Consider the following 288,358-nt stretch of genomic DNA (forward strand, 5'->3'; position numbering starts at 1 on the left):
ACAAAAGAACAAGATAAAACCTCAGAAAAAATACCTTAATGAAACAGAGATAAGTAATTTACCTAATAAAGTGTTTGAGGAAATGGTCATAAAGATGCTCGCTGAACTCAGGAGAAAAATGGATGAGCACAGTGAGAACTTCAACAAAAAGGTATAAAATGTAAGCAAATACCAAACAGAGGTTATATAGCTGAAGAATACAATAAATTGAACTGAAAAATACACTAGAAGGGTTCAACAGCAGACTAGATGAAGCAGAAAAAAAGGATCAGTGGTCTAGAACTCAGAGCAGTGGAACTCACCCAGAGAAATAATTTAAAAAAAAGAGAATTTTTAAAAAGTGAAGATAACTTAAGACACCTATAGAATAATATCAAGTGGAATAGCATTCACATTACAGCTATCCAAGGACGAATAGAGAGAGAAAGGGGGCAGAAAACTTATTTGAAGAAATAATGACTGAAAACTTTCCTAACCTGAAGAAAGAAACAGACGTTCAGATCAGGAAGCTCAGAGAGTTTCAATTAAGATGAGCCCTAAGAAATATGCATGAAAACACATTACAGTTAAAATGTCAAAAGTTAAAGAGGGAGTCTTAAAAGAAGCAAAAGAAAAACAAGTTGTTACATACAGAGAAACTCCCTTTAAACAGAAATTAACAGATATTTCAGCAGAAACTTTGCCGGTCTGAAAGTAGTGGAATGGTATGTTCAATGTTCTAAAAGGAGAAAAAGAAAACAAATCCAACCAAGAATACCTGGCAAGGTTATCATTTAGAATTAAGAAGAGATAACAAGTTATTCAGAAAACAAAAGCTAATGGATTTATCGCCATTAAACCATTTTACAGAAAATGTTAAATATTACTCCATGTTCATGGGTTAAATGAATTAATATTGTTAAAATGTCCATACTATTGAAAACAGTCTTCAAAATCAATGCAATCCCTATCAAAATTCAAAGGGCATTTTTTTTTATATATGAAATTTATTGTCAAATTGGTTTCCATACAACACCCAGTGCTCATCCCAAAAGGTGCCCTCCTCAATACCCATCACCCACCCTCTCCTCCCTCCCACCCCCCATCAACCCTTAGTTTGTTCTCAGTTCTCAACAGTCTCTTATGCTTTGGCTCTCTCCCACTCTAACCTCTTTTTTTTTTTTTTTTTCCTTCCCCTCCCCCATGGGTTCCTGTTAAGTTTCTCAGGATCCACATAAGAGGGAAACCATATGGTATCTGTCTTTCTCTGTATGGCTTATTTCACTTAGCATCACACTCTCCAGTTCCATCCACGTTGCTACAAAAGGCCATATTTCATTTTTTCTCATTGCCACGAAGTATTCCATTGTGTATATAAACCACAATTTCTTTATCCATTCATCAGTTGATGGACATTTAGGCTCTTTCCATAATTTGGCTATTGTTGAGAGTGCTGCTATGAACATTGGGGTACAAGTGCCCCTATGTATCAGTACTCCTGTGTCCCTTGGATAAATTCCTAGCAGTGCTATTGCTGGGTCATAAGGTAGGTCTATTTTTAATTTTCTGAGGAACCTCCACACTGCTTTCCAGAGCGGCTGCACCAATTTGCATTCCCACCAACAGTGCAAGAGGGTTCCCGTTTCTCCACATCCTCTCCAGCATCTATAGTCTCCTGATTTGTTCATTTTGGCCACTCTGACTGGCGTGAGGCGATACCTGAGTGTGGTTTTGATTTGTATTTCCCTGATAAGGAGTGACGCTGAACATCTTTTCATGTGCCTGTTGGCCATCCGGATGTCTTCTTTAGAGAAGTGTCTTTTCATGTTTTCTGCCCATTTCTTCACTGGGTTATTTGCTTTTCAGGTGTGGAAAAGCAAATAACTAGCCCTTTGTCCGATATGTCATTTGCAAATATCTTTTCCCATTCCGTTGGTTGCCTTTTAGTTTTGTTGGTTGTTTCCTTTGCTGTGCAGAAGCGTTTTATCTTCATAAGGTCCCAGTAATTCACTTTTGCTTTAATTCCCTTGCCTTTGGGGATGTGTCGAGTAAGAGATTGCTACGGCTGAGGTCAGAGAGGTCTTTTCCTGCTTTCTCCTCTAAGGTTTTGATGGTTTCCTGTCTCACATTCAGGTCCTTTATCCATTTGAGTTTATTTTTGTGAATGGTGTGAGAAAGTGGTCTGGTTTCAGCCTTCTGCATGCTGCTGTCCAGTTCTCCCAGCACCATTTGTTAAAGAGACTGTCTTTTTTCCATTGGATGTTCTTTCCTGCTTTGTCAAAGATGAGTTGGCCATACATTTGTAGGTCTAGTTCTGGGGTTTCTATTCTATTCCATTGGTCTATGTGTCTGTTTTTGTGCCAATACCATGCTGTCTTGATGATGACAGCTTTGTAGTAGAGGCTAAAGTCTGGGATTGTGATGCCTCCTGCTTTGGTCTTCTTCTTCAAAATTACTTTGGCTATTCGGGGCCTTTTGTGGTTCCATATGAATTTTAGGATTGCTTGTTCTAGTTTCGAGAAGAATGCTGGTGCAATTTTGATTGGGATCGCATTGAATGTGTAGATAGCTTTGGGTAGTATTGACATTTTGACAATATTTATTCTTCCAATCCATGAGCAGGGAATGTCTTTCCATTTTTTTAAATCTTCTTCAATTACCTTCATAAGCTTTCTATAGTTTTCAGCATACAGCTCCTTTACATCTTTGGTTAGATTTATTCCTAGGTATTTTATGCTTCTTGGTGCAATTGTGAATGGGATCAGTTTCTTTATTTGTCTTTCTGTTGCTTCATTGTTAGTGTATAAGAATGCAACTGATTTCTGTACATTGATTTTGTATCCTGCCACTTTGCTGAATTCATGTATCAGTTCTAGCAGACTTTTGGTGGAGTCTATCGGATTTTCCATGTATAATATCAAGTCATCTGCAAAAAGCGAAAGCTTGACTTCATCTTTGCCAATTTTGATGCCTTTGATTTCCTTTTGTTATCTGATTGCTGATGCTAGAACTTCCAGCACTATGTTAAACAACAGCGGTGAGAGTGGGCATCCCTGTCGTGTTCCTGATCTCAGGGAAAAAGCTCTCAGTTTTTCCCCGTTGAGGATGATGTTAGCTGTGGGCTTTTCATAAATGGCTTTTATGATCTTTAAGTATGTTCCTTCTATCCCGACTTTCTCAAGGGTTTTTATTAAGAAAGGGTGCTGGATTTTGTCAAAGGCCTTTTCTGCATCGATTGACAGGATTATATGGTTCTTCTCTTTTTTTTTGTTAATGTGATGTATCACGTTGATTGATTTGCGAATGTTGAACCAGCCCTGCATCCCAGGAATGAATCCCACTTGATCATGGTGAATAATTCTTTTTATATGCCGTTGAATTCGATTTGCTAGTATCTTATTGAGAATTTTTGCATCCATATTCATCAGGGATATTGGCCTGTAGTTCTCTTTTTTTACTGGGTCTCTGTCTGGTTTAGGAATCAAAGTAATACTGGCTTCCTAGAATGAGTCTGGAAGTTTTCCTTCCCTTTCTATTTCTTGGAATAGCTTGAGAAGGATAGGTATTATCTCTGCTTTAAACGTCTGGTAGAACTCCCCTGGGAAGCCATCTGGTCCTGGACTCTTATTTGTTGGGAGATTTTTTATAACCGATTCAATTTCTTCGCTGGTTATGGGTCTGTTCAAGCTTTCTATTTCCTCCTGATTGAGTTTTGGAAGAGTGTGGGTGTTCAGGAATTTGTCCATTTCTTCCAGGTTGTCCAATTTGTTGCATTATAATTTTTTTTATAGTATTCCCTGATAATTGTTTCTATCTCTGAGGGATTGGTTGTAATAATTCCATTTTCATTCATGATTTTATCTATTTGGGTCATCTCTCTTTTCTTTTTGAGAAGCCTGGCTAGAGGTTTGTCAATTTTGTTTATTTTTTCAAAAAACCTACTCTTGGTTTCGTTGATCTGCTCTACAGTTTTTTTAGATTCTATATTGTTTATTTCTGCTCTGATCTTCTTTATTATTTCTCTTCTTCTGCTGGGTTTAGGCTGCCTTTGCTGTTCTGCTTCTATTTCCTTTAGGTGTGCTGTTAGATTTTGTATTTGGGATTTTTCTTGTTTCTTGAGATAGGCCTGGATTGCATTGTATTTTCCTCTCAGGACTGCCTTCGCTGCGTCCCAAAGCGTTTGGATTGTTGTATTTTCATTTTCGTTTGTTTCCATATATTTTTTAATTTCTTCTCTAATTGCCTGGTTGACCCACTCATTCGTTAGTAGGGTGTTTTAACCTCCATGCTTTTGGAGGTTTTCCAGACTTTTTTCTGTGGTTGATTTCAAGCTTCATAGCATTGTGGTCTGAAAGTATGCATGGTATGATTTCAATTCTTGTAAACTTATGAAGGGCTGTTTTGTGACCCAGTATATGATCTATCTTGGAGAATGTTCCATGTGCACTCGAGAAGAAAGTATATTCTGTTGCTTTGGGATGCAGAGTTCTAAATATATCTGTCAAGTCCATCTGATCCAATGTCTCATTCAGGGCCCTTGTTTCTTTATTGACCGTGTGTCTAGATGATCTATCCATTTCTGTAAGTGGGGTGTTAAAGTCCCCTGCAATTACCACATTCTTATCAATAAGGTTGCTTATGTTTATGAGTAACTGTTTTATATATTTGGGCGCTCCAGTATTCGGCGTATAGACATTTATAATTGTTAGCTCTTCCTGATGGATAGACCCTGTCACTATTATATCATGTCCTTCTTCATCTCTTGTTACAGCCTTTAATTTAAAGTCTAGTTTGTCTGATATAAGTATGGCTACTCCAGCTTTCTTTTGGCTTCCAGTAGCATGATAAATAGTTCTCCATCCCCTCACTCTCAATCTAAAGGTGTCCTCAGGTCTAAAATGAGTCTCTTGTAGACAGCAAATAGATGGGTCTTGTTTTTTTATCCATTCTGATACCCTATGTCTTTTGGTTGGCGCATTTAATCCATTTACATTCAGTGTTATTATAGAAAGATATGGGTTTAGAGTCATTGTGATGTCTGTATGTTTTATGCTTGTAGTGATGTCTCTGGTACTTTGTCTCACAGGGTCCCCCTTAGGATCTCTTGTAGGGCTGGTTTAGTGGTGACAAATTCCTTCAGTTTTTGTTTGTTTGGGAAGACCTTTATCTCTCCTTCTATTCTAAGTGACAGACTTGCTGGATAAAGGATTCTCGGCTGCATATTTTTTCTGTCTAGCACACTGAACATCTCGTGCCAATTCTTTCTGGCCTGCCAAGTTTCAAAAGAGAGATCAGTCACGAGTCTTATAGGTCTCCCTTTATATGTGAGGGCACGTTTATCCCTTGCTGCTTTCAGAATTTTCTCTTTATCCTTGTATTTTGCCAGTTTCACTATGATATGTCGTGCAGAAGATCGATTCAAGTTACGTCTGAAGGGAGTTCTCTGTGCCTCTTGGATTTCAATGCCTTTTTCCTTCCCCACTTCAGGGAAGTTCTCAGCTATTATTTCTTCAAGTATCCCTTCAGCACCTTTCCCTCTCTCTTCCTCCTCTGGGATACCAATTATGCGTATATTATTTCTTTTTAGTGTATCACTTAGTTGTCTAATTTCCCCCTCATACTCCTGGATTTTTTTATCTCTCTTTTTCTCAGCTTCCTCTTTTTCCATAACTTTATCTTCTAGTTCACCTATTCTCTCCTTTGCCTCTTCAATCCGAGCCGTGGTGGTTTCCATTTTGTTATGCATTTCGTTTAAAGCGTTTTTCAGCTCCTCGTGACCGTTCCTTAGTCCCTTGATCTCTGTAGCAAGAGGTTCTCTGCTGTCAGCTATACTGTTTTCAAGCCCAGCGATTAATTTTATGACTATTATTCTAAATTCACTTTCTGTTATATTATTTAAATCCTTTTTGATCAGCTCATTAGCTGTTGTTATTTCCTGGAGATTCTTCTGAGGGGAATTCTTCCGCTTGGTCATTTTGGATAGTCCCTGGCGTGGTGAGGACCTGCAGGGCACTTCCCCTGTGCTGTGGTGTATAACTGGAGTTGGTGGGCGGAGCCGCAGTCAGACCTGATGTCTGCCCCCAGCCCACCGCTGGGGCCACAGTCAGACTGGTGTGTGCCTTCTCTTCCCCTCTCCTAGGGGCGGGATTCACTGTGGGGTGGGGTGGCCTGTCTGGGCTACTTGCACACTGCCAGGCTTGTGATGCTGGGGATCTGGCGTCTTAGCTGGGGTGGGTAGGCAAGGTGCACAGGGGCAGGAGGGGCAGGCTTAGCTTGCTTCTCCTTAGGTGATCCACTTCAGGAGGGGCCCTGTGGCAGCAGGAGTGAGTCAGATCCGCTGCCGGAGGTTTGGCTCCACAGAAGCGCAGAGTTGGGTGTTTGTGCGGAGCGAGCAAGTTCCCTGGCAGGAACTGGTTCTCTTTGGGATTTTGGCTGGGGGATGGGCGGGGGAGATGGCGCTGGCGAGCGCCTTTGTTCCCCACCAAACTGAGCTCTGTCGTCGGGGGGCTCAGCAGCTCTCCTTCCCTTTGTCCTCCAGTCTTCCCGCTTTCTGAGCAGAGCTGTTAACTTATGACCTCCCAGACGCTAAGTCGCGCTTGCTGTCGGAACACAGTCCGTCAGGCCCCTCCGCTTTTTGCAAGCCAGACTCGGGGGCTCTGCTTGGCCGGCGAGCCGCCCCTCTGCCCAGGCGCCCTCCCGTCAGTCCGTGGAGCGCGCACCGCCTCGTCGCCCTTCCTACCCTCTTCCGTGGGCCTCTCGTCTGCGCTTGGCTCCGGCGACTCCGTTCTGCTAATCCTCTGCGGTTTTCTGGGTTATTTAGGCAGGTGTAGCTGGAATCTAAGTGATCAGCAGGACGCGCGGTGAGCCCAGTGTCCTCCTACGCCGCCATCTTCCCTCTCCTCCCAAAGGGCATTTTTCACAGAATGAGAACAAACAATTCTAAAATTTGTAAGGAACCTCAAAAGACCCCAAGTGGCAGCCGAAGCTATCTTGAGAAAGAACAAAGCTGGAGGCATCACAATTCCTGATTTCAAACGATGTTACGAAACTGGAATACTCAAAACACTATGGTATTTGGCATAAAAACAGACACACAAATTAATGTAACATAATAAAGATCCCAGAAATAAACCTATATATATATATATATATATCGCCAATTAATTTATGACAAAGGAGCCAAAAGTACACTGTGGGGAAAAGGACACTATTTCAATAAATGATGTTGGGAAAACTGGACAGCTACATGCAAGAAAGTGAAACTAGAATACTATCTTATACCATCCACAAACATTAACTCAAAATGGATTAAAGACTCTAAAGGATTAAAGACTGAAACCATAAAACTTCTAGAAGAAAACATAGGCAGTAATCTTGACATTGGTCTTGGTGATGATTTTTTGGATCTGATTCCAAAAGCAAAGGTAACAAAAGCAAAAATCAAGAAGTGAGACTACATCAAACTAAAAAGCTTCTGCAGAACAAAAGAAACCATCAACAAAATGAAAAAGCAGTCTACTAAATGGGAAAAAGTATTTGCAAATCATATATCTGATATGGGGTTAATATCCAAAATATATAAAGAATTTACATAAATCAATAACAAAATACAAACAATCTGATCACACTCTGTAATTTTAGTTGGGAGTAATGAATGAGTATAGAAAAGTAAGAGATTGTGTTAGCTTCCTACCTAAGGTTGCCATGACGAAGCACCACATATTAGATGGCTAAAAAACAGAAATTTTTTGTTCCTACATTTCTGGAGGCTAAAAGTCCAAAATCAAGGTGTTGGCAGTCCTGGTTCCTTCTGAGAACTATGCTGTCATACCTTTCAGGAGAAAGGCTACCTTCTGGTAGCCTTGGGTATTCCCTGGTTTATAGATGATATTCTTGTACTTTTACATCATCTTTCTTGTATGACTATCTGTTTTCTTCACATGGCATTGTTTTTATGAGGACACCAGTGATACAATCTAGGGGTCTACTCTACTATAATATAGTCTCATCTTAAATATTTCTGCCATACTTCCAAGGTACTTGTGGTTAGAACATCAACATATAAATTCAACCCATACAATTCAATCCATAACACAATCTGTATGATTTCATTTCAGGTGATACTCTGTAATTAAATGTTACAATTAATAAAACTGATATTTTCATCCTTATTTATCCTCTTTGACTATTTCACAATTATATCACAACTTGTAAAGGTAAAGGGGAAGTGATCAGTATCCACAACACCAACCACAGATAACTAAGTTCATGAAGATCTGAAGACCTGTAATTGTTCATGTCCCACAAGCATTACTATGTCCTTGATATATCTGATATTTCAAACATTGTATATAATTGCTAGTTTCAATGCATCAGATGTGGCTGTTAGAAAAAGGGTACTTATAAAATTGGTAATGAGCTCCATTTTCAAATAGATGTTCAGTTTATTCAAATGCATTTCTTCAGTAAGCATTCTTATTTTTCCCAGTGGGAGGAATCTGTCTCTCAGCAGTTTCTTTGTGTTCAGTGAAGATGCCTTCCAAATGCCAGAATTATGTCTGATTTATTCTCTGTGCAGTAAAAATTTTACCTTTTCAATGACAAATTCTTTGGCCACCACTTTCCAATTGTTTTGAAAATTTATTACTTCTCTTTATTGTGTACTGACTAGCCTAGTGCCATTCCTACTAAAATGAGAAATAAAAGATGCTTCTTATTGTATATTTGGGTAGCACATTGTTAAGTATCAGATTTGAAGTGTGACGATGATTTGAAATAGCAATATTTTAACATGGAAACATTTGTCTTCAACTTATTTCCTTTTAACAAAAATATATCTTTAAATGTATTTTCAATGTTTATTACAATTTTCATATTGTCTTAAATTATTTGCTAACTTAACAAGTTGTCTTATAATAATACATTCATGATACAGTGTTTCCTTCATTCTAAGATGTGTATTTTTAGGATTTTTAAGTTTCAACTATTCGAATGTGCCTTATAATTGATACAGAATTATAATAGGAGACTTTATTTTCTTTCTTTCTCCTTGCTTTCATAACTGATGATGTTATTAAATCAATCCCATATCACATGGACAACAATTTGGTTGAATCAGGTGTTATAAAACCATTCTTATGTTCCTTGCTTATAAGTGATGAATTTATCCATTCAATTAATATTTTAACACTTCAAAATTATCTATGTATGGTAATCATATGTTCTGTTTTGCTCAGAATTCCCGAATTTTATGTCTATTTTCCTATCATAATCATTAATAGTACATAATTTCATTCCCAAATGTATCACAGTTTGGATGAGAAGTTATATGTTTACCTGACACATAACTGAGAGTAATCTATAGCTTTTATTCAATATTATCTTTGTCAGGTTATATCATAAACTTATACTTTGACTGGGTCACTTTCAGTTTTTAGAAGATGATAAATGTGTTTCTCTAATACATAAGTTCCCATTGTTTATACAACATAGAATGAATTAGAAAATCATTACTTCTGTCAGAGAATCTTAAGTTTGTCACCAAGAACACTGGTACTTAAAATATAATTCTGAAAAGGACATTTTAGAATATAGTCCTCTGTTAAAAAATCTGTGACAAATTGATCATTTTGAGAAGGTACACTAAGCCATAACTATGTCAGAGTAATTTATTTGGCTATATTTCCAAATCTAGAGAATGATTTACCAAAGAAAGTGTCTAATAAATCTCTTTTTTCTAAATTCATGTGATCTAAAACAATAAACCTGTAAATGCGAATTCAAAAAAAAAAAAAAACAGAAAAAATGTCACTTGTCTAGTTTTTCTTAAGGAAGAAATACAATTATATTAAATAGATAAATTATTGTATAGGCAAAATTTTTTATGAGGTTAAAAAAGCATGTCAGAGTCTCCTTGGAGACAGCAGCAAGTAGAGAGGACTGGAAGAATAATATTAATCAACATATTCATTTCAGGACTCAAAAACTGATCAAGACATGTCACTGTAGGGAAGGAAAAAATAATTTTCCTTTTACTCTTCTAAGTTCCTGACTAAGACCACTCTGTATTACAATACAGATTATAGGAGAAAAATAAACAGAGGTTTAATAACATGTATACTTCCTGTATACACAGGAGATGCCCAGGAAAGCTGAGTAACTCTTCAAGTCCCCACCATACAGACCATCTCTGGCTAAAGGCAAAAGAAAGATGTTGGGGATAGGGAGGCCACTTATGGGAAACTATGGGAAAAGCACAGAAAATAAGATTATAGTTATGCAGATTTAAGGGGGTGCCTTCTCCATTCCTAAGAGCTTCTAAAGATTTAATTATCTTCCTTATCTTGGTACAGAAAGGGAGACACCTTCACAAATGGAGAGTCTCCTTTTAAATACAAATATCCCTTGCAAAAGAGTAACTTCTACTAACTTTTCAGAGCTTCTCCTGTGTCTCCTGTTTCTTAAATATTACCAGCTCAATGGGAACCTGGGTGGCTCAGTCAGTTAAGCGTCCAACTCTTGATTTTGGCTCAGGTCATGATCTCCTGTTTCATGTGATGGAGCCCTGTGTCGGGCTCTGTACTGAGAGTGTGGAGCCTGCTTGGTATTCTCTTTTTACCTCTCTCTCTCTGTCCCTCCCTCCACCCAAAATAAATAAATAAATAAACATTAAAAAAAGAACCAGCTCAAGATAATCCTCATGCCAAAGAGGCATAGGTTGGAGTGGTAAATTGACCTTCCCCTACCTGGAAGCTTGTTTGCAACAGCACCTAGGACCTTAGTGACAAATGGTGACAAGTGGATTTTCTAGGAATATGGGGAGTAAAACATGCAAAAGAGGAGAACACAATTGCTTAATCTCTCTGAGAGGTAGCAAAGAAGAATCCATTCTGAGTTTTAGGCAGCCCAAACTCATGTGACTCATCCCAGGACATCATTGAAGAAAGAAGAGGAATGTACAGGACAACAGTAACAGGTGTTTCTCAAATATCCTAGGAAGAATCCTCCATGTATCCTGACAAATAGGACTTTAAAATGAAAAGAAAAAAAGTACTTACTTACTGAAAACAAACTCACTCTCCTACTGATCTGTAATCACAAGAAAAACTCAGTTCAGATTTGGTTGTAAATGCAACAATCCTTAGAGCAAATGACTTTCTCCCAATTGTAAGGCATTGCAGACAGGACAGTTAGGGCTTGTGGAAAAGCATAGTTGTTCTGTGCATCTTAGCAGAGGAAGCAAAGTTATATACCTATATTGGAGCACATTCTGTCATCAGCAGAAGATGTGTTGACAGCAATAAAATGTCAGTGATAACCAAGGAGCAGATGTTAGGACCCACTGTGAACAGAAATTAGCCGGAGAACTAGAGTGTCACGAACCAAGGAGGTGGGGACTTGGGATTAGATTCCAAATAGTATTGCAATACTATTCATATAGTTGACCAGGTTCCATGTTGCCAAACTATACAGTTGTCTGGGGACCATAAATTATATATATAATTTCAAAATTCTAAAACGTACTCTAATTTCAAAGTCTTAATGCCTACTAATTTAACTACAGTAAGATTGAAACATAGCTACATCAGGGAATTCATTATCATTTTAATTTAACCTACATAAAAAATGTTTTAAGTCCAATTTTTCTTAATAAATTCTCTTATTGTTAACAATTCACCCTCGTTAAAAAGAAATAACAGGTCCAAAGTGTAGTCACTTATGTTAAGGGCCACCAAGACTTAATACACAACCTAACTGCAGTTTCAGCTGTCTCAGGAGTGGAATTTTAAACCAATTAGTCTCAAATTTGTGATTGGCACTTGTGAGGTAATGTACATGATAAGACCTCTGCCCTTCCCTCTAAGGGTAGGTGACCTTTCTTTTCTTTAGCTAATAACTTTCTTGACCCACTCTGTTTCTGTTTTTAAAAGCCTTTCAGGGTATCCTTCTATTGTAAGAAGGGATGTGGCCCAATTCATAGCGACTGATGCCAATCAGATCTTCACATTTACTAGGCTGAATTTTTGCTCTTTAACACCTTTTGATGACAGTAGAACAATTTTAATTTTCTTTAATTTTTAATTGTATCTGATACACCTAGTTTATCTTATTTATTGATTTTTATTTGAATTTTCCAAACTCCAAACTGCTAAATTGGGATCCTCAGATTTTTTTTTTAGTGAGTAATATTAATATATTATACACCACCATCTGTCTCTTAATTTTTTTGCAGTTTTTATTTGACTAGATAGTGCTGATCATAGTTTTAATCATTAGTAAACTTTTATAAAATTTTGGGTGATACAGTAAGAAAATTTGTGGAATAGCTTGTCAACCATATGCCTGATTTAATTAATAATATGTATTACTTAGCAAAATACCAAACCATATACCTATTATTAGACGTTAATTAAACTTTGAAGTTCTAGTTTAGCAATTCAGCAAACTGGGTTTATAGAAAAGTTTATCTATGAAAGGAAACAGAATTTACCATCTCAAAATATGTCTCTTGGGCATGTGGATTACCTTAGGTTGCTCACTTAAGAAACAGCAGACATAGGGAAAGCTCTGAAAACTGTACATAAGCTACCCTTTTGTCAGTGACATTTACATTTATAAGGGAAATGTCCATTTGTAAAGGTGTCTCCCTCTCTGTATTAGGAAGATAATCTATAGAAACTCTCATCAAAGGAAAAGGCAATAACTTAAATCTTAATAACAGCCATATCTGTTTACTTTGCTCTTTCTGATAGCTTCTCATAGCTGGGTTTCCCCACCCCACACCAATCCCATTCCCTTTCTCCCCAAACCTCTTTTGCCTTTAGCTGGAGATGGTATTTAAGTTGATGGCTTGGGCCATTTTGAAGATTAACTCAATTTTTTTCTGGGTATGTCTCAAGTACATAGGAGGTAACCTGTTATTAAATTTCTGTTTGTTTTTCTTTTATTAATGGTCTTTTATTGTAGGGGTAGGTCTCAGCCAAGAACCCAGAAGGTAAAGGGAAAATTATTTTCCTTCCTCACATGTACATAAAGTGGTTGATTTATTATTAGAGGTATCTGTATGCCTAATGAAAACCCTGTGAACAACTGGAGTTAAATATGATAGAACCAAATGGTTTAAGGAGCAATATGATGAGTGTCCTAGAAGTAATATACTTTCCTAAATCAGTGTAATATTTACTGCTGTCTTTTCACTGCCACAGTTTCAGGCCATATACTTTTAAACTATATTCAGGTTTAGTCAGATGCCTAACTCTAAGATTAGGCTCTCCTTCCTTCACCTCTTTTCTTAACATATATCTAACTATAAAGTTAGATGAAGGCATTTGAAAAGTAATACTGCTCAGAGTCCGTTTACTTCCAGCATCATGTTTGTTACTGTGTCCAGGAAAGTTGAATTGATGTTAAAAATATTTTATTTATTTACTTACCCTGGTGGCCTGGTGATATTTAGGGTATAGTATTTGAATTGATTGGAAACCATATGCAACTACTATTTAATTTGAATAACAAAGATGTGCTCTTTATTTCTGGTGATTGTCCCTCACCACCAAGAAACATCACTTTAAATGTCTGCTAAATGTTCAGTACAATGGTTTTGGGATTGATAAGAAACTAACCATCAATCAATTAGGGCAATGATTGATTTCTCATCAACCAATACTTTCAATTTGCTCATCCATATGTGTGTGATAAAGTACAAGAGAAATCAGGTAAAAAGTAGATGAGTCTCCGTAAAAAGAGAAAATAGCTAGGCCTCCAGTGTCCTGTGAGTCTTTAGCAGATGAGAATCCCTCTGGAAACTTCCCCTAGCCTTTACCTCCCCCAACTCCCAAGTATACAATCCCAACTCACAATCCCAGAGCAGCTCTTCTGCCCACAGGTCCTGTCTGTATTTAATAAAATCACCTTTGCACCAGAGGAAAAAAGAGAGAGAGAGAGAGAGAGAGAGAGAGAGAGAGAGAGAGAGAGAGAGAACAATTAAAAAATGCTTATGAAAACACACAATCTGAAAATACTGATATCATTGCTGAGAATTTTACATGTAACAGAAAGTATTATTGTATATTTTTAAGCACTTCCTTAATTGATTCTTTTGCCTATCTTCTGTCTTTCTACATCTCTGATTTTTTTCCATCCAATTTATAATTCAGCATATGGTTTAGTATTTCTATACTTTTAATAGATATTCTTGGGGTGATTTCATTTAATCTTTATGACCATGGGTCAATAAGTATTTTTTACTCTTGCTTTTCTTTATTTTAACATTTCTTAAGAAATAACTCATAGTCATTGTTTCCATTTCTTCCCAGTAAAATTAACTGTTTGGTTTCTGGGGTTCATGTCACTGAAATCTTTCTTTAAATATCATCAATTTCTTCTTTAATTCCAAAACCTAATTGTTTTTCTTTAGCCCTCAGCTTCCTTGATTTCTTGTAGACTTTGAATGTGTTAAAAATTACCTTTTTTTCCTTAAATATTTTCCCAACTTTTCCTTCATCTTACACCTGGCTGTTTCCTTTCTTCTTCTTCTTCTTCTTTTTTTTTTTTTTTTAATGTATGATAGTTACATTTTTTTCTTTTGTTACCAAATGTAGCCATTGTCCTAGTTTTTCTTCCATTACCTTCCTTTAAAGACAAAAGTCACAATAGGTACTCTCAAAGTTTTAGTTATGATCACTATGTAAAGATAGTTTCTCTGAACTTGAGATTCACTCTTGCTGATAACTGTTTCTGTTCTTTGTTTCTTTCTTAGTCACTAAGCCTTTTAACAGGCGTTGGCTCTGTCCTCCTCTCTCCAATTAATCATTGGCTTTTCTCTTTCTCTCTGCTTTCAGTACTTTCTTCTCCTACTGACATTTCCTAATTGGTGGCCTTGTGTTAGCTGCTCTATTCCTCAATTTTTCACAGTGTTACTCTATACTTCAATTCTATATTCCTTTTTGCACAGTGAAGTTAAATGATTTTTCCAGACCACCTAAGAATAGTGAGATTATATAATACTAGAGATCCAAAACACATTAAAGCAAATATTGGCCAATCCCTTTACTGTTTGATGAGGAAATAAAGACAGCATTTAATAACTGTATAATATAATTACACATTAGTGGCTTAGCCAGAGTTAGGAACAGAATACAATCATTTCAGGCTAGTATCTTTCCACTCCTACAAACTGGAAAATATATTTTTCTGAAACAGATGAAAAATTCTAAATCCAGCGTTATATACCTAAACTATCCAATAGGTTGACCAGTAGCTACATTTGGCTCGTGTGCATGTGAAAGGTGTGTGTCTGAATTGAAATGTCTTAAGATCGTACCCTATTCCTAATAATACAAACAAAAGAAAGCAAACTGTCTCTCAGAGTGTAAAGGCATTGATTACCCATTTAAATAATAATATGTGAATAATAATATATAGGGTCAAATAAAATATTTTTCACCTACTTCTTTTTACTTTTTATGTTTGCTTGTTTGTGATTTATTTATTTAGGGAAAGAAAGAAAAAGAGAGGGAAAGAGAGAGAGCACTAGAGCAAAGTAGGGCAGAGAGGTGGAGAGAAAGAATCCCAAGCAGGCCCATGTTCAGTGGGGAGCCTGCCATGAGGCTTGATCTCACTACCATGAGATCATGACCTGAGCTGAAATCAAAAGTCAGATGCTTAACTGATTTAGCCACCCAGATATCCAATTTTACTTTTTTAAATAATTTAAAATTTTATATTTGGCTTCAATTTTGAAGTTTGTAGTATAATTCTATAGAGTAGTGTTTTTCTAGAAACTCCACAAATTAATACTTTATATACCTCAAGACTTCACACAAAAAGTTTCCACACCAAGCAAATCAGCCTGGCTCAACTCTTCAACATGTAGTTCATATTATTGTTATGTATGCTCCTCTTTCCTGTCATCTGCAACATCCCCTCGGATACACCTTTCTCCTGTCCCTGTATGTATGTATTTATTCCTTCAATGTGAATTCATTGTTTTTTCCCTTCAAGAAGTAAAACCCATTTCTCTGTTCTCTTGACTTAGAACTTTGACTGACCAATAAAATTCAGAGGAAGCAAAGTTGTAGGAACACTAAGCCTCGGTCCTTAGAAGTCTTACAAATTCTATTTTCACTTTCTTAGAATGCTGCCCTGAAGACTAGTTGTGAAGATTCCTGGTCCAGTATACTAGAGGATGGGAAACTGAGTGGAGCAGAGACAAATCAGCCCAGATAAATTTCCCTATATGAACCATCTGACAGCAAGCCTTAAGCATCAGACAGGAGACTGGGGACATTTTGGACAACTCAACTGCAGTCCAGCCAAATGACTCTAGGTAGTATCAGAAGAACAATCTAGCTGAACTCAACCTAAATTGATAACTCACTGAATCAAGAACCATTTGAAGATTCTTTCTTTTTAGCCTGGGCTGTTTTGTTGTTCATAATTGTTAACTGATACCACTTCATTCCTCTTAATACACCAAACATGGCACTCCAATTAAAGCTACTTGAACTGATAAACTTCATGCAGAGTTTTCTAATTACCATAGACCTCTGACTGCATTTCTTTAAATGGATTGATAATAATTTTTGAATATGTAGTTTTTTCCTATAATTTTAGAATTATTTCATAAATGTAATCCATATCTTCATAACTATGGAGTTTAGCTCTTTCCTGACAGAGAATGTGAGACTGGTAACATCGTGCTAGAATTCAGTTATGGCAGACACTGTAGCTACTGCCATTTGTCAATATCACTATACTTCAAGTGTTTTAACTCTCAAAACTCTATGTCATAAAAACAATTATTATACTTCTGAGGAACTGAGACAGAGAGAAGTTCATTAGTTGTAGAAGGTCACATAGTGCAGTCAATAGGTCCAAGGTCTGAGAATAGCCCAAGTAACAGATTCTGAAACTCTTGCTTTTAACCACTTCAGGCTAATGCCCTCTTGTAAAACTACTGCATAGCACAGATCTTACCTAAGGGAAACAATGTATTCTAAAGGACATAGTTTACATTGTCTGGATTCCTAACCACATTTTTGCAGTCTTCCCCCTTCCCTTTGCTATTTTCCTCTGTCATCTCTTTGCATAGTGGGAATTAGCAAGGCTCAGATCTAAGCTCCCAGATTTCCTCAATCAATATTAGATTTCTAGGGGAACTCACACCTATAGTCTTAATTACTACGGATGTCAGTATTTCCCAAATTTATATCTCCTAATTAAGCTTCTTTAAGTTCCATCATCTTGCCAACTAAATCAATCATAAATACATGTGCTTCTGTCAATTTTCATTATACCATTCAAATAAAAGTGATTTTACCCTGGGCTTGACTGCCCTGTTCATTGCAACACTATTAATTTATAATCCATATGTAACAAGATACATCCTTTAAAAATACTGACCTAATCATGACATCATAACACCTGCTGAAATCCTTGTAAATATTTAATACATAGACTGCATAAACTATGTGTGTATTTCTGCTACTGTGTATTTCTTCAACTTCAACATTTCCATTTCACCCATGCTTTTTCCTTGCTTTTCATCCACACTGGACTTTTATTTCCTCAAATAAGTCCCTCACCATTTGGGTGACTTTGGGCATACTCCTGCTTTTGCATGACAGAAATTACCAAAAAGTAAATAAATAACAATAGGCTAAAATAAAAGTGTAACTAAGTTTTATCTATTTCCTGTAATTCCAGGTGCAAAGGGAATGAGGAAAGTAGCTGAAAAGGGATTAGAATTAGAGCAATGGACTTTTTGTCCCTGGCAGAAGTAAATGCTTATTGTTGCATCTGTTATTAATGTGCACTCCAAAACACAATGGCCCTCCCAAGGAACTCCGACAGTTGAGAGAAGACTAGAATAAGATATATGGTTCCCCATCCTCTGACCTGATATCCCTTAGCTATATAGAAATGAAACACAGAATAAAGACCATCAGCCCATAATCTTCAAACTGATATTTTGAAGTAATTGTACAAATAACAACTTGTTTTTATGGTAGTAAAAACAAGAGAAATGATACACTAAAGATATATTTGGGAAGAAAAAATTGAATTAAATGAAAAACATATAAAAACTCTCTGCCTAAAAAAAAAAAAAAAAAAAAAAAAAAAAAAAACAGAAAAAGTAGCAACCACACTGAAATAGTGCAAAATATTAAGAAGTAAGAGGTAATGGGACGCCTGGGTGGCTCAGTTGGTTGAGCGTCCAACTTCGGTTCAGGTCATGAACTCACGGTCTGTGAGTTCAAGCCCCATGTTGGGCTCTGTGCTGACAACTCAGAGCCTGGATCCTGCTTCAGATTCTGTGTCTCCCTCTGTCTCTGACCCTCCTCCGTTCATGCTCTGTCTCTCTCTGCCTCAAAAATAAATAAACATTAAATTTTTTTTTTAAAAAGTAAGAGGTATCATAAACTCTACAAGAGACAGATGACCACATATTTTATGGAGAGAAACACATAATTTAACAGTAAATATTTATACTCTCTTAATAACAATGAAGGTTAAAAAACTAACAAGTATAAGATTGTTCAAGGGCTGTGAAATGTGACATAGAAGAGAAAGATCCACTTTGAGGAACAAACTGAAGCAAAACTATTATAGAACTTAGAAAAAAGAAAGCCGGGAAGAATAGAAGCGAACCTAATAATGAATCAAGACATGAAGAAAAGTTTTGAAATAAACATGTAGACTAGCGAGAGGAAAATCATGTAGATGAGAAGAATTAAAGCACAGTGGGGAATGGTCACAACAAAGGCAATGTCACAGTGACCCATGTAACTCAAGTAAGGAAGAAAAAGATAGATGATCAGCTGATAGAATCAGAACCAAAATAGAGAACAGATGTTTACCTTTCTTTTTTTTTTTATTTATATGGGATAATGAGAGAAAGAAATTTCTCAAAAGAAAATAAAAGTTTTAGGAAAAAACTGCACAGAAAATCAGCAATATGAAGATATATTTGGGCAAAGTTACAAAGCTTTAAAATGTTAAGATAAAATAAAAGCTATCAGGGCAAGAAAAAACAGTGACATGGATAATCAAACTGATTGACCTCAGACTTCTCCACAATTACATTTAAAACTAGGAAATAGTGAAGCCGTGTGTACACACACACACACACACACACACACACACACATATATATATATATATATATATATATATATATATATATTTAGAGGAGTAAAAGGAATACCCCAAAAATTAATATTTATCCAACTTGTAATTCATAGAAACATATTCTAATGCATTTAGGGTCTCAGATAATACAGGTAGTGCTCATAAGGATTTTTTGGAAGTAGTAAAGATCTTAATAAAGACATAGAACATGCACTGTTGGTTTTATACATAACATAATGGATGTTTTAGGATTTCAAGAGATGGGGTTTCTGTTTGTAGTGTTTTAAACAGACTACTTGCCTCCACTTCAGGGAAATGCTAAACAATGTTTAGATGTCACCAGCACTGCTTTTAGTCCTCCACCCCAGGAGAGATTTCTGAGCATTCATGGCAACCATGGATGAGCTAACTCTAATAAATGGGTGGACAAAGAAGGATTTATCTACATTTCGTGGACAAGCTCTCAAGGTAAAGCTGGGAACTTGTTTCAAATTGGGTAAGTATTTTAATTCATTCTTATCATAATTCTTGAGACAGAAATGGCAGGCCCCAGGCATCACATACTTCCATTAACATTTGGAATAGATTTATTAGTGACATCTTATCCCAACCTGCCTATCTCATTTGCAAGATTAAGAGGAACACCCTACTCTTACTATCCTACTACCACTACACACACACACACATACACAAAAATTTTGCACCAGAATTTTGACAATATTATTATTCCTTCCCTTTTCACACAATTATTTGTATATTTTACTTAATATGTATAATTTCTTAATCCTATATTTTCCTCAAGGGCAAGAAATTAAAAATCATTATTTGAATGGCAAGTTATAAGAGATAGATTCCCATGGCCTCAGAGTGAAATTTGCCCAACTATCTCCAGTAACACTCACAAATTTGAAACTAGACATTTTTTCTGAGCTCCATTCACAAATATCAAACTACCTACTCAAAATCTTCACCTACATATCACAAAGATACCTCAAATTAAACTAGAGTTATTACCTTCTCCTAAATCGTCCCCGTGTCCGTTGTTCATTTTAAATAAGTAGCACTATCATTTACACGGTTGCTCAAGCTTGAAACTTGTGAGTCATCCATGATTTCTTCTACTCTATGAGCCCCAAATCTCACCAGTCTGCCTACTACAGTCCATCTTTATTGCCACAACCATGGTCCAGGTCACCATCCTATTCAATTTATTGGTAATCTTCTAACATCCATTTGATATCAACATCCCTCCTCCTTCAATCCAGTCTCTACAATGTAAAAGAGTAAACTTAAAAAAAAAACTATATGAGAACAAACTGAGGGTTAATGGAGGGTGGGAGGGAGGGGAGGGTGGGTGATGGGTATTGAGGAGGGCACCTTTTGGGATGAGCACTGGGTGTTGTATGGAAAACAATTTGACAATAAACTTCATATATTGAAAAAAATATATATGATAATGGAATTTCTTTACCAAAAACTAAGCAGTGGCTTCCCATTGTCCCCAGAATAAAAGACAACCTGTTTTAGATAGTGGAAGACACTGCCTTCACAGGCAGTCCAGCTACTATCACAGAAACACTGTTTCTGCATTCTCTGTCAATGCCGTCTTCATTCCAATGCTGGGATTTTACAGTCCTTTACATGTTCACTATTCCAGTTTTGCATCTTAGCCAAAGCTATTGTCTATTCAAAATGCTGTTTTATTCTACATCTATTCCATTCATTTTTTGTCTCAGCTCAAACATTTTTCTCTGAGAAGCCTTCACAAATTATATGGGTAGGTATACTTGTTATGAGTTCTCTTGTACTTGAAGCTATTTGACAACCTTTTGAATACTTGATAATATTTTCAAATAACATAAACTAAAAAATGTTTAATCTTTACCATAGTACCTAACCTATAGCAGCATTTTTCTTTTTTTTTAATAATGACTGAATTCTTACCTCTAGCATATTAATGGAAACTGATATTTCTGTGATCAGTATTGAATTTGATTGAGAACACTTCAAGTATTCTGAAACGTTGTACCTGATCATTATATAAAGAATTGTGTAATCTCTTAATTTCTAAGTCAAGACTTTACAGATATGTTGGTCTCATAATGTTGTTTACACAATTCATATAATACTAAATTCACATAATATTAAATACTTTGATTATTGTGCAAGTCGTTGGCAGGTCAAACTATGTTCTGTTATTAAATTTTTAAAACAACAGCAATTATTTGTATTTTGCTAATGTTTACAATAGATAATCTTAAAAGACAGAAATGTGCAAAGGGGGAGATAAGACCTACATATGTCTTCTCAGAGAGACCCACTATTAACATTTTGCTTTACACACCAGCCACAGATTTCATTTGTGAATGTGAGTGTATGTTTGTGTATTCATATTATACCCTTGAGTGGAGGTGATATTTCATAACCTTTTAAAAATTGTGGTTGTACTTAATTACTCATTACAATGTAAATATTTTCATGTTGTGATTCTGTCCTACATAGCTGTTCTCTGGAACAGTAATTGTTTATCTCTGTCAGCCTTCTCTCCCATCTATGTATGTGCCACCACACCCCATGGAAGACTCAGTAGATGTGGACATGAGTCCTCTGAAGCCCCAGAGCTATCTTTTTGGTTGTGAACTAAAAGCTGACAAAGATTATCACTTTACAGTGGATAATGAAGGAAGTGAGCACCAATCATCTTTAAGAACGGTCAGTTTGGGGCTGGTGCAAAGGATGGATTATACATTGTTGAAGCAGAGATAAAGAATCATGAAGGCAGTCCAATTAAAGTCACTTTGAAAATATCTGTACAGCCAATAGTTTCCCTTGGGGGCTGTGAAATAATACCACCTGTGGTCTTATGGTTGAAATGTGGTTCAGGGCCCATGCATATTTGTGGACAGCACTTAGTAGCTATGGAGGAAGACACAGAGTCAGAAGATGACTAGGAAGAGAATGTGAAACTCCATAGTATAGCTGGAAAGTCTTCTGTCCCAGGAAGTGGTAGCAAATTTCCATAGAATAAAAGTAAAACTTGCTGCTGATGAAAATGATATGAAGATGATGACAATAATGATGAATTTGACAATGACGAAGCTGAAGAAAAGCCTCCAGTAAAGAAATCTACATGAGATTCCACTCAAAATCTATATGGCTATTCTAGCCAAAAAATGCACAAAATCAAACCAGAATGGAAAAGACTCAAAATCATCAAGACCAAGATCAAAAGGTCAAGAATTCTTCAAAAACCAGGAAAAGACTACCAAAACACTGACAGGATCTAGTTTCATAGAAGACATTAAAGCAAAAGTGCTAGCAAGTATAGAAAAAGGTGGTTTTCTTCCCAAAGTGGAAGCCAAGTTCATCAATTCTGTGAGTAATTGCTTCTGGATGACTGACCAAGAGGCTATTCAAGATCTCTGGAAGTGGAAGAAGTCTTTTTAAGAAAATAGTTTAAAATGGTTTAAACAGTTCGTTAAAGTTTCTGTCTTGTTGCCTTTCTGTAACAGTTGATATGCAGAGTGAGAACTTTCCCTACTATGTCTGATAAATGTTGTCCAGGTTCCATTGCCAAGAATGTGTTGTCCGAAATGCCTACTTAGTTTTTAAAGATGGAGCTCCTCCGCCCTTTTCTTGGTTTTAAGTATGTATGGAATGTTATGATAGAACAGAGCAGTAGTGGTAGTCAGACAGATGGAATGGTGGGGAGACAAAAATATACAGTGAAATTACGTCAGTAAAAAAAAAAAAAGGCAATGTAAACATTTTCTCCATGTGATTTAGTAGTCTCTTATAAAATATAGATATGGCTGCATGGTGTGTTATATGGATAAATTATATTAAATCATTCTGCTATCACTGGATATTTAGCTTATTTATAATTTTTCCACTATTACAAAGATAATCAATATGTGACTGACCATATTTGTATATAAATCTTCTACATCTCTGATTCTGTCCTTAGGATAAAATCCTAAGAATTGAATATATGGATCAAAGAGCATAGTTTTATTTCTAAGGCAGTAATTGATTTATAAATGGACTAAATTTCATCTCAATAATTTCAAAGTAATTTTATATAAAGTTCAAGTATATGAAAAGAATTATAAACATAAAGCAATCAAATTCTTGACAAAATTAATGTTGGTATTCTTATGATTCAGGAAAAAATCTTTTTTTAATAATTTTTAATAATTTTTAATAATTACCATATTATTTTAGAGATAAAATTTTGTTTATAATTTTAATATCTCAAGTGAAAGAGACATAGCCCTTGTGAGTAGATCTGCAATAACACACAAAGATGTGGCATTTAATTTTTTTCTCTATAAAACATTTGTGATTATCACTATTGTCTACAACTTATATTTACAATATGACACATGATAGCAATGCTTCAGTGAGTTTTGAAATGTTTCCTATATTGCACCAATGATCTAGAGTCTACATTTAATAGGAATCTTTTCTAAATAGGTCTGAATAAAGCATGCAAATGCATGAGTGTTCAAAGGAAGCAAAATGATCTCTCTTCCAATTCTTGAAATATATTTGTGGGTTTTTGCTCTAGCAACTGCAAAGTCAGGCATCTGTTACTGTTTGGTGTGGTGTTGAATTTCATGGTTTGTTAATTTTGCAGTTATGTCTACAAAGCTAATAAAGGGAGAATGGGTAAGTCTTTTATACTGCAAAATTTTGACTATCCCCTGGGTAATTTTTCTTCATGAAATTCATTTCATATTTCTCTTTTAAGTGAATGAGATAAGTTTGTTGCTTTTTTAAGTTATCAAAAACTATTATGGGTTACTCAAACTTTAGACCTGTTAAAAATAATAAAACTATGGCTGCACACCATTAATTCTCCAATATTGGTTACAGAGATTCTTTTACTATATAGATGGTAGGATAATATAAAATTTTATATAAAACATATCTCTATACTTCCGCAGTCCATGTGGATACTGTCATAACACCCTTTCTATTATTTTCAAAATAGATAGCATAATGTCGATCCTTGGGTAAAAATAAATTCACTTAATGCTATAAACATTTCAATAAACAATTAATAGACACTAAATGAGCATTTGCTAGTGCCAGGCAGAGGCCCAGCAGTTCCAGGGACTGAGACCCAAAGGTAAAGATCTCTGTGTTTAAAAACTGTGGGTCTAATAAAAGGACCTATATATATATTCGAAAGTCCAATGAGCACGTAAAGATAATTTTATATAGGTATATAGAGGTGTGGGGAAACAGTCAAAACCTAACAATGTACCTGAAGTAGTCTTACATTAGTCTAATAAAGTCTAAAATTAGATCTTGAATTGGAGCTCCATCAGGAAAAGCAGAAAGTATTACTTCTATTTCAAGTATATGTTGCATACAGAAGATTAGAAACTTAACTCACCCATTATATGGGTTGGACGGAGTATAGATCAAGGAAGCCAGAAGCTATCATTAAAGGACTCCCCTGCAGTGACAAATCAGGTGGTTTCACAAGAGGTCTTCCACAGCAGCTGTTTTAAGTATCAAGAATCTACCGGGAGCTCCCCCCCATTACACAGGAACCAATGATTCTGAAGGAGACCCTGGTAGCCCCAGAAGCTACAATATCTAAGCAAATGCTTCACAGGGGCCTGCTGCGAGTTGCTTTGAACATGCCCTAGACCCACAGCTGCATCTAAAGAACACTGGTCTCTCCTTTTCTTCCACCTTACAAATATCCTAATAGTGGCTCATTAGCAGACTCTATCCAGGTATCATACCAAAAGGTGTTTAGGGAATTGTAGTTCCTGAAAGCAGATGGTGTTGATACTAAGTTGATAACTGAAATCCACACAGATAATCAACGTGTTTGGATTTGGTATTTGTTAGGATCATATTTTCAATAACATGGCTTTCATTACATTTTCTTAGCCAAGCAATATGAACAATGTAGTATCTTAATAAATGTAAGTTAAATTAATTCCAATGATAGATTTAAGATGAAGCAATAGAGACTATAACTTTAATATATTCAAGGAGACCCAAATAAATTAAACAAAGGTAATTAATTTTGTTATTAATAATTTTATTTGCTCTAAACAACAAAAAAAATTTTGTCATCTTCACAAAGTCACTGGGATATGTATGTATAAGTGAGTTTTCTTACAAATATATTTTGGATATATCCCTTTGTCTTCATTTCCACTGTCCCAGTACAGACTGCAATTGCTTGTTGTATAGAATACTGAAATTAGCCACCTATCTGGTCTTCTTGCAATTATTTCTTCCTATCACACCCTTACAAATCTGATGGTGTCATATCCAAACATTCCAACTACACTGTTAGGGAGATACACATTTTATTAGGAAAGTTCAGTTCAGCAATTATCGTAAACTTTCCTCTGACATTGTTTTTGGTTATTTGTTTTTAAATGTTTATTTATTTTTGAGAGACAAAGAGACAGAGCATGAGCAGGGGAGGGGCAGAGATAGAGGGAGACACAGAATTCGAAGCAAGCTCCAGGTTCTGAGCTGTCAGCACAGAGCCCCACGCAGGACTTGAACTCATTGTAAGATCATGACCTGAGCCGAAGTTAGATGTTTAACCAACTGAGCCACCCAGGCACCCAAGACATTGTTTTGTAATTTGCAGTGTTACCTAATGTCTCTGAACTTCTGAATCTATTTCTAAAATAAAGTTACTGCCTCAAAGGGTAGTAGTAAAGATAAAGTGAGATAAGCACTAATTCGCTGCCTGATGTATTTGTTTAATAACTGTTCTTTTTTAAAAAATTGCTTTTGTGTGTTAAAGTATCTGTTTACATAATTGAATGGTGCATACCATAGACTAAAATAACAATATGAAATATTGGTTTTTTTCCATTATAATTTTGAAAATTTGTATACATTGAGGTATAATTGACATACAATAAACTGTACATATGCCCCAAGAGACCATTACCAATATCAAAATACCCAACATTTATATCTTCCCCCAAAGATGCAATCTTTCCTATCTCCCAATTATATGACAAGGATTGATTTGTTTTCTGGCACTATAGATTAGTTTGCAATTTCTAGAATTTTATGTAAATAGAATCAGCACCACTTGTTAAACATGCTATACCTTCTCCATTGCTATGCCTTTGCACTTTTGCCAAAAACCAAATGATCACATTTGTGTGGATTAATTTCTTCTTTTGTTTAATAAATTTTATTTATTTATTTATTTATTTATTTATTTATTTATTTATTTATAGAAAGCAAGCAGGGGAGGGACAGAGAGAGAGGGGGAGAGAGAGTCCCAAGCAGGCTCTGCACTGTCAGCACAGGGCCCAATGCGCAGCCTGAATTTGTGAACTGTGAGATCTTGACCTGAGCCAAAACCCAGATTGAGCCACCCAAAAAGCCCCTGTGTGGATTAATTTCTGGACCCTATTATCCCATCAATCTTTTTGATTATACTTTTGTCACTACCACCTTTTATTGATTACAGCATCTAGCACTATAGGTTGTTTGATATTGGTTAGTGTGAATCATTCAGCTATATTTTTCGTTTTCAAGATTGTTTTAGTAGCTTTAGTTCATATGGGTCCTATTTAAATTTTGACATTAGTTTGCGAATACTTAAAAAAAAATTCTGAGGTGATTTTTATTGTGATTCCACTGAATTCATAGATCAATTTGGGGACATTTGCTATGTTGAGTCTTCCAAATGAAGTACATAGTATATTGCTCTATTTATTTGGGTCTTTGATTCCTTATTTTTGGTCTACAGTTCCTGCACATATTTTGTAAGATTTGTAACTCAGCATTTCAATGTTTTTACCTGTTATAAATAATATCTTTTTAAATTGTGGTTTCTACATTGTCAATGCTAGAATATAGAAATAAGATTTTAAAATATGTTTTTAAATTGTATTTTATGACCTTCCTAAACTCATTTATTAATTTTGAGAACTTTGTAGAATATTTGGATTTTCTAGATTGCTAATCTTATTATCTATAAATAGGGACAATTTTATTTCTTCTTTTCCAATTTTCTTACATTTATTTTTCTTGTCTTAGGGTACTGCTAAAACTTTCAATACAATACAATGTTAAATAAAAGTGATGAGAATGAATATTTGTGCTTTGTTCCTGATCTTAGAGGTAAAACATTCAATCTTTTATCATACAGTGCGATGTTGACTGTGAGTATTTCTTAGACACCCTTTATCAGGACAAAAATATTTTCTTCTATTCCAAGTTTGCTGAGAATTTTTAACATGAATATATGTTGAATGATGCCAATTTTTTTCTAGACCAAATGATATGATTATAATTATATGGATTTTTGAAAAGTCTTAGAACACATTGATTAACTTTTAAATAAGCTTTTAATTTTAGAATAGTTTGATATTTACAGAAACACTATGAAGATAATACAGAGTTTCTTAGTGCCCACACTGTTTTCCTTTATTAACATCTTACATTGGTTCGCTAAATGTGCTACATTTCATGAATCAACATTAATAAATTATTATTTAAGAAAGCCCATCTTTTACAAATTTCCTTAACTTTTATCTAATGTCCTTTTTTCTGTTACAGAATCTTATCTCAATATTACACTCAGTGACCATATCTCCTTATGCTTCATTTGGCTATGACTTTTTGTTGTTCTTGAAGAGTTGACAGTGTTGAAGAGTACTGATCAGATGTTTCCCAGAATGTGCTTCAAACTGGTATTTGTCTTATGGTTCTTCATAATTAAATGGAAGGAACCAAAAGACTAAGTTCTAGTCTCATCATTCCTATCAGGATACATGCTATCATGACTTTTCAGGTTGAAATAGTTTTGTAAGCTTTCTTCATTGTAAAATTATTCTGTCCCTCACCCTTTTCCATACTGTTGTCTTTGGAGGGAAGTTATTATCCACAATCCATACTTATAGGATGAGAAGTTACATTACAGCTGCTTGAGCAAAGAATATTTACATAAATTATTTGGAATTTTTCTGCACAAAAGATTCCCAGGCTTTGACCTTTATTTATTTAATCATTATATACCAATATAAATACGATGTTCATTTTATAGTAATGTCTAATGCAATGTAGTATAATACAATACCATATTATTGATCTTCTTGCTCAAATTATTCCAAATCTGGTCACTGGTACCTCTTTCACTTGGCCCCTGTATCCTTTTTGCACAACCTGGTCATTATGTTTTATTTTATTTTGTTTTGCCTTTGTGAGGGATGGGAGTACTTTTTTATTTTCTGGATTATGCAAGATACTCCAAACTCATCTTGTTTATTCCATATCAAAGCCCTAGATAAAAGCCATTTATTCTAAAAGCTTTGGATCATTTTATTGAAGACTGATTTTCTAATTTCAATTTTTGAATGTTGCACAAAACTTGCATTTCTTTTTTGAGTCCTTCTTAAATATGAGGTTTTATTATATATTGCTAGATTTGATGGACTACTTTTCTTCTTGATAATTGTTGATCTGTAATTGTGATGAATATGAGTCTATGGTTTTATTTTCTTTTTTTTTTTTTTTAATTTTTTTTTCCAACGTTTATTTATTTTTGGGACAGAGAGAGACAGAGCATGAACGGGGGAGGGGCAGAGAGAGAGGGAGACACAGAATCGGAAACAGGCTCCAGGCTCTGAGCCATCAGCCCAGAGCCCGACGCGGGGCTCGAACTCACGGACCGCGAGATCGTGACCTGGCTGAAGTCGGCCGCTTAACCGACTGCGCCACCCAGGCGCCCCGTATGGTTTTATTTTCTTATGCTTTCTTTATCTGAATCTGGTATCAGGACAAGACTAGTTTCACAAAATGAGTTAAGAAGTATTCCCATCTTTGTATTTTCTGGTGAATCTTGTATAAAACAGGTGTTATATTTACATTTAAGTGCTTTGTGGAATTCACCAGTGAAAAATCTGGAGCTAGAATTTTTTGGAGGGAAAGGATTTTTACATATATATAGACACATATATATACATATATACATATATATAGACATATATATAGACATATATATAGACACATAATATATATGGTGTCTTTCAAGAAAGGATTTTAATACATATATATTTTATATATATACATATATATACACACATATATATACATATATACATATATATAGACACACACATATATATATAGACCCATAATATATATGGTGTCTTTCAAGAAATTTGCTTATTTCACCTAAGATTGAATTTATGGGCATATAATTCCCTAATTACCCTTTTAATGTCTAAGGATTCAGGAGTGATGGCTACTTTTCCATTCCTAATATTGGTAATTTGTGTCTTTTTTTCTTATTTAAACTGGTTAGAGGTTCACCAACAAATCCACTAATTCTTTAAAAGAATGAGCATATTATCTCTCATTTCTTCCTTCTATACCTCTCAAGGACAAATATAGAAAAATCCTAAACAGAAATCACATTTGCTGAAATCCAGTACCAATTATTACATGCCCTTTTTGTTTGTTTGTTTGTTTGTTTGTTTTAATGTTAAATTATCCACAAATTTTAAGAATAAATTGCATTGGTCATGTTGAATTATCTTATTTTACATGTCAATTTTTTTTCACAAATAATACTTTATTTTTTATTATTATTTTTTTTAATATATGAAATTTATTGTCAAATTGGTTTCCATACAACCCCCAGTGCTCATCCCAAAAGATGCCCTCCTCAATACCCATAACCCACCCTCTCCTCCCTCCCACCCCCCATCAACCCTCAGTTTGTTCTCAGTTTTTAACGGTCTCTTATGCTTTGGATCTCTCCCACTCTAACCTCTTTTTTTTTTTTTTCTTCCCCTCCCCCATGGGTTTCTGTTAAGTTTCTCAGGATCCACATAAGAGTGAAACCATATGGTATCTGTCTTTCTCTGTATGGCTTATTTCACTTAGCATCACACTCTCCAGTTCCATCCACGTTGCTACAAAAGGCCATATTTCATTTTTTCTCATTGCCACGAAGTATTCCATTGTGTATATAAACCACAATTTCTTTATCCATTCATCAGTTGATGGACATTTAGGCTCTTTCCATAATTTGGCTATTGTTGAGAGTGCTGCTATGAACATTGGGGTACAAGTGCCCCTATGTATCAGTACTCCTGTATCCCTTGGATAAATTCCTAGCAGTGCTATTGCTGGGTCATAGGGTAGGTCTATTTTTAATTTTCTGAGGAACCTCCACACTGCTTTCCAGAGCGGCTGCACCAATTTGCATTCCCACCAACAGTGCAAGAGGGTTCCCGTTTCTCCACATCCTCTCCAGCATCTATAGTCTCCTGATTTGTTCATTTTGGCCACTCTGACTGGCGTGAGGTGATACCTGAGTGTGGTTTTGATTTGTATTTCCCTGATAAGGAGCGACGCTGAACATCTTTTCATGTGCCTGTTGGCCATCCGGATGTCTTCTTTAGAGAAGTGTCTATTCATGTTTTCTGCCCATTTCTTCACTGGGTTATTTGCTTTTCGGGTGTGGAGTTTGGTGAACTCTTTATAGATTTTGAATACTAGCCCTTTGTCCGATATGTCAGTTGCAAATATCTTTTCCCATTCCGTTGGTTGCCTTTTAGTTTTGTTGGTTGTTTCCTTTGCTGTGCAGAAGCGTTTTATCTTCATAAGGTCCCAGTAATTCACTTTTGCTTTTAATTCCCTTGCCTTTGGGGATGTGTCGAGTAAGAGATTGCTACGGCTGAGGTCAGAAAGGTCTTTTCCTGCTTTCTCCTCTAAGGTTTTGATGGTTTCCTGTCTCACATTCAGGTCCTTTATCCATTTGAGTTTATTTTTGTGAATGGTGTGAGAAAGTGGTCTAGTTTCAGCCTTCTGCATGCTGCTGTCCAGTTCTCCCAGCACCATTTGTTAAAGAGACTGTCTTTTTTCCATTGGATGTTCTTTCCTGCTTTGTCAAAGATGAGTTGGCCATACATTTGTAGGTCTAGTTCTGGGGTTTCTCTTCTATTCCATTGGTCTATGTGTCTGTTTTTGTGCCAATACCATGCTGTCTTGATGATGACAGCTTTGCAGTAGAGGCTAAAGTCTGGGATTGTGATGCCTCCTGCTTTGGTCTTCTTCTTCAAAATTACTTTGGCTATTCGGGGCCTTTTGTGGTTCCATAGGAATTTTAGGATTGCTTGTTCTAGTTTCGAGAAGAATGCTGGTGCAATTTTGATTGGGATTGCATTGAATGTGTAGATAGCTTTGGGTAGTATTGACATTTTGACAATATTTATTCTTCCAATCCATGAGCAGGGAATGTCTTTCCATTTCTTTAAATCTTCTTCAATTACCTTCATAAGCTTTCTATAGTTTTCAGCATACAGATCCTTTACATCTTTGGTTAGATTTATTCCTAGGTATTTTATGCTTCTTGGTGCAATTGTGAATGGGATCAGTTTCTTTATTTGTCTTTCTGTTGCTTCATTGTTAGTGTATAAGAATGCAACTGATTTCTGTACATTGATTTTGTATCCTGCAACTTTGCTGAATTCCTGTATCAGTTCTAGCAGACTTTTGGTAGAGTCTATCAGATTTTCCATGTATAATATCATGTCATCTGCAAAAAGCGAAAGCTTGACTTCATCTTTGCCAATTTTGATGCCTTTGATTTCCTTTTGTTGTCTGATTGCTGATGCTAGAACTTCCAGCACTATGTTAAACAACAGCGGTGAGAGTGGGCATCCCTGTTGTGTTCCTGATCTCAGGGAAAAAGCTCTCAGTTTTTCCCCGTTGAGGATGATGTTAGCTGTGGGCTTTTCATAAATGGCTTTTATGATCTTTAAGTATGTTCCTTCTATCCCGACTTTCTCGAGGGTTTTATTAAGAAAGGGTGCTGGATTTTGTCAAAGGCCTTTTCTGCATCGATTGACAGGATCATATGGTTCTTCTCTTTTTTTTTTGTTAATGTGATGTATCACGTTGATTGATTTGCGAATGTTGAACCAGCCCTGCATCCCAGGAATGAATCCCACTTGGTCATGGTGAATAATTCTTTTTACATGCTGTTGAATTCGATTTGCTAGTATCTTATTGAGGATTTTTGCATCCATATTCATCAGGGATATTGGCCTGTAGTTCTCTTTTTTTACTGGGTCTCTGTCTGGTTTAGGAATCAAAGTAATACTGGCTTCCTAGAATGAGTCTGGAAGTTTTCCTTCCCTTTCTATTTCTTGGACTAGCTTGAGAAGGATAGGTATTATCTCTGCTTTAAACATCTGGTAGAACTCCCTTGGGAAGCCATCTGCTCCTGGACTCTTATTTGTTGGGAGATTTTTTATAACCGATTCAATTTCTTCGCTGGTGATGGGTCTGTTCAAGCTTTCTATTTCCTCCTGATTGAGTTTTGGAAGAGTGTGGGTGTTTAGGAATTTGTCCATTTCTTCCAGGTTGTCCAATTTGTTGGCATATAATTTTTCATAGTATTCCCTGATAATTGTTTGTATCTCTGAGGGATTGGTTGTAATAATTCCATTTTCATTCATGATTTTATCTATTTGGGTCATCTCCCTTTTCTTTTTGAGAAGCCTGGCTAGAGGTTTGTCAATTTTGTTTATTTTTTCAAAAAACCTACTCTTGGTTTCGTTGATCTGCTCTACAGTTTTTTTAGATTCTATATTGTTCATTTCTGCTCTGATCTTTATTATTTCTCTTCTTCTACTGGGTTTAGGCTGCCTTTGCTGTTCTGCTTCTATTTCCTTTAGGTGTGCTGTTAGATTTTGTATTTGGGATTTTTCTTGTTTCTTGAGATAGGCCTGGATTGCAATGTATTTTCCTCTCAGGACTGCCTTCGCTGCGTCCCAAAGCGTTTGGATTGTTGTATTTTCATTTTCGTTGGTTTCCATATATTTTTTAATTTCTTCTCTAATTGCCTGGTTGACCCACTCATTCGTTATTAGCGTGTTCTTTAACCTCCATGCTTTTGGAGGTTTTCCAGACTTTTTCCTGTGGTTGATTTCAAGCTTCATAGCATTGTGGTCAGAAAGTATGCATGGTATAATTTCTATTCTTGTAAACTTATGAAGGGTTGTTTTGTGACCCAGTATATGATCTATCTTGGAAAATGTTCCATGTGCACTCGAGAAGAAAGTATATTCTGTTGCTTTGGGATGCAGAGTTCTAAATAGATCTGTCAAGTCCATCTGATCCAATGTCTCATTCAGGGCCCTTGTTTCTTTATTGACCGTGTGTCTAGATGATCTATCCATTTCTGTAAGTGGGGTGTTAAACTCCCCTGCAATTACCACATTCTTATCAATAAGGTTGCTTATGTTTATGAGTAATTGTTTTATATATTTGGGGGCTCATGTATTCGGCGCATAGACATTTATAATTGTTAGCTCTTCCTGATGGGCACACCCTGTAATTATTATATAATGCCCTTCTTCATCTCTTGTTACAGCCTTTAATTTAAAGTCTAGTTTGTCTGATATAAGTATGGCTGCTCCAGCTTTCTTTTGGCTTCCAGTAGCATGATAAATAGTTCTCCATCCCCTCACTCTCAATCTAAAGGTGTCCTCAGGTCTAAAATGAGTCTCTTGTAGACAGCAAATAGATGGGTCTTGTTTTTTCATCCATTCTGATACCCTATGTCTTTTGGTTGGCGCATTTAATCCATTTACATTCAGTGTTATTATAGAAAGATACGGGTTTATAGTCATTGTGATGTCTTTATGTTTTATGCTTGTAGTGATGTCACAAATAATACTTTATATATAATTTTATTCATTTAGGATTTTTCTGTCTTGGCCTATAAGATAAACAGATCTTTAATTTTTCGTATGATGGATTTTTCAGATTTTGATTTCAAAGTATGTTGATACATGAAATAGCTGGAAAGTGTTACCTCAATATTCTGAGGAGTACCTAAAACCTGGGGAGGTTTTAGCGAATATTTGTAGTACTTTCTTAAATGTTTAGAATAATTTAGTGTGTATCCATACTTCTATCAGAAAAACTAGATTTTAAACCAAAGACTGTTACAACAGATGAAGGAGGGCACTATATCATAATAAAGCGTTTTATCCAAAATAGTAGGGGGCTTTAACACCCTACTTACAACAATGGACAGATCATCTAAGCAGAAAATCAAGAATGAAATGATGGCTTTGAATTATACACTGGATCAGATGGGCTTAACAGATATATTCAGAACATTTCCTCTTAAAGTAGTACGTCCTAAAGAACACACATTTTTTTTTGAGGTACATATTCCCCAGAGTAGATCACATACTAGGTCACAAATCAGGTCTCAACAAGTACAAAAAGACTGAGATCATACCATGCATATTTTCAGACTACAGTGCTATGAAATTTGAAGTCAACCACACACACACACAAAAAGGTAAGCCCCCAAATACATCAAGGTTAAAGACATCCCACTAAAGAATGAATGGGTTAACCAGGAAATTAAAGCATAAATTAAAAAATACATGGAAGCAAATAAAAATGAAAACATGGCAGTCCCAAACTTTAGGTTGCAGCGAAAGCTGTCATAAGAGGGAAGTATAAAGCAATACAGAATAACCCAAGTAGCAAGAAAAATCTCAAGTACACAACCTAACCTTACACCTAAAGGAGAAAAGGAACAGAAAATAAAGCCTAAAACCAGCAGAAGAAGGGAAATGATAAAGATTATAAAAGAAATGAATGATATAAAAACAAACAAAAATCCCAGGAGAACAGATTAGTGAAACTAGGAGCTAGTTCTTTTTTTTTTTAATGTTTATTTATTTATTTTGAGAGAGAGCACATGCATGCAAGCAAGCAGGGGAGGGGTGCAGACAGAGAGAGAGACAGAAAGAGAGACAGAGAAGGAGAGAGAGAGAATCCCAAGCAGAATCCATGTTGTCAGTGCAGAGCTAGACATGGGGCTTGATCTCATGAACTCTGAGATCATGACCTGAGCCGAAATCAAGAGTGAGATGCTTAACAGACTGAGCCACCCCAGGCTCCCCGGGGAACTGCTTTTCTGAAAGAATTAATAACATTGATAAACCTGTACCCAGACTTATCAAAAAGAAAAGACAAAGGACCCAAATAAACAAAATCTCAACTGAGAGGAGAGATCACAACCAGTCCCACAGAAATACAAAAAATTATGAGAATATTATAAAAAATTATATGCCAACAAGTTGGGCAATCCGGAAGAAATGGATAAATTCTTAGAAAAGTGTAACCTGCCAAAATTGGCACAGGAAGAAATAGAACATTTGAACAGACCCATAACCAGCAAAGAAATTGAATCAGTAATCAAAAATCTCTCAAGAAAGAAAAATCCAGGGCCAGGTGGATTCCCAGGGGAATTCTACCAGACATTTATTTATTTTTTTAAAACTATTTGTATTTCTTTTTAACGTTTATTTATTTTCGAGACAGAGAGAGACAGAGCATGAACAGGGGGAGGTCCAGAGAGAGAGGGAGACACAGAATATGAAGCAGGCTCCAGGCTCTGAGCTGTCAGCACAGAGCCTGATGTGGGGCTCGAACTCACAGAGTGCGGGATCATGACCTGAGCTGAAGTCAGACGCTTAAGTGACTGAGCCACCCAGGCACCCCTCTACCAAACATTTAAAGAAGAGTTTATACCTATTCTTTTCAAACTGCTCTAAAAAATAGAAACGGAAAGAAAATTTCCAAACTCCTTCTATGAGGCCAGCATTACCTTGAGTACCAAACCAGACAAAAACCACACTAAAAAGGAGAATTATAGGATAATTCTGATAAATATGGATGCAAAGATTCTCAGCAAGATACTAGCAAATCAAATCCAACAGTATATTAAAAGAATTATTCACCGTGATCAAGTGGGATTTATTCCTGGCAGCAAGGATGGTTCGATATTCACAAATCAATCAACCTGACACACCACATTAATAAAAGAAAGGATAAGTACCATCTGATATTCTCAATAGATGCAGAAAAAGCATTTGACAAAGTACAACACCCATTCTTGATAAAAACCCTCAACAAAGTAGAGATAGAAGAAACATACCTCAAATCATAAAGTCCACGTATGAAAGACACACAGGTGATATCATCCTCAATGGGGAAGAACTGAGAGCTTTTTCTCTATGGTCAGGAGCAAGACAGGGATGTCCACTCTCACCATTGTTATTTAACATAGTACAGGAAGTCCTAGCGTCAGCTATCAGACAACACAAAGAAATAAAAGGCATCCAAAATGGCAAAGAAGTCAAACTTTCACTATTTGTAGATGACATGATGCTCTATGTAGACACTCAAAATAGTCCCTCCAAAGTTTGATAGAACTGATACATCAATTCAGTAAAGTTGTGGGATATAGAATTATCATGCATAATCTTGCACTTCTAAACACCAATAATGAAGTAGCAGAAAGAGAAATCAAGGAGTCTACCCCATTTACAACTGCACCGAAAATCATAAGATAGCTAGGAAATAAACCTAATCAAAGGCGGGGGGGGGAGGGGGGGTAAAAGACCTGTACTCTGAAGCTAACTAACTAACTAACCAACTAACTAACTATAGAACACTTATGAAAGAAATTAAAGATGACAAAAAGAAATGGAAAAACATTCTATGCTGATGGATTGGAAGAACAAATATTATTAAAATGTTGATACTACCCAAAGCAATATACACATTTAATACAATCCCTTTAAAAGCACCACCAGCATTTTTCATAGAACTAGAACAAACAATCCTAAAATTTGTATGGAACCACAAAATACCTCAAATAATCAAAGCAATCTTGAAAAAGAAAGCAAAGCTGAAGGCATAACAATTCTGGACTTCAAGCTAAATTACAAAGCTGTAATCATCAAGACAGTATGGTCTTAGTATAAAAGCAGACACATAGATCAATGGAAAAGAATACAAAACCCAGAAATGAACCCACAACTCTATGGTCAACTAAACTTCGACAAAGAGGAAAGAATATCCAATGGGACAAAAGTCTTTCAACAAATGATGTTGGGAAAACTGGACAGGAACAGGTAGATGAATGAAACTGGACCATTTTTTACATCATACACAAAAATAAATTCAAAATTGATTAAAGACCTAAATGTAAGACAAGAAACCATCAATCCTAAAGAAGAACACAGGCAGCAATTTCTTTTACCTTAGTCATAGCAATGTCTCACTAGACATGTCTCTGGAGGCAAGGGAAATAAAAACAAAAATGAACTATTGGGACTTCAAGATAAAAAGCTTCTGCATAGCAAAGTAATCAATCAACAAAACTAAAGGGGAGCTTATAGAATGAGAGAAGATATTCGCAAATGAGATATCTTATAGTTAGTACCAAAATCTGTAAAGAATTTATCAAACTCAACATGTAATAAACAAATAATCCAGTTAGGAAATGGGCAGAAGACATGAATTGACATTTTTCAAAAGAAGACATCAAGATGGCTAACAGACACATGGAAAGATGTTAAACATCATTCATAATTAGGGAAATATAAATGAAAACCACAATGAGATATCACCTCACATCTGTCTGTCAGAATGGCTAAAATTAACACCAGAAACAACAGTTATTGGTGAAGGTGCAGAGAAAGGGGTACCTTCTTATTCTGTTGGAAGGGGTAACTTCTTAGTCTGAAAAACAGTATGGAGTTTCCTCAAATAGTTAAAAATAGAACCACCCTCCGGTCAAGCAATGACACTACTATTTACCCAAAGGATACAAAGATACTGATCCAAAGGGGCATTTGCTCTCCAGTGTTTATAGCAGCATTATCAACAATAGCCAAATTATGGAAAGAGCCCAAATGTCCGTTGACTGCTGAATGGATAAAAAAGATGTGGTATATATAAATGGATAAAGAAGATGTGGTGTGTGTGTGTGTGTGTGTGTGTGTGTGTGTGTGTGTGTGTGTGTAATGGAATATTGCTCAGATATAAAAATAATGATATCTTGCTATTTGCAATGATGTGAATGGAGCTAGAGTGTATATATAAGTGAAATAAGTCTGTTGAAGAAAGACAAACACCATATAATTTCACTCATATATGGAATTAAGAAACAAAACAGGTGGACATACAAGAAGGAAGGAAAAAAAAGAGATGAAGGCAAACCATAAGAGACTATTAACTATAGAAAACAAAGTGAGGATTGCTGGAGGGAAATTGGCTGGGGGATGGGCTAAATGGGCAAGGGGTATTAAGGAGGGCACTTATAATGAGCACTGGGTGTTATATGTAAGAATGAATCCCTAAATTCTACTCCTGAAACCAATATTACACTATATGTTAACTAACCTTAACTAAAATAAAAACTTGAAAATAGATAATTTCATCAGGGATTTTATGTTAAAAATTTAATAATGTGTTCAATTACCTTGACAGATAGTAGAATATGTAGATTTTCAATTTTCTTTCTGTCAGTTTTGGAACATTATAGTTTGGAGAAACTTTCCATTTTAACGTCATTGACAAATGTGTTGCCAAAATCAAGTTCGTAATATTAACTTTTTAATGTCTATAGATTGTGTGGTGACTGTCTTTTATATTCTTGATTATAAAAATTGTTTTATTATTGCTTTCATTCTAGAGTAATATATTTAGGCAATTTTATTAATCTTTTTAAGGAAGTAACTATTTGATTTTATGTATAGAAATATTTTTGTTTCACTGATTCTGTTTATATTTTATATTTCCCTTATACTAACCATTATATTTTATTTATTATATTTCTTCCTATAGTGTTTTATTTTCAACCAAAATCACAGATCTAGCCTCTTTTTATTTTTACTTACACACACACACACACACACACACACATATATATATATATACACATATGTGTGTGTGTGTGTGTGTGTGTATAAGTATACATGCATATATATATATGGCTGTACTTTTAACTAATAAACAGGATATAAAAAGACTCAGAGAGGTGGTAACTTTGCTACAAGCAAACATTTCTACTAGTAATTAAATAAACTGATAATATGTTCAAATTCATTAAAATCAAACACAATTGGAGAGGAGGCATTGCTATTTATTAAAAACAAAGGAGGATAAAGTTATCACATTTCTTGAAAAGACTTGTCTCTATTTTCCTTTATGATTTTATATTGTCTTTATTTTTCAAGATTAATAATGCTTGACCTCCATGTTATGGACTCAGAGAATATGTTTAAGAAACTATATGGTAAATTTTATCATTTTAAGAAGCTCATATGTCTAAAGCATTCCACTGTACTATGATATATTAAAACTCTCTGGTGATATATAAAAAGAATTATGCCATCTGTGATTTAAGTTTTCTCTATACTAATGCTAAAATCTAAAAGTAGTAACCTTTTAGACTTTTTTTAAAAGATAAGCTCCAGATGTTGCAGTAGGTTATGACCATCAGCGATTTGAAATTTTCACTATAATTAACACCTGTGATTCTTCTCTCTTGATGTACTTTATATACTCCAGAACACTCCCACAGGAAGCATCACTGATGGTCACTAGATTGATTTACAGAGGACAAAAGTACAATGAGCAGAGGAGGAAATAATACTTGTAAGAAAACAGTGACTATAAAAAAGGCACATGAAAAAACAATGTTGAGAAAAATATTTCTGTGAACAAACTTTAGATACAGAATTACGAAGAATGTATCTTTACAATAACAGTGTTTTAAATTCTAGATTGTCAACATGAATATCCTTCCAATATTCCATTATATTTTATGAGTTTCCCAGTCCACTTTATTTGTGCATTCTCATTCTACTAACTTTTAGTAATTGGTAGGAAGGATGTCAGACTTAGGGGTGCCTGGGTGGCTCAGTAGGTTAAGTGTCTGACTCTTGGTTTTCTGCTCAGGTCATATCTCATGCTTTGTGGTTTCAAACCTCCAATCAGGCTCTGTGCTGACAGTGAGGAGCGTGCTTGGGATTCTCTCTCTCCCTCTCTCTCTACTCCTCTCTTGCTCACACTGTCTCTGTCTCTCTCAAAATAAACAAATAACTAAAAAAATTTTAAAAAGAAGGAATGCCAGCCTTAGAGAAAAATTTTTGCTGAGCGAATATTCATTCATATATAGTCTATTTACATAGGCTCTGAGAATCAATATTTTTACTACAGCTTTATGCTATTTTAATAATTTTCTTACTAATTAGATTTATCTCATTAATAATTCCAAAAATGGTACCTATGGATCACAGTATGATATACCTATAGCCCCTTCTCCTTCCCAATTTTACATTTTGTGCACTTTACCTGTCAGGACAGTAGTGATATCTATTCTTTCATCAGAAAAAGTGTGTGTTGGGGAGGGATGTGTGTATGCATATACAACATGTATAAAGATTTATGTACTTAATTCTCATTAATGCCTACTTCTCCAGTGGGTGTCCTCTTCAAGTTGGACTCCTATTCTTTATATTCAACACACTTCAAACATACTTTTGTTTTCTGACATGACAAAATTGTGAGATTCATGTTGCTTTTCTGTCCTTGTTTGTGGTGTTATGCCAATATTTCACCAAAGCTCAGATTTCTATCAGGATATAAAAGTGAGTTGGTCAGAGTCTGGATGCTGCGCATATATTGATAAAATAACTAGAGGAATTTCCAGCAACTGTTTCATTGTGTCACTGATGGAGTGGTCTCACAAAGTCTTAGTCATTAGATCATGTTGATGGTCTCAATTGACTTTAATGTCTACACACACACACACACACACACACACACACACACACTATAAAATTTGGTATTTTGCATTACATACTATTGTAAAAATGTAATTAAGTTACAACATAAAGGACTCAAACTACTTGATTTAGAGATATATTACAAAGCTTATATAATCAAGACAGTCTGGTATTGGCAAAAGAGTAGACACATATATCAACGGATGAGAGTAAGGAATCCAAAAGTAGACCTCTGCACACAATTGATTTTATACACTGTGCCAAAGTTATTAAATGAAGAAAAGGCAATCTCAACAAATGGAAATGGGACTGGAACAATTGGGCATCAATATACAGAAAAATATCTTAACTAAAATTTAACTCAAAATGAAAAATAGATATGAATCTAAAACATAAAGCTGTAATAATCCTAAAGGAAAACATACACAAATGTTTTTTAGTTAGGAAGTAACAACTATGGTTATCTTTTTAAAATTTTTTTAACATTTATTTATTTTTGAGAGACGGAGAGAGATAGAGCATGAGCAGGGGAGGGGCAGAGAGAGAGGGAAACACAGAACCTGAAGCATGCTCCAGGCTCCAAGCTATCAGCACAGAGCCTGATGTGGGGCTCGAACTCACAAACCGCAAGATCATTACCTGAGCCGAAGTCAGATGCTTAAGTGACTGAGCCGCCCAGGGGCCCCACAACTATGGTTATCTTAACTGATTCATAAACAATCTTGAAAATAGAAAACTTTATTTTTACCCTGATAAAAGATGTCTATAAACCCCCCAGAGCAGAGTACTTAATAATAAAACATTGAAAGTATTACCATTATGGTCAAGAATAAACAAGTGTTCCAACTATTATCATTTCTATTCAGCTTTGTACTGGTTAGGGAGCTATAAAGAATATATAAAAATTAGGAATATTAGCAATGTGGATAAAAAAGTAATGCTGGGGAGTTCCCTATTAGTCCCAAACAATTCTACAGAACAGCAATGCGGTATAGAATCAGTCGTTATTCATGATTGAGTGAGACAAAAAAGTAATCACTCTGTAGTAATGTTTACGAAGATGAAATCAGAGGACTAGCTCTATCATATATATTGATACATTAGAAATGTATAGTATAAAAAAAGAAATGCCATTTATAATACAAAGAGAACAATTAAATAAAATATCAAGCCCAGAAGAAAATCACTTACATATGGACACGTGTTACATGACAGATGGAGTGGCAGATCAATCAGGAAACATGAACTTTCAAATAAGTGATGGAACAATGGCTACCCATGTGGAAAAATAAAATATACAGCCCTACCTCTCATCATTCAAAATAAATACATTCCATAAATAACATGACTATTAAAAAATAAAAGCTTAGAACACAGGACAATATATTGGTGCGTGAAATAATTTTTTTTTATATAAAATCCAAAAGTGTAAACAATAGGGGCACTTGGGTGGCTCAGTCAGTTAAGCATCCAACTCTTGGTTTCGGCTCAGGTCATGATCTTGTGGTTTGTGAGTTTGAGCCTCATGTTGGGCTCCGCACTGACAGTGTGGATCTTGCTTAGGATTATCCGTCTCCCTCTCTCTCTGCCCCTCCCCTGCTCTCTCTCTAACTCTTTCTCTCTCAAAATAAATAGACATTTTAAAAAAGTGTAAGCAATAATAGAAAGTACTAATGATTTTGACAATATTAATTATGAAATTCTGTTCATCAAAATACAAGTTGAAACAGTAAAAAAATTTTGTGATACAAATTACCAAAAAATGATGAATGTCTGTAGTCTACGGAAATATGAAAGACATGAGTCAAGAAAGTTATGATGTAATAGAAAGTGAACCAATGAAACACACAGACTTTTTAAAAAAGATAAGCAAACTACCAATAAGTATTTGAGAAGGGAAATTCAAAATGAAGTCACAATATAACAAAATTTTACAAGCAAGTGACAGGCAAAAGCCAGATAATTCTAATGATGATAAGAATGATCACAAGTGCTCTCTTGCCCTGCTGGCCTAAGTGTAAATTGGTATATTCATTTTACAAAATAATTAGTCATTCCCTAGTATAGTTAAATATTTGCATTCCCTAAAAGCTGTAATGACACATGGACATAAGAAGAAATGTACAAAAGGATTTATATCACCATGGTGTCAAATGGCAAAAACTGGAAATGATAAACACCAATAATAGGCTGGAAGAATAACTTGGAGTATCTATAGGAGAGAGTAGTCTACAGTAGTAAAAATAAATGTAGACTACTACAGTAGTCTACAGTAGTCAAAATAAATGTAAGTCAAAAATATGTGAATTAGATTTCATTTATATGAACTTCAGAAAGAGATAAAATAAACAATATACTTGGGGGAAAATACATACAATGATGATAAATGCTATAAAGGAAAGCAGGGGAATAATTCATAGAAAATTCAAGATAGTCATTATTTGAGGGAGGAAAAAGGCTATTATGATGGGGAGGAGGCCTCAGGGTCTTCTGAGGTATGGTAAATTCTTGTTCATAGGCCTGAGTATAAGCAGTAAGAGTCCAAGATATTATTATTCCTTAAATTGCACAAAGTTTTTATATTTATTGTGTGTACGCTATGTTTTATTTCAGATTCTCAAGAGAGTATTAAGCAAAATACTGGTAGACGCAGAGATCTGGAACTAATTTTATATATTTGGTATAAATATCTTGGGCATAGGTTATGAGAAACTACATTTTGGAGATTGCTTCTTGGAGCTAGGGTAGTTATTAAAATAACTATGTAATATGACAAATCTTTCAATTATGCAGTTTTAGGACAACCAGATATTGACATGAATGTTACATTATAAGTCAGTGACATAAAAATCACTAATTTCTTGCCAGAATTTGCTGGAAAAATCAGCAGAAAGAATAGAAAAGCTGAAGAAAGACATGTTTTTAGGGGAAGCTTAAAGACTCTAATAAAAGATGATTTGACAGATTATGGCAAATATGATAAAATATGTAGGAGGCTTTGAAAACATCATGTAATATTGCATCATCTCTCCATACTTTTTTCTTATTGCTCACATTCCTTTCTTATTGCTCACATTCCTTATTGCTCATATTCCTTTCCTTTCAATTGGGCCAAATATTAGCATGATAAATTCGTAATCTTTTTTCCTAGTAATTTAATGAGGAGACTTGGACCCTGCTATCAAGGGATTAAATATTTGTAAACTGAATTACTGTCAATCATTGTAAGATACTATTAACAATTCTTGGTTTTCATTGAAAGACACTATGTGTGATAGAATATGTTTGATTATGTGATAATTCATAATATTCATTTTATATTTATACATTATTATTCTCAGACATTTATAATATATACCTAAAATGTTTTACATAGACAGAGAAAGTTTGTCATATTTGTTTTCACAAGGTCTCCAAAATTTTTACATGCTATAATGTAGCATTCTTTAGTAATAGTAGTGTCACCCTGAGATAAAACAATATATTTACTTACACAACATTACCCCCCCCACACACACACACACATATGGGAAGCTTGGGAGGCTTAGTGAAGCATCAGACTCTTGATTTTGGCTCAGGTCATGATTCCAGGGTCATAGGATCAAGCCCCACATTGGGCTCCATGCTGAGTGGGGAGCCTGCATAAAATTTTCTCTTTCTCAAAAGGAACGCTTTTGCACTGCTGGTGGGAATGCAAACTGATGCAGCCACTCTGGAAAATAGTATGGAGGTTCCTAAAAAAAATTAAAAATAAAACTCTGCTCTATGATCCAGCAATTGCCCTACTGGGTATTTATCCAAAGGATACAGGAATGTTGATTTGAAGGGGCACATGCATCCTAATGTTTATAGCACCACTACCGACAGTAGCCAAAGTATGGAAAGAGCCCCAATGTCCATATGTCCATTGACTGATGAATGGATAAAGAAGTGGTATATATATATATATATATATATATATATATATATATATATATATGGTATATACATATATACGTATATGGTGGTATACATATATACATATATGGGGTATACATATATACATATATGTATATGTATATGTGTGTATATGTGTATATACATATACACATAAACACACAATGGAATATTACTCAGTGATCAAAAAGAATGAAATCTTGCCATTTGCAACAACATGGATGGAACTAGAGTGTATTTTGCTAAGGAAAATAAGTCAGTCAGAAAAAAGACAAATATCATATGATTTCACTCATATGTGGAATTTAAGAAACAGAACAGATGAACATAAGGGAAGGGAAGCAACAATAAGATAAAAACAGAGAGGGAGACAAACCAAAAGAGACTCTTAAATACAAAGAACAAACTGAGGGTTACTAGTGGGGTCTTGGGTCAGGGGATGGGCTAAATGGACAATGGGCTTTAAAGAGGGTACTTTGGGATGAGCACTGGGTGTTATATGTAAGTGATGAATCACTAAAATTGTACTTCTGAAATCATTATTATGCTATATGTTAACTAACTTGGATTTCAAGTCAAATAAAATTAATTCATTAATTAAAAAAATTCTCTCCCTCCTCTCTCAGTTTCTCTCTCTCCACTCACACACTTTCTCTCTCTTTCAAAAAGAAGACTCCCCACATACAGACACAAACACAAGTCTATTTACCAAATGTAAAATTATGTAATTGAGATATTCAGGTAAAGAAATTCCAGAGGTTAAAAAATAATAATTTTCTTGGTTAAGAATGTGTTGCATTATTTTCACCTTTTATATTTAACTTAAAAATAAAATTACTCATTGAGGTTATTATTTTTAAATAAGGGAGGAAGTTGTTTAGTCTCCTACCCTTTACTACTTGAGCTGCTATGCAAGATTCTAAAGAGATATAAAATATTTACCTAACTACTAAGAGATAGCAGTTAGATGGCAGATAGAATGTGTTTAACATTTCCTGCTCGTTATCTGTGGTTGATTTCCCACTCTGCAGATCAATGAATTCTGCTTTTAAAATGAAAAAAAAAATCCTCACAGGCAAATTATTCTTGAAACACAAAACCAACCATAATAATGATAATACTTATAATAGCAGCAGCAACAAATCAGCTCAAAAATAAAAAACAAGTATGTGTGAAATGCAAAAAGAAATTACCACCAAAGGGAAAAATTATGATAGAATGAGAAAATAAATTAGTGATTAAGCATATTTAATTGATAAGAAAATTTTGGTATAATTAAAGTCCATTTTTACTCCAGTTAAATTAATCCTCTTATTATAATCATATTAGTGTGTATGAAGTTTTACTGAACAAGTCATAGCCCCATCTTATCCCAGAGAGGAAAGTGAGAAATTGTAAATGCACACAAACAGCTGAGAAGAACTTGCAGAAGATTCTGAGCAGGAAACCCATGAGCCAAACACATGCACAATTCATGGATTCATGGAGAGAAAACATAATTTTAACAATGATATTTTTCTTTTTCCAGTTAAGCAGTGTTCATCATTCATTTGTAGGTAACTTCCTTAAATTAACACTTATATTTTTAAATTTGCCATCTCTGAATACTGGATTTTGTGAACAAATTTAGATTTTTTTCAAAGTTAGGGTTTATCTAAGAGAAACATATTTTGCCTTTAAGGCAAAAAAAAAAAATTAAATTCACAGTCTTAAGCAGATTCTTTCAGAATCAAGGAAAATATATTTCTGGCGACTAGTCCAAGTACCACATGAGAGCATTTTTTAAAATACTCCTCTGTGTTCTTCTCTTTGTCAGTTAACTACATCAAAAAGGTCAGTGAAACATTCCCTTCTCTAATACACTTTCCACATTTTGCCCTTGATCTTTTGATCCAAGATTGGCAGATGTGAGACCCTGAGGCAAAGTCATTGACTTGGAGAATCCAACAGAGCTTAAGACTCGTATATTTTATTTTTGGAATGTTAAACTTCCCAACTGGGGCATTTGGTTTGGTGACTGACCTGTGACACAGAGTTCACCCTGGCATAACAGGAGGGGGATTTTCTCCTCAATATCCACCAGGGAATCCCAATTCTTCCTCTATCTTGTCCTCTTTCCTGGTTTGCTTTCTTTGCTTACTCTCAGCACTGGTTACCTTCCATAGCCCCTTTCTAGCAGTCATTAGTACCATCTTTTTTTTTTTCCCAGTGTCTTGGACAGCATCTATCTGTTATAGTATTTTCCTAGTTCATTTTCAGTAATAATTTCTCACATAGCTGTGATTGGGTCTCAATGGGATGTCTGGCCCCACGCCAGGAAGAGTATGTTCTTTGCCTAAATAGAGTAAACCCTTGGTTTGCTGGTATAATTCATTCAGGAAACATGCTTGTAATCCAAAGCTTTTGTACATCAAAATGAATTCAAGAACCATTGGCTTAGTTGTGATCATGTGTTGCTAGGCATCACGTCCTACTCGTAATGCAAGACATCACTTGTTTACCAAGTTAAAATGTATTAGAAATATTTTTTCATTCTTGCAGAACACTCACAGAACAAGTTACTTACAATCCAAAGTTTTACTGTATACACAAACTAGTTACCCTTTCAGAAAACTCCCACACAACTTCATTCCCAGTCTCCCTAATTGCCTATTACATATTTTTTTTCAGTGGAGGAAGTAAATTCTTTATTTTTTCTAACCCTCTCCTGTTTATATTGTTTAGTGTCTTCTTGTCTTTCCCAGTATATTTTAATTCTTCAAATAAACAGGCCACAAACAAGGCTAATCCTCTTAAAACCCTAAGGTCACTAACCTTTGTTCTCTGGGTCCCAATTTCCTGACAGTTCCTCTTGGAAAAATTTCTGTCAGTCATGGCTAGGATTTCTTCTCAGTTATTCCTGACAAAGTATTAAATACAGAATGCATTTTCAAAAAATTCCAATATGTACTAATGATTTGCTTCAGGAATAATACTATCTGAAGTGATAAAGATAGTTGCTCACAGCTCCAGAAAAAAACAAAGAAAAAGTATAGCATATGCTTTTCAAGGTTCAAGAGTTTCTCTCATGTCCCTACTCAAACAAAACATTAGAGGCTTTTAAGAACATTCCTGGGTTAATTTCAGCAAGTGCCAACTACACACCATTCCTGCCCAGTGCAGCCAGTCATGGCAACATAAGCTTGGATCACAGCATGCACCTCTGAAGATCAGGCTAAGAAGACTGAGAAATTTCAAATATTGCCAAGTTTCAAACTTTCTTTATTTCAACCTATGTTTGGCCAACTCACTCCAAAGCTTAAAGGACTTTAAGATTCTGTAGCTACCAAATATCAAATTCAGAAAGTCTTACTTAAATACACTTCTTGAATTCTACCTACATGACAGAGACCATCCCATGTAGGACATAACCCATCAGGGAGCTTAGCCAAAGTACTGAAAACTTGCTCTAAGAGCCATATTCCATTTCATTGCCTGTTCTTTCACTATGATGGGTGTCTAAATGACTATCACAAACCCATATCCCTGCTTGCAGTATTTTATTATTGGAGGACAATGGCAAGACTTGGGACAGTGACAGGACTGGCTGAGGTTTAGACCATGATGCAATTATGAAAAGTTAAGAGCTGTCTGCTTGGCCAGATTTTTCAAGCCTTGTGTAAAATGTTTTCAAACAATTATGAATAATTGTTAAAATTTGAACATGTTCAGTTTCAGATGGGTAATGTTGGCATAGCAACTTTATGATTCATGCTTATGTTATTGTTTTGTTTTACCCCAAGCCAGAGATGATCCTTGCTTATTGCTTCTTAGACATTTATATAGAAAATATTTATTGAGCTCATTCTAAGTGTAAGGCACCATAGGTGACATTAATTTGCACTAGATGTGGACTCCTTATACAAGAAGCATGCAGTCTAAGAAAGATCAGATTGGCATATTCTTATAATAGAAGGTAAAATAATAAAGAGTTGCAAGCATAGTACTGTGGATTTCAAGTCAGAAAACAATTCCTTCTAGTGTCACTAATAATAAAATCTCACTTCTTAGTTTTCTTGAAAGAAATCACTAATCTGTCCATAAGCTGTCTAAATTACAATACTCAGTATAATTTTGCGATTCAGAATTTCAAAAAAATTTTAGCAATTTTAATATAAATGGTATCAATTTCATATGAATTTTATCTTGACTATTTCTCCTGTCCTTTAAAATAATGACATCCATGGAGGTGCCTGGGTGGCTCAGTTGGTTAAGTATTCAACTTTAGCTCAGGTCATGATCTCATGGTTGTGAGTTAAAGCACTGCATCAGGGTCTGAGCTAATAGCCTGGAGCTTGCTTCAGATTCTGTGTCTCCCTTTTTCTCTGCCTTTCCCTGCTCATACTATGTCTCTCTCTCTCTCTAAAATAAATAAATATTACAAAAATTAAAAAAAAAAGTAATGACATCCGACTATTTCTAAATAAGAATGTACGAACCGAGCAACCTTAAGAGTTCATTATAAGAATGTATTTGTTTATGTGTATCTAGTATAGTTTTGTTCATTGCATTTGTTTGTCTATCTGTTTCTTTTTTGAGGAGAGTGTAAGAGAATCAATATAGTCCACTGGCAAAAATGTGAAACTGAATATAACAAAGGCAAAGATTAAAAAAAAAAAAGATACTGCCATCATTGCATGATATGTAAGTTAAACATCTCCCTAGAATTTATCTCAAGTTTTTCTCCTTTTAAAAACTTCAAAAAATCTTTGTATGTTTCTTAAAAATCATTGTTCCCTTTGCAGCTACTAAATGAGATGGCTGCAGACAGGTGCTATTATCCTTACTGTAGGAAACACAGTGTGGAATATTATCCTAAACTCCTTTTCCCTACTGGGTGAAAAATTACTCAGATAACGTGCATCTGTATACAGCATTTTTATCTTTTATCTAGAGTTCATAATGCTCCTTTACCTAGGTGAGGAAGGGGACAAATGCCAACCAAACATATATGAGTTTCAAAAAAGCTATCACACTTGTACTTCATAAAGAAAATCTAGACAATCGTCAAGGTCAAAGAAATGAATGCACTGAGAGAAATTTCTCCATGGCAGGAGATAATTTCTAGGCATGGCATGCTAAGGCTGTAGAAAAGAAATGATGGCTGGAAAGCATATAGATATTGTCCTTGGTGTCAAAGATATCCTCAGGCCTTTAAAGCATTAATAAAAAAGATGAGCCCAAGATCAAATCATGTGTACAAATACTTCCGTTGTCTAAGAGAACCCAAGTCAGCAGTTCAATAAGATAAAGGAGATTTGCTTGGTCAAAGAAAATAGAGAGTAATCAAAGTTGGTAAGATTAATTAAAAACATGTTCATGGTTAGCCCATAGATATTAGCAGTAAAGCCAGCAAATGTTTTTTAGAAATCGTTTAGAAACAAAAACTGCAGGTGTCTAATGTGCCTACTTTACTATAGTACAAGAGGGTGGATGGGAAGCTGATATAGAAAAAGTAGGATATAAAAAATGAAATTTATAATATATATATGGTAACAAGGATGAGACACCCCTGTCTCAAGGGATTAATCTGAGATTCAAACTTGTAGACAAAACAAGGAGTATATTTGACCCAATTTTCAAAATTGGATGTTTTTGATCTGCAGGGTTTTAGCCAGGCTATTAGCCTCCTGCAGTGAACTAGCCAGAGACCATGGAACTTAGAGAAGTTAAAAGCCTTTAATGATTCATGGCACTGAATTGCAGACACTAAGAGGTAGTACTGAACTAAAAATTTATGCTGAAAGCTCAACCCCAGTTAGGTGGCACAGTAGCAAGTTACACACATTAAAAATATCCTTCCACATGGCTAAGTAATTTTCATCAATAAAGGTCTTCTAAACCAAACACTTGGAGAGGGGGGTGATTTTCCTTTTGAGAGATAAACAAAATATGCATTGTTAGGAGACACAGGTCCCTAACCTAAGAGTTGATAGTACTCTAAGCAAAATTACTAACATATCTAAAATAGAGTGTCCATCAGAAGCAATGCTGGGACAGAAGATAAGGGAGGGTTAGAAAAGAAAAAAAAAAAAAAGATTAAATAAACAAGTAAATAATGAAAAAAAAGGTCATGCTCCTTCAAGCCCTTACTAGGGTAGAAGGTACTCTAAATTTGAGGCCCTTTAAGCAGCACTATATCCTCTCTAGGATCTGCAAATATAATACACTTTGTTTTCTTGTGCCTCTTCTGGGTCCCCTTTTGTGGCTGCACCTGCCTGACCATCACTTAAAAGAACACAGGAAACTATTCTTTTGCCTCCAAGTTCACTGAGAAATCTTCTGATTAGAACTAGATTTCCTTTGTAAATATGCCCAAAGGAGAAAATAAATAAATTGGTAACATGGCTATCCAGTCCACTCGATTATCATGTTTAACTATATAAAATTCACAGTCATTATTAAATTTTTATGAGTCTCTTCAAGTTTTGTTAATTTAGATGATCTTTTAATAATCTCTTCCCATAATGATAGTAGAAATCCTGAGATTACAGAGGTGATGCCCAGCTCCTGGACTCTAATAACACAATTCAGCACGCAAGTAACGTCACTGGGTTGAGCTAGACCAGTGGGCAGCCAGTTTCCTGGAGGCAATGCTCTCTTGTCTTAGTTAGACATCATCTTCAAATAAAACTATAATTCTAAAACTCAGCATAACAAAATTTGACTAGGCAAAATGTCATGCAATAAGCTTTTGTAAAAATACCTAAATCCAAGAAGGAAAATTTGAGCACTAAAGATCCTAGAAATTCACAGAAAGAATGAATTAGTCATGGAACTGTAGTCAAGAGCTCAACTTAGCTAGTCTACATTTGTCTAATTTTATTGGTCATTCTCTTTTTCTAAATTTCCAGTATGTGTTAAATTGACACTAATAGAATTATTTAATTGCCACTTATGGAATTATTTTAAATGATGTTTGGAGAAAAATAATACAAATATTTATTTTAAAAAATAATATTAACAACCTTAAAGTATAAGCTGTATGTATAAATATGCTAGAAAAAGTCTACAAAAGGTGTGAAGAAGGAAGAACCAGAAGCCTCTTAAGAACTCCTTGAATGACTATAGGAAACATTTAAGCTCTCTGAGATTTACTAATATACCTATGAAATAACATGCTACCTTAATTTCTTAAAAGTGCTGGATTAAATGGTCCTGTAAATTCCTTTCTAACCTCATGATGAGACTTTATAGAAGTATAGTGGAAATCCAAGTTGATAGCTGGGAAGGTTTAGGACAATAAAACATTTCCCACATATATCAAGCTATCCCAAAGCAATGATTTAATAAAAATGTGTTTGGTTCCAAATTGTCTAATTGACTTAGTTTTCTATTTTAACCTATATTGGGTAAACCTAGTCAAATTGCAAAGCCCTTAAATCCTTCTACCCTCAGAAAAAAATATGATTATTTTGGAAGAATATAGTCACATTTAGAGACATTATCACTTTCAAATATTAATCCACCCACATTTTGGAAACATTTTTGTTAATATTGTCATTAAGCACAAGAAATATGTAAACCTGAGATTTCTTCACAAGAATAATAATAAGTACAAAACCAAAAAAGGGAAAATAAAAATGAGGTAAATGAAAGTTGGCCAAGCACTGAATCAAGGTACATCATAGTTAAAAGGGGAAGTTAATGCCACAAACTACTACTAATAATTATTAATAATGATGATGATGATGATGTAATAAATACAATAAATTAAAATACATACAATTAGATTGATAACAGTCAAAGTTTTTAGAGTTTGGAGTAATAACAAGGAATAAAATTACACTGGAAGGGAAAATATGAAAGAAACAGGTAGTAAAGAATAAGTAAATAATTAAGAGTATAATAGATCAGTAGCTAGAATATGCACAGTATCCAAGGACTAAAACAGAAAACTGACTTGTAACTGAGACAAGGTGTTTGAGAAGAAGTTAAGTAAGAAATCAGCTGACCTTGGTAGTTTGTGTTTCATCTAAGAGAAGGTGCCTTTAATACCCTTTGTAATTCTAAGGACCCTGAAGATATAGAGTTTGGCCTCAATTTCATTTAACTGGTATCTGGACAGACACAAACACAGGTGTAAATATGAGGTGTGAAGTATCTTTAATTTTCACATATACTTGAAAAAAGTATTTAAAATTTATATAAGCTTAAAATGGTAGATGCTTTCTAATATTTTTTAATATACACATACTTGGTGTGGATCATTATTTCAATATTTAAGGATGGAAATCTATCCCATAATATTTAAACCTGGTTGTCATTCAGATCATCTGGCATGCATGTCCTTAGGCCCATCTGTTAGGTTGTCATGGTGCCATGCTGAGGAAGTGGCAAGCTAGTTTCAAGTACACATAAATGCCAACCAAAGATTAATTTAGCAGGAGAGCTTGTTGAGTGCAAAAAGTGACATCTCCTATAAGAGGAAACTCTTGACTAGCAGTGCCAAATTGGGGCCTTGTGCATGTGAGTGCATCTGCTGCCACTTGCAGGCCTAATGCCATAATAGAGAATGATTTTCACTGTGAAAGCAACTTTGGAAAAAATAGAAGCATAGGTAATTGTATTGTTTATGAAAGATAGACCTAACTGTTGCACAGCTAATCAAGGTGCTGTGATGGACACTTCTGAAAAGCTGATAAAATAAATGAATTTATAATATTTCCTTACAGTTTAAGACATCTGATCGAGAATTTAAAGGCACTGGGGTGCTTGGATGGCTTAGTTGGTTAAGCATCTGACTTTTATTTTGCCCAGCCCCACATCAAGTTCTATACTATGTTTATACTATACTATGGCTATACTATGACAGTACGGAGCCCACTTGAGATTCTCTCTCTCTTCTCTCTGCCCCTCCCCTTCTTTCTGTCTCCTCAAAATAAATAAACATTAAAAAAAGAATAATTTAAAGGCACTATTAGAAAAAATTTACATAGAAAGGCATAGTTATGAATGCTATGTTAGAATTAGAAAAATGAGTAATATATGAGAGAAGGATAAAACAAGCAGTATAACTTAGCACATGGCCATGTGTGAAATTTGTGTGATTTAGAAACTGATACAAATCATTTAAGATTCAAAGTGAGTGAAGAAAAAGGGTTAGTTGGAAAATTATACCCAAGAAATATATAAATGCAGTAGATGTCTATTTTATTTTGTAAAATGCAAAAATAGCAAAGTATTTAGAATGAAATTAAGTTAACAGAATAAATATTCAGAATGTCATAGACTTTATGAATATGGCAAAGTTCAGAAAAGTGTCTTCGATTCACTGATGACAATTTATTGACAGATTCCTTTAGAAATGTTTAATGAATACCTAGAATGTGTAAAATTCAGTGACTGAGTTACCTTAATGGCTGACCTAAAGTATATTTAAGTTAAAAGATTTCTCTTTACTTCTAGATGGCAAGTGTCCATAAGCTTAGACTTTTGTAAATGCATTAAGATAAGCACCTATTGTTAAATGGCAAAATAAGTCATAACCAAATGGAAAATAGTTAACTTTTTTCTTCCTTTTGTTTCTATAAACTGATGCTTTAGAGATTTGCATTTTACATTATTATTCTCTTAAAATTACCTTAACTGTGACCTTGAATTGAATTCTCAAAATAGATAACTAGAGAGATCTATTGGTTCCATATCATCATACTGCTATATTAACAAACATGTAACATGTGACAACTTTCCAGATAAGAGCATGCATTCTAACCCTGGCATCAAATTCTCAAAACTGCTTTTCTTTTTCTCAAGAAAAGTGATCTTCAGGAAATATGATATGCCATAGAAATTGAGGCTACATTGCATAAAAACATGGGCTACTTTAATTATTTTGAGAAAAAAACCAAGAACTCTGATTCCAAACTTTCTAAAGTCATAAGCAACTTAATACTTATTTAACACTGGAAAGCTTCACCTCATCTCTGTGAAGTTAAGAATCATATTTCTTTGTATGATGTCTTTAAAGGTATTTGGGGACAGGGGCGCCTGGGTGGCTCAGTTGGTAAGCATCGGACTTCAGCTGGGGTCATGATCTCACAGTTCATGAGATCCAGCCCCCTGTCGGGCTCTGTGCTAAGAGCTCAGAGCATGGAGCCTGCTTCAGATTCTGGGTCTCCCTCTCTCTGCCCCTCCCCCACTCACACTTTGTGTCTCTCTCACAAATAAACAAACATTAAAAAAAATTTTAAGGTATTTGAGGGCAGAATTACTTCCTTTAGTAACATGGAAATTCTCCCCCATACTTGTTGATTAAAATGAACGTGTTTCTCTGAAATCAAGGCAACTCTACATAATGGACCAATTTGAAATCATTCTTATCCTGATCTCAGGAGAATTTTTTCTACTTCTTAAAAACCTCATGTTGGATTCAAATGGTTTATTTTCTAATTTTGATTCTTAAATCTGTTCATTTTATTACATTGAAAAAATAAATGAATCTTTCCATTTCTAGCAATATTAAATACCAAGTACCTAAAACCTTAGATTGCAAGTAACTTTGTTCTGTGAGTGTTCTGCAAGACTACAAAATGTGTCTAATAAATTTTAACTTCACAAATGAGTGATGTCATGCAATATAAATAGTATGTGATGACAAATGTCACATGTTCACAACTGAGCCAATGGGGTTCTTCTCTCTCTCTCTCTCTCTCTCTCTCTCTCTCTCTCACTGTGGCATTGTGGGTGACCATCTCCATCTCAGATGTTCATTCTTAGGCCATCGTGTTTCTCAGATATCAGTGACTTTTCAGAATGTTGGAAGGTACCCTCAACTGGCACTAGTGTATTTTTGTCACTTCAAAGCACCTATGGACAGTCCTTTGCTTTCCCACACAAGAGTAAGCTTAGGAATGCTTTGCTTCTTTCTCGATCAGGCTGTCTGCAGATATAGACCCTCTCCTCTTCTGCCTTATTACCAGTTACATTAGTACAGTATATGACAAGAGTTTATTAATACTGTACTGTAGTCAACACCAATGAGAGTGTATAAAATGGCCCCTATGCAGAAAAAGATTTCTTTGAGCCAATAAATAGTGATTCCATTAGTGATAGTGAAAGTCATTCTACACAATAACCCTCCTCTGTATTGTCTCCCTCACACCAGCCATGAAGGTTTTCAAAGGTAAGTGCAGGTTAATTTGTTTATTTTTCTTTGTATTTTGTATTTTCTTTATAATTTTGTATTCTATTACAGTATTGTAATCATTTTTATATGAATATTTTTGGGTTATGGAACAAATAGTCTGAGTTTCCATTATTTCTTAGGGGGAAATTCATTTTAATATACAGGTGCTTTGGATTACAAGCATGTTTCTAGAACAAATTATGCTTGCAAACCAAGGTTTTACTGTATTCCAAAATATCAAAGATTAAGTATTTTAAATAAGATAGATTATGCATCTTTCAGAGCTAAACCATGATGTAATTATATTATTTTCCCCCAATATATACATATGAAGAAACTGAGAACCTTGGAAGTTTTATAGTTTGTTCAGGGTCTTATAGCTGATAATGGAAGAGATAGAATTCAAACCTAAGCAATCTGGATCCATACTATTCAGCTAAATTAAATCTTAAATTATGTGCTGAAAAACCTCTCCAAATACATTGGATGAAGTACGGGAATCATGATTTTTGAATATATTACTGTGTTGGAAAGAATGCGTAAGGAAATCAGAGCCCCAAAGCCGCACTAAACCAGAAACATAGGGAAAGGAACTTGCAAAGATTCTGGTAGTTGTCCTGGGGGCAACTTCTGGTGACCATCCTAGACCATTGTTTTCACTGGGAGCAGAAGACAAAGCCTAGGGCCAAAACAAAGGCTGAACTTTATTCTAAGGTTACCAAATCATAATTCACCTTGGTGTGTAAATCCACCACCACCAACACACACACACACACACACACACACACACACACATCGCTACTTTGCAGAGAGAAATACCTGTCTCACACTGGGATCTAGGTAAAGATGAAAAATAAGTCTCTCTTTACAATTTCTAAGAAAAAGCCTACTCTTTCAAGGATTTCAGACCAGAAAATATAATACCTTATGGTTCTAATATAAATAACTGATGATTAATAAGTTGGTAATAGATTTTTAGTTCCCTTCTAGTAACTGGCAGAAGCAAAACCACATCCTCTCTGAAGTATTATAGCTTCTAAGTGGGGCTCAAAAAACACGCAATGCTAAAACTGCAAGTAATGTGAGTTCATGATAAAATATGAATCTCATGAGAAAACAAGCCACTATTTACAGTTGAAAAAAAATAATGACTCTATAATTATACTTGCCAAGACTCTAGTCACTAGCATTATCAGCTACAGAATATTAAATATATGTTATACATCACAACATTATTAAGCACCAGGATACTATGAAAATGAATTAAGGAGATACAAATGCAGTTAATTTTATGCATATCATGTTAAAATATGATAAATATTATAGCTTAAATAAGCACCATAAGACATACATTAGAAATATCAGGTAAGAGAATTAGTGGACCAAAAGATAAATGTTAACAAAGTACAGATAATTCAGTATAGCGAGGAAAAAAGAGGAAATATATGTGAGAAGTTAAGGGATATAGAGGAGAGAATGAAATGGTCTAACACATACCTAAGTACATTTTCATAAGGGGATAATAAAGAAAAGAAGAGAAGCAACAATTGAGATTATGATGAATGTGAATATTTTGGAAATTCTCAGGTTCAGAAATGTCAGTGAATACCCAGAAGCAGTAATTTAAGAAATCCACATTTAGATATATATGAAAACATCAAATTCCAAAAACAAGACAGAAAAAGAACAAAAAAAATTGATTTCTCAGAGAAAAATAGAGTTCTTAAAGATAATAGACTTCTTAAAGATAAGTTATAATCACATTGATATTTAAGTTCTCATTATCAATATGGAAGCTGGAGGAAAGTAAAAATATATTCAAGTACTGAGAAAAAAGAAACACCAACCTAGAATTTCATATTTTGAAAAAATGTCTTTTTAAGAATGGAAGCAAAATAGACATTGCCAGATAAATAAAATCAAGTAAGTTTCTACCAACAGACCTTTATATATATTTATAAACAAACAAATCAAAAGAGTCTACCCTAAGAAGGAAACTGATGTCATAAGATGATATAAGATGCAATATATGTTTTTCCAATGGTCTTTAATGTCTCACTACATTTAAAAGAAAAAGAAAAATTATTTGTAAACAATTGGCAAACTGGACTCTGGAAACTATTTTATCAATCTTTGCATTTTATTTTATATAATCAATCAATAATATGCAAGGATACCTGATTCTGAAAATGGAAGGCTAGATAATCTTGCAGCCAACCCTTTAAGCAATAGAGTAGGCAGTTAGCCAGATATGAGTAGGAGATAGGACTTTCTGACTTGAAAAAAACAGAAACTGCCAACCACCTCCTAAACATGAACAGCCAGGGAAAATGCCAGGGAACATTCATGTGCTCTTCCTTATAACTGCTGCCCTAAAGTAACCTATAGCTTCACACTGATATGGTGGTTTTGACCCTTGTTGTGAAGGATGGCTACCATAACAGTTCAGACAAGGACCATATAGGGCCAAAACTCCCTCTCCTCACCAGTAGGAAGAGTCCTTTAGATGATTGGAGGCAACCTCAGTCAGAGACTGCCCTAACTTTAACTCATAACCCATGCAAGTATTCAAAACAAGACAACCCTGACCCTCACAGAGTTGTCACCTCTGGGCCTGCCAGCTCTCCCACCTTGAGAAGGCACTTTCACATTGGCCACTATTAAACGTTTGCTTGCTTAAGAGGTTTGCTCTGAATTCTTTCTTGGTGGAACTCAAGAACCCAGGCTGGGGAAAAGGACCTGCCACTAGCATAAAGACAAATGGAAAATATAAGAATTAAAAAAGAAATGTATGAAGGTATTAGATATCTAAGAGGTAGAAGAATTACAGAACCAAGAGCCAAGAGAAGATGAGAGTTAAGTTGGCTAACGTGGGCTATTTTTCCTCTAGAGCTATTTTTAAGTCTGGGTGAAGTAAAGAATCCAAATCACACTCTTAACAGCATTTCAATGATAGATAGGCAAACACTGGAGCTTGAGGTCTTTTGAGATTAGGAGGTACACCCACAAAGCCTGTTTTTGAGTTGGAATCCCTTAAGGGGAAACATGCTGGGACTGAGAGTGAACAGAATCCCTAGCTTCCCTTGAGGCTTGCTGGATGCAAGTAGCAACCTCTGAAGGGAGAGATAATATAATTCTAGGCCTCTAATTATATTTACAGTTTTTCATAAGCCATATCCAAGACACAGTAAAATTAAAAGGCACAAAAGGTGGAAAGAACATATAAATGAAACAAAGGAAAATTAAGGACAATAGAAAGAAAACTAAGAGATTCCAGGTGATGGGATTATCAGATGCTATAGACTTTAAAGTGTTCTTCTTACTTAAGGAGGGCACTTGTTCTGATGAGCACTGGGTGTTGTATGTAAGTGATGAATCACTGAATTCTACTCCTGAAATCAATATTGCACTGTATGTGAACTAACGAGAATTTAAATAAAATTTTAAAGAAATATTCTTCTTACCTAGGTTACTTACCTAGATAATATTTTTAAATGTTCTCAACTTCATGGATATCCTACTTCTACCTAAATTATTCCTTAACATGTTAAACCGTGTACTGCAATACTAGTGTGAACTGAAAGCATGGATTATACAGGTCCTTGGTCCCTTATTTAAAAACTTTGGGGCATGCTGTGTTTTACTATTCAGAATATTTCAGAGTTGAAGAAAGATAATAGAGTATAGATTATGTAACACTGCCGGGGGCAGTTCTCTATAAGCAAACACTTTAATATTTCTGCAACAAACTGATGAATATTCACAGTTGATGAGATTTTCAAAATGCTACAATATTCTAAGTCAGTGTAAGTCATATTTTACCACCAAATAAATGTACTTCACACCTTTGGAACAAAACTTCTAGTTTGCAGACCACTATGAAAAGAACGAAGCAACTGGAAAAAGTTCTGTTTTGTGAATTTCTTTGTTCTTAAAATGTATACTCTAAGAGAAAAAAACAAACTTAATTACATATATGTTTATAAGTTCATAAATATTACAATTTTGAATTACAAAGTCCTTTGCACAATTTAAAATTTTATGTTATATATATATATATACATATATATATACATATATATATACATATACATATATATTTAAAAAATTAAAGTTAAAAAGCTCAAATCCAATTCTGGTTTTAGGCCATAACAGTTTTACAACCTTAAGGAACATTTGGGATTCACTGTAAACATGTGGAGTTAGAGTAAGGAATTTATATTTGCATTATTTATATTTATATTTATATTTATATTATCCTACAGAGATAATGCTGAGTATTTATTTTGAATGCTGGAATATAACCTTAGGATATTACAATAGCATTTCAGCATGGAAACTTGATTTGCAAAATCTTTTTTGACTGGGGATTATAACAAAATGCATTTTATTGTTTTGTTGACAAGTGCATACATCCCAGTATATTTTATTTTGCTATTCGACATGAAGCATCAATGGAATATGTGTGTAGGCTTTGTTTCATTTATCCCCTTAATGAAATCTGTCTCTTTTAATTTACATTTTTAATATATTGAACAAATTTCAAGTTTCTTGTATAAAACTTTCTTAGATATGAAGATTTTCCTTTCCCATTGAATGATTCTTGCATGAAGAATCTGTAATGTGCTCACAAGAAAAACAAACAACATCAAAGAATCAAACACTTAGACCATAACTCTCTACTAATAAATGCTTTTCTTTGGACTCTTATTATCCTTTTACATTATTTGTAATAAAACAAAGTGTTTCCCCTGAGATATAATTTCTAATGGTACATAGTATTAAAGACTTTGGAAAAGGGGTGAAACCTTGTTGGATGACAAAGACGTTTTATCAGGGCCTTGAAGTAGGGCTGAAATAAGACAGGATCACATGGCCATAAAGAGAGCTTCTTAACAACTTTGACAAACTGTGAGGGAGATATGCTAGATACGATTTTTTTTTTTTTTGTCTACATATTTAGCAACGACAAATGTTGGTGATAAAGTGATTTTCCCGATACTGCAAGGCATTTCAAAGTGTCAGAACCAAGACTAAACCCAAGCCTTCTTACTCCACATTCTCTATTTTTAGCCAGACTGCCAGAAAATTAACTTTGGACAGGACTTTTCTTATAATAATATGACTCCTTCTAAAAAGGTGCTGGACAATTGTATAATGCAATGAAGATTTACCTGTTGCTTTTAAGTTTGAATATGTATAATTAATTGTTTGGTGTGAAGTAGAAGACTGAACCACCTGAGCACATATGACTGTTAGAAAACAGAGCTGTTCCGTGTTAATATCAATAATAATAAAGGAAGTGTTGATATTTCAGTTTTAGGTGCTGATATTTCAGTTATATTGATTATTGCCACTGCTAGGACCCATTGCTAAAAATACTGCTGATCCCCTGACCAGAGGATTAAACATTACAAAGTGTAAGCTGATATAATCACAATTTTAATACTTATGCCTGGGGGTACCTAGGTGGCTCAGTCCATTGAATATCCAACTCTTGATTTCGGCTCAGGTCATGATCCCAGGGTTGTGGGATTGAGCCCCATGTTGAGCTCCACACTGGGTGTGGAGCTTGCTTAAGATTCTCTCTCTCTTTCTGCCCCTCTCCTGCTCTTGTGCTCTCTGTCTCTAAAATAAAAAATAACAAAAAATAAAAAAAATAAAAAAAATAAAAAAACTTACCCTGTTGGCCAGTGGAGCCATTTCAAACTGGTTCTCTGACCTTCTGACTTGCCCTTATTATTTTATTTAGCAGCTACTTAGTTTCTGAAATAGAAAGATGTTGCTGATTTATAAAATGTTTTCTAATGTCCCAGCTCTGGAGTCATCCAAATCTTTAATGAGTCAGATTCCTTATTCTAGAGAATACTATAAACCATAATGCTCATGCTAGAGTACTCATTGCTACTTCTATACCATTGCTTCTAGATCTTCTCAGCAGACAGAGTAATTCAGGAATATATGTATATCATGTCAACTGTTTATCTAATTCTAATCTTTCTCTCTCTCTTTCTCTCTCTCTCTCTATATATACACACACATATATATGGTATATAGTATATGTTTACATATGTATATATTTACATATTTACTTATAAGTTATCAAAATATTTAACTATCCACATTTAAAGCCATGAATTCACAAAATTCCAATTCAACATCCAGAGTTTATTCTAATGTTTCTTGTGTTATTTGTAGCTCCTGTCCCCAACAATGAGAAACTTGCATCTCATTTTCTTCTATGTACTTACTCATTTGCTCAAATTTATAATATAAAAAGGTTTCAAGATTGCTAACTCATACCACAGAGAATACCAAACTAAATAACTGGAGAGCAATATTTATTTACAATTATTTTGCATTTCAGTATTTGTTTATTACTTAGTACTTACTTATATATTGTGAATTACACTTTATTTATTATTAGGTATTTATATGCATTATGTATAATGTGCAAAACTTAAGTGTGCTATTAGGTGAAATTTAGAATATTCATTTGCCAGTGTAATCAATGCCCTTAGTAAGATTTAGAGCATTTATAAAATCACAGAAAGTTCCCTTGTGTCTTTCCCTGTCAACCCATGCTTTTGCTTATTCTTAAGAAGTATACAATATGGAATCTTCTGGTTTCTTTCATTCATCCTAATGTCTTTAATTTTTACCTGTTTGTGGAGCATATCAAGAATTTATGTCTTTTTATTGAAGGAAAACAGTCCATTGTCTGAATAGACTAGACATTTTTTATTTCTTCTTGTGTTGCAAAATGTGATACTTATTGGGATAAACTATGCTCAAAAAACGTGTGTTGAGGGGCACCTGGGTGGCTCAGTCAGTTAAGCGTCTGACTTCAGCTTAGGTTACGATCTCACGGTGCGTGAGTTCGAACCCCGCGTCGGGCTCTGGGCTGATGGCTCACAGCCTGGAGCCTCCTTCCGATTCTGTGTCTCCCTCTCTCTCTGTCCCTCCTCCGTTCATGCTCTGTCTCTCTCTGTCTCAAAAATAAATAAACGTTTAAAAAAATTAAAAAAAACGTATCTTGAGATCAGTACATTTTACTTTTAAGTAAGCTCCAAATAAACCCTTTGAATGAACACAGCTAAGTTGTGTATAGGTTCTCTTAGGATAATAGTAATATGTAAAAATTCTGAAAGTAATAGATTATTTGATCCATGAAGCATATAAGCTCCTCCACTTAATACTGTATTCTATAGTGTTATGTTTCATTCACAATGTGACTTAGGATCAAGAGTTTCTCTACTTAAATAGATAAGAAAATTAATTTATGTAAATCTTAAAATGTATCATATTTTTATTCTGTTGAGAGAAATTTACTGGAATTAAAGCTCAAAACAGGTGAACTATCACATGATTGAAATAGTTTTCTGCTAATCAGGTTATCATTGGCTCACTCAGAACCTCTCATTTTCAAAGTGCCTGTATACTTATATAAAGGCACCTGAGGGATCTCAGGTCATGATTATTTTAGGAGAGTTTTATAAGAATGAATTTAAAAAGCATGTGTACTCTTATTTGCTTTCTATTTTAACTCATTTGCTTATCAATTCTCTGCATATTGCTTGACACATTTTGATGCAATGTGCAAGAGTGGTGGATTGTGCTCCCATGTCTTTAAAGTCAATTTAAATCCTTTTACAGGGATTAGGTTATTATCTTTGCTGAATTATTTCTGCTAAAATCATTCTTTCAGGTTGCCAGATAGAACTTTTTCTACTTGTATCTTTTTTAAGGCAAAAATATCACCACCAACTTGTATTTACTCTTTCTATTATATGCTTACTTATGTTTTCTTTTTTAACTCTTCCTATAAAAGACAGTAAACTCAAATGAGCTGTGTCCATTTAAGTACTAGAAGGTCCATTCTCTATCAAAGCCCTGTGATTTTATGTTTCACTTCTGCCTTCTCTTTAAATAGTCTACATGATTTTGAATTATAACCTTATTAATTATGGTTATAATTAACTATATTATCATCCATTTATCTAAACTCTTAAGAGTATTTGGCAGCTATAGAGATTATTTTCTAAATTTTTTTTCTAAATTCTAAATTTTTTTCTAAATTTTCTAAATTATTTTTCTAAATTTTAATTTAGAAATTTAAAATTTAACGGCTGCTTGTGATAGATTGGCTTCAAACTCCAATCCCCCACATTTCCATTAATCAAACCCTTTGTAATGTGATTTTGCAGTTCCTCACATCAAGAGATCAAGTCTACTCTTAGAATCTGGGTTGGGCTTATAACTTGCTTTTACCAAAAGAATGTGGCAGACACAATAGTGTTCCCATTCACAGCCTAAATCTAAAGAGGTCTTATAAACTTCTAAAAAAGTTATGGAGCACCTGGGTGGCTCAGTTGGTTAAGCTTCTAACTTTGGTTCAGGTCATGATCTTGCAGTTCATGAGTTCAAGCCCTGTGTCTCAGAGCCTGGAGCTGCGTGGATTCTGTGTCTCCCTCTCTCTCTGCTCCACCCTTGCTTGCACTCTGTCTCTCTCTCTCTCTCAAAGATAAATAGATTTTTTTTTTGTAAATCTTCTGGATAATAAGAGATATATTGCCAAATTACTCAAATCTCCCAATTAGGAGACATATATACAAGGTCATCATAAACCATCTGTCCCCCAAGCCAACTGATAAGTTAGCAGTTGACATATGAGTAACCCTGGCCAAAATCAACTGAAAATGGCCCACATCCTCAAAACTTCCCAGATAAGTTGTAGCTTCATGAACATTAATAATGCTTATTCTTTTAAGCCACAGAGTTTGGGGTGATAGGTTATGGCGGGGTAGCTAGCTAACCAATACACTGGTTCTTCCTAAAAACATGCTTTTAAAAATGTTGTTAATGTAAATATTTGAAAGCTGATGGGTAATGTATGAAAATAAAATGTAATTCCATATATAGAAAATTTAACAAATAAAACACTTTCAATAAATTAATATATTTCATCATATTTTAAAGAATAATGATACTGCAAGGACTTTAGTATCCTTTACATTCAAGGATCAGATAATATATATCTACCATGGCACTATTAAATTTTATGGAGACATTGACTCTATTAAAGTGTAGGACAAGTGTATGTTGATAGTTGGGGGTCCTTCCTGGATTAGTTACTTGCAGTCATAAACTGTGATTTTATAATAATTAATATCAATGTTTTCTGGAATAAATGAGATACTTAGTTTTGAGCATTGTAAAGTGTACTAACTATGCCCTTTGATTGACACTTCTGTATTTTTACTCTAACCCACATAATCTTCTCCATTAATTGTCTCCTGTGGTGTTACAGTCACAATAAAGGTGTATAACTCTGATAAACTTTTTATTTAAAAAGGAAGTCATTTACGTTAAGAGAAGAAAATGAAATTGAGACCTAAAATTGGAGACTGGGAGATTGTGTTACAATCATAACCTCTGAGAGCAATGCTCAAGGATAATTTTCGAATGCATTGGTTTTACTGTAATTTTTTTTTCTTAGTTGACAGTTTCTTTTAGAAAAAAGTTAGATTTCTCTGGAAGCATATCCAGACTCCTTTTACTCAAATGATTGTTCCATGATTAGCAAAATTGTGCTAAATAATTAGTGTGAATTACCTTTCTGGGGGTTTTATAACAATGTATATTATTGTATCATAAAGATAACAGTTTGTTCAACTATATGTAATATACTTTCTTATATTAAATACAAACGAATAGGTAATACATCTATTCAAAGAAACTGAGTTCACCCTATTTACAGATTTTTACTGAATTTGTGCAAATGAAGTTATGATGAGTTGAAAATATCTTAAAGGTCAGAAAGTAGAGAGTGAAATAGAAATTATGTAAATATGCACAATATATTTACCTTAATACAATGGAATGAGAACACCAAAGTTATGTGGTGAGTTGAACTAATCCATTAAAATATTTAAAAATGAATCATGTGTATTTGATTCCAAGAGAATTTAGTATATAACAATCATTTGCATGTTTGATTAAAAAAGATTCAGGTGAGCCATGACATGGTTTTATCTATCTTTATGATTGTTTTATCAGAGCGATATATACATAATACACTCCTATCAAATAACTGTGTGAAGCTTTCCGTCTTTTGTTTTTCCTTTTTCTTTTCTTTTTCTTTTTCTCTCCCTCCCTCTCTCTTTTTATCTCTTCCTCCCTCTCTTCTTCCATCCTTTCATATGGGTAAAATACTAAAATGTTCTATTACTATTTAGAGTTCACTTAAGAATGCTGCTTATCTTGGCTGAATTCACTTTCATGCAGCATTTGTGATACGACTCACCACTGACAGTGCTACTAAGTACCTGAAGCAATGACAATAAAACATACTTAACAAACATACTTAACAATGACAATAATTAGATACTTAATTATTCAAACTCCACAGAACCACTGAAATTTAAATAATCTAGGAATTAAAGGTGGCATAATTAAATATATATGTATTCCCTAAGTGGAAGCGAAAAAGAATGTTTAATTATTTCTTCATGTTAATAATTTCACAGGTGTTTTGCTATAAAAAAAATCTCCAACTGTTCATTGGAGTAAATGTTAAATCTCTGAAGAGTATTTTGATGGTTTCTCCTTCTACCTTTCTCTTTCATTGCCTCTTTCTTTTCACTCTATATTCTTATATGGAAATATTGAAAATTTCTAAGGTGGCTAACATTTGTATTGGAATAGATAGTAATTGTAAATCAATATTACAAAAGCAATTACATGCTTCTTTATTAATTACTACAATTATTTATGCTTTACACTTTTGGGTCCAGAATAATCTGGTCACTTTTGAGAACAAAATTTGACTAGTATCAATGAGTTTTAATTGAAAGACTGATCATTAAATATCAGAAAAGAATAGTAATGAATTGATGATGATGGCCAACAGAGAAAAAATTAATTACATGTTACAACTGACTGTAAAAGAAGTGTTTAAAAAGGCTTTCAATGACTTCATCAAGAGCTTTTCTTTGTGAGGTGAGAGAAAATTTGGGGAGATATAGTGCAGTTCTTTTTTTTTTTTAATTTTTTAAATGTTTACTTTTTTTTTTGAGAGAGAGAGAGAGAGACAGAGCACGAGCAAGGCAGAGGCAGGAAAGAGGGAGACACAAAATCGGAAGCAGGCTCCAGGCTCCGAGCTGTCAGCACAGAGCCCGACACGGGGCTCGAACCCACGAACCATGAGATCATGACCTGACCTGAAGTCGGACGCTCAACCGAGTGAGCCACTGAGGCGCCCCTAGTGCAGTTCTTAAACTATCTATTGGGGAAAATCTGTGTTTATTCTTTGATTGAAATCCATTGAAGATGGATACTTTTATAAACTGCAGTTAGATGAATTTTTAGAAAAGTGTAATAAAATTCCTATTTATGTTAATTTAATGCTATGCAGTTGAATTGCTCATTTCAATTTAATTCTTTGTTTTTTACTGACAAGTAACAAGAAGCCCATGGACTGTCATCATTTGTTGTACGTATCTGTTTTTGTTTGTATATTGTCCCTTCTTCTTTTTATGATATCCAAAGTACTCCAGTTACTTAGGATATTGACTCTCTCCCAACTTGCACTACTCTTATCTCAATCTAGGGAGGAGTATCTGAATCAAATTGACCAATCCAAATACCCAAATCCTTTACAAAATGACTCGTCCAAGGTAACGCCATCTGAGTCTAGTGGGAAAAATGATATCATTCTTAAAGAGGTTTATGGATGTTGAGAGAGAGAGAGATGATATATATTTTCTCTGAAATCTTGGGTATTAATGGATTGTGTATGTTTGGGTTTTCCAGGGCCATCACTGCCATCAATACACCTTCCGTATGACTTGATAGTCATTGAAGTGGTAGACGCCTAGAGGGTGGAGAAATAAACTATGGATAAGTTCTAGTATTAGTCTGGATATGGTAACTTTTGTAAAATCAATCTTTAAATTTCAGTAGTTTTACAAAATAGATATTTGTTATTTGTTATTTGAGTCTCAGTGCAATGTAGTTTGGAGACTCTCCACCACACAGTCATTTAGTGATCTGGACTCCTTTCTTCATATCATTGTGCCACTTATAGAACCTCTTCCACCTTTGTATTTAGCTTGCAGATTGTGAGAAAGTATGGAGAAGAACACTGGAGCCTCATTTGAGTCCCAGAAACGTCATATATCACTTCTGCCTGAATTTAACTGGTCAGAACTCAATCACATGGCACCTGCTAATTACAAAGAAGAGTTAAAAATGATGTCTACCTGTGTGGTTAGGAGGAAATGGAAATATGATTTCTGATCACTGAGGTTCTGCCTCAGTGCCTAAGAAGTATACAAATGAACAGCAAGCAACATTTAAATGCAAGTGAAAAAAACCAGATATTGAGATATCCATATAGTATGAAAATAAAAAGAATATATACTTTATAATCTACTCCTGAGATTCATGGTCTGCAAAAAAGCAATTTACTCTTCCTTGATTAAACAACCATGAAAACCGTGTCCTCAGAATGGAGACAATTTTCAGTTAAGTTGTGGTAAAGTGAAGCCTTCAACAAAATGACTGAGGATCCCAGTTATTGGTTTATAAAATAATTGGGGGTTGACCTAGCATAGTAGACAGGGATGGATGAGTCAGCAAGGGAAGGTTGGGTTCTTAGAAAAGTGGTAAAAAATATGGTGATGAATACCTGAGGGGATATATACCCAGGTGGCTTCTGTCTTGTGTATTGACCGTAGATAACAGAGAGATGAAGATGGTACACTTAGCTTAATGACATGAAATATCCGAATTGTTGAGTGAAAAAACAAATGATAAAATATTACATGATGGTTAAGTGATGTCTTCTAAGGTTATGTAGATACTTAGGTAATCAATAAGTGAGAGAAAACACACTTTCATGACTGTATCAAAAGCATTAATTTCTTTTTTTTTCTAGAAATTTTATTTTATTTTGTTTAAATTTTTTTCAATATATGAAATTTATTGTCAAATTGGTTTCCATACAACACCCAGTGCTCATCCCAAAAGGTGCCCTCCTCAATACCCATCACCCACCCTCCCCTCCCTCCCACCCCCCATCAACCCTCAGTTTGTTCTCAGTTTTTAACAGTCTCTTAAAAAGCATTAATTTCAAGAGCACCTGGCTGGCTCAGTAGGTAGAGCATGCAGCTCTTGATCTTGGGGTCATGAGTTCGAGCCCCACATTGGGTGTAGAGGCTGCTTAAATAAACTTAAAAAAACATTAATTTCAAAAGTGATATCTATGTATGTATATATAGATATACACATATCTATATCTATCTGTATATAGATATATAAACATACACACACACATGTATATATAATAAATGAAAGTTTATCAAGGATAAAATTAAGCCAGATACATGAAGTAATAGCAAAACATATTTGAATGACACAAGCTAGAATATATCATGTGCAACTGTGCAAAGAATTAACGGAGTAAGTGAATGAAAGCAGAGAGTGATAGTATCAGTAAGAAGAGAACTTAGCAAAAGTTTAACAGATAAAGTGCACACTCCTCCAGATGGGTGTAAGTGGCAGCACCAGGCTTTGAAATTGAAAAGACTGAGAGAGTAATCCCCTCCCTTCAAATTCTGCTGAGTTCTGTTAAGTGTCCACTTAAATAGACCTTCAACATTTGTGTGCAGGTGTTTAGACTGTGTAAGACAGAAAAAGAGTTAAAGAAAGCCATTGGGAAAAAAATACGCCAGGGAACAAGGTGAAAACACTGCTGGGGATCTGTGTCAGTTCTCCTCAAATTGCCAGGCTAGAGGACATACTTAGAAAGCTTTGATTTCACAAAAGTTGAATGATTAAATATATTCATTTGATTGAATTTTTGTGCTAAAGAGACAGGGCTGCAGACGTTTAGTCTCGGAGAAGTGAAAGTGAGGAATAAATTGTACACAAGTCATTGGACTAGTCCTTGGCAAAACTGGCATGTGTACGTGGTCTCTTCTGTGTTGAAATATTTTGGTCTAAAAAAATCACTAAATCTTGTATCTCCCCACATCTCCAAATTTCCAGCTACCCACTGACAACTCCCTTCCTTATGCAACCTAGATTTGATGTTCCCATCCTGACCAAGGTCAGTCAATTAGTTTCACTTCCTTTTCATTATAAAAATGTCTGGGAGAACACTGAACTGGGATTAATTTATCGATCCTATACGATGGTTGCTGGGAGCTGATGGGGGAAAATATTACAAGTTTTCAAACCAGTGCAAAGAAAATACATTCTCCTCTAACTAAAACTAGGCTTCAAATCTTTGTGGAAGTTTCACTTTATATCTTTGGGCAATTATTTCTCATATGTTGTAAATTGATTTGTTCACACCTTCTATACTCAAACATCCCACATCTGCGTACACTTGGGAAATTTGCCTCTTGTTAAAAGCTAAACTCTCCATTGCTGCTTAACCCTTTCTTACCTTTCTAGATTCTTACTCTACAGCTATCAGCTCGCTCGCCCATTTCTTCAAATACTTTCTCTACTGATTTCTTCTCATTTGAAATGCTCAAGTGTCTCCTACCATAGTAAAAACCACATCTTACCTGAAATATTTCTTCTTGGTTTCCTGAACTGGGATTGTCTACCAAGTTTCTAGCTACTCATATACAGTTTTTAGATAATCTCTAAGTTCCTAAATGCATGTTTGTAAAGTGGATGTACCAGAATTGCCTAATTTTAGTATAAGGAAATACAGATTCTGAGGCCCCACATCATATTTACTGTGTCCGGAGGTATAGGGATTTGTTCATTAAAACTTCTCAGGGTTCTGCTGTACTGCCAGGCTTATGACCACTGTTAAAAGGCTTTTCCGCCTTTGCTTATCTCTTGTATGTTGGTATTCTTCAGGATTCTGTCCTGAGCCCCCAGTTTAATTTTCTCTATGGACCATTTCACACATTTCTATGCCATCAATTATGATTCAAAGGTGAAATCCCACTTTTCTATAATTACAGCCAGGTTACATCAATTATTTCTTTTGTGACTTTGAGCATGTCTCTAATGTGTATGTTCAGTTTCCATTGCTCTAAATAAGAATAATAATAAAAATTGCTATGTAAGACTTTTCAGGAAGAATTATAATCATTGTAAAGCTCTCAGAGTACTCAGCATATAGTAAAAATAGATAGATCATAGAAACATAGATGAACAAGCACTTAGCTGAAGTTAGCCTACACTGCTGACCATGAACACATAAGATGCTTAATGTTTTAAAACATTACATCTTGGAGTAGTTTGCTACACAAAAATAGATAACATACAAAGGTGAATGATTAGTTTGTTTTTTTCTTTTTAACTAATGTGTTATGTGATCAAAAGTTTTGTGATCTTTAACCCACCGAATAACACCATGCTCTTAGAATTGAATGCCCCCTTGGGGCGCCTGGGTGGCGCAGTCAGTTAAGCGTCCGACTTCAGCCAGGTCACGATCTCGCGGTCCGTGAGTTCGAGCCCTGCGTCAGGCTCTGGGCTGATGGCTCAGAGCCTGGAGCCTGTTTCCGATTCTGTGTCTCCCTCTCTCTCTGCCCCTCCCCCGTTCATGCTCTGTCTCTCTCTGTCCCAAAAAAATAAATAAACGTTGAAAAAAAAAATTTAAAAGAATTGAATGCCCACCACCATCTGGAGGTGATATTAACATATGTCACTCTTTTGTTGATAGGTCCAAGATATCAAGCTACTTCTCTAACATATTTTGTTTCTCATATATTCCATCTTTTGCCACCCCCATGTTTTATACACTATCCTTTCTATAATATTTTAATATCTCATATTATTTTCCCATTTAGATCAGCCTTCCATATCCTTTTCTACCTAACTGAATTCTATAGTCCTTTAGGAATCCTGTTCAAAGTTCATCTCCTTTGAGAACACTTTCCTTCAAGGCACAAAAATATTTTTTCTGTGATCTGTTATAACGAGGATAATTGTCAGTTGAATCTACCCTGAGGCTTACTTTTCCAGAATCTTCCAGAAAGTATTTGCCTTAAGAACTCTCTCTGCTGCCTTTGCCCCAGGCTCAGACCATGACCCAACACTTGCAAAACAGCAGAGGAGAGATTTCTGATCACTTCACAAGAGAAAAATAAATCATGTAGCTGGAAAAAAAATTATGACTACTGATTTATTTTGCCCCTAGTAGTTGGTGAGATTCTATAGTTTTAAAATCCTTACAGTAAGTAGAATATAACCCTAGCACCTGTAACTATAGGTAATAGTTGAAATTTACTTCAAAAAAACATTAAAACTCTTAAAATAAGAAAAAGTTACAAAAGTGTTCTGCTTCAAACACACCTAAAAATAAAAAATTTCAGAATCTTATTATTAAGAAAAGAGGCAACATGGATATCTTTAGATTTTTCTAGGGTTAACCTAAAACTACATAAAAGCTAGTCTATTAATATATCAGAAATGGATATTTATCAATGACTGTCTAGTAACATGAAAATTAAAGTTTATTGTATCATTTTGCATGGCTGTATGTTTCAATTGATATTTGGCAGATAATTTTTTTTAAGTTAGACAATTAAGTTATTCATTAACATAGACCCCCCCGGTATAAAGTGAGTTTTAGTGTTTAGACCAGTTTAGCACTTTTGAAGACGGTTTTCTCCTAATAGTGCCACTAAGCAGTATCTCACTTTTCAAAGTGCATACAATTCAAGTAACATAAAAAAGGAAATTTTTCACTTTTTAAAATTGAGTTTTGGGGCGCCTGGGTGGCGCAGTCGGTTAAGCGTCCGACTTCAGCCAGGTCACGATCTCGCGGTCCGTGAGTTCGAGCCCCGCGTCAGGCTCTGGGCTGATGGCTCAGAGCCTGGAGCCTGTTTCCGATTCTGTGTCTCCCTCTCTCTCTGCCCCTCCCCCGTTCATGCTCTGTCTCTCTCTGTCCCAAAAATAAATAAACGTTGAAAAAAATTGAGTTTTTAAATAAAAACAATATTTATTAAGTATAGGCAATATTCAGTGTTATTCTTCTTAACAGTTGAAAGTCTTGTAATATTGTAAATCATAAAATATTGTTAATTTCAGTTGATTCCTGATTTGCTTATGTTGTTTTGGTGATTTTTTTTAATAGATAATTTGAAGTACTTTTTAGGGAAAGAATTAACCATGATCATGTAAAGAAGTAACTCACTAAATGACATAAACCAAACTATTTAATATTGTTTTTAATATTGCCTAGAGTTCAGAATTCTATAAATTATGACCCTTAGAACTAGTACTAATGATACATTTTTTAGCTCTTTCTTGTAAGTTTTACAGAATTACAGGTTGGAATGAGCATTGGATGTGCCATTCATATAAATGTGTCTTGAGCCAAAAGCCCTGGAGACACTGGTTATCTACCTTGCATATATTTTTAATATGGAAAAATCTTTTTTGCAGAGGTTTTAATAACAACTTCCTCTCTTACCATCTTTTCCACTCCTTAACTTCACAGATTTAAAATATTTTCACATCAACTTCTGCTAAGTATTATATAGTTATTTATTTAGATTTCATCTAGGATTTATTTCATTGGTGTTTTATAAATGATTAACTGCTTTATCAAAAATCTCTATGTTCTTTTATATTTTAAGAATCTCATTTCAGGTAAGATCTATGTTCTAAAGTGGACTAAAATAATTTTTTTCTTCTGGATAAAAAGATTTTTTTCTTTAATTTTAACCCTATGTATGTAAGTTTGACAAGCCACTATTGTCTTTGCAATTTCCAGGGTAAAAGCTATAATTTTATACTGCAGGTCACATTGAAGGGGACACCTTGTATATGCATTTGACAATAATAGAATCATATTCCTCAGGAAATTTAATTAACAATTTGGGGTTATAAAGTACTTAATGGCATTTCTCATCAAAATATTTCAAATTGCTTTTTTTAAACATTAACTCATTAATTCTCATAGCACTCATGGGAAGCAATTATGTACTCAAGAATACTTTTTAATTTGAGATCTATTCATGGTCATTTGTAAAACTCCTTTCTTATATCCTAAAATAAATATTTGTGATTATGTGATTACACAATTAATTACTTTAAATCTTCTTATTATTTTTCCTGATATATTCAAGATGCCATGTTAAATGGAAGAAAGGACCTTGGCATAAAAATAAATAAATTGTGGCATTTCGGCTCTCTAGGTTTAGACCTTGTACTGATTCAGTCTCTCCCTAGGTGATATCTTTGTTTTACTGTGCTTTGAAGGAATAGAAAAGATAATGAATTTGGCATTTAGAAAGATGATAAAATGTCTGGGTTCTGGAAGATAACTGGATAGGACTGAAAATGTGTCAATTTCAAAGCCCAAGATGATTTATGTTCAAATACACCTCGTGTATTTCACCAATAGAGATCCTATTAGATTAAAACAGTGAAAAGTAACTATACCATGTGTAACAGTTTGAACATTCATAATGTAATATAAATTATTTTAGTATAATTACTGTATTCAATTTTAAGATAACATGTCCATGGGCTGGGGTAGAATGGGTTAATAAATATTTATTTAATGATTGACTGATATCAGTAATAACTAATTGGTAAGTTCAAGTGAGACACAGACCCATTTTGAAGTGGAGGAGGAGCAGTCTGTTGAGGAGTAAAAGAGTGGAAAAATACAGGGTAGGAGAGGGAAATCAAAAGAACTGAAGGTATCAAAAGTCTTTGCCTCATATCTTCGTAAAGGTTAGCAAGCTATTAAAATCTTGGTAAAGGTTAGCAAGCTATTAAAACCCATGAAATGTAGGGGCGCCTGGGTGGCGCAGTCGGTTAAGCATCCGACTTCAGCCAGGTCATGATCTCGCGGTCCGTGAGTTCGAGCCCCGCGTCAGGCTCTGGGCTGATGGCTCAGAGCCTGGAGCCTGTTTCCGATTCTGTGTTTCCCTTTCTCTCTGCCCCTCCCCCGTTCATGCTTTGTCTCTCTCTGTCCCAAAAATAAATTAAAAAAAAAAGTTGAAAAAAAAAATTTAAAACCCATGAAATGTATAGTCAACTCAAATTAAATTAGTTTAGAATGCTACAAACCTTAAACTTCGATAGTTCTAATAAGTCTATAATCCACACTGCTCACTTGAACACCTTTAGTACTATCTGTAGTTTTCCTGGCCAGTCCTCATTCTTTCCTCTCAGACATGAGGATATAGAGAGGTTAGTAATATAATAGCTAACATTTTAAGTGCCTAATTATTGCAAGGGATTGTGATGAACACTTTGATCCTCCTTGGTAGACAGTGCTATTTTTTCTACCCACTATACACATAAACAAAACAAATCTTAGGTTAAGTAATTTGCTCAAGATCATGTTACCAGAGAGTTCTAGATCCAGGATTTGAACATTTGTCCAATTCTAGATCCTACTTCTTCAGTGATTGTCCAGTTGGGTTCCGTGAATCCAGCAGGAACATCAGTAGACATATCTTTAGGGAATTTGTAAGTTCTTTATGAAGTTTTAAACATTTGTGGGACTTTCACATAATTATAGAAATGATTACGTAAATATTGGATTATCTGGATAATCACTCAAGAAGAGAAAGCTATCTTCCATGTCAGTACGAATTTCCATTTATATTTATAATCCTATTGGTGCCAGGTACTATTTTAACTGTCAGGGACTATAGTTGAAGTAGGAAAATAAAGTGAACTTAGTCCACAAGTGTACATTAAAATGTATGAATCACTGCACTTTGTGTAATAATGAAATTAAAGAACTGTTAATGCAGAATTGAAAATGGTATTATAACATGACAAACTAAGAAGAATATGTTTGCTGCAGTCAATATCATATTCAGTTTGAGAGGTGTAAAACATCATCTGTCACATTATACTAATACTGATAATTTTAATGTGATTGTTTTAATTTATATTGTATATATTATGTTTATATATTTATTATGTATTTGTGTACTATATCTATATACTATATATTACATATAATATATATTATATGTATATACTATATATTATATATATTTATTTCATATTATATATAACACTACTTATGTTAAATTATTGAATAAAAGATGAAAGAAAAGTGGCATTATATCTAATTTTATTTAATATAACAAAATAATCAACAGTGGCTTTTAAAAATATTTTTTCTTAAAAAATTATCCAAACATTACATTATTATTAATTTTTAGAAGCACTCCTACCTGTAAACCACTCCTACTTTAGACACATCCTTCATCCTTCTACTTAGGACTTATTCATATTATTTTTTTGTTCAGGAATAATTTAACTGCAAAGTAATTTATCTAAAATTTAACTCAATAGCTGATGTGAAATGAAAATATACAAATACAGCAAAAAGTTAAGTATCCAATAGGTAATGAAGAGAACAATGACACTGAGTATCTTTTGGTCGACATACTCTTTTAGAATAAGACCTCTGGCAATGGTTTTAAAAAGATGACAGTTTCTGAGTGTGTATGGCTTACTACATTTGTCTTCAGGAAATTCATCTTAACTATAGTTGTTTCCACTGAAAATGTATACATTCAAATAAGTCAGTATAATGTGATGAATAAGCTCTCATAGTTCATATATATGATTCAGACAATGTTTTTGAGAGCATACTCTACAATCATTGTTCTGTATTCACACATGTACCTCTCTTCCTCATGCATTAGCCTATCTTTTCTATCAACATTCTAGTAAAATAGCACTCATTAATATATTCAAAACTTCATCCTTAACATGCTCTTTTCTGTACTTATTGACTTCTCTATTTCAGTGCTTTCGCTTGACCATACCTACTGCCAGTTTCTGTGACACTAAACCCTACATGTATTCTTAAAATGTCTGGTAGAGGGCTATCTATTCTTAGTTATGTTCATGGTGCCATCGTTCTTTACACAGCCCTTGAATATTGATATTTCTCCCAAGATCTTATCGTGCCTCTCTCCATAAATTTACAGTAAACTTCATCTATAATCAGCATTCCAACTACTACCTATATTCTAAAGTTATTGTTCTTGTCCTGTGTGCCTACATTTGAATGCCCAGAGACACTTAACACTCAATAAATACAAAAAGGAATTTTATCTCCTTCTCACAGTGTTTGTTCTACTTTTTGTATTTCTTGTATTATAGGTGGATTGAATCTCATTCATTTATCAACCCACAGTCATGACAAACATCCTAGGTTTCTTATTATCTTCTTACCTACTACTTATTATCTGGTCATTTTATATATTCTATAGATGTAATATCCTTAATATGTCTTAACTATATTTCACTGACTCCATCATATTTCACTATTCCTAATTCTGTCTTTTGTGACTTCTCACCTAGCATCTGTCTGGCATCCCTTTACCTCAATCTCCATGTTCTATAAGAATAAGCTTTATACAATGCAAATAAGACCATGTAACATTGTTGTTAAGGATATTTTAATGCTTTGCTGTATTTTTAGTTTAAAATTAAAATTCCTTAACTTTTTCTAGAATACCTCTCATGGCATAATTCTTACTTACCATTCTAGCCTCAAGTTATACCACTCCAACACCTCCTCTTTGTTCACCTACATAGAATTAGTTATAACTTTATCCAGGACTCATGTTTTTTCCTTAAAAATGGTTTTCCCCCCTTGGAATGCTGTTCTCTCCCTCCATTCCCTGCATACACTTAGGCTACACCCTGCTTGTCACTAAAAATGAAACACAAACAATACCTTCTCTTGGATTTTTTTTCCTTATGCAGTAGAGAATGAAGATGGCTCATACATGTCAATTCCCAATACCTTTCCTTTGTCTTCCTCTGTTATAAAGGATAAAAATCAAAGTGTTAACTAATCAAGCAATGCTGCTGTTAGAATGAGCATGTGGTAATCCTTGACAATGAGCTATTATCAGAAGTCATATAGAGAGGGTTTTTCCTCAGAAATATCAAGATAAAGGTGTGGAAAGTGTTTTCTTTTTTTTGGAACGTGGAAGTACATGATGCCTGGAGCAGCAGCAACAATCAACCTATGACTATAGGCCAGAAGCAAGAAAAAATGGAAAAATACTCACAGGATCTAACATTGTTGAGTTCCAAAATCATTGCCAAAATCACTATTAGTCAACATTTAGTTTAAATCACTGTTTAGTTAAGTTTCTCTTATTTTCAGAGTAATGCATTCCCAATATACCCTTAGGTTTGATGTATTTATCTTACTTCATAAAACACTCTACTCATGCCTCCTGTCACACAGCAGCAAGCCATGGTATAACGTTTTATAGCAATTGATTTACTTGTCTATGTCCTCCACTTGATTTGTTAATGTACAGAACAATGTTTTGCCTCTCAAGTACTTGGTCTTACATATGGAAGATCACAGCTACCCTATAAAAATTTATTAAGAAAAAGAAATAATTATATTAATTAAATATGCAAGTGAGTAAATAACAGTGTTGTATGTCTTCATTGACCAAAGTAATAATTCCTCAGAGAGAATCACAAACTATACAGAGCAACTCTTAATTTTAAATGGACTATGTCTGGCTTTTATTCCTTTAGTGGTGTATCTTCTCCAGAATTAGCTAAACGTACTTAGTGTTCTTTCTGCACAATAAATACCAGGACTCATCTTCATGGATTAGGTAGTACACCTACTAAATGTCCCCAGTAACATTGATAACTACAATACAAAAATTTCCACTATATAGGATATCAGATGCAAGGCAGACAGTACTAATTCTTAATTTGTGGCATGCTATTGTATTAGGTACTCCCTTCACTACCCATATTTTTAGTCCTATTTCTCACCAATAGCTATCCTTTCTGATTTTTTCAATACAGGCTCTTAGATATCTATGTTGAAAAATATGAAACACATATTTTTTACATAAAGTGAACTTTACATACATTGAAAAATAGGTAATCATGTTTTATAAATGCATGTGCTTAAAATTCACACGAAGTTTATAAAACCTGTCCTATGATTATAAATGGCTCTTTTTCTAATTTTTTTCATTGAAAGCTTTTTTCTCTTAGAAACAATTAGAAAATATTTTTGTTGTGTTTATATCAAATGATTTCAATGTATGGTTTCTTTTGTTCAATATTACATTTGGAAATTCTTTCACGTAGTTGCACATATTAATAGTTCATTCTTTTTCATTGCAAATTGTTTTCCATAGTGAGCATTCCAGAAATTTTTATTGACTATTTTTGATAGACATTTTGCTTAATTCCAATTTTAGTTAACACGAATAAGGCTCCTATAAATTTTTTGTGAATATCTCTTGTAGATCGATGAATACATTTCTGTTAAATATATTACAAAGAGTAGAATTGCCGGGTCATAGTTTCTATGTTTAGTTTTCATACAGGTTTCTGACTTTCTAAGCAGTCATGCCAAATGCCAGCAGTAATGAGTGGTCCTAGTTTTCTATATCTCTAGCAAAACATTTTTTTTTGTTTTTGCATGATGGTTATCTGGTATCTTGTTTTGGTTAAAATTTCATTTTCTTAATGGCTAATTATGATCAGCAGCTTATATGATTTTTGGTGTTTTGAATATGTGATTTGTGAAGTCCCTGGTCAAGTAATTTTCCAATTTTTAAATGTTAAATTTTCATTCTTTATTCCACAGCAAAACAAGCTTTTTGAAATTCATATCTAAGCATGTCACTTCTGACATGTTTCCTCATTTATATTAGGATAAAGTCCAAACTTTCAAATGTGGTTTCTTAGGCAACATATAAACTGGCACTTGCTTTACTCTCCAAGTATATCTCTTACTCTGTCCCACTTGTACTTAACCTTACATCATATTGAACTTCCTCCAATTACTGGAATGCTCTGTGAATCACTGAATCCTATATGACACATCTTAATAACTGCTATGTATAAAGAATTGATTGAATTAGACACAAAGTTTATGAACCTACACAAGTTCAGCAACAATCTTTTCTTCCAGAGGCATAGCCCGAGTCTCACCTTGGCTAAGTTACTGCAGCTAGCTGAAGTTTCCCCAGCTAATATGCCCTGCATGACCCACAAATTGTGTGGAGTCAGTTCACTACTGCCAATGAACAAAAAGCATATCACAAGGTGGTATATGGTGGACAGTGCAATAAGTCACTCATATACCCCTCCAAAGACAAGGAACTTATTTCTTTAGTGGCTGGAATTATTGCCTGCTGACAACACAGATAAAGCTTTTCTAGGTGTTGCCCTTAGCAGAAAGACAATGGAGGTTCCTGGGTGAGACAGAGCCCTATCTTGTGCTCTGCCCCCCAACCCCCACCGGGTGTGGAGCCTGCTTAAGATTCTCTCTCTCCCTCTCCCTCTGCCCCTTCCCCACTCATGCTCCCTCTCTCACTCTCAAAATGTGTGTGTGTATACACACACACACACACACATATATATATATATATATATATATATATATATATATATATATACACATATACCTTTAAAAAGAAAGACAATGGCTTCTGTAAGATTGCACATTCAATCTGGATGCAGCCTGACTATAATGACCAGCTAATAGGGGAATAAAAGTCTGGTCTCCTCTCACGGTTTCTGGATGACTAAAGGGCTCTGTATTTGGGCTGAGCCTTTTGTTGTAATTGCATCAATGTTCTGCTTCCAAGGAGCACTACCCACTAAACTTTCTGCATTCAGATTACCATCTCTGAGGGGCACCTGGATGGCTCAGTTGGTTAAGCATCTGACTTGGGCTCAGGTCATGAACTCACAGTTCATGAGTTTGAGCCCCACATCGGCCCCACACTGGTAGTGTGGATCCAGCTTGGGATTCTTATTCTCTCCTCTCTGCCCCTTCCCTGCTCCTGCTTTCTTTCTCTAAATAAATAAATAAATAAATAAATGTGAAAAAAATTTCCATCTCTGAGTCTTACCTATATTCCTGAGCAGTGCCTGGGGGTCAGAATGAGGTGATAGGGAATGTCTGGGAGTTCACTCCCTTTTAGGGTTATAACTTTGAAATGGGAAATTTAGAACAGGAAAGAGCTGAGAAAGTGAAGTGCTCTTCAGTCATCCTTATATCTGTTGCCCCTTGAAATCTGCCTTATCAAACTTGAGGTGAGGAAGAGGCAAACATCTCTTTCCATTGGGAGATGAGAGTACATTCCAAAATATCCAAAAATATCTTCCATGTAAATTTCTCAGCTTCTTTCAACACGAGCCTTTCTAGAGTAGGGTGAACTAATGGCCACAAAATTTACTTTAGGGCATTTCCTTACAGATTCTGCATGAGCAATCTAGATTGATTTGTGGATAAAATTGCGATTGTAACCTCAGCTAACAATGAGGAGAGTCTCACACACAAACACCTTCACACACGCACACAAATAGCTAGGTAGGTAAGTAAATGGATCTCTCCCCGCTCAAGTCCTTAAATATGCTATTATGCTTGTCTCAAAAACTTGCCACATATAATTAGTATTCATTCTCTTCCTTCAAAACTTCCTCAGGGAGGACATTCCTGACCTTACAGAATAGACAATATGCCTCTGTTCTGTGTCTCAGAACACCTTTTCTTTTCTAATATAACACTCATAACAATTTATTGCTGTATCTAGTGCCTAAGGTTTTCTTAGGGGATATGAAGAAGAAAGGAAGTGAAGGAAAGCATAGAAAACACTGTAGCAAGTCTCCAATACATTTAGAACACTACACACATATTCCCAGAAGTATTACTTCTCTGGAGATTTCTTGAAATTGAGGTTTGTTGTATGATTCTTCAGAATTCCAACTGAATTCCTACCAAATCTAGGGGTGTTCATTAGGATGAAAAAAGGAGTTTACAGGATCCTTGGGCTACATTTACTAATTTATTTCATAAATCAGATATAAAGAATCAATTTAGTTGCTTGTTGGTAGTGATTTACATATTAAGAATACATGTGGCTCAGAATATAACACTGTAAAACTGAAACTTTGTCATATATCCAAAGAAAAAGTGATGACCCACTGTGTGAATAATAAAATAATTTTGCTTGACTCTCCATTAATCTTAATATTGGAATTTACTATTTCTCTACTACTTAATGTTTTAAGACAAATGATAAAATAAATTGTAAATATTAAATATGATTCACATTTTTAAGTTACAAACAACATCAACTCTTTAACATACCTGGGTTTTAAATTCTTCAATAATATAAACAGATCCCATGGTTTTAAACAGGACTCATTAATGCTATAACTGGCATAGAGTTTACTAATTTGACTTCTGGAGAGATTAAATTAAAGACAAAACTTTATAGTATAACAAAATAAGCACATACCCTTAAGGACAGTGAACCTGAATACTAATACAGGATTTCTACAGGAATTTTGAAACTCTTAAAAAGAAAGCTAACTTATCTCAATTATTTTTATCTAGAGCACAAAGTGAATCTTCAGCTTGGAATTTATTATTTTTGTGCTAAATACTTTTCGTTCATTAACTTGGATCTTTGTAAATAAATATTTATGGAACTCCAAACATTTGGCATTAAACCAGGCTTTTGAAACATGAAAATGAATAAAATATTTATCTAAATTTCAATGAACTCATGATCTTTGATGGGAAGGTAGAAAGGTAAAGAAAATGAGTCATTATGTGATTTTGATATTTTTATGCATATATATGTATATGTATATATATATGTATATGTATATGTGTGTGTATATATATATATATATATATATATTTGTTTCAAATGTTTATTTAAATTCTAGTAAGTTAGGGGTGCCTGGGTGGCTCAGTCGGTTAAGTGTCCGAATTCAGCTCAGGTCACGATTTCGCGGTTCGTGAGTTCAAGCCCCGAGTCGGGCTCTGGGCTGATGGCTCAGAGCCTGGAGCCTGCTTCCGATTCTGTGTCTCCCTCTCTCTCTGCCCCTCCCCTGTTCATGCTCTGTCTCTCTCTGTCCCAAAAATAAATAAACGTTAAAAAAAATTAAATTATAGTAAGTTAACATATAGCATAATATGAGATACCCAGTGTCCATCACAAGTGCCCCCTTTAATACCCATCACCCATTTAGCCCATCCCCCAACTACCTCCCTTCTAACAGCACTCAATTTGTCCTCTTATACTTAAAAGTTTCTTATGGTATTCCTCCCTTTTTTTTTCCTTCCTCTATGTTCATCTGTTTGTTTCTTAATTCCACGAGTGAAAAATGAGTGAAATCCTATAGTATTTGTCTTTCTCTGACATTTCATTTAGCATAATACGTTCTAGCTCCATTCACATCACTGTAAATAGCAAAACTTCATTCTTTTTGATGGCTGAGTAATATTCCTATGTATATATGTATGTATATATGTGTATATATAATATATATAGTATATATATAAATCAAAGATATATATACATATATGCATATATATATATACACACACACATATATATACACGTATATGTGTGTGTGTGTGTGTGTGTGTGTGTGTGTGTGTGTGTGTTTATACATTCATCAGTCAATGGACATGAAGGCTCTTTCCACAATTTGGCTATTGTTGATAATGCTGCTATAAACATTAGGGAGCATGTGCCCCTTTGAATTAGTATTTTTGTATCCTTTGGGTAAATACCTAGTAGTGCAATTGCTGGTTCATAGGGTAGTTCTATTCTTAACTGTCTGAGGAACATTCACACTGTTTTCCCAAGTGGCTACAACAATTTGCATTCCCTCCAAAAATGTAGGAGGGTTCCCCTTTGTCCACATCCTTGCCAACATCTGTTGTTTACTGTATTGTTAACTGTAGCCATTCTGACAGGTGTGAGGTGGTATCTCACCATAGTTTTGATTTGTATTTCCCTGATGATGAGAGATGTTGAGCATCTCTTCATGTGTGTGTTAGGCATCTGGATGTCTTCTTTTGAAAAATGTCTATTTATGTCTTCTGCTCATTTCTTAACTGGATTATTTGTATTTTGGATTTGAGTTTGATAAGTTATTTTTTTCAGTTTATTTATTTTGAGAGAGAGAGAGAGAGAGAGAGAGAGAGAGAGAGAGAGAGCAGGGGAGGTCAGGGAGAGAGGGAGAGAGGGAATCCAAGTGGACTCCATGCTCTCAGTGGAGAGATGGATGCAAGGCTTGATCCCATGAAACCTGAGATCATGACCAAGCAGAAATCAAGAGTTGGACACTCAACAGACTGAGTCACCCAGGCACCCCAATAATTTCCTTATAGACTTTGGATACTATCCTTTTATCAGATATCACATTTGCAAATATCTTTTCCCATTCTGTAGGTTGCCTTTTAGTTTTATTGATTGTTCCCTTCACTGTGCAGAAGCTTTTTATCTTGATGAAGCTTCAACAGTTCAGTTTTGTTTTTGTTTCCCTTGCCTCTAGTGATGAAATATTCTGAAATGTTCTGCTAAGTCCACTTGTTCCCATTTGTCAAAGACATTATTTCTTTGTTGATTTTCTGCTTAGATGATCTGTTCTTTGCTGTAAGTGGGGTGTTAAAGTCCCTTACTATTATTGTATTGTATCAATGAGTTTATTTATGTTTGTTATTGTTTTTTTTTTTTTTAATTTTTTTTTCAACGTTTATTTATTTTTGGGACAGAGAGAGACAGAGCATGAACGGGGGAGAGGCAGAGAGAGAGGGAGACACAGAATCGGAAACAGGCTCCAGGCTCTGAGCCATCAGCCCAGAGCCTGACGTGGGGCTCGAACTCACTGACCGTGAGATCGTGACCTGGCTGAAGTCGGACGCTTAACCGACTGCGCCACCCAGGCGCCCCTGTTATTGTTTTTTATATTTGGGTTCTTCAAGTTAGGGGCATAAATATTTATAATTGTTACATCTTATTGGATTGACCCCTTTATTATGATATAGTGCCCTTCATCTCTTGTTACAGTCTTTGGTTTAAAATCTAGTTTGTCTGATAGAAGTATGGCTACTCTAGCTTTCTTTTGATGTCCATTAGCATAATATATGGTTCTTCATTCCCTCACTTTTAGTCTGTAGTGTCTTTCAGTCTAAAGTGAGCCTCTTGTAAGCAGCATGAATATATGTTTATTTATGCATTCTGATACCCTTTGTCTTTAGATAGGAACATTTAGTCTATTTACATTCAAAATGATTTTTGATAGATATGAATTTAGTGCCATTGTACTTCTTGTGAAGTCATTGTTTTTGGAGATTTCTTCTGTTCCTTTCCATTATTTGTTGCTTTTGGTCTTACTTTTCCAAAGAGTCCCCTTTAATATTTCTTGTAGGGCTACTTAGTGGTCATGAACACCTTTAGTGTTTATTTGCCTGGGAAACTCTTTATCTCTCCTTCTATTCTAAATGACAGCCTTGCTGAATAACATATTCTTGGCTGCATATTTTTCCCATTCATCACATTGAATGTATCATGGTGCTTCCTTCTGGCCTGCCTAGTTTCTGTAGATAAGTCTGCTGTTAACCTTATTTGTTTTCCCTTATAAGTTAGGGATTTGTTTTCCCTTCTTTTCCATTTTTTCCCTCAGGATTTTTTTCTTATCTCTGTATTTAGCAAATTTTACTATGATATGTCTTGTGTTGCCTGCTTTTGTTGATATTGATGGTAGTTCTTGTGCCTCAAAAACTTGGATGTCTGTTTTCTTCTGAAGTTTAGGGAAGTTATCAGCTATAGTTTGCTCAAATAAATTTTTGCCCATTTTTACCCTTTCCTCTTCTTCTTCTTGGACTCCTGTGATATGAATGTTATTATGCTTTATGGAGTCAATAAGTCCCCTAAGTCTTCATTCATGATCCAATATTTTTCTCTTCCTCCTCTTTACAACTTTGTTATTTTCCACAATTTTATCTTCTAAAATTCCAATTTGTTCTTCTGCTTCTTCCATCCTTGTGGTCATTAAATCCAATTAGATTCATATCTTGATTGTAGCATTTTTTATTTTGATCTGATAATTTTTAGGTCTTTTATTGCTGCAGTAAGGAACTCCCTGATGTCTTGTATACTTTTCTTAAGCCTAGCTAGTATCCATTTATGATTTTTGTTTTAACTTCTGTTTCAGGTATATTACTTATGTCTGTTTCAATTAGGTGCCCAGCAGTGATCTTTTCTTGTTCTTTCTTTTGGAATGAATTCCTCCTTCTTGGCATTTTTTTTCAGTCTCTGTCTTCTCCGTGTTAGGGAGGCCTGTTATATTTCCCGTTCCTGAGACTAATGGATATGTTAAGAAGACATTATACACTGCCCAGGGTCTGGCACTTCAGGAAACGATTCTTGTGTATGCTGTGTGAACTCTGCTGTTGTGCTTGGCTGCTCTTTCCCTCAGGTCAGTTCTCTGCAGTATTTATCCTCGCCTGTAGTGAGGAGTGTTTGGACCATGCTTAGTGTGTGGCAAGTTTTAACTAGGTGTGTTTTGGTCTGCTCATTAAAAGAGGCTAGATCCAGTCTCCACTAGAGCTGAAGCTTTGCAGGACTCTATTGTCAGTAAACTTGGTGCCTGTGGGGAGTTTCTGCTGGTCTTCTGGAGGAAAAGCCTGCTGCTTCTCTGGCTCTCAGACACACTTTCCCTAGTGAAAAAGCACTTGCATAGGGCAGATGGGTGGGCTTGGTGTAAGCAGCTCAAGCTTTCACTGTGGGCACTGTGCTGCTCACTGAAGTCTGCCTATGCTTCCACCATGTGGCATCTTTTCTTTCTGTAGTTGTGCAATGTGTTCTCTCAGTCTTCTGATAGATTTCTTGGGTGTTTAGAATGATTTGTTATTTATTTAGCCAGGCAAGCATTGGGACCCCCACACTCCACCATCTTAACCCCTAAGTGATTTTGATTAAAGAAAGTGTTTTGTCAGTATAGACAGAACTTTATTTAGACTGGGGAGGTGTAAGGAAAAGGCTTCTCAGAGATAGTGGTATCAGTGGAATCTTGAATTATGAGTAGAAATTAGATAGGAAGCCTAGGGGATGAGATGAAAGTCAAGAAGCCTAGCATAGAATATAGTAGTAGAGAGAACATAGCACATTTGGGAGTGATTCAAACTTAAATCCGTGAGGCTGAGAAGTTAGGAAAGATCAAAAGCCTAACAATCCATCTGCCATGCTACAGAATTTGGATCTTTTATTGACACAGGGTGATTCGTAAATGGGTAATACTTCTGAAAATGGTCATAATAAAAGTTACCAGTTTCCCTTAGATTTTATAAGCTATTTGACTACTAAACTGATAAAATAAATGAAACTTCCAGTATGTCTCCTCATTGAGAAAATCTATTTTAAACAACATTGGAATTAACACGCTTACAAATTATGATTTCTATTTGATGTGATTTTAGAAAGTATCCCCTTTATTTTTTAAAATGGATTCCACACAAATATATACAATAATTTTAGATTATTAACTTATGTGGAAATGATGAATGCAAGTAATTTCAAAGTAGTCTAAAATTAGGGTGTTCTCTACATAGATAATTGAATTCTATAATGATCACCATTTCAGGATAAATAATATTTAACTGTCACCAAAATGATGAATCTCCAAAACATAACAGTTCTTATTTAATTTTTATAAAATAATTTTTATAATAAAATTGTTAAATGTGCCTCATGAATGTGTAATTTGCCAATAATTAATACTTTTATTGATATTAAAAATATTAATGGTCTAACTACAGGGTTCGTTTGAGTGGGATATACCTGAAGGTACAAGATAAACAAGAACAATGTATGCATTTAAATCAAGAACAATAATCAGTAATAGTCCTTTAACAATGGTCTGCAGGTAGGTTTTGCTGGTAAAAAGATTCTTGGTTTCTTATGCTCACATTTTATGGACATTTATTTCTAAAAAGTAATAATAAAACGTAAACTGGATGATTCTGGCTATTGCTATAAGAAAAAGTATACGTATTTTCCCTAATTTAGTACATTTTAAACAAAATTATGACCAAGACAATTTTCAAGGGTCACACTTAAAACTGATGTTAACATTCCAAAAGACCACTAGCATGTCTAGCAAATGAATGTGCTTCTTGGATTTGGCTAGTGGTAAGACAGGCACCATAGAGTAGTGGACTACATAGACTTAATGATATCCATTCTCAGTGTCAAAATCAGTGTTAGTCAAGGTTTTTAAGAGAAACTATATATATATATATATATATATATATATGTATATATATATATATATATATATATACACACACACATATAGATGTATATGTGTATGTACATATGTGTTTGTGTGTGTGTATATGTGTGTATTGGATAGATGTATACATACATACAATATATATAAAGAGATTATTATGAGGAATTGGGTCATGTGATTATGGTGTCTATAAGCCAGAGCCCAGGAAAGTTGGTAGTATAATACTAGTACAAGTCCAAAGGCCTGAGAACTCAAGAGAACCTAAGGTACAAATCCAAATTTCAGGGCAGGAGAAGATCCATGGAAAGCTAAATCAGCCATGCAAAGGGATTAAATTCTGCCTTCCTCTGCCTTTTTGTTTCATTCAGGCCCACAACAGATTGGAGGATGCCCACTCACTTTGGAGGGAAGTCTGCCTTACTTTGTCTATCAATTCAAATGCTAATCTCATCTGCAAACATCCTTACAGACATACCCAGAAATAATCTTTAATCAAATACTTGGGCACCTCATGACCCAGTCAAGTTGACACACATATAATTAATAATCACAAACATGAAAGTGATATGTTAAGATCACTTTTGTTTAAAAGATCTTTCATCAGGTAAGAAATTTACAAATATAAGCACAAGTGCACAAAGGATAATTTTGAATTTTTTCACCCTAAATGGTACTCCACCTTCCCAGAAGATATTTCATAGCCTTCCTTTTAACAACATCAAAACAACAAAGAATATTTACTAATTCCTCTGATTATGGGAGTTTGCTTGAAATTACTCCTTCATTGCATGCTCCATGCAACATCACCTTCCATACTGTGGCAATCACTGCTTCTATTCTTATCCCTTCTTCCTTCAACTTACTGCAGGTTTATCCTCCCACTGATTTGGTAAGGAACAATAAATTGCATTGCTTTTTACTCAAATATTACACATTTTCTTTTCTAACAAATTTATGTATTTATGTATTTCTCTGTGTGATGATGCTTATGACACAGTGTGCAAACTGTGTGTGTTAAACTACAAGTTTAACAACCCGTTTTAATCAGTGATCAGGAAACAAAGTTTTAAGTATTGTATGTAATAAATTGCTACATAGGTGCTTTATTGTATTTAATTACATTTTAGGCAATTAGTTAAGGATTTTAGGTTAATGTGGAATTCATAATAAATGTCCCATTTAGAAGAATGGGAAATGGTTTGATAGCTTTTGTGGCATAATTATTGCTTTTCAGTAATGGATTACTGAAATTATGTGGGAGATGCTTCTATAATTATGCCAGGAAGCTTGTTATTTTTATTGACACACTAATAATCTTTTATTACATGTAAGATTTTGAGCAAGAAAACAACATGATCCAATTTTCATTTTGAAAAGACATGTGTCCCTTTGAGACCTTTTAAGAAACCAGATTTTTTACAATATATTTTACAGTGGTAGTGGAACACTATTAGTGCACTTTTAATCGATATTCTATATGTAAAGGATAAAACGGTTCATATTCAAACACTGTAATTCATGGGGCGCCTGGGTGGCGCAGTCGGTTAAGCGTCCGACTTCAGCCAGGTCACGATCTTGCGGTCCGTGAGTTCGAGCCCCGCGTCGGGCTCTGGACTGATGGCTCAGAGCCTGGAGCCTGTTTCCGATTCTGTGTCTCCCTCTCTCTCTGCCCCTCCCCCGTTCATGCTCTGTCTCTCTCTGTCCCAAAAATAAATAAACGTTGAAAAAAAAAACACTGTAATTCAGCAGCAATAATAATATAAATGTTTAAATTTAAAAGTTGATCATGACAAAAATATTTTTGTCACTTACCACTGACCATTGCATTGTCCTTTTTTATTACTGATAATAATTACCCTATAAATTTATTTCAGAAATACAATAGAAAATATCTGTCTTTGAAGTGTCTTGGAATTTTTCATTTACATATTTATTTCTCCTTTCCTTCTGTAACTTGAAAACTAATGCTCTTGCAATATGTAACTCGTAAATTTTGTCAGATATTTGTGTTATATAATGAGACGTCTGAAATGTATTCTCCTCTGTCTTCAAATCATTCTACATGCAATTATCATTTCAATATCTGTTTATCATATATTTGCTTTGTTTTCTAAACCCAAATATATCCATATTGTAAACAAAAGTTTCATACTGAACCTTACTCCAGGTTTTCTATCCCCCAAAAAACTTTCTCTAATGTTGGCTGTACATCAAATATCATTCTCCAATGTTTGGTTTCTATTTACACTTACATTATCATTAATTCATGTATTCTATGCATGTTTATTAATTAATTTTTTTCAAGATTCAAATAGTCTCAGTGTAGGAGAATAATAATCAAATTACTTATTAGCAAAATGGAAGGAATATCTATCTATCTACCTATCATGTATCTGATATATATATATATATATATATATATATATATAGGCATCAAAAACACCTCTAGAGAAAAAAAGCAAAACAATACAAAACAATATAAGACAGAAAGTAAAAAGAAAAAGCCAAACTTGTTCAGGTAGGGTGAGTATGCAGACCCCAGGAAGGATGCCTAAAGAAGAATAGATGACTATTTGGCTAATATGTGGACTTTTGTTTTTCCAAGTCACATATGCAAGATGTTGATAACTGAATTAATGGAACAATAGAGGATACCATTTCAAAGATGCATTATAGGAATGGAAAATGTCTGAGCTCTCTGTAGGAGCAGGATTAGGGAACAGACTGGGTATTATGTTTTGTATATCCTGCTTCATATATCCATGGCACATTTCTTAAAATATCCACTTGGTGGCTATTCTTTGGGCTCTGAATCTTTGCTTCTTTCATTTTTGTTTTGTACTTTTTAGATGTGGGTCAAAGTTCTAAGTCCTGTTTCAAGGGAGTTGCAAAGCAAATACTGCCCCAAGTATCAATTCAAGTTTTTGTTTGTAGTTCTATTGATAGATATGAAATGCCAGAGGAGAGAATATAATAAGTGTTGAGGTATAATGGTGATGTTCACCAAGAGTGGGATGTAAGAAGTGTCCACTGAACATAACGGAAGGGATGTTTGCATTATCAGAAAGTTCTTTTGACCCTTTTGAAAATTTAATTTAAAAATATTATACCTCCTTGGTCTGTTTTACTGTTTTAATGTCTTTTGGTGTGTCATAATTCCAAATGTACATATTGTACAACTATTTTACAGACTGTTTTATTATATTTTAATATGTAGTATATAACATAATGCATTGTATTATATAATATTATATAGATTGTTAAGGATCATCTTCTCATGTGTTTTTTGAAGAAATCTCTAGGAACAGGCATAAGTGTAGGTTCATACAGAGTGGTCTGGGGATTCCCAAAGATTTGACAGTTTTGGAACCTATCTTATGCTAAGACAACCTTAACATTCCCCTCAGATTCACTAAACTTTAGAAAGGTTTTTTCTTAACTATAGTCTCCTAACCTCCTTTAGACTATTTACTTCAGAAAACTCACAGGTGTAAGTTCTTTCTATGCTTCTTCAAGATGTAAATACTCTGCAAGACTTTTTCCAGTTTCATTACTCAGAAATATCTTTCTTCAGGAACTAAGAGCCATGACTTAGAAATGTAATCACCAAGAAAGACAATAATCTTATTTCCCTGTCTCTGTTTGAAAGTTCGAGCCTAACTTCAATAAGCACCAATTAACAAGCTAGATGGCAATTCACATTGTCCAACCTTCCTACGAAGGTCCTCTAGTACTTTGACACTAGCTCATCCCAGTGCTTAAAATCTCTGTCATGGCTTTGAGTTCAATCTCCCTTATTTCCATTAACCTTGCATAAAGCATTCCTTGCCTGTTTAACTTGCCCATTTTTCTTTGGCAATGTTGACTTTTTGAGTTACAAGAGTTATACAAGTTTGGGAACAAACCTGGTTAAGCTACAGTTAAGGAGTTTTGGATACTGGGTGTAGGGGGAGGACTTGTTCTCCCAGTTAAAGACAATTGCCAATAGGTAGATCTTTCTTATTTACATGTTCAGTGAGTATCACTTCTTGAGGATGTTAGCTTTATTAAGGAGTATTGTAACACAAATATATAAGGATTTTCTATTTTCACTGTCACTGCATTTGTTACCTCTGATTGCTCTCAGCCAGATTTTCTTTTTCTCTCTCTCATTGGCTTTTGAATTAAAATATATTTCAAATCTACAACTAATCTGAAATAAAAATCTGCTAATAATATCTCTGTGTATGCCTGAGGTTAATTTACTTAGAGAAAATTGGTGCATATATTTCCACTTCAGATAGAAAAATTACGAAAACGTATATCTCTTCATAAATTCAAAAAATTCATAAATATATATGTTTTAAAGCCATATTTATTAAGGTATAGTTTAAACACAAAAATAACACTTTTTTTAGCTGCAAAGTTCTATAATTCATAACAAATGTACATAGTCACATACCGAACCAGAAAAATCAAGAATTAGAATATTGCCATCATGGGGGAGGGAGCCAAGATGGCGGAACAGCATGGAAGTTTTTTGTGTGTCTCACATCCATGAAATACAGCCAGACCAACACTAAACCATCCTACACACCTAGAAAACTGATTGGAGAATTAACACTACAATCTGCACAACCTGAACCACAGAATTCAGCAGGTACGCAGCAGGAAGCTTCTTTTCCCGTAGAGAGAGGAAGGAGACAGGGGAGGGGGAGAAAACGGGAAAAGCACCCCTCCCCAAAAGCAGCTGGAGAGAAAGTGGAAAATTGGAAACAGCCGCAGGGACTAAACTAAAAAGGGAGAAAGGAGAAAGGAGAGGCTTTAAATTCCATTAAGACAGTAAACAAGAGGAGAGCAAAGGCTGCAACTCCACAGCTCCATACCTGGCAGTGCTCTGGTGGGAAGAGCAAATCCTCAGGAGCACAGTGGGTTTGGGGAGGTTCTCGGGCCACACGGGAAGAAGTTGTTCCACTGCTGGAAGGACATTTGGTAGAGGCTGTGAGACTACCTGGGCCCAGAAGGCCCCAGAGAATGGCCACATTCACTGGTGGTGGAACAGGGTCATTGGGGGTGAGGCCTGGTGCCAGATGTGTGTTGTGATTTTCCATAATCCCTGAGGTGCTGCTGCTACACTGTCTCAAGAACTTTTTTGGGGGGCAGGCTGGCACCTGGCCGCAGTCTCGGGGCACCGTCAGCAGTAGGGTCCAGCAAACGTTCCTGGGTGCAGCTGACATTTGGCCATTGCTTGGTGAGTCCCTCCTGCAGAGGGGTGGAACGGGTCAAAGTTACAGTCCTTCAGAAGTAAGACGCCGGGGAAAACAGCCACATATGAGACAAAAATCAGGGAGAGGTACTGCCTGGGGCTCGGTCACAGACAGTGAAGAAGTGGGGAGTGGACAAAAGCTGAAGGCAGAGGACAGGTGCATGAATGCTGATCAGGGAGAACAGAGTTCCGATATTAGAGACTGGGTAGCTGGGTGGCGCCATTTTCACCGCGCATGCGGTGCATTTTCGCGCATGCACATATGCACCTAGGAGCACCACAACAATCCACCACAGTAGGCTAGCAGCGCCATCTAGTGGAGAATGGAGCTGTTACACTAAGACCCGCCCAACTGGGCCATCCTTGCTCTTCAAGAACACAAGTCTCACCGCCTGCTTACTTTATGGACTATAAAGCACTTCATAGTCTGACTTCTAGGGGAAAAGGAAGTAATTTCAGTTGTATTTCAATCTGTTAGCAGGTCCATCTATTCAATTTTCTGTTTTTCCCCCTGCTTTTTCACTTCTTTTCTTTTTCTTGGATACAATAAAGAAAAAATTCATTTTTACTTTCAATTCTTATAAAAATATTTTTTCCTTAATTTCTTTACTATATTTTTTATTTTGTGTAAACTTTTTTCATAAATTTTTTTTTTTGTAACGTTTATTTATTTTTGGGACAGAGAGAGACAGAGCATGAACGGGGGAGGGGCAGAGAGAGAGAGGGAGACACAGAATCGGAAACAGGCTCCAGGCTCTGAGCCATCAGCCCAGAGCCTGACGCGGGGCTCGAACTCACGGACCGCGAGATTGTGACCTGAGCTGAAGTCGGACACCTAACCGACTGTGCCACCCAGGCGCCCCGTGTAAACTTTTTTCAAATTCTATGTTACTTCTATCATTTTATGTTAGTATACTTCAGTGTATTCACTGTTTCAAAATTTCAAATGATTTCGTTTTTTTCTGTTTCTTTTTTCTCTTTTTCATTTCTTTTCTCTTTCTTGAATACAGAAAGAGAAAAATTCATTTTTATTTTTTATTAAAAATATTTTTATTTAATTTTTCTATATTACTTTGTGTAAATTTTTTCAAATTCTATTTTATTTCCATCATTTGATTGTAGTCCACTTCAGTGTATTCATTTTTTCAAATTCTCAAACAATTTCCTTTTTTCCCCCCTTTTTTATCTAATCTGGCAAACCACTTTCAACGCAGAGACCAAAACACACCTAGGATCTAGCATCATTTATTCAATTGTGTGTGTGTATGTGCTTATAATTTCAGTTTTTTAATTTTATTTTTTTAATTTTAATTTTTCTACATAATTAATCCTTTTCTCCCTTCAAAATTATGAAATGAAGGAATTCACCCCAAAAGAAAAAGCAAGAAGAAATGACATCCAGGGATTTAACCAACACAGACACAAGCAAGATGTCTGAACCAGAATTTAGAATCACGATAATAAGAATACTAGCTGGAGTCAAAAATAGACTAGAATCCATTTATGTGGAGATAAAAGAAGTAAAAATGAGTCAAGATGAAATAAAAAATGCTATAACTGAGCTGCAGTCATGGACAGATGCTGCAGCGGCAAGGATGGATGAGGCAGAACAGAGAAACAACGTTATAGAGGACAAACTTATGGAGAATGATGAAGCAGAAAAAAGGAGGGAGATTAAGGCAAAAGAGCACGATTTAAGAATTAGAGAAATCAGTGACTCATTAAAAAGGAAAAACATCAGATCATAGGGGTCCCAGAAGAGGAAGAGAGAGAAATAGGGGTAGAAGGGTTATGTGAGCAAATCATAGCAGAAAACCTTCCTAACCTGGGGAAAGACACAGACATCAAAATCCAGGAAGCAGAGAGGACCCCCATTAGATTCAACAATAACCAACCATCAACAAGGCATATCATAGTCAAATTCACAAAATACTCAGGCAAGGAGAGAATCATGAAAACAGCAAGGGAAAAAAAGTCCTTCACCTACAAGGGAAGACAAATCAGGTTTGCAGCAGACATATCCACAGAAACTTGGTACCAAGGTCCAGCCCCAGCAGGTCCAGAGGTTCCTGAAGGATGAATGGTGTTGGTGGAAATAACAAATGGACACAGACAACAGCAGTGTGTTAGACTGGCCACTTTACTGTGGCAAACGTGGCATTATATTTGTTAGCAATTTCCTTGTAGCATGTGTCATTTATGTTTCTCGGCATTACCTAATTCTAAAAATGTTCCTTTGTGTAATCACCCATTAAGGAACGATATAGTTATTTTCTTGTAACGTTCGTCCTGCCCTTTTGCTTATTGATTAATTTCTTCATATTATTTTCATTATGTATCTATGTTTGTTTATAAAGCATTTGCTATTTTCATGAAAAGTCATCTATCTCTGAACACATCAAGTGGAACGTTTACAGGGATACGACTTCTTAATTGTTTCTTTGAACCATTTGCAGTACAAGAAACAAAGGTATTCACTTTGGTGTGGGGTGCCGGGAGGGAGACAAGAGGGCCCTGGGAACCCACACTTTATGCGTTCCCAGAGAGACAATGTATACCTAGGAACTAATGAACCATTCTGTACCTTAACCCACCAGGTCCAATAATCACCTGGAATGTCTCCTGGGGCCAAGTGGGCTTAGGGGTTGGAGTAACTTGTATCCATAGATACATTCCTTTGCTGCTGGAGTGGGGCTTTAGAACCCATTTGTCCCCTCCTTGGCTGGGAAATATATGGGGCTATCCTTCCTTTACGTAGAGGAGTCTTTATAGGGGGTGGCAAGGGCTGGATGTAGGGCCGCATAATTTCCCTGTGGAATCTTATTTATTTCCCCAGTGGTTCTTTTCCTGGGGGGCCTGTTGTGGGCAATTCCCCAACCGACAAATCCCCAGGTACTTTCATTGGTAGGGGGGCTGCCCTGACCAATGCTAAGGCCAAATTACATAAAAGCAGGAATACAAGAAGCTTCACTTTCGGTGGGCTGCCATGCAGTCCTGATCCATCCACCGCCGGGCCCTGCCATCAGGCTGGTTGGAAAGCTTGGCTTCTGGCAACTTGGTAGGCTGGAAAGGAGTCGCAGGATATATTCAATGTGCTGAACCAGAAAAATATGCAGCCAAGAATTCTTTATCCAGCAAGTCTGTCATTCAAAATAGGAGAGATAAAAAGTTTCCCAAAGAAAAATTAAAGCAGTCTGTGACCACTAAACCGGCCCTGCAAGAAATTTTAAGGGGGACTATCTGAGAGGAGAAAAGATGAAAATATAAATAAGTAAATACATACATACATACATACATACATACCAAAAGCAACAAAGATTAGAAAGGACCAGAGGACGTCACCAGAATCTCAACTCTACAAACAACATAATGGCAATAAATTCATATCTTTCAGTATTCACTCTAAATGTCAATGGACTCGATGCTTCAATCAAAAGACATAGGGTAACAGAATGGATAAGAAAACAAGATCCATCTATATGCTGTTTATAACAGACCCACTTTAGACCTAAAAACACCTTCAGATTGAAAGTAAGGGGATGGAGAACCATCTATCATACTAATGGTCAACAAAAGAAAGCCAGAGTAGCCATACTTATATCAGACAATCTAGACTTTAAAATAAAGACAGTACCAAGAGATGCAGAAGGGCATTATATCATAATCAAGGGGTCTATCCACCAAGAAGACTTAACAATTATAAACATTTATGTGCCAAATGGAGAAGCACCCAAATATATAAATCAATTAATCACAAATATAAAAAAAGTCATTGATAGTAATACCATAATAGTAGGAGACTTCAACACCCAACTCACAGCAATAGACAGATAATGTGATAAAAATATCAACAAGGAAACAATGGCTTTGAATGACACACTGGACCAGATGGACTTTAATAGATATATTCAGGACATTTCATCCTAAAGCAGCAGAATATACATTCTTCTCCAGTGCACATGGGACGTTCTTCAGAATAGACCACATACTGGGACACAAATCAGCCCTCAGCAAGTACACAGAGATCAAGATCGTACCGTGCATATTTTCAGATCACAGCGCTATGAAACTCAAAATCAACCACAAGAAAAAATTTGGAAAGGTAGCAAATACTTGGAGACTGAAGAACATCCTACTAAAGAATGAATGGGCTAACCAAGAAGTTAAAGAGGAAATTAAACAGTATATGGAAGCCAATGAAAATGACAGCACCACAACCCAAAACCTCTGGGATGCAACAAAGGCAGTCATAAGAGGAAAGTATATAGCAATCCAGGCCTTCCTAAAGAAGGAAGAAAGATCTCACATACACAACCTAACCTTATGCCTTAAGGAGCTGGATAAATAACAGAAAATAAAACCCCAAACCAGCTGAAGACAGGAAATAATAAAGATTAGAGCAGAAATTAATGCTATCGAAACCAAAAAAGGAGTAGAACAGATCAATGAAACCAGAAGCTGTTTCTTTGGAAGAATTAACAAAATTGATGAACCAGTAGCCACTTTGATCAAAAAGAAAAAAAAAAAAGGACCAAATAAATAAAATCAAGAATGGAAGAGGAGAAATCACAACCAACACAACAGAAATAAAAACAATAATAAGAGAATATTATGAGCAATTATATGCCAATAAAATGGGCAATCTGGAAGAAATGGAAAAATTCCTAGAAACATATACACTGCCAAAACTGAAACAGGAAGAAATAGAAAATTTGAACAGACCCATAACCAGTAAGGAAATTGAATTAGTAATCAAAAATCTGCCAAAAAAACAAGAGTCTAGGGACAGATGGCTTTCCAGGGGAATTCTACCAGACATTTAAGGAAGAGTTAACACCTATTCTCTTGAAAGTGTTCCAAAAAATAGAAATGGAAATAAAACTTCCAAACTCTTTCCATGAAGCCAGCATTACCTTGATTCCAAAACCTAACTAGACCCCATTAAAAAGGAGAACTATAGACCAATTTCCCTGATGAACATGGATGCAGAAATCCTCAACAAGATATTAGCCAACTGGATCCAACAATACATTAAAAAAATTATTCACCACAACCAAGTGGGATTTATACCTGAGATGCAGGGCTGGTTCAATATCTGCAAAACAATTAATGTGATTCATCACATCAATAAAAGAAAGGACAAGAACCATATAATCCTCTCAATAGATGCTGAAGAAGAATTTGACAAAATACAGCATCCTTTCTTGATAAAAACCCTGAAGAAAGTAGGGATAGAAGGAGCATACCTTGAGATCATAAAAGTCATATATGAACGACCCAATGCTAATATCATCCTTAATGGGGAAAAACTGAGAGCTTTCCCCCTAAGGTCAGGAGCAAGACAGGGATGTCCACTCTCGCCACTGTTATTAAACATAGTATTGGAAGTCTTATCCTCCGCAACCAGACAACACAAAGAAATAAAAGGCATCCAAATCGGCCAGGAGGAGGTCAAATTTTCACTCTTTGAAATGACATGATACTCTATATGGAAAACCCAAAAGATTCCACCAAAAACTGCTAGAATTGATTCATGAATTCAGCAAAGTCGCAGAATATAAAATCAATGCACAGAAATCGGTTGCATTCCTATCTACTAACAATGAAGCGACAGAGAAATCGTGGAATCCATCCCATTTACAATTGCACCAAAAACTATAAAATATCTAGGAATAAATCTAACCAAAGAGGTGAAAAATCTATACACTGAAAACTATAGAAAGCTTATGAAAGAAATTGAAGAAGACACAGAAAAAAAATGGAAAAAGATTCCATGCTCCTGGATAGGATAAACAAATATTGTTAAAATGTCAATACTACCCAAAGCAATCTATATATTCAATGCAATCCCTATCAAAATAGCACCAGCATTCTTCACAGAGCTACAACAAATAATCCTAAAATTTTTATGGAACCAGAAAAGACCCTGAAAGGCCAAAGCAATCCTGAAAAAGAAAACCAAAGCAGAATGCATCACAGTCCCAGACTTCAAGCTATACTACAAAGCTGTAATCATTAAGACAGTATGGAACTGGCACAGAACAGACACTCAGATCAATGGAACAGAATAGAGAACCCAGAAATGGACCCACAAACATATGGCCAACTAATCTTTGACAAAGAAGGAAAGAATATCCAATGGAATCAAGACAGTCTCTTCAGCAAGTGGTGCTGGAAAAAGTGGACAGCGACATGCAGAAGAATGGACCTGGACCACTTTCTAACCCCATACACAAAATTAAACTCAAAATGGATGAAAGACCTCAACATAAGACAGGAAGCCTCAAAATCCTCAAGGAGAAAGCAGGCAAAATCTCTTTGATCTTGCCCGCAGCAACTTCTTACTCAACACATCTCCAGAGGCAGAGGAAACAAAAGCAAAAATGAACTACTTGGACCTCATCAAAATAAAAAGCTTCTGCACAGTGTAGGAAACAATCAGCAAAACTAAAAGGCAACTGACAGAATGGGAGAAGATATTTGCAAATGACATATCAGATAAAGGGTTAGTATCCAAAATGAATAAAGAACTTATCCAACTCAACACCCAAAACACAAATAATCCAGTAAAGAAATAGGAAAAAGACATGAATAGACACTTCTCCAAAGAAGACATCCAGATGGCCAACTGACACATGAAAAAATGCTCATCATCACTCATCATCAGGGAAATACAAATCAAAGCCACAATGAGATACTACCTTACACGGGTCAGAATGGCTAACATTAACAACTCAGGCAATAACAGATGTTGGCGAGGATGCAGAGAAAGAGGATCTCTTTTGCATTTTTGGTGGGAATGCAAGCTGGTGCAGCCACTCTGGAAAACAGTATGGATGTTCCTCAAAAACTAAAAATAGAACTACCCTATGATCCAGCAATTTTACTATTAGGTATTTATCCAAGGGATACAGGTGTGCAGTTTCAAAGGGACATGTGCACCTCAATGTTTATAGCAGCACTATCAACAATAGCCAAAGTATGAAAAAAGAGGCCAATTGTCCATCGATGGATGAATGGATAAAGAAGATGTGTGTGTGTGTGTATATATATATATATATACACACACACACACACACACACACACACACACTGGAGTATTACTTGGCAGTCAAAAAGAATGAAATCTTGCCACTTGCAACTACATGGATGGAACTGGAAGGTATTATGCTAAGTGAAATTAGAGAAAGAAAAATATCATATGACTTCACTCATATGAGGACTTTAAGAGACAAAACAGATGAACATAAGGGAAGGGAAACAAAAATAATGTAAAAACAGGGAGGGGGACAAAACAGGAGAGACTCGTAAATATGGAGAACAAGCTGAGGTTTACTGGAGGGGTTGTGGGAGGGGGGATGGGCTAAATGGGTAAGTGGCACTAAGGAATCTACTCCTGAAATCATTGTTGCACTATATGGTAACTAATTTGAATGTAAATTTAACAAAAAATTAAAAGAAAAGAAAAAAAGAAAAGAATATTGCCTTCATGGCAAAAACATCCCCTTCTGCCTCTTTATAGTTCATTTGTTTCTCCCACACCAACTTGTGAACTCTACTGATTTGTTTTCTGTCCCTGTAATTTTGCCTTTTTCTAAAATGTCATAAACTTAGAACATATACTATTTACACTTTGCACTTGGCTTTTGAGTCTGATTTGAATTTGATTTATCCATCTTATTGAGTCTGTCAGTAGTTAGTTCTTTTTTTATTGCTGAGTAGCATTCACTTGATGAATATACTATAATTTCTTAACCATTCACCAGTTGATAGCTCTTTGTTTTTTTGTTTTTGTTTTTGTTTTTAGTATTTGGTGATAACAAATAAAGCTATTATAAATATTCACATAGAGGTCTTTGTTGAGCAAATAATAATATAAATAATAATTTTAATTCAATGTACCTTATTTTCTGCTGTTAAAACATATAAACACAAATAAGATTCCAAAATAAAGTTAGTTAATGGTGTTTCAGTCTTACATCTAATGGCTTAATCTTAGATTTCTCATGTTCAAGTTAAACACATTTGGATAGTTCTTTAAATTTTATGAGCTTCAGTCTTCTAAATGTTTTTAAACTAGATTAAAACAAAATATTCCTAAGAGATATTGAGAAAACTAACTGAGATATTTTTTATAAATATGCTTTGTAATCTCTCTTGTTTAGAAAACAGATCTTTTCTGAATGTGGAGTAACTACCATGTCTAAGTTCATAAAATAATCATCTGGAAAGTTAACCCACAAGGATTATCTCAGATTTTAGGCAGATAAACACTTCAACCACTGTGTAGATTAGTGATAGCCCTTAAACATTTTGCCTAGACTCTAAGACTAAACCCAACTACACTGTCACTATAATGTAGGATTTCAATAAAACAACCTCATCCTATGACTAGTATAGTAGGTTAGAAATTATTTTGTTTATTAAATATTAAGCCAGGTTACCATATACTGTAGAAAACAGCTTTTAACATTTTCTAAACTTTAGATTGGAAGTAAGTCTGTGACCTCATCATGTTCAATGTTAGTCATCCACATAACAGATTTTTGGTTGTAAGGTTATTTCAGCTTTGCTGAAATATCCTGCTAAACCAGATGGTAGGAGAAAGGAAATTACCTTCCCAAATAATAATTCTTGGAATATCAATGCAAACTGTCTAGTTAATGACCAGGTATTAAGCCAAACCAGTCAGGCACAAGGTCATTTATATTCTCTCCAGCTCAACTTGTTTTGGTCGACTAGTTTAAACACAATTCTATAAAGCAAAAGTCCTATGAAAGTGAGCAGAAATTAAACTAGTAACTAAAGGGCAATCTGAAAGTATAGCCACTATCCAGATTGAATTTCTTTCCTACAAATTTTCTAAAGATGATAAGATGCTGTTAACATACCAAAAAAGAACAAAGTCTACATGGTTAAAATAATGGATGGAACAGAATTTAATCAACTGCTGCCAAATGGGCTTTTTAAAAATGGCTTTTACTTTGCTCCCAGAAAACTGCAATCCAAATATAGCATTTAGACTCTTTTAATGTTTATTTCTACTGTGATGAAGACTGTGAAAATAGCAGTAAGTGGACATTAAGTGAGAGAAAACTTGGTTTTTGTGAAGCAGTGCCATGGTCTTAATCATACTGGTAGTAGATTCTCAAGAATATACTGAGTATGTGGATCTTTATCTTTTGACCACAGTAAGTCTTATCTGCCAAGTAGTAGTCTTCTGCCAGTAATAACATAGAAAAATCAGTAGACACTAATTGGAATCTAATTTTTAATCTATGAGAAATCTTTTTTGTCAACCAATATGCTTAAATGGAATGTCAATCTTGAGTATTGCAGGAAGCCTACCAATAGATATTTTATCTAACCTTTTTATGTTTCTGGGAGTAGAATATGCATGCAAATTAACTTACTTATTTTAATTCCTACTGGTTTGATAGATTTAATTGATGTGAACAATTTTTTCTTGCTGTGTTATTGATAATTGCCCTTTTATTGCCATCTGGTATCTGCTTTTTTTTTTTTTTTTTTTTTTTTTTAGGCCATTGTGCCTACATAATATAATTAGTTAGCTCTGCTCCAGATTGTTCGTGGGTAACAAAATAGTTTTTCAATAGTAATCCAAAAAAATCTTTTATGTCTTTAGACTACAATGTAGGTTTCAGCAAATATTTGGGATTTTTAGTAAAATTTTAAAAGCTTAGCAATCTATTGGAATAACTTTTGGGGGAGTATGACTAATCTACAAATTTTAGAGGTATAGTTTAATTCATTTATTTGTCATTCAAATTATAAACAGATTACATGTATGTTTATATTGCCTAAGTTGTTGGTTTATTTCTCCTCTACCTTTTAGGACCATTATTTGTAGCTCCCTTTTGCATAATCTGATATAAAAACAATGACTATAACCTTTGAATTTGGATAGATAGATACATAGATACATAGGTAAATAGAGATTATAGATAGATATAGATATAGATATTTATTTATTTGTCATAGAAACAATAAGAATAAAATAATTATTTAAGAAAAGGAAGTACTAGATCTAAACACATAATAATAAAAGAAAAAAGTATTTGGGGAATGATATTACAAATAACAGGATATATCTTCTTTTAATAACAGAATTTTTATAGACTAGAATAACAGAATTGAGACAAGTTAGGCTTTATGTACTTGAGATATTTTGACTACATGAGGTTCTTGTTAAATATGGAAAGGAAGGAACACAATGGGCAGAGCAGACTTAAATGAAAAGAAAGAAGGCAAACATACACACACAAGAAAATACACTTAATTTATAAGGGCTGTAAGGACTAGAGAAAGAATTATACTCTTTAAGGGGATAAAACCATGCAGTAGCAATGTGTAGTATTTGCATGTCACAGACGATTGAGACTTTTTTAAAAGATGTTCTGGTAAATAGTTACCTTAGTAATAGAGATATCTGATGAACTGAAGAATATGACCAGAATTCCAAATGACTATGAGAAATTATGTAGTAGAAAACGACCAAGTTTAATATTACATGCATATGACTGGTGAAGATTTATAATGTTCCTATACTTTTCCTCTAAGACAAAGGAAAAATAAATACTAAAATCAATTTCTACTTATTAAGTTCTCTAGAAATCATTTCAAGCTCACATAAGAACTAAAAAATTGAAAAATATATTATTATATACTTAAAATTTCATTAAGAAATAATTTACTTTTATTTTGATCTAGGAAAAATGAAAATTTTCTTTGCTTGGAAGTAAGCTTCATTTCTTTAACTTTTGTAATTTTAAACTAGTTTCTTTCTTAAAATTTTTAAATTAGAAAGAAATCTAATGGGTGATGGGTATTAGGAGGTCACATGTTACGATGAGCACTGGGTGTTATATGTAAGTGATTAATCACTGAATTTTATTCCTGAAACCAATATTACACTACATGTTAGCAAAATAGAATTTAAATTAGAATTTGAATAGAAAAGAAAAAGAAAAAAAGGTAATAAATCCAGTGTCATTATAAATATAATTTAAGCACTATGTAAACAGTTAAATAACAAAAACAAAAGTGCTCTCTCATTGAATCCCCAGTGTTTACTCCAACACCTTGTGTATAACACTGGCAAAATTTGATGTATAGCTTTCCAAATCTTTTTCAATATATATTGAACATGATGTTTAATACAGATATTTCTGTGTGCGCGAGCGCACACCCACGCGCGCGCACACACACACACACATATACATGCTGCAAAAATACATATTAAATGTTATGTTAAAAGTAATCATTTTTCTGTTCTTGAAATCAAACTCAGAAATAACATCTCTATATAAGCGTATGTATAATATATATATGCTTGGATTAAAGAACACAAATGCATTGAGCATCTATGTACCCAACACCAACTTAAGCAATAGAACATACCAATATTTGCCTGCCTAATCTTATCACTAGAAGAAACCTATCCTATATTTTTAAATTTTTTTGCTTAAAAAATAGTTTAACATACATTTCTTTCAAACATAAATGAAATTGAACCATATGCATTGCTCTATTTATTATTTTTTTCATAATAGTGTATGTAGGTTTTATTCATGCTGATTTAAATAATGTTAATTAACTTTTCACTAGTATTAAATGAGCTGTAAAATTTCTCTTATTCTATGACACAGCACAATTTGGGGGCAACATGTTCTTTTGAAGCAAACATGGCCGATCAATCCTATAAAATTTTCTAAAAATGTAGGACTTTGGCAGAAGTGGGATAGGGGTGTATTTTTTATTACCATTATTTTTATTCGGTATTAGGCAAATTAAATCTTTCATTTCTTCTTTTAATTGCATTTTACATTTTTTCAAGGCATTATTTTACAATTTGTTACACTGGAAATTTAAAGACATGTAACTTCATAGTATTATTATTTAAAAACTCTTGCCCAAAATTATTCTAATATTTCATTTTAATTTGATTTGTACCTTATATTTATATTTTGCTTATTTTAATGGGTCTTAAAATAAGTTCTGCAATAATCAGTGCTTATTATATTGTGCATGTATCACACTATTTGCAAAATTTAACCACAAATCTAAAACTAAATAATAAGGTGTTATTGTATGGCATAAAACTGTATTTTCTGAACAAAAATAGAACTTTAAATATAGGGAAAAGTCAGGAATATGAGTAAATATATCATAATTTTTAATGTGTACTTATTATATTATGCCTGCAGTTTGTACTGAAATCATTCAAATTCTTAATCATAGTATATTAATAGGGACTTAATATTTTTTTAAGTGGGAACATACATAGTTTTCTAACTCCTTATTCTTCTTTTAAATTAAGTCTGATACCCAGTTATTATTCTTTTTTAAAAATTTTTAAAATTTATTTACTTAGAGAGTGAGCATGAGTAGGGGAGGGGCAGAGAGAGAGGCAGAGAAAGAGAGTCTCAAGCAGGATCCACGCTGTCAGTGCAGAGCCTGAAGTGAGGCTGGAACTCACCAACCGTGAGATCAAGATCAGATCAGATACTTAACTGACTAAGCCACCCAGACATCTACCCCAAAGTTATTATTCTTGATTATCTTTTTGTATCTCTTTTTATGGCTCTCCTAAGTCAATTCTGCTGTTTCTTGAATCTCAAGTCTTTTTATTTTTCGGATACTGTTTTTATTGTATGAAAGGATCGGAAGTATTTGTTCATGTAATCCCTTGACCATATAATTGACTGATATTTTGGCTGAGCACTCTTTATTTTGAGTATTATAATCTATGTTTAAATTTGACTCAAGCATTTATCGTAACTGGGATGAAAGGTTTGAAAGTTAAATTAGCATATGTGCTAGAACAGATTGTTGTCAGTTTTAAAATTTTGCATTTAAAACTCTGGAAGGAGTGAGATTTCCAATTACAGAAAGATAGAATAGACATACTTTCCTTATCCTCTCATCATGTGCAAGAAAACCAAGAACAACCAAAAGACCCATATATATATATATATATATATATATATATATATACATACATACATACATATTTTCAAAAATGTAAGGAAAGAGCTGGCTAGGGACATGAGGACCTAAGGAACAGAACAGTGATGAGTCTCCCATGTTTTCTTTTTGCCTCATGTATATAAAACCTGGAGTTGAAGAAGCTGGCAAGCAGGAAACACCAACAGATACAGACAAAAAAAACAAAAAAACAAAAAACCCTAAGACTGTTTCTTTTAGCGAAAGGATCAGTAAAAGAGCAGCCTATCAAAGGTAGAGCAGCTTAGCTGTTGTGCTAGAAAAGGCCAAGTCGATTGCTGGGATTCCATCCCCACTGAGTGGAGAATACTACCAAACTCTTAAAGAGAATCAGCATTTATTCTACACAATCTTCTTGAGAAGAAGAGGGAAAGCTTCCTATTTCATTTAATGAAGCTAGCATTACCCTGACACCAAAACCAAAGACACTACAAACAAACAAACCAACCCTGCAGACCATTATCCTCCATGGATAGAATCACAAAAATTCTTCACAAAATATTAGCAGATAGAATTCAGTAAGGTACAAAAAGTATACACCATGAACAGGTGGGATTTATTCCTGGAATAAATCAATCCATGTAGTAGAATACTAATAAGCTAAAGAAGAAAAATTATATGATCATATCAACCAATAAAGAAAAAAGGTAAGAAAAAATTCAGTATCAATTAATGATTGATACTGATAATGACTGATACTGATAATGATTGATACTGACTGTTTCCTACTTACTGTCAGGTAAATAGGAAGAGAAAGAGACCTTCTAAATTTGATAAACGACCCCCATCATCAACCTATAGCCAACATCTCACTTATTGATGATAGACTGAATGCTTTCTCCCTAAGTTTGGGAACATGAAAAGGATGCTCACTCTCACCCCTCTTACTCAACATATTACTAAAAGTTCCAGCTAGAGCGATAATGCAAAGCAAGGAATATAAGGCATACATATCAGAAATAATAAAAAAAAAAAACATGCTCCTAGTTGTAGAATGACATTATTGTTGGTATGGTAAATTCCAAATTATTACAAAAAAAGAAAAACTGAAATTAATAAGTGAGTTAGGCAAGGTTGTGAAATAAAAATACACATTAAAAAATAAATGATATTTACATATAGTAGGAACAAAAACATAAACACCAAAATTAAAAATATAATATCATTTACAATCTCTCAAAAATTACTTTTTTGCAAATCTAACAAAGCATGTACAGAGCTTTTATGCTAAAAAAATAAAAAATACTGATGATTAGAAGACTTAACAATAACGGAAATTGTTGATCAACATATATTTTGTTTGTTATATGTATTATATAAATACATTCTTACAATAAAGTGAGGGAAAAGGAATATCATTAATAAAATCATAAGGAAGAAAAAGTACATTTATAGTATCACACCATATTTATTGAAAAAATCTGCACATAAGTGGACCTACACAGTTGAAATTCATGTTGTTCAAGGATCAACTGTATTTAGCAGAAGTTATGAAAATAAAATCTTCCTTTTCCATAGTTTATTCAACAATTCAAAGAAAGGGCATTTGGTTTATCTCCAGAATTTTATAATTACAAGCAATGTTGTAATGATAATGTGGTACATAGGCATTTTTATATTGTTGCATATATACCTTCAGGATAAATTCCCAAAAGCAGGATGCCTGAATCAAAAATTAAATACATATTAGTTTTGTTAGATATTCCTAAATTTATTTCCAAAATAGTTACAGCAGTTTGCATGCCTATCAGCAATATAGGAGTCCCTGTTGCCCCAAAACCTCTCAAAATAATATGCTATAAAACATCTTAATTTTTGCCAATCTGTTAAGGAAGATGTGGTGTCTCACTATGTTATACATTTGTATTTTTCTAACTGTCAGTGAGACTGAACATTTTTAATATGTTTAAGGGAGATTTTAATACATATTTGCATAAGTATAAATGAGATTTTTGGTCATTGTCACCATATATGTACATATGTATAGTATATATATATTGCATGCACATGTATGTATCCATGTATACCATATATATTGCATGCATATCCGTATATTTTATATATATAAGTATTTAAATATAAATATTTTCTCCCATATATTTTGTTGTTTATGCACTGCACATTAACTTTTGAGTTGCATATTTTAAAAACCTTTATGTAATTAACTTTATCAACTTTCAATTTTTATCTATTTTATAAAAAAAAAAGTTTAATTGCAGAGGAGGAATAGCATTTGGAGAAGCCCAATTAAAAGATTGGGTAGAGGGGCGCCTGGGTGGCTCAGTAGATTAAGCATCCAACTTCGGCTCAGGTCATGATCTCATGGCCCCTGAGTCCGAGCCCCACTTTGGGCTCTGTGCTGACAGCTCGGAGCCTGGAGCCTGCTTCGGATTCTGTGTCTCCCTCTCTCTCTGACCCTCCCGCATTCATGCTCTGTCTCTCTCTGTCTCAAAAATAAATAAACATTAAAAAAATTAAAAAAACAAAAACTAAAAGATTGGGTAGAGAGCAAAGAAGATTTTCCTACACATAAAAATGTCTGGCACCTGCCACACTTCATAGAATTAGTCTAAAAGTTTTCAATTGAAAGGGCAAAAATATTGATACCTATCTCTTAGGGCAGTGGTATAAATTAAATTAGAATTAAATATGAATTAAATTAGAATATTGAGGCAAATATACTTATATGTAAAGGAATATTATAAGCACTAAATTAGGGTTAGCTGTTTTTATTCATAGTGCTCTCCAATAATTATAGCAGCCAAATGACTCCAAATATGTTTTAACCTTAGTGAAGGTCACTAAACCACACTCAAAAGCAGAACCTTCTAGCCAATGAGGCAAATCCTTTTTACCTAATGTTTATAGAAGAATTTCTATTGCCCCATCATTGAATATGTTTCGGTAATCCAGAATGATAGATACTTAAGGAGACCTTACATTGTGAAAGAAAAAGACCAAAATATAAAAATAGACAAGATGGTCACACAGACCTAAAATAACAACAAGAACAATAACAACAACTAGGACAAAGGGGGAAAAAAACCAAGGGAATATCAGGTATTATATTAGAGTAATACATGTTAATTAAAGATGTATATAGCAAATCTAGAAAACCACAAAAAATTAAAAAAATTAAAGAGTTATATTGCTTGACTCGAAATAGGAGAACTGCAGGGAGAGGGAAGATGGCGGCATAGGAGGATGCTGGGCTCACCGCGCGTCCTGCCGATCACTTAGATTCCACCTACACATGCCTAAATAACCCAGAAAACCGCCAGAGGATTAGCAGAACGGAGTCGCCAGAGCCAAGCGCAGACGAGAGGCCCACGGAAGAGGGTAGGAAGGGCGGCGAGGCTGTGCGAGCTCCACGGACTGGCGGGAGGGAGCCGGGGCGGAGGGGCCACTCGCCAGCCAAGCAGAGCCCTCGAGTCTGGCTGGCAAAAGCGGAGGGGCCTGACAGACTGTGTTCCGACAGCAAGCGCGACTTAGCCTCTGGGAGGTAATAAGTTAACAGCTCTGCTCAGAAAGCGGGAAGGCTGGAGGACAAAGGGAAGGAGAGCTGCTGAGCCCCCTGACGACAGAGCTCAGTTTGGTGGGGAACAAAGGCGCTCGCCAGCGCCATCTCCCCCGCCCATCCCCCAGCCAAAATCCCAAAGAGAACCAGTTCCTGCCAGGGAACTTGCTGGCTCCCAGCAAACACCCAACTCTGCGCTTCTGCGGAGCCAAACCTCCAGCAGCGGATCTGACTCACTCCCACTGCCACAGGGCCCCTCCTGAAGTGGATCACCTAAGGAGAAGCAAGCTAAGCCTGCCCCTCCTGCCCCCGTGCACCTTGCCTACCCACCCCAGCTAAGACGCTAGATCCCCAGCATCACAAGCCTGGCAGTGTGCAAGTAGCCCAGACAAGCCACCCCACCCCAAAGTGAATCCCGCCCCTAGGAGAGGGGAAGAGAAGGCACACACCAGTCTGACTGTGGCCCCAGCGGTGGGCTGGGGGCAGACATCAGGTCTGACTGCGGCTCCGCCTACCAACTCCAGTTATACACCACAGCACAGGGGAAATGCCCTGCAGGTCCTCACCACGCCAGGGACTATCCAAAATGACCAATCGGAAGAATTCCCCTCAGAAGAATCTCCAGGAAATAACAACAGCTAATGAGCTGATCAAAAAGGATTTAAATAATATAACAGAAAGTGAATTTAGAATAATAGTCATAAAATTAATCGCTGGGCTTAAAAACATTATAGCTGACAGCAGAGAATCTCTTGCTACAGAGATCAAAGGACTAACGAACAGTCACGAGGAGCTGAAAAACGCTTTAAACGAAATGCATAACAAAATGGAAACCACCACGGCTCAGACTGAAGAGGCAGAGGAGAGAACAGGTGAACTAGAAGATAAAGTTATGGAAAAAGAGGAAGCTGAGAAAAAGAGAGATAAAAAAATCCAGGAGTATGAGGGGAAAATTAGAGAACTAAGTGATACACTAAAAAGAAATAATATACGCATAATTGGTATCCCAGAGGAGGAAGAGAGAGGGAAAGGTGCTGAAGGGGTACTTGAAGAAATCATAGCTGAGAACTTCCCTGAAGTGGGGAAGGAAAAAGGCATTGAAATCCAAGAGGCACAGAGAACTCCCTTCAGACGTAACTTGAATCGATCTTCTGCACGACATATCATAGTGAAACTGGCAACATACAAGGATAAAGAGAAAATTCTGAAAGCAGCAACGGGTAAACATGCCCTCACATACAAAGGGAGACCTATAAGACTCGTGACTGATCTCTCTTTTGAAACTTGGCAGGCCAGAAAGAATTGGCACGAGATTTTCAGTGTGCTAGACACAAAAAATATGCAGCCGAGAATCCTTTATCCAGCAAGTCTGTCATTTAGAATAGAAGGAGAGATAAAGGTCTTCCCAAACAAACAAAAACTGAAGGAATTTGTCACCACTAAACCAGCCCTACAAGAGATCCTAAGGGGGATCCTGTGAGACAAAGTACCAGAGACGTCACTACAAGCATAAAACATACAGACATCACAATGACTCTAAACCCATATCTTTCTATAATAACACTGAATGTAAATGGATTAAATGCGCCAAACAAAAGACAGAGGGTATCAGAATGGATAAAAAAACAAGACCCATCTATTTGCTGTCTACAAGAGACTCATTTTAGACCTGAGGACACCTTTAGATTGAGAGTGAGGGGATGGAGAACTATTTATCATGCTACTGGAAGCCAAAAGAAAGCTGGAGTAGCCATACTTATATCGGACAAACTAGACTTTAAATTAAAGGCTGTAATAAGAGATGAAGAAGGACATTATATAATCGTGACAGGGTCTATCCATCAGGAAGAGCTAACAATTATAAATGTCTATGCGCCGAATACCGGAGCGCCCAAATATATAAAACAATTACTCACAAACATAAGCAACCTTATTGATAAGAATGTGGTAATTGCAGGGGACTTTAACACCCCACTCACAGAAATGGATAGATCATCTAGACACACGGTCAATAAAGAAACAAGGGCCCTGAATGAGACATTGGATCAGATGGACTTGACAGATCTATTTAGAACTCTGCATCCCAAAGCAACAGAATATACTTTCTTCTCGAGTGCACATGGAACATTCTCCAAGATAGATCATATACTGGGTCACAAAACAGCCCTTCATAAGTTTACAAGCATTGAAATCATACCATGCATACTTTCAGACCACAATGCTATGAAGCTTGAAATCAACCACAGGAAAAAGTCTGGAAAACCTCCAAAAGCATGGAGGTTAAAGAACACCCTACTAACGAATGAGTGGGTCAACCAGGCAATTAGAGAAGAAATTAAAAAATATATGGAAACAAACGAAAAGGAAAATACAACAATCCAAACGCTTTGGGACGCAGCGAAGGCATTTCCTGAGAGGAAAATACATTGCAATCCAGGTCTATCTCAAGAAACAAGAAAAATCCCAAATACAAAATCTAACAGCACACCTAAAGGAAATAGAAGCAGAACAGCAAAGGCAGCCTAAACCCAGCAGAAGAAGAGAAATAATAAAGATCAGAGCAGAAATAAACAATATAGAATCTAAAAAAACTGTAGAGCAGATCAACGAAACCAAGAGTTGGTTTTTTGAAAAAATAAACAAAACTGACAAACCTCTAGCCAGGCTTCTCAAAAAGAAAAGGGAGATGACCCAAATAGATAAAATCATGAATGAAAATGGAATTATTACAACCAATCCCTCAGAGATACAAACAATTATCAGGGAATACTATGAAAAATTATATGCCAACAAATTGGACAACCTGGAAGAAATGGACAAATTCCTGAACACCCACACTCTTCCAAAACTCAATCAGGAGGAAATAGAAAGCTTGAACAGACCCATAACCAGTGAAGAAATTGAATCGGTTATCAAAAATCTCCCAACAAATAAGAGTCCAGGAGCAGATGGCTTCCCAGGGGAGTTCTACCAGACGTTTAAAGCAGAGATAATACCTATCCTTCTCAAGCTATTCCAAGAAATAGAAGGGAAGGAAAACTTCCAGACTCATTCTATGAAGCCAGTATTACTTTGATTCCTAAACCAGACAGAGACCCAGTAAAAAAAGAGAACTACAGGCCAATATCCCTGATGAATATGGATGCAAAAATTCTCAATAAGATACTAGCAAATCGAATTCAACGGCATATAAAAAGAATTATTCACCATGATCAAGTGGGATTCATTCCTGGGATGCAGGGCTGGTTCAACATTCGCAAATCAATCAACGTGATACATCACATTAACAAAAAAAAAGAGAAAATCCATATGATCCTGTCAATCGATGCAGAAAAGGCCTTTGACAAAATCCAGCACCCTTTCTTAATAAAAACCCTTGAGAAAGTCGGGATAGAAGGAACATACATAAAGATCATAAAAGCCATTTATGAAAAGCCCACAGCTAACATCATCCTCAACGGGGAAAAACTGAGAGCTTTTTCCCTGAGATCAGGAACACGACAGGGATGCCCACTCTCAACGCTGTTGTTTAACATAGTGCTGGAAGTTCTAGCATCAGCAATCAGACAACAAAAGGAAATCAAAGGCATCAAAATTGGCAAAGATGAAGTCAAGCTTTCGCTTTTGGCAGATGACATGATATTATACATGGAAAATCCGATAGACTCCACCAAAAGTCTGCTAGAACTGATCCATGAATTCAGCAAAGTTGCAGGATACAAAATCAATGTACAGAAATCAGTTGCATTCTTATACACTAACAATGAAGCAACAGAAAGACAAATAAAGAAACTGATCCCATTCACAATTGCACCAAGAAGCATAAAATACCTAGGAATAAATCTAACCAAAGATGTAAAGGATCTGTATGCTGAAAACTATAGAAAGCTTATGAAGGTAATTGAAGAAGATTTAAAGAAATGGAAAGACATTCCCTGCTCATGGACTGGAAGAATAAATATTGTCAAAATGTCAATACTACCCAAAGCTATCTACACATTCAATGCAATCCCAATCAAAATTGCACCAGCATTCTTCTCGAAACTAGAACAAGCAATCCTAAAATTCCTATGGAACCACAAAAGGCCCCGAATAGGCAAAGTAATTTTGAAGAAGAAGACCAAAGCAGGAGGCATCACAATCCCAGACTTTAGCCTCTACTACAAAGCTGTCATCATCAAGACAGCATGGTATTGGCACAAAAACAGACACATAGACCAATGGAATAGAATAGAAACCCCAGAACTAGACCCACAAACGTATGGCCAACTCATCTTTGACAAAGCAGGAAAGAACATCCAATGGAAAAAAGACAGTCTCTTTAACAAATGGTGCTGGGAGAACTGGACAGCAACATGCAGAAGGTTGAAACTAGACCACTTTCTCACACCATTCACAAAAATAAACTCCAAATGGATAAAGGACCTGAATGTGAGACAGGAAACCATCAAAACCTTAGAGGAGAAAGCAGGAAAAGACCTCTCTGACCTCAGCCGTAGCAATCTCTTACTCAACACATCCCCAAAGGCAAGGGAATTAAAAGCAAAAGTGAATTACTGGGACCTTATGAAGATAAAAAGCTTCTGCACAGCAAAGGAAACAACCAACACAACTAAAAGGCAACCAACGGAATGGGAAAAGATATTTGCAAATGACATATTGGACAAAGGGCTAGTATCCAAAATCTATAAACAGCTCACCAAACTCCACACCCGAAAAGCAAATAACCCAGTGAAGAAATGGGCAGAAAACATGAATAGACACTTCTCTAAAGAAGACATCCGGATGGCCAACAGGCACATGAAAAGATGTTCAGCGTCGCTCCTTATCAGGGAAATACAAATCAAAACCACACTCAGGTATCACCTCACGCCAGTCAGAGTGGCCAAAATGAACAAATCAGGAGACTATAGATGCTGGAGAGGATGTGGAGAAACGGGAACCCTCTTGCACTGTTGGTGGGAATGCAAATTGGTGCAGCCGCTCTGGAAAGCAGTGTGGAGGTTCCTCAGAATAGTAAAAATAGACCTACCCTATGACCCAGCAATAGCACTGCTAGGAATTTATCCAAGGGACACAGGAGTACTGATGCATAGGGGCACTTGTACCCCAATGTTCATAGCAGCACTCTCAACAATAGCCAAATTATGGAAAGAGCCTAAATGTCCATCAACTGATGAATGGATAAAGAAATTGTGGTTTATATACACAATGGAATACTACGTGGCAATGAGAAAAAATGAAATATGGCCTTTTGTAGCAACGTGGATGGAACTGGAGAGTGTGATGCTAAGTGAAATAAGCCATACAGAGAAAGACAGATATCATATGGTTTCACTCTTATGTGGATCCTGAGAAACTTAACAGGAACCCATGGGGAAGGGGAAGGAAAAAAAAAAAAAAAAAAGAGGTTAGAGTGGGAGAGAGCCAAAGCATAAGAGACTGTTGAGAACTGAGAGCAAACTAAGGGTTGATGGGGGGTGGGAGGGAGGAGAGGGTGGGTGATGGGTATTGAGGAGGGCACCTTTTGGGATGAGCACTGGGTGTTGTATGGAAACCAATTTGACAATAAATTTCATATATAAATTAAAAAAAAAACATTAAAAAAATGGAAATTACGGAAAAAAAATAGGAGAACTGCATAATGAAAAATGAGCTGTTAATTAAAAAGGCAATAAATAAGAAAAAATGAACATGAAAATAAAATAAATAGTGCAATTGTAGTCTTAAAACCAAACATATTGTTAATGACATTCAAAGAAAATGTACTAAATACTATAATTATAAAATCAAGGATTTTCAGAAAAGATAGAACCAAACTATTGCCTAAAAGAAACCATTATGAAATACAAATGTACAGAATGATATATTTTTTAAAAGTAAAAAGATGGGAACTAATCTACCATATAGACCTAATCATGAGAAGCTGAATTAATTCTATTAATATGAGATAAGAGCAAGAATAATATCAGAATTAACTCTCAAAAGAAATATTTCAAAATACATCATGTAGAACATGAAAGTTTGGAAAATGGTAAGGCAGATTTCTGTTCCTTTATTATGAGCTTTTGTTAATCTTTGATTCTTTCTGATTATGTATATGTATTACATATGAATAAAAATAAATTTATAAATAAAATGTATTAATAAAAATAAATAAACTAATGCATAGATTAGAGTTTATAAGAAGAGATTTCCAGTGTAAGTGTAATTTTTAGAGATCTCAAGTCAATGCATTCAGGAAATAGTTGAGTTAAACTTAGATTTAGTGATGAGAGAGAATTTTATTTTTGTTTGTATTAGCCTTTGTGTAATATCTATTTTTTTTTTTTTATTTTAGAGAGAAAGAGAATGTGTCAGAGGGGAAGAAGGGCAGAGGGAAAGAGAATCTCAAGCACACTCTACATATAGAGTAGAACCCAATGTGGGGTTCAGTCCCATGACCCTAGGATCATGACCTGAGCTGAAATCAAGAGTCAGACACTCAACTGACTGAGCCACCCAGGGGCTCCAATATTTTTCAAAACATATATATATTGTATTGATAATTAAAAATTGTTAAAATCATTTTCTTTCAGGGGTGCCAGGGTGGCTCATTTGGTTAAGCATTTGATTCTTGATTTTGTCTCAGGTCATGATCTCACAGTTCATGAGATCCAGCCCAGTCAGCCTCTCTGATGACAGCACAGAATCTGTTTGGGATTCTCTCTCTCCCTCTCTCTCTGCCCCTCCCCTCAAAATATATAAATAAACATTAACAAGTCCTATTTTCTTTCAGGTAGAGATAGGATAAAAAAAAAAACTCCTGGAAATTACCCCAAGAGGACTTCAGCAATATCCATCAATTTTTGTAGAGACAGGTAGGTTAATCATACAGTCATGAAAAACTTCCTAGATGTGAGTTTCTATTGTAAATAAAATTCTATGAATTTATAGTTTATTCAAAATATTGCTTAAATTGGTTTGTTTGCAATTGAATTAATAATTTACATACTTTTTTGAAATAGAAATGATCTTTAGACCATGGTCCAGAACTTGGAGAGCATAATGTCTCAATAGCTTTCAATGAAAAATGTTTATTTGATTAGTAAGTGACTGCAAATGTAGCAAGTCAATCATGTTATTATATGCAAAGGTAAATTTTTTATACATCTTCAAATTTTGTCTATTTTATATAATTTATTACAACTATTGAGGAAAGGGAAAATAGATATTACAGGGATATTTCTGGATTTCTTTCTGTTTTTAGATTTATAGGTAAATTGGATAGTTGCAGTCTATTCAATGTGAAAATACATCTGTGGGTCTTCTATTCACCCCTTCTGTCAGTGAGCCTTAGATGAATCAGGTAGAACCCATTTACTTATTCCAGTAACAATTTGGTTAGTAAATACTCAATACTCGGTTGGCTACTATATAGAAAACAAATGAGTCAGTAGTGTCCCAGTAGAAGACTTTAATCAAGTAAACAAATGTGATCATGGGAAATTTCTAGAAAATGTTTCATTATGTCATTGTTAATATATTAAATCAGAGAAATGAAAAAAAGTTGCATGAATCATCTGTTAACTGGCTTTATTTTCATATAAATTATGAGATAAACTATCAAAAATGTGTGATTGTATATTTTCTCCTGGAGAAATCTGGGGATAATTAATTTTAAATCCTCAGAGATATTTTCCAGAATTTTGTTTCAGCTTTGTAGACATTTTTCTTCTAAGTTATAATGTATTCCTTTCCTGTGTTAATGGAAACTGTTAATTTTTCTCATTTTTCTTCTATGAATTTGCGTAATGCCTTAAATATATTTCTTATATTAATTCCCCAAATAGTTGAAGGTCTTTACTGGTTTTATTTTTGTTTTCTGAATATTCTAACCTAAATTTCTGAAATTTTCTCCTTAACCATATTTTCTCCATCCTCTATATTTTTCTTATATGATAAACTTGGAAAACTGATAAATGTTATTTTTTTCTCTCTAAAACCAACCTAAACAATATATGCTTTAATTAAATATAGTAAAACAGTATCTTGTCTTGAACTTGTTTCTATCTTCCACTTGGAAAAAAAAATCCCATCCTTTGGTATTTCACATTACACTAGGGCATAGTCAAAGGACTATAATGAAACCATCACATATGGTGAACAGACTGTAAATGGAACAGGTATCCAATTTCTTCCAACCTATATGAGCTATTATTTAGATTGATCACATTCCCGAGGTTGTTACATATTTAACATCAACATAGAATAAAAATAGAGGATAAGTGTAGTGTTCCTAAGGCCAGGATCCAAAAGATCAGTTCACTTGAAGAGCTGGCACTTGAAGCGTTCATTCCCACATCTGGGTCTTTAACACTGTAATATGTTCAGAGAATTAGTGAAGTTAGCCCTTGCTTTGAACCTGTTATTGTGTTTTTATCATTTAAAGTGCTCCAGAAAAAGAGCACAGCAGTACCCTTGAGAAATAGCTAACATCTTCCACTGCCAAGAAAAAGCAGTGTGGAAGTGTTTGGAATTAAAAGAAAAATCTATAATTATCAAATTGCAAAGGGGAAAAAAATCCCTCTTAAAAACTTAACAGCTTTCCTTTACACTTTGTCCTGGTTTGGAGCCAAATAATTCAAATTGTATTATAGAAAGATTTATCAAAGTAAGCATTCCAATCCATTCTTGCATACATGTTAACAGTAATCATTTGGTTCCAGGTGAGTTCATGGTTTCTTTCTTTAATTGACACAAGAGAAAAATCCATCTAAATATACATGGTGATGGACTTGTGGACTACCAGCCAAGTTAAAAGCCTTTAGGGTTGGCTGAAAAATTCTTGTAAAAAGCCTTGTAGGGGCGCCTGGGTGGCACAGTCGGTTAAGCGTCCGACTTCAGCCAGGTCACGATCTCGCGGTCCGTGAGTTCGAGCCCCGCGTCGGGCTCTGGGCTGATGGCTCGGAGCCTGGAGCCTGTTTCCGATTCTGTGTCTCCCTCTCTCTCTGCCCCTCCCCCGTTCATGCTCTGTCTCTCTCTGTCCCCAAAATAAATAAACGTTGAAAAAAAAATTAAAAAAAAAAAAAGCCTTGTAAACTGATGTCTACTCCTATTCCTTCTTATTTCATACATGAATTCATAATGTTCACAAATTTTCTTTTGTTTTCTTTTCTTCCTTGAAAGTGTGGTACCCAAGTGATAGTCTCCTCAAAATCTGCTCTTAAGCATGGTCAGCAGCTATCCATTCACAGTACTGGGAAGATCTCTCTAGACCCAAAGCAGTAAAATCTCTGTCTTCATCTCTAATAATGATTGATTTTCCCTTAATGAAGCAATGTTATTTAAAGATAAAAAAGTTCTCATTGCGAAAGAATGAAATATGGCCTTTTGTAACAACGTGGATGGAACTGGAGAGTGTTGTGCTAAGTGAAATAAGTCATATAGAGAAAGACAGATACTATATGTGTTCACTCTTATATGGATCCTGAGAAACTTAACAGAAGACCTTGGGGGAGGGGAAGGAAAAGAAAAAGAAGTTAGAGAGGGAGGGAGCCAAACCATAAGAGACTCTTAAAAACTGAGAACAAACTGAGGGTTGATGGGGGGGTGGGGGAGAGGGGAAAGAGGGTGATGGGCATTGAAGAGGGCACCTGCTGGGATGAGCACTGGGTGTTGTATGGAAACGAATTTGACAATAAATTTGATATTAAAAATAAAAAAATATATATAAAAAAGTTAAAAACGAGAAGATATATTTTCTCTCTTTCCTCACTACTCTTATCCTGGTTCATGCCTTTATCATCTTTTTTCCTTTGACCACTGCAGCCAGATTTGTTAAGTGGCCCCAGGTGCTGCATCATATCTGCCTCATCGATTCTTCCTGCCTACATGCTCAACATCTTTCTAAAACAAAAGGTAGTATCTGTTGCTTTTCTATTCAAAAGTTTTCTCATTTTCCAACTGCCTCTAGAGTAAAGCCCAAACTTTTTGATTTAATATGGAAGACCTTTCAATGATTAATTCTCATTCATCTGTTCATATTCATAATACAGTCTTGTTTCAAAATGACATTTATAATATCCACACTCAGAAACTCACTAGTTTCCAGGTCATTCAATCTAAATCACAGTTCTGTCCTCTGGACCAAATTGCTTATTTTGTTGAAATATCTTTTTCCTTTCATTTTGCTTAATTAATTATTGTACATTCTTTCAAATCTATTCATTTAGTAGCTGCTTTGTGAAGCAATGATGCTTTCTGTAGATAACTGGTCTCTTTGTGTACTCACAAGCACACAAAGGTTATTTTTTTTTCTCTGTGAGACTTTCAAGTTCTTAAGAACAAGAACTGTGCCTTATTCTTCTTTGTATATTTAATTATAGTGCTTAATATATAGGCTGTGGTATATGGTAGAGTTTCTTCTCTACCTTCATATTCATATTCATATTCATATTCATATCTCCTACATATTCAGATTGGCCAACCTTAAAGCATTTTGAAACTGTTGATACAGATCTTTTATAATGAGGGACACATGAAACCATTGAAAATCAATGGTAGTAGTATAGGTTTAGAAAGGGGAAGAATGGGAAAAGGTAGCATTTAGGGACACCCTAAATAGCATGTGGGGTTTTTTTTCCTTAGTTGAAAATTTGCTTAAGTATGGTGGCTTTCACAAGAGAATAGTTAATTTCTAGAGAACTATTTTGACAGAGAATGAGGTAAACAAAATGTGAAATCCTTTGTTCTTTAATTTTTTAAGTATTTATTTAGATTTTTAAGGACAGACAGAGAGCAAGACGGGGAAGGGCAGAGAGAGAGGGAGACACAGAGTCCAAAACAGTTTCCAGGCTCTGAGCCACCAGCACAGAACCTGATGTGGGGCTTGAACTCATGGACTGCAAGATCATGACCTGAGCCAAAGTCAGACGTTTAACCCAGATGCCACTGTGTGTGGCATTTTAAACTGAAGAGAATGAGGGATGACTGCGTGGCTCAGTCTGTTAAGCATCTGACTTTGGCTCAGGTTATGATCTCATGGTTCATCGGAAAGCCTGCATCAGGCTCTGTGTTGACAGTTCAGAGCCTGGAACCTGCTTCAGATTCTGTGTTTCCATCTCTCTCTGACCTTCCCCCATTCATACTCTGTCTCTCTCTGTCTCTTAAAAACAATTAAAACATTAAAAAAATTGAACCAAAGAGAATAGGAAAATATTATTTTCCTAAACAGGACTGGGATAAAAATAGAATTGATGTCAAGAAGAATTGATGTCAAACATTGAGAACACAATGTGTGTGTGTGTGTTTGTGTGTGTGTTTGCATCTGTTGGGGTATTTTTGGTGTTAAATAGTGTAAGTGAGAAAATAACACATTAAATAACTAGATGGTTAAGGGAACATTCCCATAAATATTTATCTCATATCTTCCAAGTTAATAATCAAATCATAGTAATTAATAACTGTAATTAAAATGTTATACAAAATTATAACATTTGAGATACTCTCAGAATTAAGAACATAAAGGCCTACCTAATATGTATTGAAATACTTTCGGAGGCTTATATACTTGATTCAGCATTTCTGCTGCTAAGCATTTATTCTGATGGACAATTAAAATTTTCGCAGTTTTATATAGAATAATTTATTTGAATCATTATTTATAAAACAGTTCAGATAGAATATCAAATCTAATAATAGAAGATTGATTAAATAAAATATGTACTATTTAGTACAGTTGGTTATTTGATAGCCAAATATTTTTTAAAATTCATATTCTATAAGAATATTTGATGACATGGAGAATGTATATATTTTTTATCGCTTATAAACTCTAAATCAGAGACTGAGAAAACAGTCAACTAAACACAAGTCTGCCAGCTCAAACATCATAAAATGAGAAAACATATTTTTTATAAATGTTAAGTCAACAAGTTTGGGAAACAGCATAATGTATACCAATTGTCCAGAGAATTGGGAAAATCCTTGAGAGATAGAAAAAAGAGAAAATCTATAAATAAACAAGTGAAGGAAACCACAATGGTTTGGAGGTAGATAAGACTAGTGTTGTGCCAGTGATAGACGCAAAATCAACTCAAGGGTTCAAAACTAAAAAGTGGGAGTAATCTCTTCGGGGAAAAATGTGTATTTTATAGTAGCTTTAGCAGAACAAGTACCATTCCACCTCACACACAGAGAGAATGCCATGTGTAACGAACAATAAACAACAGTTGCTTTTGTTCATAGGTTACAGCACTGAGTAAGGACTCCAGAGATTGAATGTGTCTGAATGTCCATCACTGAGTTACTGACCTCAGGGACTAGAAAGCACCAGGAGAACCTAGCAAAAATTAAGGTAGAAAATCTTTAAATTGCAATAAACCTTTGAACTGGTACTCAATTCATTGATATAAACAAGGATATCTATAAAATTCTGGCAGATATAATAGTGAGACACCACCAAAAAAATGCCCATGGGAAAAAAGCAAAAAACAAATACAATTACAGAGTCATAGAGGTAGAAACGTAGGCAAGATTAAAAACTTAAAAATTACTGTGTTCACTTACTCAGATAATTTTACAATTATGTTGAAATGGCTGTTCCTTGATGCTTCATATTTCATTTTCTTATTTCAAGTGCTTGTGTTATTGATCGAATGTTTGTGTTCCCCCCAAATTAATATTGAAATCCTAATTGACAATGTGATAGCATAAGGAGGTGTGGCCTTTAGGAGGTACTTTGGTCATGAAAGTGTGGCCCTCTCCCCTTCTACCATACATGAAAACACATTGAGAAGATGGCCATCTATGAGCTGGGAAACTGGCTCTTGCCACACACAGAATCTGCTATACCTCTTTTACTTTTATAGATATTCTATTTAATTCTGTGTTCACATTATAAAAAGTTGGTGTGTAAATAATAGAGTAAGTCATGTGTATGTGTTAACTTCTGGTAGAAAGGTAATAATAAAAATAAATCTGTCATTTCAGTGTACATAAAGCTGGATAACTGTAGTTTTTAAAAAATTCTATATCAATTTAATTAAATTCACCCATTAAATGTTGATTAAAGTACAGTCCTTGAGTATCCCTCACTGAAGAGTTGTAATTTTATTGGAAAGAGGAGAAAACTGTAGACAAATATGTAATAGCCATTCATAAGACAGATGTACATTATCTGATGAGTAGATATTAGAGAAAACCGATGTGTTTAGGTTTTTAAATTTTCTCATCAGGGATCTGGGTGGCTCAGTCGGTTAAGCTAATGACTCTAGATTTGGCTCAGGTCATGACATCACAGTTTGTGAGATCGAGCCCTGCATTGGACTTCTTGCTGACAGCACAGAAGCCTCTTGGGATTCTCTCTCTCCCTCTCTCCCTGCTCTTCCCCTTGCTCTCTCTCATACACACACACACACACACACACACACACACACACACACACACACACACTCTCTGTCTCTGTCTCTCTCTCTCTCGCTCTCTATTTCTCCTCTTAAAATAAACTTAAAAAAAATAGAAGTAACCTTTAAAAATTAAAAAAAAAATTCTCATCACGAGGAGAATTCTTTCTTTTTATTGTATCTATATGAGATAATGGATATTAACTAAACGTATTGTGGAAATAATTTCATAGTATACGTAAATCAAACCATCATGCTGTACACCTTAAACTTATATATTGATGTATGTTAGTTATTTTTCAATAAAATTTGGGAAAAAGATTCAAGAGGGCGTTAATAATTTTAATATACAGTATTGTTTTATAATTAACAGTACTGTTATTTATTTCAAAATTTACATAAATGATCTTTACACTGGTTACCCTTTGAAACCTTTCTTCTTTACTCAGGATTTTTGTGATTCTCTGTATTCATGAATAAAAAATGGGCGCATTTATTTCTAATTGTTTTTATTAGTCTTTGTATTATATCATATTTTAAATATCCTTTAATTTTCTTTTCAGTTCTTTTGCTACAGCAAACAACTTTGCAATGGACATTCTTGTTCATGTCTTTTTGCATACATATGAAGCCTCCATGGCAGCCTTTTGATTGATTAACTGATTGATTGTTTTTGTTGTCTTGACACAAACATAAAAAAAGACTTGATATTTATATCATATTTGCAAATGTTTTCAGGAGTTCTTTAAGATTCACATACTCAGAAGTGGGAAATCTGAGCCTTAAGATGCTAGTTACACCCTGCTTGTAATAATCTACACCATATTCCTATATATTCACTGAATATTTTATATTTACCAAACTTTTATATTGTTGGATGTCAAAGAATAAATTATATTTTATTTTTTTCCATCCTGGCTTATTTAGCTAATATTATTTACTTTAGTGGGAGAGGTTATAGTTTTAATGTGGCTAAATGTGCTATTATTATGACATATTTTGTGTTTCTTATAGTTCAAGAAGGCTTCTCCTATTTGAATGTGATGACAAATATATTATCACATTTTACTTGGTATAGTGTACATAGATTTTTGATGACTGTATACTTAGGAGTGACTTACTTGATTATAGATTGTGGTAGATGGTATTTTCAAAACATGACATTGACCAATCCCACTTGAGAATATAGATTCCCTTCCCTTGAGTATGAGTAGACTTTCGAAAGTTTCTCAACAAATAGAATGTCTTAGAAATTCTGCTGTGACTTCTGAGGTTAGATCATAAAAGGCAATATGATATCTACCTAGTTCTTTCTTTTGGAGTATGTGTGTGAGAACTATGAACTGACATGTAAGAATTCTGTTTGCTCTAAATCTCCATGCTAGAGAGATTATAGAGAGAGGCTTAATTAAGATAAAGAGGAATGGGGGTGCCAGGGTGGCTCAGGCGGTCAAGGGTCCGACTTCATCTCAGGTCATGATCTCATGGTTGGTGAGTTCAGGTCCTGCACAGGTCTCTGTGCTGACAGTGTGGAAACGGCTTGGGATTTTCTCTGCTTCTCTCACTGCCCCTCCCTCCTTTCTCTCTATCTCTCTCTCAAAATAAATAAAACTTTATATATATATATATATATATATATATATATATATATATATATATATTCACTTCACTTCTAGTTCCTATTCACTTCACTTTCTAGTTCCTAGCACTTTCAGTCCAGGCACGAAACATGAGTGAAAAAAACCTTGATATTATCCAGACACTATGTCTGCAAAATCTTGCCAAATCACACTTGAATCCAAAAGATAATAAATGAGTATTTTTGTTTTAAGACAGAGTTTGGGGAGACTTACTATGTAGTAATAGGTAACTGATATGCAGAGTGTGTAAAGTCCAACTGTTCTCTAAAAATGCTTATAAATACATATTCTAACCAGAAATGTTAAAAGTTCTGTTTCTCTACATCATCACCAACACTTTTAATCTTCGTGTATGTACCCATGTATAACTGTCAATTTACTTCGGATATCTTTAATCACTATTGAGGCTATGCCTTTCACTGTGTGTGTGGTAGATACTATCACTGACTCTGCATCACTTTGTCTCCATAGATTTCTATTATTGTGCTACATAGTCTATACTTATTAAAATATTTTCTGCATTTTATTTTTTCCATTTAAAAAATTATTTATTTATCTATTTATGTATTTTAATTTGACTATAGGTGACACATAATGTTACATTAGTTTCACAACTGCTCTAGAAGATAATTCTCTATAATAAATATCTTTTTATGTCCATCTCCCTGGTTCTTTCTGTCTCTTCTATTTTTCATATATATATGTGTGTGTGTGTATAGATGTATACATATATAAGATATACGTGATATATATGAGGTGAAATATTTATGACATATATGATATAACTACATATATGAGATGAGAGATATATGAGAGGATATATATATATATATATATGAGAGAGAGAGATGAAAGCCATAATGTGAACTATGAGGTAGGCAGAATAATGGCCCTCCAAAGATCTTTGTCCAAACTCGAACTTTCAAAACTTATGAATATTATGAATATGTCATGTTATATGGAAAAGGAAGGTAGTAGTTATAGAAAAAATCCAGGTTATTAATTAGCTGGCCTTAGGATAAACAAGTTATCCTGAGTTATCTGGTAGGTCCAATGCAATCACAGGGACTTTATAAAACTTTGAGATGTAAGCAAGGCTCAACCGTTCATTGTTGGCTATGAAGATAGAACAGGGCCAGGAGCCAAGAAACGCAAGTAAGTTCTAAAAGCTGAAACACACACTCACACACGCGTGCACACACACACGCGTACACACACACACACACAGACACACACACACACACACACGGATTTTCACCTACAGCCTCCAATAGAGAAGAATCCAAATACCACCTTCATTTTACTCAGGTGGGCCATTTTAAAATTCTGACCTCCAGAACTGAAAGATAATAAATTTGTTTTAAGCCACAAAGTTTGTGGTAAGTTGTTATAGCCGCAATAGGAAATTAATACAAACCATAATTTAAGAGATTATATACTGTCAGGAATGTTTATATGTCTAGATTAAATCTATATCTCTGAATAATTCATTGCATAAATGAACCAAATTATAGAAATTACTCAACTAAAGTTGAGTAATTCACAATATAGATAATGGAACATCTTGGATGCAGTTTCTTTAAGATCAGGAGTAAAAAAGTGCCACATCACTATTGTGCAATGTTTACTAGATCAATCAAGAAAGCATAATCTGAGATGTAAACTCAATTAGATTATTGGGATTACTCCACACTAAATTATTTTTTGAGAAGACAGTTTAAAATGTTATGATTTTAGTCAGTTTTAATATTTAGGCATATTTTATAGATTATGGTTATTTTCAGTATGAGAGTTTCTTAATTTTTTTTAATGTTTATTTATTTTTGAGACAGAGACAGAGAGAGACAGAGAGAGAGACAGAGCATAAGCAGGGGAGGGGCAGAGAGAGAGGGAGACACAGAACCCAAAGCAGACTCCAGGCTCCAAGCTGTCAGCACAGAGCCTGATGTGGGTCTCAAACTCATGAACCATGAGATGAGTGGGTCTCGAACTCATGACCTGAGACGAAGTCGGATGCTCAACCGACTGAGCCACACAGATGCCCCTCAATGTGATGGATTATTAATGGAATTATATTTTAAATAAACTTATGGTTTTTTTAATGTATTTTAAGAGAATCATGTCATGAATGACATGAATTCATTGTCATGAATTATTTTTTTAATTTTTATTTTTATTTGTTATTTTGAGAGAGAGATACACACAGAGTGCAGCAGGGGAGGAACAGAAAGAGAGGGAGACACAGAACACTAAGCAGGCTCCAGGCTCTGAGCTTGTCAGCACAGATGCAGAGCTCAAAATCATGGAATGTGAGATCACGACCAGAACTGAAGTCAGATGTTTAACCAACTGAGCCACCTAGGCACCCTATATCATTAATAATTTTATAAATCAGAAGAGTCTTTTGTTAATCTTTAATTTGTATTTTCTATACATCTGTCTTTATTGGAGTTATTGAATTGTCTTAGTTTTCCATGTGGCAGTGAAACTAATAAAAGTAACCTAATGAATGAGATCGTGCCACTGGAGACAACATAGATGGATCTAAATGGCATTATGCTAAGTCAGACTGAAAAAGAAAATACTATATGATTCTATTCATAAATGGAAACTAAAAAAAAAGAATTAAAGCAGAAAAATAACCTAATAAAATGTGTAATAAAACTATAAGTTTTCAATAATTAATAGTACAAAATTATATGATTTCAATCAGAAAATCAATACTTACAATGGATATTTTTATGTGTTCTTATCAGTAAAAAACTGGAATTCAAGCAAGTAGCTCAGCTAAATTTGCACTGCGGAGAAGAAACACTGATAGGAGAAAGCACCAGTTCCTTTCTTCCACCTAAAACCTTTCCATCAAGGCAGCCTTCTATACTTGGAACACAAAATAAGTGAGTTTCAACATTTCAAGTATCATTTTGCCATTATAACCTTAAGATGTTTTCATTTAACCTATGACTGTACTTATCATGATGACACTTGACTACAACTTTACTTGAGAAATTTATACTTCATATACATTGTCTTATTCCATTAACATCTTGTGTGGAATGGATTGTTTCCAACTAAGAAAATAAAAATTAGAATATAAAATGCTTTTGTATTTAAAGAATTTTCACATTTTATTTTCCACAATCTATTGCTTTTAAATGTTTTCTTTTTATGAATAAGAACGTGAATTGTTTTAATTAAGAAGTGGAGTCTATTTACAGAGCATTACATAATGTTGAGACTTCAAGGTCAACATTCTCAGTACAAGGATGATATAGAAATAAATGTGTTCACATAATAAATATGTACTCCTAACCCAGCCGAGAAATTACCACCTGAATTTTGTGCCGAGTGAGAGAAAAAATAATTGTGCAAGAATTTCATAGTCAGGGGTTGGATCTTGTTCAGGTTTGAGTTCCAAATCCACACTTGTTTGGATCATCCCCAAATTATAAACTAAAGACTGAAAGTAATGCCAGACTGTTAGTGGACCTGGGCAACTGGCAGAAGTAAATACAAATCTTCTCTTGAGGAACCCAAATTTGACATGGTCCTCAAATCTCACAGATGAAGTGCCAAGGAATATGAGTTGAGTCAACTATCAAATTAAAAAAAAAAAAGACAGTACATGGAAGATATAACAAAAAATATATATACATTCAAACTAAGATGTTGAAAAAACATAAAAACTCTAAGAGAGTAAAAGAAATAATAAAATGAATGTCTAATGAAATAGAAAACAAATATAAAATAAAGTTGTTTTAGCAGATTCCTTATAAAGACTAATAAAGTTGATAAAGCTCTGAAAATTTGATTGATTAAAAATAACACAAAGCACAAATAAACAATACTAGAAGTGAGTATGGGAGCAAAACTGAGTTGCTACAAATTCAAATATATGATTAAGAGAATGCTAAAAGAATTTTGTGACCATTCTTTAGCTTATTATGTTATTTTGAAATATAGAAAAGTAGAGCTCTTGAGATGTTGCTTGAAAATAATGTGTTTGTGAAAACAAGAACAAATTCTATTTGAAAAAAATGACATTTTTACATGTAATAAAATTAATGATAGTTAATATAATCTAATCCTTTCCATATTCACATTTATTCTTTTTACTCCAAATTGTTATTTATAATAATCTGTCCTAATATTCAATCCTGACATTGATAGTTTGCCTGACAATTCTATTATTTTTACCTGAACAGTCTATTTTTAAATTTATTTATTTTGAGAGAGAGACATAGAGAGTAGTCTATTTGTTTTTTCATGAAACTTAGTAAAAATTCCCAACTTTCCTGTGATTTTATCTTGTTTCTCTGTCTCATATATTCTTGTTGATTAGAAATTGTATACAAAAGGGGTGCCTGGGTGGCGCAGTCGGTTAAGCGGCCGACCTCGGCTCAGGTCATGATCTCGCGGTCCGTGAGTTCGAGCCCCGCGTCGGGCTCTGTGCTGATGGCTCAGAGCCTGGAGCCTGTTTCAGATTCTGTGTCTCCCTCTCTCTGACCCTCCCCCATTCATGCTCTGTCTCTCTCTGTCTCAAAAATAAATAAACATTAAAAAAAAATTAAAAAAAAAAAAAAAAAGAAATTGTATACAAAGGATTAATTAGATTAAAGATTATTAGTTCAAAACAATTTATGTGGCATGATATAATTCATACTGCATTATATCAGTAGACATATAATATGCCTTCTTATCATTACTAATATTAATATTAACCTTTGGATTAGGGTGACAAAATCCTGATCTCCACTAAAAACATATTATCTTACTGTGACCAAAATGTTATTTCATGGGGGTCATAATTAGGTATAAGAATTTCTATTTCTCTTTTAACTATGAGACTTATGGTATTATTGTCACTTGATAATATTATGGAACAAATATTTCATTAGGTATTGAGAAATGATGTTTTTTTGTATTCTCTAATTTATTTTAACATATATTTTAACCTTATGTTCTTTTCCATAGTAAAAATTTTATTCAAAAACTGGGGTTCTTTATTTTCCCTAATTATTGTTTCTATTTGAAATACAAGATAAATGCTGAATTTTTATTAAATTGTTTTACTTGTAATGATTTCATAATTATGTGTTTTATAGCTGTAGATATCTAATCTCTTACATATCTAAAATGATCTAGAAGCAATGAAGGTAGTTTGGTAAAAAATAAACGTGAAACTACATTGAAATTTATCCATAGAAATTGTGTTTCTACTATTGATGAACAATATTTCCCTGACACTCAAAGTAAGCATTTTTTTCTTGTTTCACAATAATAGATACAAATATGCATTTACATGTGTTTCCCCTTTTTATTTAGAAAGTGTGCATTTTTTATTATGTATATACTATATGTGTGTGTGTGTGTGTGTACACACACACACACACACACACACATATAATACACATATATATTTGTATTGGAATTCTTTAACAGTGCAAAAAAATGCAGCCTACTTTTTAAAATTCTTTTATTTTTTATTTTTTATTTTAGGGAAAAAAGAGAGAGCGTGAGCAAGGGAGAGGGGGAGAGAGAGAGAGAGACAGAATACCAACCAAAGTGGTGCTCAATCCCACAATCCTGGGATAATGACCTAAGCCGAAATCAAGAGTAGGAGGCTCAACCAACGCCCCTTTGTTCAGTATAGAACTCTGTTAGCTGTGCACCACATTTTATTCAACATTTCCTCTTTAGGTGGACATTTGGGTTATTTCAGGCTTTGGTCATTATAAATAATGTCACATCAAACAAATTTGTACATGTCGTATTTTTCTTTTTTTACTGGCTTAAGTGTGTTCTTTTCTAGGATATGTTTTCCTATCTGTGACTTCAGAGGTAAAGTGCAAATTCATGCATCATTTGTTACCATGCTAAACCTCCCTTCTTTGGGATTGTACAATTTTACCTATATCAGTTAGTTTGTTACTTTTTCTTTCTGAGTGATTATATCACATTTTGCTTATCCATCCATTAATTGATGATCATTTTTTTATTTGTTGGTTATTGCAAATAATTCTGCTATGAATATTTAAATGCAAATTTTGTGCAGATATGTTTTTATTTCTCTTGGATACTTTTGAATCGTAGGCATATTTTTAACATTACTTTAAAAATGACAAATGAGGGGCGCCTGGGTGGCGCAGTCGGTTAAGCGTCCGACTTCAGCCAGGTCACGATCTCGCGGTCCGTGAGTTTGAGCCCCGCGTCGGGCTCTGGGCTGATGGCTCAGAGCCTGGAGCCTGTTTCCGATTCTGTGTCTCCCTCTCTCTCTGCCCCTCGCCCGTTCATGCTCTGTCTCTCTCTGTCCCAAAAATAAATAAACGTTGAAAAAAAAATTAAAAAAAAAAATGACAAATGATTTTACTGTCCTACCCACGATATATGAAAATTGAGTTTCTTCACATATTTGATAACACTTGGTCTTTTAAGCTTTTGGGGTATAGCAATTCCAGTTGACTAAAGGCATCTCCTTGTAATCTTGGTGGTTTATCTTCCTAATGACAACTGGTCATAAACTTTACATTTTATTATCCTATTCTATAGTTTGCATAATTTTTAAATCAGATTTTTTGAGGAATTTTTAAAATATATTGATTGCATTTGCTTTCATTAGGTACTATAACAAATATCATAAACTCAGTGGCTTAAAATAGTGTAAATATGTTATATTGCAGTTATAGAGGTCCAAAGTCCTAAAATCAAGATGTTGTCTGTGTTCCGCCTGGAAGATATAGGGAAGTATCTGTTTCGTTGTCTTTTCCAAATTTTAAAGGCAGCTTACAACCCTTGAATTTTGGTTCCTCCTTCCATTTTCAAAGCCAGAAGCTCAGATGTTCAAATCTCTGTTTGTGTTACCTCTGCTTTTCTGTAACATTTCTTCCTTCCCTCCTGAGCTATCTGCCTTCCTCTTACAAGAAACTGTGAATTACACCAGACGCACCCTCATAATTCAGGATGATCTTCCTATCAAAAATTCTAACTTAATCACATTTGCAAAGTATCTTTTGCATTTAAATTTAACTACATTCATTTATTCTGTGTAAGTTTACGTGGAGGTGTTTGTGTGAAATGTTTTATATATGCTTTCAGGTTTTTTTCCCCATTATTAGCATCAGTCTTTTTTTTGTTTTGTTTTGTTTTTTGTTTTTTGCTACAGGTAACAACTGTTTTTCTCAATCTGACACTGAAAATAGCTGATTTTTATTCTATGTGATTTTTTTTTTAATAGACTCCATGCCCAGTGAGGAGCCTGACGCAGGACTTGAAGGAACAAATGACCCTGAGATCAAGATCTGAGCTGAGATTAAGACCTAAACTGAAATCAAGATCACATGCTTAACAAACTGAGCCACTCAGGAGACCCCCCCCCCCACCCCACATGTGATTTATTTTAATGTAGTGGAATTGGCCTTTTACTTTCTTTACAACTTTTAAATTTGAAGCCATAGTTAGACATTTTACAGTTAATTCTTACATACCACTTCACTTTAGATATATATATTTTTAAAGTTTATTTATTTTGTGTGTGTGTGTGTGTGTGAGAGAGAGAGAGAGAGAGACAGAGAGAGAGAGAGAGAGAGAGAGAGAGAAATACCACAATCAGAGAGAGGAGGGGCAGAGAGTGGGGGGGGAGAGAGAGAATCCCAAGCAGGCTTCTCACTGTCAGTGCAGAGCCCATGCGGGGCTCAAACTCACAAACTGTGAGATCATGACCTGAGCCAGCAGGGCAGGGGCAGAGAGAAAGGGAGACACAGAATCTAAAGCAGGCTCCAGGGTCCATACTGTCAGCACAGAGCCAGACCCGAGGCTCAAACTCAACAAACTGAGCTGTGAGATCATGACCTGAGCTGAAGTCGGAGACTAAACTGACTGAGCCACATAGGCACCCCTTTGTTATTGTATTTAAAGTGTGTGGTCAAAATTTTCATCTGCTTCATCAGCAGTTTTCTAGTACATATTCTCCCTCTGCCATATGGATTCAGGTTCTTTGATTCTTCTTTTTTTATTTCTTCTAGAATCTGATGTAGTCTTTATACTTGTGGGAACCACATTTGATATAGCGCATTTCCTGCTTGTTCCATGCCTTACTCTAGTGTGTATTTATTATTCCCACTTTTGCAAAAAAAAAAAAAAAAATAGGTGCAGTGCCTCAGGTTGTGTTTGCCAACTTTGGCAAGTATAATTTATAGCTTTGCTGGCTATTTCCGAACATAAATCAAAATACCTTCTGTCCCTTGATACTTCTCTGTTTCCTCCCAAAGGAACACTGCCCAAAGTGACTTGCACTGCTTTTTTCAGCTATCAACCTATGTCACAGTGTTGGGTTTTAACTATTTCCTTGTTTCACTGAACATGGAGTTGTGTTTCTTGTATCTTCCTGTACCTTCTGGATTTTCATTTAAACATTGTTTCATAATTTTAATTTTATTTATTTATTTATTTATTTATTTATTTATTTATTTTTATTTTTTAAAATTTACATCCAAATTAGTTAGCGTATAGTGCAACAATGATTTCAGGAGTAGATTCCTTAGTGCCCCTTACCCATTTAGCCCATCCCCCTTCCCATAACTCCTCCAGTAACCCCAGTTTGTTCTCCATATTCATGAGTCTCTTCTGTTTTGTCCCCCTCCCTGTTTTTATATTATTTTTGTCTCCCTTCCCTTATGTTCATCTGTTTTGTCTCTTAAAGTCCTCATATGAGTGAAGTCATATGATTTTTGTCTTTCTCTGACTAATTTCACTTAGCATAATACTTCCAGTTCCATCCACATAGTTGCAAATGACAAGATTTCATTCCTTTTGATTGCCGAGTAATACTCCATTGTGTATATATACTACATCTTCTTTATCTATTCATCCATCGATGGATATATTTCATAATTTTTAAATTAAACTACAAACACATAGAAAATAATAATTTTGAAAAGCATTGAGTTTTGATTTGATCAAAATATATGACTATAATTGTTCATTTTGAAGTTACTCTAAAGAATAATGAAATAGAAATTTTAGATTGCGTAAAGGATTTCCTATTACCTTATCAAATGAGTGAAAGAGTGAAAATAGCATTGATACTTTAAAATAAAAATAAAACAAAAGCTATATTGTAGGGCTACTAGTCTTTCCATTTTAGAACACATACACAGAGTCAAGCTAAAATCATTTCCCAGATGGTGTAATATAAGCAAGCGATATTAGTTTGGGATGGCCAGGGGATATGCATATATTAGCATGTGAACACTAGTAAGTTATTGTCCCATTTATATTGTAAAAATATCAACTGTGACTAGACCTAAATCATAAGCAATAGCAAGAAAATGTTGGAAGAAGAAAATCACGTATTGGTTGAAACAACACTCTTTGAGGAATAATCAGGCTTTGGTATAATCGCAAGCAAGAAGAGAGTAAATGTGTTATTCAGATTTAAATGAGATAATGAAAATAAAAAAATGTAATGTTCATCATGCATTAAGATAAGTAACTTTTATTAAAATAATGATGTATATAGCATTATTGTTAACTCTTTCTTTCACACTTTTTTCCCCTCCATTTATGACTATTTCTCACTTAAGGCAGCTTAACAATAAATAACTACAAAAAAGGGAGTTAACTTGAATCTGTTTAACATTTAAAATAGTAAGTCTTTACAGTATTTGGCATTTTAGTTAGTAATACAAACAAATTATTTGTGACATGGTTCTTAATTTATCACAGCACATCAATGTATTTGGATGTTTTGGGAAAATGTATCAGGATCTTTCAAATTCTGGGCATCAGCATATTAATTTTAATAGTTAAGAGTATTATTTATGAGTCCTTTCTGGCCAAATAGTTATCTCCACCAATAGTTATAATGATTATTAGGATGCATACATATTATATTATTGTAAATACTATTAAATATACACATACCATGAATAAATGACAAATATACTATAAGATTTCATTTATTTTCTATTCTATAACTGGTGAAAACCCTAAAGCCATATGACTAAAATAATATTTTCTATTTTGACACAGTCTTTTTATTTCACAAATCTCCCTTGTATATTTTTTGTTCCTATCCCATACCTTGTGACAGAGATCTTATTAATCTAGAAGGAGGGCCCTGGCTGGTCCTAAATTAACACTCCTTATCAACTTGCTAGGATCTATTTGCTTGACTTATCTGCATAAAATGAAGAAATATTCTGGGAAAAAAAGTATATTGTGCATGTTCTGAGAGAGACAAAAAAGAAACAAATATTCAAAGATTATCCTGACATCACAGAGCTATGAGTTGCAAGTTTGACAGAAGAGAAACACATATTTGTGTTAAACACAGGGTGGCCCCAGGGTTCTCAGTACAGAAAGAAAGAAATCATTATTTTTGGTTCTTTAAATCTTTTGTAGGGTGGTCCTGAGAGGTGGCATTCTAGGCAGCATTACTGCTTTAAGAGGAAGTAATGACAGAGTAGCATTGGAAACTTTGTCCAGGATATAGAATAAACGCCCATCAGAAGAAAATTGGCAGGAAAACAGTAGTGGCCACCTGTTTCTGATTTAGCATATAAATACTAATATGAAAGCATTACTACCCACAGACTCATAATGACAGAGGAAATTTGAGTTACGTTATTTTTTAAATTCATTCTCTACTTTCAATAACTCTAAGTTCACATTAAATACCATTTTTACTGCCAATTTTTCATAAACAAGGTTTTTAAGTTTGTTTATTTTCTTCTGTTACATTAATCAAAATATTTACCACTAATTACACATTTGTAGAAAGAACTCTTTCAGTTTGCATGAGGTTACATATGTGCTTTATCACTCCCTGATATATTATAAAACAACAATAACGTGTCCTTTGGTAAAGAAGAGCTAAATATTAACTTCTTCTTTTTCTCTTCCCTGTGTATGCAGAAAGGTGACATCCTAGCTTTCTTTGCTGGATCATCTGTCTCTCTATCTCTATCTCTATCTCTATCTCTATCTCTATCTCTATCTCTATCTCTATCTCTATCTACATCCATACCTATATCTATCTAGCTGGCAACACCATCTAGATATTATATAATTAATTCCATTCAGTATAAGTTTGCAGAAGTGATTTGTATTAATTTCAGCACGGGCCTCTAAGATCATCTGTTAGATTTTGCTTTACCATTCCTATCCATGCAGCTGAAGGAAACAATCCTAGATGTCAGAACTGTAAATTTCTCAAACAGAACTTGGAATAAAAATCCTCAGGGAACACACCAGGCTTAGTTTGTTTGTTTCCTTTTGATGTTATATGAGTGAAAATAAACTTTTATTATGTTATAACACTGATATTTTATGGGTTTTGGTTACATTAGCTAGCATTGTTTCTACTAACTAGTACATGTGCCTTTGTGCATTTTTCACTCTGTCACAATAAAAAGGGTCACATTTTTATTTATATATGAGATTTTTCTTCTGAGGTGGCTGTGTATCTAGAGTGATCAATATGGCAACATTTCTAATTGTAGTAAAGTTTTCATACAGCAAAACATATATTTAATTATATGATTAATTTTGATAGATATCTATACTCATGTAGCCAGTACCCACCCCCCCAACACACACTGATCCATATATAAAACATTTATTCAACCTAAGAAAATATCTTATTCATCCTCCCAATTGATTCCCACCCCCATAGTTTCAATTACCACTACCACCACAGGCAACTTTTCATCTTATTTCTATTACCATAGGTTAGTCTTAACTGTTCTTGAATTACATATAATGAAATCCTACAATCCATATAGGTCTGTATCTGGTTTGATTCAATCAACAAAATACTGTTACATTATATGTTTTTACATGTATTGAGAATCTACTCTGTTTTATTGCTGAACAGTAATCAATTGTGTGAATACACTGCAATTTATTTATACACACACCTGTTTTTGTGTATAGCTTTCTTCCTCACCTTCTAAATATTATGAATAAAGGTATTATAAACATTCATTATAAATTTTTGTGTGCAATTGATTTTTGTAAGAATGAAATTGCTAAAGAACACAGTGGGTAAATGTTTAACTTTATAAAAAAAAAAACTTTCAAAACGTTTTCTATAACTTATTATACCATTTTACACAACCAAGAGCCATGTATGTTATTTCCATTTGGTCAATATCCTTGACAACAATTGATATTATTAGTATTTGTGTCTTTCAAAATTAGTCATTCTAGTTGGTATCTATGGTGATGTGGGTACAATCTGGATTTTCCTAATAACTAATGATGTTTCATGGGTATATTGGCCCTCTGTACATCTTCATTTGTGAAATGACTGGCCATGCCTTTCCTTATTTTAAAAATAGGGTTTTTGTCTGTTTTAAATGTTTATATATTTATTTTTAGAGACAGAGAGAGTACCAAAAGTGGAGGAGCAGAGAGAGAGAGAAGCAATCTCAAGCAGGCTCCTTACTGTCAGTGCAGAGCCCAACATGGGCCTCTATCTCATGAACCATCAGATCATGACCTGAGCTGAGATCAAGAGTTGGACACTCAACTGACTGAGCCACTCCTAAAATAAGTTTAAAGAAGGTTATCTGTATTTTTTAAATTTATTTTGAAATTATTTGTGTATTCTGAATAGAAATCCTTTGTTAGATATATGTTTGGATTAACACTACAATTCGCCTCTCTTTGTTAAGGACTTATTGACATAATTTCTGTGATCTTTGTTGTCAACGTCCTAAGTAATTGTTTCAGCTGTAGAGACTCCTCACAAGATCACGTTCATTTTTGATACAGGCCCCATTCAAAGACTGATCATGTGGGAGTACACAAATAGAAACAACTCTGAAAGTCCAAAACTTCCTATAGAGTCAGCCAATACTGCTGTGTGCCTTAGTCTTTAATTTTAGCTCAACTTCTTACTCTTCACAACCTTGCTTTTTTTCCCCTTTCTTTCCATAGGTATTGATGCCAAAGATGTTATTTGAGTATCCTGTACACTAAACTCTTCCTAGATTCTATTTCTTAAGTATATAAACTTGTGACATGTAGTGCCAAGAATGATCAGAGAAAGAAGGCACATGGATGGGTTATTTGATCTGGATTATCCAACAGCTGGTTGACAATGAGGACTTCATCACTGGATATAGATGAAACATAGATATTCCTTGGCACATGTTCACTGTTGGTGAACTGGAATGATAAACTGGTAAAAAGAATACATTATTAGATGTGATTGTCTGGGCTTTTGAGAAATATGAAAGAAATAGCAACTATGAGGGCAACAGAATGGTTGGATATTGCTGAGCTTGACTGATGCTTTGGAAAGTGATAATGAAAAACTGAGGGTAATTAATTGCTAATTAAATGCTAAGTGTGAAAAGTGGTGACCCTTCTTGGTAGTTTGCAAATAGGCTTGCATCTTTTGCAGCTGAGACATAAATATAATCCATGTTCCTTCATAATCTTCAGAATATCCAAACTTCAAAGAAGTTGAAATATTCCATCAAGGCAGCTCTGCTATGCCAAGTCCAAGGTTCTACCTTGAAAGGAATGAGGTACTAACATATATGGACACAATTTAATGACTCAGAAAACACTGAATTTCCAGGTTATTGTGAATGCTCTTAACATACATAAATGACACACTCTTCCATATTAAGACCTAATACTCACCACTTACTTGGAAACAATACTGAGGTTTTCCCCTTCAAGACATGTGCATGTCTCTCCCCTGCCCCTGAATCTGTCAAAACATAATCTCTGGGTTGTGTTAGGTCTGGTAAGGAAGGAAAGGGGATATGTTTCAAAGAAGTTACAAAACCTAAAGCCAAAAACACATACAAAAGAACTAAAACGGTGTGAGTGCAATTTGATTTTGAGGTTGACTGATGAAGAAAGGTCTTGAACAAAAGATTAGATGAACAAGAGTTTATTGATTTGGGAGTAATTTCTTGGGCCACAGAATTTAACATTACAATAAGGAGCTTTGGATATGGTGTGAACTCATTTCTAGGGTAGCTCCAAGATGCATAAAATAGTGATTGCCATACTATGTGGTGTTGAATTACTGTAGCAGTCAGTGGAAGAAAGAATTAAAAGGCTCAGAGTGGTCATGATAGATTGATAGTCTATGTAAAACTAGGATACACACAAGATTATTTTGTTTCATAAAACTACCACGAATATATAATTTATGAAGGCCATCAGAAATACACTAATGAGAAGGGCACAAAGATTACTAAGAATTTCAGTGGTGCCTCACCTGTATATGTTGTGAGCAAAGGTAGGAGACACCATTGCAAAACTAGGCTCATAGATAACAATAGGTCTAACAGGACACTGAAACCATGAAAGACAGATGGTGACACCTCCTGAATGAATAAATTAAAATATAATTATGATAGTCAATGGCAAGATCAGAGGAGAAGTAGGCAAAGTGTAGGAGGGGTGCTATATATGTAGGGAGGGCCCAGTAATGTTTATTAAAAACTGGCATCCTTATAAGCAAACTAGATATACCCACAAGGAGACTATTTAATTTGTATCATAAAAACAAATCAAGGATGAGGCTCGGTAGTCTGAGAGCAGTGCTCCAATTAAAAAAAAAAAAAAAAACATAATCCTTTGCCCTGTTAAATCTGAGCCAGTTTTAAAATCTGAAAAAAAAAATGATTAAAAATCTTCATCTCCAAGAGGAAAGAGTTTGTAATTCAACAAGTCTAGGTGACAAAGATCACCTAGTCCTTCAAAGGAATCTGTAGTCATATACTTAGATAACAAAACACTGGGGAAAGGGAGTAATCCAACTATTTTAAGGACTTCCGGATAAAGAGTCCATGTTAGCATAGATGCCCGAAACTCAAAGCATCATTATGGTTAATGTCAGAATTAGTTTGGGGGTGGGAGGGGAAAAAAGAGTTCTGGCCAATATCTGGCATCACAGTGTTTCCATTGGCTAGTACCTCAACTGTAAAATTAGAATAAACATATACTTGGTAAGTGGCAAAAACCTCATATTGAGTCCTTGGTTTTTAAAAGGACACATTGCATTTGGATGATTAGCCCATTTTTAAATTAGGTTATTAGCTTTGTTTGCTATTGCATTGTAGATCTTTATATATTTTGGAGATTAACCTCTCATCAAATATATGTTGTGCAAATTTTTCTTTGACTTTTCACTTTATTATTATCTTGATTTTTTTTTGATGTCATGCCACTTTTTAAATGTTTTTAAAAAATATTTATTTATTTTTGAGAGAGAGGGAAACAGAGCTCAAGTAGGGGAGGGGCAAAGAGAGAGGGAGACACAGAATCCAAAGCAGGCTCTAGGCTCTAGCTGTCAGCATAGAGCCTGACAGGTGACTTGAACACAGGAGCTGTGAGATCATGACCTGAGCTGAAATCAGCCACTTACCCAACTGAGCCTCCCAGGCACCCCGATGTAGTACCACTTTTTAACTTGTGTTGCCTATGCTTTTGGTGTTATATCCATGAAATTATTGTCTAAAACAACAGTATGAAATTTTTACCTTATGTGTTATTGTAAAGTTTTACAGTTTCAGGTCTATCCTTAAGTCTTCAATCCACTTTGAGTTATTTTTATATGTGGTGTAAAATAAGGATCCAGTTTCATTCTTTTGCATGATAGTTTTCAAAAGAAGACTTATGAATGACCAACAGGTATATGAGAGATGCTCAAAATCACTAAGAATCAGAGAAATGCAATTTAAAACCACAATGAGTTATAACCACATGCCTATCAAGATTACTACTGTTAACAAAACAAAAGACAACAAATGTTGACCAGGATGCGGAGAGGTTGGAACCTTTCCTCACTGGTAGTAAGAATGCAAAATGATGTAATTGCTATGGAAAAGAGTATGGAGATTCCTCAAAAAATTAAAAATAGAATTACCATATGATTCAGCATCCCACTTCTGGATATTTATCCAAAATAATTGAAATCAGGATCTCAAAAAGATATATTAGCACTCTCATGTTCACTGAAGCAATATCCACAATAGCTAAGATGTAGAAACAATCTAAGTGTCCACTGACAGACAAACGCACACAAAAAAGAGTGGTATATATATGAATACTGTTCAATCTTACAAAAGAAAATCCTGTACTATATGACAACATAGCTGAACCTGAAAGACATTATGCCAAGTAAAATAAATTTTAAAAAGAGAAATACTTCATGATGTCACTTATATGAGGTATTTAAAATAGTCATTCTTGGGGCGCCTGGGTGGCGCAGTCGGTTAAGCGTCCGATTTCAGCCAGGTCACAATCTCGCGGTCCGGGAGTTCGAGCCCCGCGTCAGGCTCTGGGCTGATGGCTCAGAGCCTGGAGCCTGTTTCCGATTCTGTGTCTCCCTCTCTCTCTGCCCCTCCCCCGTTCATGCTTTGTCTCTCTCTGTCCCAAAAAGAAATAAAAACGTTGAAAAAAAATTAAAAAAAATAAAATAAAATAGTCTTTCTTGGGGTTCCTGGGAGGGGCAGTCAGTTAAGCAGCCAAGTCTTGATTTTGGCTCAGTCATGATTTCATGGTTCATGAAATACCTTTCCCCAATGGGGTTCTGCGCTGACAGTGTGAAGCCTGCTTGGGATTCTTTCTCTCCCTCTGCCCCTCCCCGCACCCGTGCATGTTCTCCGCCCCCTCCCCCGCTTTCTCTGTCTCTCAAAATAAATAAAAATTTTTAAAAAATTTTAAAAGTCAATATCATAGAAGTAGAGAATAGAGTGGTCATTGCCAGAAGCTGGAGGGAGGAGGAAATGAGGAGTTACTAAATCATTAGGACAAAAGTTTCATTTGTGCACAATGAACAAGCTCTAGAAACCTGTTGTACATTATACCTGTATTCAACAATGAGTTGTACACTTACAGATTTAAGAGGGTAGATCTCATGTTAAGTGTTCTTACCACAATAACATAAAATTTCTCAAAGAGTCATTATATTTAGTGTTTCCAAGTGAAATTCTATGACATTTATCAAACTTCCATAGCCAAAGAGTAAATAAAACCATATTATATCCCTAAAGTTTGGCCTATTTTAAAGATCTAAGGAATACATGGTGGTGACCACTGTCATGTATCAATTTTATTCACCAGTCTTACCTATGCAAAAACAAACAAAAAAAAAGATTCTGGTGAATGAGAGTGGGTTACACTAAATTTGACCAAAAGTAACCCAGATAGTAGCCACCATGATATCTTTACTTGAGCAAATTAATAAAGCCTCATACATATTGTATTGTACCACTGATTTGAAGAATGGATTTTTTTTTTCTATCACTATCAGGACCAGTACAAATTACATGGAATGGACAATACATATTTGTAGTCTTGTTCTTATGTTTTGTTGACATTTTCACTTTCTTTCATAAATATCTAAAGAGATATGGGTCATCTAGATATTCTAAAGAACATTATCTTGACCCATTACATTGATGATATCATGTTAGTTGGACCAGAGGAAGAAGACAATATTACATTAGGCCTTGGTATGCACATGTGCTCCAGAAGGTGGAACACAAAAATAAAAAGATTCAGGAGCCTGACATTTCTGTAAAATGTTTAGGGTTTGAATGGTTATGGGCATGCCAGGATAAACTTATGAAAGAATAAGAGATGATACTGCATCTTGCACCTGTCACCATTATGGAGGAAATACGGTACCTAGTAGGCCTCTGGATTTTGGAGGTAGCATACCACATATAGGAATATTACTTGATTTAGTTACTGCCTGACACAAAAGCCTGCTTGAATTGTATGGGGCACACAATAGGAAGATGTTCTAGAGAAGGTTGAGGCTTCAGTGTAAGCCTTCAAGTGTAGGTTTGAGTTTTAAGGCAGGACAGATCCTATGGTATCAGATGTATCAATAGTGTGAAAAATTGCCATGTCAAATGAACAGCAAACTTCTAGGGGAATATCATAACCCAGACCTCTAGATTTCCAGAGAAAGACTAAGTATCTAGGGAAGATAATTATACATCTTTTGAAAAACAACCCCTAGCTTTGTTACTCAAGTCTCAGTGAAAATGAGGTGACTGACGATGTGGCCACAATTGCTTATTGTGACCTAACTGTATCAGACTCACCAAGTCATAAAATCAGTCAGGTCTGGTGACAGTCTACTGTAAGTTAGAAATGACAATTATGAAATTTCTTTTTTTTTTTTTTTTTTTTTCAACGTTTATTTATTTTTGGGACAGAGAGAGATGGAGCATGAACGGGGGACGGGCAGAGAGAGAGGGAGACACAGAATCGGAAACAGGCTCCAGGCTCCGAGCCATCAGCCCAGAGCCCGACGCGGGGCTCGAACTCCCGGACCGCGAGATCGTGACCTGGCTGAAGTCGGACGCTCAACCGACTGCGCCACCCAGGCGCCCCGACAATTATGAAATTTCAATGTAAATAGTAGAGGGCTCAAGTGAGCTCCCAGAGTATGCAACCCATTTTCATATCATCCATCAATGTGTCAATGCCCTTTTGTTACATGTAAGATTATATGGGTAATCTTTTCCAACTCATTGATGGAGGAAGGAAAGTTCAACCTTGGTTCATAGATGAGCCAACTTGATACAATGGAGCAGGCCAAATAGAAGGCAAGTGCACAACCACTCTATTTAGGGATGACACTGAAAGAGAGTGGCAAGCGAAAATGGGCAAAGAATGGTAGACCTGGCCATCTAGCTGATACGGAAAGAGAAGTAGTTGGAATTTAGAAAATACATGAACTCAAAATCACTTGTGAATCTCTTGGCTGGAGAGTCAGAGGCCATAAGGAGAAAAATTGGAAGACTAGAAAGATTGCAAACAGAATTCCTAATTTATATGCACATATATAACAAACTGTTAAAATCTTGGTACCGCATGTTAACATTTGACAGAGAATATTCCCCATGAAAGAGGCATGCAAGTAAGTAAACAAAATGACTCAGTCATTTAAAACATTTTTTTTATCTTAAAGATGTAAATGGTATAACATAGGAAGTGTGGAAAATGATATGAACTTAAGAAAAAAAAAGAGATGACTACTAAATACAAGCCTGAAAGTTTACAGGAGACTTTTGAGAGGTTCCTGGGGGCCAGCAATCAATTCTCAGGTTCCATGTAGCTTTAAAATATGGCAAATATCTTGATGTGAGAAAACCAGGGATTTGGGCTCCTCATTTCCAAATTTATTTCCTGCCGGGATTAAGTGACTGCTGAAGTTTTTGTTGGTTTTATTTCCTTCGGTGTATTTCTTCTTAGGGCCAGGTTCCAACTTTAGCTGGCATCCATAATTGGCAAATGAAATCAGGGAAGAGAATGGGGCAGGTCAGTTCACCTCAGAGGGTGCTCCTTTCTTTGAAATTTTAGTTCTTATCGCTTCACAACTCTGAAATACATTTAAAATATGATTTGTGTAATACATCCAATTGTTCCTAATTTTTGCAGTAAAGTATTGCCTTGTCATGATAGGCCATATTATAGATGGAAGTGGAAACTTCTCTTTCTGGTTATAGTTTCAAAGTAGGAGCTTGATTAGCAGATATTTTTGATATACTAAAAAATATTTATCTCAACATAGAACTAGTTTGGCTTTTTTTCTGCATTGAAAAAGTCACAGGCTAACGACAAAGTCAACAAAATAGCCTCTATCCACAGAAGTTATTAGGTATAAAGGGACTTCACTGCAAGTCTGCAACAGTACTAGCTATATAAGGCATTTCAGGAGTAGAAATGTTGTTAAAAGTTATACTTTGGAGTATTTTATTTAGAACTTCATACAGCTGAGATGGCCCACATTCTAGAAAGTTGAATATAATTGAGTTCATTATTTATGTGCTCTGAAGTTGCTCAAGAACTATGAATTTAATTACCTGAAATTTGAGGCCAAATGAGTTTTAAAAATAATATATATATATATATATATATATATATATATATATATATATATAAAAGAAAAGGACCTATAAGATTGTGACATAGACAATATAACTGGTTGTTGATATCGTCTCTCTGTAAAGTCAGTCCTACACCTAGAGACCACTTGAAATACGAATGGAAGCTTAGAAGACAAGCTAAAGGAAGAAAAAGAGGGGACAGAGGGAAAAGGAGTGGGAGTGGTGAGACAATAAAGACACAGAGGAGGCAACAAAGTCGGTATTTATTGTAGTTTAAAACAAAATGAAAACAATATTAAATTTCCACAAATGTAAGACCTGATGCAAAGGAGAAAAGATGGATTACAACTAAGACTTTTAAAAAGTGATTTTGTCTTCATTATTCTAGAATAAAATGTTTTAATATTCTTTAGCTGTCTCATGTCCACAAAAACTCAAAAGCCTTGATTGAAAACTCAGAAGAAATGGTTGAAAAAAAAGGTTAAGTCCTCACAGAATAAAATGGGCTTGATAGATTGATGGGCAAAATTAACATTAATTTATAATAGGCACGGGTTTCTTATGTTAAATATTTTCATATCATGTCAAAATTCAATGGAATTTTTCCTTTAAATTTATTACTTAAAGGTTACTGGTGGAAGAAAAGAAGTACTTATTTTTTAAGGATATTGACTAAACGGTTATTTTAAAAAATGATCTCAATTGATGGAATAAATTATACTAACTTCTGGAATTATAGTAGAAGACAAATGCACTATATAGAATGTGTTATGTTAGAATCCATGGGAAATTAATAATTTTGATTCCAGTGAAATTTCCTAATGATGGATAGTTCATATGAAAATTTAATATAAGGCCAGTAGTTCATGTAGGATTGATTTATATAGTTAGAAGAAATGAAAATAAAAATAAAAGTACAAATAAGATTTTTCAGTGAATTTACTTCTTAAATATATTTCATAGTTCATTGAAAAAATAGAAAATAAAAAAATAACAGTAAGAAAAAATATAATGGCCACATAAAAAATATACTGTCCATATAGACATATGGAAACTAAAGAGAATTCTTTTTGGATCCTGGATACAAAATATGTGTATATAAATCAATTGCCTTCATTCCAACACACAAAACAGAAGTTTAAAACTTATGACAAATACCTATAAAACATAAACATCTGTAAGGGAAAAAGGAAAATATAATATCATGATTTAAAAATGACCTGTGAAGAAAGAAAGCAAAACTCTAATGTCTTAAGAATTCATGAGGTTTCTGTGTGGTAAAGTACACTTTTGTGGCTACTGAGGGACACCAAAAAAGAATTAAACAAATTGAAAGGCCTCTATTCCCTAGTTTAATATCTACATTCCAAAAAATTATAAAAACATTATCTTCTATAAACAGATTAAAATGTTCATAGAAAAAAATTAAATATAACCAGAAAAATTCATTTAAAAAAAGACGCAATGGATAAGGGATAACTTTCCCAGATGTAAAAAATGTTATACATATACAATATTTTTAAATGCATTAGAGCTCATGAATAGCCAACTATGTTGATTAACAACAACAACAAATCTAGAATTAGGCTAGGATACATAAATGGTATCCCCAAAACAGTGAGGAAAGATGGGTTTTTCAAATACTTTTTTGAGACAAGTAGGTAGCCATATGGGAAAAAAAATAAATTTGTGAAGTCAAAATATCCTAAAACCATTTTAAATGGATAGAAGATTTATTTCTTAAAATGAATCCAGGAATATACTGGAAGAGAACACAGAAAAAATAAATCTAAATGTGTAATATCTTTGAAAGTGTGACAAAAAACTACCTAGAAAAATTTTAAAAATGGACATTTTTATTACATCAGGTTTTTAAATTATGTTTATGTGAAACTAATAGAAAAAAATTCAAGGGAAAAATAAACTTCAGAAAAAATATTTGCAAGTAATAATTCAAAGACCAATTTATCATATAAATGATTTTTTTACATCATCAAGTAAAAATTAAATAAAAATTTAAAATATCAGGAAAGACATAAATAAAAACAAATCATAAGTGCATAGAAACATACAGAAAATTACTCATAAATGCATATAAAACTACAATTAAATGTAATTTTCAAACTATCCAAGTTATGAAAATAAAACATTGAAAACTGATTTTGTTGATGTGGATGTAGAGTAATATTATATGTTAGTAGTAGGAGGGTAAATTGGTATAATTTCTATGGATGACATGTTGGCAAATATTTATTAAAATGGAAATATGCCAGCAATTATACTTGAAGAAATTTATGTTACAAATTTGCTTGCAGATGTGTAAACTTTGTGTAAGAATGTTTATTGTTGCATCTTTTGCAACAGTAAAATTACAAACAACCTAATTGATTTTAACAACCAATTTAATCATTGTGGTACAACTACAGTACATAATGGAATACTAGACAACTTTCAAGGAATGAGGCAACTCTACATGCTTTATTTGTGGTAAACTTCTAGACAGTGTTAGTTGCAGAAAAAGAGAAAAACAGGTATAGGGTACAACCATTTGGTTACATGTGTGCATGTGTTTGGGCCTGTATTTATTGTTTTATAACTTTTTGAGATTTGTACCATAAGTTGAGTTTTATAATATGTACAAGGTAACTTTGTATTGCTATAAATATATAATCTATTTTAAAATATTATAAGGATGTGTAAGCATTGAACCTCAATTTTTCCTTAAAATTGAACCTCTTTGTTTTATAACTGAATATTTTGTAGTTTTATAAATGACAATTGATATAATCTCTTATTTAAGTTTTCATAAGATATGTGAAAACTGTTGAAGACCTGATTTTATTTTATTGAATTATGTCAACCACATATTTCAGATTAGAGTGCTTTTATATTAACTGCATCTGCTCTTAAGGCAGCACATGATTGTTTACAAAGTACTTAACAAAAATATTATTTTCTCATATACCATGACTGCTTAACTAATGAATTCATGTATCAGTTTTTCACTTAATAGCTTTATGCATATATATTTTTATATGAAGGCATAAATGTGATGCTTAATGCTCTTAATTCTAACTCATGGTAATAACGGATATAAGCTGATATTTTGTGGTCTTCTATAATAAAATACAGCCTGTGCAAGTCATTAAAGCTATTTTTCTGTTTAAAATTTAGAAATTGTGCTGTTTCGGAGACCAAAGAAATTTTGGGTTCTGATGGCTCTCTGCTGACCAACAGATGGATCAGTAAATAGCAGATGGTTTTATGAGCAGTTCTGTCATCTTAGCATCTAAAATGTTTTACATGCCAAGCCGTAGAAGTTTGGATCAAAATATCTGCTCTCGTGCAGTAAGCCTGCTGTTAGCCTGCTTCTCTGAGTAGGTTTCTCAGCCAATTGTGGCCCTCTGACTGAGCATTATGACCATGCTTATACATATTCCCTCTATATTCACATAAATATGTGGACAAGAATGTCTTCTTGTTCAAAGAAAAAGTCTTCATGGGACTTCATCTTTGTCAATAATGCAAATTAAGTCTCTGTATGCTATTTTATAGAGTTACTTGTTTTTTTTTTTTTTAATCACTCTGGTCTTTATGATTGTGTCAGTTTTAAAACAGAATGTTAATATTTTTTCATTCTAAATTTAATAAACCTAAGTAATTATCTTGTAATTTTAAGGATATCACATGCTAATTCTAAACACACACACACACACACACACACACACACACACACACACACACCAGAAGGATTATACTGTACTACTGGGGATGTTATGTGCATTAATGTATGGATTTCTTTCACCAAATCTATTAAGTAGGTACTGTTATTATTTCTTGATTTTGGTAAGAAAATTGAGTCTTTACCAAGGTAAAGGTCAATTCAGTAAAATGGGATATAAATTTTACAAGTGGGAAAACTTGATAGTTGGTGCTTCATTATTAGTAGTTCAAATTTTCATCAACCTCAGGGGCTTGACCAAGTTTTAGTATATTGATGCATTTCTGAGTATTTTCTCCTCAAAGAGTTTTCTATTTATCAAATTGGTCTGCCACAAACAATCACTTCATCTGCCAATTCTTTTTGTTTAAAATAGCCTCTATTCCTGGTGGATATTGTGGCACTTTTTCACATTAATGTAGTTTTTGCTCACTGAGTTGTCCTAGTGACATTTGCCTTTTGGCAGAGATGCTCTTCTGGTTCCAGACTGCAACATTGTTTAGGGCAAACCAGCTGCATTGGAGAGAATTTGGGTTAAAGAAAAGTCCAATGTCATGAAGTTAGTTCTAAGTAAATGGGTCTCCTCTCTGTATCTCATACACACATTTTGATCTTAGAAAACTTTTAGCTATGAAACAAAAACTCATATTGTTACTATATTTTATTCTTTCTAGCTCTGTCCCTATGCACCAATATGCTATTTTATTGTATTAAGTAACATGCTAGCAGATAGATATCAAAAATCTCCTATTATCCCATCCCTCCAACATTTTTTCTTTCATTTTTTGAGTACTGTCAAGAATGCTCTCCATCCATTTCCCACAATATTATAACCAGAAGAGGGATCATTTCTCCTCCATGTGGATGGGGAAAAATTTTTACATAAAAAACTAAAAAAAAAACCTGTTTTTGTATCTAATGGCATACTCCCAAGTTTCATATATGACTGGCAATGTTCCTGAATTTTTCTCTTGGTAAAATTTCTACATTTGATTCTACCTGTTTTGTTTCTCAGAATTTCTATGCATGTATTTATTAAACATTTCTTATGCCACTATCTTGCCAATTTGACTTCTGGATGTCAATCTCAATAGCATGAAATGCAATGTCTTGGTACCTAAAGTCTGTGTCTAATTCAGGTTAATTTCAAGACAAAAAAGTAACAGAATACTCCGCTAATATTTCAAAACGCATGAAGTGCCTAAAGGAGCCTCGTGAATAGTGACTGTAAACATCTTTGGCAAAATTATGCCTGAAAAAAGAAAATGCATAAATCACGTGGCTACTACAGCTATTCTGTTCTTTTATATCCTCAATGAAATCTATAAATAATACAAAATTGGAAAATTTACTACCCATATTGTATTAAACTTCATAAATATGTTGTTACTTATAATTTAAGTTGGATCAGACTAAAATAAAACTTCAAAGTCTTATTGTAACTTCCCCTATATAAAGTTGGTAGCATCAGCTAGTATGTGGTTTGTCCAGAATCACCAACTAATAAATGATTATTCCAGAATAAGTTCCAAAAACCCAGAAAACTTATGAGACATCATGTTGCCCAATTACAGGGTGTCATTCATAATATGTTTATATGAATAGTGTTGTCTGGAGCACCAGTAAGGCAGGAAAAGTTAGTACACATGAGAAGGGAGTTAGAAGAGATGCTAAGGTAGTCGGTTGAGAAGAAAAGATCTGATGTCAGGAAAACAATTAATGAGATTGACTAAAAGTGAAATCAAACTGTTTCCACATAAAAAAAGGAAATTTCATGAAATTACTGTCATCATCAGAAATTGCAATTATTTATAAAGTTTATAGGAATTATTAGCAAAAGTTTGTCATTACATGTCTATGGTGAAATATATGTTACCATTACTGTTTTTATATTTATATTAAATTTAAGTAGCATTAAAGAGGCGTAAGGTGAATTAGAACAAAAAATCATCAATTTCTACATATTTAATTGATCTAGGGGTTCCTAATACTATTAGGATATTTTTCCATTAGTTATGGTGAAAGATATATATGAACTGGGACTTCAGTTTACAAAAGAACAAATTGCTTAGGAAAGTCATGGATACCATGGAATATTAATAAACCAACACCCAGCTTATGTGAGAGCAGAGGAATGATCTCTTGCTTTTGAGTTAGTAAACGTAGGTTTGTATCTCAACCGGTTGATTTCTACCAATTTGGAACAATTACAATATTTAATTTTCTTCTACCTTTGTATTCTTTTAATATAAAATGGCAATCCCTGTACACCTTCATAATAGAAATTAAAAATAGTGTACGTTGCAGTGCCTTGAACATTATCATTTATCAATAAACAATACAAACAAAATATGTCACCCATTAAAACTGTATACTTATAAGTCTGACATGCCTCTTCAGGAGAATCAGTAAACGCCACCACAATCACAGCCACAGCAACCACAATCAATTCTACCAGAAAGGGTAGGCTATGATTCTAGAAATAGCACAGTGCAACTGGGAGAGTTCATGCCTATTCCCACTACTTTCATTTTTATCAAATACAGGAAACATTTTGTACCATACCCATGTTGCCACATTGATTCTGGAGAAATTCAATTTTGATAGGTATCTTTTAATTTTCTTTGACTTTCTTAGGAACGCGAACTGCCTTAACCTGATAACTACGATAAACTGTGACTATTTCCAATATGCAAAACCCCTCAATTATTTACAGATAAATTTTATATGTGTTAAAGTTGGAATATTAAAAGAGAATATACTCATTGACTAGACTTTTAAAGGTTTTAACCATAAACTCTAAGTATCACTAATGGTTGTAGTCATCATGAATTTAACAAGTTCTTTTAGATCTCTGCTTATTCTCTAAAATGTACTTCAGTCTGGGGTCTCCAAAAGTTGATTCTAAGACACAGGCTTGGATAGAAATAGTTTACTTGAAAAATCAGTCCAGGATTCAGTAGAAAGTGACAGAGAAGGTAAAACAAGAAAGGATGCTGAACCAGTTCAAGAGTACTTTATGATGATTGCCAGCTGCTCTAGGACCAACGTTCCCCTCCATGAAGACTTCTGAATAACCCAGTAAGCATTTCAGAATGAGATACCAACTGGGCTCCATTCATTAATTGGTCAAGGGGGCCTCAGAGGTGGCTATAAACACTGAACTTGTTCACATTTTAGCCCTGAATGGGTGATCCTAGGTATCCTACTTCTCTATCTCAAAGAAGTACAAGAGCAAGAAGTACGAGTTACATTGCTCTGGTCCAAATGCAAAGAACTGTCGGGTTGCTTTGAAACTGGCTGAAGCTGCAGGAGTGGTTGGCGGGAATATGAAGAGGGAATGAAAGAATCTGAAAAGGATTACAAAAGCTATCCAATGCAATCAATTAGTTTCTCATGCTAATCAAGGATATTAGCCATAATATAGATTATATTATTTAAGCTAGTTAAGGAAAACTGTTTTAATATGAAGGTTAAAACGTTCTGTATAATTAGATTCATATGGAAAATTATCATCTAAATGCCTATTTATATTCTTCCTGAAGCATTATAATTCTTCATATTTTTCTGCCCATGGGGTAATTTCTAATGTCTCTTATCAGTCACTTTCCATCATTGCTTTCTAGTTGAAATTCCATAAATGTTCTATTTGGGGTGCAGTACATTCATTTTAACACTTTTAACTATGAGACAGCTTCCTTTGTAACTCTGTCCTAGATTTGACTTACAATCTAATTCAATATTCTAATTAAAATTAAATGTTTCAGTTTTGCTTAATATACTACACAGGGGTTGCAAAGAAATGTCTACCCTTATAGCCAATTTAAAGCTTACATCTGAGTATTTTTCAGTCTCACCAGCAGTGCAAGTTTATAGTGGGTGATCTTTCATCCTGAAAAATGAATCCAGCTGTGTTGCCACTAAGAACTGGTGGTGTGCAGTCTGTTAAATAGCATGCAATTCAACTAAATCCTGATTACTATGTGCAAATAATGAGATTACTATAACTATGTTAAGCATGGTAAATTTATGGGATACATTTATTAAAAACATATTTTGTGCACTTTTAAAACAAAGTTTTCTCCATTATGAGATTGTTTGTCAAGATGGAAATTTGTTTGAAGAAAACCATAATAGGCCTTTGGCTCTTTTAGGAGTGCTATCTCTCATTTTGGAAAAAATACAGTGGGTTTTGGAGAAGCACAGTCTGTGATTATTGAGCTTATTTTTAAAATTAAATGATAACATGAAAATAGATGTATGACTTGGATTAAAAAATAGCAGGTATGTGATCTTAAATTTAGTTCAGATAAAATGCACACAGAACTCTATCATAGAATTAATATTCTAAGTTTCTCACATCTTGCATAAATACCAAGGCTCTGAGTCAGCCTCTACCTTTAAACATAGCACTGTACAGGTCTATAAAAGTTACAGTTAACGTCCAATCCTGTCCACACCGTGAGTCTAATGTGATGCACTAATATGCATCAAGAATAGCATCCAGCAGAAGAAGCCACACTCATACTCTTTATGCCAGCTGCACTTACAACGCATGTACATATTTCACGGATGTGAATGCCATCAACAAAATACTTGTAACAATATGGAAGTAACTGGGCAACCTAGTCATTTAATCATTTCTATCTTTAAGTCATGATTATGGGAATAAAATCCATATGTTCAATATGAGTTTAAAGAAATAAATGAACTTGGTTATATGACATTCGATTAATTGAATCTCCATGAACAAATTCTCCATGTCTCCGATTCAATTAGAATTATATTGCCCTATATCCATAATGATAGCCCTGAAGTAATCTAAAATGTGAAGTCTGGTAGGTTTAAATCCCACAATACTTTATCAGATATAAACTGTAAGTTTTATTTATTTATTCACTGTTTATTCTAAACAATACTCTATAGGGGCACTATTATTTTCATTTTGTTAATGGGGGATATGAGGGTCACAAATAAAAACTTGTCCAAATGTACATAGTGTTGGAACAAGTTCTTGAAATCAAATCCTCTTGTAGTCACACTCTGCCCTTTGTCACAATATTATAACCCTTGGCAAATTATAAAAGTAGTAAACTATTTGATGGAAACTTTAGGATAAAATGAAGTAAAGAATTGATGAATAGAACAAGAAAATTGGGAGTATAATACGAGTAGACATCTGGAAAAGATAAAGAACATTGAGACAAAGCATTCAGGCAATGGCAACATATATCTGAATGTATAAGAGCAAGCTACTTAGATACGAAGCCAATAAAAGTGGAGCAAAAACTTAGTATGCTAAAAAAGAAGACCATAGGTTCCAGAATTCTGTCTCTTAATGGCCAGAATAAGACATTGGATGAAATTACCATGTAGTTTTATTTCATTGTATATTTTCATTTGTTTCCTAGCAGTTTTCCGTAGAAATGGAGTTGATACCATATTATTATTATGTAGTTCTACGTTTGACAAGCTTTTACTGAGGAATGAGTGTATCAAAGGGATATGGGATAAAACACAAGGAAACATTAAGAACTGCATATCTTAATTCTGGGGCATGGGGGTCCAAATGGAAATAGGTGTGAAGAGAGAATCCACTAAAAATTAAAAATGAAACACAAAGATACAAAATTTAATTTGATTTCATGAAACACAACAGGAATTGTAAGTGAAACTGTAAGATCAACTTCTGTACAGAGTTGAGGAAATACTGCATTTAGTATATATCATGCAAAGATAAAGACTTTCTTCAGCATTGAAAAATGATGAATTATGATAGAAACTTTGTCTTGGATACTTTTAAATAAGAAGAATTTGTAATAATTAGGCTAAAGATATTGCAAAGAGCAGAATGACATAGTAATTTTGTGCTTAAAAAAATAGCTTTCTCTTTGAGCGGGATGGTGACGAGAAATAACTTAGAACAAGCCCTTAAAAATCTAGAGACAGGAGAGGGTCCTAAGCCTGCTTTCCTTCTCTTTCTACCAATATATAACCACTAATTAACTATTTGTATTAATTTTTTTCATTTTCAGATGTGTAAATTCAAAAAGTAAGAAAACAAAAAGAACCTCTAAATATCCTTGAGGATACTCTGAGCTTTCCCCCCAAACTGACAGGATTCTGTAAAATATCATTAGAAAATAAATACCAATCTGGACCTAGCAGGAAAGCTTCTGGTGCTCATGTAAAAGTTATAAGATGCTGTTCATTTGCCTGTAACCATTCACTAAAATGATGCCTCAGGGAAAGCTAAACAAAATAATATATTCAAAATTGTTTATTTGTTTTATTGAGATGATTCCTTTATGCATCATCCAATACACAGAGTCTAACCCTCTGAAAGAGACCTTTACCATCAACTTGTACCAATTCTTTGAGAATTCTAATGCAAATAGAATTTGTGAAAATGGGTAATTCTGTAAGGTGAGTTCGATTAGATAATGATTTCTGGTAAATATTCCAATTTGGAAGACTTTCTAGTTCCTTTTAAGTTCCAGTCTCTTTTAGGGAACTTTTCTTAGAAAAAAAAAAAAAAAACTGAAGCAAATGAAGGGCCACAGGTGATCGTTTTATTGTTTTTGTTGTGGAATTCATCTGTTCTGGTAGCATTAGCTTGTTTTTAAGTGACATAAATATAGTATTCTGAATTGTATCTGATTTTTATGTCCAAAGAACATGGCTCCATCTAGATATAAATACAAAATCTTCATTCAGAGGGACCAGAGGTTTGCTTATTAAGGTTATTTCTATCTTATAAGTAATGCTTTCGAAAAGATAATCATGTCTATGTCACTAAGTCTAATGGGTAAACTTCATTTTCTAACTTGCTTCCTGCAAACCAGCACTTAGCACAGCAGACTACTCATTTTTAATTACACTCCTCCTCTAGCCTATAGGGGCAACATAGGCTCCAAGTTTTCCTCTTTCTTCTTCTTTTATTTATTTATTTATTTATTTATTTATTTATTTATTTAAAGAAAGAAAGAAAGAAAGAAAGAGAGAGAGAGGAGAGAGAGAGAGCCGAGAGAGAGAGAGAGAGAGAGAGAGAGAGAGAGGGCACAAACAGAAGAGGGGCAGAGAGAAAGAGGGAGAGTTAGAATCTCAAGCCGGCTCCTTGCTGTCAATGATGAGCCTGACACAGGGCTTAACCGACTGAACCACCCAGGTGCCCCTCCTCTTACTTCTTTTGATAATCTTTTTGGGTCTCTTGCCAACACTTCTTTCTCAAGTCAATCCTCCTGTAATAGAACAGCTCAATTATTCTTCCTTGGTATCCTTTTCTTATCATCACAGAACTTTTCTCAAGGTAGTTGATTCCTCCCTTGGTCCTCATTAGAATTCACATGTGTGAATACACAATCCTATACTTCCAGTCTACACTGCTCTTCTGAATTTTGGATTTATATATCTAAGTGCATACTCAAAGATTCCATTAGGATTAATCAGAGGATCTCAACATACTATATTCAAAACAAATGTCAAATCATTGTACAATGTATCTCTCCCAAATTACCCTTCTCAGTATTCCCCATTTCAGCAAATTCTGTTAGTATTCACTTACTTGCTTAATCCACAAAACTGAAGAATTTCATCAAGAATTGCCTTTAGCTCTGTCTCACCTTAGGTCCTACTATATTGCTTCCCCATTAATGTATCTGTCCATGTCTTTCCATTGGAATTGCCAAGATACAATTTTTTAAAAGCTATTCCTTATTTGATGTACCAGTTAGTCATTTAATTGGTCTCTACACATCCACCGTATCTCCCATTACTTCTCCATATAGGAGTTTAAGTTATATTTAAAAATTAATATTCAGGGACACCTGGGTGGCTCAACTGGTTAAGGGTCAAACTCTTGATTTCAGCTCAGGTCATCATCTCATGGTTTGTGGGATTGAACCCCATATTGGGCTCTGTATTGACAGTGTGGAACCTGCTTGGGATTTTCTCTCCCCCTCTCTCTGCCTCTATCTTTCTCTCTCTCTTTCAAAATAAATAAAAATAAACATTAAAAAAATACCATTCAATCATGTCATGCTTAAAGTTTAGGTTGATAAAATCACTAGTTTCTCCTTAACTGAAGAAAAAGTCTAAAATTTTTAGTAAGGCCTGCAATGACTCACATGATTTCATCTTTATATCTTCTGCAAAAACTTGTTTCCAATGTTTATATACCAGCCTTTCTGGCCACCATTCGACATTTCAGACACACCTCTATTCATGGTTTGTATACACTATACTTACTGGCTGAAAACTTGTTAACTTATATTTTGCATCACTAATATTTTCTTAAGTGTCTGCTAAAAACTCAGTATATCATTTGGTAAAGTTAAAATTGTTTACTTGCTAATACCAAGAAATTTCACATTTTATACATGTGTGTACCAGTAGGTCATCAAGGCAACATTTCTAATGGCAATTTGTTAACTGAAATTCCTTTAAGTGGCCATAAACAATATCATAAATTTATATTAAAATATCATAAAACTATTAACGTGAATGAACTAAGGCAACATGCCTCAGTCAGAATAAGTTCAAAAAGCATAATATTAAGTTTAAAATAAAATTACAGATACATACTTAATTGCATGATTTTTATATAAATGCTAAGTTAAGCAAATTAAATAAAATATATATTAATGGTTCATCTATATGTGGTCATACTGCAAATAAAAGCATTGTATTAAAATAAAAATTCAGAAAAAATTTACTTGTTTGAAGCCAAGAGGGGAATATGAGTGTGAGGAAAAAGCACTCATATTAAAATAAGATTTTTCTTAAGCTACATGATTTCTTTAAACTACTAAAAATAAAAGTTATTAATTTAAAAAAATGATAGGGGGTCTACTTGAAGTCAAATCAGAAATACAGGACAAATAAAAACCAAAAGCAAAAAAACTCCAGAGAACTAATGTATCAAATTTAAAAAAGGTATGTCAAATTGTAGCCATGTGTCAAAAGTGATTCTTGACTAAACACTTGGAAATCATCTCAGAAAAACTCAGGTTGTCAGTCTTATTTTAAATGTCCTCTCCTCTTCAACTTATATTTAAAAACATAAAGTGGAAATTTAAATATTTTCTGGAAATTTAAATATTTTCTAATCTTGCTCTACTGCCAATAAACAGTTGATATTAGCACATTTTACTGCAAATGTTTTGGCAAGGTATTTATGTGACATGAACGTGTGTGTGTGCGTGTGTGTGTGTGCGTGTGTGTGTGTGTCAAACACTATGGTGGCTTTATAAATAACCATTTAATATACTTTAATTTCTGCCACAGTTACTATTTTGGTATATTGGTTACTAAACTTGTCAGAAGAAAAACCTTGGATTTTCAAATTTCTGTAATCACTATCTTTGCTGTGTTGTTTCAAAGTCATGGGTAGATGATCTATTAACAATATTACTGCTTTAAAGAGATAAATATTTGAATCTACACTTGAAGGTAAGTAGAATATATAATATATTAGCTGATGTAAACACAGGCAGACATTAATTAAGGAATATAGCACATGCTTCATGATTACCATGACACTTAAGACCTATCTTCACTGTAGGTTTTCTCACACATTAATGAGATTTTTTAAGGTGCCTCATCATTATAAAAATGTAAGATCTCCTGAGTCATGATGGCAGCTTTCATAATTTTCTTCCGAGGACACCTGATGTCTGATACATTGGAATTACAATAGTTTGGGCTCCCATAAAATCACATGATTGCAAGGAGTTTGTTTGGGAAGTGAAGCCAGAGACCATGAACGGAGGAGTGAAGAAGTATTTCAGGAATCAGAAGAAATAAAAGTCGAATTATCAAAAAAGTTACACTCTGGACAAGTGCAACTTGATGTAGTTGATAAACTGTAAACTTTTGTGAAATCCATGCTTCAGAGTTCTCTCACATGGAAAATAAGAGAACTGGGTTATTTATCTGCTGATCCCTTTCAGTCTTTCATGAAGGGTTTTTCCCTGGCACTTGATCCTGTCCCACAGGATCATAGTGGACCCAAAGACCCTACAGGTGCTAGTTACTGGAATTCCAATCTAAATATAACATAATGGTAAGGTCCATGTATATGGATAGGGATACCCACCACATCACACTATTAATACATGAGTTCTATACCTTGCATTGTGCTTATACAAATATCGGTTGCTATTTAAAATAAAACACATAAGGGGGCGCCTGGGTGGCGTAGTCGGTTAAGCGTCCGACTTCAGCCAGGTCATGATCTTGAGGTCCGGGAGTTCGAGCCCCGCGTCAGGCTCTGGGCTGATGGCTCAGAGCCTGGAGCCTGTTTCCGATTCTGTGTCTCCCTCTCTCTCTGCCCCTCCCCCGTTCATGCTCTGTCTCTCTCTGTCCCAAAAATAAATAAACGTTGAAAAAAAAATTAAAAAAAAAATAAAATAAAACACATAAATGGCCAAGATATTTTTTTAATAATAAATGCCACTTGTTCTTACCAGTGTATTTTTTAAGGGTGAAAAAGTAAGTCTATAAATAAAACAAATGCAAATGAATGCACATGATCATACTCTGAATATTTTTGGTTGCTAAACACTATATAATACTGTGTGTATTTCATTTTGTAATCCGAATTTGCACAAAGTTATTCATAAGGTATGTAATCTCAAAATGTTGTATCCAAAATTTTTCCTGTCATTATTCCATAGAAGTGGTCATATCCATTTAATAAATTTATTCTGCTACCATCGTAATTTAATCCAATGTAGGCTATTTTGCTAAAACTCAACTAAGTACATCTGCAAATGTACAGTTGTCTATTTAGTGCATTAAGAATTTTGGATTTTGACGAAGATGACAAAGTAGGAGGATCCTAAGTTTATCGCATCCTATGGATAAACACAGGTGTCACATCAGTGTAACTAACCCATAAAACAAACTAAAGTTTGGCAAAACAGATTCTCCACAGTTAACTGTAGAGAGGAGGCCACGAATAATCCAGTAGTAAGGGACAAGGCATGATCAGGAACCAAACTCCCAGTGAGACTAACCACAAATTGGAGGGACACCCCAAAAATGAAGAACAGAGAGGAAAAGACCCTATACTCAAGCACGCCAGACATGAGAAATCTGCACTGGGAAGACAAATCCCCATATCATTTGACTTTGAAAACCAGAAGAGTTTAACTTCATAGGTTTTTACAATTAGTTGCTCTTAACATCCAGAACTTTAAAAATCACTGGACTTGGCTCTGGGAGAGCCTGAGGGTCATAGAAAATGGTCTTCCCATTAAAGATACAGGATAACAAACAACCTAACTGAGATACAAAATAGAAGCAGTAGTTTGGAAAGTGCCTGGCATATACAGGGAGAAGATTTTATTTACTAATCCCAGAATGAACACAGGAGGGGCAGGGATATTTAGGGGACTTCTTCAAGAACAAAAGAACTGGTGGGTGCCATTTCCTCCCCCTGTTCCCCAATGTAGATACCCGGACACTTGCAGGAACCAGCTTGAACACTCACCACCTAGCTTGCTAACACCACATATCCAGCCTTTGCATTCTCCTGTGGACTGTCCCAAGCAGCTCGCCCCACTCAGTGGGAGTCTCCAAAGTGACGCCAAGAGCATTGCATTCTGCAAGCAGCCCCAACAATGATCAGCAGTACTGCAAAGTGACTCTTACCCTGGGGAGAGGGGAAGAAAACCACACACACCAGTTTGCAGCCCCAGCAGTGGGCTGAGGGCAGACATCTGATCTGACTACTGGCCCTGCTAACCAACAAAAATCTCACAATAGAAAGCACAAAAAGAGAGTGTGGTAGTTTAAGGTCACATGTGACTGTTAAGGGCAGACATCTGATCTGACTGCAGGCCCCACCCACCAACAAAAGCCTCTCAGGGAACAATGTAGGAACAGATTCCTGACCTTCCATGTGACCCCAGTTCTGGCAAAAGGGCTGAAGGTAGGCATCTGCTCTGACCTAAGTCAAGCCCAAGGCAGCCCCAGACTGGCCCCTAAACAGCACAAGAAACAAAAACCTTCTGACAATAAGCAAAGAGGGCCATTGTAGCTGACTGGACTGAAGCAAATGTGGCTCAACTAGGACAGTAGGACACATGCAACACACATAAGAGACACCCCTGAAATGCCAAGTTCTGGTGATTAAGGGACATTGTGCTACAGAGCACGACAGGGCCTCTTCTTCATTAGGCCACTACTTTCAAGATCAGGAGACATTAGCTGCCTTTCCTAATCAGACATAGAGACTTAGACAAAATGAGGAAACAGAGGAATATGTCCTGAATAAAAGGACTGAATAAAATCATAGCAAAAAAAAAAAAAAACAGGGGGGAGAGAAGGAGATAAGACTCAAATAAACAAAATCAGAAATGAAATATAAATAATGCACACCACAGAAATACAAAGAATTATAAGAGAATATTATGAAAAATTATATGCCAACAAATTGGGCAACCAGAAGAAATGGATAAATTCTTAGAAACATATATCCTCCCAAAACTGAAACAGGAAGTAATAGAAAATTTGAACAGACTAATTACTAGCAATGAAAGTGAATCAATAGTAAAAACAACTCCCAACAATGGTTCAGGGCCAGATGGCTTCCCAGGTGAATTCTACCAAACATTGAAAGAAGAGTGAATACCTATTATTATCAAACTATTAAAAAATAAATGAGGAAGAAAAGCTTCAAAATTCTCTACTGTTCTCACTTCCAACTTCATTTAGAGTTGTTTTCTATTAGTGATTTTCTTTTCCTATTACTATTAATCTCATCCTATTAACATGTTTATTATTTCTCTGTGTAGTTCAAAGGTCTAAAATATCCTGAAGAGATAGAAAAGCACTAATTACTCTTTAACGTGCGCCATGTCCTCATGTAAACTTCTCCTTTAGGGTTAGCTTTCAATTTCACAGCTCCAAAATGTGGAGGAGTCAATATATAGGACCATATGAGGAATCTCCATAAGGCATTATAAAAGATCAGATTGCCAAAACTAATTTTAAAACCTCAAAGATATTATTCAAATTTAAACTTCACTAATGTTTCAAGGATACAAGGAATTACAAGACACAGGCAGTAGAACGATTTCATGACCACAACCTTATTTCCCATTTTTTTTTTTTTTTTTTTTGTAGCATCATATGTGCTCTGGGACCAAACAGTATATGAAATCTCTAAGCATTACTGAATCAAGGGGCTTTCTGTTAGCAAATATCATTGTCTTATTTGTCAGGAGACTTGATGTTGGTATATTTATAAGGAAATTCGATGGATTCATCAGCCATCTTCCTTATGTGCATCCTTCCAAAAGAAGAGTATGCTGCTTCCAAAAGTAGGTTGAGACCTACTACTTAACCTCTTCCTTCCCAGTACACCCTTTGTCTTTTATCAATATTGCCTTTCCATAAATGTCTTAGGCATCTTTATTATTTTCCTTAAACTATTTTCTGCAAAATATTATACAAAAGAACAAGCCTGTAAAGACTCCAACAAGCATTAGGCATGAACAATACAATGTGGAACAGAAATTCCCTCTACAAAGCATACTAATCATGATTGTATCTCTTTACTTGTCTTTTGCTATTAATCTACTGGCATTTACCCCTTTTTAAAATAGTCAATAATTTGGGGCGCCTGGGTGGCTCAGTCAGCTGAGCATCCGACTTCAGCTCAGGTTGTAGTCTCTCAGTTCATGAGTTCGCCCCGCTTCAGGCTCTGTGCTGACAGCTCAGAGCCTGGAACCCGCTTCAGATTCTGTGTCTCCCTTCTCTCTCTGCCCCTCTCCTTCTCATGCTCTGTCTCTTTCAAAAATGAATAAACTTAAAAATAAATAAATAAAATAAAATAAAATCATCAATGATTTGAAATTTTTTTTCATGTTTTTATTTATTTTTGAGACAGAGACAGAGCATGAGCAGGGGAGGGGGCAGAGAGAGGGAGACACAGACTCTGAAGCAGGATCCAGCCTCTGAGCTGTCAGCACAGAGCCCGACGTGGGGCTCGAAACCATGGACTGTGAGATCATGACCTGAGCTGAAGTTGGACACTCAACCAACTGAGCCATCCAGGCACCCCAATGATTTGAATATTTTAATGTATTTAGTACAAATGTTTATAACAGCATTATCAATGAGAGCCAAATTATGGAAAGAGCCCAAATGTCCATCAACTGATGAATGGATAAAGATATGAGATTATATATATATATATATATTATGTATCTAATTAATGGAACATATATATTTAATGGAATATTACCTAGCCATGAAAAAGAATAAAATCTTGCCATTTGCAATGATGTGGATGGATCTAGAGTGTATTATGCTAAGCGAATTAAGTTAGTCAGAAAAAGACAAATATCATATAATTTCATTCATATGTGGAATTTAAGAAACAAAACAGATAAACATAGGGGAAGGAAAAAGACAAAGAGGTAAACCAAAAGAGACTATTAACTATAGAGAACAAACTGAGAATTTCCGGAAGGGAGGTGGTGGGGGATGGGCTAAATTGGTGATAGGTATTAAGGTAGGTACTTGTGATGAGCACTAGGTGTTATATATGAGTGATGAATCACACTACACCTGAAACCGATATTACACTATATGTTAACTAACTAGAATTTAAATAAAAACTTGAAAGAGTACATGTCTCTTTTATAAACAATGGTTTTCCACAAGTGTTTCAAAAATCATGAACTTCAAATAAATTTACCCATATATTATCTTATTTGGAGATCATGTCTGCATGACTTTACTTTTCACTTATTTTTATCAGAGAAAACATAAAATTTTATTTCAACAATATATATCTCTGCCAGAGAAGTTAAAGTTTCACTAACCATATATCAATTAACTATATCACATCTTAGCAATATCCTTGCTATTTCTAATAGCAAATTGTGGCTAGAGGTCAATGTTCAATAAAGTCTGGATTCTTTTTGTTAGTGAAAACAGCTATATCTTGGATATCATGGCATAGGTTTTTAAAGATACTGGCTTCCAGCTGTAATTATATAGTTCCACTTATTTATTTCCCATAAGACAATATGGTTTTGATCTTTATCTGTTCAATACCAACTAATCATAGCACAGAGAAGATAAAAGTTTTTACCAGGTATCTGGGCTGTTAAAAAACAACAATGAAAACCATAATAACCGGTGATGATCTCCTAAAACTTAGACTTACCATAATGTATTATCACAAATTTGCTTTTTAGGTTACCTCTTGAGTATTCATAACCACTGATCTTCAAAGATATCATTTTCATGATTAGAATATCTAATAGTCCTTCGTTTGTGAGTCTATAAAACTACCCCATCATTGTTGATGGGCATGGTCATCCATTAGAACAGAAGTTCTCAGTCAAGGGTAATTTTCTCCTCTAGAAGACATTTGGCATCTGGAGACATTTTTAGTAGCTACAACTGGGGTCTTGCTATTGGCATCTAGTGAGTTGGAGTTAGGAATATTACTAAAAATCCTAAAATGCATAATAAAGTCATTCACAACTAAGAATTATTTAATTCAAAATGAAAGGTGATAAATCCTGCATTTGATTAATTATTCAGAGTCATTATTAATCCTTTCACCTATGGCCTTATTACCTATCCAGAGTGATTTTCAGCTGTAACCCATCTTCCTTGTCTTCTAGAATACATATCCCTCTGATATTCTGAAGAATGGACGTTTCCTTAACATGGTTTCTTGCCTCTCAGAACATTTTTATAGCCTGATGCAATACCCCATGAGCAGTTCCTAAAATCCTCCCAAAGTTTTTGGAACTACTGGTCAAACCTCTACATATACTGTTGCCTTTGAACATTAATGAGAGTCATGCAGTTTGAGAACATAATCTGTATTCCAAAATGTTGTGTGTTCACTGAGACTGCCTGTGTGCACCACAATTTTAAAAGTATCTTTGCATACCTCTGAATGGTTGTTGTAGGTAATATTAAGCCACAATTCACATCCAAATACACAATTTAAAGGCTGCTAAAGTTCTATTTCTACTGTCCTTAAGTAAATTTCACCAAAGTTCACAACAGATGTATTTAAATGAGCATACTAAATTGTGAAATATAAGGACAACAGCTGCAGTCTGCTTCTCACCATATTCAGGCAGCTGCCTTCAAAATATATAATTTTGATCTATGATTTTATATAATGCATAAACTTTGCTTTTCATTATTGTCTATCCTATATGATTCATTGGTAGTACTTCACAGGATATCTGATAAATAGAATAGTAAATATAGGACATTAACAGTGAACTAAGCAGTAGCTGGGGCCCATAAGTAAAGTCATCAAGATATATTTTGTCCCTTCTTTACTCCAAATTATATAAGTGGAAAACATAGGTAGAGTTTATAAATCAATATTTTAATTTCCCTTCTCTATAGGAACCAGGTCTGAAAGCTTCTCATTGCCACCACATTGGTAAGAGAGAGCTATGGGTATTATTCTCAGGCTCTGAGGTTCTCTCCTGGAAATAGTATGATTGTATCCTTAACTGGAACTGTGATCCACTTTTAAGCATCATTCTTATTTGCTATAATCTTTGCTTATTTCTAATTATTACCTGTTTTGACCACTTTTTCATCCCCACCCCACTTATCCTCATGATCTTGGTTTCTAGCACAGAGGAATAGTTTACTCACAGAGCCAGCCATACAATATCCTTACTAATGTTTCTCCTTAGCTCCACATGCCTGGAAGACACAGTAGGATTTGACAGAAAAAAAATCAAATGACTACCCCTGCTTCTTGGTAATTGCACTGAATTTACATTTGATCCTCATTTGTCTATATGGAAGAAACTATGACCACCCTAAGATTTAGGAAAATGCACTATCACTTTTATGATATTGATAACATATCAACTACACTGGGTATATATAAATTTAAACCCATACCAGGCACCACCAGATAAAACAAAAGAGAAGATTATTTTTTGTTAGATGGGAAATATACATAGTTGTATAAACTGCATCTTTCCTTACTCCCACATTCTGACCTCTCACACTCAGAAATATTTCCAGTTGACTCCTGGCCTTACTTCCTTTCATACTTATTTTAGTAGATTTAAATGGAATACTAATCCTTAAAAATTATCTATCTCATTATTAATTGGCCAATATTTTAATTAAAATGTAGTATTTTCAAGTAACATGGAACTACCATAGATTATTGTTTCCTTGTCCATTTCCTTACCTGAATGATAGATAATTCACCATTTTAAACATTTAATTTTATTTTCCAAGGTTGCTTCTGTTATGGGATAAATAAAGTCTAGGGTAGAATAAGTCCATCCCAGAGAGCATCAGTTAATAATCCACTGGGTTTACCAAGAGAAGTCCAGTGTAATTCACTTAGCTGATGTGCACTGACCTTTGTCCTTGAGAAATTATTCCACATCCAGCTTCAAACAATTTATTTCCTTTTGATATTAGTGCAGTTCACTTTCACTCACCTGTTCATGAATGGTCTGTGTCTCCCCCTGCCTTCTCATGTCCTGAATAATTAACTCAGGAATGAGAAAACAGCATATTAACCTCCATTCCAGTTTCCTAAGGGCCAGCACATCTTGTTTATTTTGTTTTGCTTTGTTTTTGGGTAATTATCTACATAACTCATGCCAATACTTCCTCTAAATTTACATAGAGATTTTTGCAGCTGGCTTCTGTAACCTAGTAGTATGTATTTAAGATGAATCTAAGTGTGACTTGATTGTAATTTCTTTTAATTTATATTTATCTGGTTTTGGTATAATGACAATGTTGGCTTTATGAAATGAATTAAGTTTATTTATTTGTTTTGAGAGAGAGAGAGAGAGAGAGAGAGATCTCACAAGCAAGCAGGGGAGGGGCAGAGAGAGAGGAAGAAAGAAATTCCAAACAGGCTTTAAGCTATCAGCAAAGAGCCTGATGTGGGTCTTGATCTCACAAACTGTGAGGCCATGACCTGAAATGAAATCAAGAGTCTGGTGCTTAAACTGAGTGGGCCACCCAGGTGTCCCTCACCTCACTCTCTCATTGCTTGCATGGTTTCTGAGTTGTCTCCTGCATGTTTTATTCCCATTCTTCTATGGGTAAGATGTCCCCTCCCTCAAGCTTCTTTCAAGATTTTATTTCTGTCTTGGTTTTCTGAACTTTGAATATGATATACTTGAGTGTAGAGTGTATCTTGCTTGGTGTTCTCTAAGATTCTTAGATTTTTGCCTTTGTGTCTGTAATTAATTTTGAAAAAGTTTCAGCCACTATTACTTAAAATATTTCTTCTGCCCAGTTTTCTCTTTTCTCCTGCTGGTATCCCAATTACATGGATATTACACCTTTTGAAATTTCCCCACAGTTCTTAAATATTATATTCTATTTATTATTATTACCTATCATTATTATTATTATTTATTTTGCTTTTCAGTTTGGAAAATTGCTTTTGACTTGTATTCAGACTCAGTGCTTCTTTCCTTAGCAATGTCAGTGTTCACTGATGGGTCTATCAAACATATTCACCACTCTCAATACAACAGTCCATAAAAGCATTCACCGTTTGTTAGTTTTTTTTTCTTTGCCTAAAAAACTTAATAAATTTTTAAAATTAATTAGTTAATTAATTTTTTAATTTACATCCAAGTTAGTTAGCATATAGTGCAACAATTTCAGGAGTAGATTCTTTAATACCCCTTACCCATTTAGCCCATTCTCCCCTCCCACAACTACTCCAGCAGCCCTCTGTTTGTCCTCTATATTTAAAAGTCTCTTATGTTTTGTTCCCCTCCCTGTTTTTATATTATTTTTGCTTTCCTTCCCTTATGTTCATTTGTTTTGTATCTTAAATTCCTCATATGAGTGAAGTCATGTGATATTTGTCTTTCTCTGACTAATTTCGCTTAGCATAATACCCTCTGGTTCCATCCATGTAGTTGCAAATGACAAGATTTTTTTTTGATTGCCGAGTAATACTCCATTGTATGTATATATGTGTGTGTATGTGTGTGTGTATGTGTGTGTGCGTGTATGTGTGTATATATATGCTTTGTCTTTTGTTTTTTTAAATTTCAGCAAGACTTGTAAAATTTTTTTTTGCTGAAAGTCACATACAATATCCTGGTCATAGTAATTGTGATAAATAGTCTTTTAATGTGAGTTTATATTAATCTGGCTGTGATTTGTTAAATGTGCCATAGTAGTATATGCCAGATGCTTTACATCTGTATCTGTACATTGCCCATATCTTTATTCTTCCTTAGAATTTCTTTCTCTCAGCTTTAATTACTCATTTGTTTTTGCTATCTTTGGGTTTCCGTAGAAACACCTCCTCAGATACAGCGTAGATTGCAGACCTTTCAGCTACGATCCACAATTATGACACTGGACCCTTGTTGGTATGGTAGTAACATAGTGGAGAGGAAATGTCCTACAATATTATCATAAATTATCAATCTTTTACTGGACCTGTGTCTCTGAGATGTGAACTGCACATGTATTTCATAGTTTCCTTTTTCTCCTCAGATGTAATAGGAAACCTAGAGTGGGATGGATTTGGAGAAATGTCTTTCCATTAGGTGGAGTAATGCTCTGATAAAATCTTTGACACTGTTTATTCTTCCCTTCTCTTTTCCAGAGACATGAGAGGATCTCTCTTGGCTCATCATCATAGAGAATCTGGTGGTATTCCTGGAGGTAAAATCTATAAAAGTGTGGGACTTTCCTAATATTCTTGCCCCCAGGAGGTCCCTAATCTCAATGTAGTCCACTTAGAATCAATCCACAACTTCATCAAAGTTAGCATTTAATTATTACAACAAGTTTATTGCTCTAGCTGATCTCTATTATGACTGATTTGCCAATATCTCCAGGTTTATGGGTGGTGGTTTGCCATGTTACTTCAGGTCTCTAATGGGTCCAAGAAAGACATTGATTTTCAATTTGTTCAGCTTTTTCTAGTTGTTAAGATAGGAATGGCAACTTCCAAGCTCTTTACATGTCAGAGCTGAAATCAAAAGTAGTTTTCAAGCATTTTTCATCATGAATCATGATCCTCATAATTTCATTTGAAAATCTCCAAACTGGGATAGATAGAACAAATTTTCTATGACACCTTAATAGTCAGAGCACTGATGGAACACCTCCATTTCCCTCATATTTTTTCATGTACTATCAACTTCATAATAAGAATCCTATGCACATCCATCTTTTTTATCTCATTCTTCAAAAGCCATCTTCTACATAATAGCACTAGTTATTATTCCTTCTCTTGTCTTCTCATTTCTCCCATTTGTCCCCCTTTCATTTTGACAACATGCATCTTAGTTTCCCATCATGCAGCCCCTTAATGCTGCAAGCTGAGATACACTCAGTGTTCTCCTGGCTTCCCAAGAGTAAGTTTACATAAAAAGCACATGATTGGAGAGTTCTTCTGATCACAACATCCATTATCATCTGCATAGATAGCATTAAATTTTTTGTCCCTGGTTATTAAAAATCCAGTTTAAATTCACTTGGTATTCATAGCATTCTAACAGTGTAGGGAGAAATAGTTAATTTATACTTTGGGGAGAAGTGGGAAATTATTCATGCCAGACAATTGTTTTAAACCACAGCAAAAGGTTGATTTTCTTACTATTAGAAATATGACCAGTTAAAAAAATATTCTTCAGAATTAATCATTTTAATCAAAATTTGGAAATATAAACTTTTGAATTTAGTGACTATTCAGCCTTGCTATTTTCAAAGCTAAAGATGATTTAGGAAAGAAAATAGAGTTGTATCATATCCTTAGAATAAAGTGTTCTCACTTTTAAGTATATCAAATGGTGTTGAATTTCCAGATGCATGTCAACGTTGACATAATATCCACAAGATCCCAATTACCATTAGTCTTACTTTTTTTTGCCTCTGGCAGTGTGAAGTCCTGGGTCTTCATGAGCAAAACTGTCCACTAATCAGCCAAAAATACTGCAGTGAAGAAAAACAGTGACATGATTTTTAGCAGAATAAAAAAAATGTAGTGGAAATAATTTAAAAAGTAACTTCATGCTTGAATTGTACATTGATTGCTTTTGTTTTATTAGAGTAATGTCATTATTTTATGAATCTTGTAATGTTTTCAGTATAATAGAAAATGGCATGAGAATGTTGAATAATAAAAAGCATTTCAAAAAAAGTGGAAAAACTTCCTAAAAATACCTTGCATAGAAACAACATAATGGCTCAAATGTGTTTGTGTGTATATATGTAAATTTTGAAATTGGTTAATATATTCCATGGCTTAAAATCTATATGTAATACATGCTTATAATTTTACTCTGCTATATTTCCCATCATTCAGTATTAGCCATGAAAGATTATTTCTGTGTTGGTATGAAGGTTTGCAATGTGTGTGTTTATGTATGTGTGATTACGTGTATACAGTCAGTTGTTTCAGGTCAGATTGAGATCAAGTGTTTGATAAAGTAAACATTTTATTTGAATGAATTTACACTCACAATATGGCATAGTGTTTGGGTGTACTGTCTTAGCTTTTGGTTATAGCTTTTTACTTATAACATAGAGTTTTCATTTTTTATAAACAATAAGAAAATATCATTTTGAATGAGCTGATTATTTCCTCAACCAAAGCTAGAGGCATCAGGTAATAGGTAGCATCTGTACCAGCAATGTGGAATCTTTTAAAATCACCTTTACTTATTTGACTGCAATATTTTCTGAATGATTCAATATACTTCATTATTTCCCATGTCACCTTTGCCTTGTTTATGTCCAGTTTCAGGCAAAAAGCAATATGTATTTGAGAAATGGTAAATGCTAGGAAAAAAAAAGAATGGTAAGAAGTTGTCTTAAGTTTTTATTAAAACATTTTCTCATAGATTTTCACCAGTGTTGATTTAAAGCGTGAATCTTGAGAAGATAATATTTTCCTAAGATACAGCTTACGTCAACATGATGCTGCCAAGACATTGTATAAGTAATGGAAACTACATGCTTTTTATTATATTTATAGATGGTGATACTACATTAAAGGCTTCCTGTATGCATATTAATTAATTAGAAGTGATATTGAATGTGGGATATTTTATGTGAAAAGTGAGATATTAATGAACTCCACATCATATGAATATTTATTTTGCTGCAGTTTTTGTTGTTTATTTGTGAGACTTAGATTTCCCATCAAGTTCCATTTCTAAGAACATACTGAGATGTTAATATCATATGCAATTTAATGTAATATTAAATTTAAAAAATTATACTAATGATTTTTTGTGAGTACAAATATTTTAGCAGTACATATTATGAGATTAAGCACTTAGAAATTAGCTTCATGGTGTAAGAAACAGTTCAGAATGAAACTGTTTAAATAAAACTGTTCCTTCAGCCCTGCTTTCCTTTTATTCCTCTTGCTTCTTTCCAACCATACTCCTATATAAAAGTTGGTGTAAGACTAATCATTCATTCAAGCATATATTTGTTTATATTTGGCCTAGAAATCAATTTATTTATTTATTTTTTTAATATTTTTAATTTTTATTACTATTTAAAGCATATCTGTGTCAGAGTAAGCATATCAAATAGTTTGACATCACGAATAATTTAGGTAGAACACCAAATTGCTGATTTTTTTCAGTAAAATGAAATGTGCTCATTAAATACTAAATTAGCTACAAAGTTTAAACTGTTGTAGGCCAGGTCATGTTTTATTACCCAAAGTCATTTACATGATATTTCTCTCACAGTGGGCATTTAATAGATATTTATTTTATTTGGAAATAAGTATGAGCTACTTCAGAATTAAACTGATATATAACATATTTCTGATTACATCTTAATTTTTGTGAAGTTTTTCTCAATATTCTAGAGCTAAAGTTGAAGGACATGATCATGCCCTCAAAAATGTGCAAATAAATGCACTAAAGGCAATACCATGTAAGACATAAGGCAAAGTACAAACAGCAGTATGTGAAGAAAAAATATAACATGAATATCTAACTTAAGAAATTAGTATCTACATTAATAGCTTAAGGTAAAGCAGTTTTAGCAGGTCTGACTCAAGTAAATGGAAGAATAGACTGATGTCAGCATCTGATTTAGTCCAAACAGGGCCATTTCCTGTATCAGGTGGCTCCCATTTTACATGCTCAGCTAGAAGTTCTCCTTTAACCATAAATATATTGAGGGTTATGAAAGTTAGATACTTCTGTCAGAACCCTTTTCAACAAAGATATAGCTCTACCTGACATGAGTACATTTCTGTGTAGGTTTTCCCCAAGAAAATGTGTTTTATATTTAGCAGTGTGTGACATAACTGGTTTGTCTGCCTCTGCTTTAGTTTTGAGTATTCTATATGATCATATAAATTGAGTTATACATTATGCAGCACTTTTAGCCTAGCTCCTCTCACTTATCATAATGCTGTTGTTGTTGTTGTTTAAATTGTTTTGTTTCAATCAAAACCACACTGAAATATCACCTCACGCCAGTCAGAGTGGCCAAAATGAACACATCAGGAGACTATAGATGCTGGAGAGGATGTGGAGAAACGGGAACCCTCTCGCACTGTTGGTGGGAATGAAAATTGGTGCAGCCGCTCTGGAAAGCACTGTGGAGGTTCCTCAGAAAATTAAAAATAGACCTACCCTATGACCCAGCAATAGCACTGCTAGGAATTTACCCAAGGATTACAGGAGTGCTGATGCATAGGGGCACTTGTACCCCAATGTTTATAGCAGCACTCTCAACAATAGCCAAATTATGGAAAGAGCCTAAATGTCCATCAACTGATGAATGGACAAAGAAATTGTGGTTTATATACACAATGGAATACTACATGGCAATGAGAAAGAATGAAATATGGCCTTTTGTAGCAATGTGGATGGAACTGGAGAGTATTATGGTAAGTGAAAAACAGAGAAAGACAGATACCATATGTTTTCACTGTTATGTGGATCCTGAGAAACTTAACAGAAGACCATGAGGGAAGGGAAGGAAAAAAAAGAGAAGTAAGAGAGGGAGGGAGCCAAACCATAAGAGATTCTTAAAAACTGAGAATAAACTGAGGGTTGATGGGGGGGTGGGAGGCAGGGGAGGGTGGGTGATGGGCATTGAGGAGGGCACCTGTTGAGATGAGCACTGGGTGTTGTATGGAAACCAATTTGACAATAAGTGTCATATTAAAAAAAAATAAATCTATGTAGTAATGATAAAATAAATAAATAAATAATTAAATAAATAAATGCATAAATAAATTGTTTTGTTTCACTGTTGCGACCGGCGCAACAAACACCAAGATCAGGGTCCTGAGGGTAGGGGAATGTAAGAAAAAAAGAAAAGAGAAGACAGTTTGGGAACAGGAGGGTCCCCTGGGCTGATGGCCCAAGTGACGGCTTTATTGTTGCTGTACACAATCTTTAGTATCCAGACTCTTATGGGTCAGGCCATTCTAAGAATAAACAGGTTTCACATAATCGCTGCCAACCAAAACATTTAGTTCTGTGTTTCTTGTGAATTTTCTAGACGGGTCAGAAGACCTTGTTGATAGATTGCTAGCAAAACACAATTCCCATGTTTGTTTCTATCTGACTCAGGGTAGAAAAAGGGAGGTAGCATTACTGCCAACACCTGCAGACCACAGGCTTCAGGAATTAACTTTCTCAGCCTTGACAAGGCTTTCGTATGCCCTTGAAAGTGGGGGAATGGGAGGGGGAACCACCGGGTTGGCTGAGTCAACAGGGAACCATTGCTCAACCCGGTCTCAGTCTGGCACTGGGGCCCAGCCTCCCACATGAATGGGAGGGGGAACCACCAGGTTGGCTGAGTGGACAGGGAGCCGTTGCTCGACCTGGTCTCAGCCTGGCACCGGGGCCGGCCTCCCACATTTCACTACTTGCTTGCTATTTTTCTGATTTGTTTTCTCTGGGCTTCTTGAATGCTTGGATTTGTATTTTGCTGTCTCTTCTTATTTTTGAAAAATTATCTGCTGTATTGATTTAGGTATTTCTTTTAAAACTTTATCTTACTCGTTGCATTCTGGAAATCCAATTACTTATAGATGGTTAGTTTGATATTGTACTACAGTTCTTGGAAACTGTTAGTGTTTTGTTATCTTTTGTTTTGTTTTGTTTCTTACTCATTTCTATGTGTTTCAGTTGGGGAAATTACTATTAGTCTATCTTTAATTTCACTGTTTCTTTCCTCAGCTATGTCTAGTTCACTGATGAGCACCCTAAAGGTATTCTCAATCTGTTTTACCATACTTTAAATTTACTACTACTATTAGGCTCATTCTTATTTTTATCTAATTTTATAAGGATTTTTATAAGGATTTCTATTGAAATCCTCCTTCTGTCCATGAATACTGTCTATCTTTCAATATAATTTCTTACATATCACTTACACTTACTTAATTTCCCTCTCTGGATAGTTCCACATCTGTGTCTTATCTGTGTCTTATCTAAACCTTGTTCTGTTAAGTGATTTGTCTCTTGACATTATTTTTGTCTTGCATTTTCATATGTCTCTTTATTTTGGATTAAAGCCAACATTGTGTGTAAGATAACAGAGATTGAGGTAAATAACACTCAATGCTTCACTTGTTGGGCCTCAGGTAGTAAATATATCCATCCTATCTCATCCATATTCCCCTATATTTCAGCTTAGTTCATTGTCTTGCAACTTCAGCTCTCTGGTTCACAAATATGATTGCTTTTAACATTACCTAAGTTTTCTCATTGTTACTATAGGAATATGTATATTTATATCATATAGCTCTAGATCTATCATCTATATATTTTCCTAATCATGTTGATCTTCATTTATCTCTTTTTTATTTAACTGAATATGTTACTAATCTGTTTTTCCTATATTGCATCTGTCAGAACATATCAATGCAGAATGTGTCACTCTATATCAGAGTACCTTATGTAACTGATTGTTGCTAGAGAGAAATATTTTTATCAATGCGTCTAATACTTTATCATTTATTCTGCTCTTACAGACATTTCAGCCCTTTCTATTCTAATAATTTTACTGGAATAAAACAGTAAAAGAGCAGAATTCAATAAAATGGAATATCAAGAAGACAATAACCAAGGCCTGTTTACACTAAAATTTTATAAGAATTGTAAGTTGGTTTTTTTATATTTGTTAAGTAGACTGCTGAATGCTGGAAATTTAAATGGTTAGAGAGAATGAAAACTGTTTAAACCTACTAAATATTTACTCTTGCTCTTCCACATTTGTATTTTTATATAAAAATGGAAAAAAGGAAATTCATGTCAATTTTATCATGTTGATGACATTCTTTGTCTACTTAGTATTTGTTATAGTTCTTATAAATTGCATATTTTTTTTTTAATTTTTTTTTCAACGTTTATTTATTTTTGGGACAGAGAGAGACAGAGCATGAACGGGGGAGGGGCAGAGAGAGAGGGAGACACAGAATCGGAAACAGGCTCCAGGCTCTGAGCCATCAGCCCAGAGCCTGACGCGGGGCTCGAACTCCCGGACCGCGAGATCGTAACCTGGCTGAAGTCGGACGCTCAACCGACTGCGCCACCCAGGCGCCCCTAAATTGCATATTTTAAACTGTGGTAATATTAAATTAATCTATCAATTCAGTCACCACCAAGAAATAGACTCCTCTGTTTGGTGTAAAAGACTACTAAGTACAAAAAACTTCAGAGTAAAAACTTTTAAGTATAAAAAAACCATTTAGATTACAAAACTTTCAGTTATTTCATTAAATTCTGTTTGATCAGAAACTTGTCTACATTTCTTATTTACTTAATATATTTTCGTGATGCCAAAAAACAATATAAGGAGCTAATGTTCACAGAATAATAAAGATGAACAATCAATTCAATACCTAATAATTAAATACGTATTACTCTGAAAATCCCAGATCTTCTAAAAGTCTAAGCCATTTTTTCCTGATAAAATAAGAAAACGTGCTGTTAATATAAATGAATGCTGAATTTTATAAATGCCTGTTAGAAGATTTCCTTGAAGAGTTTGGAAGGTATTCCCTGAAAATGTAATAAAGATTATGAGTTCACATTTATATAATATTGTTAAAATTACAAAAATATATTAATCACTGGAAGTTAGCAAAACCTTTTCAGTCTCATTAAAGACATTTGTTTGCATATGCTTTTCCTCTGTATTATTTAATTAAGATCTGTGGGTTCTAGAGAAAATGACAATTCGTTCTCCATAATTTTGTGGCAATAATTTAAGTTAATTACAATTAAACATATTTTAGTAATCTTTTCAGATTTAATTAGAAAATGATATCCACTCAACATGAGCATTTATTCCCAACTGAAATAACTTTTTGATAATATTAATTCATCTCTACATTTAATTCAGAGAAATATTTATTGCATATGAGATAATAAATGAAAGTAAGAATACAATATGCTATAAAAGTTTAACTTTTTGACAACATGTTGACATACTCCCAAATGCTGTGCCATCATAAATCATTTGTGCTTTTAATTGCTAACATCTTTAATTGAAAGAGATTTCATTAACTCCCTTGAATTATCAAATCCATTAGGCTCCTTGAATTATTAAATAAACTCTTGCTACATCCTTAAGTACCTAAGAATTAGGCAGGAAAAATCTCACTTTTTTAATAGATTAGGTTTTTTTTTTTCAAATCTCTGAAAAAAATCCCACAGTCATGTGCATCGTTAAGCAACATGTAAAGTTGGAGTAACTCTTTTATCCCTTTAAGCCTAAAACCTAAGTAATGGCTAAAATGGAAAAAAAAAAAAATCACAAAGACATATACAAAATTGTGGCCAAGTACCCAAATATAGATCAATAAACAAATATCTTTCCCCACAATTTAGAAATCTTACCTCAAAATCCTAAAGGACTGAAGATGAACTAAGAAAATGTCAAAGTTAGGCAAGAATTAGATCATGTAAATTTAGATAAGATATTTAGGATTTCTTGTAAGTATAACTACATCCTCTGAAGAATTAAAAAAAAAAAATAGCTTATTTGTTTTTTGAGAGATAGAGAGAGAGAGAGCCGGAGAGGAGCAGAGAGACAGGGAGAGCAAGAATCCCAAGCAGGCTCTGCCCTGTCTAGGTAGGGGCCCACATGGGGCTCAAACTCAAAAAAACATGAGATCATGACCTAAGCAGAAATCAAGAGTTGGACACTTAACTGACTGAGCCATCCAAGTGCCCCACTAAAGAAATATTTTTGTATTTTATTCATGCTGAGAAATATCACTGTGACTTCTGTATAGATTATGGAATATGGGATAGAAGATACTAATAAAGAAAGAAGAAATATTAGGAAGAGTTTGACATAGTGTAGTGAAAAACAATGGTGTTTAGACTCAAGCTGTACCAATGGAGATAGATATGTGGTCTTATTTGGATATTATAGAATTGGCTAATTTAGAATTATAGCCAATAAGACAAAAAATATGTACTCCTGTGTTTTCTGGGAAACTTGACGTTTTCTCCAATAATTGGATGTGATCCCTGTGGAAGATAAAGGAACTATAAAGTCTTCTTGTGTTTTATCAAATTACTAACTCTTAAATTGGTGGAGAAAGTGAAAGTGAAAAGCTGAGGTGAACTTAGATTACTAGAATGCCACAGAATGAGACACCCCAAATCGTATATATCTATATATATTTAAATGTATGTATATCTCTATAGATAGAGAGATAGAAGATATAGAGAAGATACATCTTATAAGGTCTTATAAAGTCTTATATGATATATCTTATCTGTATTTTATCTTATATCTATATATAGAGAGGATTTCAACGTTTATTTATTTTTGGGACAGAGAGAGACAGAGCATGAACGGGGGAGGGGCAGAGAGAGAGGGAGACACAGAATCGGAAACAGGCTCCAGGCTCTGAGCCATCAGCCCAGAGTCTGACGCGGGGCTCGAACTCATGGACCGCAAGATCATGACCTGAGCTGAAGTCGGACGCTCAACCGACTGAGCCACCCAGGCGCCCCAGATATATAGAGGATTTCAAAGGAAAGTTTCTCATAGGGAAACTCTAAAGAAGCAAATAAAGTGTCCAAAGACAAAGTCAGCTTTAAAATTTTCATTATGATAGAAGCTTATCAATATTACTATAAGTAGTAATTTTCCTATCACTGACACTCATTACTCTCCCTCCTCAGATTTGGGTCTTCACTCTCTAGAGGTTTTTAACTTGCAAGGAAGCCCAATACTATGACAGCGAAAGGTTTCAAACAAAATTAAATCTTATATTAACAAAACTTTGTGTTAAAGTTATCATAAAAGATTCTATTTCCCAAGGGTGAGCAGAGAAATTGTGAACTATTTCATAGTCTTTTTACAAGAACAGAGGAAGATTACTTTATATCCTTTGAATAAATGTTAAATGAATGGGAGAAGACCAAAAATGGGTGAATTATGGCATGAACTATGTTTATTCAACCTACCAACCATAGCTGAAACCAAAGTGAGTCAAAAAATCATCGAAAGCTAACATTCAGTACAATGTTCCATAAAATTTTAAAAAGATAGCTACTTTTAAATGTTAAGATAGCTACTTTTAAAAGTGTTAAAATATTATAATCTCAATATTAAAAAGAACATAGAGGATATTATATGTACAATGATAACAGTTAAAAGAACTACATTATTTAATAATGGTAAAATTAGTAGCGAATTTTACTTTTTTATTTCTTTGCAAAAGCGATAAGGTTTTCTAAATAAGTGCATAAAAGAATTAAGAGAAGAAAACACTTAAAACACTGAATAAAAAAAACTGTTTAAAAATAAACAAGCTGGTAAGGGCAATTTAAAAAATATAACCTAAAATTCTCATGTAAAGTATTTGATGAAATAGCTCAGGCCATTTAAGTAGGTTTTGTTTAATGAACGTCTGAATATGAGTATCACAATGTCAGCAGTGATGGCAACACTATTCTACATGACTTTGAAAACCTGCTATATTTTTAAGTCAACATATAGGGCAGAAGGAACATGATAAAAGGAACATGGTAAAATTTTTCATGTCAATCTAAATTAGAGAAAACCAGTAATATTTTGCAACTTAGAATTTAAAACTACTAAAAATAATCAACACAATATGGAATTTTGTTCACTCTGAATGAAATGATGAATGATTAAATGGGTATGGCTATTAATATTTTAATTCAAACTTCTTTTATGTTATTGACATGTGAATCACATTTAATGTATTAAATAATAAAGACTTTATAATTGAGACTTTCTTTAAAGTATTACTGGAAAAATCTACATTGATATGAGGGCAAATAAGTGTGATTGATATATAGAAGAATATAAAGCATTAGCTGTTTGCTTTATTAAATGTGATGCAAATAAAAAGGGAAAACTACAGTTTAAAATAAGTAAGATTGGAATAAATAAGGAGGCTCTTGAGAATATCATTGCGGCTTGTAAAAATTATTCATAATGGAAATTATGAACAACATTTTACCCAGTAATAATACTTTTAGAAATCTATTTCATGAGGGGCGCCTGGGTGGCGCAGTCGGTTAAGCGTCCGACTTCAGCCAGGTCACGATCTCGCGGTCCGTGAGTTCGAGCCCCGCGTCAGGCTCTGGGCTGATGGCTCAGAGCCTGGAGCCTGTTTCCGATTCTGTGTCTCCCTCTCTCTCTGCCCCTCGCCCGTTCATGCTCTGTCTCTCTCTGTCCCAAAAATAAATAAACGTTGAAAAAAAAATTAAAAAAAAAAGAAATCTATTTCATGCAAATTATCTCACTTGTGCAAAGCTATATGTAGTCAAATGTTCATTGCAATATTGTTTTTAATAGGGAAAAAACATAATATTATAAATGTTCTTGAAAATGGGAGTAGTCAAATGCTAAATTTATAATCCACACAATGCTGTGAAGACACAAATATAATGAATAAAGGAAAGCTGTATATATTTATAGGAAATATTTTTAGGTGGTTAAGTTGGATAAAGACAGAAAACAATCGTTTTGTGATAAAAGGGAAGAATATTTGTATGTGATCAAAATGGAGTTGTATATTAGCGTAAATCAGACTATTATAACTATAAATGTTTTATGTAAGCCTCATGATAACCACAAAACAAAAAATAAAATAGAATTAAAACAGATAAAGAGAAAGAAATAAAAATACACCACTTTATGGGCACCTAGGTGGCTCAGTTAGTTAAGTGTGCAACTCTTGATTTCGTCTCAGGTCATGATCTCCTGGTTAGTGAGTTCCAGCTCTTCATCAGGCTTTGTACTACCAGTACAAGGCCTGCTTGGGATTCTCCCTCTCTCCCTCTCTCTTTCTCTGCCCCTCCTCTACTTGCACTCACTGTGTCTCTCAAAATAAACAAAAACAAACAAACAAAAAACGTAAACCACTTTATCTTTTTATTTTTATTAGAAATCTTTTTAATGTTTATTTATTCATTTTTTTGAAAGAAAGAGGTAGAGAGAAAGCAGGCGAGGGGCAGGGAGATCCCAAGCAGGTTCCACCGTCAGCACAGAGCCTGATGCAGGGCCTGAACTCACAAAACATGAGTTCATGATATGAGCCGAAGCCAAGAGTTAGATGCTTAACCGACTGAGCTATTCAGGTGTCCCAGGGCATACCACTTTAGAAAATAGTCAAATCACAAAGGAAGACAGTGTGAGGTGAAAAAAAACAAAGGAACTATAATGGCCATAAAAAAAATGAACAAGATGGTAAAATAAATTTTACCTATCAATAATTACTTTTATTATAAATGGATTAAATTATGCAATCAAGAAATGGAAGATGGAGAAAAAAAGATTGAAAAAACAAGAATGGATAAGGAACAAATAATTGATTAAAAATAGAAAAATAAAATAAGAATGGATTTTTTTAAAAAAAAGACCCAATTATACTGCCTACAAGAGAAGCAACTCCGCTTTAAAAGACATAGATCGTTTGAAAGTAAAGAGATAGAAAAAAATATTCTAAGTAAATCGAAACCAAAAGTGACCATAGCTAGCTATATTCATATCAAATAAAGTAGACTTTAAAAAACTGTAACGAGGGACATAGAAGGTCATTATATAGTGATAAAGGAGTCAGTTCATCAAAAGGACATAACAATTGTAAATATATATATATACACACACACACACAACATAGAGCACCTAAATATATTAAGCAAATATCAACAAAATCAGGGACGCTTGGGTGGCTCAGTCAGTTAAGCATCTGACTCTTGATTTCGGCTCAGGTCATGATCTCAGTTTCATGAGTTTGAGCCCTGCATGGGATCTGCACTGTCAGTTTCAGATTCCCCCTTTCTCTGCCCCTCCTCCGCTCACAGTCTCCCTGTCTCTCTCAAAATAAATAAATAATCTTTTAAAATGCTTAAAAGAAAATATTAACAGATTCAAAGGGAGAAAAAGACAACAATAGCAACTGTGATATTAAAGTCCACACTTGTCAACAATGAATAGATCACCTAGGAAGATAAGTAAGGAAATGTTGGAATTAAACTATACTTTAGATCAAATGCACCTAACAGACATATGCAGAACAGTCCATCCAACAGTAACAGCGTATACATTCTTAAGTGCACATGGAACATCATCCAGTACAGATTATATATTAGGTAACAAAACAAATCTTAAAAAAATAAGAAAATGGAAATCATATCAATTTATTTTCAACTACAATAGCATGAAACTGGAAGTCAATTAAAAAAGGAAAACTGGAAAATTCACAAATGTGTGCATTCAACAATATGACCCTAAACAACCAATAGGCCAAAGAGGAAATCAAGAAAGAAATTAAAATATACCTTGAAAAAATAAAAATGGAAACACAGTGCACCAAAACTTATGGGATGCAGGAGAAAGCATTTTTAAGGGGGAAATGTACAGCAATAAAATGCCTACATTAAAAAAAAAAAAAAGGAAGATCTCAAAAAAAAAAAAAAAACCAACAAAATAGAACTAGAACTAGAAAGAGAACTAAGCCCAAAGTTGTTAGAAAGAAATATCAAAGACCAGGGCAAAAATAAATATACACCAGAAAAAAGTAGAAAAGTTCAGAGAAATTAAAAGCTGTTTTTTAAAGTTTATCTGTTTATTTCGAGACAGTGGGAGAGAAAGAGAGAGACAGAGAGAGAGCATACACACATGCATGCGTGAGCAGGGGAGGGGCAAAAAGAGAGGGAGACAGAGATACCAAGTAGGCTCTGCACTATCAGTTCAGAGCCCGATGCGGGGCTCGGTCCCATGCACTGCAAATCATGACCTGAGCAGAAACCAAGGATAAGATGCTTAACCAATCGAGCCACCCAGGTGCCCTAAGAGCTGGTTTTTAAAAAGATAAACAAAATTGACAAACTTTAGCCAGATTAATTAAGAAAAAAAGGGAGGGCTCAAATAAATAAAGTCAGAAGTGAAAGAGGAGACATTATAAATGATGACATAGAAACAGAAAGAATCATAAATGCTATTATGAACTATTAGAACCAACAAATTGGATAATCTAGAAAAAATGAATGTGTTCCTAGAAGCTGACAACCTGTCAAGACTGTATATGAATAAATAGAAAATCTGAATAGATTTTTAATTATTAAGGAATTGAATCATTAATCAACCACCACCTCCAACAACAACAACAAAAGTCCAGGAAAAGTGGCTTCAATGGTGAATGTTATCATACCTTTAAAGAAGAGTTAACACCAATCTTTCTCAAACCACTCCAAAAAATTAAAAAGAAAGGAACCCATGTAAACTCATTTTATAAGCCAGTATTATTTTCATACCTAAACCAAACAGAAACATTGCAAGAAAAAAAAATCTAGAAGCTAATATCTGTGATAAACAGGCAGGTAAAAGTCCTCAACAAAATACTGGAAACAAATTTAACAGCATATTTTAAAAAATCATACATTGGGATCAAGTGGGATTTATTCCAGAGATGCAAGGATAGTTCAATTAAACATGATTCACCATATTAATATAATGAAAGGTAAAAATCATATTAGCTTCTCAATATGAGGCAGAAACAACATTAAACAAAATTCAAAATATTTTCATGATAAAAAACTCTCAACAAATTAGGCACAGAGGGAACATACCTCAGCACAATGAAGGGCATATATGACAAGCCTACATCTAACATCATACTTAGTGGTGAAAAAATACAAGTTTTTCCTGTAAGATCAGGAATAAGACAAGAGTGTCTACTGTCACTGCTTCTAATCAACATAGTGGTGAAGTCCTACTCAGAGTAATTAGGTAAGGAAACAAAATAAGTGACATCCAAATATGAAAGGCAGAAGTTAAATTACCTCCATTTGCAGATGACATGATTTTATATCTAGAAAACTTTAAAGATTACACCAAAAACAGAACTAATAAATACATTCAGTAAAGTGATAGGATAAAAAATCAACATGCAAAAGTCAGTCACATTTCTGTACACTAATGGAAAACTACCTGAAAGAGAAATTAAGAAAGCAGTCCCACGTACAGTAGCAACAAAAACATAAAACATAAAAATACTTAGAAATAAATTTAACCAAGGGAGTGAAAGATCTATACACTGCAAACTGAGACACTGATGAAAGAAATTAAAGAAGGCGAAAACACATGCAAAGACACCTTGTGTTCATGGATTTGGAGAATTACTATTGTTAAAATAGCCATAATACCAAAAGTGCTGCACAGAGTCAATGAAATATCTATCAAAATTCAAACAGTATTTTTTCACAAAAATAATAAAAGCATTTCTAAAATACGTGTGTAAACACAAAAGTCCCCAAATAGTCAAAGCAATCTTGAGAAAGAACAATGCTGGAGGCATTACACTTCTTGGTTTCAAACTTTATTACAAAACTATAGCTCAAAACAGTAAGATACTGGCTTAAAAACATAGACCAAAGGAACAGAATAGAAAGTCCAGCAATAAACTGTGACATATAAGGTCATCCTTTGATAAGGATGCCAAAAACACAAGTGGGGAAAAGACAGTCTCTTCAATAAATGGATTCTCAAACTGGATTAAAGACCTAAATATAAGATCTGACACTATAAAACTTCTAGAAGAAAATATGTGAAAAGCCTACTGGAAATTGGTCTTCGCAATATATATTTTTTTGATATGAGAAACTTTAAAGAGCAATGCAAAAATAAACAAGTAGACTATATGAAACTAAAAAGGTTCTGTTACAACAAAAAGAAGAAAGAAAGAAAGAAAGAAAGAAAGAAAGAAAGAAAGAAAGAAAGAAAGAAAGAAAGAAAGAAAGAAAGAAAGAAAGAAAACCTGATCAACAAAAAGAAAAGGTAACCAACCTATGGAATCAGAGAAAATATATGCAAATCAGACATCTATTAAGGGACCAATATCTAAAATATATGAAGAACACTTATAATTCAATGGCAAAAATATAATTTAATTGAAATGGGCAAAGAACCTGAATAGACATTTTTTCCAAAGAAGATATACAAACTGCCAATAGGTACATGAACAACTGTTCAATATTATTAGTCACCAGGGAAATGCAAATAAAATCATGGGTTACATCCATTAGAATAGCTACTATCAAAAAGAGAGGAGATGAAAAGTGTTGGCAAGGATGCAGAGAAAAGGTAGTCCTTGTGCACTGTTGGTAGAAATATAAAATTATGCTACCACTATGGAAAACAGTATTTTAGAAACAGAACTACCTCAAAAACTTGAATCAAAAACTTAAAAAATTAAAAATAAAAGAATACAACTACCATATGATCCAACATTCCCATTTGCACGCATGTGCGCGCACACCCACCCACCCACACACACACACATAAATATATTCAGCCATAAAAAAGGAAATCCTACCATTTGTGACATAGGGATGAACATGGAGGGCGTTATGCTAAAGTGAAATAAGGCAGAAAAGACAAACACTGTATGATATCACTTATATGTTGAATCTTAAAAAAAATAAAAAAAAACTCATAGAAATAGAATAGCATGCTGGTTGTTGGGATTAGAGTGGAGGAAATAGGGACACAGTGGCAAAAGATAAAATTTTCAGTTATAAGAAAAGTAAGTTCTGAGGACCTAATGTATAAAATGGTGAGGATAGCTAAATACTGTATTGTATACTTCAAAATCACTTATAGGAGATCTTATGTGTTAACACACACACACACACACACACACACACACACACACACACACAAAGGGAACTATGTGATAATTAATATGCTAATTAACTTCATTGTGGTAATCATTTCACAATAAGTATGTAAACCAAATCATCACATTGTACATCTTAAATATATACAATTTATGTTAGTCATACCTCAATAAAGTTGGGAAAAAAAGAAAATCTTGACAATTTGTAAATGATTGAGTGTGGTTCTGTTCCAATACAACTTAAAAAATTTTTTTAATGCTTATTTATTTTTGAGAGAGAGAGAGAGAGAGAGACAGAGCATGAGCAGGGGACAGGCAGAGATAAAGGGAGACACAGAATCCAAAACAGGCTCCAGACTCTGAGCTGTCAACACAGAGCCTGACACTGGGATCAAACTCATGAACCGGGAAGATCATGAACCTAAGCTGAAGTTGGATAATTAACCAACTGAACCACCCACGCACCCCCACCAAGTACAATTTATTTATGGACTCTGAATTTCTAATTAAAAAAATAAACTAAAAATTTAAAAATGTATTGTTTTAGATGCAGATATAGATGACAATATCATATATATATATACACATGTATGCATATATACGTGTGTGTGTATATATATATATATATATATATATATGAGATAAGCAAATTAACATGTGAAGTATATACTTCTATATTTTTGTTTCATTCAGTCATCTTGTTTCCTTTTACTATTCTTATTTAACTTATTCTCCTAGACTTAAAGATGATACTTGTGGTTTCATTCATCAAATAGCTCACAAATTTGCCAGGGATAGAGAGGATATAAGTTCCACAATAAAAAAAATATATAGGTGATATCACTGAAAGGGAACCAACTGATTCTGAGTAACAATTAAACTTCAGGGTTTTTGTTTTGTGTTGTTTTGGTGGTGGTGGTTTTGTGTGTGTGTGTGTGTGTGTGTGTGTGTGTGTGTGTGTGTGTGTGTGTGTTTGAGAGAGAGAGAGTGAGAGAGAGAGAGTGCCCAGGTGAGGGGTAGGGGCAGAGGGAGAGAGAGGGAGGGAGAGAATCTTAAGCAGCCTCCATTCCCATCAAAGAGCTCATGGAAGGGCTGGATCTCACTACTGTGAGATCATTACCTGAGCCAAAATCAAGAGTTGGATGCTTAACTGACTGGGCCACTCAGGCACCCCAAACTTCAGGTTTTTTTGAAAGAGAAATGGACTATTTTAAGAAGGTCATCCAGACAATAGCTATTCTTGGATATTCATAGAAACTGTATGTACAGTGGAATATGCAACATCAAGATAATAAATGTGCAGTATTTCTAATAATAAGGTGGGTATGCAGAGTATTATGATGAGATTAAAATCAGTGGAGGAGCCAGGCTCAATGGTTATAGACTCTGTGTAGACTAATGCCATTTATCATTTGAGAGGCATGTAATTAGCAATTATTTACAACAGTAATTAAATTATACGTGAATAATTTACCTTTAGCTTTGTTTTATCAATGAAAAGTGATTGCATTAATGCAATTTGAATATTGTTATAAAACAAAAAGGCCTTAACTTATGTTACATAACCTAATAAATGATTTCATATACTTTTGATATTTTAATCAAATTTTCTTCTTGTTCATCAGAATATGAGGTGAAAGGAGCAAGCACTTCTTCCAGTGTCTCATTTACCTGAAGCTAACTGTTTAAAAAAAAGACAGAAGGAAGAAAAGGGAAAAAGACAGACAGAGACAGAAAGGTAGGAAGGTGGGAAGGTAGGAATAAAGGAAGGAAGGAAGGAAGGAAGGAAGGAAGAGAGAGAGGGAGGAAAGAAGAAAGAAATTCCATTGTATATAGATACCACATTGCATTTATCCACCCATCCACCCATAGACAACTTGGGTTGTCACAAGAGGAGTTAAAAAAATATGGAAACCTAAAGTATTTATAGAAAACACTTCTCTCCATTATGAAGCATTACACATCTTCTCACCACCAGCACTGTGCCTTTGAAGTATGTAGCATTTATTTAAAAACACATTGAACAAAACCAAAACATTTTTTTTGATGCCAAGAAGCATATTCAGTCCCTTTAGATATCATTAAATTGTACCTGTTTACTAATGAGTATATTACCATTATATACTCATATAATTCATACTTGTCAATTGTTTCCTCTCACTTGACATAACTTTAAAAATTGTCAAACCTGTGACTTTTGGCTTTTACCCCCTGGTTTTCTATGGATATCTCAAATGATTAATAGGAATTCCACAAAAATTGCTAATAATTTTCCCCTTTGTTTTATCATATCTCTTAATTTTTATAACCTACCCAGTATCTTAAAGATTGCTTTTCAATCTCTTTCCTAGCAGATTATTCAGCAAATGACATGACACAAACAATCTGATGGACACTTCACAATCACGACAGAGACTGCAAATACCATGACTTAACAAGGATTCTGAATTGTATAATTAGTGAAGAATTTACTTTTGAACAAGTGAAGGAATGGAAAGGGTATGAATCTTTCTTCAATAGAAATGAAACAACAGTTTTAAATCCCAAACAAAAAGTAAACATTTTTTCTTGTTAAACTCAAAACCACAGGATTTATAATCTCAGACATACGCAATCTTAGCCCATCCACTTGTGATATTTAATAACATGTTAACTAATCTTAGTGAATCACCTATTGCCTTGCCTTCCCACTCCCTACCTCATATTCCTGTTTCACCCATTTTGGTGAACAACTTAGGCACTTGATAAACTAATTGACAGATGGCAGATCAGTTACCCTTTTAGATTGTACTTTTGTTGCAACAGAAAATAAAGATCTTTCTTTCCTCACTTATTTTCTTATGAACTTGTTGAGGATACATCATGTTAAGGAACATTTCCAAGGAAACCACTTTAGAAGGAAGTAATTAAATATGGAACCATGGACTGCTTTTCTTTGGAATGTTTTCATCAACATCTGGCACAGTCCCTATCACATAATGTATTCCAAAAATGAGGTAGAGAGAAAGGGCTATTGGTCATTATATATGGTAAACTGAACTTCAAAATGTTTTTCTAAAATGCTGTATCTGGGCACTTAGTGGCTCAGTCCATTAAGTGTGCAACTATTGATTTCAGCTCAGGTCATGATCTCACGGTCATGTGATCAAGCCCCATGTAGGGCTCCACACTGGGTGTGGAGCCTGCTTAAGATTCTCTCCCTCAATTAAAACAATAAATAACTAGAATATAAAATAAAATTCAATATCTTAAAACTTATCTGAAGTACACAGGAAAAAAAAAACTATGCAACCTTTAAAAAAAGCATAAATCATGTTTAAATGGTAAATTTTTTTCTTGAAACATAGTACATCATTACAGATACTTTAAAAATCTTCCTGTAAAAAGCATGATGGTGTAAACATCTTGTCTAATAACAAAAAATGTTATGAGAAGAGTTTCAATAATTTAAAAGGTAATAATGAAAATTTTTATGATATGGCTAGATTTTGGGGATTGATATACATTAATTCATTTCTTATGTAGTGAATATATGGTCTTGAAAATATTGCATGATTTTTGTCTATAAGTTGCTGTGACACAAATGATTCTGGTTTATTAGAGATATGTATTATTTATTAATATATTAATTTTTCTTTCAAGTTTCTATTTAAATTACAGTTATTATTCAATGTAATATTAGTTTCAGATATAGAATTTAGTGATTCAACACTTACATACAATACCTAGTGCTCATCACAAGTGCCCTCCTTAATACCCATCACTTATTTAACCCATCACCCTAACCACCTCCCCTCCTGTAACCCTCAGTATATGCTCTATAGTTAAGAGTCTGTTTCCTGGTTTGCTTCTTTTTTTCCTCTATGGTCATCTGTTTTGTTTCTTAAATTCCACATATGAGTGAAATAATATTGTATTGTCTTTCTCTGACTGACTGATTTTAGCATAAATCATGTTTAAATGGTAAATTTAGCATACTACTCTCTAGCTCCATCCATGTCATTGCAAATGGCAAGATATCATCATTTTCTCATAGTTGAGTAATATTCCCTTGTACATACATATACCACTTCTTTACCTATTCATCAGTTTGATGGTTATCTGGGCTCTTTCCATAATTTAGTTATTGTTGACAACACTGCTATAAACATCGGGATGCATGTATCCCTTCAACTCAGTATTTTTATAACCTTTGGTTAAAAACCTAGCAGTTCAATTGCTGGATCATAGGATTGTTCTATTTTTTAACATTTTGAGGAACCTCCATATTGTTTTCCAGAGTGGCTGCACCAATTTGCATTCCTACTAACAGTGTAAGAAGGTTCCCCTTTCTCCACATCCTTGCCAACATCTGTTGTTTTCTGTGTTGTTAATTTTAGCCATTCTTTCAGGTGCACGGTGATATCTTATCGTGGTTTTGATTATATTTCACTGATGATGAGTGATGTTGAGCATCTTTTAATGTGTGTGTTAGCCATCTGGATGTCTTCTTTGGAAAAATGTCTAATCATGTCTTCTGCTCATTTCTTAACTGGATTTTTTTGGGTGTTTAGTTGGATAAATTCTTAATAGATTGTGGACACTAACCCTTTTTTGGATATGCCATTTGCAAATATCTTCTCCCAGTGTGTATGTTGACTTTTAGGTTTGTTGTTTGTTTACTTCACTGTGCAGAAGGTTTTTATCATGATGAAGTCTCAATAGTTTATTTTTGCTTTTTTCCTCTTGCCTCAGGAGACATAGCTAGTAAGAAGTTGCTACAACTCCTGTCAAAGAGGTTACTGCCTGTGTTCTCCTCTAGGATTTTAATGTCTTCCTTTCTTACATTTAGGTCTTTCATCCACTTTGAATTTGTTTTTGTGTATGGTATAAAAAAGTGGTCCAGTTTCATTCTTTTGCATGTTGCTGTCGATTTTCCAATAACTATTTGTTGAAGAATGTGTCTTTTTCCCATTGGATATGCTTTCCCGCTTTGTCAAAGATTAGTTGACCATATAGTTGACCATATAGAAATGTGGGTACATTTCTGGGTTTTCTATTCTGTTGCATTGATCTATGTGTCTGTATTTGTTCCAGTACCATACTGTCTTGCTCACTACAGCTTTGCAATATAACTTCAAATCTGGAATTATGATATCTCCAGCATGTGTTTCTTTTTTCAAGAATGTTTTGGCCATTCTGGCTCTTTTGTGGTTTCTATACAAATTTTAGGAATTTTTGTTATAGCTCTGTGAAAAATGTTGGTGGTATTTTGAAAGGGATTATATTGAATGTGTAGATTACTTTGGGTAGTATTGACATTTTATTTTATTTTTTTTTGTATATGTTGAATTTTATTTTATTTTATTATTTTTTTTATTTATATACGAAATTTATTGTCAAATTGGTTTCCATACAACACCCAGTGCTCATCCCAAAAGGTGCCCTCCTCAATACCCATCACCCACCCTCTCCTCCCTCCCACCCCCCATCAACCCTTAGTTTGTTCTCAGTTCTCAACAGTCTCTTATGCTTTGGCTCTCTCCCACTCTAACCTCTTTTTTTTTTTTTTTTTTCTTCCCCTCCCCCATGGGTTCCTGTTAAGTTTCTCAGGATTCACATAAGAGTGAAACCATATGGTATCTGTCTTTCTCTGTATGGCTTATTTCACTTAGCATCACACTCTCCAGTTCCATCCACGTTGCTACAAAGGGCCATATTTCATTTTTTCTCATTGCCACATAGTATTCCATTGTGTATATAAACCACAATTTCTTTATCCATTCATCAGTTGATGAACATTTAGGCTCTTTCCATAATTTGGCTATTGTTGAGAGTACTGCTATGAACATTGGGGTACAAGTGCCCTTATGCATCAGTACTCCTGTGTCCCTTGGATAAATTCCTAGCAGTGCTATTGCTGGGTCATAGGGTAGGTCTATTTTTAATTTTCTGAGGAACCTCCACACTGCTTTCCAGAGTGGCTGCACCAATTTGCATTCCCACCAACAGTGCAAGAGGGTTCCCGTTTCTCCACATCCTCTCCAGCATCTATAGTCTCCTGATTTGTTCATTTTGGCCACTCTGACTGGCGTGAGGTGATACCTGAGTGTGGTTTTGATTTGTATTTCCCTGATAAGGAGCGACGCTGAACATCTTTTCATGTGCCTGTTGGCCATCCGGATGTCTTCTTTAGAGAAGTGTCTATTCATGTTTTCTGCCCATTTCTTCACTGGGTTATTTGCTTTTCGGGTGTGGAGTTTGGTGAGCTCTTTATAGATTTTGGATACTAGCCCTTTGTCCAATATGTCATTTGCAAATATCTTTTCCCATTCCGTTGGTTGCCTTTAGTTTTGTTGGTTGTTTCCTTTGCTGTGCAGAAGCTTTTTATCTTCATAAGGTCCCAGTAATTCACTTTTGCTTTTAATTCCCTTGCCTTTGGGGATGTGTCGAGTAAGAGATTGCTACGGCTGAGGTCAGAGAGGTCTTTTCCTGCTTTCTCCTCTAAGGTTTTGATGGTTTCCTGTCTCACATTCAGGTCCTTTATCCATTTTGAGTTTATTTTTGTGAATGGTGTGAGAAAGTGGTCTAGTTTCAACCTTCTGCATGCTGCTGTCCAGTTCTCCCAGCACCATTTGTTAAAGAGACTGTCTTTTTTCCATTGGATGTTCTTTCCTGCTTTGTCAAAGATGAGTTGGCCATACGTTTGTGGGTCTAGTTCTGGGGTTTCTATTCTATTCCATTGGTCTATGTGTCTGTTTTTGTGCCAATACCATGCTGTCTTGATGATGACAGCTTTGTAGTAGAGGCTAAAGTCTGGGATTGTGATGCCTCCTGCTTTGGTCTTCTTCTTCAAAATTACTTTGGCTATTCGGGGCCTTTTGTGGTTCCATAGGAATTTTAGGATTGCTTGTTCTAGTTTCGAGAAGAATGCTGGTGCAATTTTGATTGGGATTGCATTGAATGTGTAGATAGCTTTGGGTAGTATTGACATTTTGACAATATTTATTCTTCCAATCCATGAGCAGGGAATGTCTTTCCATTTCTTTAAATCTTCTTCAATTTCCTTCATAAGCTTTCTATAGTTTTCAGCATACAGATCCTTTACATCTTTGGTTAGATTTATTCCTAGGTATTTTATGCTTCTTGGTGCAATTGTGAATGGGATCAGTTTCTTTATTTGTCTTTCTGTTGCTTCATTGTTAGTGTATAAGAATGCAACTGATTTCTGTACATTGATTTTGTATCCTGCAACTTTGCTGAATTCATGGATCAGTTCTAGCAGACTTTTGGTGGAGTCTATCGGATTTTCCATGTATAATATCATGTCATCTGCAAAAAGCGAAAGCTTGACTTCATCTTTGCCAATTTTGATGCCTTTGATTTCCTTTTGTTGTCTGATTGCTGATGCTAGAACTTCCAGCACTATGTTAAACAACAGCGGTGAGAGTGGGCATCCCTGTCGTGTTCCTTATCTCAGGGAAAAAGCTCTCAGTTTTTCCCCGTTGAGGATGATGTTAGCTGTGGGCTTTTCATAAATGGCTTTTATGATCTTTAAGTATGTTCCTTCTATCCCGACTTTCTCGAGGGTTTTTATTAAGAAAGGGTGCTGGATTTTGTCAAAGGCCTTTTCTGCATCGATTGACAGGATCATATGGTTCTTCTCTTTTTTTTTGTTAATGTGATGTATCACGTTGATTGATTTGTGAATGTTGAACCAGCCCTGCATCCCAGGAATGAATCCCACTTGATCATGGTGAATAATTCTTTTTATATGCCGTTGAATTCGATTTGCTAGTATCTTATTGAGAATTTTTGCATCCATATTCATCAGGGATATTGGCCTGTAGTTCTCTTTTTTTACTGGGTCTCTGTCTGGTTTAGGAATCAAAGTAATACTGGCTTCCTAGAATGAGTCTGGAAGTTTTCCTTCCCTTTCTATTTCTTGGAATAGCTTGAGAAGGATAGGTATTATCTCTGCTTTAAACGTCTGGTAGAACTCCCCTGGGAAGCCATCTGGTCCTGGACTCTTATTTGTTGGGAGATTTTTGATAACCGATTCAATTTCTTCGCTGGTGATGGCTCTGTTCAAGCTTTCTATTTCCTCCTGATTGAGTTTTGGAAGCGTGTGGGTGTTTAGGAATTTGTCCATTTCTTCCAGGTTGTCCAATTTGTTGGCATATAATTTTTCATAGTATTCCCTGATAATTGTTTGTATCTCTGAGGGATTGGTTGTAATAATTCCATTTTCATTCATGATTTTATCTATTTGGGTCATCTCCCTTTTCTTTTTGAGAAGCCTGGCTAGAGGTTTGTCAATTTTGTTTATTTTTTCAAAAAACCAACTCTTGGTTTCGTTGATCTGCTCTACAGTTTTTTTAGATTCTATATTGTTTATTTCTGCTCTGATCTTTATGATTTCTCTTCTTCTGCTGGGTTTAGGCTGCCTTTGCTGTTCTGCTTCTATTTCCTTTAGGTGTGCTGTTAGATTTTGTATTTGGGATTTTTCTTGTTTCTTGAGATAGGCCTGGATTGCAATGTATTTTCCTCTCAGGACTGCCTTCACTGCATCCCAAAGCGTTTGGATTGTTGTATTTTCATTTTCGTTTGTTTCCATATATTTTTTAATTTCTTCTCTAATTGCCTGGTTGACCCACTCATTCGTTATTAGCGTGTTCTTTAACCTCCATGCTTTTGGAGGTTTTCCAGACTTTTTTCTGTGGTTGATTTCAAGCTTCATAGCATTGTGGTCAGAAAGTATGCATGGTATGATTACAATTCTTGTAAACTTATGAAGGGCTGTTTTGTGACCCAGTATATGATCTATCTTGGAGAATGTTCCATGTGCACTCGAGAAGAAAGTATATTCTGTTGCTTTGGGATGCAGAGTTCTAAATAGATCTGTCAAGTCCATCTGATCCAATGTCTCATTCAGGGCCCTTGTTTCTTTATTGACCGTGTGTCTAGATGATCTATCCATTTCTGTAAGTGGGGTGTTAAAGTCCCCTGCAATTACCACATTCTTATCAATAAGGTTGCTTATGTTTATGAGTAATTGTTTTATATATTTGGGCGCTCCGGTATTCGGCGCATAGACATTTATAATTGTTAGCTCTTCCTGATGGATAGACCCTGTCACGATTATATAATGTCCTTCTTCATCTCTTGTTACAGCCTTTAATTTAAAGTCTAGTTTGTCTGATATAAGTATGGCTACTCCAGCTTTCTTTTGGCTTCCAGTAGCATGATAAATAGTTCTCCATCCCCTCACTCTCAATCTAAAGGTGTCCTCAGGTCTAAAATGAGTCTCTTGTAGACAGCAAATAGATGGGTCTTGTTTTTTTATCCATTCTGATACCCTATGTCTTTTGGTTGGCGCATTTAATCCATTTACATTCAGTGTTATTATAGAAAGATAATAGGGCTGGTTTAGCGGTGACAAATTCCTTCAGTTTTTGTTTGTTTGGGAAGACCTTTATCTCTCCCTCTATTCTTTTTGTTTTTTTTTTTTTTAATTTTTTTTTTCACGTTTATTCATTTTTGGGATAGAGAGAGACAGAGCATGAACGGGGGAGGGGCAGAGAGAGAGGGAGACACAGAATTGGAAACAGGCTCCAGGCTCTGAGCCATTAGCCCAGAGCCTGACGCGGGGCTCGAACTCAAGGACCGCGAGATCGTGACCTAGCTGAAGTCGGACGCTTAACCGACTGCTCCACCCAGGCGCCCCACTCTCTCCTTCTATTCTAAATGACAGACTTGCTGGATAAAGGATTCTCGGCTGCATATTTTTTCTGTCTAGCACACTGAAAATCTCGTGCCAATTCTTTCTGGCCTGCCAAGTTTCAAAAGAGAGATCAGTCAAGAGTCTTATAGGTCTCCCTTTATATGTGAGGGCACGTTTACCCCTTGCTGCTTTCAGAATTTTCTCTTTATCCTTGTATTTTGCCAGTTTCACTATGATATGTCGTGCAGAAGATCGATTCAAGTTACGTCTGAAGGGAGTTCTCTGTGCCTCTTGGATTTCAATGCCTTTTTCCTTCCCCACTTCAGGGAAGTTCTCAGCTATTATTTCTTCAAGTACCCCTTCAGCACCTTTCCCTCTCTCTTCCTCCTCTGGGATACCAATTATGCGTAGATTATTTCTTTTTAGTGTATCACTTAGTTCTCTAATTTTCCCCTCATACTCCTGGATTTTTTTATCTCTCTTTTTCTCAGCTTCCTCTTTTTCCATAACTTTATCTTCTAGTTCACCTATTCTCTCCTCTGCCTCTTCAATCTGAGCTGTGGTGGTTTCCATTTTGTTATGCATTTCGTTTAAAGCGTTTTTCAGCTCCTCATGACTGTTCCTTAGTCCCTTGATCTCTGTAGCAAGAGATTCTCTGCTGTCAGCTATACTGTTTTCAAGCCCAGCGATTAATTTTATGACTATTGTTCTAAATTCACTTTCTGTTATATTATTTAAATCCTTTTTGATCAGCTCATTAGCTGTTGTTATTTCCTGGAGATTCTTCTGAGGGGAATTCTTCCGCTTGGTCATTTTGGATAGTCCCTGGCGTGGTGTGGACCTGCAGGGCACTTCCCCTGTGCTGTGGTGTATAACTGGAGTTGGTGGGCGGAGCCGCAGTCAGACCTGATGTCTGCCCCCAGCCCACCGCTGGGGCCACAGTCAGACTGGTGCGTGCCTTCTCTTCCCCTCTCCTAGGGGCGGGATTCACTGTGGGGTGGGGTGGCCCGTCTGGGCTACTTGCACACTGCCAGGCTTGTGATGCTGGGGATCTGGCGTCTTAGCTGGGGTGGGTGGGCAAGGTGCACAGGGGCAGGAGGGGCAGGCTTAGCTTGCTTCTCCTTAGGTGATCCACTTCAGGAGGGGCCCTGTGGCAGCAGGAGGGAGTCAGATCCGCTGCCGAAGCGCAGAGTTGGGTGTTTGCGTGGAGCGAGCAAGTTCCCTGGCAGGAACTGGTTCTCTTTGGGATTTTGGCTGGGGGATGGGCGGGGGAGATGTCGCTGGCGAGCGCCTTTGTTCCCCACCAAACTGAGCTCTGTCGTCCGGGGGCTCAGCCGCTCTCCTTCCCTTTGTCCTCCAGCCTTCCCGCTTTCTGAGCAGAGCTGTTAACTCATGACCTCCCAGCTGCTAAGTCGCGCTTGCTGTCGGAACACAGTCCGTCAGGCCCCTCCGCTTTTTGCAAGCCAGACTTGGGAGCTCTGCTTGGCCGGCGAGCCGCCCCTCCGCCCCGTCTCCCTCCCGCCAGTCCGTGGAGCTCGCACCGCCTCTCCGCCCTTCCTACCCTCTTCCGTGGGCCTCTCGTCTGCGCTTGGCTCCGGCGACTCCGTTCTGCTCAGTATTGACATTTTAACATTATCTATTCTTCCAATCCATGAGCATTAAATTTTTTTCCATTTCTTTGTGTCATCTTTAATTTCTGTCATAAGTGTCTATAGTTTTCAGAGTACAGACCTTTTACCTCTTTGGTTAGGTTTATTCCTAGTTATCTTACGGGTTTTGGTTTCCTACTTATCTTATGGTTTTTGTAAATGGAATAGTTTCCTTGATTTCTCTTTCTGCTGTTTCATTATCGGTGTATTAAAATGCAACATATTTCTGTATGTTGATTTTGAGTCCTGCAACTTTACTAAATTTGTCTATCAGTTCTAACAATATTTTGGCGGAGACTTTTGGGTTTTCTACATAGAGCATCATGTCATCTGCAAATAGTGAAAGTTTGACTCTTCCTTGCCAATTTGGAAGACTTGTATTTCTTTATGTTGTCTGATTGATGAGGCTAGGACTTCTAGTACTATTTTAGATAACAATGGTGAGAGGAGAAATCCCTGTCTTGTTCCTGACTATAGAGGAGAAGCTCTCAGATTTTCCCCTTTGAGGATGATATTATATGTGGGTTTTTCAGATATGGATTTTATTATGTTGAGGTATGTCCCCTCTATCCCTACCTTGTTGGGAATTTTTGTCATGAATGGGTGCTATACTTTGTCAAATGATTTTTTTCTGCATCTATTGGGAGGATCATATGGTTGTTATCCTTTTTCTTTTATTAATGCGGTGTATCATGCTGATTGATTTGTGGGTATTGAGCCAACCTTGCATCCCAGGAATAAATTGCACTTTATTATAGTGAATGATTCTTTTAATGTACTGTTAGATTGGATTTGCTAGTATTTTTGTTGGGAATTCTTGATCCACGTTCATCAAGGATATTGGCCTATTGTTCTCATTTTTAGTGGAGTCTTTGGTTTTGAATCAGGATAATGATGGGCTCATAGAATGAGTTTGGAAATTTTCCTTCCATTTCTATTTTTTGGAAAAGTTTGGGAATAATACATATTAACTCATCTTTAAATGTTTGGTAGAATTCCCCTGGGAAGCCCTCTGGCCCTGGACTTTTTTTTGTTGGGAGATTACGGGTTCAATTTCTTTGCTGGTTATCAGTCTCCTCAAGTTTTCCATTTCTTACTGTTTTGGTTTTCTAATTTTGATTTCTAAACTAATTTCCAAAATTTTTAAACTAATATCTAAAAATTGGCTTATATGTTTCTTAAATTTATCCATTTCTTCTAGATCGCCTGATTTGTTGGTGTATCATTTTTCATAATATTCTTTAATAATTGTTTGTTTTCTGTGGTATTGGTTGTGATCTGTCCTCTCTCATTTGTGATTTTATTTATTTGGGTCCTTTCTCTTTTCTTTTTGATAAGTGTGGTTAGGGATTTACCAATTTTATTAATTTTTTCAAAGAGCTAGCTCCTTGTTTCATCGAACTGTTCTACTAGTTTTTTTCAGTTTCTATATCATTTATTTCTTCCTCAATATTTATCATATTCCTTTTTCTTCTGGCTCTTGGCTTCAACTGTTCTTTTTCTAGCTCCTTTATGTGTAAGATTAGGTTGTTCATTTGAAATTTTTCTTTCTTCTTGGGTAGGCCTGTATTGCTATATACTTCCCTCTTATGACTGCTTTTTCTGTATCCACAAAGTTTTGGGCTGTCATGTTTTCATTTTCATTTTTTTTTATGTATTTTTAAAATTTCTTGTTTAATTTCCTGGTTGACCCATTAATTCTTTAGTAGCATGTTCATTAACTTCAATGTGTTTATGGTCTTTCCAGGTTTTTTTCTTGTGGTTGACTTAAATTTTCATATCATTGTGGTCAGAAAAGATGTGTCATATTATCTCAATCTTTTTATGCTGGTTGAGGCCTGTTTTGTGACCTAGTTTGTGATCTATTCTGGAGAATGTCCCTGTGCACTTGAAAGGAATATGTATTCTGCTGCTTTGGAATGAAATGTTCTGAATATATGTTAAGCACATCTGGTCCAGTGTGTCATTCAAAGCCATTGTTCCCTTGTTGATTTTCTGCTTAGATGATTTGTCCACTGTTGTAAGTGGGGTGATAAAGTACCCTACTATTATTTTAGTAATATCAATGAGTTCCTTTATGTTTTATTAATTGATTTATATATTTGGGTGCTTCCAAGCTGGGAATATTAATATTTACCATATTTAGATCTTATTGTTGGATATTTCCCTTTGCTATGATATAATGCCCTTCCTCATCTCTTGTTACAATGTTTGGTTTAAAATCTAGTTTGTATGATATAACTATTGCTACTCTGGCTTTCTTTTGACATCCATTTGCATGATAAATCGTTCTCAGTCCCTTTACTTTTGATCTTCAGGTGTCATTAGGTCTAAAATGCATCTCTTTTAGGCAGCATGCAGATGAGTCTTTTTTTTTCTTTATCCAGTCTGACACCCTATGTCTTTTTTTTTGAGCATTTAGTCCATTTACATTCAGAGTAATTATTAATAGGTATGTATTTAGTGCCATTTTATTATTTGTTTTGCTATTGCTTCGGGATATTTTCCCCATTCCTGTCTAGTCTTTGTCACTTTCAGTCTTTCCTTCCTACTCAAAGAGTCCCCTTTAATATTTCTTGCAGGGTTGGTTCAGTGGTCATGAACTCCTTTAGTTTTTGTTCTGAGAAATTCTTTATCTCTCTGTATGTTCTGAATGATAGCCTTGCTGTGTAGCGTACTCTTGGCCACAGATTTTTTCCATTCAACATGTTAAATATATTATACCATTCCCTTCTGGCCTGCCAAGTTTCTGTGGAGAGATCTCCTGCTAGCCTTATGAGTCTCCCCTTGTAAGTTAGGGGCTTATTTTTTTCTTGCTGCTTTTACGACATTTTCTTTATCATCATATTTTGCAAATTTAACTATGATATCTATTGGTGTTGGCCTACTTTTGTTGATTTTGATGGGAGTTCCCTGTGCTTCCTGTTTTTAGATGTGTTTCCTTCTAGAAAATAGGGAAGTTTTCAGCTATTATTTCCTCAAATAAACCTTCTGCCCCTTTTCTCTCTCTCTTCTGGGACTCCTATGATAGATATGTTATTATGTTTACCAGAGTTACTGAGTTCCCTAAGTCTATTCTCATGATCCATCATTCTTCTTTCTCTCTTTAGTTCTGTGTCACTATTTTTCCATAATCCTATCTTCTATGTCACTTATATGTTCCTTTGATTCTTTCATCTTTGTGGTCACTACATGCAGTTTTAAATCTCAGTTATTATTTTTTCTTATCTACCTAATTCTTTTTTAGCTCTTTTACCTCTGTGGTTAGTGTCTCCTTGATGTTTCCCATGCTTTTCTCAAGCCCAGCAAGTGTCTGTATGATTGTTGCTTTAAATTTTGCATCAGGCATATTACTTATACCTATTTTGATTAGATATGTAATCTAATCTAAGCTAAAGGTCATGACTTTTCTTGTTCTTTCTTTTAGGATGAATTCTTCCATCTTGGCATTTTGTCTAGGTCTCTGTCTTCTTTTCTGCATTAGAAAATCCTGTTATGTTTTCTGTTCCTGAAGTAATGGCTTTATGAAGAAGAGATCATATAATGTCCCGGGCCTGGCACTTTAGGAAGTGTCTGTGTGCACTCTCCTGATGTGTTTTGTCTCCTCTACCCCTCAGGTCAGTCATCTGCAGAGGTTCTCCTTGCCTACAGGGGACAGTGTTTAGACTTTGGCCAGAATGTGGTGATTTTAATATTTGTGCTCTGGTCTGCTTGTTAAATAAGACTTGATGCTATTTCCTTTAGAACTGAAGCTTTGTAGAACTCTATGGTCAATAGATGTGGTGTGTTTATGTGTTTGTGTAGAGAGGTTTGTGTTTCTTCTGGGGAAGGGGACTTCTGGGATGGTACTTATGCACATTTGTCTATGAAAAGCAGTACCAGCAGAGTACAGGAGGGCAGTACTTATGAACAGGTTAGGCAGCCAGTGTTGGTGCTGTGCTGTTTACTGAAGCTGATTTATGCTGAGGGGCAGGGGATGGAAATGGTGTCAGCCAGCTCCTTTATCCCTGGAGAAGGGAGTCCATGCTTGTTGTTCTCAGGGAAGTCCTCCCAGAAAAGTGAATAATTACCTCTCATGTGTCCTAGGCATTTTTCAGATCACTGTTTTCCCACTGTCTGTCTCCAGGTTGCTTGTCTGCCTGCAGCAGCACAGTGCACTTTGTGTTCTATCCCAGACAAGTTTGCTGATTTTTAAAACTCCAAATTTTAAGGACCTGGTATGGCGTGGCCCTACACTGGTCTTTGGGAGGGTCTTGCTGCCCTGAGACTGATGCAGGTTTGATCCAGAGGACAGTCATGCCAAAGCACAGAGGCATGGGATTTGGAGCAAAGCAGGCTAAACAGCGAGTTTTGGGGCTAGCTTTCTGTCTAGGGGTAGGGGAGTGAAATGGCACCCACTGCTTCTTTTGTCCCCAGAAAAGCAATGCCACCTCTCACAGATGCTAAGAAGAGGGAGCAGTCTTTCCTGTGTGCCTTATGTCATCCTCAGAATATGCTGTGTACCTTGGGGTTGCTTGCTTGCCTTTTCTCCAGGGCCCTGAGGTCTCCATCCCATCCAAGCCCATGGACCTCTAAAACCAGTCTTTGGTTTTGCACTGGTTTTGCACTGGTTGCAAAAATTCACAAAAATCAACCCCTCTCATTTTCTCAGCCAATGGTTTTGGGAATGTTCTCCTTGGGTGTATCCTTATGTGCTCCCCTCTCTCTTACCTTTCTCTGCTACTCACTCTCTCCCCTCAGCAGCACCCAACATCCATTTCTCCCCCACACCAAGCCTCTGCACTCCCTACCTTCTCTGATGTGGCCTTTTCTCTCCATCTAGTTGTGCAGTTCATTCTATCAGTTGTCAGGGCAATTTTGTGGGTATTCAGAATGATGTGATCTAGTAATATAGCTGTGTTCAAGGGATGGGGCAAGCCTAGGTTCCTCTTAGTATGCCACCAGTTTAGTTCTCCTCCTATTTTTTTTTTTTTTTATAACATTGTCTCAGAGTGCAAACCAGCCATTTAATTAAGCTTCACTCTAAAGGGTATATTGCCCTTTGTCAGATATATTGTCATTGTCAGATGCATAGTCATCTCCCAAATGGCACATTACTAAGGGATATAAAGACCAAATTGTGATGCTAAGTGACATAAGTCAGAGAAAGACAAATACCATAAGATTTTACTTGTATGTGGAATCTAAAAAAATCAAAACAAATGACTAATAAACAAAAATCATATCAGACATATAAATACAGAGAACAAACTGATGGTTGTCAGAAGGGAGAAGGATGGGGTGATAAGCAAAATGGATGAAGGGGAGTAGGAGATACAGACTTCCAGTTATGGAATGAGTTAAGTCATGAGAATAAAAGGAACTGCATAGAGAATATAGTCAATGGCATTGTAGTACGGTTGCATGGTGATAGATGGTAGTCACACATGTGGTGAATATAGAATAGTGTATAGAGTTGCTGAATTACTATGTTGTGTACCTGAAAATAATGTGACATCATATGTCAACTATACTCAAATTATGAAGAAGAGGAAGAAGGGAGAGGAGGAGGAGCAGTGGAAAGACTAAATTGTTTTGAAAAAAAAATTTTTTTCCTATAGGACATAATTCCCATGTCATACGAAATTACACAAGACGTGTTTTGATTTTTTCTTTGCTTTGTTTGCAGTTGCTCTTGACTCACTTAGAAATTAACAGTTACGCATTAATAATAACCTCAAATTTTATTTGTTTGGAAAGGTTCAAAGAATATATTTAGAGCTGCAACTTTGCCCCATCACCCCCTTTCCCCTACCTCACTAATTGTTCTCAAAATTTCAAGATACTGGAATTTGTAATGGTATCGTTCATTCAAATAGGGCAAAAATATATGGGAAGTGAAATCAACAGCAATCATATACATAAGAAGATATTTGTGTATTTTGTTCTAAGAGTCTGCTATACCTAGTTATCAGTAAATTGTTAGATACTTTTGTAGAGAATGTACTGACATGTTTTCAGCATATTGAAAAAGTGACCCTGTTGATAAAATAGGTTTTCTGGCTACCATTGAAGAGTATGAAAATATGATTTTAATTTTGGAGGGCTTTGTTATCTAAAACTGTCTGATCATATTTAATCTGTCAGAAAAAGGGCAATGTTGTTTTTGTACTTAAACTGCCGACTCCTATTTGGAATATCTTTCATGCATACATGCATCTTGCACTGTGAAATCATGGTGATGGTACATGATTAGAACTGTCAAAGTTTTATGTGTTCTTTTGAATTTATAATTTACCCCTTTTTAACTTGACAGGCGATGATTCTTTTTTCATATCTTTAAGACACTGATGAAAATATTTATATATTAACAAAATCCCACATTTCCCCACACTTTTTACAAATGATGAATACACAAAAGTGACACTGTGTTTGAAGTCACACATCACAGCATTTGATTCATCTTTTTTCAGTCCTTAGCCTTGACAGGTGCTGATGGTTTGCTTCCTATCTTAGTAACTGCTGCAAGCTGTCACATCTACTTCCAATTAATGCATATCTGTTACAGTCCAGCAGCTCTAACAAATGCAAAGCTACAAAATATTTCTTCAACTTTCACTAACCAGGTGTTGCCATGGTATCTGGTCTAGCGGGCAAAGTGATGTGGCCTGTTTCTAACAAGCATATTGTCAGTCATTAGACCTACATATTTTACTCATAGACAAAAGCCATCAATGTAATAATAGAACTTTGACTTATAATGTAACTCATTGAAATATAAGGAAGAAAATCAGTAAACATTTTATATGCCTCTATATTGACTGACAATAATTTAAATCAAATTTTTGGTGATTCCTTCTTCAATTTGAAAACTTGGTCAAGAAAATCATTCAAGCTTTCATAAATTCCAAATGTTAAACTACTTCATCATTATTTCAAGAATATTAAAGCACTGAAGTTACTGGGCTTTTACAAGCATGTATTAAATTAGGACTAGAAAATGAGAAAAAATAGCCCAAAGAAGACTATTTTATTGCTTTGTCAGGAAATTTCAAGGTGATATTTCAGGAAAAACAATGGAGATAGAGTGAGAAGGAAGAACAGAGAGAGGAAGAGGGAGAGATGGAAAGAGGGATGATAGATTGACCCTGGATATTTTTAAATGAGCAGATTTTTAAAAATAAAAGCTCTTAAATTATTTTGACTTATAGTATATGCTACTCATACTCAAGGAAATATTGAGCTCTTTAAAATTAAAATATATAAGTTTCGGAAAAAGTTAAATTAACTAATGATAACACTCTTCGTGTTGATGTGAAAATAATTATTTTTCTTGTAAATTATATTGAGATGGCACTAGGACCAAGTGGACTTTTTGTTGTTGTTGTTGTTGTTGTTTGTTTTGCTTTGTTTTTTAGCACTTTAGTGTGCACAAGTAAAAAAGAGATATATAACTGTTTAGTTCTTCTCTGAGCAAGAGAACTTCACTTTGATGGACACAGCATATTAATTACACTTTTATTTCCATTGTGTCAGAATCAGAAGATAAGCTTAAGTGGTTCTGTAAGAGACTAGAATCTGAACAAGAAGCTGATTGTCACTGTGTTTGGAAATGTGAGGTTTGGCAAGAAAATGTTTGTATCATTTCATAGTTGATAATATTTGATTAATATTAATAATTGATAGTATTGCTTAAACGAAATGGAGTGGAAGAGAAAACTAAACACCAATAGAAAGTAAACAGAAAAAGGCCATATGACTTAGAATATGAATACATATAGTTTTAATAAGAGTAAAAAAAAGATACTAAATTCTTTCATGCTAAAAATGTATTTCATAAGTGGTTTCTGTAGCTAAGTGCATTTTACTCAGGTGGAGTGCCGTTTAGAATGGTCACACAGTTCATTGTGTTCATTCACACATATTTCCATAAATACTTCAAGTCACTTATATTCTAAACCTGTGTTCAACACTGGCTGAATGGTGACAACATAATATAAATATCTCTATTGATTCACTCAATAGATGATATTCCTTGACTTCTATTTTAGACATTTGTATATGTCAGTAAATAAATCTAACAAAGATCCCTGTTCTCTCACAGCTTATATTTTATCATGGAGATGTAAACATTAAATACTATCAACAAAGAAGTAAATAATTCAGGATATTAGCAGGTAATGAATGCTATGGGAAACAAAGGGATAAAAAGAGATTTGAAGGTAGTATATATAGGATTCTGCTTGGTTTATTTTAAGGAAAGAGAGAGGTAGAGATAGAGAGAGATAGACATGATAGAGATAGAGATAGAGAAAGAGATAGAGATAGAGACAGAGATAGAGATAGAGACAGAGTGGAAGAGAAGAGGAGGGTAGAGGGGAAGAGAGAGAGAATGAATGAGTGAATGAATGAATGAATGAGTGAATGACTCACAGATGAGTCTAAGGTTTTTGCACCAAATACCTGGGAAGATGATGCTTCCATCAACCAAGATGGAAATGTCTGCAAGTGGAGATGGTTTCAGAGAATCATCAGAAGTTCAATTTTAGGTATATTGAATTTGGTATAGATATTATACATACACAAGTAGAGATACCCTGTAGGCAATTAGATATATAAAGCTGGAATTTGTAGAGAAATATTTTAAGATTTAAATTTGAAAATTATCAGCATAAAATTCTACTTAAAGTCATGACGGATGAGTTCACCATGAGTGTGTGTGTATACATATACATATACATATACATATACATATACATATACAGGCCAAAGATTAAACCTACACAATGGATACAAATTCCAAAAAACATAAAGCACATACCATGTATACATAATTGAGTAGGGGTTATATTAACAATCAAGTACCATGTTAGTTGGTTCCTCTTGAACCAAACATAAGCTTGTTGTTTTTAATAGCCTTTTCATCAGTCATCATGAATGACTGTTGAAATGCCTTTTCATCAGGCAACAGAATCATGAACACTTGTGACATTTATCATTTGTTTCAAGAAACCCTAATTGAATTACTAGTCCAATTTTGTTTAGATATTTATTTATTTTTTAAAATTTCTTAATATTTATTTGTTTTCAGAGAGAGAGAGAGAGAGAGAGAGCGCTGGGGAGGGGCAGACAGAGAGAGACACAGAATCAAAAGCAGGCTCCAGGGTCTGAGATGTCAACATAGAGCCCAACACGGGGCTCGAACTCACGAACCATGAGATCATGACCTGAGACAAAGTCAGATGCTAAATCAACTGAGTCACCCAGGCAGCTCAAGTCCAATTGTTTTTTAAAGCAGAATATTATAACTGTCATCATTCTCACATGTCCATGTGAGTGCCTGCTGAAGGATTGTTCTCTACTGTCTTTATTTCTTTATGTTGGGATTACTAATGATGCCACAATATAAGAAAATATTTCATTTATAAAATTACAAAAATTTTAAAAAGAGACCAATTGAATGTATAAATTTGGGGTATATAAATGGTACTTAACACATATTTAAAGTATTTAATATATTAATGCTTTTACATATAACATTTAAAAAATTTTTTTTTCAACGTTTATTTATTTGTGGGACAGAGAGAAACAGAGCACGAACGGGGGAGGGGCAGAGAGAGAGGGAGACACAGAATCGGAAACAGGCTCCAGGCTCCGAGCCATCAGCCCAGAGCCTGACGCGGGGCTCGAACTCACGGACCGCGAGATCGTGACCTGGCTGAAGTCGGACGCTTAACCGACTGCGCCACCCAGGCGCCCCACATATAACATTTAAAATCATGTACTATATAACACATTCACTTAGAAATAACATTACTTTTCCCTTTTCATAAGCATATTTTCAGACTTTTCACAGTCATTTTTGACATTGTCTTTATCAACATTATAGCTATTTTCTGAGTGATCTAACAGTGTTCTCAAGAATCATGTTTTAGGAATTGAAAATATGTTTGGAGAATCCCCTATTCTCAGTTTACTGTCAAAAAGATTTTCAAGAAGAAATCCTTTCAATTGTGCTTGCCATGAGAGGAAACATGGTCCTGTGGGATAACATTCTGCACTTGAGAAGTTTGTGTAACACTAACAAATATATGTATGGTTATTATTGATACAGTATTGGCAGAAATAATAACACATAACTGTATCATATTTTTTATATTATTGTTATTATAGACAGGGTGAGAATCAGCAAACATTTCCTAAATTTGTGTAATGTCAATTCTTGGTTTTGATTTAGGATGCGTGGAACAATAAATTCCATTTTTTTCTGTCTAAGCCATTGAGTTGGGTGGATTTCTAATTCATGTTAAAAGCACACAGGGAACTAAATGTAAGGCAAATATATTTGTTTTCTTAAGGACCAGCTACTTTAGAGGTAACAGTTTACACTTGTAGAGCTGGAGCTAAAGTTTTAAAAAATAAACTTAAAATACTTAATGATCTAAGCATATTTTTGCAAATTGTAGCTTTCCCTCATGTAAAACTTATCTATAAATGGCTAGGTAAAACCAAAAACTTTCAAAAGAGTCATAAATTTCTTAGAAGTAGTAAGAATATGAAAAAAAAATATTGGTGGGTCGGTAAAGAATGCCAAGAATCTTTTATTTTGTTTCAGTTTTTTAAAATAAATCTATAATAATAATTTTTTTCAATAAAATATTAGATCTCAGTTTTTTTGTCAACAAAATGTATGCTGCCTCCCTACAATGGTATGTGGCATATAAATAATAATCGCCACCTGTGTAGCATTTTATAGCACAGATGGTACTTTCTTATATATGATATAATTTGAAATGTACTGTGTGGAATAAAATAAAGAAACAAACTAGGATTCAACTTTAATTTCTCATCTGTGAAGAAACTGACAACATAAATTAATAAAAATATAAGAAATAGTCCCTGTATATGTAAGCACAAAGTTCAATTTTTTATTAGTATAAGCTTTTGTTTAAATGCTCCAAGGATTTCTATACATTTTTCTCATACATTTTGTAAATTAATTTAACTTTTACAATAATTACACCTTATTTTACATAGCATATGTTACTTTCTCACACAATTTGTAATTTTTACCAATTATAAATACATTTGTGGACCTACAGAACTATCTGTGAAAGAAGCAGAAATGATTCACATGAAGTATTCTAACAATTATTATATCACTTACTTATTTACTTATATCACTCATTTTCCTTACAGCCATACAAACCTTCATTTATTGGGCATGTAATTACACATTTATAAGATATTAAATTCCTTAAAGTTTCTTTTGGGTTATCAGCTTTATGTTATTACATATATCTTATGACAATTTTTGCATGTCCTAAAATGCTTGAAAAGTATTTTGGTATAATGGGGAACCTAGAGTATAAAATCATGAGACCCTTTCTTTATATTTTTTCAAATTTATTTATTTATTTATTTATTTATTTATTTATTTATTTATTTATAGGATGTGTGGAAGAAGGGCAGAGAGAGGGAGAGAGAGAATCTCAGGCAGGCTCTGTCCTATTGTCTCTGTTCTATATATCCATAAAAGTTTTTCACACTTAGTGGTCAGTTTCAGAACCTTTACCACAGGAATAATATAACTCATCTCATTCAGTTGTTGTTAGAATAGAATGCCTTTTAAACTATTTCTTAAGTGAGTAAATAATATACAAATGTTAGACATTGCTATTATTCATAGATTAATTCTATGCTTTCACACGGTAAGAAAAATAGTAGTGAGTTGCTATTCCACATACTAGCTTTGTGTATATTGTTGTTTATTTTCAACATGCTATACCTTAAGAATCATGAGTTACAATGGGCAGGTAATTTGGTAAAACAGAAATTTCACAGACTTTGTGTAAAATCAATCTGTATTTTAGTCTCTACTTAACCACATATGAGGATGAACTTTGGAATATTTCTTAATCTTCTTGGATCTCATTCTGTGTTGTAAAATGAAGAAAATAATGTTTATTTTAGAAAGTTGCTGAAAAAATCTTGTCCTTTCTTAGAAATAATTAAGGTTCAAGTAACCTGTGTAAAAGTTGTGAAACACAGTAGCGCTAACATGAGAATCAAAACTGATTGGTATATAAATGCGGCTGTGTTTATAAGGAATCAGGTTGATTTATAAAATAGAGATTATTTTCTTTATATATAATAAAGTTGATCTATTCTACCATGTTTCCACTTTCTCACATACCCCTATACTATTCCTTCCTATTTTGCCCAGCTTGGGCAAAAAAAAAACAAAAAAAAAAAACAAAAAAAAAAAAACCCTGTATCATCAAACATTTGTGTACACCTATTTTGTTCTTGTGGTCCTTTTTTATTTCTGCAAACCAGCTTGTCAAAATTATAATTCTAAAGAAAATAAATTTTATCTCTATTCTACATCTATGTAGCTAATTAAAGTTAGAGAAATAAATAAGTCATTGAGGCTGTTTTCGTTTTAAATTCATGACCATAAACTTCAAAAAGTAGAAGGAAAATGGCTTAAAAAAACACAATTTTACTAGTCTACATTTCCACTTCTCTATATGGGTATTTTATATAATCTTTAACCTTCAACCCCAGACACCTCATTTTCTAACCTTTCTCCTCATCACCTCTTATCTCTATCCCCATCTATTCTCAGCAGATGATACTGCTTTGAATTACTATGAGAAAACTGAAGCAATGAGAGATATCGCACAAAAAAATCCTCTCTATAATATGTTTGTTAATTCACTACTACCTGTTCTGTTATCAAGGATGAATTGTTTTTGCACCCAACTGTAATAGCTATTGTGCATTAAATCCTACCCTCCCTCACTGAAGAGAGCCTGGCTAGAACTTTGTCCTTATGTAATCCTTATCAAAACACCACCAGCATTTTTCACAGCTAAAACAAATAATCCTACAATTTGTATGGAACCAAGGAAGATCTCAAATATACAAAGCATTCTGAAAAAGAAAAGAAAAGCTGGAAAGATCACAATTTCAGGCTTCAAGCTATATTATAGAACTGTAGTCATCAATACTGTATGGTACCGAAACAAAAACAGACACATAGGTCAATGGAACAGAATAGAAAACCCAGAAATATACCTACAACTATATGGTCAACTAATCTTTGACAAAGCAGGAAAGAATATCCAATGGAAAAAAGACTCTCTTCAACAAATGGTGTAGAGAAAATGGACAGCAACATGCAGAAGAATGAAACTGGACCACTTTCTTATGTCATACACAAAAACAAAATCAAAATGGACAAAAGAACTGAACGTGAGACAGCAAACCATCAAAATTCTAGAGGACAACATAGGTAGTAACCTCCTTGACCTCAGCCATAGCAACTTCTTACTAGACACGTCTCTGTATCCAAAGGAAACAAAAACAAAAATGACCAATTGGGACTTGAGCAAAATAAAAAGTCTCTGCACAGCAAAGGAAACAAGCAACAAAGCTAAAAGGCAACCTACAGACTGGGAGAAGATATTTGCAAATGACATATCTGATAAAGGGTTAGTATCCACAATCTATTAAGAATTTATCCAACTCAATACCCAAAAACAATCCAGTTAAGAAATAGGCAGAAGACATGAATAGACATTTTTCCATGGAAGACATCCAGATGGCTAACAGACACATGAAAAAAAGCTCAACGTCACTCATCATCAGGGAAATATAATCAAAACCACAATATCACCATACACCTGTGAGAATGGCTAAAATTAACAACACAGGAAACAACAGTTGTTAGTGAGTTTGTGGAGAAAGAGGAACCCTCCTTACACTGTTGGTGAGAATGCAAATTGGTGTAGCCACTCTGGAAAACAATATGGAGGTTTCTCAAAAAATGAAAAATAGAACTATCCTATGATCCAGCATTGCACTGCTAGGTATTGACCTAAAGGATACAAAAATACTGATTTGAGGGGATACATGCATCCCAATGTTTATAGTAACATTATCAACTATAACTAAACTATGGAAAGAACCCAAATGTCCATCGACTGATGAATGTATAAAGATGTCATATATGTATATGTATATGTATACACACACACATACACACACATGCATGCATGTGTGTGTACAATGGAATACTACTCAGCCATAAAAAAGAATGAAATCTTGACATTTGAAACAACATGTATGAAGCTTGAGTGTATTATGCTAAGCAAAATCAGTAAGAGAAAGACAGATACCATGTGATTTCAGTGATATGATGGATTAAAAAACAAAACAGATGAACATAGGGGAAGGAAAAAAAGAGAGAGAGAAGGAGCAAGCCATTAGAGACTCTTAACTATAGAGCAAACTAAGGGTTGATGGAGGGGAGGTGAGTGGCAGATGGGCTAAATGGGTAATGAGTATTAAGGAGGTCACTTGTTTTAAGCACTGCATGTTATATGTAAGTGAGGAATCACTAAATTCTACTCCTGAAACCAATATTATTCTATGTTTAACTAACTAGAGTTTAAATCAAAATTTGAAAAAAAAATAGGAAAGTTAGATTACAGTTACATTACTAGGTATCATGCCTTTAACCACTTAATTACATTTATAACCAAATGTTATATCAAAATTACATGTTTCTGCTCTGCTGCAGTGTCATCTCACAATGTTACATTAATTATTTTATTTTCTTCATCTCTTTCAAATAGGACACTTTGCAAGGGGATATTTGGAGATTAAGGATATTTGTGAATTGGATATAAGTTGGTGATATATTCTTTAAATAAATATTGAGAACACTATTCACATTTCAACCAGGCAGCTTGTATCTGGAAGCAAGGTTAGCTTTGGGAATCAAGAATTACATGTGTTCCTGAGTCCTTGAATTCTCATGAAACTAGTAAAATATGCCTAAAGCAAGAAATTCTATATACCTTTCAATAACCATCTTAAATGTCAATTGTTTAAGGTCTTTTTTGTTTGTCTTAAATGGAAACATTCACTGCCATTGCTAAAGCCCATAATACTTTTACTCTTCTGTATTGAAAGGATAGTATTTTATTTACATTATATTTACTTGAAAAAATCATTATATATTCTTAAATAGATTATCAGCTATTTGAGAAAAGATGTTTGTTTTTGTGCCCCAAAGCACAAAACTACTTGTATTTTACCCAAAGTAGGGCATTAGTAAATATGTGTTGAATTGAGCTCTTAAAAAAAAAGTATACTTCAATTTTATGGTAAAGTAAGTGAAATGAAAGTGGTTATTTTTAAAATGATGATCATGATCATCTGTTTTCTGCACCATCCTCCTCAACTAAGCGAGAAGATGAGTCTCTGCAACTGAGAAATTCTGCAAAGTACAAGTACTGAATCTAATCAAATACTTGAAGGAAGGTTTCTGTGTTGCTTGTTACGAGAAAAGAATTATAAATGAGCCATATGACGCCCTGGGTTTATTTCAGAATTTCACTGTTTGTTTGGTTGTTTCAGAAAAGCTTAAGAAATTTCTCCCTGCACCAGAAATCTTTAAAATCCCATGTTCTTTGGGAGTTTTCACACTGTGGATAAGGTAGGATTTTCAAAGAAGTAACAAATAACATTTTAAATTCATTAAGCTTGAAAGTAGTTGAACTCTTCTTTGTGAGATTGCTAAAGTGCAAGTTATAAAAAAAAAAAATAGAGAGCTTCTTATAAACGTTGGCAGTTAGTCAAAGAAAATCCTGAAGTTTTTGAAGTCTGAACTGCTTCATTTGCTAGATTATTATAAATTTTTTGTGAAAGATTCTATTTTTCAACCTCTCATTAGGAAATTCAGCTTAGAATATTACTTTCAAAATGCTCAACTACATTCCTAACACTTCTAATTGAAGGATTAATATGAATTCAGATGCATATTTTACAATTGCAAAAGTGGTACATTATCATTTTAACCAAAATTTTTCCATAATCATTCAAATGTCAAGGAACATTTGCTTTTTGTTTAATATTCTCTACTGTGAATGACATGAATGTATGAGTATATATGTTTTCCGTAAATTTCTTTATCTTGGTCATAAGCTATCAGAATTCTGAAACATGCCTAATGTGAACAAAGAACAATTGTAAAATAGAGAATTAAATGCAAGAGAAATGTAAACTATTGGTCTCAATGAGAATGTTCCACTACTTCTAAAGGTATGTTGGGTTCTAAACGTTTATAGAATATTTGTTACCTACTTTCTATTACAAATTTTAAATGTCATTTTACCTCTGCATGCACCTTCTCAGCAGCTTTTCACTTTACTATTTCTTTGAGTTAGAATCATACATTTCAAAACATAAAAACCTTTTAGAACTGAAAATGCAATGTCAATTTTAAGATTTTATCAGAACTGAAATAAAAAAGGGGGGCTTTAGACTCTGAATGACATATTTGTCAATTTTGAAAGTGTTATATAACCTAGTGACAAGTATGAAGCTGCAATAGAATATTGTGTCTAAAGTATACGAGCTTTACATTTTTTTAATGTATGTGTCCTAAAAATGACATATTTTCATTCTCTAGAAAAACCAATCCTTTCCATATAGTCATTGGTTAAATTGACTTTCAAGTGAGTCATTATTGGTGATTTAACATGTTAAAAATGGAAGAAAAGTTATAGAAGAAGCTAGCCTAAAAATGTAACAAAATCCATGTGTTCATTTTCTTCTACTATAACCAGTAGATGATTGCCTTGTTGTTTCTCCTCTTGCCCAGCTTCCTCATGTAGTAAAGAAATAGAATCTCTTCATTGTAATGTCAACGCAAACTGCACATATTCCATTTGAGTACTGTAAGTATCAGAGTTTATGCCTGTATAAGTAAATTACTTAGATCTTTCCAGTTGTGGAGATCCAGTTAACATTGCTTCATGATGTGAATTTCATAAACCAAGGTGTTTCTATGTCTCATCAATTTTATTAACATTTCTTATGTTTTCTGGTCCCCTCTACTCTCAACTCTGGGGCACAGGGTTATGTCATTTTATGTCATTATTACTGATATTAAAGAGCTCAATTTAGCTCCCACAATAATAATCCCTCTCAGTATGCATTTGTATTCTCAAATTTTAGACAATTTCCACAGGCACATGGAGAGGGGGTTTACATCACAGTCATAAAATCAATAGGAATGGGCACTGCATTTCTTACGTCTTTAACTTCTGCAATCTTTGAGAAATTTTACTTGAATGTAATCTCTGCATCTTGTCTATCATTTGCCTCTTTTCCCCCCTTCTCCATTATCTGGTGTCTCCCTACTTTATTTCATGACTGAGGAGGAAAACAAAAATATGTCTTCCCCTAAATCATGCTGAAACTATTCTTACCTCAAGGTCAGCAGGGAAGGGTGGAGTTTTTTGGCATCAATTTTCAGTATTTATTACTCTTTCCATCTAAATCATTCAGTATGCTTATGAAATAAAATTGTACTATTTTTTCATTAAAAGTGGGTTTGAATTTCCTTGAAAATAGCAAATACATATGAATGTTTAAAATTTCTTTTTTTTTTTTAATTTTTTTTTCAACGTTTATTTATTTTTGGGACAGAGAGAGACAGAGCATGAACGGGGGAGGGGCAGAGAGAGAGGGAGACACAGAATCGGAAACAGGCTCCAGGCTCTGAGCCATCAGCCCAGAGCCTGACACGGGACTCCAACTCGCGGACCGCGAGATCGTGACCTGAGCTGAAGTCGGACGCTTAACCGACTGCGCCACCCAGGCGCCCCTGAATGTTTAAAATTTCTTTAAACCAATATTAATTAACTCATAGAAATCAATTTTACAGAACTTTGAGCCAGTTGTATGTACAAGGGAGGTTCTGCACTGTCTTGGGAAGCACTTAAGTTTGCCAGAGTACTTTGCACTAAAGTAGGTAATAAAATAGCTTCTGTGTTAAAAAAAAATATGTCCCAAGGTTGTTTACATTTACCAAAGAACTTCAGGAGATAATATCATGGACTGTTATATATTATATATAAATATTTCTGTTCAAAAATATAACTTCACACAATAAAAGATGACATATAAAAACAATTGTTTTCAAGACAGTGGACATCAAGTAATGGACAATGATGTTTGAGAGATGAGAAATATCCAATGTGAGCACTTTAACAACACAGTTTATATCCTTGAGACAGTTTCCAGGCCATAGTGTACAGAGGGAAAATACTTCATTCCACTTTCTTCTTGCTTACATGATTTCCGAAGAGAAATTGGATGTAATTCTTATCTTTGTTCTTCTATACATAAGGTGTTTTTTGTTCCCCCTCAGGCTTCCTTTCTTTATCTTTGATTTTCTATAACTTCAAAATTACATGCCGAGGTGTGTGTTTTTGTTTGAATTTAATCCTGCTTGGTGTTCTCTGAGCTTCCTGGATTTATGGTTTGGTGTCGGACATTAATTTGGGAAAATATTTATTCATTGTTGTTTCAAATATTTCTTCTGCTTTTTTCTGTTCCTTCTTCATCTGATATCCCCATTACGCATGTTTTATAGTCTTTGTAGATGTCCCATAACCCTTGGATATTGTTCTTTTTATTCACAATCTTTTTTTTCTCTATGTTTTTTAGTTTTTGAGGATTCTATCTCTTTCTGTATACTTTTCCTCAGAGATTTTCTCCTCTACTGTGTCCAGTCAACTGGTAAGCCCATCAAAGGTATTCTTTGTTTTTCCTCCTACATTGTTTTCAATCCCTAGCACTTCTTTTTGCTTCTTTTTATGATTTCCATCTTTCTGCTTACATTGCCCTTATGTTCTTGTATGCTATTTAATTCATTAGAACCTTTGCATATTAATCATAGTTGTTTTAAAGTCCTGGATTGATAATTTCAACAATTCTACCATATTTGGGGGCTACTGTTTGTTCTGTCTCTTCAAATTGTGTTTTGTGCCATTGGTACACATTCTGACTTTTTCTTGATAGCTAGAGATGATACACTGGGTAAAAGGAACTGGTATAAATGGTCCTTAGTAATGTGCTAGTAAGGTGTGTGTAGTGGAGAAGGTGTTCATAGTTCTATGATTAGGTTTCAGTATTTCATTGAGTCTATGCCTCTCTACTATGAACATCATAAGAGTTTCTCAGTTCTCCCCACTTAGATGGAAAATGATGCTTAGATGGGCTGCATTTGGGTATATCCCTTCCCTTAGGTCAGGGATAATACCCCAACAGGTTGGGATATGGTTAGCTAATTTCCTTTATGGGCAAGACTTGTTAAGAAAACAGTACTCTGGTGTATTTCAAAATGGTTCTTTCTTCATTTCCCTGCCAAAAGCCAGAGGAAATTTTTCTCTGATACTTACTGTGGGAAGCTGGTCAAACCTCTGGAGGTAAATCTCACTATATAGTGGTGATCTCCCCAAGACTGAGTCCACCTGGAGATTTTAACTTTCAAACTATCCACACTGAGCCTCCACAATTCACCAATTACTGTTCAGGTTTTCCAGCTCCAACTCTGATTCCTGATTTCTAGTTTAGACTTGAAAGCCTCTGTTCTAATAAGCTGTGACTCCCTGTATTTGCCCATTTGACTCTCTAACTTGGGGTAGGGTTTTGCAGTCTTGCTCTTTCTTAGGAATCCAAGAACAGTCTGTGAAACTGAATAAAGGAAACTTCATATAAAATGGGGTTGGAAAGTCAGAAGAAGTCGCTCTTGCCCATTACCACTCACCATTAATTGCAGACTCTAATAAGAGTTACATTCCCTTACATTCCCAACAGAAGGCTACTTTACTACCACAGCAGGAGAAAGGAAGAGTTTCTCCTTGCCCAGCCATTGAAAGACTGTCACAACTCAGCCAATAAAAAGGCACTACAATTTGAATTCCTAGTTTACTCTAATGGACTTTTGACTTGTAACAGCCCCTCCCAACACCTTTCCTCTATAAAGGTGTTCCTCTCCTTTGTTCTCCAGACTTACCTATGGCTTTTGCTATAGCTTGCTTGTCCCAGATAGCACTCCCTCTGCTATTCCTGAATAAGCCTTGTTGGCAAAATAACTGACAATTTTACTTTTAAGGTTAAAATTACTTGATGTCAGAAGTGGGATCCAGAGACAACCCCTCTAACAACTCTGAGGTTGGTAAGCCAGAGGTGCCAGTACCCACTGAGCCCACTGAGCCCACTGCTTTCTCTCCAACCCTGGGGTTTGAGGGTAAATTTTCTCTTGGGTTTCAGGCTTCACTCTCTGTGTCTTGAGCTCTCCAGGCTTTATTTGGGATATTTTTTATTTGTTTGTTTGTTTTTTAAGTTTTATCCTTTTTTGTGAGTACTCATTTGGCATTTCACCCAACCTCCTTTGGACTCCAGCTGTTTCTACTGAAACTGTGATGATATTTGGCCCCACTCCTTTCAAATCAGGCTGTTTAGGAATATTTCTTTTGCTCTGGAGAAAAAAAAAAAAAAACTGTGGAAAAGGGATTCCAGTTATTACATGCCCAAAGGCACCCCTTCCATGTAACAAGGTTAGTTTTATGTCTAAAACCTATAGTCCCTCCTCATACACATTTTTAACCAACTGGACCAGCTTAGCTAAAGATAATTTAGAACTTTAATGATGATTATGCAAACTTTCAATTTCTCGACTTGTTTTTCTCAAAACTAAATTCAATAGTTGTGGCTACAAAATGAAACAACAACAACACAAACATGAATGGAATGCCTATTTTAATTGGTACCTTGAGGTTTCAAAACATTTCAGGATTCTAAATTGCCTCTCTGCAAAATACTATTTCTAAATTAACTGAAGCAAACAAACAATTGAAAAAACCCAAAATGGTTCTCAGTACTTCTTTTCCACTCCCATCTTCCTTGTCTCTCGACACACAGCAGCCATCTTGTGCTCAGGCTCTGCTTCTGGCACTATTTTCCTCTATTCACTCTGTACCATCCTACTTCTCAGAACACTCTCCACACACTCCCTCCTTTTAATCCTGTCCTCCAACTTCCTTTTCTTCTGAATCTTTCCCAGCTTTCTCTTCTCCTGGACCTATTAAAAGGTTCAACTCTTTAAAATAAAGTGTTCTGAGCATCCAAATAACCCCCAAATTTCTTATGTTCCCTGGACTAAAGGTGAACTTCAAACCATAGTTCCTGAAAGTAACCAAGGACCCCCACAGGTTCGCTGAAGAATTCAACACAGTCACTCAAACTTATCAACCTGTTTTCACAGATTTATATCAATTAGTTCACATGCTTGTTCATGATGGCCAGGCCAAACATTGGATGAAAACTACGCTAATGGAAACACCTTGAAAGGTACTTAGGAAAACAGACCCCTAACTTTGGGCAAGATGCTAGCAAATTCACTAGAAATCTCCACTAATCAACTTCGACAGATTTTCCTAAGCCTTTGCCCTGAAACAAAATTCAGGCTTGCACACAAAAGCTTCATTAACCTGTTCATGGCTATTATAATCAAGTTAAAATTGTCTTTAAAGAAACTCTGGTGTTCTTTTAGATGCTGAATCCACTTAGAATTTAACTATGTGTTTATTAATGGGCTGAAACAGGATCTTTTTCTTTTAGTTGAAAGGACCAGGATGAAATAGGAAATTATGTCCACAGCAAATTTAATTAATGTGTCAAATCAGCTTGCCTGTACCCTAGATATTCAAATAAAAGGAAGGCCACTAAAATTCTTAATTTTCAACTCTAGCAATGGAGGTTTTCAAACAAAACCAAAAATCTCATTGTCTCTGCCAGTATTGCAAAGGGCCAAGATATTAGGGGAAAAAATGTTACAAACTTAAGCACTCCATGTACCCAGAATCTTCTTGCCAGCCTTTCCAGTGTTCTCCTAATTCCTAAATGGTGCTCCAAGGAACTACATGGGCTTTCCCCAATCCTCTATCTCAATCAGCACAGAGAAAAAACAATCCAGATTGGGAATAATTTCTCTCTGTCGTTACTGACACTTGAGCTATACTTTTGGTGCTCAAACCCATTGCTATAAAGCAGTCCTTGCCTTAGAGTACAAAAATGATTCAAATAGTGGGGGGTCTCTAATACACATCAACAGGTTCCTGCTCTGAACCTATTCCTTCTTGTTTAGGTCCTTTGAGATATACTCACCCTTTTCCCCATAGTTCCTTCACTCTTATTCATTTACTGGGCTGAGACTTAGAAAAATATCATGCTGGAATTCTCTCTCCCAAAAGAGGGAAATAATTCTAGAATTTGACAGTAATAATCAAAATAGCCAACCAAGTGAATTAAATTACTTATAACATCTTTTATTTGCTCTGACAGCACTATGGCTGAGTCTGGGGAAACTGATCATTTGTCCTTATTACTTCAGGTACCATTCTCTTTATGGACAAAATCTTCAACTGATATTTGCAAAACCAATAGTGTACCTCCACTGAGATTCAAATACATCTCTCAAGACCTCTCCTCAGAATTAATTAATACCCTATAAATAAAGAAGTCCTTCAAGACATCAAGCTCAAGCATTTATACCGATAGCATGTCTTTGGGGTAGCTCATAACTTTGGAATGATATGAAAATAGCAAGGTTTCCTTATCTCCAATGTGAATAAAATTTAAAATGGCTCCTGTGTCCACATTTATTAAATGCCATATGTTTGACAGCTGCTTTGGCTATTATTTAGGTTCCTGAGCATTCTAGACTCAATTCTCAGGGCCAAAGGAAACCACTTCACTGATATTTCCACCAAAAATGCTACTCTCAAGGAAACAAATTGCCAAATCTTTGTCATAGTCCAAAAGGATGTTCTCCCAAATGATAATTTGGACAATTTGACCTCAATGAAGAAAAAACAATGAGATATAATAATTAATTCGATAAAAAATAGCTTTTGTTTTGACCAAATAACAATCTGGCTCTACCAGAAATTCTAAATTTCTCACTAGTTATCACTGTACACATATTAAATCATTGGCTTACTGACAAAATTATAGCATACGTAAATTATGCTTTGGATAATTGCATTGGTTTGGAAACTTTAAGAAGGCTACAAAAGTGCCCACCTCATTTATATCACATGTCCAAAGTACAATCCAAGGAAACCTGTTTTCACTGTTCCCAGATACTATAAACTGCCCAATTTCAAGGACCATTCAGGGTTTAGCAAATGGACGTCATACAGCTTTCCTTGTCTCATGGATATAAATATGTTTGTGTCATGGTTTTTATGTTTTCCTACTTCACCAAAGCTTCCCCTTATAGAGAGGCCATTGATTTTCTATGGTTAAAATTCTGTTAGAAAAGATTATCTTTAACTGAAGAACCCCTCTCAAACTGCATAGTGATCAGTTAGATGTTTTTTGTTTGTTTGTTTGTTTTTATTTTTTACATCTGTGCTGTTTGGACAGTTTTACAAGACATTCACTGTGCTTATCATCCTCAATCCTCAGAGCACATAGAATGCACTAACAGCATCATTAATACCCAATTGGCAAAATTTGTAGAGACCCTCCAAATACCCTGGCTAAAGCACAGCTGTTGACCATTCTAAATCTCCTTTGGAATTCATCATACATCCCCTTTGGAACTCATAAACTCTCACCACTTCAGATAGTCATAGGATATCTAATGCATCTGGCCCCTGCCTCTATGATCCCCAGTTGATAAAGGAAGATATACTTTAATATTGTAAAGACCTACTTGCTTCTATTAGATATATCCATGCTTTACTGACAAATCTTTTCATAGCACACTACTGGGAAATTAAGACTTTAAGCATCACACCTTGCAACCTAGAGATTTCATCTAGTGGAAAAGAAACCCCTAGAAAGATTCTCTTCAACCTCTCTGTAAAGGCTTCTGTCAGGTTTGGTTAACCCACTCTTGTACCTCCAAACTCCAGGGAATAGATTCTTGGATTCATGTGATAAATCTAAAGAAACCACCAAACTCTAACTAGACCTGCTCACCTTCTGGTGACCTGAAATAAAGATTTCCCATAATTGAAGAAGACACCACCTAATGAGATAGCTTTTACAAGATGTATGGACCAAGTCTTTACACCTTTTCCTCACTGTTGCTTCTTTTCTCTCTCTTTCATGGAAAGACATTGCCGTTGTCTATATTTCCCAATTCCTTTAGAAAGGGGATAACCTGATTGTTGGATTTGCCATCAGAAACCTCAGTCTTCCCAAGACAGCAATGAGCCCTTAGTTCATCTTATACGTAACTTTGCTGAAATTCCAAATGCCCCTGTATGCTTGAATTGTTTCCCAGGCCCTTTTTATAAGCTTAGAGTATTAAGCCCACCTAACCCCATTCCTTCAGTTTTTTTAATGTTTATTTGTTTTTGAGAAAGAGAGAGCAAATGAGGGAAGGGCAGAGAGAAAGGGGACAGAGTATCCAAATCAGGTGATTTTTCAGTCTGCTCAGCTTTTTATTTGTTAGGGTGGAATGATGACTTTAAAAGCTTCTTATATGCCAGACTAGAAACCGAAGTCCCTATCTTAGTTTTTGTAGTTAGTACTTTTAGGGTCTCTAAGTATTTTAGGATCTCTCACAGACTACAGTCAAGATGTCATTACAAGGCTAGACTGTGGAAGATTTACTTCCAAACTCCCTCATGAGGCTGTAAGCAGGATTTTTAGTTCTTGCAGTATGGAAAATTCACATGGAAATGGAAAATATCTAGGATAGATGAAGTAAGTTAAAAAACAAACAAACAAACAAACTGGGTTATTCTGAGTTAATGACTTATTATAAAGCTATGGTAATAAAATCAGTGTCGTATTGGAAATAAGTTAAATACATCCAGAATCCACAATCCAGAATCCAGAATCCAGAATCCAGAAATAGACCCATACTTATATGGAGAATGGATTTTTGATAAAGGTGCAAAGGCAATTTAGTGGACAAATGGTATCTTTTCGGCAAAATGATACTGGAACAACTGGAAACTCATATTAAAAAATATAAAATATTACATTATACTCAGGATCATGCTAAGAACCTGAGGACATATATTTGCAAGCTCGTTCATGCTTTACTTTATGAACCATCTTTAGTTTGATACCTGTATTAAATTAACAGCTTTTCCTTTGGGTTTGTGTTCAAGTTTTAGTCAAAGGCTTAATTTTTAAGCCTTCTAGGCTTTTACTCTACTTCTGCCTTGAGGTTTTCTTACTGATTCTAAAAGTCTAACTCTAGCAATTGTTATATTAATACTTTATCTACAACTAAATCTATATCCATAGCAATTGTTATATTAATACTTTATCTATAACTAAATCTATATCCATAGCAAAAACTTGTTTTCACTGTCATATTGAATTTCAATATATTTATAGCATAGTGACAAAAATTGGGAAAAAAATTTCTATAACTCAGGATCATTTCCTTGTGAGAATCATGATTTATTTTTAAAAATAACAAGAAATACAAATCTCAGGACATCATAGGATACTGGGTAATTTCATGTGATCTACTCTCTTAATCTGAAGCATTTAATTGGAAAATTCCCTAATTAAAATAAAAATATAATTTTAACCAATTTCTAACATTAGACATATATTTCTTGGCAATTTTCATGAGTCCTTGAGTTTGCTACCTTTCATAATATTGTAAGGAAACATCTTTTTGTTAAAAATACATTGAATTTGTAAACTACCTATAGTTTAGATATAATAGCTGTCATCTTTTACTCTGGAAAAAAGTTCCAAATAAAAATTTGGCCTATGGAGCTCTATACCCTTTATTCCAAAATGTTTTAAGTTTAAATGTCAAGTACATCATCATAACAACAAATGTTCTGGTCCTATTACTTGAATGTAAACATCTGTTTTGGCTTTAATGTCAGAAACATCTGAGCTTAGAACAAATATATTCCTTAAAGACTGAAAAATAGTTTGCTATTGAGAATAAAGAATGGAAATGGAAAGAGAATTTAGTCATTTCAAATGCAAATTTACATGCATGTAATTCTCATTTGCATGCATGCAATTCCAAAATGACTTTATGTGTTTGATGAGAACAGACTAGAATCATTTGGTATACAAAAGCATCTGCTACACATACATAGGATTATTATTCAACTTGAAGAAAAATTTACTACATGCATCAAGTTGACATTATAGTGGCTGTAAAACAACAAATAATAAAATATTATTGAATGAATTGCATTTGTTTAAGGACATTTACAATGACAAATGTAGCCATGTGAGAAACATTTCACTCATCTGTTTCTATTTAAATTTGCATGCATACCATATATTTTGCTTTTATTTTGGTATTCCATGATTTAAAAATTAGAGATGACAAGAAAGTCAGACTTTTATAATGTTTTCTACAAAACTGTGTTTTGTACATTTGATAAGGGTCTTATGCTTCTTAACTTCTCTGTCTCTAATTCTAAATACCTTACTGTCTATAGCCACATGCTCTGAAAAATGTTTTATTTTTTAACTAGAAAAACATTGTGAACTTGTTCAAATCCAAAATATAGTGTGACACAAAATTAAAAAATCAAAGAAGTAAACAAACGGAAAAGCCAATGATACCCAGGAAACAAATTATTTCTAAAGAGTGGATGTATTATTTAAGAAATATTTATTTTTAGTTGTTTCCCAAAATTTTCAAATTGAACATATCTTATTTTTATGACATTGAGGAAAACAATAAGTCTGCCTTTAAATGTACGCCTGGGTTTCTTTATAATATAGCATGGATGATTTCTGTAGACACCATAATACACATTCTGTATGTAAACAGCTAAATATTAGGACTATGGAAGACACACAGTCAGAAGAGAAAAACATGCATAAAGCCATTATAAACTGAGTGTAAGTAAATCTATTTACCATAGACATTTATAAAGGTATCACTGAGAACAGTATTGGTTTAAGAAAAAAGTATCAGAAAGAATAAAACCCATCTTTTAAGTAGTTTTCAGGGTAGACAAACATTGTTCTATTTCTTTACCAGGAACAAGACAGTGAAGCAGAATACCAGACTGAGAATAAGAAATGAGTATTGTATTTTTAATTCTACCCCATGTTAGATATATGGTTACAGGTAAGGTATACCACCCGGATTCCTCTTTAAAGTACTTATCACTCAGGGCGCCTAGGTGGCTCAGTCCAATAACTGTGTGACTCTTCATTTTGTCTCAGGTCACGATCTCAGGTTCGTGAGTTCAAGCCCTGCATAGGGCTCTGCACTGATAGCATGGAACCTGCTTGGGATTCTTTCTCTCTTCCTTTCTCTCTCTGCCCCTCCTGCATGCATGTTCTGTCTCTCAAAATAAATAAATAAACTTAAAAAAGATAAAGGACTTATCACTCCTACTGGCATCTGCATTAGGGTTTGATTCAGGTGTACAGATAACCTCACTCAAGGCCATGCTTTATCTGTGTGGCCTATATCCAGTGATGGATCAACACAGTCAATCTCAGTGTAGGACAGTGTTGACAGGACATATTCATTCCAGATCTCATGAGGTGGGTCAAAATTTTCAGGTATATATCAGTTTGGCCTCTACCTCTGCCCAGTGCTGCTTCCTCCCTCTTCTTTCCAAAGGTGTTTATTCTTCATTAAAATTCAACATGCTAAAGTCTGTCTCAGCTTTTGCTTTCCCAGAAACAAAATAGTGATGGTAATTCCCAAGAGTGTGCAAAAAAGAGAGTGATAATATTTACACAAGATCTCTTTTCAGCCTGCCTGCTCCCTGTCAGGGAGCCCCTGACAAAAGGCAGTGGTCCACTTTTTAAAAGTCTCACAGGTAGTGAATTGGCATAGTGTAACAGTGAAAAACAATGTGATAGCTTACACTATTTACCAGACATTTGAGAAGTGCAAGATAAATAGTAAATATAAACATTTTATGCCAAAATCAGGGGTGGTTGGAAAAACATAGGAACCAAACATGGTACACGTTCCTGCAAATGTTGAATAGTTGTATTTGCAAGCCCTGAGCCTGAAGTTGCCCAATCTTCCCTATTGAGAACTAACACTCCTTTCTTATTTAAAGTCAATGTAGAAGCTCCTTCCCTAGAAGACAACTGCCCCCTGTTTGGCAGCTTCTCCAAATATTAAATGTAAACTTATCATATGACTTAGCCATTTAGCTCTAGGTATAATTCCAAAAGAACTGTAAATATATGTTCACGCAAAAGCTTGTATATTAATGCCATAGTATCATTATTCATAATAATGAATAATGTTGGAAATTCAGTTGGAAACCCAAATTTCCAACTGATAAAGGAATTGTTTAAAGGTCATTTTATTATCCATTTATACAACAGAATAGCCATAGGATGGAATAAAAACTAATGAAGTACTGATACCCACCCAAATATGGATGAAGCTCGTAAACATTAGGCTAAGTAGAAGAAGCCAATAACAAAAGACAGATTAAAAGATTCTATTTATATGTATGAAAAGTTTACAATAGGCACACTTAGAGACAGAAAGTAGACTAGTGGTTGCCTAAATTGGGAAGGAATGATGGTGGGAAGGAATGAGAAATCACTGCTAACTTACAGGTTCTCTTTTTGGGGTGACACGATGTTCTAAGATTAGATTTTTATGATTTTTGCATAATTCTGTAAATATACTAAAAATAATTGAATTATACATGGTGGATATTTATAGTATACAAATTATGTCTCAAAGCTGTTTAAAACATAGTCATACATTCACATGTAATTTTCACCTATCTCCTAATGTTAATTTCCTAACAATAATCAATACCAATAAAATCAGAGATTCATTTCCTGAAATACGTTTTTGGTTCTAAGAGCCAATTCTGGATCCCTCATTGCATTTTGTTATCATGTCTGCTCAGTCTCCTTCAATCAACTAGCTTTTTCTTTTTCATAGTCTATTGTTAAAAGGTATTTACTAAGCCCAGCCCACAGTGAAAAGGAGGTAACTGAATTTGTCCTCCTTGACAGAGAGGCAACAGAATTTATGATAAGCTTTTTGTTTAAACTACTAAAGTAGGAAATTTGGGGGATAGATATAATGAGGTGTGCAATAGCTAGTTTCTCTTTTAAGTTTGTCTACTACTTTTGTCATTCATCAGTGGATCTTGCCTGCATCAAGTTATTACTATGGTGTTCTCATGATGATTTTCTGTTTCCCTCATTCTTCTACTTGTAGGGGAGGGGGAAATCTTTTCCTTTTATCCTTCTTGGTTCTTGGCTGGGGCAGATTAATAACAAAATACCAGTTTTAATAAATTTTTTTAATGTTTATTTGTTTTTGAGAGAGACAGAGACAGAATGAGAGTGGGTTAGGGGCAGAGAGAGAGGGAGACAGAATCTGAAGCAGGCTCCAGGCTCCGAGCTGTCAGCACCAGAGCCTGACACGGGGCTTGAACTTGCGAGCTGTGAGATCATGACTTGAGCTGAAGTCGGACGCTTAACCGACCGAGCCACCCAGGTGCCCCACCAAATACCAGTTAATAACAGAAAAGCATACAACTTTATTTAATATCAATTTTACATGACACAAGAGCTTTCAAGGAGATAAAGACCCAAAGAGACAGTTAATACTGAGCATTTTTATATTATGTTTGATTAAAAGTAGACAGTTCTGAGAAAATGTGATAGGAAAAAAGGGTATGAACTAATGTAGTAAACTGGCAGAAACTTATCAAGGCCTATGAGTGCAAATTCTATTTGATATCCCTCCATCTTTAGAGATAAGAATACATCTTTCCTCCTTGTAGAGAGAGGGTACCTCTCACATGAGCATTTCATGACCTAGTTCAGGGGGGAAGGTCAGAGAGTCTTTCCAGCACCTGCCATTTTTCAAATCCTTTCAGCTTAAAATATTCAACATGCCAAAGTTCTATATTTTCCATTCTTTTGGGATTATACCTAGGGCCTGAACCCTATCAATATTTATTAATCAAAATTATTCTGTAAGAAAAATCTGGCCTTCTTTTCTCCTCCACTTATTTATTCAGTCATAAATTCATATCATTGTAGACTCATGGAGTTTTTTTTTTTTTCCTTTGAGTTATAATGCAACACTATCATTATTTATTATTTTATTGGAATTCTTTCAGTTTTGGCCATTGGGTGCTTTTATAGGCCACTAAGAGCTTCTATGTCTACTGGCATATACCTTTTTTTTTTTAAGTACTCCTTACTTTCTAACACTACAAAAACTCCAGACTTATTTTGCATTTTTCTTACCCTAGATCTAGAATTAACCATTTCTCTAAGGAGATCTGGTTTCTTTTATTGGAAAATGATGTTTAGAAACCAAGAATGTGGGGTTAAGTGTGCTTTGCTACTGTATTGTCACTGATTCAAGCTCTCTGAATGGACAAAGCTGGGAAATACATGTCTGTATAACAAGACATATGAAATATAATTTCTGTAACTATCTATGTACATATATTAAAAGTAAGTTTATACTGACATTTCTGATTCTAATTCAAAACAGGTGTCATTTTAATCTCTTTCTTTTGGGTATTTGTAACTTTTTCTCTAGCCATGAGGAATGGGCTCACATTATCTACAAGTAACTTATTTATTTGTTCAACCCAGTATATATGTAAAATAGTTTCAGAATTATATAGTGTTACACAACTGTCTGTAGCTTTATGATATTTAGTCAAAACAATCTTTACCAAAGTTACATAGATCAAGTCCTTTTCCTCCTATCATTCAATGATGTTATATCATATATATATAATATAGTTTAAGTTTTTACAGTTTGTATTCGATGCTGGGATCCCTGATGTTCTAGATGATTTTTTTAAAAAATCATCTGCAAGCAAGGAAAATATTTTCTTGTACCATTTTAGGGTCCCTGGCTAGGTCTGAAACTTAAAATGACAAAGATTCACAGAACAAAAGCATAAAATATATTTAATATAAATTTTATGTGACATGGGAGTCTTTGTAGGAGTGAAAGAAACAGACTTGTGTACTTTTATTCTAGGTTGATGAGGGATGGACAATTGTGGAGGAATACAATAGGTTAAGGATTATTAGGTAATTGCAGTAAACTGAGGGAAATTTAGCAAGGTTTATTTATTAAGATTTATCTTGATGACCCTTTGTCTTCAGAGATAAAGGTACTCCTTACCTCTGGGTATAAGTAGTGTATCTCTCACAAGAAGTTTTTATGAACTGTTTCAGGAAAGAAGAGTGAAGTGGGGGTAAGAAATTTGAGTGATCTTCCTGCTTCTGCTATTTTCTCAAAGTCTTTTAGCTTAAAATATTCAGTGCGCAAAGGCATCGTATTTTAGGGTAGTGTTTGCTTCACCCCATCAGTATCCAATCAAGTTGTTCCTTATGATGTTACCATTCTATGGGTTCTGACAAATGCATAAAGTCATGTATCCACCCACCTAATACCATACAGTATGATTCCAACACCCTAAATTTCCCACATGAAACTCCTTTCCAGTAGCCCCTCTCATCTTCCTCCTCCAACTACTGACAACTACTTACCTGTTTTAGGTCTCTATGGTTTTACTGATTGGATCTGAGTATACTTTGGCATTCCTTTTTCCTGCCTCTCCAGCCCCCATCTTGTTCTCTTCTTCAACAATGTTGCATAAATATGGCCCCAGCCCTTCCCCTTATCTCCACCAGATTATGGCTTTTATCCACTGAAGAGATAGCAAGAGAAGAATCCAGTTGAGTTTCCTGCCTCTATTGCAAGATTGATGTTGATTTGCAGCACAAGATATTTCTCAGACCTGTTTCTGTAAAGATTCAAGAAAAACAACTCATATATTTTCATCACCCTTTCCAGGGATTTCATGCTATCCTGCCAGGCTGCCCTTAGCCTTTAATAATTTGCCAGCAATTCAAGTTAAACTCTAATGTGTTCAGTTGCATCTATCTCAGTAAGTGTGAATATCTGCTCTCTCTCTTCAAGCACTATTGTTTCTTAGATTTGGGGCCAGTCATTTGTTCTGCTAATTTTGAAGTTAGGTCATCTCATTTTCTGTTGTTAGAGAGGAAGCGCCCCACTATTTAGGTCTCTACATCTTGGGGCAGAAGCCAGAAGTTCTCAGTTCTATGTTCTTCGTTTGCTACTATGAATTTACACTTAGTATGTAACCAGGATTCTATCCCCTTAAACCTTATGCTTAGAGTAAAAACTAATATGCCTAATCCAGTCCCAGTGATATAAATCACACAAACTCTGTCCTTACTTCTGAGCAAAATTGTCCTCACTTCTGCCTATGTGCTTACATCCAGAAAGTAAAATCACCAAACTAAGTATTACTTTATTTTAATTCTTTAAGTCTTTTAAAATGCATTTAACTTATCACTCTCTTCCTCCTCTTGCTGCTATTGACCAGTTTTCCATTGCTTTTCAATATGATGAGAAAAATGTCCATTGTAATTTTTGTAGGTTAGATTAACTTCAGGAAAGTAGTCAATTTTTCTATGGGAACTTTTACTTGATAAGATAACATCAAGGATTGTGACTATTGAGTAGCAAAAAAATTTGCAATTTAATGGTAACAAATCCTTGCATTTGCAACCCACTGTAGAATCCAAGAAAACAACCCGCAGTGATATGCAGGCCATATGTAACAAGGAAGTTAAGTAATTTCTTGAGTTGATATCAAGTATGCAGACTGAAGTCTAAATTATAAATAAAAGATTTTGGTGTATAATTTAACTAGTTGATTTTTTTTTCTTTTAAAAGCCATAAAATGCAAGTAGTTACCTTCATTAAGTATTCAAACAAATAAATTTGAGTAGGAAAAGGAGCCAAGTATACCTCCCTCTTTTTTGCTAATCAAGTTCAGAATATACCCTTTTCATTAGCAAAAACTGTTATATATTTTTAAGAGAATTTCTTTCAAAACAATTTTAAATTGGAGAGTTTGAATGAAAATCCATTATTGAATATCTTCAGATGAATCCAAACATGATAATAGTCTCATTTTCATACGTAACTCAGTAAAATCTCTAAAAATGTAATAGAGTCCCTTAATGGTTAAAGTATTAGTTTCCTTTTACTGCTGTAACAAATTATATGAAAGTTAGTGGCAAAAACAACACAGATTTATTATCTTACAGTTCTGGAGGTGTAAAGTCCAAACTCCCTCTCAAGGTTTCACAGGGCTAAAGTCAAGTCAGAGGGCTGGTTCATTCTGAAGGCTCTAAGGCTGAATCATTTTCCTTTTTTGTGGTAGCTTCCAGAGACTGTTCAATTCTTTGACTGGTGGTCCATTCTTCAGTTTCCAAATCCTGCAGGGTAACCTCCAATCCTCTCACTGATACCATTGTCACATTTCCTTCTCTGTCTTTGACTTCCCTGCCTCTTTCTTTCAAGAACTTTTGTAATTGGGCCTGCTGGATAATCCAAATAATCTGCCTATCTCAACACCTCTAATTTAATTACATCTTCAAAATCTATTTTACCATGAGGAGTAAAATATTCTAAAGGTTGGTTCGAGGGATTAGAAACTGGGCATCTTTGCAAAAGAATTGTTTAGGCTGTCACACATAATTTAATACTTGAATTCAAAGTCCTCAGTAAGGGATTAGAATACATTAGAAAAAATATAAGTAAGTTTCTATTTTCTTTATTAGAAAATTTTATCAGTGACTTTTTTATTTTTTTATTTTATTTATTTGTTTTTTAAAAAGAGAGAGTATGTGAGTGGAGGAGAAGGGCATAAAATATTCAGCAGGTTCCATGCTCAGCACAGAGCCTGACACAGGCTCTATTGTAAAGTAGTCATTCTGTGTTTGAATTTTGGAAGGCAAGAAGCTAAGACGCAGAGAAGACTACTGAATAAGGTTAGCAATTGCATGTATAATATTTAGTCACATAGAATATACTGAGAGTCATTTGGCATCTGTGCTATTTGATCCTAAGCATTCAGAGACTTGTCTAAATTGTGGAATTGTGAACATTTTTAAACTTAGAAAGTATAGAGGAGCTCATTTTCTCCTAATTTGAAATGTACATAATTTCAGTTCCTTGGAAAATAGAAAGTAGACTTGCCTTTTCATGTGGTTTTCATTAGGAGTGGCATATCTTACAAACACTATAGATTTGAACACCAAATACCTAAATCTACATTATATAGAAAGAAGAGTAAAGTCAAATATATCATCACTCTATATCTTATTTAGCCCAGATTATTCATTTGGTTTTAAGTGCTGTTAAGAATAAGATACATGGGCTCCTGAGTGGCTCAGTTGGATCCGCATCCAACTCTTGATTTTAGTTCAGGTCATGATCTCATGGTTTCTGGGATTAAGCCCTGTGTCAGGATCTGCACTGACAGTTCAGAGCCTCCTTGGAATTCTCTTTGTCTCTCTCTCTGTCCCTCCCCTGCTCACACATGTGTGCTCTCTCTCTCTAAAAAATAAACACTAAAAAAATCATTAAGATAGACACTTCTTGGGGGGAGAGGAAATTAGTCAATATTAAGGTAACCTTTTATTTTTATTTTTTTCAAATTTCTATTTAAATTCTAATGTACTGACTTATAGTGTAATATTGGTTTCAGGAGTAGAATTCAGTGATTTGTCACTTACAAGTAATACTCAGTGCTCATCATAACAAGTGCCCTTTTTAACAAGTGCCCATCACCCACTTAGCCCATCCTCCACCCCCTCCCTCCATCAACTCCATTCTCTATAGAGAGAGCTTTTTATGCTTAAAGTAAACCATTCTTTTAAAATTCATTTAAAATCATTCAAAGTTTGATTAAGAAGTTTTCTTTTGGTTCCATATTCTTAGATATGTTAATTTGAAATGTGTTATATTTGTATATTTAAAGCCTAAAGCATTGTAATTGTCTTCACAACAAAAAGAGATTTTTGTATTGTGTTGTTTTGACATACTACAATTTCAGACTCTCGCTGACTGAGCAATAGACTCCACATAAACCACATATCTAGCTATGTCTTACATTTTTTCAGTACTGATTTAATATATTTTCCTCTGGGATTTTACATATTGTATATGACCAGTGAAAACTGTCAATCATCTAAGTGATTATTTATTTCTTTAATTATATTATTATTTTATGATTTTGTTTGTTTGTTATTTAATGTTTTGCTATTTGGCATCTCTCTGCTAAAATACAAAAGTATAGCTACAAAAAAAATCCCACTTATTCTTAGAATAAGACTGAGTGAATTAAAATAAAATTAATATTGTTATTATTAAGTTAATATTTCATAACCACAAATAATCATACCACAGTAAAACATTAAGAGTGAATAATGTCTGGAGATCTTTAGAATATTTGATATTAATAGAAAGTAAGTGAAAGTAAAGACCCAGTTTGATCTGCAAAGTGTGTCTAAGAGACCAATCCCTAATTATAGTATTTATAAAATAAGGATATATGACGTCAATTTTGCCATTTTGAGTTTATATATTTCATCATGCCTCTTTAAGACTTAACCTCTCATAACCTATAGTACTATTGATGGCACTTTGACATTAGTTGGCTATATTCACCGACAGGTAAAAATGTTAAGAATTAAATTACAAGATAATTTAGTTAATAAAAAGTATGGTGTAGATAGGATCTGTGCTTTAGTTGGACACATTTTGTAAAGTCATTTTGTAAACACACTGTGGGACTTCCACAAGAATTAAATTTGGACCCACACCTATTCTTATTGTGTACTCTTCCTCAGTTTTTCTATGTACATTTGGGCTTCACAAACCAATTGCAAAAAGATTTTATACACACTATGTCTTTGATCCACATCCTTTCACTCAAACACTCCCAGAAAAATACATGATTGAAATCAAACAAGATGTTGTGTGAGTTCAAAATGCATGTTAAAATCTTTCATTTTAAACAATCAAATAGAAATAACATTTAGATAAATATGCCATAGTGGTCTATTTGTATAATTTTTCCTAGAGACTCAAGTTCCTCATAATTAGGGATGAATAATTTGTCAAAGGTAATACTTTCTGAACATTATTAAAGGGACTTAGAATATTGTTTACTTGAGATTTATAGCAAGTAAAGATTAGCCTTAATAATTCCAAAAAGGGAATTATGTTTTCAGGATCTACAAAAATATTTCAGGTACAATTAATAAATCATTTTCTAATATTATTTTCATTTTTAATGTTTATTTATTTATTTATTTTAGGAGAGAGAGCATGAGGTGGGGTGGAGCAGAGAGAGAGGGGAGAGAATCCCAAGTAGGCTTCAGGCTATCAGCACAGAGCCAGACCTCATCTGGCTCATCTGAACCATGAGATTATGACCTGAGCCAAAATTAAGAGTCCAACACTTAACCAACTGAGCCACCCAGGAACACTTGTAATATCATTTTCTGATCAAGTAATAAACAGTAATAAAAGATAACTGAAGAGTTAAAATATACACATAAAAATTTTAAAATATTTTGCTCTACTTATTATTAAATGAGAAAATATAATTCTAGGTAATAAAATTCTAGGTGTTAGAGCTTCAAAAAATAATACAAGTACTTGTATATGTGCGCAAATACAGCAGAATATTAACTGAAATAATTCTTCCATTTTATTTGCTATTTCTATTTATGACTTTTTAAAAGATTTCAGAAGAAATGATTTTAATGATCTAGTTCAGCTACCAGTGTTTGGATATGTCAAGAATGTTAAGCTGATGTGAAAGACATGGATTTTTCTACTAAAAAACTTAGAGAGTTATAAAAAAGAGCTTTCATTTTATAAATTATATTGCCTTTTTAAACACATTATGCATATTAATATTTATAAGGAAAATAAACATATTAGTTCCAACATAAAATATATTGACATTCTTGGTTCAATCTATTTTACTTTATTTCTATTTCTAGATTTCTTTTAATCTTTGAGAATGTATTTTCTTTTTGATTTTTACTATTTTAAAAGACTGCATTAATTATTTATCATTATAAATACTTTAGTGTAAATTAGTGAGCTATGCAATATTGTCTATTTTATATTATTTTTATTTAAAAATAATCTGATTTTTAAGTCAGTGTTTTGGAATTTAATTCTGAAAAGAAGAGGGAAGACAAGGAAAAATTGCCCATATTTTCACAACTCATATAACCCATGTTGACATGCAAATAAATATATGAAACATGCATATTGTAAGAAAGTTCAAATAAAACAGAATAATGTAAAATATTTTAAAAGTATATCCCCCTCTCCTCCTTTTTCAAAAACATGCCCTCAGTAAACAAAAATTCTTAGGTGTATTTTTATAAAAAATGAATATACTAGATTATTTATACTAGTTTATTTATGTTAGTTTATACCATTTATTTTCATAAAAAGAAATATGCCTTGGAGATTAATTAGCACATTGTGTTTGTGTGTTTTATAATATATCTCAGAGACAATTTTATATCAGAACTTAATTAAAAATTTTTTTAAATGTTTTATTTATTTTTGACAGAGAGAGAGACAGAACATGAGTGGGAGGAGGTGCAGAGAGAGAGGGAGGCATAGAAACAGAAGCAGGCTCCAGTCTCTCAGCTGTCAGCACAGAGCCCGAGGCGGGGCTCGAACTCACAGACTGTGAGATCATGACCTGAGCCGAAGTTGGACGCTCAAACAACTGAGCCACCCAGGTGCCCTATCAGAACTTAATGGTTAAATTTATTATTTTAAATAAAGATTGGTATTTAGTTTTTTTAGGCAGTGGTGAAACAAACAGCTTTGTATATGTATTTATTAATTTTATAAGTGAATCTATAGGTTTATTTTCTAAAACAAAATAATTAACATTTTTATTTTGATGTACATTGTTAAGTATAATCTATTATAGTATTGTTCTAAATATTCATGGCTGTCCCTATAAATCTTGTCCTAATCCCTGACTAAGAATGACAGGTGAATATGAGAGAGATGGATCTCATGTTTTGGAAAAATTTCAAGGAGAGTGAATTACAAGTGGGGAGGTAGGGAATGCTGTGGCAGCTTAAAAGGTGCTGAAGGGGCTGATCTAGTTTTAAGGTTAGATAATATATCCCTTATGATGTTATACTTATGGTTAAAGAATGAGTAGGAGTAAAATAAAAAACAGACAAATTCATGTTACTCTTAAGAGGTATGTAGAATCAACCATTATATTTATATGCAATCACAAATAAATAATAATAAATATGACTAATAACCTATATAAATTTTTCCAAGCAAATAATATTTCCACTCTATGTGGTCTTTTATTTCAGCTCCTGCTTAATATCTCTTAAAACAAGGTCCATAATCTTTAAATAATACCTTATAAAGCTTAAAAACATGTAAGCCATTTCAAATTTCTCAACTAGTGAATAAAATCATAAAAAAGGGAAGGTTTGCTAGGCTGTAAGAATAAGACACAAAGCAATGGCGAAGGCCTGTCTAGTTTTTGCTATATTTAAAGTTCATCTTGTAAACCAGGATGAAAAACATGTTCAACTTGTGTTTGAAATGAGAAAGAATAAAAAAACATAATCCCTGAGTTTGGGGAATTATAAAACAAAGTTTTTAGAGAAAATTTGTCCTATAACTAAGATTCATACAGCTATGTTGACTTGACGGTTTGTGTAATAAAATGAAAATACTTTACCAAAAATTATGTTTACATTATGCAAGCAGGTTAACACTTTGAAATGACTGAGTTCATTTTCTGCCAACCTAAAATAGAGCTGTTATAATGTTTATCCAGAGCTCATGCTCATTTGGAAGCTTTTATTGAAGGAGCTAGAATGCGTGTGTGTGTGTGTGCGCGCGTGCGCGTGCGCGTGCGCGCGCGCGTATGACTTACCAGAAGTAGGCAGAATCTCATTCTTTTAGTTCATATAGTGACTCTCTAGTAAATGTTCCATATGCCAGATATTCAGCTACCTAGTGAAATTCCTGAAATTTGACTCATCTTTTCTTCCTGAAAAATGTTTTTTTAAAGCTCAAATTCTCATGAAAGGAAAATCTGGAAGTAGAGTTCCATTAATAAACAACTCAGTCTTTTGGTAATTTTTTTTTTTTTAAAGGAAGAGAACTCATTTACTTGAACAGAATTACAAGCACTATTTTCTCAATTTTAATACATGAAGTGGAATTTAAGGTACAAAACAGATGAACATAAGAGAAGGGAAGCAAAAATAATATAAAAACAGGGAGGGGGAAAAACAAAAGAGACTCTTAAATACAGAGAACAAAATGAGGGTTGCTAGAGGGGTTGTGGGTGGAGGGGATGGGCTAAATGGGCAAGGGGCATTAAGCAAGACACTTGTTGGAATGAGTACTGTGTGTAACATGTAGGGGGTGAATCACTGGATTCTACTACTGAAATCATTATTGCACTATATGCTAACTAACTTGGATGTATATTAAAAAATAAATAAATAAGTACATTATATATAAAAAATTAATACATGAAGTAGGTGTTAGCTTTGGTAATATTTTAGCTCACATAGCTCAAAATTTAATTCCAATTAGAATATAACAAATTCATGCATAAGAGGTTACTTGGTATTGGCAAATTACAGTTTACTTAAGTCTAGCTGCACATTGGGCAAGGAAATAATTTAGAAAATTTTTTTCAGATTACTACATAGAAAATAGTTTTATATCCCTTCTACAGGGATATATTCTATTCCAAAATACTATACAGTTGCCAACTATCCATAAATAATTATAGGTTATATGTGTATGAACACACACATACACACATCCATATCTCCACACAAAACAGAAATATTAAGATGAAATATACTGATACATCCCTATCACACATAATGTGTTCTGAAACCATCTCTTTAATATTAAAGCCTGTTAGTGTGCTTGTGGTGGTAAGAATTAAACTTTAATACAGTAGACCTAGAAATGACTTTTATATAAATTTTCTATTTTATCTATCAGCAATGTCATAAATACTTCCCTTTTACAAATCTTGAACATTTTAATCTATTTATGGTACATTAGTATAAATATTGTTTAGATATTTCAACATAATTTAGAAAAATAAAATTCAAACTTTTCCTCTGGTGCAGTTTAACTTATTACCTAAATTTCAAAAAGTAATGTGACACTGCCTGGAAATTTTGTTTGAGAGTTTTATTTAAGCTTTTATTCAAACTTAATAAAGCTTAACTTTCTTTAACTATCTTCCTTAACTATGATTCTTCCTTTAACAATGGTTATGTAAAACACTTCTAGCAGGAAAGTGATAAAACAATAAGAATGAGTCTCAAGATGAATTGTAGAAACAGAGAAGAACTATGCTATTAAGAAAGGAAACTTGGATGGGGAATCTGGGTGGCTTAGTAGCTTAAGCGTCTAACTCTTGATTTCAGCCCAGGTCATGATCTCACAGTCATGATCTCTCAGTTGTGACACTGAGCCCTGTGTGGAACTCTGCAATGGGCCTGGAGTCTTCCTAAGATTCTCTCTTTTTCTCCTTCTGCCTCTCTCCCCTGCTCATGCTCTCTCTCTAAAACCAAAACCAAAACCAAAACCAAAACAAAACAAAACAAAAACTTGGAAAAGTACTGGTTTATCATTTTATCCACAGAAAACACCCTTTCACAAAATCTAAAATAGATCTATTTCAATATCTACAGTCATTTATGAGATTTTGAAACTTTGTTAACTATCCTCTGATCTTAGGAACATTTGAAGTATAGGATATCTTCATTTTAAGAATGTGTGCTTATTAATTATAAATAAATACTGTGAGTTATTTTTACTTAAATGAAATGTCATTAAGAAAAAACAATGCCTGATACCTTATAGATCCCATATATACGAAAAGGCTATGAAATATTGAAGTATATTAGAAAAAATTAGTAGGTATAAGAATGTATATAAAAATTGCAGAACTAAAGAACTGAAGATACATCTTTTCTTCTGATTTTTCCTTGAGAAGCCTATTACAAATAACAAAAATAAAAATAGGATGAATGTCTTTATGAAAAAGTAACATTAAGTTCAATAATGCAATATATGAGTGTATTATGACAAAATACTGTAATCGGTGAGAAATCAAAACATCAGGGAAAACAAAACCACAGTATTAGAGTATAAAAATAAGGACATTTATATGAGTATAAGTCTAGGGATCAAGAAAGGAGCACCTTTATAAAGACCATAAAAGCAAAAAAGTTAATAAGGCTTTGAGAGAAAGATTAAAAAGGTATTTGAGTTAATTCTCAACCTTCCTGCTGGTCAAATTGAGAAAGTAATGGAGTTAGGAAGAGTGGAAGGGTGCCTAGCAGAAAATTTCAAAAGTCTGACCTAGTCACATTGAGTTTTAGATGGCAACAGAACACATGGGAAGATGTCACGGGTAAATGTACAGATAGTGAATTGAATAAAGCAGAACATGTCATGGGTTGAGAGACCCATGGAACTAGAATTGATTGGATAGTAGTTGAAGACATGGAAAAGATACAAACCAATGGAAAGAGAATGAAAGAGAAAATGAAAGGATAACAAATGGTAAATAGATTATGCAGAGTGAGTAAGACATAGAAATCACTGGGAAAGTTGCTGATATTATAACAAGAAAGAGAAAGGGAATTCTTTTATGGTGAACAGACATATGACATTTTTGAAATGGAATAAGAAGAATTATTAAGATTTCAAGTAGGAAAAATAAAAAGATATGATGAAGATAACAAAGTACTGACAATTAGTAGTCATATCTTGAGTAAGCATATGGAAGGAGGTTGAGAGCTTGGGAATGTATAAAAACCACAGACCAGTTAATTTCATAAGGGCAGTAGCTACCTTATGAAAGGAGTCTTAAATGAGGACACAGGCCTGAAAGCAGGTTGTAAGAGATCAAGATGAGAATTGGATGACTGAAAGCCTAGGTACTTTCGTAAATTGCCTCTTCAGGGACTATAGATATAAAGAAGATAATAGTAGTTGGAAAGAAAAGACCTGCTTTGCAGCTGCAAAATCAAAGCAAGACTGACAAGAGGGGGAAAATGATGACAGCGATAGAAAAAGAAGAGGCTGCGTGTTTAAGGAGAGATGCCACGTAAAGGTAAGTGAGTTTACTTCTGAAGTTTAAAAATATTGAAAACTTTTCTTAAGAAATCTCTTCTCTGACCGTGCTATTACTACATCTAAGTTTATTCACAGCTTGACATCTGTTTATACTTTCAAGATAATGAAAAAGAAAACCCCCTGCCTATGTCAAACCACACTATCTTTTCTTTTTCTCTCTCTTCAAAAGACAAAGCTGAGAGAAGTAAAGCCAATGATTCTTAGAGAAAAAAGTCAGCCAAGTTACCTTTATTAAATAGGAGTACCAAAAAATCAGTGAGGGCATTGTTGAATCCAAAAGAAATTTGTACAAACTAAAGCTTTAGGCTTTCCTTCCTTCCTTTCTTTTTCTTTCTTTCTTTCTTTCTTTCTTTCTTTCTTTCTTTCTTTCTTTCTTTCTTTCTTTCTTTCTTCTCTTTCTTTCTTTCTCTTTCTTCTTTTTTGGTGGAGCGGTATCTTCTGAATAATGAACAATGTGTTTGGTAATTAAGAGTTTAATTAAACTGAGTTTTTATTAAGAATATTTATAAACTGAAATATTTCCAGAGAATAATGCATCATGTCCCTCAGTCAGTTAGCATCCTCCACTTCTTTCACAACCACTAACCAAACAAAGAATCCTAATTTATCTGATTGGTCCAATTGGTTTATGACCCCACACACCTTCTTCCCCATTTCTCACCTCATTGTACTCTCTGAAACTGCTCTCCCAAACCAGCAGACTACCCTATGTCAAAGGATCTCTCTTATTTCCTGCTGTAAATGAAATCTAAATCTTCCCTTAGGAAATTCTTTCCCTGTAATCTCCTTAGGTGGTGAGTACTTAGATTCATCTGACCCCTAGAGATGATACTTGTACTTGTTCCTTCTTGATCCCCATTACTTCACCACACTTATAAAATATCAAAATCATTTCTGTTGAGTGCTGAATCTTTCAGCTACATGACCACTTTTCATTCTACCTGCTGCTTTCTCCCTTCGTTCTTGACATATACTCCTGCCCACCACGTTCATTAAAACCTGCCTCAATTTTCTTCTTCACCTCAAACACTGCAATCATTTTTATGGGACTCCAATAACCAATTACAAATCCCAAAGCCTTCTCTGTCAACCTCTTCAAAACCTTATTTCAACTGACCCATTTTTGCCACTTTAGTAACCCATGCCTACAGTCAAAATTTAAGTCACAATCACAAAAGTATTGACCATTTTACTTTCTTCCAATAAGTGACTCCTTATTATCACTTCCTTCCTATCTAATAAGATAGGAATAGTCTAATTCTAATAAGATAGCCATCTAATATAATATCTAATAAGATATCTTATCTAATAAGATAGCCATAGTCTATCATCTCAGTAATACATCCTCACCAGTATCCCAAACTTCCTTGCATCTCTAAATTGTGGTTGCAATTGTCTAATAAAACTTCAACTTTTGATGAATCTAAACATTGTTTTCTCTATGATTTACTTAAGGTAGTCAAAATATCAAGTAAGTTTCTTTTTTTAACTTTTTAAAAAATATTTATTTATTTTCAAGAGAAACAGAGTGTGAGTGGAGAAGGGACAAGAGAGAGAGGAAGACACAGTATCTAAAGCAGGCTTCAGGCTCTGAGCTGTCAGCACAGAGCCCAACATGGATCTCAAACCCACAAACTGTGAGATCATGACCTGAGTCGAAGTCAGATGCTTAACTGACTGAGCCACCCAGGTGCCTCCCAAGTAGGTTTCTTAATGTTTAATCTTTTAAGATTCTACATTAACAAACTGAAGTTCTGGGTTCCATTCTTGTCTCTAATATAATCTTAAGTCATTCTACTCTCAGTCTCAGATTTCTAATATATAAACCTGGAATCCTATTACCTCCATAATTTTTTGGTATTTATTTTTTTGAGATTTGAAAATCAAATGTGATAATGCATATGGAAACTCTTAAGAAAAAATATAAATATTTTTTGACATTTCAAGTTGTAGACTTTGGGAGGGACAATGATTTGGCCTTCTAATACCTGGTGCCAGGTAGCCACTCAGCAGAATCACTTTTATTCAGTGGAGATATGACACCATACATCTCGATTAGTTGATTCCAGGGATAGCCTCATGTACCTGTCGTAATTCCTATCAAAATGTCTTAAGTATAATGAGAAAACTATCAAAGGGAAAACAGCATAGGTCTAAATACAGGGGAATACTGTCTACTTCAATACTGTACCGAGCTGGTCTACACAATTTGATTAGCTTGCAGTAGGTGATATTAAATATTTTTTCTTCATTTAGAGACAAACTTGAGAAGAACTGATTAAAATAAACAAACTGAGAAGGACTAGATGCACAGGATAAACAAAGACAGGACAAGGTAGTTGACGTCAGATGTGATCCAGTACAGGTTGCACATCAATTTTTCTAATTGCCCCAAAATCAATGTACCTCTTGGGAATCCAGGAAAAATATTCACTACTTTTTATATGGATGATGCCAGACAGTAGTCTGTATTTATTTTAAGACTATCACCTATTAAAAATAAAATAAAAATCATTTATAGCATGAACAGAGAATTCTCAGTATTGGGTATTCAGTCACAGTATCACTTCATTATAAGGGATAAAAGATTTTACTTCATATTCTTAAAATTATGCCTCTATTTAATAAAGAACACAACCTGAGAGAACTATATGCCTAGGAACCAAAAACAATAAAACACTTTACTACAGGTATTTCCTAACTTAAGTAAGACAAATCTGAGAACTTTGTATTTAAAAGAGAGGCAGTCAGGGCGCCTGGGTGGCGCAGTCGGTTAAGCATCCGACTTCAGCCAGGTCACGATCTCGCGGTCCGTGAGTTCGAGCCCCATGTCGGGCTCTGGGCTGATGGCTCAGAGCCTGGAGCCTGTTTCCGATTCTGTGTCTCCCTTTCTCTCTGCCCCTCCCCCGTTCATGCTCTGTCTCTCTGTCCCAAAAATAAATAAACGTTGAAAAAAAAAATTAAAAGAGAGGCAGTCAAGCTCAGAGGATAGAGTGACCTAAGAAAGATGAACTAGGTTTACTCCTAGATTTGCCAGTGAGAAGTCATGTGACCTTAGGCATCTTCTTTAAGTTCTCTGAACTTCAGTTTCCTCATCTATGATATGGAGACAGAAAAGTCCTACAACATAGAGTTGCTGTGAAGATTAAATCAGTCAGCAAAGGTGTAGTGTTGAGCAAATAGTAAGCACTCAATAATTGTAAGGTATTAATATGAAGCAAAATTGGAAAGCATTTTATAAAAATGAATAGAATTGATTTTTCAAAAAAATAAATTCTTTTAGTGTATTTATTTATAAAATTGCATCTTTAATTTTGTTTACACTGAGAATTTATCAGCCTCACCATTAATTTATCTACTTATTTCTTCCTCACCTATTTTGCAGCACATAAAATGTGATAATTACATGCTCAATGTTGAACTTATAATAGTAAGAAGTTCACAGTCCTGGGGTGCCTGCATGGCTCAGTTGTTTAAGCATTCAACTTTGGGTCAGGGCATGATCTCACGGTTCATGGGTTCTAGCCCCACATTGGTATCTGTGCAGGTGAGGAGCCAGCTTGGGATTCTCTCTCTCTCTCTCTCTCTCTCTCTCTCTCTCTCTCTCTCCTCTCTCTCTCTCTCTCTCTCCCTCTCCCTCTCTCTGCCTCTCCCCCAACTTGTTCTTGTGTGCTCCCTCTCTCTGTCTCTCACTCTCTCTCAAAAATAAATAACTTAAAACAAACAAACAAACAAAAAAAGAAGTTCACAGTCCCTACCCTAAGGGAGCTCAGAGTGCTCACAGTATAGTAGGGAAAATAAACAGATTAGAACACTCATCCATTACAGACTGATGGAGGATTTGACAGCCCTATTCCTAGGATGCTTTGAGACCTATACTAGCACCTCAGCTTTATATAGACTTTAAAGTCCTATTAGAGGAACTAATTTTAGTAATACTAATCCTAAAAAAATATGGGGGGATGGACTGGATTTCAGAAATAAATAGCATGTGAAGAGAAGTAAATTCAAAAATGAAATGAAAAGTTCCAGAAAACTAGAAGCTGAATTAAACAGGAAAAGAATAGTGAAAGGTGATGCTAAAATGCAGGTAAAGGTGGGTTAGAAAGTGCTTTTTCTACATCATTTAAAGTTTTTTCAACTTTATCTTGTGGACAGGGAGACATTGACATGTATTAAGCATAGCTGGTACATATTTTTGAAGGTAATTCCAGGTCTAAGATGGTTTCAAGTGGGGAACAATCCAGAACTTATTCTACCTAAATAAGGCTGAGATGGCTGAACTAACAGGCTTGTAAGGCATCTCTCTCTCCACTTAAATCTCTCCATATGCTATTTTAGCTTCCTTACCCCATGGTGGTCATGCTTCTTACATGAGTGCTCTAATAGATATGAAGTGGAGATTGCTTTTAAGTCCAAGGCCTGGAAGCTGAAACATTATCACTTCTTCCATATTCTGTTGGTCAAAGCAGATACCAAACCTTACTCAGATCCAAGGTGAAGGATCACTGACCTTGACTTATTATGGGAACTACACAAAGGATTTTTTTTGGTCATCTTTAATTCAACACATGCATTATTGTTACTAATTTATTTCTTGAGAATTGACAGAGGGGAAAAAGGGGTGATAGAACACCAGCATAATTGCTCGGTTTCCAGCTATTAAAACTATGAAAAGGAAAATGGTTTGAAAAAGAAAATGAATCCTATCTGGATAACTGTCAGACTATTTAGTAGAGATAGACAACAGTTGCATTTGGATCTGGAAACCAGAAGCCTGGATCTCCTTTGGAGTTAGGCTTTAGATTTCTTCATCCACACATTATGCAAATGGCAACTGAAGATCAGCAGTGAAGGTAAACCTTCAGGGAAATCAGAGAGAACAGAGTAGGAGTCCAAGAAAATGGTAGAAGAAAGAGTCACTTTTTTATGGGCATAGAAAGAGAGGCTGGTGATAATTCCTGGAAAAGAGTGGTTAGATATGTAGGTAGAAAGGGCTCAGTTCATGATCCTAGAATCATGAGATTGAGCCCCAAGTTGGGCTCCATGCTGAGCATGGAGCCTACTTAAGATTATTTCTCTGCCTCTGCCCCTGTCCTCCACTCACGCTTTCTCTCTTAAAAAAATAATAATAAAATAAAGAGAGGCATTCAAGCATGGTTTGTGCTGCTGAAAAAGTAACTGACAGTTTACATGTGTAGTTTCCATTGTGTGTTATTAAAGCAAAATTATTCATGAATTTAGCAAGAGCATGGTGGTAGTTCCCCCAAGAAACGAAATCAAATCATAAAGAGTTTAGGCAAAATTGAAAGCTGAAAAAAAAACAACCACCTCGAAATAGGAGAAATTCTCGAGAATGTGAGTGCTATTATCAAGAATAACAAAGAATGTTTTTATATAAATTGTTCATTTATCACATAAAAAAATAAAAATATACAGCTCAATACATTCTTACAAATGTAACTATACCCAGATAAGAAAGCTAGCAGAAGCTAGAAGCCTCTCACCTATCTTTTGCTTTATTCCATTCATATCTACCCTTCAAAGTAACCACAATCCTACCTTCTAACATCACAGACTAGTTTTCCTGGTTTTGAATTTTATGTAAATGGAATAATAAAGCATATACTTACATGCATCTGGATTCTTTTGGAAAATACTACATTTGAGGCTCTGCTGGAGGGAAGATGGCGGCGTAGGAGGACGCTGGGCTCACCGCGCGTCCTGCTGATCACTTAGATTCCACCTACACCTGCCTAAATAACCCAGAAAACCACCAGAGGATTAGCAGAACGGAGTCGCCGGAGCCAAGCGCAGACGAGAGGCACACGGAAGAGGGTAGGAAGGGCGACGAGGCGGTGCGCGCTCCACGGACTGGCGGGAGGGAGCCAGAGCGGAGGGGCAGCTCGCCGGCCAAACAGAGCCCCCGAGTCTGGCTTGCAAAAAGCGGAGGGGCCTGACGGACTGTGTTCCGACAGCAAGCGCGACTTAGCCTCTGGGAGGTCGTAAGTTAACAGCTCTGCTCAGAAAGCGGGAAGGCTGGAGGACAAAGGGAAGGAGAGCTGCTGAGCCCCCTGATGACAGAGCTCAGTTTGGTGGGGAACAAAGGCGCTCGCCAGCGCCATCTCCCCCGCCCATCCCCCAGCCAAAATCCCAAAGAGAACCAGTTCCTGCCAGGGAACTTGCTCGCTCCGCGCAAACACCCAACTCTGCGCTTCTGCGGAGCCAAACCTCCGGCAGCGGATCTGACTCCCTCCTGCTGCCACAGGGCCCCTCCTGAAGTGGATCACCTAAGGAGAAGCAAGCTAAGCCTGCCCCTCCTGCCCCCGTGCACCTTGCCTACCCACCCCAGCTAAGACACCAGATCCCCAGCATCACAAGCCTGGCAGTGTGCAAGTAGCCCAGAGGGGCCACCCCACCCCACAGTGAATCCCGCCCCTAGGAGAGGGGAAGAGAAGGCACGCACCAGTCTGACTGTGGCCCCAGCGGTGGGCTGGGGGCAGACATCAGGTCTGACTGCGGCTCCGCCCACCAACTCCAGTTATACACCACAGCACAGGGGAAGTGCCCTGCAGGTCCTCACCATGCCAGGGACTATCCAAAATGACCAAGCGGAAGAATTTCCCTCAGAAGAATCTCCAGGAAATAACAACAGCTAATGAGCTGATCAAAAAGGATTTAAATAATATAACAGAAAGTGAATTTAGAATAATAGTCATAAAATTAATCGCTGGGCTTGAAAACAGTACAGCTGACAGCAGAGAATCTCTTGCTACAGAGATCAAGGGACTAAGGAGCAGTCACGAGGAGCTGAAAAACGCTTTAAACGAAATGCATAACAAAATGGAAACCACCACAGCTCGGATTGAAGAGGCAGAGGAGAGAATAGGTGAACTAGAAGATAAAGTTATGGAAAAAGAGGAAGCTGAGAAAAAGAGAGATAAAAAAATCCAGGAGTATGAGGGGAAAATTAGAGAACTAAGTGATACACTAAAAGGAAATAATCTACGCATAATTGGTATCCCAGAGGAGGAAGAGAGAGGGAAAGGTGCTGAAGGGGTACTTGAAGAAATAATAGCTGAGAACTTCCCTGAACTGGGGAAGGAAAAAGGCATTGAAATCCAAGAGGCACAGAGAACTCCCTTCAGACGTAACTTGAATCGATCTTCTGCACGACATATCATAGTGAAACTGGCAACATACAAGGATAAAGAGAAAATTCTGAAAGCAGCAAGGGTAAACGTGCCCTCACATATAAAGGGAGACCTATAAGACTCTTGACTGATCTCTCTTTTGAAACTTGGCAGGCCAGAAAGAATTGGCACGAGATTTTCAGTGTGCTAGACAGAAAAAATATGCAGCCGAGAATCCTTTATCCAGCAAGTCTGTCATTTAGAATAGAAGGAGAGATAAAGGTCTTCCCAAACAAACAAAAACTGAAGGAATTTGTCACCACTAAACCAGCCCTACAAGAGATCCTAAGGGGGACCCTGTGAGACAAAGTACCAGAGACATCACTACAAGCATAAAACATACAGACATCACAATGACTCTAAACCCTTATCTTTCTATAATAACACTGAATGTAAATGGATTAAATGTGCCAACCAAAAGACAGAGGGTATCAGAATGGATAAAAAAACAAGACCCATCTATTTGCTGTCTACAAGAGACTCATTTTAGACCTGAGGACACCTTTAGATTGAGAGTGAGGGGATGGAGAACTATTTATCATGCTACTGGAAGCCAAAAGAAAGCTGGAGTAGCCATACTTCTATCAGACAAACTAGACTTTAAATTAAAGGCTGTAACAAGAGATGAAGAAGGACATTATATAATCGTGACAGGGTCTATCCATCAGGAAGAGCTAACAATTATAAATGTCTATGCGCCGAATACCGGAGCGCCCAAATATATAAAACAATTACTCATAAACATAAGCAACCTTATTGATAAGAATGTGGTCATTGCAGGGGACTTTAACACCCCACTTACAGAAATGGATAGATCATCTAGACACACGGTCAATAAAGAAACAAGGGCCCTCAATGACACATTGGATCAGATGGACTTGACAGATATATTTGGAACTCTGCATCCCAAAGCAACAGAATATACTTTCTTCTCGAGTGCACATGGAACATTCTCCAAGATAGATCATATACTGGGTCACAAAACAGCCCTTCATAAGTTTACAAGAATTGAAATCATACCATGCATACTTTCAGACCGCAATGCTATGAAGCTTGAAATCAACCACAGAAAAAAGTCTGGAAAACCTCCAAAAGCATGGAGGTTAAAGAACACCCTACTAACGAATGAGTGGGTCAACCAGGCAATTAGGGAAGAAATTAAAAAATATATGGAAACAAACGAAAAGGAAAATACAACAATCCAAACGCTTTGGGATGCAGCGAAGGCAGTCCTGAGAGGAAAATACATTGCAATCCAGGTCTATCTCAAGAAACAAGAAAAATCCCAAATACAAAATCTAACAGCACACCTAAAGGAAATAGAAGCAGAACAGCAAAGGCAGCCTAAACCCAGCAGAAGAAGAGAAATAATAAAGATCAGAGCAGAAATAAACAATATAGAATCTAAAAAAACTGTAGAGCAGATCAACGAAACCAAGAGTTGGTTTTTTGAAAAAATAAACAAAACTGACAAACCTCTAGCCAGGCTTCTCAAAAAGAAAAGGGAGATGACCCAAATAGATAAAATCATGAATGAAAATGGAATTATTACAACCAATCCCTCAGAGATACAAACAATTATCAGGGAATACTATGAAAAATTATATGCCAACAAATTGGACAACCTGGAAGAAATGGACAAATTCCTGAACACCCACACTCTTCCAAAACTCAATCAGGAGGAAATAGAAAGCTTGAACAGACCCATCACCAGCGAAGAAATTGAATCGGTTATCAAAAATCTCCCAACAAATAAGAGTCCAGGACCAGATGGCTTCCCAGGGGAGTTCTACCAGACGTTTAAAGCAGAGATAATACCTATCCTTCTCAAGTTATTCCAAGAAATAGAAAGGGAAGGAAAACTTCCAGACTCATTCTAGGAAGCCAGTATTACTTTGATTCCTAAACCAGACAGAGACCCAGTAAAAAAAGAGAACTACAGGCCAATATCCCTGATGAATATGGATGCAAAAATTCTCAATAAGATACTAGCAAATCGAATTCAACGGCATATAAAAAGAATTATTCACCATGATCAAGTGGGATTCATTCCTGGGATGCAGGGCTGGTTCAACATTTGCAAATCAATCAACGTGATACATCACATTAACAAAAAAAAAGAGAAAAACCATATGATCCTGTCAATCGATGCAGAAAAGGCCTTTGATAAAATCCAGCACCCTTTCTTAATAAAAACCCTTGAGAAAGTCGGGATAGAAGGAACATACTTAAAGATCATAAAAGCCATTTATGAAAAGCCCACAGCTAACATCATCCTCAATGGGGAAAAACTGAGAGCTTTTTCCCTGAGATCAGGAACACGACAGGGATGCCCACTCTCACCGCTGTTGTTTAACATAGTGCTGGAAGTTCTAGCATCAGCAATCAGACAACAAAAGGAAATCAAAGGCATCCAAATTGGCAAAGATGAAGTCAAGCTTTCGCTTTTTGCAGATGACATGATATTATACATGGAAAATCCGATAGACTCCACCAAAAGTCTGCTAGAACTGATACATGAATTCAGCAAAGTGGCAGGATACAAAATCAATGTACAGAAATCAGTTGCATTCTTATACACTAACAATGAAGCAACAGAAAGACAAATAAAGAAACTGATCCCATTCACAATTGCACCAAGAAGCATAAAATACCTAGGAATAAATCTAACCAAAGATGTAAAGGATCTGTATGCTGAAAACTATAGAAAGCTTATGAAGGAAATTGAAGAAGATTTAAAGAAATGGAAAGACATTCCCTGCTCATGGATTGGAAGAATAAATATTGTCAAAATGTCAATACTACCCAAAGCTATCTACACATTCAATGCAATCCCAATCAAAATTGCACCAGCATTCTTCTCGAAACTAGAACAAGCAATCCTAAAATTCCTATGGAACCACAAAAGGCCCCGAATAGCCAAAGGAATTTTGAAGAAGAAGACCAAAGCAGGAGGCATCACAATCCCAGACTTTAGCCTCTACTACAAAGCTGTCATCATCAAGACAGCATGGTATTGGCACAAAAACAGACACATAGACCAATGGAATAGAATAGAAACCCCAGAACTAGACCCACAAACGTATGGCCAACTCATCTTTGACAAAGCAGGAAAGATCATCCAATGGAAGAAAGACAGTCTCTTTAACAAATGGTGCTGGGAGAACTGGACAGCAGCATGCAGAAGGTTGAAACTAGACCACTTTCTCACACCATTCACAAAAATAAACTCAAAATGGATAAAGGACCTGAATGTGAGACAGGAAACCATCAAAACCTTAGAGGAGAAAGCAGGAAAAGACCTCTCTGACCTCAGCCGTAGCAATCTCTTACTCGACACATCCCCAAAGGCAAGGGAATTAAAAGCAAAAGTGAATTACTGGGACCTTATGAAGATAAAAAGCTTCTGCACAGCAAAGGAAACAACCAACAAAACTAAAGGCAACCAACGGAATGGGAAAAGATATTTGCAAATGACATATTGGACAAAGGGCTAGTATCCAAAATCTATAAAGAGCTCACCAAACTCCACACCCGAAAAGCAAATAACCCAGTGAAGAAATGGGCAGAAAACATGAATAGACACTTCTCTAAAGAAGACATCCGGATGGCCAACAGGCACATGAAAAGATGTTCAGCGTCGCTCCTTATCAGGGAAATACAAATCAAAACCACACTCAGGTATCACCTCACGCCAGTCAGAGTGGCCAAAATGAACAAATCAGGAGACTATAGATGCTGGCGAGGATGTGGAGAAACGGGAACCCTCTTGCACTGTTGGTGGGAATGCAAATTGGTGCAGCCGCTCTGGAAAGCAGTGTGGAGGTTCCTCAGAAAATTAAAAATAGACCTACCCTATGACCCAGCAGTAGCACTGCTAGGAATTTATCCAAGGGACACAGGAGTACTGATGCATAGGGGCACTTGTACCCCAATGTTCATAGCAGCACTCTCAACAATAGCCAAATTATGGAAAGAGCCTAAATGTCCATCAACTGATGAATGGATAAAGAAATTGTGGTTTATATACACAATGGAATACTACGTGGCAATGAGAAAAATGAAATATGGCCTTTTGTAGCAACGTGGATGGAACTGGAGAGTGTGATGCTAAGTGAAATAAGCCATACAGAGAAAGACAGATACCATATGGTTTCACTCTTATGTGAATCCTGAGAAACTTAACAGGAACCCATGGGGGAGGGGAACAAAAAAAAAAAAGAAAAGAGGTTAGAGTGGGAGAGAGCCAAAGCATAAGAGACTGTTGAGAACTGAGAACAAACTGAGGGTTGATGGGGGGTGGGAGGGAGGAGAGGGTGGGTGATGGGTATTGAGGAGGGCACCTTTTGGGATGAGCACTGGGTGTTGTATGGAAACCAATTTGACAATAAATTTCATATATAAATAAAAAGAAAAAAGAAAATACTACATTTGAGAGACCCATCCATTTTGTTGCATGTAGTTAACTGAATATATTCTCATTGCTATTGCTATGTAGTATAGATAAGTGTATATTGAAGAAAAAATCAGAAGTTCCCTTATGTTCTGAAGTTACAATAAATAATTCAGTATAACTTTACAAGGTGCAAAATACCTGTGATACAGAATAGCAAACCTGGTAATAGTTTCACATACATATGAAAACTTCATGTATTGCAGAGATGGCATTACAAACCAGTGGAAATAAAATTAAATGTTTAATAAGTGATGCTGAAAGACTTGGTTTTCCATATGGTAACAAAATAAAATTAGACTCCTATATATACACAAAAAATATTTAGGTAGATCAAAACCCTAATAGAAAAGCTAACCTTTTAAAATATCATATTTTATAATAAACAATAATTTCCTAAATAAGATAAATAAACAGACAAGAATAAAATATTAATACATTTAATTACATTAAACTTTAAAAATAGGTACAATAATAGAACTTAACAAGGATAACACAGACTCAAATAATACATTTGCAATGCATAATCCAACACAAGTTAATATCCTGCAATTATATAGGCAGCCCAAAAGAAATAAAATGAGGAAAAAAAGCCAAAGGAAATGTACTGAACATATATAATAGTTTACAAAATTTCCTCAAGTGGCTGGTAAACATTTAAATACGTGTCTATCCACATGGAGAGGACTACAAACTACCAAATTCACATTTAGATTGTCTCTGATGGTTGAAGGATGGGAAAATCATTGGGGAGAGGGGGTTACAGGTCTTGATTACTAAATAAACCATGTTATATATTTAACTGTAACTATTTTAAATATGGAAAATGATAGCATTTGATAGAGCTGGGTAGTAGGCACACTTAGTACTTTGTGTAATTTTTCATTTTTCTTTTTGATATATTTCTATGTGACTTAAGAATTTTATATTACAATTTATTAAATATTATTTCTGGCTTCTTTGATTTTAAATGAAAGATAACCTTATATGTATAAATACTGATGGAATAAGTCAGAAGGAAGAAGATACAATTGAGAGATATATTCATTAAAATGCAATTTCCCTGAAAAATATAGGAAATTTCAAAGCAATTGTTTATGAGAGTTGTAGGGAATCTTCCTTTACTGTGGATTTGGGTTAAGAAAATTCATTTATGACTGAGATTAAGATTTATTTTAAATTGAAACTAAGTTTTAGAACCTGAGAATGTTTTCATGGTTGGGAAATGTTCATTTGAAAGGTCAGCTTTGTGTTTGAACCCATTTTTCTTTTGAATTTTATTGTGGCTTCAGTTTCATTTTAAATATTATATTATATTAATACAAAAATTATATATGTATATGTATATACATGAATATATATGTATATACATATATATGTTCATACACACACACAAACATATATAGCCCATTAATCCTTTCTTATAATTTTGTGAGTATAGAAAAGTAAAAAAGTTGAAGGGTGTCTGACAAATTTTTGTGGTAAACATTTTAAGTGTTAGACCATCAAAATGCTTGAAGTTTCTTTAAAGTGCCCTCTTAGAGATTTCTCTTTTAACATTTTAGACACATTTGTCTTTTCTAAAGCTAGGTATCAAGACAAAAAGATTCTGCAGAACATGCGATATCCAATCTGTCATGGGAGGCTTTGCTGCCATTTCTAAGAAATCTCCCTTTTTGGGTATGATCTTTGCTAGAATAGAAAAAGATTTCAACCAGAATACAACCTGCAATAAAATGTCACTGTAACATTCCAGAATTACTTAAAGGTCTCATTAGAAGTCATCTCTGTTTCTGCATGAATAGTAAATATGATAAATTTTCATGAAAGTAAGAAAGTATAAGTAATAAAATAAATTCATTATGGTGAATATTTTAAAGGTAAAAACATGAAAAAATGTGCTTTATTTACTTAAGATGAACATACTTGTAGCTCTGGAAGGAGATAATTAATCTTAAAAAAAATTTTTTTAACTTTTATAAACATTTTTGAGAGACAGAGAGAGACAGAGAATGAGCAGGGAAGGGGCAGAGAGAGAGGGAGACACAGAATCTGAAGCAGGCTCCAGGCTCTGAGCTGTCAGCACAGAGCTCGACTCAGGCTCAAACTCATGAACTCCAAGATCATGACCTGAGCCAAAGTCGTATGCTCAACCGACTGAGCCACCCAGATGCCCCTTAATCTTTTTTTTTTTTATACTGGTTGTCATTGACTTAAGCTGTCGTTAACTTGAGTTGTCACTGACTTGAGTTGTCACTGTATGAAATACATATATGTGTGTGTGAATGTGTGCATGAATACATACAAAGTGCCATATCCAACTTTAATAATGTATGGATATTTATCTGTGCTGAAAACTTCGAAATAAAATGCTTAAAGCTTAATAGTTTAAAATATGTGGCAATCTCTTTCTAAAAGAAATAATGTTTTTCTTCTCAATAAGAGTAACTGTGAAATAAAACGGTAACAGAACCTTGCATATTTTTCGATGTTTAAAGTAATGCCATAAAGTATAATTATTTTTTAAATGTCTAAAAAGTAAAACATCTAAATACTCATTGCCAGAAGCTGAAATATTACACGTAGCTTTCAGTTTCAGTACTGGTCTAATGAGTAAGCAACAGTAGGTAGAAAAATCTTCACAAAGAAAAGCCTTTATGACCAAATTGTGAAAGGGCATGTAAAATAAATTATGACAATACTAACAGCACAATTTACATTTCACAAAATGGTAATCAGGAAAAAATAAGAATAGAAAACAAATATTAGACATAGGATATATTTGATGACGATTTTATTATATCAAGAAATTTCTCATATTATCCACTCATTAACAGAGAAAGGTATTATTGTTCAGAGGTACTGTTTTCAATGCATATTAATTAAGACGAAACATATTATTAAATTATTTTATTCATAACCAGTATAAATAATTAGTAAAATATTTCTAGCTCTATTGCTCCATCAGCTTTATATGATATCTTGATAGCTGTCCACAAAGCCTAAGAGAACGCAGCATGAATATGTTTACAATTAGATTTATGAACAGGGAGTAAGTGGACCTCTTCATACTCCTCAAAAACATGAAACACCCAACTTCTTTTTTTTTTTTTAATTTTTTTTTTTTCAACGTTTATTTATTTTTGGGACAGAGAGAGACAGAGCATGAACGGGGGAGGGGCAGAGAGAGAGGGAGACACAGAATCGGAAACAGGCTCCAGGCTCTGAGCGAACAGCCCAGAGCCTGACGCGGGGCTCGAACTCAGGGACTGCGAGATTGTGACCTGGCTGAAGTCGGACGCTTAACCGACTGCGCCACCCAGGCGCCCCTGAAACACCCAACTTCTATAGGAGAAACCAGCAGCCCTGATATGGACACCACCACCACCAACAACAAATAGCATGGGATGAAACTCATTATGTGGATGGGATTCCTCAAATAGTTGCTGCATCCTGGCTGGCACATATTTGTTCTAAATGATCAGGTAAAGAGAGAAGATGAACAATCATGAACCATCTGTGAGGGTATTCTTCAATGAGAGAAATTAGAATGATCTTTTAGAAAGGGGGTATGATTTAAATTTGAAGAATGTAACAATGGTACTATATAATAGGAATGATGACCAAAGAGATGGAAGAATTTTGGAACAAGCTTTTAAAATAGACATGTGTAAACATACGGCCTATAATTATTGCTACTTCTTTATAATTTTAATCTCAATTGTGAGAATAAAAGAAAATCACATAAAACAACTGAAATGAAAGTTGTGCCCAGCATGAAAGATGGCATGGGATAATACAATATAAAAGGAAGTTTCTCACCCATGGTAAGATCAATTGATGGAGATTGATCCCTTAATTATTGCATTAGAGCTATTTCCATGTAAAACCACTCATACACCAGGTTGACAAGAACCCAAATTCTGTGGAAATGTAGATTAATGATCATATTTTAGTTTAGAACCCACAGTAAAATATGAATACATGTGGTACTGGTTTTTGTCTGCTTTTTGAATAACATTGCATTTGTTTCATAGGTTAGTAGGATGTAGCCACACACTAGGCTAGTTTTTCATAAATGAAAGAGATTTAAAACAATTCATATATATTTAATAATCCAAAAATTAAAATTTATTCTAAATACCAATAATTTAAAAATGAAATGTGATAATTTAAAAATAGAAGATGCAGTTGCATCCAACTGTGTATGAAATTCAATTGATGGGATCCAATTGATGTTTTTCCTAATTTCTGCTATATTTTTCAGTACTCATAACCTTTAATGACATAAATGATAGCTCCAACTTTGAGCTTACTGATAACTTCTAAAGATTTTAAATTTTGATAGACTTAAAAATTGTCTTATTTAAATGATCATGGATATATTCAGAATTACCTTAATGCTTTCTGAACTACCCATTTTTTCCTATATAATTATAATTTTCTATGAAACACCTTGGAAATGTTTTGAAAAAAAAAACACTGCTAAGTTTCATATACACAAAGGTAAGATTAAATGGTATCTTACCATGTATCAATTAGACTACAATGAACAATGACTATGTAGTTTGCAGTTTTCAGAAGTTAGTAGATACATTACATCATGAGCACTGTTGGCACTGTAAACAGAACCAGGATTTGATTTCATATGTAAAAAGTCTATCTGTAGGAACACTTGAATTATAGAGAAGACTTTTCTGTGATATCCTTTAAAAGCAATTTTCCCCATGCTTGTTTTCCATGTCTTTTTAAATATCTCCAGACCATTTCACTACTAAGGCTATTAATTAACTGTCAATATAACAAACACTCTTTTCTCTCCTTATAGGGAGATCACAGTGTGACAATTGAATCCTCAAAGATAATGACCTAATATGTGTTGAACTGAAATTGAAAAGCTAGTGATCAAGAGAGTTTTAAAATTGTGATATTTTTATTTTTTAATAAAATGTTTAATATCAGGTAAAGTATCAGAATACTGCCAGCTAAGAATATTTGAACAAAGAGTAGCATCATAGTAAAGGTTATAGCTATGAAGAATAATTAAAACAATAGTATGGAATAGTAATTTTATTTTTAAAAATCTGAATCAATCCTGTTGAAAGGTATTATAAGTGACCAAATATGTACAGGATTATGTGAATTAATTATTTGTTGTCTGTCAACTATTTCCAGTCTCCATTGTAATACTGTATTAATATTTTAGGCCCTTATTTTTTCCTACATAAGGGATACTTTCATGGTTGATTTATAATAACTTCAAAAATTGATATGTGTACAAAAACAGGCAAACAAATATATAAAAATTAAAAATTTCCGTATCAGTGTGTTAATAATCTTCCTTCATCCTGATTGAATACTAATGTTAAATGCTTAAAAAACAATATTGAAGGAATACTAGACTTGGAGGGTTAGTAAACACAACATTTTAGTGTTGAACTGGAATTCCCTTAAAAATATCTAAGTACAGAGAGGGGAAGAGGGTGGTGTAGGAGGATGCTGGTCTCACCTCGTCCTGCTGATTGCTTAGATTCCACCCACATCTGCCTAAAAAACCCAGAAAACTGCCAGAAAACTAGCAGAACAGACTCTCTGGAGCCAAGCGTAGACAAGAGGCCCATGGAAGAGGGCAGGAAGGGCAGAGAGGTGGTGTGTGCTACACGGACTGGCAGGAAGGAGCGGGGAAGTGGAGGCGCAACCCACTCAGCAAGGCAGAGCCCCCGAAGTCTGGCTTGCAAAAGTGGAGGGACCAGACCCTGTGGGATCTGACAGCCAGCAGGACTTAACATCTGGAATGTAAAAAGTCAACAGCTCTGCTCTCATGAAGAGGGCGAGAGGACACTGGGAGGGAGAGTCGTTGAGCCCTGGAAGACAGAGCTCAGCCCAGCTGGGGAACAAAGGCACTGGCAAGCACCATCTCCCTCTCCCATCCCCCAGCAAAAATTCCAAAGGGAACCAGTTCCCATCACTGAACTTGCTTGCACCATGGAAATGCCCAACACTGTTCTTCAGTGGATCCATCTCTCCAAGAGGTCTGCCTCTCTTCCAGTGCTGCAGGGCCCCTCCCACAGGGGACCACTGATGGCAAAGCAAGCTAAGCCTGCCCCTCCTGCCCCTGTGCACTTGTGGATCCACCCGGGCTAATACACCTTGGCCAGATCCCATCGAAGAAACACCACAAGCCTTGCAATGTGCAAGTAGCCCAGACAGGGGCCACACCACTCCACAGTGAGTCCTGCCCCTGGAAAGAGGAAGATAAGGTACTCACCAGTGTGACTGTGGCCCCAGCGGGTGGGCTGGGGGGAGATATCGGGTCTGACTGCAGCCCCACCCACCAACACAAGTTACTCCAGACAGCACAGGGAAAGTGCCCTGCAGTTGGGAGCCACCACAGGGACTACCCAAAATGACAATACAGAACAATTCTCCTCACAAGAAACTCCAGAAAGTAGCGACAGCTGATGAATTGCTCAAAAACAATTTAAGTAATATAACAGAACAAGAATTTCGAAAAATAGTCATAAAATTAATTGCTGAGTTTCAAAAAAGCATAGAGGACAGAAGATAATCTATTGCTATGGAGATCAAGGGACTAAGAAATAGTCATGAGGAGCTATAAAATGCTATAAATGAGGTGCAAAATAAAATGGAGGCAGCCATAGCACAGATTGAAGAAGCAGATGAGAGAATAGGTGAAATAGAAGATAAAATTATGGAAAAAGTGGAAGTTGAGAAAAAGAGAGATAAAAAAATTCAGGAGTACGAGGGGAGAATTAGAGAACTAAGTGATGAAATCAAACAGAACAATATCTGCATCAGAGGAATTACAGAAGAAGAAGAGAGAGAGAAAGTGGCTGAAGGTGTACTTGAACAAATCATAGCTGAGAACTTCCCTGATCTGGGGAAGGAAAAAGGCATTGAAATCCAAGAGGCACAGAGAATTCCCTTCAGACGTAACTTGAATCAATCTTCTGCATGACATATCATAGTGAAACCGGCAAAATACAAGGATTAAGAGAAAATTCTGAGAGCAGCTAGGGATAAACAGGCTCTAACTTACAAAGGTAGACCCATATGAGCAGTGGCAGACCTATCTACTAAAACTTGGCAGGCCAGAAAGGAATGGCAGGAAACCTTCAATATGATGAACAGAAAAAATATGCAGCTGAGACTCCTTTATCCAGCAAGTCTGGCATTCAGAATAGAAGGGGAGATAAAGGTTTCCCCAAACAAACAAAAACTGAAGGAATTAATCACACTAAACTAGCCCTCCAAGAGATCCTAAGGGGGATTCTGTGAGTGAAATGTTCAAGGACCACAAAGTACCAGAGACATCACAGGCATGAAACCTACAAACATGACAATGACTCTAAACCCACATCTTTCTATAATAACATTGAATGTAAATGGACTAAATGCTCCAACCAAAAGACATAGGGTATCAGAATGGATAAAAAAACAAGACCCATCTATTTGCTGTCTACAAGAGACTCATTTTAGACATGAGGACACCTTCAGATTGAAAGTGAGGGGAGGGAGAACTATCTATCATGCTACTGGAAGTCAAAAGAAAGCTGAAGTAGCCATACTTATATCACACAAACTAGACTTTAAATTAAGGGCTGTAACAAGAGATGAAGAAGGGCATTATATAATAATTACAGGGTCTATCCATCAGGAAAAGATAACGATTATAAATGTCTATGCGCTGAATATGGGAGCCCCCAAATATATAATACAATTACTCACAAACATAAGCAACCTTATTGATAAGAATGTGGTATTTTCAGGGGACTTTAATACACCATTTACAACAATGGATAGATCATCTAGAAACAGGATCAATAAAGAAACACGAGCCCTGAATGATACATTGGATCAGATGGACTTTACAGGTGTATTTAGAACTCTGCATCTCAAAGCAACAGAATATACTTTCTTCTCTAGTGCACATGGAACATTCTCCAAGATATATCATATACTGGGTCACAAAACAGCCCTTTATAAGTATACAAGAATTGAGATCATACCATGCATACTTTCTGACCACAATGCTATAAAACCTGAAATCACCAAAGGAAAAAGTCTGGAAAACCTCCAAAAGCATGGAAGTTAAAGAACACCCCACTAAAGAATGGGTCAACCAGGCAATTAGAGAAGAAATTAAAGAAAATATGGAAACAAATGAAAATACAACAATCCAAAAGCTTTAGGATGCAGCAAAGGCAGTCCTGAGAGGAAAATACATTCCAATCCAGGCCTATCTCAAGAAATAAGAAAAATCCCCAATACAAAATCTAACAGCACACCTAAAGGAAATAGAAGCAGAACAACAAAGACAGCCTAAACCCAGCAGAAGAAGAGAAAATAATATAGACCAGAGCAGAAATAAATAATATAGAATCTAAAAAAACCTGTAGAGCAGATCAATGAAACCAAGAGTTGGTTTTTTGAAAAAAATAAACAAAATTGATAAACCTCTAGCCAGGCTTCTCAAAAAAAAAAAGGGGGGGGGGAATGACCCAAATAGAAAAGATCATGACTTAAAATGGAATTATTACAACAAATCCCTCAGAAATACAAGCAATTATCAGGGAATCCTATGAAAAATTATATGCCAACAAACTGGACAACCTGGAAGAAATGGACAAATTCCTAAGCACCCACACACTTCCAAAACTCAAAGAGGACAAAATGGAAAACTTGAACAGACCCATAACCAGTGAATAAATTGAGTCAGTTATCAAATATCTCCCAACAAATAAGAGTCCACGACCAGATGGCTTCCCTGGGGAATTCTACCAGACATTTAAAGAAGAGATAATACCTATCCTTCTCAAGTTGTTCCAGAAAATAGAAAGGGAAGGGAAACTTCCAGACTCATTCTATGAAGCCAGCATTACTTTGATTCCTAAACCAGACAGGGACCCAGCAAAAAAAGAGAACTACAGGCCAATATCCCTGATGAATTTGGATGTAAAAATTCTCAACAAGATACTGGCAAATCGAATTCAACAGCATATAACAAGAATTATTCACCATGATCAAGTGGGATTCATTCCTGGGCTGTAGGACTGGTTCAACATTCATAAATCAATCAATGTGATACATCACATTAATAAAAGAAAATGTAAGAACCATATGATACCATCAATAGATGCAGAAAAAGCATTTGACAAAATTCAGCATCCTTTCTTAATAAAAACCCTTGAGAAAGTCAGGATAGAAGGAACATACTTGAACATCATAAAAGCCATTTATGAAAAGCCCACAGCTAATATCATCCTCAATAGGGAAAAACTGAGAGAGAGCTTTCCCCCTGAGTTCAGGGATGTCCACTCTCACTGCTCTTGTTTCAGAGAGTGTTGGAAGTGCTAGCATCAGCAATCAGACAACAAAAGGAAATCAAAGGCATTGAAATCGGCAAAGATGAAGTCAAGCTTTCACTTTTTGCAGATGACATGATATTATACATGGAAAACCCAACAGACTCCACCAAAACGTCTGCTAGAACTGATACATGAATTCAGCAAAGTTGCAGGATACAAAATCGATGTACAGAAATCAGTTGCATTCTTATACACTAATAATGAAGCAACAGAAAGACAAATAAAGAAACCGACCCCATTCACAATTTCACCAAAAATCATAAAATACCTAGGAATAAACCTGACCAAAGATGTAAAAGATCTGTATGCTTAAAACTATAGAAAGCTTATGAAGGAAATTGAAGAAGATACAAAGAAATGGATTCCATGCTCATGGATTGAAAGAATAAATATTGCTAAAATGTCAATACTACCCAAAGCTATCTACACATTAAATGCAATCCCAATCAAAATTGCACCAGCATTCTTTTCAAAGCTAGAACAAGCAATCCTAAAATTTGTGTGGAACCACAAAAGACCACGAATAGCCAAAGTAATATTGAAGAAGAAGACCAAAGCAGGAGGCATCACAATCCCAGACTTTAGACTCTACAACAAAGCTGTAATCATCAGGACAGCATGGTATTGGCACAAAAGAGACCAATAGAATACAATAGAGATTCCAGAATTGGACCCACAGAAGTATGGCCAACTCATCTTTGACAAAGCAGGAAAGAATATCCGATGGAAAAAAGACAGTCTCTTTAACAAATGGTGCTGGGAGAACTGGACAGCAACATGCAAAAGATGGAAACTAGACCACTTTCTCACACCATTCACAAAAATAAACTCAAAATGGATAAAGGACCTGAATGTGAGACAGGAAACCATCAAAACCCTAGAGGAGAAAGCAGGAAAAAAACCTCCCTGACCTCAGCCGCAGCAATTTTTTACTTGACACATCTCCAAAGACAAGGGAATTAAAAGCAAAAATGAACTATTGGGACCTCCTGAAGATAAAAAGCTTCAGCACTGCAAAGGAAACAATCAACAAAGCTAAAATGAAACCAATGGAATGGAAAGAGATCTTGCAAATGACATATCAGACAAAGGGCTAGTATCCAAAATCTATAAAGAACTCACCAAAATCTACACCTCAGAAATAATCCACTGAAGAAATGGGCAGAAGACATGAATATACACGTCTCTAAAGAAGAAATCCAGATGGCCAACAGGCACATGAAAAGATGCTCAACCTCACTCCTCATCAGGGAAATACAAATCAAAACCACACTGAGATACCTCCTCACGCCAGTCAGAGTGGCTAAAATGAACAAATCAGGAGACCATAGATGCTGGAGAGGATGTGAAGAACATGAACCCTCTTGCACTGTTGGTGGGAATGCAAACTGGTGCAGCCACTCTGGAAAACAGTGTGGAGGTTCCTCAAAAAATTAAAACTAGATCTACCCTATGACCCAGCAATAGCACTGCTAAGAATTTAGCAAAGGGATACAGGAGTGCTGATGCAGAGGGACTCTTGTACCCCAATGTTCATAGCAGCACTTTTAACAATAGACAAATTATGGAAAGAGCCTAAATATCCTTTAACTGATGAATGGATAAAGAAATTTTGGTTTATATACACAATGGAATTCTACGTGGCAATGAAAGAATGAAATATGGCCTTTTGTAGCAACGTGGATGGAACTGAAGAGTGTTATGCTAAGTTAAAGAAGTCATACAGAGAAAGACAGATACCATATGTTTTCACTCTTATGTGGATCCTGAGAAACTTAACAGAAGACCATGGTGGAGGGGAAGGGGAAAAAAAAGTTAGAGAGGGAGGGAGGCAAACCATAAGACCCTTAAAAACTGATAATAAACTGAAGGTTGATGGGGGGGTTGGAGGGAGAGGGTGGTGGGAGATGGGCATTGAGGAGGGCACCTGTTGGGATGAGTACCGGGTGTTGTATGGAAACTAACTTGATAATAAATTTCATATTAAAAATATCTAAGTACAGAAGATCGCTAGTTAGGTTAAATTTGTTAGCACTCAATATGCTATCTGGGCTGGAAATACAAACATGGAAGTATGAGCACGTAGATGGTAGAAAAATAAAAGGGCGTATAGAATTGCCTGTTGATGGCACATTGAGAAAGAAGAAAAATAGATCAGAAATAGACTCTTGAGAGACACCAATCCAATCTTTAGGGATAGACTAAGGAAAGAAAGCCAGTAACAGGAATCAATAAAGAAACAAAGGCTCCTGGGTGGTTCAGCTGGTTGAGCTTCTGACTTAATTTCCACTCACGTTGTGATCCCAGGGTCATGGGATTGAGCCCCACACTGGGCTACGGGTTCAGCCTGTTTGAGACTCTCTCTCTCTCTCTCTTTCTCTCTTTCTCTCTCTCCTCCTGTCCCTCTCCCCTACTCCCATTCTCTCTCTCTAAAATAGAAAACCAAACAAAAACCAAAGAGTAACTACCCTTTCCATTTCTTTAGCTGCACACAAACCATCCATCAGATGTTGTGGTTTCTTCTGACCAATGTCACAAGTATATCGCTTCTTTCAGGAACTACTAATATCTGTAGCTATATGTACATCAGCTAACCACAAGGTCTTGTCACCAGTAGTGATTAGCTCCTTTTCATTTCTTCAATCCCAAACTCTACCTCATGTTCACTTCCTGCCTTCTCTGGAAAAACTCATGCTGTTGTTTTATCCTACACACTCTACTATTTATAGTTTCCACTATATATGGCAGAATTTATTGTCACTACCTAAAAGAGAAATTGGCAACAATTACAAAACAGAATACTTGCTAGTCTTAGTAAATGTGATATTGAACTCACCTTGTTTTACTAAATGGGAATGGTCGAGACAGTCTTTCATAAGAAGAAAGCATACATCTTTGGGAATTAAGATAGGCAGGAGGAATGTAACAGAATAGCACACATATATTTCAGGTGTCAGACAAAAATCAATGAGGTCACCAGCTCAGAGACATAAGGACATGGCCCCTTTCAGTTGTATAATTTCAGAGCAAAATGTTCAAATCAATAACTGATGTCACTGGAGTTAGTGCGATCTTTTCTAATGTATGATATAAACATTGTTTTAAATTGGTGGAAAAACATTATTGATCAAATATTAGTTCAAATATTCTATACATTAGAATCCCCAAAATATTGTATCTATATCATTTAATAGCAAAATCTATTGAATATATTAATTTATCTGAGAGAAATTATCAAAGTCATTCCTGTCCACCAGTCACTAAAGACAAAAAAAACTCAATTCCTAATTCCTTTCATTATTATATAACTGTATGTCTAGATGTACAGACAAGCAAATGCAATACCATGCATGCTATGTTTCATGTATAGGACAGAATGCTGATATAGCACATAGAAAAATGTGAATACTATTTCTTAATTTAAAAAAGGAGATATTCTATTTGAAGCTTAAAACTAGAAGTACCTAATCATAGGGTAGGGTCCATGTCGTCTGCATCAATACACCTTGCTCACTTACTGTTCCTTTCAATGTCTCTATCATTCATACTATAACTTAGACCCTCACGTGTATATCTTGATTTTGTACGTAGGGTTGATGGATTTCTAGTAGTAAGATTATATTTAAGTTTTTTTTAATTTTCTATCAACAGTTAATTGAGACTTAGTCTGTACAGGAAGTCACTGAATACATATTACATTTATTGGGAAAGTTCAGTAGGATCTCGAGGAGGCAGAATTATATTCATTTTGCCCACTTCATTTGGGAGACTCCAGGGAAGAAACTGAGAGTTTCCATATAACGAAAATTGAACCTCAGATACAGAATATATTCAAAGACCATAAAATTCAAATAAAAAACAAAACAAAATAAAATAAAATAATAAAAAAGGCAAAAGAAGGCACAACGCAACCTGAGGAAATCCCTAATTTACACTGGGTCATTTTCTCAGTCTCTTTCAGCCAAATATTTGCTCTCACATAAGAGGAAATAAATTTAAATTTTTTTTTCAACATTTATTTATTTTAGGGACAGAGAGAGACAGAGCATGAATGGGGGAGGGGCAGAGAGAGAGGGAGACACAGAATCGGAAACAGGCTCCAGGCTCTGAGCCATCAGCCCAGAGCCTGACGCGGGGCTCGAACCCACTGACCGCGAGATCGTGACCTGGCTGAAGTCGGAGGCTTAACCGACTGCGCCACCCAGGCGCCCCAAGAGGAAATAAATTTAAAAAGTGAGTTCCTCAAAGATTCTCATATTTGCTTTTCCTTTATTTCAACTTAATTATTTCCTCCTTGTTTTTTTTTTTTTTTTAAGTTTATTTATTTTGAGAGAGAGAAAGAGAGGAGGGGCAGAGAGAGAGAGGAAGAAAGAGAGAAACCCAAGCAGGATGCAGAGCTCAAACTGAAGAACCATGAGATCATGTCCTGAGCCAAAGTCGGAGGCTTAACACATTGAGCCACCCAGGTGCTCTTTCTCTTTGTTTTCTTGATTTTTTTTAAATATCGAGAGAGCTTATATAATATACTTTATATCAGGACAACCATTGCCTACAAGTAATGCTATCCTGATCTTCATTTTCTCTACTCTTCACAGACTGGTCTCACAATAGAGGTAGAAGTATGGAAATAAATCCTTTTAGAAATGTCTTTGACCCAGGCAGAAGTTCATCATATCAGATTAGCTGTATGAGGCTGCCACATTACTGTTTTATATGTTAATAATGAGTTCTTACTAAAGTCAAAGAATGATTGGTACATCAAAACCAATAGCAGAAATGAAAATTAATTGATGATTTATATTTATTTTTAGTTATAAAACCACATCATATTTAAAAAACTTAGTTGTTTCATGAATATACATATATACTTATTTCACCAAGGGAATGTAGGATCTATGTTAGATTTTATGAAAATTGTTGCATATTGGAATCACCTGGAGAGCCTTAAGTAATGATGATCCCTGGGCCTCACCTATACTCTGATTAAATTGATCTTAACTAATTCATATTAATTTTCAAAATCTCTTAAAGCTATTTAGCAAAGATTGAGAAACACTGATCAAAATCATTTAAAACACATCTGACTAAGCTATGTATATAAAGATACATAAATTAAAGAAGTATGGGAAAGTTCACTATAATTCTATTTTATGGTGATGTTTTGCCAGAAACTTATACATCTCCAAGTCCTGTCTTCAACAATTCAACCTATTTCTCAAGGTACTAAAGAAACTCATATGCGCTGGAGAAGACAACAAAAATTTACCCTTTATTATTATCCGGGGTTTTAGAAAACTAAGCCAAATTAAGTGAGAAAAACTAAAAAATGACAAGAAAACAATAAAATTCCAAACTGAAAAATACAGAAAAACATAAAGGACATTAAAATCAGGTTATTTAAAAAGATCAACGAATTTGACAACAAGAAAGAATGAAAGAAAGAATATAACTAATTATATAGACAAAAGATAGTAAGTACAGATTATGAAAAACTCCATGCTTATAAATTCAACAAATTTGCTTAAATCAACTTACTTTCCTCCAAATCACAGCTAAGATAAAATATTAACACACACACACACACACACACACACACACACACACACACACACACACCCCTCTATATATCATGAAGAAATTTAGTTGAGTTAAAAATATTTTGTAAAACAAATATCTGGCCAATAATGCTTTCAATGGCAAATTCTGACGAACTTAATTTTTTTGTTTCCATCAGTTAAGCATCCAACTCATGATTTTGGCTCAGGTCATGATCTCATGGTTCCTGGTTCAACCCTCCACTGTTAGCACAGAGCCTTCTTGGGATTCTCTTTCCCTCTTTCTTTGGTCCTCCCCAGCTCATGGGTGCACTCTCTCTCTCAAAAAAAAAAAAAAAAGATTGAATATTTGTATACATTACAAAATAATCACCACAATAAGTCCTGTTAACATCTGTAACCATACATGCAAAAAAAAAAAAAAAAGTTTTTCTTGTGTGAGAACTTGTAGGATATACTCTCTTACTGACTTTCAAATGTGCAACATGGTATATTATTAACTTAATTAGCATGCTGTATATTACATCTCCATTACTTATTTTATAACTGAAAATTTGTACCTTTTGGCCACCTTCAACATTTCAGCCTCTCTTTTATATCCCTCACCTCACTCACCCCTCATCCCCTACCTCTGGCAACCACCAATCTACTCTCCTATTTATGAGCTTGTTTTTTGTTTTTAGATTCCACAAATACATGAGATCATGTGATGTTTGCCTTTCTCTTATTCACTTATTTCTCATAGTATAATGACCTCAAGGTCCATCTATGCTGTTGCAAATAGAAAAATTTTATTCTTTTTGTGGCTGAATAATATTCCATTATACATGTATATATATACCACAGTTTCTTTATCCATTTATCTATCCATGGACACTTGGGCTGTTTCCATATCTTAGCTACTATAAATAATGCAAAGATCATGAAAGTACATACATATTTTCAACTTATTGTTTTCATTTTCTTTAGATAAATAACCAGAGGTGCAATGCCATGTTGTGTGCAACAGAGAGTTATTCTTAAATTTAAAATCAGTTTGTGGATACATCATAGACTCTAAGACCATAGCATGAGCCTTAAGACATTAGATGACTAGGGAGCTTGGAGATTCTCATGATAAATGCTTATTTTCCAAATATCAGATAATACATTTGAGTGACTCAACACCAATTTTTTTTTTTAATTTTTTTTTCAACGTTTATTTTTGGGACAGAGAGAGACAGAGCATGAACGGGGGAGGGGCAGAGAGAGAGGGAGACACAGAATCGGAAACAGGCTCCAGGCTCTGAGCCATCAGCCCAGAGCCTGATGCGGGGCTCGAACTCACAGACTGTGAGATCGTGACCTGGCTGAAGTCGGACGCTTAACCGACTGCGCCACCCAGGCACCCCAACTCAACACCAATTTATTGTACAACAGAAATGGTGTCTTTTGGTATAGCTCAGGCAATTATAAAGGGCAAAATTATATTATACAAATAGGTGTCCTAGACCCACCTGTTACCTCTCGCTATTGCATTGGTGTTGATCCCTCTCACTTTACAGATAGCTGCCTAAGACCAGACAGATATCAAAGAAAGAAAAATACTAGTTTCCATTTAATGGCTAGGTTAGCTCACTATATTGGTGTGAGCTAAGTACAGAGTGTTTCAACATTACCAGCCTAGAACCAAGGAATGGGAGTATTGATAGCTCCTCCCAGAAACACTCTGGGGAATTTAGCACCCACATTTATAACTCTATTAAACATTTCTTTTTTATTTGATTTCTTGGTTTTGACTTCCTGGGGGAGAGCTTTTTTACCTGGAAATATAGTAAGGGTTCAAGTAAAGCTGTATCTGTTGTCTGGTCACTTTGGGTTGTTTGTGGCGGGCAAAAAAAGTTGTTCTTACATTAGTAGGGATAGTTGACTTTAATGATCATGATGAAATACAGCTGCTGCCATAAAATCAAGACAAGGAAGAATATGGCTACAACTCAGATTTACTGATGTGCTTGTCTATGCTTTCATATACGGAGATAACATAAAGAGAGAATCATAGGAAAAATGAACTGACAATAGCACAGTTATCTTGGAGATAAAGTCAAGAATTGAATATTCTACTTCATTCCCACTAAGAATTTCAATTTAATCTTTACACATTAAAAACTAAAATGGAATACCTTGAGGGTAAATAAAAAATACTGAGGCAGAGATATAAGGTATTTGAAGATTATTTCAGGATTGGGGATTATTGTGTACACACAGAAGAAAAATCTGAAGCAAAATCAATAGTCCATTTGAACGTGTGTAGCATAAATAATTTAAACAAATTTAAAATGAATCGGCAAATTAAACAGATTCAGTTTTCCAGATGGTCAACAAACTAAAGCAGCACTCTCCACGTTGTACAGCTTTTTTTAGGTACAAATGTGATTAATATATATATATATAAAGCCAAGTCAGTTAGGCTTCATTCAATTATTAGCTTTTGTCAGATACAGTGAAAAAGATTTTCCTTAGAACAACATTTAAAAATGTTAAGTCTCTTAGATTACTTTGTTTTTAAAAGATACAAGTATAAATTTATGCTCTAACATGTAAATTGTGTGGAAGTTAGCACTCCATCCTTACAACAAGATCAAGCTAAACAAAAAACCCTTTTATAGATCCAACAGAGAAATGAGGTCACAGGGCAAGCTGCTGCAACCAAAACTGGAGAGAAGGGCAGGTGTAGAGAATCACAGAGAATAACAACTTACCGGGAGCAAAAGCCCGTAAGGAGTATCTTGAGAGTTAAAATCTTTTGGAATCCCAGTGTTAGGAGGGCCCCCACACCTTCACCTGGAGCTTCACCTCCAGGATTCGCACTAGCTTCTCACTGTGAAGAATGAAGAAAAAATCCCTTAGTGCTTCCTAAATACTGTTTTGATTACTGTAGCTTTATTTGAAAAATAAATTTTGACTCTGAGGTTCAAATTTATTCTTCTTTTTGAAAAATGGTTATGACTATGGAAAAATGTTCATGGAAATTCAACATTTGATTTTCCATATACATATTAGAATCAACTTATAAATACATCCAAAACATATGGTGAGATTTTGATTGGAATTCCATTGGATCTACAGATCCAAATGAGGGAGATTAACACACTAGCAATATTGAATCTTTGAATCTGCCAACAAAGTTTTTTCCTCTATTTACCTAGTTGTTCTATTATTTCATTCATAATACTTGAAATTTTAATGTTTTTCCAATTTTATTGAGATATAACATTGTATAAAGTTTAAAGTGTACAACAAGATGATTTGATATATTGCAAAATGGTTACCACAATAAGTTTAGTTAACCTTAATTACTTCAAACACTTATAATTTTTTTCTTGTGGTGAAGATTTTTAAGATCTACTCTTTAGCAATTTTTCAATATACAATATTGTTACCTGTGTGGAATATGCTTAGGAATCCTCTGGGCTTACACCAATGGATTAACAAGGCATAAAGAAGTACAAAGCCATAGAATGCTCACACCTGAGTTTGAGTAAACAAGACCAGGACCCCAGAATAGGGAGGGGGTGCAAAGGCACCTAGAATAGAGAGGGGGCTTAGGCTTCCAATACAAAGGTATATGAGGTAAGCAAGATTAGGCATTCAGGGCAAAAACACCCCCCAATTTAGTACTATAGCAGAAAGCTGCTTTCACAGGAAGGAAGGACCAAGTTAAGTAAGCAGGTAAATAGGGCTATAGACCGCTACACTGAGCTGCAGGTGAAGCTGCCCAGAGTGGAGATGATTAACAAAAGAAAAAGGTGCCTTGTTAACCCTGAGGTCACTTGTCCTACCTATCGCATCCCTAGGTTAGCTAAGATAAAGAGAGGTGCTGTCTCATGTCCGCTGTAAACAACCTTCTGCCGACTGCCCGGCACCAGGATTTTGTTTTGTATTAATCTAAACCCCTAACCCCAAATATCTTCAAGACCCCCTTTCCCTCATGTCCCCAAGTCAATGTTCACAGAGCCATTGTCTCTTTGTGCAGTCCATCGCCATGTTTGTAAGCCTTCTGATTCTAATAAAAACGGGGCAAGGACTCTTATTTGGGGCTCTTGTCTTTTCCCAGACATTAGCTATCTCTCACTTTTCATCCTGCGTCCTGCTCTCTTGCTGGCCAAGAGAGATCTTTAGACTTAAAATCTATGACAGTTACCTATAATTTTCATATTGTACATTATATTCCCAAAATGTATTAATCTTACTGAAAGTTGCAACTTTTGACCACTTCACTCAATTCCCCTACCCTCCATCTCCCACTTTTGGCAACCACCATCCTGACCTTTGTTTCTGATTTTTTTTTACATTCCACATACAAGTGAGATCATTTGTCTTTCTCTGACTTATTTCATTTAGCTTGATGTTTTCAAGGTCCATCCATATTGTCAAAATGGTAGAATTTCCTTTTTTTAAATGGTTGAATAGTATACACATATAAATATATATCATATATGATACACAATATTTTGTAACACATTCTTTATCCATTCATCTGTTGATTAATTTAATTTTTGTTCTATGCTTTGCTTTTTTTTTTTTTTTTTTTACCAAAAGAGTGCTGGCAATACTTCTACAGATCTCTACAATCATGGTGGCAGATGAAAGTCTATATATACATCTTAATTAGTTTTTGTATTAAGACTGAAACATTGATGTAGCTCATCAGTTATATGTAACTGGACTCAATGAACAATGCTTATTACAGCAATTGTTTCCTTTTGTATGTCATTTCTTTCATGGGCTTTACTTACATTGTTGTAAAATCTTGTGGTTTGTGAAACAGGAAAAGAAATCTTAAAATATTCCTATACAGTAGGAGTAGTATCATTTTTAGATGAAGAAATCAATGCTCAAGGAGGAAAAACTTTTGACAGCTTATAAAAAATGTGTATTGAAATTTATGAATAAACTGCTTCAAAATCTGTTTTTATCCATACTTATTCTATACCTTATGTAATAGTGCCCTATAAAAATTATAATAAAAATGAAAATTGAATTACAACAGTAAATTTATAAAATTTATTAATATACAATTAACAATAAGACTATGTCCATATTATGAGTCATTTGGGGATATGCAGTTCTTAATGGATGAGAAATGGTTTAATCTATATATTAGAACACCATTCTATATATCATGAATATTGATCTCCAACATAATACATTTATATCAATTTCTATCAATGTGAACTATTTTATCACTGACAAATGACAGTCTATCTAGGGAATTAGTATTTAGGAGATAAAGATATAACTTTTTTAACCTTGCCTTCTTACTAGGAAAAGTAAAAATTAAAGTAAACTGTAATATTAAATGCTTTAGTGTTGAATAAATTTACTACTACAAAAAAGTAAAAATATTTTCCTAGAATTTTATTCTAAATATCCTTCTAAATTAAAAATATATTACTGTGCTAGATATCAAGCCCAGTCCCCAAGAAAAGCACTTAACAGTTTCACATTTCACTGACTACTGTTTTATATAGTCGCTTTAAATCATACATAGCAGGGTATTTGGCATTACACAATTTTACCTTGGCTTGAGAATTAACCAACAGCTGAGAACTTTACCTGTAATCTCACTCAATATGATTTTAATGGACCAGCACATGGTGGGAAAATGCCATCACAATTAAAATTAATCTTTTAGGTTTATGAATCCTTATAGAAACTGACTCAAGGAGGATATCAACTGAGGTTACAAAGAATACTTCAAACTTGAAATTGTCCAAAATACTCTGAATATGTGGCATCTTTTATGAACTTAGTGTATCATATTTTCTCTCAATACATAATACTCTTCCACTAAATATTATGTCTGTTTTAACAAGTGCTGTGGGCTAAAGGTTAATGCTCTTCCCTTGAAGAGAGTTATTTGTACTTTAAGGCTTTACTTCTAATCCTTTGTCTTTGCAAGATATTGCCACCATAGCATCAAACCAAACACAATGCCCTCTTTATGGAAGGTTTCTAGTATTAAAATCGTTGAAGCAGATTCCAAACAATTTTTTCCTCACTGACATTTTATTTTATTTTTATTAAAAGTTTTTTAATGTTTTATCTATTTTTAGAGAGATAGAGCATGACTGGGGTAGGGGCAGAGAGAGAGGGAGACACAGAATCTGAAGCAGGTTCCAGGCTATGAGCTGTCAGCACAGAGCCGACATGGGGCTCGAACCCACGAAACACGAGATCATGACCTGAGCTCAAGTCAGACGCTCAACCTGGCCCAAGCCTTGTATTAGGGATAAATTAAAGCAATAATAGCTGAACTTAGGAATTTGAATTCTGTGGATGTTTACCAAATTTTGTCTTTCATCACTTATGGTCCTTCCTCCATATAGATACCTCTTATAAGTTCTGAGGAATTCAGAATTTAAAAAGCCACATTACATATAGCCATTTGCATTATTTTTAGGTAACGTTTGACATTCAGTAGTCTGATTCATAGAACAGGTTTCTTTGGAATATGTTTCCCAAATCATATATTTTCTTTAAATTCTTGTATTTATTTTCTTTTCATAGGTAATATCGAAAGAAAATAAAGAAATTAATCGTTCTCAGTTATAAGTGGTTAGTAATCAAATAAGGTGAAGTATTTAGGTGAAATGGCAGTGTTTGTGAGATAATATCCTATCTGGGGAGTAATGTAATGCCATGAGAATTTCCCGACTGTTTATCTCTGATTTCCAAGAGTACATGTAAAAATACTCTGAAAAATGTCTATATCATTACATTAGTGAAGCTTTGCTGAATAATATAGCATAGTCTAATTTTGAAAGTAAAATATTATGATTCAAAATATTCTGAATTCATATTTTATTCATAGACATGACAGCACTATGAATTATTTATACATATCTGTTCAGATACATTTTTACTTTTTATTAACATACTCATAAAGTAGAAAGATTTCTCTCTTAAAAGAAGTTTTATCATATAAATGTGTAATGTCAAGGTATACACTTACTATTATAATTATAGTGAGGTTACTAAAGTAAAAATGTAGCCTTGAAAAAAATATTTTGAAATTATATACTTATGTAAAATTATTTAAGTGGTTGAAGAAGTTCTTCAATATTTAAATGATAATCAGTTTTGTTCATTAAATGAAATATTGCATACATATAAGTATATATATCATGAAAAAATTCCATTGATATTATAGAATCAGAGTGTAATGAATAAAACTAAAGAAATACTCATAAATATGGGGTGCTTGGGTGGCTCAATTGGTTGAGCATCTGACTTTGGCTCAGGTCACGATCTCGTGGTTCTTGAGTTTGAGCCCCACATTGGGTTCTGTGCAGACAGCTCAGAGCCTGGACCCTGCTTCAGATTCTGTGTGTGTGTGTGTGTCTATCTCTCTGTCCCTTCCCCTGCTCACTCTCTGTCTCCCTGTCTCTGTCTCTCTCTCAAAAATAAATAAACATTAAAAAAAAAAAAAAAGAAGCATTATCTTTGGAGTCAGCGGACCTGGTTTGAATACTACTTCCCCTGGAGTCTTTGCTGTTTTTACCTTGGGAAATTACTTAACCTCTAAGTCTTAGTTTCCTTATGCATGAAACGACAGAGATAATAGTATCTGTATCATAATTGTGATGGTTCAGTGGGAGTGCTCATTAAACCTTTAGCATGCAGGGCACCTGGATGGCTCAGTGGGTTAAGTGTACGACTTTGGCCCAGGTCATGATCTCATGGTTCCTGAGTTCCAGCTCTGCTTTGGGCTCTGTGCCAACAGCTCAGAGCCTGGACCTGGCTTTGGATCCTCTGTCTCCCTCCCTCTATGCCCTTCTTCGCCTCATGCTCTCTCTTTCTCTCTCAAAAATAAAAACATTAAAAAAAAAGAAATACTCATGAATAGTAAATGATATTGTAAATTCTTGGCAAACAATGTCAATAAAGTCACAAAAATGTTTTGGAATGAGCAGGATTTGAAATTATTCACAAATATGTATAATGATGTGCTTGTCTTGGACATTATTAAATGCCATCTTGTGTTGCATACATATGTACTTCTTCTTTATTAAAAATGTAAATTTATTTAAGCATTGTCAATATTGGGTAATATTTTATTATTTAGAGATGAATACATCTTTAACTTATACTGTTTATTAAAATTTTGAGTCTAAATTACATAAGAGGAGAACCATCAGATATATGTTGTATTTAAATTTTTTCATTAGAGAAAATTATTTGTTAATAAATATGTATTTAAATAATACATTAAATAAATTAAACAAGTAAATATATAATGAAATGCATAATTAAATACATACATGTTTAATAAGTTAAACATGTATGTATTTAATTTAATTAATAAATAGTACCTCATCCTTTCTCAATTTTCTAAACTTGGTTGTTGGGGGAGTTCAGTGGAAGAAGAAACTATACATTTTATCCTGTTAAACACAATAAAAATGTATAAAATAATACCATTTCTGTAAATGAATTTAAGACATTTGGTAGTTCAGTTCTAATGACAAATATTAATTTACCAACTGTTTTATATAAGAAAGTCTCTTAACTATTCTATACATATTTCTTAACATTAAAACAAAAAGAAATTTGAATTTTCTATCATGATAAACATTGATATCTAAGAATAACTTTTTAAATTGTTACCCAAAATCTTTTTGTGTTCCTAAGTGTGTTAGTTTTATTATACCCAAAAATAAATTAAATCTGCATACCTAAAATAAGATTAAAGACAAAACGATACAGAATTCTTAAAATGTGGAGTTTTTAATTTTATAAACTACCAAACATGCAAATTGCTGTCAACTGTCTTTTTATATAAGATCTGTAAAAATAGTTTTTATAATTAAAGCCAAAAGTCCTCCTCTCCAGAACACGGATAAAACACTAAATTAAGACATGATCATTGCATTTAAAATCTGATGAATCAAATTTACACTTAATCTCACTTAATCTTCACGCGGGGCTGCACGGAGCAAGCCAAGGGCAAGAAGGGCAAGAGGCCTGGAATTGTGTGGCCACTTAAATAAGTGAAAAGCATAAAGATAAGAAAGCCTGGGAGAAGGTGACAGAAAGGAACGGGTCCACACCCTGTGGTGCTGTCCTTGCCTGAGCATGTGGGCTGGCCTGGGTGCTGAGCGACTACACCGAGGAGGTGAAGTCCTTAAGCCTCGGTGAACACACCAGGGTACTTGAACGCCTCCAGGGGGAATGAGATCTTGCACTTCGCAGGCCGCGCAAGCGCACCGGTTCCCCGACGCTTGCGCAGGAGCACCGTGCTGCTAGCAACCTGTCTGCCTACCGCGCGAAGCTGGCCTGGAGGGATCAGAAGAACACCATCTCAGGGTCCCTGCGCATAACACTGCCGCCTTCTCCCATTTCCGGAATGAAGCCTTGCATCCGGTGTTCCTGAAGATGGCACAGGGCTGTTTCCCCACAGCCAGAGTCTGTGAGCGCCACGTCCCAGGGGCCTCAGCTCAGGCTCCCTGTCCCAAAGCAGTGTGGGGCCTGTGGAGGCCAACCGCCCTGGCCAGCCTCGCTGCAGACACCTGTGTCGCTCTAGTAGAAGACCAGTGTTCGCTGGTCAGCCAGGTCTTCGGGGTTGTTTACACGGAGTCCACCATAACTTTCTGGGCAGAGTACTGTTTTATTGGGCCTCGACACCCACCCACCGTCGGCCCCTTCCCAAACGACACTCTCCCACCAAAGTGTATGTCAAAGGTCCCTGTGAGGCTGGAACCAGCTCTTTCTCCTTCCCCGAGTGTACCCACGCAGGTTGCCTTTGGGCCTGGCCCTTGTGCAAGCAGGGGTCGCCTCCCGCCGTGACCATCCGTGAGCTCTCTGAGCACCGTGGCTGCTAAAGGGCTGCGCCACTGGCATGCGAACTGGGTGCCGAGGCCCACGCCACGGGAATTCCAGTTTGGCGCTGCGCTGCTTCACAAGGTGCGCGGCGGGCCTCAGTTCCCGAGCTCAACATGAGGCAGCTCTCCAGGAACGGCTGCAAGTTCGGGCTGCTTCCCCTGCAGCCCTTCATCCTTGGGGACGACTACCTGCAGTCTGGGCATTTCCTGGAGACCATCTGGGCTAAGGACGGCTGCGGAATCGTCACGGTAAGAGCAAGGCTTGGGCGGCTCACATCCCCCCACCTGCACACCCTTACTTGTCTTGCCTTCTTGGGTAGAGGCTCCCTGGACCTCTGTGCTTCTGCTCTTTTCCTTTCCCCGGGCTCCGGCTGGGCGGGGGAATTGCGGGCATAGGTGGCCCTCTATTGTGAAGAAGCACGAATGTATTAAAAAACCGTATTATTAAGCAACATAAAATAGCTCACTTTATCATCATATTAAGGCTGCACTATACAGATATTTTCATTTTCTGCCACATTGACTGAAATGTTCTTTCTCCTGACACCTCTTCATAGAAATTCTTTCTTATTACATCCTACATAAAATATTTTGCAAACAGCAAGGCTACATTTTTAATCCATTAGTTTGTTCAACAGGAATTAATTGAATGTAAGGATGGGTTCATTTAAAATAATTTTCTGATAGTCCCATAGATAATATCGCATAGATAATGTTGACTTTTTCATTGCCTAACAATTTAGATAGTGACTGTCAAAACTCTTTATTTCCAAGCTAACTGACAGGAAGTCAGTAAGATTCATAAAATGTAGAATTTTTGATGAGATTAGGAAGGTGATGTTATAGTAAAAGCTTCTTGGGTACATAAAAAATATACTAGTTTAGACATTACATAAATTAATACATGAATAAGAGAAAGGTCCAAATCAGTTTTTTAAGTTTATTTATATATTTTGAGAGAGACAGAGAGACCGTGAGCAAGGGAGGGGCAGAGAGAGAGAGAGAGAGAGAGAAAGAGAGACAATGAGAATCCCAAGCAGGCTCTGCAAGGTCAGTGCAGAGTGTCACATGGGGCTCAAACTCACAAAACCACGAGACCATGACCGGAGCCAAAACTAAGAACTGGATGCTTAACCATCTGAACCACATAGGTACCCTCAAACCAGTCTTTTAATCATGAAATAGTCCACCGTACTATGTAACCAAACATTTTATAATTGACTTCAGTCTATGATTGAGGCCAAAAGAAACTCACAGAATGGCGAAGGTATAAAGTTGATTTATTTTATTCACTGAGATTCCTTTCTAAATTAGAAAAATCGTGGTTATCATTAGCTAGGAGGAAAGGCTTTTTATGGACACTTTTATTAAAATCTACTAAGGATCTTTTTCCCGTCTAAAATCAAGCCAAATCTTTTTTTTTTTTTTTTCTAAAGAAGCAAAGCTGTTATTCCCTGTAGGTTCCCGTCCACAAAGGGCCTTCTGCACAGTGTTCTAAACCTTTCTGGAGGTGTGGAAGGTCATGGTTTGGGAGAAATGACAAATAAATGAAATTCCTACCAAAGCTGCATACTCTTATACCTTGACTGAAGTCCCCTAGAAAATTATATAAGTCATTATCCCCTCTATCTAGCACAGCATGTTCTTATTTTTATCTGTACCATTCACTTAGACCAGCAGTTCTCCAGATTGGCAAATTCTGAAGAGAGGGAAAGCTGAGAAAAAAGTCTTACTTCTTTCAATTTATCTATAATTGCCATTTCTTTTTCTGTTATTAGTTTCTATAGATATCTTCTGCTCTTGATACATTTCTGTGTTTGTAATAGAAATTTCTACTTCTATATGGTTTTGAATTAGGGAACTTGTTTCTCTAATACTGAAGTATTTCCTCTATAACTTCTGCTTTTATGTTGGCATTTCTAGCCATCTAAAGTATTGATTTTCAAAAATTTTTCTGTTCCTGTTAAGACATTCTACAATCCTTTCATTGACTAGAATGAGTCATGCAGAAAATAAATTTGAACAAAAGTATAATAGCTACCTGTGCTTCAATGCCATGACAAATAAAGCCATGGCCATAGATTACATAACTTCAGTTAATCCTAAAATGAGAGCTATGCATAGTAAGAGAGCTTGGATATGACCTTGTGTTTAGGTCAATACAAATTCATCATTAACTATTAGGAAAAATACTCAAAGGTCATAGTGAATGAATGATGACTGAATAACATCATGGGTCATTTAAAGAGGATAGCACACACCATAAGTTTATGTTAGTATGTCAAATTGAGTTGTTATTTAAAATTTTACTGTTACAAACTAATTTCTCAATTTTCTTCGTTGGAGATTTTTTAAATAATTAAAAAAAAATTTAATGTTTATTTATTTTTGAGAGAGAGAGACAGTGAGAGCAGAGGAGGGGCAGAGAGAGAGGGAGACACAGAATCTGAAGCAGGCTCCAGGCTCTGAGCTGTCAGCACAGAGCCCAAGGTAGGATTCGAATTCACAAACGGTGAGATCATGACCTGAACTGAAGTCAGATGCTTAACCGACTGAGCCATCCAGGTGCCTCCAAATAATTTGTTATTTAGTAGTATTATTTTGGAATAACCACTAAGGTTTATTTAGGCCATTTTACTGTTAACATAAAAAATCAATACATCAAAAAATTTGAAGTACAATAAAAACAATTTCAAAAAAGAAGAAAATTCATATGCAGTACATAATAGTAAATTAAAAGTTGAACAAACATATGTAAGTAAAAATTAAAAAGTCAGATCATAAAAAAGCATGGTAAATAGCACATAGATAATATGCACAATGTACAAACCTACTCTTAATGACTATATGCCTAAAGTTTTAAATACTTTTTTTTTCCAAGACTTCTTATTTTATTCCATGCTTACATTTCAGCACTAATACAACAAAATCAAATGTTAGAATGACAACAGGATTTTTGACCATAAAGATTCACTATTTCACCATGATATTTTCTAATCAGAAGTCTTTGGAAATATTCAAACTATTCTAGATGGTAGCTGGAAGTTATCAAATTATAGTACCAAAAATTGTAGGCTGTCTTGTAAGTGATTTTAGATGTTGCTCTGTTTTTTGCCAGAAATAAATTACCTCTTCAGGGATCACATAGAATTAGTCAAAATTCAAATGCTGGAATGGTTCCCAATTAAGCTAACTTGCATGGCATTATAATACCTATATAGCTAATGGTATAAATGTAAAAAATGATCTGTTTCTATGTGATTCCACGACCCTGGGATCATGATGCAAGCTGAAATCAAGAGTTGGACGTTTAACTGAGCCACCCAGACGCCCCTGAAATAAAGTTTTGTAATTGTATACACTTCAGGTGTATACTGTTTAAGAAAGCAGTGACTGAATAAAACTGAATAGAAAGGATGCAAATAAAAATACAATAACATATGAAGGAAAGTTATCTAATAAAAATAATTCAAAACAAAAATATCAATGGATACTAAAGTAGAACACCTATCATGATCTGTGTCACATAAGAGTATTAATTCACTAAGTAATATAGCTTTCATGAGCTCCAAATTAGTGAAATAAGGACAAATATGAAAAATGCACAATCATAGAGGGAGATAACTTTAAGTGGATGACCAAACAACAAAACAAAAAACCTTCCCATTCAGGTATTTAATGCAAGAAACAGGCAAAAGCCAAATATGTATTTAATACAAAATGAAATCAAAACATACTTTGAAATGTTTAGAAACAAAGTGAATCATATTACAAAGCTTGTGTGGAAATTTACAGCTTCCAACTGATTATTGAATAATATGAAAAAATTGAAATAATTTATCAAAGACATCAACTTAAGAAGTTAGAAAAAAACCAAAATAAGCCTTAATATTGAAGAAACGTATAAATCAATATATGAACATATATTAACATAAAGGAAAATCTCAGAATATAATTCATCAACAAAACCAAAATATTTTATCAGAAAATATATATAAATGAAATGGCTACATTGAAATTTGAATTAACTAATTAATAAAGAAGAGGGGAAAATTAATTTAGAAAAAAAGTAGATAACCTTAAGACCAAGATGTTTTAATATAAAACAATTATAAAAATTTCACATTAAAAATATTAACTTAGAGGGGCACCTGGGTGGCTCAGTCAGTTGGGTGTCTGATTGGACTTTTGATTTCTGCTCAGGTCCTGGGTTTGTAAATTCAAGCCCTGAGCCATCTGGCTCCATGCTGACAGTGCTGAGCCTGCTTGAGATTCTCTTTCTCCATCTCTCTTTGCCCCTTCCCCACTCACGTGTACACATTTTCTCAATCTCTCAAAATAAATAAATAAACTTAAAAAAATCTTAAGTAGATACAAAATGACTTAATTTGTGAAAAATATAAATTAAAAAATACCTCAAGAAGAAATAGCATATATGCATATATTAATAATTAATAACTTTACAAGAGCATTGAAAATAAAGAACTATCCAATACATAGATTTATGGTTTAGATTAAAGGAGCAAACCCAGGGGTGCCTGGGTGGCTCAGTCGGTTAAGCGGCGGACTTCAGCTCAGGTCATGATCTCCCGGTCTGTGAGTTCAAGCCCCGCATCGGGCTGTGTGCTGATGGCTCTGAGCCTGGAGCCTGTTTCAGATTCTGTGTCTCCCTCTCTCTGACCCTCCCCTGTTCATGCTCTGTCTCTCTCTGTCTCAAAAATAAATGTTAAAAAAATTTAAAAAAAAAAGGAGCAAACCCAGATCTGTGACACCCCCAGGAACTGGAAGCAAAGGAACCCCATTACCACCCATAGAGGGAAGGCAAAAGGAATGTTGTTATTGAAACCTGGCAAAAACTCAGGTCTGAGAAATAGATCCTTTGCTACAAGTTGTGGCCATTGAAAGAGGAATGGAGCCTGCTAAATTTGCAACCCTAAAGGAAAGAATCAGGGAAATAAATATATTTGGTTCTCCTGTCAGTTTATTCCAATAGCAGATGAACAGAAGCCATGGTGCAAGGAGACAGAGTCAAGCAATCAATAGAAGTCTGCCTTTCTAGCCCTAGGACAGGGAATGGAAAGGTAGAACAGTTTCTGAAGTGGCAAATGAAGAATAAGTTGTCCAATTATATCAAAGTGATCCAGTTAACCTTCACATATTGATAGGATCAACCTTGGATGTGACATGTTCTTTCAAAGCCCTGTTTGTATTCATTGGATCATATGTTGTTTTTTATTTTTACAGTTGTATTTATGAGAAGGATTATCCAATAGTTGAGTCAATTTATGTTAGTTTCTTTTTTTTTTATTTTAGAGAGAGAGAGAGAGAGAGAGAATGAGTGGGAAAAAAGGACAGAGAGAGAGAGAATGAGTGGAAAAAAGGGACAGAGAGAGAGAGAGAGAGAGAGAGAGAGAATCTTAAGCAGGCTCCACACTCAGCGTGGAGCTCAATGCAGAGCTGGATCCCATGACCCTGGGATGATGACCTCAGCCCAAATCAAGTCAGATGCTCAACCAACTGAGCCACCCAGACACCCATGTTAGTTTCTTCTTTTTATAGCTTTTGATATTCATTTTTTCTTATATATACTGGTTTTCTTATGCATATAATTTTGAATTGTTGCCAGGTAGCTCAGTCTTAAACTATAATAGTGATCATTACTACCCTTGTTTATAATTATGAATATGTTTAGCTTTTCAACATTGAATATTATGTGCCCTATCAATTTCAAGTAGATAGCTTTCAATAGCTATCAATAGAGTTTCAATAGGGTAAGCCATTTTTTTCTACTGATAATTTGATGAAATTGTTTTATATTTGAATTAAATAATGCTTTGAAATGTTAGAATTATATATAAAATGAAATCCATCAATATAGGTACATTGGAATATTATTATGATAACCTGATCCTAAATAGGAACTGTACACTCAATGGATTCAATGAAAAATGTTAGTAATTGTCAGCCATTAAATGTAAGTCAGCAAGATGACATAATAGGAGATTCCCTGCTGGTTTCCTCCACAGCAATAATAATTTGGCTGCTATCCATGGACAAAAGTGCTTTCGTAGGAGTGTTGGGATCTAGGTAGGAGGTTGTGAAACCCCAATGAAACCCAAGACTGAGGTGAGCCATTTTGAGAAGGCAGACCCAGGTGGCAGATTCACTGATGGTAGTTCTGGCTGTAGACCCAGAAGACCCATCCCTGTTTGGCTTTGGTTTTGTCACTAGCACCACCCACAAAGGGACCTGGGAGAAGTCATGCATGTATGTGCCACAGGAAACAGACCCAGACTCATTTCACAAGGCCAGAATTACCCTATACCAGATCCTGATAAGCACACTACACGAAAACTATAGTCCAATATCCTTGATGGACATAGATGCAAAAAGCCTCAACAAAATATGAGCAAACCAAAGTCAACAGCACATATAAAGATCTACAGAACAATCTAGTGAGATTTTCCAGAGTTGTAGGAATGCAAATAAATAAGTTGATAAACTGCATCAACGGAATGAAAGATAAAATCATATGATCGTCTCAATTGATACAGAAAACTATTTTGACAAAATTCAACATCCTTCCATGATAAAAACTCTCAACAAATTAGGTGTAGAAGGAATGTTCTCTTTGTGTAAGGACAAGGAAGTTTCTTTCTTTTTGTCTCATGATATTGAGTAATTATTTCTTTTATTGGCCAGAACCAGGTCATACACTTCCTGAAACAATCACTGTGAACAGGATAATAGAATATAATGGTGAGTTTAAGATAGTCATGGCCTATCCTTAGAGGTCAAGGTGGAGTAAACCCCTCCAAACTTTATGGATGAGAATGGGGAGGGGTGAATTTGCAAATGGAAAATTAAGATATTTTTGGACAAAATAATACAGAAGTGAAAGCTATGAAGGACACTAAGTCACTTTCATCATACTTTTTCTTTTTTTTTTTTTTTTAATTTTTTAATGTTTATTTATTTTTGAGACAGAGAGACAGAGCATGAACAGGGGAGGGTCAGAGAGAGAGGGAGACACAGAATCCGAAGCAGGCTCCAGGCTCTGAGCTGTCAGCACAGAGCCCGACGCGGGGCTCGAACTCACAGACCATGAGGTCATGACCTGAGCCGAAGTCAGACGCTTAACCGACTGAGCCACCCAGGCGCCCCTCATCATACTTTTTCTAAGCTCATCATATCCAAGTCTCCCCAACTATAGTTCCTCAGTTTCTTTAAAATACTAATGCTCATTCTCCATTTCTCTTTATGATTGGCCTTCCTTTTTAGTTGTCATAATCTCAGAGAGGGCTTCCATATTCATTCTGTACTAACACCATGAATTATTAACAGAAGCTTGTATTGTTTCCTATAAACCATATGTCATAGTTTGCACAATTGTAAATTAACTCCACATCAGGCTTAAGTAAAAAGGTGTACACATACTTCTTTCTTGTTTTTTTTTCCTACGAGAATAGGAATATTTCCTGTTAGAATATTTCCTACTAGAAAATATATTCCATGAGAGTAGGAACTTTGTCAATTTTTTTCACTACTAGAATTCCAGGACCAGATACAGTGTCAGATACATAGGAGGGAACCAGTTGATGATACTTTATGTCTTTTGTGTGACTACAACAATTATAGAATATTGATATCTATAATTAACTATGGTGGAGTGAAGTGTAGAACTCATGTAAATCCATATTCTGGGAAAAGAAGAGTGACCAGAAGATATAGTTCATGAATACTAAAAACCTAAAAGTCAAGCAAGGAGACCAGATTCACAAATATAAAACAATTGGGAAATAATGCAAGGTGATACACAATCAGGTAGATTTGTGTACGTGAATATATTGATACTGGAATGTGTCTTACTGAATATTATCTAGTACAACCTCCACATTAAATAATTAAGAAAATGCACAAAAGCAGTAAATGCCTTGATTTTTCCAGAATATACTTTGCAATTAGGAGTTCCTGTTGCAGAAAAGTCTTAATAATATAGTACGCAGATTAATTACAGGAATAGGCTGTTCATGTAGTAATCCATTTCAACTATAGGTATAGATACATATTGATAGATACATATTGAGTCAATTCAGTTTATATCTGGTGATACCAATTATTATATTTAGAGAAAATCATATAAAATTATTTTTATTACACAATTTACAGATACGTTAGTCCTTTTAGTAACACATCCCATATATGTAAGTACTTTAGTGTATACATATATGCTTCTGTGTTTTTCTGGGTGGATTAAATCAATTTGATACCTTTATTTTAGCACAACCTCTATTACTCCATTTTAGCCACAGAATATTTTCTTACCCTGTCAATTAAAATTAGACCAAAATATGATTCATCTAACTCAAATCAAATTCACCTGAATCTCTGAAGATACTAAACTAAGAAATCTGGTATTCAAAATCTATTTATTTTAGTATGAGATTGACCCTAAGAGTCGCTACCTTAAATGTGTTACCTATCCATTCTCCTGAGAATAAGAGGGGCCAGAGGAGTTGCTGATAATCATGGTCCTGTTCTAATATACTCCATGCTATTGCTCTGTTTGACATTCCAGCTTTGTTTCCCACTTCCCCCCAAAATTATCCTTACATCAAAACCAGGTCAGTTTGGTCGTTTTCCACAAACTCAGTATGGTCATTTCTGTCCCAGTTTCTCTTTGCCAAGGGTCACTTTCTCCATGATTTTTTTTTCTTTCTGTTTTTCTTTCCTTATTGGCTGCTGCTCTCACTAGCAATTTTCAGTATTCTTTTCTCTAGGTACAATCTATGCAGTTGTATTCAATTTTCATATACAGAACAAATGTCTCCGTTGAAACTGAAGTGTTACAGCCATAGTGATCAATTGTGTATTTCAGAGTCATTCAAAGTTACAGAAAATAATTTATACTATAAACTCTTGCCTTCTTAAAGAATGGCTCACCAATGCTTTTTTGTAGCCCAAGGGTACCTTTGTATTAAACACAAACTTCCAATACCTACAGCATCAAGTTCTCTAACTGATCATTCCTCTAAAACAGGGCTACATTTCAAATTGCCGTTTTAACAGAGGATTAAGATAAAAGGAGAATGAGAATAAAAGTTCCATATACAACAATTCTTTTTTCAACTACTTTGCTTGCTAAGCTTACCTTCCTAAGATTGTAGGCCTCCAGGGCAAGGGCTTGTCTTCTTTATGTCTTTTGTGTGACTACAACAAATGATAAATAATAACCAGTCTCACACATTGTAGCAGCATAGTGCATTTCAACAGTATAGGTTAAGTTTTTTTTTCAATATGTACACTTGACTTCATCCAGAATATACTCCCCTATCAATTTTTTTTTCTGCTGTCTGTCTTGTAACAAGCTATGTGGTAAAGTCAGGTAAATTTCTTTTTACAAGGACCTGATGTGATAACCTAAGAATTTGCAACAAAAACATGGCGGGGGGGGGGGGGGTTCCTCTTTTTAATTCCATTAGAATTCATTTATAGAGAAAAAAATACTTCCTTCTCATTTTCTTGGTTTAAAAAAATCCAGATTTTCTTCAACATATAAGTAAATTTGTAATTTGCATGGAATACACATATAGACTTTCAACATTTTACTCTATGTTAATTTAGAAAGTGCTGGTAAGGAATATGACCAGCACAAATTAGGGAACTGGTTATGGTAGAGTTTTATATTTATAGGTATTCTTAACTTTCTTTATGCCTCATCTACCATTAGTGTTATTAATTGGCTGAAGAAAAAGAGAAACTTCATAAACAAAGTCATGTGGCTATCAGGTACACAAGGAAAAACTACTTATAATATATATTGATAATAAATAGCTTAGAAAGATAGATGGAAGGAGTAAATAGTAATACATCTGAATTGTGTGCTTCTCCTATAACCCCTTAGTTATAATGGATATACATTAATAAATAGATACTAATTTCAACACAAAAAATAGATGAAGATCATTTTAATACTGTCACCATTGCATTATCATTTGGTTTCCCTTTTATGATTTGTTCTCTTACAAATACTTTCTAACTATTTACCTATCCATTTATCATCTAATCATCTCTCTGAGTCATACATTAAACTGGGGAAAACAGTCTGCACTTGAATGAAATAGGCAGATCAGGAATGTCCGTCGTAGATTTTGTCATTGTATATATTTATATTGTCATGAAATTCTTAGTTTTTATAACATAGTTGAAATATTTTACATGAAATATTTGAAACATACTGTTCAAGATTTTGTGAGATATATATCTCAAGAAGTTTAACATCTGAGACATGTCCTTCTATCTAGGCCAATAATAATTTAGAAAAAAAACAATTTCATAAGTGTGGCTTTAAAATTAGATATTTCCCATCACCCAGTTTTATCTGAATTCAGAAAATTATATTTTTCTGTTCATTAGTGGGACACAATGAATGACAGAATGTACTGAAATTTATTTATTGTATTCTCATTTTTTAAAAAAAATGTTTATTTTTGAGAGAGAGAAGAGCATGAGTGGGGAGGGACAGAGGGAGAGGGGGAAAGATGATATGAGAGCCCAATGAGGGGCTCAAACTCACAAACCATGAGACCATGACCTGAGCTGATGTCAGATCCTTAGCAGACTGAGCCACCCAGGTGCCGTGTATTCTCATTTCTTGAATAATCACTCTTGTTCAGTGCATTTACAATATATTCTATTTAATATTGTTTTCCCCCTATTTTGGCTCATTATCGCTTAGCTTGTTTTTAAAATGCTTTGCTTCAAAAACAAAGCAATACTGGTATACTGAAAAACAATAAACTGCTAAGGGTGTTGTGTGTTTATTTTTGATTCTCAGAAGGCCATTGAAAGGTCTCCTTGTAGGAAAGCTACAGCTGTGGATTGTACTGTGCAGTTGTGAATCAAAGAGCACCAGAAAACCACACTGCAAACAAACCAATCAACAGTCATATTCTACTGTGCTGTTCTGATTTGATGACATTCTGCAACATGTGTTGTTTATTCCTTTCTGGCTTCTCTTTTTATTTTTTATTTATTTTATGTTTTAGTGAAGCATTTTTACCCACAATGGCAAACAAATTATGTGCACAAAGAAAATAAAGCGAAAATCTGATGCTAGAAACTACAACGCAGGCTTCCCAAGGCTTAAGTTGCCTTCAAGGAAACGCTTGAAGAAATGGACCATATGTATTAACACACAATTAGGAATGATGGAATCATTTGGTATTATTGATGGCAATATGAATTGTATTGCAGCTGGAGAGACATGTCCCTCATTTGTAGGAATGGTTACTTGAACAAACTATGGGCAGGAATATGTTGTGATGAAAGAATTTGAAGAAAATAGAATGATTTAGGATAAAAGCTTGGGATGAAAATGCTGAATAAAACTGACTCCATTAGCAGTACAATTTCCAGGAATGGATGCTGATACTACGACAGATTTTTTTTTTTGATGTTCAAACAGACTGATAAGTGTAGGCTTCACAAATGTTAATTTCACATTCATTATTGAAAGAGTTGGTGAAAGCTAGAGATGTATGTAGATACCCTAGAGATGTGCTATATTAAATATGTATGTATGTATGTTTATATTTGGGGTCATTTAAGTCAAATCTTCAATAGTTTAAATTAAAGTTCTAGGTGTAGTCATTGAGAGTGTAAATGATAATTCAGTGCTTTTCTGATTAAATTCTCATTCTACGAATTGGTATACAATTATATTCTGATCATTAACTGAAATTTAAGAAAATGACCTTAGCTTGTCTTTATGGTAGGGTTTGTTGACCCAAACTATTTGATTCCTACCACTTTTTTTTTTTAAATTGATAACCCAAGTTTGGGATGAGGCAAAGACTGGCTGAAGGCTTATTTCTGTTTTGTGAGATTCTATTTTGATGCAAGGGCAAAATTTTTCTCAGGAGGGAGAGAAAGAAAGACAGAGATTACAATAATTCAGGTGAAGTTACTGATTTCTCAACATCAGAACTAGATTGCTCTAAAAGGCATTTTTAAGTATATGGTTAAAACTATTATGCTAATTTACAGTTAAAAGATGAGAGGAAAAGCACTAAAAAATTTTTTTTACGTTTATTTTTGATAGAGAGACAGAGCACAAGTGGGGGAGGGGTAGAGAGCAAAGGTGATACAGAATCCGAAGCAGGCTCAAGGTTCCGAGCTGTCAGCACAGCTCACAAACTGTGAGATCATGACCTGAGCCGAAGTTGGACACTTAACCAACTGAGCCACCCAGCAGCCCCAAAAATTTTTCAATAGATCAGCTTGATTAACCTCATTAAGAGAAACCTCTTAATGGAAATTACTATCATATCTTGTTTGCAGCTATAAAATTTCTAGGTAAGTCAGGCTCTTTCACATTTCTGCTCAGAAGTATGGCCTTTGAAAAGCAAATATTACCAAATCCAATTAATGACTAAAATCCTATAAAATTTGCCTTCAAAACAGATGTTGAATGCTATGCACCTCACTACCTTGATGACAAACCACCAGGAAAAGTATGTGCCTATTCTTAGTATGACTATAGAAATAACTTCCTTACTGGCCACAAATCCTCTCTTCTTGACTATCTGTTAATCACTTAACAAGCTGTTCATGTTCAAAGAGTCTAACTTTCATTGACAATTCTTGTACTATAAATTTTAGTGTAATAGCATTACTCTTAGGGGAAATTCCAAGGCTCTTCCTTTTATCTCAGCATTTATTTCTCTATTTTTTTCCCTTCTTAACGTATACTCACAGTTGTAGGGATTTGAATGAGATCTTTTCACACACCATTCCCCTTACTGGAATAATTGCTTCTCTCCCAACTATCCACTCTTTCTTTAGTTAACTCATGATCATACTTTATGTCTGAGTTGAAATGGAATTTCTCAATGACCTTGTTCCCCAAAACTCACAGTACCATACATTCCATTTTATCACTCATCACAATATTAAAGAATGAATTACAGTTAACCCTTGAACAAGGCAGGTGTTAGGGGTGCTGACCCCCCACACAGTCAAAAATTTACATATAACTTTTGACTCACCCCCCAAACTTAATTACTATTAGCCTACTATTGACTGGAAGCCTTATCAATAACATAAATATTTGATTAGCATGTGTTTCATATATTATATGTATTATATGCTGTATTCCTACAAAAAAGAAGCTAGACAAAAGAAAATGTTATTAAGAAAATCATAAGGAAGAGAAATACGTTTATATTACTGGAAAATTTGCATATAATTGGACCAACACAGTTCAAATCCATGTTGTTCAAGTGTCAAGTGTACTTGTGTAACTATTGTTAATTAAAATATATTTTCCTTTTGGACTACATTCTCTTTTTCTCTTCTTTCCACCCCTGTATGTGTGTGTATATTTTCTTATGTGCTGAGGAGATTATATATATAGTATACTATGTATACTGCGAGGTACATGGTCACGTTATTGGCACTTAAGTGTTTGTTGAGTAAATAAATTAGTAATATTGAGCACTCACTGTAGACAGAAAGTACAAGAATCTTAATACTTTATGTTTTATATTGGTAGAGAATAACACAGATGAAATTTTGGAGTTTTGAGAAAATTCATTGTAATAGAAATTTCCTGAGATAATTTCACAATATAGAGGCATAATAGGGAAAGCTGTGTTAATTTCCTATCTTTTTTTTATTGAAAAGGAACTATAAAATTAATGATAATAGTCATAACGTATTCAGTGTTAAACTGAACCATACAATGCACGTGTTCCTGTGTATATCATCTTTGATTTGGTTTGTTCAGATATTCCTGAAAAATAAAAGTTCCTACACTTCTAGAAAAAGATGGATTGCCTTATGATACAAGTAGCAATACAAACCAGTTTTAAGGCTGTTTATTCAATAAGCAAAAACTTTCCTTACTGAGGATACTTTTCCATACTGACCAATCAGTTCCAGCTCCTCATTTATCAGACTTACTCCAGTAGATATACTTCTGAGCGCCAACCAATTAGGAGTTAGCAACCAGCAACCAATTAGTCTTACCTGAGTAATCATGCTTCTACAGATTATATCATCCTTCTGTTGCTTTTGAAAGTCTACCAATCCCCAAGTCTTACACTTCCTAAAAAAATTGTATAAGATGAGCAATCTGGTCTACCTAGATTCAGAGAGACTATACTTAAATGGCATTACTCTTGCTTAATATAATAAGCAATAAA

General features: G+C 34.9%; 1 pseudogene; it reads left to right on the forward strand.

The window, feature by feature from the left end:
• The first annotated feature begins 21,684 nt into the window (after nt 1–21,684).
• Nucleotides 21,685–22,565, forward strand: LOC112862122 (nucleophosmin pseudogene; annotated as a pseudogene).
• Nucleotides 22,566–288,358: the final 265,793 nt, after the last annotated feature.

This window comes from Puma concolor, chromosome B2 (assembly GCF_028749965.1).
Source record: "Puma concolor isolate L17-30 chromosome B2, mPumCon1.1.hap2, whole genome shotgun sequence".
NCBI lineage: Eukaryota > Metazoa > Chordata > Mammalia > Carnivora > Felidae > Puma > Puma concolor.